Raw genomic sequence first — 278,423 nt, forward strand, 5'->3', positions numbered from 1 at the left:
AGTTCGTTCGGCAAATCAGTAATAAGTGGACACATTTTCCAACAGTGATGATGATGAACTGCTTTGCTTTGCTAATGAATCATTATTTCTTTTCTTTTGCCAGTTCACACGCTTTTTAAATACTTTTGCTTTAGCTCTAGGCATTTTCACTGCGAAAAATGAAGCACTAAATACGAAATAACTCAACAACAACTACTTTCTTATATCACACTGTTTACAAAACAGTCCCGCCACAAAGTCAAAGAGTAACTTGAGGAAACCAGAGAGAAACATTTTCGGGCAACTAGTGTATAAATAGTCGCTGGAAACCGGGATATTTGAATTCATGTCACTTTAAAGGTACTGCCAAAAAGTTCATGGTCAGCCACGAGAGACGTGTATAACTAAAGCGCAATACCCGATCTCACAAATATATAAAAATAAAATAGTTATAATTGTAGTAGAGCTATGTATGATACGTCATTTTAAAGAGGAAACATGGCAGAATATAATACGCCAATAAAAAAAAATTCGATTTTTTAACCCAAAATCCGATTCCGTATCCCCTTAAAGAAAAACTAACTGATATTTTACTATCTCGGGTTCGATACTACTATTCTGTCGCTGTGTGATCTTCCACTGGCTCTCAGTGACAAAAAATTAAGCAGAAGAAGAAGTAAAGAATATAAAATGTTTTCACTGCTGTAATATCTTGTACATTATTTCTAACTTTAATCATGTGTCTTGGCATTTATCCTATAGGGAGTGGGGCTTAATAGCCAGAAGAGACAATTTCCTCCCAGGGTTCAAGAGTCAGCTGATCTCATGCTACTGTCCTGAGAATCTATGGGAAATGATTGAAGGAAAGTGGAACAACGATTAGGCGACAACGTGCTGGACGTCGTAGCCCCAACACAGAACATGGAAGTCTGTAAAGGAGGATAGGCAGCAGTATGTGGCAGGTCTGATGACTGAGTACAGTGCTTGTGCAGGCACAAGTGTTCAGGAGCACATTGTTCAGCCCACGTTGTAGAACATGTGGCTCTGCGCTAGACGATCCTACGCTTTTCTATGTTGAGCCAATGACATGTCCGATTATGGTAGTAGTGGGTACAGGATCATTGAGATTGGAGTGTGGATCAGTGTGTGTGTGTGTGTGTGTGTGTGTGTGTGTGTGTGTGGGTTTTTTTTTTTTTTTTTTTTTTTTTTTTTTTTTTTTTTTTTGAGGAGGAGGTGGGACGCGTCTCCTAGTTGGACGGAGCACGTTTCTTGTTACACCAGGTTGATGATGGTGTCCAGACACACCATAATCCAGGTGAACAGCTACTCGAAACATGCACTGTGCCCCAGACACATTTATCTGGGCTTGTTTGGGATCTGTGATAATAATCGAAGGCACCGTGAAAGCTGTCGACTACTTGAATGTTATTGCGGATCAGACGCATACCCACATATCTGATGTCTTCCCTGACGGCCATGGCACCTTCGAAAAGAATAACTACCTGAGCCACAAGACCGGAATAGATCTGTAGTGGTTTGAGGAGCATGATAGTGAGTTCACGGTAGTAGGGGGACTACGTTTATATGGCGCCCCTCTACATTGTAGTCAGATGTATCCAAGATGGCGGCGATGACGTCATCCAAGATGGCGGCTGTAGACTTGACAACAGCTCATGACATCATTCGAGATGGCGGCTGTGACGTCATCCAAGATTGAGGATTTTGGTGGGAAGTTTGAATTTTGGTCCATTGGGTTACCTCCCCTAATCTAACCCCTCCTCCCCTCGCCACCCCCAGAAAATGGCGAGAAGTTCAAATTCCATCAGGACAACATAACACACCTCTACGAATGTAAGAAAATGGCGGGAAAATAGGTCACTTGCGATACCTCCACTAACCACCTCTTCCTAGATATTGGTGGGAAAATGACGCAGCCTCGCTGGGCTGCTGGAGAGAGAAAGGAGTGTACTTTATTTACTTGGGAACAATTTATTTAGGGATGGATTTTGGGAGATAGTGTATTTATCACAGTGGTACAAAACACACGTGCCAAGATTGGGAACATGCCACACAGCCTGCAGACCTGTAAACTACTCGTAAATTACCGAAATAAAGCAATACAAACAACTCGTAAATTACCGAAATAATTTCAGTACACAGCATACAGACCTGCAAACAACTCGTAAATTACCCAAATAACCCATGTATAATGCTTTGCATATGTGCTTGCTAATTATAAACTGCCAAAATAATGCATTGCACAGCCTACAGACCTGCAAACCACTCGTAAATAATCCAATACATTTATGTCCAGAGAGCCAAACAACTCGTAAATCAAAATATCCACGGGTATGCTGCCGGTCTATGGTGTCCAACGGGCACAATATTTCGGCGATCATACATGTCGCCATCATCAGGTGAACTGACGGACTGAGCTCCTGTGAACGTGCCGGCACGGAGATCCGTACGCTATGGCTGCTCAGAGGGAACTGGGTTCGGTCGCGGCGGCGGCACATTTAAATACCCTCCGCCCGCGGCGCGCTCCCTCCGCCGTCCGCGCCCCGCGCCACGGTCGCGCGGTGGAACAGATTGCGACGGCGTCTGAGATGACATCGGTGTGATGGCTCTGTCCGCCGTGGTCGTCACAACTATACGTTTGCTCGATTTACTCTTGATTAACCCGATCGCTGGTTCCCAAGCCTTGCTAAGATTATAGCCACAGTCACGGTTTATGAGGTCGTCATTGGTGCGAATTTCGATGGCCTCTCTAACAACGCTGTCCCAGTATCTCGACGTCTGTACCAGAATCCTCGTGCGGTCATACTCCATGGCGTGATTTTCCGACAAACAATGTTCAGTGACCGCCGACTTGCTCGGATACATCAGTCGAGTGTGCCTCTGGTGTTCACGGCATCGATCCTCGACGGTACGCATCGTGTGACCAATATATGACTTGCCACATTGACACGGAATCTGGTACACGCCGGCCTTCCTCAAACCGAGGTCATCTTTGGCGCTCCCCACCAGTGCACGAGTTTTATTTGGAGGACAAAACACAGTTCCGACCCGGTGTTTCTTCAGAACGCGGGCGATTTTCCCCGAGAGTGCGCCTGTGTATGGAATAAATGCAGTGCCTACCTCCTCCCTCGTGACTTCATCCATCTCAACAGGTTGTGCTGCAGTGGTTGGGCGAAGAGCACGTTGAATCTGCCACTCTGAGTACCCATTTTTTCGAAATACAGTTCTCAGATGTTCCAATTCCTGGGGTAGACTCTCTGCGACAGAGATAGTGCGCGCCCTATGTACTAGAGTTTTAAGTACCCCATTCCTCTGTGAAGGGTGGTGGCAGCTGTCTGCGTGCAAATACGGATCAGTGTGCGTAGTCTTCCGCTACACCCCATGACCTAGGGTGCCGTCAGCCCTTCTCTTGACCAAGACGTCAAGGAAAGGTAATTTACCCTCCGTTTCAGTCTCCATAGTGAATTTGATGTTGGGGTGTATGGAGTTTAGATGTGTAAGGAAGTCAAGGAGTTTATCCATACCATGTGGCCAGATGACGAACGTGTCGTCCACGTAACGGAAAAAACAAGTAGGTTTCCATATGGATGACGACAGGGCTTCCTCCTCGAAGTTCTCCATGTACAAATTCGCTACCGCCAGTGAGAGTGGGCTACCCATGGCGACTCCCTCCGATTGTTCGTAGTATTCTCCATTAAAAAGAAAATACGTGGAAGTCAAGACATGCGTAAAAAGTTCAGCTCAGTCCGTCAGTTCACCTGATGATGGCGACATGTATGATCGCCGAAATATTGTGCCCGTTGGACACCATAGACCGGCAGCATACCCGTGGATATTTTGATTATCAAATACGCCGGGAGAAACTCAAGAATCACAACTCGTAAATCATCAAAATAATAATCCATCTAAAAGACTCTGCAAACATGCTTGCTAATCATCAACTGTCGAAATCATGCACCAGTCTTTATTTAAACAATTTGAGACACTACCACCATCCAGCGTGTTTGCCACGAGGTCCAGAGTCCAACTGACCTAGTACACAGTAGTGCCACCAGAGGGCACTGTCGTCCGTTCTGTAACGTAATCCAAGATGGTGGGCGAAAATGGCGGGAAATAGTGTGTTTGCCATGAGGTCTGGGCCTAGTAAACAGTACTGCCACCAGAGACTGCTGTCATCCCACTCATCTGTTTGACTGCTTTCTCTCTCATGATCCTAATGGGACATGCGTGATGTGTCTAGCCTGTGCGTGCACATACTGATGTCACAGATCGTGCTCTACAAATCTGTTCCATCACTTGCGATCCTAACAGGACATGCATGACGTTTCTAGCCCACGTGCGTGTATACTATCACAGCGTCTAGCCTGCACGTGCGTACTGACATCACAGATCGTGAAATAGAAATCTGCTCCACCGCTCGTGATTCTAATGGGACATGTGTGACATGTAGATGATGTGTTCCCATGAAAAGCGCGCATCTAACAAGGTTCTCAATGTTATACTAAAGTCACATCGCTATGTAAAAATAAGAACCAAGTCGAACTCTTGGAAATTGTATAGTGTCCCACAAATACTTAACATTCGCTTTCTTGATGTCTCAGCTTGTCTGTATGGAAAAATTCTTGCCCTAACATGAGATGTTTACCAAAATAGCCCAGAATTTCCTCTTTTCCACTGTACAAAATTCCTACATACTAAAAGAAAGTCACCATTTTATTATCTCAAGGCTTTTTAAATGATTTGCTTAAGCTTTTATGAAGCTAAGGTAAATGTAAGAAACACTAGTCTTAATACCAGCAACCTAGAATGACCTGTATATAGCATTCATGTTCGAAAATCACTAAGCTTGCAGACTTTGATCGATATGCAGTAAAAACACCTCCCTTCCTTAATCAAGAATACATCTAATTGCGTTCTCCTCAGATTAGTTCGTAATATACACATTATGACTTCAAAATCAAGGGCTGAATACAATATCATCCACTGTGTATTCCAAAAAGCATCTTCACTCGTAGTATGAATTCTTTCACTGTAAATCCATAAATTATCAAAGACTCAGTTCTCGTCGAGGTACTGCAAGCATCTGGATAGTTCAGCTTTCAGTCACTAGGACGGCTAGTGAGCCCCCCCCCCCCCCCCCAAATGTTCAACAGCCATTTGCTCACGCTGAGGTCATTTGATGCTACGTCATCACATCTATATAACGAATCGCTCTCCAACAGTCTTTCTCACTCATCGTTAGTTTGTCTCAGTGTTCATTATTGTGTGTGTCTCAGTGTTCACTAGTTCTTTTATCGCCACGAGATGAAGAGAGTTAACTTCGGCAACACCTCAGAGTGTAGTGGGAAGAGACTTAGAGTCCAGGATACGGGATTACCAAATGAGTAAAGAATTTCTATTTTCAGTCTAAATTTTCATGTTTATGTTAAATTCGGCTTATTAATTCTGTCTCCTTGTTATAGTACAACTCGCGGATTTTGCCCTCAAGTGTGAGGAGAGAGAGGAGCAGTCTGGATTGCAAAAGGCTCTGGAAGTAGAGCCTCCTGTGTTCAGTGCACAGTCGGAATTGCCTTGTGAGTATAATTTTCATTGTAATTTGTTCTCCTTCTGTATTAGCCATTCAATTTTTTTTATTTCATACTTCTTTTTTTCTGGATCACCTGAAGTAAATTCAAATTCAGTTGGAGGCAGAGATGGGCGTTGTTCCATGTATCATTGCTAAGTATAAAGAAAAATATGCATGTGTGATCTTTCAGTGTAACTTGCCATTCAAAATAAAAAAAATTATATCTCATCCTGTTACAGGAACAGCTCTACACGACTTGGATTTGCTGGACAGGCAGTTGGAGGCTGTTCATCAGCAGATCCAGGAACAGCCTCCAGTAAATAATGAGTGGCCAAGTACGATACTTGTAAGTTTAAAAAATAGATTACCTATCTCTAATAGTAGTGCTAGTAGTAGTTGTAGTACAGAAAGATTTTTTCTCTAATATATCGGTTTATATATCTTGTTCGTTGTTGTTGTTCCAGGCGAGGACCGACAAAATCGATCATACCTCTATCTCCTTCACGATTATTATGACGATTTTTTGAGGGTGCGGTGGAGTCACCTGATCAATTGTTTATGCCCTGGAGCCAGAGTGAAAAAGATAATCACTCACTCTACTTATAACCATGTCATCGTCAGTATTCATTCTTTCTCCGCGCCAGCAGCAGTAAACAATGTACTTAACTATTATTTATCTCTACTTGTTCTTCTGCAGCAGTCGCGTCTCAACACGGCGTGGCGCACATACTGGTGGCGGCTAAACCATTCTCATCATCAAAGTGGCGTCCAGAAAGGCACGCCTCGCCTGTAAGGGCGCCCGCCACAGCGGCCACGGCCGCCGCCCCTGGGCCCGACCATGCTCCCCCTGCTCCGGCTGCCACAGCCGCTACATCATCACCCTGGCATCCATGGGCCGCCCTCTCGCAGCGGCTCGATTCAGCAGCGTCTCCTCCTGCGCCGTCACATGAGGTACAGCGGGCACCCCTATCCATCTCACCAACTCCGTCGACTAGTTCTAGTTAGAGTACTAGTAATGGACAGGGTCCTGTGGCTAGTGGCAGTTCCCTCCCCCGTCCTTTTAGTGAAGGACATCAGGTCAGTGATACAATACCGCAGCTAGAGTACCCGGTGATTGCCGATGCCTTTGAGGAGCGAATTTCGTTCACCAGGATCAACAACCCGGCAAGAGGGTTCCACGACCCTGTTGGATTTCTAAGTGTGTGCCTTCCTGTCGTGGGAATGGAGCTCCTCAAGGTAGTCAATGATCCCATGGTATCCCGTCATTAAATGCAGTTGAGTGCAGTGCTTTGTTTTGAATTATCGCACCCCCCCCCCCTCCAAAGTGGAGTCTGGTGTTGAAGAGATGAGTATTCATTATCTTTGGGGGGAAAATGGCGTGATAACGTGGAGCACATCAATCGCCGAGTGGTTTCGTAAATCCACCTTCAGTGCTATACTGGGACAGTTTTCTGAGATGGAAGTGATAGGCTCAGCTAAGGCACTCAGCAGAATTCTACACCTGGACATTCACACACATGTCTATGATCTGGTAAATGGAGGGTCAAGCTATATCATGCTCCGTAAAAATATAGCTAATAAGCAGGTATGTATTAATGTGCAAAACAGAGAAAGGATCAGGCTTGTTTTGCAAGGTCATTCCCGGCTTGCGAAAGAAAGTATGATCGAAGCGATCATCCTCAGCATCCGAGTAAATACCATGTAGATGATAATATTCGTGGGTGTTATGAGTTCGATGGTATAGCGTTCCCCGTCAAGATCCAGGACATACCTAAATTTGAGGCGCAGAATACCGGCATATCGGTTCATGTTTATGGCCTGGAGAAGAAAGGCAAGTTAGATGAGCAAGACAAACATATCGTCGTCAGCCCCCTCCATTTCTCAAAATTTACTGGTGAGTGTGAGCTACATGTAAACATACTGCTCTTCTCTGAAGGTGATAATTATCACTGTGTTTGGATCAAAGACATGTCCCGACTCCTTTCCTCCCAACTATCAATTAATCATCGTGTAAAACATATTTGCTTAACGTGCCTGAATTATTTCTCCTCAGCCAAGGTATTATCTGCGCAACTAGTAGACTGTGCTTCCAAGGATCCGGTATGTGTTATTATGCGTACTGGCTTAGTTCAAATGGCTCTGAGCACTATGGGACTTAACATCTGTGGTCATTAGTCCCCTAGAACTTAGAACTACTTAAACCTAACTAACCTAAGGACATCACACACATCCATGCCCGAGGCAGGATTCGAACCTGCGACCGGACTGGGTGCCTAGAACCGCAAGACCACCGCGGCTGGCTATTATGCGTACTGATGAAAACAAATTCATAAAGTTTAGGAATACTCACCACCAGGAGCGATGCCCGTTTGTAGTGTATGCTGACTTTGAATGCCTCCTCGCTCCTTGACCCGCTGTGAAGGAGACCCTATAACCTCACACACCACCTTTACACAAAAATACGTACCATACTGTATTATACCAAACTGTATCATCATATGATTCCAGCCTTAACCGATACAAATCTTACGTTGGGGACAGCCCTGTGGTTTGGTTGCTCTCTGAGCTCGAAAAACTTTCATGGGAGGTTGATACACTTTACAGCGGCAACGTTCCCATGACCAAATAGCAGGAGAATGAAGATTTATATAATAACACGCTTGATTGTCATATTTGTGGGCTGCCGTTAGACAGAGAAGCGGATACTCCTCGTAAGGACCACTGTCATCTTACGGGGAAGTTCTGTGGTGCAGCTCACAATACGTGCAATTTGAAGTACTAGCTACCTAGACACATATCCGTTTTCTTCCACAATTTAAGTGGCTGTGATGCTCGCTTTCTTGTTGAGCACTTGGCTGATTTCGGTTTGGAGAAAGATCAGGTCAGTGTCCTTCCTGAGAGTGTTGAGAAGTATATTTCATTCTGCAAACGCATGACGCCGAGAATTATGCTCCGCTTCCTTATACACTATGTTATGCACATACCGATTTGCTGCTGTGTCCAGAGCAACTGGTTCCGCGAGGAGGCTCCACACCAAAATTGATGACAACGCTGTGGGATAAGCAAAAAGACATTGTTAATTATCGTAACCACCAGCAATGCCTCAGCTTTGGTATGGAGCTGGTTAGAATCACCCGGGCTACCTCCTTCAAGCAGTCCCCCTGGTTGAAGGAGTATATTGTATTTGAATACAAGACAGAGAGCTTCCGCAACATGTGGCTATGAGAAAGATTTTTATAAATTAATGAATAATTCAATTTTCGGTAAAACTATGGAGAATTTAAGGGGAAAACGTGAAATTTTGATTAGAACTGAATGGGATGGGCATTATAGTGTAAGAAAATGCATTGCCGGACCAAATTTTAAGTGGGTCTCCATATTCAATAAGAACTTTGTAGTTGTGGAGGTGGGGAAGAATGCAGCAGAGTTTATGAAACCTATTTATGTGGGGATATGCATACCAGACCTATCCAAAGTCCACATGTACCTCTTTCATTATGAGTTTGCAAAAACTCATTTCGCAGATCGTAAATTACTTTATATGGATACAGAAAGCTTCATCTATTGGATCAAGAAGTGTGATCGAAATGAAGTAATTAGGTGCCATGGTAATGAATTCGATATGTCCTCATACATGGCCGATAATCCTTATGCTGTTATTCCACAGAACAAGTTATGCATATCGCATATTGGAAGGTGCTACCCAGAGGCAGGCTAAGGGTGTGCGTTGCATGGCATCGAGAGCCCTCTCTATGAGAGACGATTTGCAGTGCCTGTGCTGTGGTGTTCGGTGTGCTGCACCGCAACCACTGCATATGGTATGGCAGACCAGTATTCGATCGAGAGGAAACGAGGTGTACACTGTACTACAGCCTAAAACCGTTCTGTCGCCTCATGACGATAAAAGGGTTATTTGTGATGACGGGATTGAAACTCGCCCATACTCACACTACTCACTTGTAGTGAGAGAAGGGGTGGGGGACTCTGATTGTGTGTGTGTGTGTGTGTGTGTGTGTGCGCGCGTGTGTGTGTGTGTGTGTGTGAGAGAGAGAGAGAGAGAGAGAGAGAGAGAGAGAGAGAGAAAGAGAGAGGGAGTGTCTGCAGAGTAGTAGCATGGCCCTTTTATCATAGTGCAATTAAGTTTGTGTGTATGTGTGTGTGTGTGTGTGTGTGTGTGTGTGTGTGTGTGTGTGTGTGTCATGTAAATATTTTTGTGTACTATGTACAAGTGTATACATATAGAGAGAGAGAATGTGTGGAAAAAGAAAGGATAAAAACGGAAAAAAGAATAAAATTTTATCTTTGTATATGCACAGCATGTGAGTGAAAGAAAGAAAAAAAAGAACATAAAACAAAAAATATATAAAAAACCAAACAATAGAAGAAATTATATATTGATGTATTTGTTGATACACAGCATATGTGTAGGCTGTAATTGTTATTTTAAAAACCATTGTTATTGTGGACTGTTGAAATTAGACTCTAAGCGTGTGCAATCCATCAGAATTATTGTAAAAGCTGTGCTACTGGGGCTGTGGAATTTAGTTGTAGTAGTAAAGAAAGTATCTCCGTTTTAGTTTTTAGCTTATATTTATACAAAAATGTTTCATACCAGTGTTACTGTTGTTGTGTGTAAGTTAAAAGTATTTCTGCATTGGAATAGCAGAATCAATTTGTTCCTGAAGATACTATATTCTACCTCAAGAATACTATATTGTTCCTCAAGAATACTAGATTGTACCTCAAGAATTATACTGTACCTCAAGAACTGTATTGTGTTTGTGTGAACTGAATAAACCAAGAAAAGAGTTATTCACCATACATCTTTGTTGTTATTTACAAAAAATCCCTATCCCCTATTGCATTATGTATGTATATGTATGTATATAAAGGCTGTGCATGTCTCAAACGACAATAGTTTTGCTGAAGATGTGTGCTATTAAGAAGGTGAAGTTTAAGATGGAAGATCAAAATATACAGAATGATTACATGGAATTACTCCTATCAAGCAACACAAATTGGGTTTTGGGAGCAGGAGGCATGTGACCGTGTCCACTTCCAAAGATATATAGCAGACTTGTCTAAAATTATATCTCCTGTGCTTGAAGAAAAGCATAGACATAGCATGTGGTTAAAAAACTGTACAATGTCAAAGTGGGAACAGGGTTATAAAAAAAAAAAAAAGAACACAGAGGTTGTGAGGTAAAATTTCATTTATTTCTCACACAACTTAAACGTGATTTTACATTTTCATAAGCAGATACAGCAACACTTTTTTGATACATATTCTTGAGTCGATGGAGAGAAGGACACCTGTAGTTCCAGGTCTTGAATAGCAGCAAACTTAAAGATTCAACGCATCCATGAGATCTTCTCCTTCCCCTTCACATAGACGATGGTATCCGTGCGATTGAATAATTTACGCACAGTCACCATATCTTTATAGGGTATGCCAGGATCATTCCAGTGAATTCCATGGTAGAAATGTGTTAACCAGTTTGCACTCTTCCGTGTCTTAGCACACTTCACATACTTGAAAGACCTTCGTGATGCAATGTTTGGCCGGCTGAAGTGGCCACGCGTTTCTGGCGCTGCAGTCTGGAACCACGAGACCGCTACGGTTGCAGGTTCGAATCCTGCCTCGGGCATGGATGTGTGTGCTGTCTTTAGGTTAGTTAGGTTCAACTAGTTCTAAGTTCTAGGGGACCAATGACCTCAGCAGTTGAGTCCCATAGTGCTCAGAGCCATTTGAACCATTTTTTGCAATGTTTGTTGAGAATGTGTCTATTATTCCAGCATCTTGTGTGTACGCTACAAAGGCAACATTTTTAAATATGAAGTGTCATGCTCACCATCATAGAAACCCTGAGCGTCCGCAATGATGTTCACACATTAAGACACCATTGTGAGATGCTCTAGGTATCATGCAGCACCTATTCATTTATACAGCACGTTGCACAACACCGTTGAGCGGGCAGTAGTCGATTACACAGTCATGTAGAACTAGAGCATACGTGGCAGTGTGTTCTGAGAAATTTGTCGATGATTCAAATTCAGTTCGCACTAGAGATGGGGGATCCGCTCCTGAACTGATTCATAGAGTTGAATCTTTCAAAGGAGTGAACAATCAGTGATTCAGAAAAAAATAACGGTAGCTCCAAACGTTTCCCACAGCAGAGAGAGAGAGAGAGAGAGAGAGAGAGAGAGAGAGAGAGTGACGGAGCATATCAGTGGGGCCTCTGCTGGTCAGAGCACACTACACGTCACACAATACAGCCAGCGCCGGCCTCTGCCCTGCTTCTACCTTGGCTGCCTGCATTGTGCAGTGCCCCATTGGATTTTGTGTTTCACATATGCCGTGCCGTCTCTGTGCTTCCTCTGCCGCGTGCAGTGTCTGGCGCAGCTTAACTTAGCATCGCACTCCGTCGGCGATCGTTTCAGTCGCACGTCCTGCCCTCTGGGCAGTTGATGCGAGCAACAGGACAGAGAGCTTCCTAAGCGGAGAACATAAGAACTACTTGCAACAACCTGCTCGCAAGAGAACGGACGATTTGTCTCGGAGCGAGTGACTGGTGGCCGTTCACCACTCCCCCCACCCTCGGAACTCGCCCGCTCAACGCTCATCCCACCGTTCTCGACTCTAGCCAGAGCATTGAGCAAAGCAACTCAGGTGTCACTCTGGTCTCTGCGGTCTTAGCTCGCGCAGTAATACAGCTCGGGGCTCGACCTGCTTGACTCAGCGCCTCTGCATCGGAGTTCGTCTCTACTGGATATTTTCTTCGTAGTAATACCGCTATGTATATTACTTTATTATGTTATGTATACATCATTTGTTTTTGTTTTATTTTTATTTGTTTAAACTGATCAGATTAGGTTCCTGACGACTCCTTTTACTATAGGATTTTTATTATGGACACTCGAATTTATGCTTTAATTACGAGCGAACCGATAAACGTATCGCAAAATGTGATACACCAATATTTTCCTTGTTTTATTCTGCGTAAGGCTATATGCAGCACTTTAGTCTGACAGTCAATTTTTTTTTTTCTTATTCTGGTACGGGTTTTGCGATTTTAGGCGTCTTCGGAAGGAAACGTTCACTATAAAAATATATGGCTTGTGATGTATTTGTATGAGGTTAATGAAATTTTAATACATTATAGCCAAATATATTGTTAATGTAAATCTCAAGTTGCAACATTTTCCGATCACCCAAAAAAGCACGATAGTGCAAAATAAATCAATAATCAAAAACTTTGTCATATCGTGGAAATTTCAGTAAACAATACAAAATTCTTACTCATTATCTGTGTTACTTCAAAATAGGATCAAATAAGATCAAAATACAGGTGTAGTACTGGAATGAACCAAGTTTAAAGGGCAATTTGCCTTCAATTTATTTTCTATTGTGAATGAGTGGTGAGTCATGAAAAAGAGCTAGTTCATTTCAGGGAGTGAACAGTTCTGATCCAATCTCTGAAAAGAACAGTTTTGCCCATCTCTAGTTCGCACATCTATAGGTCCAGACTTAATTATCTCGTTCTGTTTCTAGCAGTCTATTATGATGATCGGTGAAAGCTCTTTGAACTTACATGGACTGAGTAGACACCCTCCTCCCTCTTCTTCAGCAATTTCATAGTAAGAAGCACGAAACCTTACATACATGTCATATGCTAGACTGTATGCATTTTCATTTTCATGTAAATTGTCATATGGGTAGAATTCTGAATTGAGGTGGACTTTGGCATTATTTAACTTACAGTTGCCGAACACGGTGGAATCATTTGCTATATTAGCTCTTCTATCAGTCTGAAACGCAAGTATGATGAATCTAGGTGTCTCTAGCTGTGGTTTTAATAGCCCATGTTTGTCTCCTCACAGTCGGTAACATTGGGTACTTGAAAACCTCCTATGAGCGCAACGTCAGTGACAGAAATGTACCGGAATTCAAGGACTTTTAAAAGCTTCAAACGCTCCTTGTCTGATACACCGATGTGAGGCATTTTCCACATTATCTTGCTGATTGTGATCATATTCTCCTCTTGAGCTCCTTGAATGTATAAGTAATTTATTATCTGTCGCACTCCGTACCAGAATGAGTTCTTGTTTAGTGTTCATAATAATCTGTCTCATGTCCTCAAAGTAGTCCATAAGCATTTTTAGACGTATGCATGTACTAAATCGCTTGTACTCTGAAACTGTTCTATCCTCTGGATCGTCTGTGATCCGTCCTGCATTTTCGAAACGAAGCAAATTCGTGGGTGATGCAGAGACATATGTTCTAAAGGTTGATGTTATGCCAACATTGTGTGTATGATCGATCTCAGATCCATTGAGTTCATAGTGTATCTCTTGGAACAGGAATGCTAAAGAGTTAAGTGTAAGTTTGGATCCCATTGTATCGCTGACATCGGTTTTCTTGACTGACGCCTCTAGATATATGAAACACTTGCATGCAAGCGTGAGTGCGTCTTGGTGCTGGATGACAATCTTAATTTCATCGTTCTTGTTCAACGTGGTTAAAGCGTAAGGTTTATGAGAGAAGTATTCCTGACGTATAATTCTCTCATCATTATGTTGAGTGAGGACATCATTGCGCGGTTTCAAGCCAACTGATTTAAGAAACTTGTAATTTTCATATATTATTACTTTGCAGTTCGGTAGCAAAGTGACGTGCTGTGGATTGCGTGCACTTGTTTTATACCGTACGCCCATCCTGCCATAGATGTAATCGTACAATGATTTCCTCACCACGAAAGTCAACAAGTTGATTATTTTGGTCCACAATACGCAGCTCCAAACAGTCCAATGTCTGAGCTGTCACTGGACGCTATATTGCATTGGCAGGGATCTCAACAACCTTATACCCCGTTGCAACTGAGGGGAAGAATCTGTAAATAGTATGAATCAGACTATCGTTGAGATGGGGGTTCGTTGCAATGTTACGTTCAACTCGGATTGTGCTGAAGGGAAGTATGTCCACAGTCTGATCTGACTTGTAAAATTTACTTGGATCCTTCCTGAAAACCTGCCCTTTTGTGAAACCTAGTAGGCACCCTATTGAACCTTTCTGGTGAAAGTCAATAGTTGCATTTACAATCTCTATTTCAGAGTTAAGTGTATTGACGTTTACACTTACTTCAGTACCTTTTCCAGACTGTTTGAAGGCTTCACTTAAATCGTCGATATCGTATGCACCCGGTTCTATTTCAACAATATCTTTTTCACCATTAATATCCAGATGTAATTTGTTGTCAGTCTCAGTGATATCTGGGATGCTGTTGTACTTCTCCAGTCCAATCAATGCAATACTCCATTCACCAATGCTCAAATCAATTGGTGGGAAGTAATTTGCACGCAATACAGATGATCGTTCTTTTAATGTCAAAGTGTACGAATTGCATCTGAAGCTCAACTGATGAAGGAATGTTTAAAGCTCCACCTCATATAGCATGCTTCTTCTTCTTCTTTGCAAACGTCAAGAGAAACATGATGCATAGATGCCCACAGAGGTATGTATTAAAGTTCTGATAGCGCCAATAATTGTAGAACACCCGTCTTCTGTTAGTGAATTATCGTTGTAATTCTTCTGGTGGTTGCAGGTTACCAAATGAATCGAAATAGTAGATGGTATCCGCATTTCTCATAACATATGATACGCAGTGGGTGCCGGGGCCTCCAGCAACATCTAAATTCACAATCCCACATTCGCCAGTTTTCCAAAAAATAGTTCAAATGGCTCTGACCACTATGAGACTTAATATCTGAGGTCATCAATCCCCTAGAACTTAGAACTACTTAAACCTAACTAACCTAAGGACATCACACACATCGATGCCCGAGGCAGGATTCTAACCTGCGACCGTAGCGGTCGTGCAGTTCCAGACTGAAGCGTCTAGAACCGCTTGGCCACACCGGCCGGCCCAGTTTTCCACATTGTCTCCAGTAATGTATCTCACATAAACACACCACGGAATCTTGGTATGTTGAATTTGTTTCTAACAAACTTAAGAAGATCAGTATTTGTGAGTGGTCGATCTGGTAGTACCGCTAATGGGCTTTTTTTAGATTTATGAGTAGACCAAGCCCTTTCCTGTATGGTTTCAAGTATAGTCCTTTTCCGATGGCTGCAGCTTCCATCATGCGGTTATGTCTTCTCGCCTCTTCTAACTGCGCTTGAGAGTTTTGCGCATTCTTGACCGTTCGAGCAATAGCTGCGGCACCACCGGCAAGGGAGCTTACCGCCGAGAGTGTGGAGAGGGCTGGGATGAGAAATGGAAGAAAACCGCCAGATGTCTTGGGTATTGGTAGAACTCAAGGTGCTTTAACCGATCCTCCTCTTCTTCTACTTCTTCCCGCATCTTTCTGTTTCAGTGCGTTATTAGCTGCATACATTGCTGTCAGTGAGCCATGAACGGCTCGTGTTCATGCCATTTATTGTTTGCAATCTTCTATTACGGTACTGCCGCCTCCTTTTCTTATTCAATTTACTGGCATCACTAACTTCCTGCTTTATTACTTGCCTGTGAGCGGTAGCAGCAGCGTGTATCGACAAGTGCACTGTCGTACCATCTCGGGAGCGACCGATAGTATTTCTGGGTCATCGTGTGTCTGGCAGTCAGTTGGACCAGCAGTGCAGTTGGGATGCAGCAGCAGTGAAGTTGAGGACGGAGCGCCGGTGAGGCACGGACAGTTAGTGCTCGCCGATCGCTGGCGACACACATGAACTGGCCGGCGGAGGGAGATTCGAGCGGGACGACCGTTGGTTGGTCGTTCGTTTGGTCGTCTCATTGGCTGACGTATATTTGGTCCTTTCACCGTTTCTGGGCTTGGGCAGTCGGTCGGTTGGTGTGGAGCAGCAAGCAAGTCTCCGCCGCGCCTACTCTGGCCGAGGCCGCTGGCGGTGTGCACGCGCGGTTGGAGTGTGAGGTGCCGCTTGTGGGTGCTACGAAGTTCGTCGCCCATCGATCTTGTACATGAAAGTTGCGTCCTCACTTAACCTACTAACCAAGTAACTAACCTCAACTGTTTACATTTCTTCGTTTGATCCTGGTTGTCGCTTGTGGGGCATTCCCGCGAGCAACAATGTGTGTGTATTCAAGTCGGCTAAGATTCCAGCCGTCTTTCTGTGGAGTTTAACTTAATTTATTCCCTGTTATTGAAGTTGACCAGCGGTATCTTCTGCCTTGTGGGCGTTGACGTTCCGATTACCTGCCCTGGTCGTTGACGTAATTTTCGGCAGTTTATTTTCCTCGTCGTGTTGTTGCTGTCCAGCACGACGTGTAGTTCGACAGCTGAGGTGTTGTTGGTCGCTGTGGGCGCCAATATTCTGTGTGTCGTTGTATTGAAATCTTGTGGTCAGTTTACTGGTTGCGTGGAGCGGAACTGATTTTGTTGATTGGTCGGTCGGCTGTCTGTCGGTTGGGTTGCCTCCAGATTAAGAAGTCGTTGGTCAGGACCTTTGTTACAATCCCAGGCCGACCCTTGGAAACTTCTGAGCGCCGTTCCTTGTGCGTGTTACATAGTAATTTCCCTGTTCGGGTTTTAGTTATTTCGTTGATGTGTGGCCTGCAGCCGAGTATCAATGTTTCTTAAATTAATGTTCTTGTCTTGCCATTAAGGCATAAGACTATTATGCTTTGATATGGGGCCTTCAGCCGAATTTTGCATGAAATGCTTTAAGATGTGGCCTTCTGCCTTTTGGCTGAAACTCTTCTTTTTGCTTAATATGCGGCCTCCAGCCAAGTTCCATTAAAATTAAATTGCTAAGGTCTCCAGCCTGTTTAGGCTGAGGACTTAGAAAATATTTTTGGGTGAAACCTCCAGAAGAACCTTGTATTTCAATTTCTTGCTTAGGCCTTGTGTCTTGGACTTTGAGTGTGGCCTTCAGCCGATCTAAAGTTAATCAAAGGAGGTCGATTAAAGTTTTGAGTGTTTTACATCCGTCTTCTAATTTTGTGTGTTGATAAATATAGTTTGTATGTTGGGTGCAACTGACAACAACTTATTTTGGCCCCTTTCCACAACCTAATCCGTTCTGTCCTGCTAGCTCAGGCCTATCAGTTAGGATACAGTTCTTTAAACAGCTCTGCTTCCCGCCCTTGTCTTTCTTCTTGTTTAGTGCACAATGTGCAGCATTCATAACTCGCTTGAAATTCACCACTCCTAAACCGAACGTAATTTTTCCTCGGATGGTTTTATCAACTGCAAATGCTGCGATGCGTTGACCTATACCAATATCCTTTCTTCTCCGTATCGCCTTTGCCTTATCGGCTAAAATCCTATCTGCAATGTGACGACTTGATAGATTTTTATTTGCAGCGTATGCAATGTCATGTTCCATGCACGCGTTATCGAGGAGATTAACCCCCTTATCATCTCGTGCCAAGCGTTTCTGAAGCTTTGTCCCAGGTCCACAGTAGTTATACCCCCCAGGGATGTGTAATTCCACTGGCAGTTTGTCTGGAATAGCACCACCTCCTCTAATGCGTCTCCTAGCACGCATGTTATGCTACTGCGGTGGTTGTGGGATCAATCCAACTGTTTTGCGTAGCAGGAAAACCAAGCCATTTGACTAGTGCTTTATTTCCACAACGTCTTATGACTCTCTCCACGAGAAAAACATCCAGTTCTGAGCTTTGCTGCAACTCCTCCGTCTAGAAGCAGCCCGAAATTGCTTCACCTTTACTATCCTTCAACATATAAGTTCTAGGATTCATTCTTTGCACGTTTGAAGCTGTAAATATCTCCGTTGACCAGTTCGGTAGGTATGATTTCTCAAGTACAGTCTTGTGTTTTGAGATACACACCAAATCACCTACATTAAACTTCTGTCTTCGTGGATCCAGCATTTTAATGCGATAGTACACTGTATCCATGAGTCCATTATCACGAACATTGATTCGTCTAATTCTTATTGTGTTATGTTTGGTTCGATTATACTGAGCAATTATTTCTGGGAGGATATATGTCCATTTGTATGAGCAGCGAAGATTGAAACGCATCCACAATGGACCTTTTATTGTTCCGTTCAGACGCTCCCCAATACTTGCCTTGAGGTGAGTGAATGTCGAACGGTTTGAAATACCTATTGTAAAACTCTCCACCGTGATCGGTTTGGTGGTTGTCTGGGAATCGAATCGTCCCTGTCTGTAACAAACGCTCAAAAACATCCGCGACATTTCTACCTGTTTTTGTTTTGACAGGTAATGTCGAGGAAAATTTGGAGTATCTACATCTACATCCATACTCCGCAAGCCACCTGACAGTATGTAGCGGAGGGTACTTTGAATACTTCTATCGGTTCTCCCTTCTTTACCGACGATCAACTTTATATGATAATTCGATTTTAAATCACTCCTAATGCCTACTCCCAGATAATTTATGGTATTAACCGCTTCCAGTTGCTGACCTGCTATATTGTAGCTAAATGATAAAGGATCTTTCTTTCTATGTATTCGCAGCACATTACACTTGTCTACATTGAGATTCAATTGCCATTCCCTGCACCATGCGTCAATTCGCTGCAGATCCTCCTGCATTTCAGTACAATTTTCCATTGTTACAACCTCTCGATATACCACAGCATCATCCGCATAAAGCCTCAGTGAACTTCCGATGTCATCCACAAGGTAATTTATGTATATTGTGGACAGCAACGGTCCTACGACACTCCCCTGCGGCACACCTGAAATCACTCTTACTTCGGAAGACTTCTCTCCATTGAGAATGACATGCTGCGTTCTGTTATCTAGGAACTCTTCAATCCAATCACACAATTGGTCTGATAGTCCATATGCTCTTACTTTGTTCATTAAACGACTGTGGGGAACTGTATCGAACGCCTTGCGGAAGTCAAGAAACACGGCATCTACCTGGGAACCCGTGTCTATGACCCTCTGAGTCTCGTGGACGAATAGCGCGAGCTGCTTGTCACACGATCGTCTTTTTCGAAACCCATGCTGATTCCTACAGAGTAGATTTCTATTCTCCAGAAAAGTCATTAAACTCGAACATAATACGTGTTCCAAAATTCTACAACTGATCGACGTTAGAGATATGGGTCTATAGTTCTGCACATCTGTTCGACGTCCCTTCTTGAAATGTATTTGAATCCATTATTCTCATGTGAATATTCCCTCATATCTACAAGATCAGCTTGCCTTAAGTCATCCAAACCTTTAATCATAACATGTCTATGGGGGTACGTTTTACATGCTGGTTTGTGCAGTTCTCGAACTACTGTCTCCATATTTATTCGATGATACTTCTCTCTCTAAGCTCAGAGATCATTGAAACAGACTCATTCGAATAAGCTGTATTACCTGCAGAAGCTGATGCCATGGGCAGTCTAGTCGATCAATTAGCTCATTGGGGTCGTCATAATATATATACTGAGGGATTCGACTGTTCACTGCCTTATGCTTAATGTCAATACTATCACCGCCGCTGCTGCTGTTGTTGTTTTCTCCATCAAGTATTGGTTTTATAATGATTTTATATTTCTTGTTGCTCAGTCATTTCGCGATCTTATGTACATCAGTCACGTGCAGTATTTTACGATACTTTTCCCTATCATTAACTGAATAATTTATATGTTTTTTGGTAAGTCTAGGGAAAATAAGATTCATTAAGCCAGGTGTTCTCTCAAACCGCCTATCACCAATCTGTATTGTGTCATCAGTTACAGTAATAGGATGCGTACCCAACATGTACGCCGAATGTTGTATCTATCTGACCACGAGTGTGATGGATAATGAATTCGTCAATGACATCGTTATCGTGTGTTTTTGTTTTTGCTGAGAGCTATCTGAGAGATTCAGTAACCAGCTTAAAGGTCTCTCTTAGTGTTTGCTGTCGATCCGTATGCCCTAACATCAGCAACTGTAATTTCTCACGAACTGCTTTCCGCGCTTGAATCACTCTCTGCTTCGCTGATATATCGGTATATACTAATCAGACATCTTCGCAGCGTGGGGCTTTATATATCCACTCCTTTTCTTCTTCCTCTTACTATGTGCCTGTTCCCCCATTTTAACAACAAGGAACTCTACATTTATTTTCGCCTCAACAGCCTCGAACTTTTCAGTTAAGTTGATTACTTCCTTACCGACTTCATTAACCAACTCATTTAACGCATTCACAAGTCTCAGAAGAGTCTGGTAATACGTCTCTAGTTCCCTACGCATACCTTCAACTTTATGCACAATAGCCTGAATTTTCGCATCCATGTATAGGCGGATATTCTGTCTGTGTTCACCCATTTTCTCGAGTTGAGAGCTAGACATGCGCTCGAATTTGTCCATGATGAAGCGTATACTGATGTACTAACCTCTCTTACCGTGCTGTATATGCAGAAACTCTTGAAAGTTTCGCCTGTACCTACCACCACTCAGTTTTCTTGTTTTATCAATAATGAGAAACCCATACTGTGAACGGTTCCAGCAATCAGCATATATCTTTACAAAATCATTGAACGACATGTCAGTTCCGACATGTGCCTGGGAAATGTGCTTTATATTCAGATTGTCTTGTTTGAAGGCTATAATGGGGTTTGCATTGTCCATAACCAACTGTCTGGCTTACATAAAATACATTAGCACCCTTATGACGACCGAAACAGAAATATTTTCGAATTTTGTCTTGGTTTTCCACAGAAACATCGTCAAATATTAAGAGAGTGTTTGGTTTTGCTTTTTCAGGTGGAGGGATATTAGTGCTTTCACTGAATGTCGTGTATGTAGCACCATCTACACCGTGCAGTATCTCCTGCAATAGCTGATACTTGGGTTGAAGCAGTGTTTTTGAGAATACACAAACATGCTCAAATCGAACTCCATCTACATGTGTTAACAGCGTCATGAGGACATTAGTCTTCCCACAATTGGATGGACCTACAATAATTGCTCGTATATTATCAGGAAGGAGAAATCCGTTCTTCTTCTTCTTCAGGTCTGCTTTTGCAACTTCACAGCCCTTGTGATGAGGAAGTTACACCCACCCTGCCATGATACTAACTACGCCAGGTACTGACAAGTAGTTGACATATACAGGGTGTTACAAAAAGGTACGGCCAAACTTTCAGGAAACATTCCTCACACACAAATAAAGAAAAGATATTATGTGGACATGTGTCCGGAAACGGTTACTTTCCATGTTAGAGCTCATTTTATTACTTCTCTTCAAATCACATTAATCATGGAATGGAAACACACAGCAACAGAACGTACCAGCCTGACTTCAAACACTTTGTCACAGGAAATGTTCAAAATGTCCTCCGTTAGCGAGGATACATGCATCCACCGTCCGTCGCATGGAATCCCTGATGCGCTGGTGCAGCCCTGGATAATGGCGTATTGTATCACAGCCGTCCACAATACGAGCACGAAGAGTCTCTACATTTGGTACCGGGGTTGCGTAGAGAAGAGCTTTCAAATGCCCCCATAAATGAAAGTCAAGAGGGTTGAGGTCAGGAGAGCGTGGAGGCCATGGAATTGGTCCACCTCTACCAATCCATCTGTCACCGAATCTGTTGTTGAGAAGCGTACGAACACTTCGACTGAAATGTGCAGGAGCTCCATCGTGCATGAACTACATGTTGTGTCGTACTTGTAAAGGCACATGTTCTAGCAGCACGGGTGGAGTATCCCGTATGAAATCATGGCGGTGAATTGAGGAAGTACAGTACATACTGACGAAACTAAAATGAGCTCTAACATGGAAATTAAGCGTTTCCGGACACATGTCCACATAACATCTTCTATTTATTTGTGTGTGAGGAATGTTTCCTGAAAGTTTGGCCGTACGTTTTTGTAACACCCTGTATAGAAAGATACACTTGAAGGGACAGTAATAGTATGTGTAGCCACTATAGCTCCATCACTTGACCGACTGAGCTATATTGGCTACACAGAGAAAACAGCTATATATATATATATATTACCCATGGAGAGTAACTTGATCATTCATTATGTCAATAACTGGTATAGCAATGAAAAAATATTGATAAGTGTAATATTTTGACTATAATGGAAGAGGTATGAAGTAAAACACAAACATGGTTTGAGATTATATATACATACATTATTTATTTATTTAAATATCATACATCGGATGTAATATTTCAGGAAAATCATTACACTCTTTATGTATCTTCTTCTTCGCACCTGTACAGTATTTCCCAGACAAAGCTTTTTGACATGCAATAAATTCCGTGCGTATCTCACTCAGGCCAATGGACGACTCACAGTAGTCAGGTTTTTCACATGCACATTTAATCTGTTTCTCTTTACGTTCAGCGTTCATGTGCAAACAAAGGTGCTGCTTCGAATCATCAACATGTACACTATGCACACATAGTGAATTTACAACATCATTGTAACCAACAGTTCAGTCTCTCCAATGCAAGACGTAGCACAGTATCCAGATCTTCATAACTGAGGTATGCCTTAGATAAACACAGTTGTCACCCAATTTCACACATAATGCAAAGTCATCATACACTGCTATAATAGGAAGTGTCACACCAGTATGGCAAATGTTAGGGGGAGAACGAGTTGAATAACTCTCTGTAGTCACCTGCTGATTGATGTAGCGCTCTGCACGACATATTTCGTCCCAGTCTAACTCGGAAATTGGCACTTTAATACACTTGCATACATTTTCAATTTCGATTCTCACATGGAAGTCCCAGACATGATGTGCTTCTATACCAATGATTACACGTTTTGTTCCACTGGGAGTTAAGTTGTATGTGGAAGTGAAAAGCAAGGGTACACTCGATGCCTTCTTATCCATAGCACCTGCTCTTTGTGGTTGCACTATCACAGGGATGTTCTGCTGGGATGGGTCATATGTCGGTGACAAGTACTGTCCTACATCTTGATGTTGTTTAGGACAACCAGCAGTGTTCGATGTGTCAGGAGCAGATCATGTGTCCTCATCACACAAATCGATGAGTGGGACAGACAACAGCAGCTCCTTGTCCTGATCCAGCATGTGGGCTATGTGCACTACAGGATCCCACGTAGTCGCCACAGGTTCAGACAAGCTGGAGGCTGCTGCAGGTATTGACAAGATGGCAGCTAATGATCCTACAGGTCCGGATGCAGCCGAGATCGACATGTTGGCTCTCGACCCTGCTGAACAAAAACGAGGAAGCATTACACATGGACCAAGATGTGAAAACAATGAATAACAATAATAATAACAGTAATAATAATGCTAACCAAAGAGAAAGTTGTGATATGGGATACTTACTTTTCCATTTAATCCTGTTCTGCAGGACTGTGCTGGATTGCGATTGCTGTTGTCACTTCATGGTTCTTCTTCATCGTCTTTTCTGCTGCTCACTGACTGAACAAGACTGAGGTCCCAGAGCTGCTGAGTCTCCCCTTACAATCATGCTACCAGATACTGTCATCCTATAGGCTGAATCTAACACATGACTGGATTAAGGGTTCCTATTGGTTCCCACCATTTCCCCCCAAGTTGGACCGCCATATTGGATTATGTAATGGGGAGGATGACACTCTGGTGGCAGTAATATGTACTAGGCCCAGGACTCGTGGTGAACAGACTATTTCCCATCATTTTCCCCCACCATCTTGGATTACATCACAGAGCGGACGACAGCACCCTCTGGTGGCAGTACTGTGTACTAGGTCTGTTGCACTCTGGACCTCGTGATGAACACACTGGATGGTGGTAGTGCCTCAGATTGTTTGAATGAAGACTGAATTCAAAATAAAGACTTATGTCCAGCACAGACTGAGTCATCTTCCCACCTTTTGCTAGGAAGAGATGGCAGTCGGATGACTTAGGTTAGTGGAGGTGGACCAAGTGACCTATTTTCCAACCATTTTCTTATATTATTAGAGGTGTGTTGCATTGTCCTGATGGAATTTGAACTTCCCACCAGTTCCTAGGAAGAGGTGCGGTTGGATGACTTAGGTTAGTGGAGGTAGCCCAATTGACCTATCTTCCCCCACCATTTTCTTAGGTTAATAGAGGTAACCATGGTGTGTTGCATTATCCTGATGGAATTTGAAGTTACCGCCATTTTACTGAGCGCTAACTCCATGTTTGCAGACCACTGGCTCATAAATTATGGGAATTGCGTGACCCGTGCACAGACATCTGATATGACACACTCTCAGAAACCTATCAGATTGTCCAATTGGTGCTATGCAGAATTGCTGCTGCATTGCTTTCCAAAGGTGGACCGACACGCTATTAAAGCAAGTAGTCATAATGTTTTGACTCCTGAATATATGTATGTAGGCAAAGTATGTCAGTGATGTTCTTATAACATGAGAAAATTAACTAAATATTTACTCATTTTAATAATTTTATGGCGTATTTTTAAATGTGAAGAAGTCGTAAATGTCGTAAACTCTTCTCTCTCTCTCTCTCTCTCTCTCTATCTATCTATCTCCCTGTGTGTGTGTGTGTGTGTGTGTGTGTGTGTGTGTGTGTGTGTGTGTGTGAGTGTGTTTTACCCCAGAGCACTGGCGCGAAGCATGGTTGCGTTGACGACATTGGATATTGAGCGTTAGTCATGCGCTGTAATGGATGCAATGTCACAATGGAAATTGGTTTCAATATATGTGCATTCCTATTCCTTGAATGTGCTATATCAAATCATATGTTTGTGTTAGATTGTAGTTCTCCAACACTTGCATTCATTATGATTTCTTAACGTCCCGTACGATTAATAATGGAGGCAACATTTACGAAAAATGAAGATACTTCTGTAGGATTTGTCGACCCAGATTAATCTTTATACAACGTAAAGAGGGGCAAAATGAAGTCCACAGAAAAATAAATATACATGGTAGAAGAAGACTGGTATACTGGTGTCCAAAATTAAAGCAATAAACGCAAATTTTGCAAGGTTGCGTTTATTTTGCCACAAAACAGTATGAACAGTTGATAGTAAAGTAGAAACAATGTAAAGAATACATAATGCAATCAACTGCAACTTCCATAACGGTAGACAAAAATGTTCTCCCTTTTTTTTCCAACTTAACGGATTTGCGCACTCACTCTGACAACTGATTAATGTGCTCAGTATGGGGTGTGACCACTTCTGGCACCACTACAGGCCTGACATCGATGGGACATGCTGTGAATGACGTCATCAATCTTATGTCAAGGAAATCTGTCTTATGTTAAGGCAATAACGCCCATACTTCCTACAGAGCTACTTACATATATTGTATGTATTGGTGAGTGGTTGGTGGGTGCTGACGTGACGCAACCTGACTCCCTATAGGATTCAAATCGGGAGAGCGAGCAGGCCACGTCATGTGTGCAATACGCTGCGTTTCCAAAAGAACATCAACCACCTGTGGTCTATGATGTCGAGCATTATCGTCCATCAATACGAAATTTGGGCCCACAGCACCTCGCAATAACCGCTCATATATGCTGATTGCTGGAACCGTTCACAGTATGGGTTTCTCATCCCGAGATCTCCTCATGGAGTCTGACACCAGTTAAATCCTGCTGATTCACCCATACAATTTCATGAAGAAGTGTTTGAGTGGTCAACGTAATCCCTGCCCACACCATTAGGGATCCTCCTCCATATCGGTCTCTTTCAACAATGTTTGGGTCCCGAAATCGTATTGCACGTTCATCCATAAGCGAATCCGTCGGGAATCACTCTCCAGACCAAATCGGGACTCGTCTGTGAAAAGAATATTGGCCCACCGTTCGACTGTCCAGGTGGCATGTTCACGGCTCCGCTCTAGACGTTCCATTCTGTGAAGACACGTCAAAGGTAAACAGAGAGCAAGTCTTCGACGATAAAGGACACTCTGCTGAAGCCTTCTGTACACCGTTCCCCTCGATACAACACGTCCAGGAGATGCTGCGAGGTCAGGTGCCAGTTGCAGTATAGTACTAAGGCGGTAGCGTCGTGCCCTTACAGCTAGATAGCGGTCCACTCTTTCGGATGTGACACGTGGTCGGCCCTGTCGTGGTCTCTGGGATAGAGTTTCGGTCTCTATAAGCCGTCGTCTCACCCGAAAAACAACAGAACGATTCACATTAACCCATCGCGCCACATCAGTTTGCGATTCTCCTGCTCCCATCCTTCCTATGGCCCTCCACAGCAGAGAGTCCGTAGGCGTCTTCTCTATGACATACTGCACCGTCTGTGACAGTTTACACAGCGATTGTGGATGTGGGACTACCCTGAAAACACTACCCCGCCTGATTGATGTCCTGACGTCATTGTTGGCGTGGTTGTCGATTGCATCTTCCGTGCAGAACACGATCGTAAGGACATCTGTTGACAGTTTATATGATTATATCGTGTATTAGTTACAAGAAAGGCAAACAGCGGTTTGTTTCTGTAATTCTGCAACACAGTGTACAATATGTAAAAGAACCAACAAGGAACAGTAATAATGGAATTTAAGACCTGACATCGTCGGGTAACAGAGATACAGCGATCTATAGTTCGTTAAAAGTTTTTATTTTATAATCCTGATCGCAATACAGCACAAAATTTCAATTTTCTGATAAATGGTTTCGATTGAGTAATAGCCATCTTGAGATCAAACTTACTATGAAGACTTAAGTGTCTATGTACAATGTTGGCCCCAACGTCATCATTACTAACATGGGGAATCCGACATAGGTCGCTCTCTGATACAGTCGAAACCTGACAGGGTGATAGAAGGATGAAAATAAAGGGATACCTATTTTGGCTCAGGTACCAACAGCAATGCCTTACAAGACAATGATAGTCAAGAGTTTCGACGCGACTTTATAAGGTTACTCCCGCGGCGTATAACCAAGTGCGACCGATGGTAGCGAAGTGGCTAAGAGCCAATTCCGAAACTTCGTGTGTTCAAAACCAATCTTACTTCTTTTCTTTTGCTATCGCGGAAGTATGCAAAACCATTACTTTTTATGATATCTTGAAATATAATGGAATTAATGGGGAAGAAAATAAAGATGTAAAATCTTATTAAAATTAGATTTTATCATCACAACTGACACGGACTCACAGCTCCCAGAAATATAAATTTCTATTTGTGGGACATCCACAACAGTGCTGCAACATGTTCATGGCAAACAAATGCGCCACAGTTGTAAAACACTTTATTGACTGAAGTCTTGAGCGACAGAAGTCGCTATACCCTACCACGATTTCGGGGTCGTAGCCACATCATGAGGTGCATCTGAAAGCTGAAGCAAAACAACACTTGCAACCTACTTCATTAAGCAATTTAGAAATTTAAAAGCAGATAAACTAATTGGACAGTAGCCTACTTAGCAGAAGAAGGATGTTTGTCTATGCCCCAACAGTAGTAGGACGTCATGTCCGTGTCCTAACAGGCATGTCCTAATAGGAAAACAACTAACGTAGGTGGACCGTCAAATAACATCCATCCAAAATTTGGGATGTTATTTGACGGTCCACCTACGGTAGATGTTTGTCTATTAGTTGTTAGGGCATGGCCATGACGTCCTACTATACTACTAGGTAGGCTATGATTCACACATTTTATCTGTTTTTCCGATTCTAAACGTCAATCTTTGATTTTTTTAAATTTCTTAATCGCTTAATGGAGTAGGCTACATCTGTTGTTTTACTTTAAATTTTAGGTACTAGACCCAGAAACCGCGGTAGTGTATAGCGACTTCTGTCGTGGAAGACTTCGGTCAGTAAAGTATTTTACAACTGTGGCAGATTTGTTTACCATGAACTACCCAGAAAATTGCTACCAACAACCTTCGTTTGTCTCCAAGACGTTAGAACAAATGTGGTCCTCGAGTCCATCAAGATCCAAACCATTTAATGGAACGACACCAGAATGAGCACGCAACAGCCACAAAAACTGGAAAGGTCACAAACGACAACCGCCGTCAGTTTCTGAACAAAGTTTTGCCACTTTACATAAAAGTCGAGCCTTTTCTGTACGTTATTGACTCGTGGGATGGACAAAACAATCTCTCTTTATGCGATCGGCTACTTGTCGAAGTCGGAATATCGATATTTTCGTTAAAAGTAATTCCACCAATATGTATGCCATTATGTAAACCCTACGACGTATACTTGCACTGACAGGTGAAGAATTACGTTCGCTGATTACAGAAGTGTCTTACTCTCATCGCATAAGAAAGGGAACTCACGAGTAGAAGTGAAGCATTTAAAATAAATTCGCTGAATGTGCGTGACTAGGCACCAGGTGTGTTAAGTATAGATGTACTACGTGGGAATCTGTGCCAGACAGGGATTCGAATCCCGATTTACCGCTTATTGCGAGTGGTCACCTTAACCACTTCAGCTATCCGTGCACGCCCCCTCCCCCCCCCCCCCCCCCCCCTGGGACCGGCATAAATTTCCATGAGTCAGACTGTCTACGTGGAAGTTAGGGTCAATCCGGGCTGGGTGGGAGGGGGAGGGGGGGTGGCGTCCACGGATAGCCGAAGTGGTTAAGGGGGAACGACAGGGTGATGGACGAAAATACTGCTCAAATTCAGGATTTTTTCCTCCATGTTGGAATGTAGTAGACAAATAGGGTTTGTGCAATGAATAAAGCGTAGACTGAAGTTTTTATTGGTATTTTTTACTGGAAAATATTAATTTCTTCACTGTGTAATTGGGATCTTTCCGAGGCACTCAGGAAGGAGGTGGATCGGCAGTTGTCGTTGCAACTTCGATTGTGGTTATCTGAAACATGAAATTAACATATTACCATGATCTTTACAGATGTAATTTTAGTTAATTGTAGGCATTTGAAAAAAAATTTGGTGAAATTTTAGATATTTGAAAAAATGGCTAGTTTTGGCCCACTCTTTTTTGGCCTAAAATTACTAAGTATCAACATAAAAGAAATCGACTAAGAGGAACTGAAGAGAATTTGCTTCAAGGAGATAAAAAATCATTAAAATCGGATGATTATCGTAGCGTGGGCGACGACAACCATGCCGAAAAACACGATTTTGAGAAAACGAGTTTAAAGCTTGACAAATATTTATCATACAAAAAATTGGGCAAAGCTTGAAACTAACGGGATATCGCCCCGACTGGTGGATGGCCGCTTTCTGCGACTTCGACCTGACAAGCCCGTTTCGTTGCTGCGCGCATCGCTGCTGGCGCCTCTGTATTCACAGAATCGGCGCATTTCATCGCCGATTTTGATTTGAAGGGCATTTACCACTTACATTATGACCGACATTATGGCCGATATTGAATACACATATGGGCAAATTTGAAGCAATGTTGACGATTTCGCTTCGGCTGGATGTTATTTTTGGAAGGTATCTCCAAATGAGACTACTGAAACTTTCGTTCACACTTTGAGTAAAACCACACAAACAACTCTACAGCAAATCCCGTTTACTCAAGTCGGTATACCCAGAGAGTGTGAGCGCGGAACCAGTTCTCTAACGCCGAGGCGTGCCGTGCACGCTCGACTTCAAAAAGGCACAGAATAGTTACTTTTTGGAGTTCGCGAGTATTATTTTAAGGAATAATTCTTCAATGTGTATACATTCAAATTCAGTAATAAAAAAAATAAGTTTTTTCGAACGTCACACTGTCTCTCCCCCGTAAGGCGACTGCTCGTGATGAGTGGGAAATGCGAGTCCCAGTCCAGCACAGATTTTCAAATGTCATTAATAGTATAATGCTACTTATAATCCGTCTTGGTTGCAAAATGTTTATTCATATGACTAGTTTCGGTTCATCTAGAACCATATTCAGATCTGATATTTCGGTTACAGGAGTAACCCGTCCAAATACAGCAACTTTCACATGCTGCGTGACGCAGGAAGAGTTACTCCTGTAACCGAAATATCAGATCTGAAAATGGTTCTAGATGAACCGAAACTGGTCATATGAATAAACATTTTGCAATCGAGACGGATTATAAGTAACATTTTAAAATCACTGATTGCGGCAATCCTATCAGACATTATGTCTGTTTTTGCAAAACTAATAGTATAGTTGTCTACTTTAGAAGGAGGCTTCTTGGCCGAAAGCTCACATGTTTAGCTGTCTTTTTGTTGCGCCGTCTGAACATGTCCTCTATACGGTGATCAGCAGTCTATCCTTTCCAGAATACTGTCACTATTCCATCCCATCCCCAATTGTTCAAAATTCTTGCACCATTTTACTACGTCGAACGCTTTTTCTAAGTCGTCAAATCCTATGGCTACCCGTTTAAATTTCCAGCAGCACTGATCGCAAGGAGTGGCAACGACAGATGTTGACTCTCACGCAGAGCACGCGCAGACACGACACGCGTGCACAGTGCAGTGGCCTCCGGACACGTGTCATCCGCCTCCGCATGCGAACACAGCGTCAGCGAAAACATTTCTTGTGCTTGAAAATACTCCTGACCTGATAACGTATACACAGTCGAGCGAATGGTGCTGTACAGGTGTACTGGGAAGTAGTCCACGGCTATTTGGCTCGCTGCCATTCCTAGGTCAACTGCCAGGCAGGCAGGACTTCCTCAGCGGCTGTTAACAGTCACAGGCGAAGCAGACGCCTCGCGCTGACAACCGGGCCTCGATGTATAAGTTACGTCAGCTGGAGTTACCATCACGTTACACTCTGTGGAACGCTTGCTCCCAGTATTGAGGTTAACCTTCAGTATTTCTGTAGCCCCTCAATTCAACAGTAACGCTGTAAACTCGCAGTCTTAGTCTTATTCTCGTTACATCACTTGTACTAAATTTCGTCGAAAACAACAAAGCAGGAATACTGACGAGAATAGGTTTAAGATATGTGGAACATAAATTACTGATAGCCTAACTAGTACACTGTTAATCATTTGGGACGTTCTACAGCGGTCACTTGTGAATAAGGTACATTCGGCCATGGATCTTTAGAGCCCTAGAGGCATTTTAATGCAAAGATGTTCTACAATGAGGCTTCATTGTAAGAGAGTGACACCGTCGTTTGAGGCTGTTTAGGAAAGTATGCTCCTGTCAGAGCTGCGATACTTGTTTTGAAAGTTTTATTATCAAAAATTATTATTATTATTAGCTGGTAGAAGTTTTACCATAAAAAATTATTATTATGGTAACAGACGTACGGAAGTGTGTAAATCTACATCTCTTACAATATTATCTTTATGTATACTTTTTTTCTAAAAATTGCTAGGCTATCTACTGAAACTTTATTATCGTTATCGTAAAGTCTAATACGTAGTCGTACAACTTGTATTATGAAAACCCTTATTCCGACATGTCAGTATTCAAACATTTTCTGGAACTTCCTGTTGTTGGCCATGTCAGTATTCTGACAGAGTACAAAAAACAGAAATTAATTGCTCATACTATAAATCATGAAAAATCAGTTCTCTTGTGTCTGACTGCAGTTTCCAAAATATTCTTTAACATCTCCTCCTGTACGCAACAGTCAACTTACCTCGACTTGCCGTTGCAGCTGCATGAATATTCTGCATCCAGCAACATACTAAAACAATTCAAAAGAAATACTGCGATCCATGCAGAGTGCCATGCCTGGTCAAACCGCTGATACAGCTATTTCCCTTTTTCTTTTTTTTTATAGAAAATGTTCAAATGTGTGTGAAATCCTATGGGACTTAACTGCTAATGTCATCAGTCCCTAAGCTTACACACTACTTAACCTAAATTATCCAAAGGACAAACACGCACACCCATGCCCGAGGGAGGACTCGAACCTCCGCCGGGACTAGCCGCACAGTCCACGACTGCAGCGCCTAAGACCGCCTGGCTAATCCCGCACGGCTTTTTTTTATAGAAATTAAATGACAAGGAGGGGTTTAGCCAACAAGCCTTAACCAGTGTATAAATGAAAGGAATCAACAAAAAATTTTAATTTACTGTATTCTGAAAATCGACGATTCACACACTGACAAAACTTTACTCAGACCCTTCTTTTCCTTGGACAGTTTGATTTGCAAAAACTTTAATTATTCCACAATGTGCCTGGTCACAACAAAGATGCGAATATTACTTTCAATTTATTCATGCACAAATCTGACAAAATGACTCCAGTGAGTAAGCAAGCAACAACTACACGAAGCAAAAAGGCAAGTTACTAAAAATCATCTATTAATACCAAAGTCTCCCCTGGCACCACTAGCATGGTCATGGCATGCTGCGACGTCTTCTGGACGCGTGGCTTCTTTCCACGCCAGGATGCCTCCGACACTCTTACTACCATTCACGATATTAATATCTCGGACTCAGAGTTTATGTATGCACGCAACACCAGAATCAAAATGGTTCAAATGGCTCTGAGCACTATGGGACTTAACATCTGAGGTCATCAGTCCCCTAGAACTTAGAACTATTTAAACCTAACTAACCTAAGGACATCACACACATCCATGCCCGAGGCAGGACTCGAACCTGCGACCGTAGCGGTCGCGCTGTACCAGACTGAAGCGTTTAGAACCGCTCGGCCACACCAGAATCATTAGCCAACTTTCCAAAGAAGGACATGAACGTCCACCTTTCAGTTTCTTAAGCCCTGGAAACAAGGTTGCGTATCAAAGAAGATTACTGCTCAGGACGGCAGACAGTAAAATACTGAGATATCTGAAGTAAAAGGTGATTCAGTAACCGGAAGAAGGAGTGCCAGATTCGGAAGAGTGTAAATATTACATCGCCTGTACCACAAACTATTGTACAAGAGCTTTTTAGGTATCGCTGATAGATGAGACCGCTGAGAGCCCAGTTACATGACGTAACGACAAAGAGTAAAGAGAGTGAGTCGGTATCCGTTCATACACATGAACTTGAAAAGAGCACATTCTAAGAAAATATACGTTACAGTGATTCCTGATGAGACATTGATTTGTCTTTATGAACCTGAAAGCGATCGACAGGCAACTGTTTGATGTTTCCTGATGATAACAGTCCATTAATGGGTGTAGTAATCGCAGCAGTGGGAAAATTACCATTCTTGTGGAAATCCGGTGTACAGTGTCTGAGCAATGGTATACGGCACACTTCTTGAATAAAGGCATTTCCAGTTGATATTCCACCATGACATCATACTTGCTTACACAACAGTGCGATCTGTTGTGTTGTTTGCAAACAGCACCGACAGAAGTCTTGCATTATCCGCTGTACAGGTATCGGTAACCCTAAAGTCTTTCTTCTATAGAACGAAGAAAAGATACAAGATAACAATTCAGTTAGGACGAAGAGGGCGGTAACATCTACATCACTGTGTTACACTGCATTCTTCAGAACATGAGGACTGGCATATACGCCAGTTATGGAGTACTGTAAAAAGGTTCTCTGTAGTTTAACAAAACCACTGTAATTCTGATCAAAACTTGCGTCATGCACTTCAAACGCGTCGCTAGCAACACTTTATGAAATATACTACCTATTTCTGAATTATCTCGTATTTCAGAAACCTCATTTCTTCTTATTATGTGGTTCTGACATCTGTTGTTATTCATCAGTGGAGCAAGATATGCACTATTCCAACCTGCATTAACGTATGTAACGGTCGCGCGTCGATAGGCGGAAAGAGCTACTACTGTTTGATTATAGAATTATACTGTTTGTACGGTTATACCATTATCTTGTTTAACTACACAATTACCGAACAGTTACTGTAAACAGTCGTATCTTTTGGATATCTGAGGATATCTGTATGGAGCGATTCATAGTAGGACGACGTTATGAAAGTAATTGTATAAAAGACAGATGCCAGAGTGGGACTCATTGCAAAAATACCCACGACGTGTAGTCTATCCACGAGAAAGGTAGGTTACAGATCGTACAGTATAGCCCCTCAGTCTGAGACACCTACAGGAAGGATTGATAGAGGAAGTAGATAAGAGCGAAAGAATGCCTCATTTCGTCACGGACTCCTTTAGTAAGCGCAAAAGCGTTACGAATATACTCATCCAGCTGTAGTGCAAGGCGCTACATGAGAGGGGTTGTGTCTCACAGCATGGATTGCTGGTAAAACTCCGATAGCATACGTTACCGAAGAATAAATCGTTATGTCGTTGATTGCCACATACAATGATGATCCAAAGCAATATGACCACCCGTTTAATAGCACGTCCGTCTACCTTCGGAACGCAATACAGCAACGTTCTGCATGACGTGGATTCGACAAGTCCTTACCGGGTGTCCAGGGAAATATGGTACCAGATCTCTTAGCGAGGGTCACACATTCCTTCATAGTACGGGCCGGTATTTTGTGGGCGCGGAGGTGGCTTCCGAAAGAGTTCCACATGTGTTTCAGTGGGATCAGATCAGGCAAATGTGGTTACCAAGACCATAACGCGAGCTCGCTGTCATGTTCCTCAAGCCATTGTAGCATGGCCTTGTGACATCGCCACCGGGGAAGACATCGACTCTGAAGGGTTGTAGGTAATCCGCGGTAATGTTGCTGTATTCCACAGCTGTCACTGTGCGTTCAGTTTCTATCTCAGGTCCCGTGTAAACCCAGCTGAATATCTGCCATAGCATAATATTGCCATCACTGGCGTGCTACCATGGTGTGGTGCATATTTCGAGCAGCCGTCCGCCTGGATAACAGCATTTAGTGACACGAAAAGTTTGAATCGTCGTTACAGAGCTGGAAATGTAATACTGTGGCAATTTTATAAGTTTATAGGTATCTTTTTCTAAGAAATTCACTGACGGAGATGAAACAGGAACTGCATGGCTTATAATTGGCAACAAGCGGCGCTTTCCCGAGTGCTGGAAGCAGTTTTGTAAAGCAGTCATTTCTTGGACTCCGTGAAGAAGTCAGAGATAATATTAGTCTCGTGTAAAATCGCTTTGTGGGGGAAGTTGCCGGGGCGAATTCTTCCGTTGCTTTTCTGGGAGGAGTGTGCAAAATCACGTTCTCAGGAAAGTTTCCAGAGCGCATTATTCTGCTGCTTTTCTGGGAGAAGTGTAATTACGACTCCAGTTGGTTGGCAACATGGGAGGAGTCAGTGGAAGAGGTTTTCTGAAACCAAATACCGAAGACAAGCAAAGATTTCGAGGTGATACCAGAGACCACTGGTAGACGGACAGTGTTGAAAAGGAGATGTGTCACGTGGCTGTTTCCATTGTGAATGCCATTGTCGCCGCAGCAACCCAAGCTGTAGTATGATGACAAGCTCTTCATATGTACGAAAACATAGACCAGTTGTCCCTCTGCCTTCTCTCACACTCACTGGATTTCTGTACGTTTATCATAATTACTTGTGGATTGATATTGCTACCACCATTTATTTTGCAGCTATGATATCCACTTTCACAAAAATGCTGCTACCCAACACTGTAAATAGGATCAACCGTTGCAGTCTGATCCAGAGTATTTCTATTTTAGTTCATGTGTGCAGTTCCTGCTTCAGAGGACTCACAGAGCTACATTAATCTGGCGATCTGTTTATGCAATTACTTCAGCTAGCTATCCACGAGCAGTCGATACTTTTGTATCCAGACAAAACTACTTTCATCCGGCCACAACTGTGTGTTCTTCGATTGCTGTGGAAGAAGGTTCATCATACTGGTGTAAGATGGCTTAATTATTCATGTAGTGCCACTCTAAAAACTTTCATCATATTTTCATGCTCTCATAGTCTTTCCCAGGGCTATTAACGTAATGAATGTGTGAATGAGATGTTTTTCTCATAATCCATATTACTACTCTCAAAATGCATGTTAATCCCACACATTGCCTGCGGTCAAGCTAGAAACTGAATTAGCGGTTTTCTTCTGTTTCCGAGAAGGTGTATTTTTCCGTTTATTCGGCACAACAGCCTAGCAGATAGAGACGGCAGAGGGATGCAAGCAACCGACCTTCGGCACGGCCATAAACGTGTAGCCTAAAGTGCGCTTGAAGGATGCAGCTGCGTTAACCTTTGCTGTTTCGCTTCGGCTTGGGGCTGGTCACGTTAACAAGAGGAGAGGTAGTGCACCGACTGACTAGCAAGTGCTCGTGCAAAGATGCAATGGCTATCTGAAGGAGCGGCTCCTTTATTTAAAAAAAAAAAAAAAAAAAAAAAAAAAAAACCTTGGCTGGAATCAACGTGGCTAGGAAGACGGTCCGGTCAGCTTCTGCCTTTGTCCCCATCTAAAAGTAAAACAAAACGTCTCCTCTTGTAGAAGCTCTGTTGAACTAGTGAGATTTCGTTGGGGCGGTGGTCGCAATCTCTGCAAAACTTGGCTAGAGATTGGACAGCGTTCGGAAACATTACCGTCATTGGTGGATGACCCGGAACTTTTCTAAATCTAGAGAGTAGTTAGAATTTTGGTAAAGACAAACACTCAGCCTCTGCCTCCAAGAACGAATGTATCTCTGCAGTCTCTCGGGCCACATACGTGAAGATGTGTTCCGAGCACTGTTAACTGACACACACAGCCAGCGCACATGCAGTTATGAGTACTGGAAGTTATCTGGTGAGAACTGGGCAGCAGTGCTTTCCCGTGGCAGAATTCAGGGGGCGCGGGATTTGTTAACTTTGCGGAATTAGTCGTTTCGGTAATTAATAGCCGCAGTGAGATGTTTGATTTGCACGATATACTTTGTATCTTTGAACAGCGTTTGCTCTTACGACTTCATTTACATTAGCACTTTGTGATATGCTTTTCGCTTGACCACTGGCAATATTCATTACGTGATTCCAAAATTGGTACCAAGATCGGAGTTAAACATAAGTGTTTCTTTAACTTTGCATTCATTGTTTATTTCATGCATGACTGTTAACTTTTAAAGGTGGGTTTCCCCTGTTAAATTCAGATTTAATAAGGCGGTATCCATTGCCCAACTTGTTTCGTTACCTTTTAAAAATAAATTCGCATCATTGCAAAGAGATCTTTACTCTGTTTTCTGATCACTGGTACTTTAATTTTGCATTTCAGAGGTATTCACTACCACAACCACCCCACCTCACACTAGAACACATTAAATATTTGTTCAATTTATTACCTTAACGAATAAAAGATTTACTTAACTTTGCCTCACTTCTTTGTCACTGGAGGACTGGATAATTTACAACTGTCATTGACTAGGAAAGTATCACTTCATGCAATAATTAACAGATTGTTCTCTTGAGGTACAGTATTCAGCACTGACAAAAGTATATGTTCATCTGAAACTTTAACTGTCATTGTCGTACTCGATAACGTTGACTACTGTAGCTGAGGTCTCGAGCTGGGCAGAATTCTTGCTTGCTCTCACTATATTGGGCGCTGCTATGCTGAGAAGGGAACCATGGTCTTCAGGAGTGCCTCCCATACGTCGTTGTGGACTGTAGAGAGCCCTCGCTAAATTCTGTTGCATTTGTTCGCATTGTCAGCTTTGGGGTGGCAACGAGATATCTGTAAGATACTGCTGATACCAGAACAGAATGGGCAACCCTCCGACCTCCACGTTCTGTGATGAGACGTGGATTTCCAACACCGTCCTTCAACCACTCTCCACAGATGCTCAAGACAATAGTAAACAAACAGCCGACCAGCTTCGTTGTCTCCGAGATGCTCGTGCCGGGCCGTTGCAATCTGTCCTTTGTCAAAGTCACTTATCACCATCACCAACATTATTAATATCTACATTCATGGTTTAGGTTCGAGGAATCTGTTGAGCTTCTTAGTTCCATTGTTTCCTGTGCCAACCGATGACTCTTATGCCTTTGCGTGTATATCAAAGCTTGTTTTTACGCTATCTGCCTCTGTTTACATGTTCCTTCCATTCGTGCAGGTGTCGATTTTTTCCGTTGTTGGAAATATTTCAAAATCATTTCTAATATTCTCGTTCCTCGATCTATCTTCTAGCTTACATCCTTTAACTGATTCAAGGGGTTCAATTTATGACGTCACTATTGGATTTATGTTTATGTTATTTTTATTGTTCAAAGACAACCTGAATTTTTTCTGTCTTAATTCTTCATATCTTTATCGTAACCAAAAGAAAAATCGCAATCCATGTAGTTAGATAATTTGGTTTCCACCACTATTTTTGATGGTCCCTATTATATTACTCGGAGTGCCATTACTTTTGTCTTTGCGGCGTTGCGGACACGCGCTAGGGAAAATATGTAAGCGGATCAAATACGAATGGGCAATCACTCTAGCGAAGATACGAGTCGTGATTTAGGGCTTCTACAGAATTATAATTTTCATCAATTTGTTTTAATTTAAAAATTTTTCTCTGTTGCTCTTGTTCTGAAGTGGCTATTGTAGTTAGGTCGTCAGCATACGTGAATGTTTTTACACAGTGGTCCGTATATAGATTTTTTCCTTTGTTTTCTTTTTGTTACCTCAGTCCTCTTTTTAATCTCGTCATTTGTAAATAAACTAAATAAAATTGGGCAACACTGTAACCTTTTTTAACTCCGTGGTTAGTTATAGTCCGATTCTTATTTTGTTCCTGTTTTCAGTAGAAATTTTTTTTCATTGGAAAAGCTGTTTGTGTACCATATCAAGTATCGCAGAATTCCATTTTCGTGTAATACAATGTTTTGTCCTGTTTAATCCGCCAAACACCTTGACATACATACACTAAAAAAAAAAAGAAAAGGACGCACCACGAAGGAATTATCCGAATGGGACGGAAATCGGTAGATGTGATGTATATGTACAGAAAAACAAGTGATTACGATTTCAGAAAAATTGAATGACTTATTCAAGAAAAAGAGCTTCACAAGGTGCTGGTCCATCTTTGGCCTTTATAGAAACAGGTATTCGGCTTAGCATTGACTGAAAGAATTGTTGGATGTACTTCTGAGGGATGCCGTGCCAAATTCTACTAAACTGGCGCCTCAAGTGGTCATAATACCGAGATGGTTGGAGGGTCCTGCCCATAGTACGTCAAACCTTCTCAACTGGGGAGAGATCCGGCGACCTTGCTGGCCAAGACAGGGTCTGGAAAGTACGAAGACAAGCAGTAGAAACTGTCGCCGTGACCACTATCTTGCTGAAATGGTATCCAGAATTGTTTGCCGTGAAGGGCAACAAAACGGGGCGTAGAATATCGTCGACGTAGCGCTGTGCTGTAAAGGTGTCGTCGGCGAAAACGAAAGTGGTCCTGCTAAGAGAGGAAATGGCACAGCAGACCGTCATTCCCCGTTGTCTGGCCGTATAGTGGATGACAGACAGGTTGGTACCAATCGCTGCCTGGGGCGTCTCGAGACACGTCTTCGGCCTCGAATCTCATTGACTGCAGTACAGTTGTCTTCAGTGATGAGTCCCATTTCGAACTGAGCTCCGGTGTCCAACGAAGATGTGTATGGAGACGCCCCAGATCGTGATGGAGTACCAACCTGGCTGTCGCCCGCCATACGGTCCGGCATCCACCGGTGATGGTCTGGGATGCCATTTCATTCCATACAAGGGCCACTTTGGTTGTCATCCGTGGCACCCTTACGTCGACAACATTCTACACACCGTTTAGTTGCCCTTCATGGGCTTACCTTTCAGCAAGACAAAGCCCCAGAGTTCCTACTGCTTGTGTCTGCAAAACCCTACCCTTGGCCAGCAAGGTCGCCGGATCTCTCCCCAACTGAGAACTTTTGGAACATTATGCGCAGGGTGCTTCAGCCAGCTCGGGATTTTGATGGCGTAACGTGCCAGTGAGATAGAATTTGGCACGATATCCCTCAGTAGAACATCCAAAAACTCTATCAATCAATGCCAACTGCTTGCACTAGGGCCAGAGGTAGAGCAACGCGCTGTTGACCTGATCAGTCTGTGAAGCTCTTTCTCTTGAATGAATCATCTAGTTTTTCTGAAATTGTAATCATTTGTTTGTCTGTACATGTGCATCGCATCTACTGATTACCGTCCCATTCAGATAATTCCTTCGTGGTCGTTCTTTTTTCTTGTCTTAGAGAGTTTCATAAAAATATATGTATGTATGTACGCATGTATGTTGCACATCTCCTTCCAAACCAATGGATTGATTTTATTCAAACTTGGTACACATATTACTTCCTGTCTGTAAAGAACAACTGTGGAGGTAAGAACTTCTCAGGGGGGGAGGTGGGGGTGACAAAAGAGAGTGGCGCACGACGTGCCAGTACCCTGACTATATCCATCCAGTATTTGAGAATGAAAGCACTTAGTGACTTGCTACAAACTTTACACATAATTTAAAACTTTTACGAAACTTGTTCTGGCTGACAACCATCACAAGATGATGAAAAGAAAATGTTTGTCGTATACTAAAGTTTCACTGGGCATTAATTAAAACTGCTACATCAGGCCTGGCATTTTAATTTTCTTACTTTTCTACTACCATCTCTATTCGCAACACATTTTGCAGACAGCATTCCCATATACCACTGAATGTACGTGAAAAATTATATAGTTGTACGACACATAGTTCAGGATATATGACGTCATAAACAATGAGCTGCTTAAAAACGAAAGTGCAGGGAGAAATTCGCTATAGACACGCGTGAATTGTGTGTAGAAGTATGTGCTAAATATGTTACATATATGTGAAATATACGTGAGACGAGAACACTCCCGTCTTTGATTAATAATCGGGACCTCCTCGGCCACAGGTTCGAAACACGCCACCGCTTAAATTTTGATTAATAATCGGCATTGGCGGCCGAGGACTTCCGGCATAAGAAGTCACCCTCATTCTGCCAATGGCCTTGTCACCGAGGCCAGAGGAGCGGATGGAGGTTCAGGACAATCTGTTGTCCTAGAGGCGGGAAACTGTCCCAATGAGTAATGATAAACGGCGTGAGGATGCGGAAAGCGACGAAAATCACTGCATTAAAGAGACAAAACATGTATAAGGACTGTAATTGAAAAAGTGTCATGACGATCTCTCCATTGGCAAAAGATTGCGGAATAGTCTCCCATTCGGATTTCCAAGACGGGATTAGCAAGGGGGAGGCGACCATCAGAAAAAAATTAAGTAACTAACTAAAGGATAACGTTCTACGAGTCGGGGTGTGGAATATCAGAAGACTGAATGTGCTAGGGAAGCTAGAAAATTTGAAAACGGAAATGCAGAGGCTCATTCTAGATATAATAGGGGTCAGTGAAGTGAAGTGGAAAGAAGGCAAGGATTTCTGGTCAGATGAGTAGAAGGTCATATCAACAGCACCAGAAAATCGTATAAAGGCAGTAGGATTCGTTATGAATAGGAAGGTAGGGCAGAGATTGTGTTATTGTAGTTCTTATCAGAATCGACAGCAAACCAACCGACAACGATCGTTCAGGTATACATGCCGACGTCGCAAGCTAAAGATGAAGAGACAGAGAAAGTATATGAGGATACTGAAAGGGTAATACAGCACGTAAAGGGAGATGATAATCTAATAGTCATGGGCGACTGGAATGCAGTTGTAGCGGAGGTAGTAGAAGAATAGGGCCGACCGGTGTGGCCGTGCGGTTCTAGGCGCTACAGTCTGGAACCTCGCGACCGCTACGGTCGCAGGTTCGACTCCTGCCTCGGGTATGATGTTTGTGATGTCCTTAGGTTAGTTAGGTTTAAGTAGTTTTACGTTCTAGGGGACTGATGACCTCAGAAGTTAAGTCCCACAGTGCTCAGAGCCATTTGAATCATTTTTAGAAGAAGAGGTTAAAGGAAAATATGGGCTTGGAACACGGAATGAGAGAGGAGAAAGACTAATTGAGTAGACTGAAGTGTAAGAGATTGGTCGAGAAGAATCAATACGCAAAGAAGTGGGATACGGAAGTACTAAGGAATAACGAGATACGCTTGAACTCTAAGGCTATAGATACAGCAATAAGGAATAGCTCTGCAGGCAGTGCAGTTGAACAGGGATGGACATCTCTAAAAACATCAACGACAGAACTTGGAAAGAAAAACATAGGTGCCGGCCTGTTGGCCGAGCGGTTCTAGGCCTTCAGTCTGGAACTGCGCGACCACTACGGTCGCAGGTTCGAATCCTGCCTCGGGCATGGATGTTTGTGATGTCCTTAGGTTAGTTAGGTTTAAGTAGTTCTAAGTTCTAGGGGACTGATGACCTCAGATGTTAAGTCCCATAGTGCTCAGAGCCATTTGAACCAAAAACATGGGTAAATATAAGATAACTGCGAAGAAACCACGGGTAACAGAAGAAATGCTTCAGTTGATCGATGAGAGAATGAAACACAAAAATGTTCAGAGAAATTCGGGAATACAGAAATATAAGTCGCTGAGGAATGAGATAAACAGGAAGTGCAGGGAAGCTAAGACGAAATGACTGCACGTAAAATGTGAAGAAATCGAAATAGAAACGATTGTCTGAAGGACAGACTCAGCATATAGGAAAATGAAAATAACCTTCCCTAAAATTAAAACAAGGTTGGCATCATTAAGAATGCGACTGGAATTCCGCTGTGAATGCAGAAGAGAGAGCGGATAGGTGGAAAGAGTGCACTGAAGGCCTCTATGACGGGGAAGATTTGATTTATGTGATAGAAGAGGGAAAAAAGAGTCAATTTAGAAGAGATAGGGGATCCAGAATTACAATCAGAACTTAAGATAGCTTTGGAGGACTTAAAATCAAATAAGGCAGAAGGTCAGATAACATTTCACCACAATTCCTAAAATCATTAGGGGAAGTGGCAACGAAACGACTATTCACATTGGTGTGTAGAATGTATGAGTCTGGCGACATACCATCTGACTTTCCGAAAAATATCATCAGCACAATTTCGAAGACTACAAGAGGCGAAAAGTGCGAGAATTATCGCACAATCAGCTTGACAGCTCATGCAACCAAAGTGCTGACAGGAATAATATACAGAAGAATGGAAAAGAAAATTGAGAATGTGTTAGATGACGATAAAAGAAATGGCTCTGAGCACTATGGGACTTAACTTCCGAGGTCATCAGTCCCCTAGAACTTAGAACTACTTAAACCTAACTAACCTAAGGACATCACACACATCCATGCCCGAGGCAGGATTTGAACCTGCGACCGTAGCGGTCGCGCGGTTCCAGACTGTAGTGCCTAGAACCGCTCGGCCACTCCGGCCGGCTTAGATGACGATCAGTTTGGCTTTAGGAAAAGTAAATGCACCAGAGAGGCAATTGTGGCGTTGCGGTTGATAATGGAAGCAAGACTAAAGAAAAACCAAGACACGTTCATAGGATTTGTCGACCTGGAAAAAGCGTTCGACAGTTTAAAATGGTGCAAGATGTTCGAAACTCTGAGGAAAATAGGGATAAGCTACAGGGAGAGACGGATAATATACAATATGTACAAGAGCCAAGAGGGAATAATAAGAGTGCACGACCAAGTACGAAGTTCTCGGATAAAATGGGTGTGAGACAGGGATGTAGATCTTCGCCCCTACTGTTCAACCTGTACACAGAAGAAGCAATGATAGAAATAAAAGAAAGGTTGAAGAGTGGAATTAAAATTCAAGGTGAAGGGATATCAGTGGTACGACTCGCTGATGACATTGCTATCCTGAGTGGAAGTCGAGAAGAATTGGATGATTTGCTGAATGGAATGAACAGTCTAATGAGTACAGGATATGGACTGAGAGTAAATCGAAGACAGATGAAAGTAATGAGAAGTAGCAGAAGTGAAAGCAGCGAGAAACTTAACATGAGGATTGATGGTCACAAGTAGGTGAAGTTAAGTAACTCTGGTACCTAGACAGCAACCTAACCAATGACGGAAGGAGCAAGGAGGACATCAAAAGCAGACTAGCACTGACGAAAAGGTCAAACCTGGCCAAGAGAGGGCTACTAGTATCAGACATAGGTCTTAATTTGTGGATGAAATTCCTGAGAACGTACGTTTGGAGCACAGCATTTAATGGTAATGAAACATGGACTGCGGGAAAACCAGAGCAGAAGAGAATCGAAGCATTTGAGATGTGGTGCTACAGATGAATGTTGAAAATTAGGTGGGCTAATGAGATAAGGGATGTGGAGGTTCTACGCAGAATCGGAGAGGAAAGGAATATGAGAAAAACACTGACAGGGAGAAGGGATAGGATGATAGGTCATCTGTTAAGACATCAGGAAATGAATTCTATGGTACTAGAGGGAGCTGTAGAGGGCAAAAACGTTGAGGAAAACAGAGATTGGAGTACATGCAGCAAATAATTGAGGACGTAGGTTGCGTGTTCTTCTCTGAGATGAAGAGGTTGGCACAGGGAGAGGAATTCGTGGTGGCCACATCAAATCAGTCACAAGACTGATGACAAAAAAAGGGTGACATGTACGCTTGCGGACGAAGCTGCGGGTAAAAATCTCATCCTAAGCCCCTGGATAGATTTCAATCAAACTTGGTAAATATATTACTTTTTGTCTGAAAAGAAACAGAAACACTGTGGGGGTAAGAACCACCTACCTCTCATTGGGTGGAGGCGATAACGTGATGACAGGCACAAAAGGAAACGGAGAAGTAGATGGTCAGACAGAGAGGGGGAGAGGGAGATGGATAGAGAGAGGGCGGAGGAAAAGACGGGCAGAGAGAGGGGCAGGAGGAGAAGGGCAGAAAGTGATAGAGAGGATGGGGAAATGGGGAGGAGGAAATGGACTAATAGAAGAGTGGGATAAATACATATCCAGGCAACGCCGGCTACTCAGCTAGTAGTCGATAAAAGCTATATGTATCTCATTATTAATTTATTTTTTACTTATCAGTATCTTCAAAGTGAATACATTTTCCACTGTTGTTCATGCTAATCTAAATTCAATATGGTCTTCAGTCAAAATTGTTTCAGCTATCGGTTTTAAGCTTAAAGCTGAAGTTCTGCTTACGCTCTATACTTAGGTGTTAAAACGCTTATTCCCCTGTAATTACCATTAAATCTTTTCAATTTCTTACGTTAAAGACTGAGTACACAATAGCTGGTGATCAGATTTCCGATATTCACTGATGCCAGCAGACGTTATCATTTACGGCCCGTATCGTCGCGAGGATGATTCCCCATTGGTTTTTGCTCTACTTATTACTCTCCTTAGCGCGTAACGTGCTCTTAACGCCACCAGGCGGCGTTCAGTCACTCTGAGAGCAGTAGTCAGAATGTTTTGGTTTATTAGTGCATAACACATTAAAAGACCATGTGAACAACCTTATGGTGATTCGAGCACGTAGGAATGCTCACCAACAGTTGTTCTTCCCACGTCCCACTCACGACTGGAACAGGAAAGTGGGGAAGTGACAGCGGTACAAACGTACCCTCTACCACACGCTAGGCTTACAGCTGTAGATGTCTTTCATGAGACACACACAGTTTGGACGCTCTTAACATCGTGTCGCACATTGCTTTCCCCGGCACAGTGTACTCGTAGAAACACGACGTAGCATTGACTGGACAAGTCGTTGGAAGTCTCCTGTAGAGATATTGAGCCATCCTGCATCTATAGCTTCCCATTATTTTGTGCACGAACTAACCTTTCAATTATGTCCCATGAATGTTCGATTGGATTCATATCGAGTGATCTGGGTGGCCAAACAATTCGCTCGAATTGTCCAGAATGTTCTTCAAACCAGTCGCGAACAGTTGTGACCTGGCGACATGGCACCTACTCATCCGTAAAAATTCCACCGGTGTTTTGTTACAAATTGCGCCCAAGTAGCCGACATAACCATTTCTAGTCAATGATTTGTTCAGTTGGATCTCATTTCACCCCACGTAAACACAGCCCCCACCATTGTAGAGCCACCAGCGGCTTGCAGGGTGCCTTGTTGACGACCTGGTGTCATAGCTTCGTGGTGTCTGCGCCACATTCGAAAGCTACCATCAGCTCTTACAAGCTGAAACCGGGACTCATATGATTAGGCCACGGTTTGGAGGCTTTTAAGGATCCAACCGATATGGTTACTTGCCCAGGAGACGCACTGCAGGCGATTTAGCAAAGGCAGTCGCGTCGTTCGTCTGCTACCTTAGCTCATTAGCACCAAATTTCGCCGCAATGTCCTGACGAGTACATTCGTCGCATGTCCCACACTGATTTCTGCGGTTATTTAACGCAGCGTTGCTTGTCTGTTAGTACTGACATCCCGACGCAAACGGTGCTGCTCTCGGTCGTTAAGTGACGGTCGTCGGCCACTGCGTTGTCCGTTGTGAGAGGTAATGCACACTGCATATCTCGGAATACTAACGATTTCCGAAATGAGATATCGCGTGGGTCTAGTTCCAACTACGACTCCTCGTTCGAAGGCTGTCAGTTCCCATTGTGCAACCATAATCACGCCGGAAACCTTTTCATACGAGTCACCCAAGTACAAATGACAGCTCCGCCAATGCGCTGCCCTTTTATCCCTTGTACAAGTGATACCACAAATGGTTCAAATGGCTCTGAGCACTGTGGGACTTAACATCTGAGGTCATCAGTCCCCTAGACTTAGAACTACTTAAACCAAACTAACCTAAGGACATCACACACATCCATGCCCGAGGCAGGATTCGAACCTGCGACCGCAGCAGCATCGCGGTTCCGGACTGAAGCGCCTAGAACCGCTCGGCCACAGCGGCCGGCCGCGATACTACCGCCATTCTATATTTGCATATTGTTGCATATTGCTCTCCCATAGCTTTTGTCACATCAGTGTATAGGAGTTTGAGAAACTGAATTAAGATTTGCACGGTGTAGGCGAGTGTGTATATGAAGCGAGTGCCTCAGAAGCGGCCGCAGTGGGGCGCAGCGAGCCGCCACGGTCTGAGGCGCGCCGCACAGTAGTGTGGAGTTACAGAGCCTGCTACTGCAGGCCAGGAATGCCACGGCCGTCTCTGGTGTGAGCAGCGCTGTTCTACGCCAGCCTCTCCGCCCTGCTACGGCAATTAAGGCGGTTTGCTACATCGAGAGCTATGGAGAAGCTGTGTGCCGCTGAATACAACTAGCCTTTGGGGCTGGTGAGCGCCACTGCATACCGGCTAGCACACTTCGGCTTTCATGATTATTTAGTGAAAATCATCAGCTGAGTTGCACAAACCTAGACTGAGCACACTGGAGCGTAATACCACCCACCAAGCTGTCAGTACATACGCATCTACGTAGCGCGAATGTTGGAAGTGAAACAGTAATCAAATTACGCGTACACCACCATTACTCTACCACGCAAACATACGGGTTACACTCGTCTGGTGTGAGACGTCCCCGGGGGGGGGGGGGGGGGGGGGTCCACGGGGGACCGAACCGCATAATAACCCCGGGTTCGGTGTGGGGCGGCGGAGGGGTGAAGTGGACTGCGGTAGCCGTCGTGGGATTGTGGACCACTACGGCTGCGGCACGAACGGAGCCTCTCCGTCGTTTCTAGACCCCCAGTTAACATAAAATACAATACAATCAAATTACAGCAAACGTCCAGTGCCACGGTACACTGTGAATACAACTAGTTCTTGTACGTGCTCTGCATAGTATCTTACTTTAAAGTCATTGTGGACATCTATTATGCTCCAAATACTTGAACGAAAGGTACCAAAAATCTGTATATGGGTGTACTGTACAATGTCCTCTTGTTGTTGGCGCTCGGGATTAGCCGAGCGGTCTTGTACGTTCTTGTACGTGCTCTGCATAGTATCTTACTTTAAAGTCATTGTGGACATCTATTATGCTCCAAATACTTGAACGAAAGGTACCAAAAAATCTGTATATGGGTGTACTGTACAATGTCCTCTTGTTGTTGGCGCTCGGGATTAGCCGAGCGGTCTAAGGCGCTGCAGTCACGGACTGTGTGGCTGGTTCAAATGGTTCAAATGGCTCTGAACACTATGGGACTCAACATCTGAGGTCATCAGTCCCATAGCGCTTAGAACTACTTAAACCTAACTAACCTAAGGACATCACACACATCCACGCCCGAGGCAGGATTTGAACCTGCGACCGTAGCAGTCGCGCGGTTCTGGACTGAAGTGCCTAGAACCGCTTGGTGTGTGGCTGGTCCCGGTGGAGGTTCGAGTCCTCCCTCGAACATGGGTGTGTGTGTTTGTCCTTAGGATAATTTAGGTTAAGTAGTGTGTAAGCTTAGGGACTGATGACCTTAGCAGTCAAGTCCCATAAGATTTCACACACATTTGAACATTTTTGTTGTTGTTGTTGTTGTGATCTCCAGTGCGAAGACAGGTTTTATGCAACTCTCCACGCTGCACTATCTTGTGCAAGCGTCTTCATCTCCGATTAATTATGCAACCAACAAACAAAACACAAGAACGAAGCCAAAATTTAGCGCTCATAGTGGAGTACAGTGTGACACAAATTGAAACGTGGAGAGAAACGTAGTCCAACGTTACAATCACGAGTATTACATCCTCGGAATGATTTCCTGATGCACATACAGTAAAATCCTTCATAACGACACAGCCTGCGAAAGTAATATGTTAAATATGTGACTTGACCCGAGAACAAGTATTTCGTTTTCGTCATCTGTAGACTGTCAAGCCTCTTCATCTCCAAATAACTACTGCAACCTACATTATTCTGAATCTCCTTACTGAATTCATCTCTATGATTTTTACCCCTCACACTTCCATCCAATGCTAAATTGGTCATCCCTTGATGTCTCAGAGTATGTCCTACCAACCGATCCCTTCTTCTAGTCCGGTTGTGCCACAAATTTCTTTGCTGCCCAATTTATTTAGTACCTCCTCATTAGTTACGTGATCTACCCATCTAATCTTCAGCGTTCTTCTGTAGCACAACATTTCAAAACCTACTCTCGTCTTGTCTAAACCGTTTATCGCCCAACTTTCACTTCCACACATTATTTCCAACTCTTTTGGCTATAAGACCCTATCTTTCGACATAATCTCCGTTAAATTCGACGGCCTTACGCTACCTTACTGGGAGATCGGCATGCTACCACTCTATAGGTCGACATCGGAGCCACCGTCTTGCAGCATCAATAACCTCCCCATCACCCATGTACTGGTTCTCGTGGATTGCATACTTCATTGGGCCGAACAGACGGAAGTCGACAGGTGCGAGATCTGTGCTGTAGGGTGGATGAGGATGAACAGTCCAATGAAGTTTTGTGAGCTATGTCAGGCACGCAAACTTGTGCGAGGTCTTGCGTTGTCATGGAAAAGTACGTTTGCATTATATGACCACGAACACACTAAAGTTCCTACAATTTCCTGAGAGTAACACAAAACGCTTGCGACTCAGTCGTTGCTCCATGAGAGAGAACATCAAACAGAATAACATGTCAGTGTCCCAGAACACCGTCGCCATGACTTTATCGACTGGGGGTGTGTATTTTAACTTTTTCTTCGGAGGAGAAGTGATGGCTCGCCACTCCATCCATTGCCGTTTTCTCTCCAGTTCGAAGTGATGAACCAATGTTTCATCGTCTGTTATGATGTTCGGCAAAGAACTGTCACGATCTCAGCCTCGTAACGCCCAGACAGTTCCTCAAGATGGTTCTTCGTTGCGGTTTATAGTGAGGAACCCAGCGGGCACACACCATTTCAGAATCCGGACGGTGGACGAGTGCATCAGCGCTACCAACAGAGACGTCCAATCGTGCAGCGCGGTGTTTGACTGTGATTTGTCGATCAACTCGAATGAGAGTGACCGCACGTTCCAACACTGCAGGAATCACAGTTGTGTGCGGCCGGTCGGCACGCGAGAGGTTAGACAGGTTTGCGCGACCTTGTCGCGATGATGACAGACGCCTTGCGCAACGACTCACCGTGCTTTTGATCACTGCCAAGTCTTCGTAGACCTTCTGCAAACTCGTACGAACATCTGCGATGCTCTGGTTTTCCACCAAAAGAAAATCACAGCTCTCTGCTTGGAACGCACCTCCGTTACAGACGCCATGTTGAAGGGTGCCGGAACTGCATGATACTGTAGGGGCTGAACCGGGAATATTCTACGATGTCCCACAACAAATTCCGCATTTTTTCAACCGAAACTGGCCAGCAAAAAGTGTTCCATTACTTCAAAAAATTTTCAATTGTGCGTGAATTCCTAAGGGACCAAACTACTGAGGTCATCGGTCCCTAGATTTACACACTGCTTAAACTAACTTAACTTATGCTAAGAACAACACACACACCCATTCCCGAGGGAGGACTCGAACCTCCGGCGGGACGGGTCGCGCAGTCGGTGACATGGCGCCTCAAACCGCACGACCACTCCGCGTGGCGTTACATTACTTACTGAACGCCCCTCTTACATGGTGAACCCGAACTCGACCAGGCTGTTCTGAATAATTTGGTACAAGTGACCCGTCGTCTCCAATGGTTCGTCACAGAGTAATACACTACTGGCCATTAAAATTGCTACACCACGAGGATGACGTGCTACAGACGTGAAATTTAACCGACAGGAAGAAGATGCTGTGATATGCAAAAGATTAGATTTTCAGAGCATTCACACAAGGTTGGCGCCGGTGGCGACACCTACAACGTGCTGACATGAGGAAAGTTTCCAACCGATTTCTCATACACAAACAGTAGTTAACCGGCGTTGCCTGGTGAAACGTTGTTGTGAAGCCTCGTGTACATCTACATCTACATCTACATCTATACTCCGCGAGCCACCTTACGGTGTGTGGCGGAGGGTACTTATTGTACCACTATCTGATCCCCCCTTCCCTGTTCCATTCACGAATTGTGCGTGGGAAGAACGACTGCTTGTAAGTCTCCGTATTTGCTCTAATTTCTCGGATCTTTTCGTTGTGATCATTACGCGAGATATATGTGGGCGGTAGTAATATGTTGCCCATCTCTTCCCGGAATGTGCTCTCTCGTAATTTCGATAATAAACCTCTCCGTATTGCGTAACGCCTTTCTTGAAGTGTCCGCCACTGGAGCTTGTTGAGCATCTCCGTAACGCTCTCGCGCTGACTAAATGTCCCCATGACGAATCGCGCTGCTTTTCGCTGGATCATGTCTATCTCTTCTATTAATCCAACCTGGTAAGCGTCCCATACTGATGAGCAATACTCAAGAATCGGACGAACAAGCGTTTTGTAAGCTACTTCTTTCGTCGATGAGTCACATTTTCTTAGAATTCTTCCTATGAATCTCAACCTGGCGCCTGCTTTTCCCACTATTTGTTTTATGTGATCATTCCACTTCAGATCGCTCCGGATAGTAACTCCTAAGTATTTTACGGTCGTTACCGCTTCCAATGATTTACCACCTATGGCATAATCGTACTGGAATGGATTTCTGCCCCTATGTATGCGCATTACATTACATTTATCTACGTTTAGGGAAAGCTGCCAGCTGTCGCACCATGCATTAATCCTCTGCAGGTCTTCCTGGAGTACGTACGAGTCTTCTGATGTTGCTACTTTCTTGTAGACAACCGTGTCATCTGCAAATAGCCTCACGGAGCTACCGATGTTGTCAACTAAGTCATTTATGTATATTGTAAACAATAAAGGTCCTATCACGCTTCCTTGCGGTACTCCCGAAATTACCTCTACATCTGCAGATTTTGAACCGTTAAGAATGACATATTGTGTTCTTTCTTCTAGGAAATCCTGAATCCAATCACAAACCTGGTCCGATATTCCGTAAGCTCGTATTTTTTTCACTAAACGTAAGTGCGGAACCGTATCAAATGCCTTCCTGAAGTCCAGGAATACGGCATCAATCTGCTCGCCAGTGTCTACGGCACTGTGAATTTCTTGGGCAAATAGGGCGAGCTGAGTTTCACATGATCTCTGTTTGCGGAATCCATGTTGGTTATGATGAAGGAGATTTGTATTATCTAAGAACGTCATAATACGAGAACACAAAACATGTTCCATTATTCTACAACAGATTGACGTAAGCGAAATAGGCCTATAATTATTCGCATCTGATTTATGACCCTTCTTGAAAATGGGAACGACCTGCGCTTTCTTCCAGTCGCTAGGTACTTTACGTTCTTCCAGCGATCTACGATAAATTGCTGATAGAAAGAGGGCAAGTTCTTTAGCATAATCACTGTAGAATCTTAAGGGTATCTCGTCTGGTCCGGATGCTTTTCCGCTACTAAGTGATAGCAGTTGTTTTTCAATTCCGATATCGTTTATTTCAATATTTTCCATTTTGGCGTCCGTGCGACGGCTGAAGTCAGGGACCGTGTTACGATTTTCCGCAGTGAAACAGTTTCGGAACACTGAATTCAGTATTTCTGCCTTTCTTCGGTCGTCCTCTGTTTCGGTGCCATCGTGGTCAACGAGTGGCTGAATAGGGGATTTAGATCCGCTTACCGATTTTACATATGACCAAAACTTTTTAGGGTTCTTGTTTAGATTGTTTGCCAATGTTTTATGTTCGAATTCGTTGAATGCTTCTCTCATTGCTCTCTTTACGCTCTTTTTCGCTTCGTTCAGCTTTTCCTTATCAGCTATGATTCGACTACTCTTAAACCTATGATGAAGCTTTCTTTGTTTCCGTAGTACCTTTCGTACATTATTGTTATACCACGGTGGATCTTTCCCCTCGCTTTGGACCTTAGTCGGTACGAACTTATCTAAGGCGTACTGGACGATGTTTCTGAATTTTTTCCATTTTTGTTCCACATCCTCTTCCTCAGAAATGAACGTTTGATGGTGGTCACTCAGATATTCTGCAAGGAGGAGAAATGCGTACCACCACGTTTCCGACTTTGAGAAAGGTCGGATTTAGCCTATCGCGATTGCGGTTTATCGTATCGAGACATTGCTGCTCCCGTTGGTCGAGGTCCAATGACTGTTAGCAGAATATGGAATCGGTGGGTTCAGGAGGGTAATACGGAACGTCGTGCTGGATCCCAACGGCCTCGTATCACTAGCAGTCGAGATGACAGGCATCTTATCCGCATGGCTGTAACGGATCGTGCAGCCACGTGTCGATCCTTGAGTCAACAGATGGGGACGTTTGCAAGACAACAACCATCTGCACGAACAGTTCGACGATGTTTGCAGCAGCATGGACTAACAGCTCGGAGACCGTGGCTGCGGTTACCGTTGGCTCTGCATCACAGACAGAAGCGCCGCGATGGTGTACTCAACGACGAACCTGGGTGCACGAATGGCAAAACGTCATTTTTTTTCGGATGAATTCAGGTTCTGTTTACAGCATCATGATGGTCGCATCCGTGTTTGGCGACATCGCGGTGAACGCACATTGGAAGCGTGTATTCGTCATCGCCATACTGGCGTATCACCCGGCGTGATGGTATGGGGTGCCATTGGTTATACATCTCGGTCACCTCTTGTTCGCATTGAACAGTGGACGTTACACTTCAGATGTATTAGGACCCATGGCTCTACCATTCATTCTATTTCAGCATGATAATGCGCGACCGCATGTTGCAGGTCCTGTACGGGCCGTTCTGGATACAGAAAATGTTCGACTGCTGCCCTGGCCAGCACATTCTTCAGATCTCTCACCAACTGAAAACGTCTGGTCAATGGTGGCCGAGCAACTGGCTCGTCACAATACGCCAGTCACTACTCTTGATGAACTGTGGTATCGTGTCGAAGCTGCATGGGCAGCTGTATCTGTACACGCCATCCAAGCTCTGTTTGACTCAATGGCCAGGTGTATCAAGGCCGTTATTACGACCAGAGGTGGTTGTTCTGGGTACTGATTTCTCAGGATCTATGCACCCAAATTGCGTGAAAATGTAATCACATGTCAGTTGTAGTATAATATATTTATCCAATGAATACCCGTTTTTCATCTGCATTTCTTCTTGGTGTAGAAATCTGAATGGCCAGTAGTGTAATATGATTGGTTTATTCGAGTTGTAAACCGAATTATCTCTTTACTATCATTTGGATCAGTCGTTCAGTGACACTGAACGACTGATTTATGACGTCATATTTGTTTCCTTTTTTTGCCCTCCAAATCCTTCTTCATTCTTGCTCTCTGCTGTTCTTTTCTACCTTCTGTCCATGTCCATTATCTCTTCTTTTGTGTATTTTCTGAAAACTTTTGAGTTGTCGTACCTTTTCTCTGAATTCGTTTCTGTTTCCTTTGTGTTTATCTATTATTCCCAACTCCTGTAGATCTTTCACTTCTATAAACCATGAAATATAGGTTTTTGGATTTTTGTCAAAAATGCTGAGCGTTTGTTTTATCATCCACTTGTTATATTTTCTCTTTAAATGGTCATAAACTGTAATTCTCTGCTTTCTCATTGTATCTTCTATACTCTTAGTTTTTTCATACATCTCCTCGCTGCGTCTGAGTTTCTAAGTCCCATTGTTCATATTTTGGATCTAATATTTCTCGAATTCTTCTTTTTTCCTTCTTTTTCAGATTACCGTTTGGCTGTGTTTATGGCGAGGCGTTCTGAGGCACAGAAACATCCAGTTTTAACCGCCGTATTTTGTGATAATAAATAAGACTCTTTTATTGTAGGTGACCTTGTTAAGTGGAATGCCATTTCTATTTTTCTGGCTCTGTTTACGTCAGGTACTTTGTCCAGAGCATTTGGCTGGATTATTTCTCCCAGTTATCTAAATTCTGAAATGTTTTTTATTTTCCATATTTTGATTCCTTATACTTTGGTGCACATTTAAAGTTCTTCATGTATACGGTTTTCGGAAACGAAATTCGTATTACAGTTTTTTTCTGCTACCTCTTGGAGAATGTTTTCTCTTCCGTCGTTTCTTGTAGGTTGCCTGCTTAAGATAGCTAAATCATTAACAAAAGCTAAACAGTTTCAAGATTCTCTCTCTTCCTTCCAAGTTTCACTTTATTTATTTCCTCTTCCTCTGATCTTATTGTCCATCCCGTATTACTTTTTCGAAACGCAACTGGAAAGCAATAGAGGAAGACCGTCCCCCACTCTCAAGCCTGTTTTAATTTTGAAATGTTTTGATTGTTCTATGAAACAGAAAATGGGGAAAGAAAGGCAAGGGATGGGTGGGAAATGTGACTTCCAACCGCACAGGATACAGTTGTAATGCAAGGTCGAAAGTTGAAATTTTGTGACTGGTTGCCTTGACAACTTTTTTTCCAAAACATTTTCTTAAGCGTTGTTTGAATCTTTGTGAACCACCAGAACAACACATAAATTTTGTTATTAGAAATAAATAAAATTCAACAATGTTATGTTATAAAATGAAATATTAACTAGGATAAATTAGAAGACCTTGGGCTGCACAAATTATTTTTTCCAGTCATGACAATCTTGTGTATTCTCATATTTTAGGAAAAAACCTAAACGTGGGGAGATGTTGTACATAGTTTGTGATCTTTACTGCTCATCCTTTCTTTTACGTGATTAGCAAATGACTAAAATGGCAGAGCACATGAAGAAGAAAAACAAATAAGGCTGCAGATGCAAAACCATCCACGAATAAACATGTGTAAAGGAAAATATTTAGAAGATGAAAAGAAAAAAGGAAAGGGGAAATTGAAGAAACTAGAAAGACTAGTGGCACCATGCAATTTCTGCTGTTACTGCTTCTCTGATGACAACACAATACTCCCCGTGTCCTTTTATACTGGGGGGTCAGCCTGTCGTCAAATGGTCAATTCCGCAATACAAGGGGGTGTCCATATACTTTTGGTTAGATACTGTATATCGGTGTACAAGGTTAATGGTTTGTGCGCTTCAAGGTAAGTAGGGTAATGGAATATCAGGAAATAAAGTGAACGTACGTGGTTGGTGCATCAGTCACGATAGGAGGTAAGACTTATTTAAACTTTCCGTCACAGATGGTACAGCGGTAACGCAGCTGAATAATGGGAGGAACAATGTACTTACCTCAGACCCCAGTTAAATATTAATTTTTTATTGTAATGAAAAGTTTGAAGATCATTCAGTTGCAATTTGATGCAAATTAATTGTTGCTGCTGAAAAATGGTTCAAATGGCTCTGAGCGCTATGGGACTTAACATCTGTGGTCATCAGTCCCCTAGAACCTAGAACTACTTAAATCTAACTAACCTAAGGACATCACACACATCCATGCCCGAGGCAGCATTCGAACCTGCGACCGTAGCGATCACGAGGTTCCAGACTGAAGCGCCTAGAACCGCACGGCCACACCGGCCGGCCTTGCTGTCGAGTTAAGACTTCTTACGATTTCCTGTTCTGACACCCATTATGATAAAGTTTTGACGTAAAAATTTTCCTGCCTTTGCAGCCGTGTGTTAAAGGCCTACTTGAAACTTCACATGTTTCGTCATCGTTGGCAGTAGATGCAAGATTAAACGCTCTGAGTAAGAAACATTGCAGGCTCTGCAAGTAACGGATAACAGACGTAGTAAAAAGCTTCATTTGCCTGAACCCATTCCGAGCAGATGGTGTTTACCACTCAGTCCTATGTATGAAACGGTCATAAATTAAACGTCTAAACGTGTTTTGATGTACTAGCACTGAAAATAACATAAAAGAACCAGTGCAGTGTTTAATGTAAAATTACGCCCCGTTTTTTCCTTCGCCTTTTCCACAAGTGTAGATACATTGCTGTATAATATCGCATGATATTGTGGAGAACGTGTGCGTAAAATTTTGTTTTAACGTCAATTACACCAGGAACGTCTTTCTTGGAGGTTCACCGACAAGGAACGGATCAACCTGGTCTTCCTGAAGGAGCATGTGTGACAGTCTCCTTGAGTCGATACGAAAGTCACTGAAAAACAAAATCAGACGACCGAATTAGGATTTGAACATCACTGCGTAAAATTACTGAGGTTTATGCAGACAAATGCATTTGCAAGAGAATATAGTGTGGGAAAAAAGAGCATGAAACATAATAAATCGGGACATAAGTTATACTGAGGGATACTCGGAAGTACACAAGAATATGGTGACTCCATTCCTAAATACATTGAGGTTAAAGTCCCGAGCGCTAAAGTTCTGTAAAAATTTGAGTTGTTACAGTTTGGCTTGGGTGAACTACGGCTATAAGGGCCCTAAAATAAACGTTCCCTGGATAATTTTATCTACCAATATAGAAATCATAACGGACGCACTAGAACCTAGACTACGCATCTGACTACAATATTTTCAGTAATGTTCCGCCACTCCGGACACAGACAACAACCGAAGAGTACTAAATAGCAAAAAATGGAATGTAATATAGTCTCAGGTCACGCAACACTTAAAAGAACTGCACGCTATCTCACTTTCACTTCAGTTTCATTTTCTACAGGAACTGACTGACTAGTGAGAACATTTCAGCCACTGTACCAGGTAATAATAACTTCGTAACAATCTCTCAAAGCTGTTTATGTTAATTTTAATGTCCCAGCATAGGCGCAACTACAAACACGTCAATACAAAATGGATATAAGCAATGACTGGCTCATCATTTCATTACTTTCTGGTTTCTGCTCGACAAAAGCGGATTGTGGATTCCTTGCCTTTTGGACTACTGTTCTGCGCGTAATAAATACAATTAATAATAAAAGTATTTTTTCCCATCTGTCGCTCTTCTCCATCGCTCAGCGACAGTTAGAAACGAACTTTTTTCTTACCTTATATATGAAGTTAATATTTTAGTTGATTGGGGATACAAATGCGTGATAGTTTTCTAGAAAGGAAAGCAAAGCAAGAGCAGAGACTGTCAGCTCTGAAACGGGTAATTTGTGTACGTGTAATCAAGAGGCTACGTGGACGATACAAACGATGGTGCACTGAACTGGACGATAAATTGCGTACGTTAACAGTTTCCGGCATTGTGAGGAACAATTCTGGTTCTCTTCAGGACATCTAAAACTACGAAATTTGAATATTACTGGAATTATAATATGGAGTATTACTTTCAAGATAAATAATTACGAAATATCAACATTTGTGGCAATGACTGTAAGCTTACCTTGCTTGTAAATATTTTGAGGTTACCATGCAGAAGAAGGTAAAGACCTCTGATACAAAATTTCATGTTAACTGGGTGTGAATCATAAAAGAACCGTTCTCTAGTTTCCAGTAGTTGCTTCGTTCTCCATCCTTATCCAGCTGAATTAGTTCTCCCTTTGTAATGACAACGGTGCCAACACGACAACAAATCGTAACCTAGCTTCCGTCGTGCCTCTGATCTACGTCAGTCAACTGCATCATGGGCGTAAGCCAGTACCCAGTCGTAGAAATATGCACTAGCAATAGTGATCGAAATGGATGTCAACTACTGAGTAGTAAGTGTCAGTGCACCAATTGAGGCATTAACCAACAGCTCCATTCTGCAGCATCTTTTTATAGCGTCTCTCTATGTGCGGGACGCGTCACATACTTTGTTCTGACAGGCTTTTAGGCAGAATATATTAAGCATTTAAGGGGTCCTTTTTATTTAACTTAAGCCGGTCCATTTGAAGTTGGCAGTCGTGTACGCTGTTCACTGAATAGCTAAAACTTAATCAGGTGCTTAATATCGTGGTGGCACACCTTACGAGTGCGATATAGCAGCAATTCTGCCTGCCACGCATTCGATAAGTCTTTAGTAGGTCTCTGGATGTATGACGAGTCATATGCCTATGCACAGCTCACGCAGTTCCAGTAAAACACGGATCGATGGTTTGTGGGAGCGGGAGACGGAACGCAATTTTATGCCTATTCTGCCAATGCTATTTTACCCTTTGAATAGGTACACTTTTCAAAAGAACTGTAAGTGATAAAACAATGAAATTTTTACTGCATATATATAAAATACATGCCTAAATTTACAAGTAAAATGAACATAATACCTCTTAAGGTTTTGAAGAAAAAAAATTATTCTTTCACTAGTAAAATTTAACTCTTTTGTACATTAATTATTAAAAAACAGTTTCTGATTTTTTGGTGGTTCTCAATTTACTTGTAACAACTTATTGCCATCTGCAGTACAGATTGGCGAAATTTCATGTTTCTAACCACATTAGTTTATTAAATAATGGTACCTGAAAGTCAGAAAAATGTAGTTTTGAGAAAAATCCATTTAAAGTTTAATATTGCAATTCTAGTATAGTTATTGATGAGAATTACTTACCACTAATATTTTTCTGCTCCATACTGAGCATCATCTGAATCATACTGATCTTCTTTTCTTCTCTTGATCCCTCTTTTTTTCCGTCTGGCTTCTTGTGCATTTCAAACTAGCAATATCTGATTTGCGGATTCTCTCTTTATCTATTCGCACCAAGGATTTTGCAGTATTTCCACTAAATTTTGTGCCCTATAATTCCAAAACATCCAATTTTCTTATTATACCATCATTGAAGCATAAAATAGCATCATAAACACCAAATTTGAGGGTTGTAAGCTGAACGAATACAGTTTTCGGCAACCCGTCCCAAATGACAGAATTCACACATTCATTTAAATTTTGGGTTTTCCCATGAAGACAGTTCTTCTACAAGGTATCTTTACAAAGATCTCTAAATATGAGTATAATTTCGTTCATTACTGATGCAGGCAAAGAATGTTTGTGGTGATATCTGGCACTGTCAGGATCATTCGAGCAAAGACCGTGCGCCAGGGAAACCATCAAATCTCACGAAAAAATTGTCGTATCTATATAAAACAAAAACTGTTTGACGCAGGAAAGACCAGGCATTTCAAATATGCTAAAATCTAAAAATCGAATTTTTGAAGCCCACTTGCCTTCCGACTCCTCTTAATCGCGTGTTGGCACACTTTTGGAGCGCGATACAGCAGCAGTTCTGCCTGCCACGTATTCGACAAGTCTTTACTATGTCTCATGACGCGTCACATGCCTAGACACAGGTCACGCAGTTCCACTAAAATACGGCGCGTTGCTTTGTGGGAGCGAAACTGTCTCCCGATTGCGTCCCAGGTTAGGCGAATTTTCTTGTCAAGACGTCACTACCCTGCATCTCAAACAACTAGAGCACTATTATGCCCTTGTGATACGGTCAGTAATCCAGCTGAAAGATGCCATCAGAGTTGGGGAAAACATCAAATATGAAGGGATGTAGGTGTACCGCAATAATGTTCACATAGTCCGCAGCTATCTGTTACAAAAGGTCTGATGCAAGTTCGGTGAATGCCCTCCATAGCGTAATATTGCCTCCCCTCCTCCCCCCTCCCGCCGCCCCCATCTACACTGGCCTACGTCCGTGGTGGGGTGTGTGTTCCGAGCAGCCGTCACATGCAAGAGCATACGAGGGAAAAACGTGAAAAGACGATACAGAAAAGAAGAATCACTTCATATAACATACGTGTGAAAGCTCAGTGATCTCTGCACAGCGCACAAAAAAATTACAAGGCATGTTCGGGAAACCATTGTACCAAGAACAGCGGTTTTTTTGTTTTTTGAGGGTTGGCAAAACTTTGTAGCAGAGGGGGACCAGAACGAATATAGCAGGAACACTGTTGTGCGTAAACTCACGTTCTAGTGCCCAGTTGCGTGAAAGATGCCGGTAAGAAATCCCGCCAGGTGCGAGCCACGTGCTGTGATGCGCTTCCAACTCGCGGAAAAAATAGCAGCTACTGAATTTTTTTCGGGAATCAAAACGGTTTACGGCGAAGGTTTTACGAACAGAAAGGGTGTTTAAGTGGTATAAGGAGTTTAATGGAGCCAGAACAAATGTTCATGATAAACAGCGGAGTGAAGACCTTCCATTTTGGCTGATGAGCTGGTGCAAGAAGTCGCGGAAACTGTTCGTGAAGACCACCGAGTGACAATGGATGAAATATCTGTGATGTTTCCACAACTCTCTACAATTCTCTCATACGAGACACTCACAGAAACTCTGCAATACCAAAACGGCTGAGAGAGCAGCGCGAGGAAAATCGGGTCAAGAGCGTCCGCGGGTTTCTTGAGCGACTTTAATTGGAACGTAGGGATTTTCTGAGCTCTATTGTGACTGCAGACGAAAGGTGGGTGGCTCATTACACGCCTGAAACAAACACAGCCGTCACAGCGGCGTCACACCAGTTCCCTACCTGTCAAAAAATTCAAAGCAATTTCGGGCAAAAAAAAAAAAAAAAATTATTTGCCTCATTGGTTTGGGACCGGAAAGGCATCATTTTGGTCTTATTTATGCCTCAGGGGGAGACCATCAAAGCATAACGGTATTATGGGACCCCCTTTTTCTTTGAGTCATCAGTCTTTGGACCCCCTTTTTCTTTGAGTCATCAGTCTTTTGACTGCTTTGCTGCTGCGCGCCACGAGTTCCTCTCCTGTGCCAACCTCTTCACCTTTTGCAACCTACTTCCTGAGTTATTTGCTGGATGTATTCCAATCTCTGTTTTCCCCTCAAAATCTCAAAAGCAGAATTCGAAACAAAAGGAAGGGAGTGCTGACAAGAGAAGTATGCTTGTTGCACAGCCTGAGCCACCAAGGACTCATTTGGTTGGGTTGTTTTGAACCCCTCCTCCCCCCTCCCCCCAACCCCCACCGGCCCCGTATTCCCCTGACTTGGCTTTTTCAGATTATTATCTTTTCACTTCCCTGAAGGCACACACGAGTGGAACGAAATCTTCAACCTACGAGAGCAGGAGCAGAAAGAGGTGCTGAAGTTGGGGAAGGAGATGGCAGGAGAGTTCTTCAAGAAGGGCATAAATAATCTTATGCCATGATTATCAACAATATCAGTATTTTTTTCAAAGACACTTTTGTTAAATAAGTAAAGAAGTCTAGAACACTTACTTTCCGAACATGCCTCGTAGTAACCCTAGACACAACGTGCTAATACCGTGTACCACTGACTGTTACTACGATAACGATCTCTGTTCGACGAGGAACAGAATCTACAAGTATCTTCAGGTATGCCACATCCAGCTCAAGGCACTCATTGCTGACTGGGCCCCGCAGCGGTACCTACCAGTTGATTGCCACGTTTCACCTACTCCACTGTGGAATTAAGGTCAGGTAACGTAGCGGACCAGTCGATGATGAAACGGGATGGCTGAATGATCACGAAATCAGCAATGTACACTTAGAGGCGTATGAACACTGCTGTTGTCACATTACAACATGGAAGTGTTCCACACGGTTTTCTTCAAGAAGATATATAAAAAAGGGCAACACTTGGTCACCGAGAATGCTCAAATAAACATCCCGATTCATGAATGAGATTTTCACTCTGCAGCGGAGCGTGCGCTGATATGGAACTTCCTGGCGGATTAAAACTGTGTGCTGGACAGGGACTCGAACTCGGGACTTTGCCTTTCGCGGGCAAGTGGACCGAGACTCGAACTTGGGATCTTTGCCTTTCGCGGGCAAGTTCTCTACCACTTGCCCACGAAAGGCAAAGTCCCGAGTTCGAGTCTCGGTCCGGCACACAGTTTTAATCTGCCAGGAAGTTTCATCCTGATTCATGTTCACTGTAACCAGAAAGCTGGCCAAAGTCATGTTAGGGAAACCGCATCATAACATCATAGACCCAGCTTTTCGTCTGAATCAACATCCACACTCTGCATCTTAAACATCTAATTGCGATAACCTTACGTCATTTTTATAAGAGGCAAAACCGTGACTCAGCGAATTAAACGACATGCTTCCACTCAACTACTCGGCAGTTTCCGTGTGGTGTGGCCCATTTGAAAACTGCAGCTATTTTTGTCGCTATGAGAAATGGTCTTTTGCTAGGTATCTGACTGCGAACGTCCTTTGCATACGGCTTCGTTAGCGGTGTTCGCTCGGAAACTGATTGCAGTGGACCTGCGTTCACTGACAGAGAAAATTCTTGTTGGCTTTAAAATCAACTCTCATTGTCAAAGCGTGACACTCGTTTCCTGTCCCTGTCGGTTAGCATGCTTTTACCACTACTGTTCTCACACAGTCTTACATGGCTGCTAGTGGTACACTATTAATTGTGCAATATTACTTGACTAAGCACACAGGAAAAGTCAAAACACCCTTAGGTGTAATTAAAAGCAAGGATGGTAACATTAAGAGCGCAACGGGAATTCCACTGTTAAATGCAAGAGAGGGCGGACAGGTGGAAAGAGTACACTCAAGGCCTCTATGGGGTGAGGGGGATTTGCCTGTTGTAATAGAAGAAACAGGAGTCGATTTGGAAGAGATAGAGGCTCCAGTATTAGAACCAGAATTTAAGAGAGCTTTGGAATATTTAACATCAAATAAGGCAGAAGGGATAGATAACATTGCATCAGAATTTCTGAAATCACTGGGAGAAATGGCAATAAAACGTCTATTCACGTTGATGTGTGGAATGTATGAGTCTGACTTTCGGAAAAATATCATACTCACAATTCCGAAGACTGCAAGAGCTGACAAGCGCTAAATTATCACACAAACAGCTTAACAGCTCATCCAGCCAAGTTGCTTATAAGAATAATATTCAGAGGAATGGAAAAAAATTGAGGACGTGTTAGATGACGATCAGCTTGGCTTTAGAAAAGGTAAAGGCGCCAGAGAGAATATTCTGACGGTGCGGTTTATAGTAGAACAAATAAAAATCAGACACGTTGAAAGTGAACTCTGTGGGGAATATATAAATGATTGACAATGATGTAAAATTTACTAACAACATTTATTTTACTAACCCAGACATAAATTATGCTAAACAAGTTATTGATTGAATATGGGAAACAACTAACAGGTAGTTTAAGAGTACAATGGACAATGATCCCGGATAGCAGAAGTGATTCAAGTACTCTGTCCCTAAAAATGTGGATAACGCAATCTGAATTGATCTGACGCTGAGCAGACTTTGATTGATTAAATCGACTGCAGTTTCACTACATAGGTGCAGCTGAGAGCAAGTGGTGATTGAGATTTGTACTCCCTGAGAATGCTGGAGGGGCAGTACGTTACCCTGTTTGCTTCATGCGGTGATGTAACTTGCAGCTGGCGAGATGTGTGCGATGAAGGTGAGACGTGAGGTGGCACCTGTGAATCGATTGCGGCCACGAAAGAAATGCAAAAATCTCACGGTCTAGCTATCAGGCATACGGATAGAAATTTACTCTCTATCAGAGCCCTGAAATCACAGTAGATTTCAGTGTGTGACACACCCATTTGCTGGTCATACAAAGGACCAATTTGGCTCACTTATACAAACGAGCCTGCAAGGATACCAAACATCAAGACTGGTAAACCAAAAACGAATAAGTGTGTCCTCAGCAAACAAGTAGTTCAAGATGTCTGAAGTCACACTGTCAGCACAGTAAGAACTTCAGCACAGGCTCCCCAGCCTAAACTTCTCGCAAATGAAGTCAGTCTCTGGACAGGTCCCAAGCACTACCCACACGTGCCAGAGCATCGACCAGAAGTCTTATCAGACCAAAGTCCAGCACTCAGGTGCTTTTCACTGCTCCAGAAAAAAAAAAATCCCTTTTTCCCACAAAGTGCACAAACGACAGGGTTCTAGAGGCGCTAAATCTGCCCTCCCACATGACAGTACAAACTCATGTCGAACTAGGGCAAGAGTTAAGAAACCTACATCTCCTGAAAGAAAAAGAAACTGCCAATTACTGGCTTTTTTTAAGTTTTTGCGGAGAGGGAAGATGATTTTCTCTCAAGTTGTGCCACTTCCCAAGGCAACAAGCGAACAGATACAATCTTAAAGATCTTTATCTAAATCGCCTGTGCTTTGGAGCTTGTTAGTCCTAGCTATGGGGAGTAATACAGATTCTATCTCTAAATGTATCTCAGACACCACAGTTTCTTATACGACTGAGGTGGCCGATGGAAGTGGTTCACAGGCCTATTTTCAGTATTGGTGAATACGAAAACTTGTGAACCTTTATTACGCGTGGCTCAGCACACAATGTTTGGTTTATGACTCCACTGTGTGGATGTGTTCCTTCAATCCGTCGCCCCCAGCTCAACCTTCCACTGGCGCCGCAGGAGGTAGTTCGGCATTGTTCTGCTGAAGACCTGTCTCGACAAGGGGCTGGCCTGTCTGCCCTGTAGGGCTGTGCGCCTGTCCAGCAAGATTTACTGAGGCCCATGCCGCCAATTGCTTTCAACTCCCAACATGCCGTTTCTACAAGCTAAGAACCATAAAAATACTTTGTGCTTTTAGCGCCCTACCAGGCTCCACCAACCTCTGCTCAGGCCATTAACTTTCTAGAGTCTCGCTCAACATGCATCAGGTTGTAATAAAATATGTAATAATTTTCTGTAATGGAAAGTAGGTGAGAGAGTAACTTGTCCCCTCTCAACGTTCACAGGATTTGTGGACCTGGAAAAAGTATTCGATAATTTAAAATGGTGCAAGATATTCGAAATTCTGAGAAAAATAGGGGTAAGCTATAGTGAGAGACGGGTAGTATACAATGTGTACAAGAGCCAAGAGGGAATAATAAGAGTGGATGACCAATGACAAAGCGCTCGGATTAAAAAGACAGGGATGTAGTCTTCTGCCTCTACTGTTCGATCTGTACATCGAAGCAGGACAACAATTCACTGATAACATTGCTATCCTGAGAGAAAGTCAAGAAGAATTATAGGATTTGCTGAATGGAATGAACAGTCTAATGAATACAGAATATGGATTGAGAGTAAATCGAGGAAAAGCGAAAGTAATGAGAAGTATCAGGAATGAAAACATTGAGAAACTTAACATCAGGACTGATGGTCATGAAGTAGATGAAGTTAAGGGATTCTCTACCTAGGCTGAAAAATAACCAATGATGGATGGAGTAAGGAGGACATCAAAAGCAGACTTGCACTGTAAAAAGGGCATTCCTAGCCAAGAGAAGTCTACTAGTGTCAAACATAGACTTTAATTTGAGGTAGAAATTTCTCAGAATATACTTTTGGAGCTCAGCATTTTATGATAGTGAAACAAGGACTGTGGGAAAACCGGAACAGAAGAGAATCGACTCATTTGAGATGCCGTGCAACAGGCGAATGTTGAAAATTAGGTAGACTGATAAAGTAAGGAATGAAGAGGCTCTGTGCAGGGGAGAGTAATATGTGGAAAACATTGACAAGGAGAGGGCACTGGATGATAGGACATCTGCTAAGACATCAGGGAATGACTTCCATGGTACTAGAGGGTCCTGTAGAGAGAAAAAACTGTGGAGGAGGACGGAGTTTGGAATACATCCAGCAAATAAATGAAGACGTAGGTTGCGTGTGCTACTCTGAAATGAAGAAGTCGGCACAGGAAAATCGGGCAACTTCGTTCACGGGATCCTCATTGGCACGCCCAAACAAGATAGCTTCTTTCTGCCATTGCTTCGGCTCTCCACGTAGACTCATCCTACTGACCTGATTCCATAAAAACCATTCACACCACTCCACTGACTCACTTCCGCGATGGAATGTAACGTGACAACACGGTACCCGTTCACTACATCGCTTCAGAGCAGCCAGTGTGCTCAAACACTGCAATCTTTCATTGGATGCTGCACCACTGCACACTACAATTGGATATGGTTAATCATAGCTGTTACATAAAAGAAGACGACGTCCACTTTCACGTTTACTAGAATCTCAAGACCTTTTCCAAAATCACGACTTATTTTTGGGTTTCCGTGCCTCTATCGGTGAAAACGGAAGCCTTATAGGAGCGCTTTGCTCCGTGCGTCCGTCTGTCTGCTGTCTGACCGACTATTAATAACTCTTTTTCTCAGCAGTGAGTGAACGTATCAAGTTGGAATTTGTGTCATATATTAAAGCCTACGATGCCTTAGCGGTGGAATAAATTAAAGCTTCTACGTCAATGCACTCAAAAGATAAGGCCATTTACGTCACACATTTTAATACTCGCAAATCCATTAAAAATCCTATAGGGTACTTCTCTTTAGCTTAGTATCATGAAATTTGGTGAAAAGGAAGATTTTACAGTATAAGTGAAGAAAAAATCCGAAAAATATAAATCTGTAATTGTATCACACAATAAATATTTATTTTGTTGTTTGTTATCGGACGTCAATGGTCAATGGCAAAAGTGAAATATCAAGTAAAGAATGACTTTATTGCTCATTTGACGCGTTTCGGAATTTATCCATCATTAGATATCCAGGAACGTTTACTGCATGTAGATGTGGCGTTTTAAGTTTTGTGTGGTACAAACATTCGAAGACTAATAGGTGAATGATTTTGTACATAGTTTGAAACACCACATCTACGTGCAGTAAATATTCCTTGATATCTCATGATGGATAAACTCCGAAACGCGCCATGTGAACAATAATGTAATTCCTTACCTGATATTTGACTTTTACTCCTGCGATCCAGTCAGCCTGAACGGAGAACTGCTGATTATCGTATTAATGGTGGCCTGCCTCCTGCATTTATATTATTGAAATAAAAATATTCTCGAAAATGTTGGAATCCCTGGGACCAATATCTTGCCAGCATCAGTGTCGCCAACAGGCCAGATTGGTTGAGATTCTCGATTCCCAATGGATGAACTGTCTACATACATAATTAAGTTTGTACGGAACCCTCGAAGCGCGAGTCCTACTTGCACTTGGTCAGCTTTTTTCCTGATATCTCTATCTCCTTGAAATAACCTGTAGGGTTTGCAGGTCTGAAATTGGCCAATCACGCAGGTAATAAAAAGAATACAGTCTAACCGGACCATGTTTTCATTCTCAAAACACACGGAGGCTGTGGACCCCCAACAAAAATAAAACTTTAAACTAACACTGATCGACTGTTACTGTTTAGGGAAAATTTTGCTTTCATGAGTGCGAGTTTACTTATACTCTAGCGTTATCACGTACGATTTTATGTTCCTATATATACAACGTAGCATACAGACTATTTTCTGTGACATATGTCAAAGAAGAAAGCTGCACATTCAGCTATTTAAATGGACTGTGCTCTGGAGAGACCATTTGAACTTTTAAATTTGTTTCGTTTGGGTATTTGACACTGAAATTTTAGATTAACACGCTCCTGTTAATGAATTAGTGAGCTATGTTTCAGTGCTTAACAATGAACTGATTCCGTAAGGTGTAACACAAAATCATTACCTGTGTAGCATATACATCCAATGTAAATGTGATTCCTATTGCATTACATGTCACTTTTAATACGGGAGGGGATCACCAATTTATTCTATACGTTTTTCGCCAGTTTTACAACGGAAAGCGTTGATGTCCTCCGTTATAAGCATGAAAAGTTTCCTAACCTTGTTATCAGTAACAAACGAACTGCGTCATCGAGTTCTTTCTGTTGGAACCTATTTTATATTATATGGACAACTACATTAGATGCGAGCTATAATCAGTTACAGTAACAGTCTATCAGTGTCAGTTTTAACGCTTAGGCGGTTTGAATATTTTAACGTACGACAAACGAAGATCCATATTTATAAGACTGTCAGTGAGTTTCGTGAATTCTCTCACCGATACGGTATCTTTACTTTGATCGAACTGCTTTACCACACCGTCAGACAACCGGTATAGAAATTCGTTGTTTTCGCATTGCTCCTTTCATAAAAATTGAGCATTGATTACAAAACCAACGGCTTATAATAGTCGTAGTTAACGATTCCTTTCATATACTATTCCTACGATAAGTTTACTAATATGCAATACTGTGTCAAAATAATGCTCAGAACGTCACTAAGAAACGCCTGTCTCTCATTAAAAGCGTCGGGAATTCTTACATCAAGCGGTTATCCGTGGTTTCTAATTATTTTAAAAAACAATTAATAATATAAGTAAAAAGTGATATAATTTAGCACTATAATGTAAAAGGCGATTACTGCATATCATACACTTTCAATGGTATTACTCTGGTGAACCCGAACGTCAGTTAAAACTGAGCTTTCACAAGTATACACTGAAGCGTCAAAGAAACTTGTATAGGTATGCGTATTCAAATACAGAGATATGTAAACAGGCAGAATACGGCGCTGCGGTCGGCAGCGCCTATATAAGACAAGTGTCCGGTGCAAGTGCTCGATCGGTTACTGCTGCTACAATGGCAGCTTATCAAGATTTAGGTGAGTTTGAACGTGGTTTACAGCCGGCGCACGAGCGATGGGACACAGTATCTCTGAGGTAGCGAAGTGGGGATTTTCCCATACGACCATTTTACCAGTGTATCGTGAATATCAGGAGTCCGGTAAAACATTAGATCTCCGACATCGCCGCGGCCGGAAAAATATCCTGCAACAACTGGACCAACGACGACTGAAGAGAATCGTTCAACGTGACAGACGTGCAAACGTTCCGCAAATTGCTGCAGATTTCAATACAGGGCCAGCAACAAGTGTCAGCCTGCGAAAGATTCAACGAAACATCATCGATATGAGCTTTCGGAGCCGAAGGCCCACTCGTGTATCCTTGATGACTGCACGACACAAAGCTTTACGCCTCGCCTGGGCCCCTCAACACCTACACTGAACTGTTGATGTCTAAGAACATGTTGCCTGGTCGGACGAGTCTCGTTTCAAATTGTTTCGAGCGGATCGTCGTCTAAGTGGAGGCTCTGTAATGGTATTGAGTGTGTGCAGTTCGAGCGATATGGGACCCCTGATATATGTAGATACGACTCCAGCAGGTGACACGTACGTAAGCATCCTGTCTTATTTCCTGCATCCATTCATGTCCATTGTGCATTCTGACGGTGTTGGGCAATCCTAGCAGCACAGTGCGACACCCAACACGTCCAGAATTACTACAGAGTGGGTCCAGGAACACTCTTCTGAGCTGAAACACTTCCGCTGCCCACCAAACTCCCCAGACATTGAATATTATTGAGCATATCTGGGATGCCTTGCAACGTGTTGTTCAGAAGATATCTCCACTCCTTCGTACTCTTACGGATTTATGGACAGCCCTGCAAGATTCCTGGTGTCAATTCCCCCTAGCACTACTTCAGTCCATGCCATGTCGTGTTGCGGCACTTCTGCTTGCTCGCGGGGGCCCTACACGATATTAGGCAGGTGTACCAGTTTATTTGGTTCTTCAGTGTATATGTAGAACATTATGACGCAAGGTGTTAAAGTCCTTTACTAAAAATAACAGTTGTCGTGACGCAAATTTCTTATGTTTCATAGTCGACATTACAGCTAATGTAATTGAAAAGTGATAGTGTCAGGTGCTCATAACACTCTAGTAAAAGAAACTGATTATATGGTTAGAAGATAATGAACGATGTAAAGGAAATCTGACTATAAAAGGGAAATATATGACTTCTCCCTGTATGTTATCTTTTGTCTTCTGTGAAACACCAGATTTCTGAAGTTATGCATGGTGCCTCTTTCAACGGCATCAAATAACAACAAAAATGCATTTCGTAATCGATAATCCAGACTTGTTTTATTTTCCCATAAGTATTCTTCTTATCCTCCTTATGAAAGGTTTTTTTACTATTTCTCTTTGATAAATTTAAATTTAGCGCTATTCATTATCCGGTACATAAAATTCTATTGCATATAGTTACTATGGCAAGGAACATCGCTCTCTCTCCCTGTTCGACCTTCCTCCATTCCCTCTCTCTGCCTCATAATTGCGCTAAAGACTCTATACTATGTGATCAAAAGTATCTGGACACTTGGCTGCAAATGGGTTCGTGGCGCCCTCAATCGGTAATGCTGGAATTCAATATGGTGTTGGCCCACCCTCAGCCTCGATGACACCTTCCACTCTCGCAGGTTTACGTTCAATCAGGTGCTGGAAGATTTCTTGGGGAATGGCAGCCCATTCTTCATGGAGTGCTGCACTGAGGAGAGGTAGCGATGTCAGTCGGTGAGGCCTGGCACGTAGTCGGCGGTCCAAAACATCGCAAAGTTGCTCTGTAGGATTCAGGTCAGGACTCCGTGCAGGCCAGTCCATTACAGAGATGTTATTCTCGTACAACCACTCCGCCACAGGCTGTGCATTATCAACAGGTCCTCGATCGTGTTGAAAGATGCAATTGCTCTTCAACACTGGGAAGCAAGACGGTGCTTAAAACACCAACGTGGGCCTGAGCTGTGATAGTGTCACGCAAAACAACAAGGGGTGGAAGAAGCCCCCTCCATGAAAAACTCGACCACACCATAACACTACCGCCTCCGAATTTTGCTGTTGACACTACACATGCTGGCAGATGACGTTCACCGGCCATTCGCCATACCCACACCCTGCCATTGGATAGCCGCATTGTGTACCGTGATTCGTCACTCCACACAACGCTCTTCCACTTTCCAATAGTCCAATGTTTACGCTCCTTACACCAAGCGAGGCGTCGTTTGGCATTTACCAGCGTGATGTGTAGCTTATTAGCAGCCGCTCGACCATAAAATCCAAGTTTTCTCACCTCCCGCCTAACTGTCATAGTACTTGCAGTGGATCCTGATCCAGTTTGGAATTCCTGTGTGATGGTCTGGATAGATGTCTGCCTATTACACATTAAGACCCTCTTGAACTGTTGGCGGTCTGTCAGTCAACAGACAAGGTCAGCCTGTACGCCTTTGTGCTTTAATTGTCCCTTCACGTCTCCAATTCACTATCACATCGGAAACAGTGGACCTTGGGATGTTTAGGAGTGTGAAAATCTCGCGTAAAGACGTATGACACAAGTGACACCCAATCACCTGACCACGTTGGAAGTCCGTGAGTTCTGCGGTGCGCCCCATGCTGCTCTTTCACGATGTCTCGTGACTATTGAGGTCGCTAATGTGGAATACGTGCAAGCAGGTGGCAGCAGAATGCACCTAATAAGGAAAACGTATGTTTTTGGGGGTGTCCAGATACTGTTGATCACATGGTGTATATATTCTCATGTCACCAGATCGGTTGTTTATGTAACGACAATTCTCATTAATAAAAATAAAAATTTATGTTATTTTTGATGATTAATAATATTTCAAATCAACCATTCTCTTTCCACTTTCTGTTCATCTATTCATAAGGTCTTACAAGATCGCAGACTGTAGTCTGCAGGTACTCAAAAAGGGAAGCTACGTTACAAATGTCATGAATTTTCTGAACTGTTAGTATGTTGTATGTAGCAGCTCTGTAGTGAAGTATCTAAGTCTTCGACGTCGATAACCTAACGGCCAAGTACGATACGGGCGTCGATCGGAACCGTTGGGTCTTCCGAGGCCTGTTCGGACGGAGCGAGAGAGAAAGATAGATAGATAGAGAGAGAGAGAGAGAGAGAGAGAGAGAGAGAGAGAGAGTAAACGATACCAACAAAAGGTACTTCATTTGGAGTTGTGGTTAAGCATGCCAAAGAAACTGGTACACCTGCCTAATACCGAGGAGGACCCCCGCGAGCACGCAGAAGTGCCGTAGCACGACGTGGCATGAACTCGACTAATATCTGAAGTAGCGTTGGAGGGAACTGACACCATGAATTCTGCAGGGTTGTTCATAAATTCGTAAAAGTGCGAGAGGGTGGATATCTCTTCTGAACAGCACGTTGCAAGGCATCCCAGATATGCTGAATAATATTCACGTCTAGGGAGTTTGGTGGCCAGCGGAAGTGTTTAAACTCAGAACAGAGTTTCTGGAGCCACTCTGTAGCAATTCTGGACTTGTGGGAGGTCGCATTGTCCTGCTGGATTTTCCCAAGTCCGACGGAAATCACAATGGGCACGAATGGATGCACGTTATCAGACAGGATGCTTACGTACGTGTAACCTGTCAGAGTCTTATCTACACGTATCAGAGGTCGCCTATTACTCCAGCTGCACAATCCCCACACCATTACAGACCTCCACCAGCTTGAATAGTCCCCTGCTGACATGCAGGGTCCATGGATTCATGAAGTTGTCACCATACCCGTACACGCCCATACGCTCATCTGAAACGAGGCAACATATTTGCATTCATCATCAGTCCAATGACGGTGTTGACGAGCCCAGGTGAGGCGTAAAGCTTTGTGTCGTGCAGTCATCAAGGGTACACGAGTGGACTTTCGGCTCCGACAGCTCATATCGATGATGTTTCGTTGAATGCTTCACACGCTGACACTTGTTGATGGCCCATCATTGAAATCTGCAACAATTTGCGGAAAGGTTGCGCTTCTGTCACGCTGATCGATTCTCTGCAGTCGTCGTTCGTCCCTTTGTTGCAGAATATTTTTGCGGCCGCATCGATGTCGGGGATTTGATGTTTTACCGGACTCCTGATATTCACGGTACACTGGTAAAATGGTCGTACGGGAAAATCTCCACTTCGCCATCTCGGAGATGCTGTGTCCTATCGCGTGTGTGACAGCTGTAAACCACGTTCAAACTCACTTAAATCTTGATAAGCTGCCATTGTAGCAGCAGTAAGCGATCTAACAGCTGTGCCAGACACTTGACTTATGTTGGCGTTGCCGACCGCAGCGCCGTATTCTGTCTTTTTACATATCTCTGTATTTTACTACGCATGGGTATGCCAGTTTCCCTGGCGCTTCAATGTGTATCGAAGACTATCGACTGCGACAGTGTCATCATCACAGATGAACACATGGATTTACCGATATTCCTGACAGGATTATCGTCTTCTCAAAATAACACCTATTTCCAGAAAAGTGGATAGGATAATTCCCCCAGTGCTCTGTACTCTCAAGATCATGCAAATTCAATACAAAATATGTTCTTTCACTTCATGTAGCGACCGGATAGGGCGCTATTTATTATCCCCTTTGGACAAGGGGAGAACACTGTACCATTTACAAGAAAAACCCTTCATATTTTCGAACAACCAGACTCAAGAGCACGCCAAATTTCAGAAACTGTATTGTGGAGACGTGAACAGAGATACACTGGACGATCTTCGCCACTGACTATTCTAAACCTGCGGCAAAGCCAAATTTGCAAGACACGAGGTGCCGCCCTGCATCGTTCTTCTTGTATCTATCTACAAGCACAGGCATTGCTGGTTAACGAACGGATTTCATGAGTGTGGGGCTTTATGCTAGCAAGAAGAGGGATAATTTCGGTAAAAAAATGAAAAATTCAGCTCCAGACTGGAAATCATTTCTGGCAAAAGGTGCAGCACAGTAACCTACAGTTTTAAACACCTGGACTCCGGTACTTTCCCTTTGGCAGACATTGTTGTACCCATGTTCGCAAGAATCCACCCGTACAGGACATCAAAGAGGAGGATGCTGAGAGATATTACAACGACGGGAAAACCCTAGGTGACAACATCATCATGAGTCTCCATTCTGTTACACGTTTGTTTCATTCGTAACTTTCATGTTTTAAAAATTCATTTAGCTGCTAGGAAATAACATTGTATTTGGAAGGAGGAGCTGTTACTGCTGTTGTTTGACATTTATAAATACCTACCATAAAAAAACTGCATTTTTTGCCATTTTAGGCAGACTAAAGAGAAATTAGTATCCCATCCAGGGTAGCAGTACGGGGGGTGGGTGGACGGGTGGGTGGGTGGGTGGGTTGGGGGGGAGGGTTTGAAGAGGAGGGGGGGAATGCAGTTGTAGATGTTAACCTTTGATCATTACAGGCATGTACCACTATTCTTTTAAAAAGCCGTACAACGAAAAATATTAGTGCTAAAATGTGTCCTTTATGTAGGTTTTTCTGATAATGTGAGTATTTTACTGTTCCTTGGAAACTCTGTATATTGGTAAGTATGTAGCGCATGTGAGACGAGTGAAAATTATAGAAAACTTCACTTTGTACAAAAAAGCTCTGAGGGCTTTTCATGTAAGACGCAAAGTTAAATAATTCATAGAAAAAACATTGAAAAATTGGCAAAATTTTACGATTTTTCGGCTCCACCAAGTTAGCACAGGTTTCTCGAGGTGGAAAACTTGAACAGCGTCAAATGTACCTGTTGACTAGACTGTTAATGGGATTGACGAAATTAGCTTACAACACAACTACGTTTTCTTCCTCTGCGTATATAAAACGTCGTAGGAGACCCTTAGTGCCAAACCCAGACTGTAGGGAAGATGATCCATCAATCCTCATATAATTCGATGAAGTTGTTGAGTCTTCTCGTGTAGTACAGATTCAACAAGGAGAGCGTGCTTCTGCATTCTGTAAAGCATTCGTAAATCTTTACAGACTTTTCTCGCCATTGGTATGAAATTATTTTTGTTCTCGAATACAACCACATCTATATTTTTGTGTTACAAGTTTCATCTTCAGAAAGGTGTACAGCAGAACATTCTAGTAGCCTCATGCATAGACACATGTCAGTGACATAACAGTATAAATTTGATTGTGTCAGGAAAAAATTGTTTGAACAAGTATAGCAACCACGGGCGTTACCTCACGAAAAATATGCCGTACTTCATAAAATGCAGTCTTGTAGCCTCAACCAGTAACTGTAGACTATGACGATGTGGCTCGCCAAATTGGTTTCGACATCTCTGCAGCGGGGATAAGAATGTTCATATATCGCTATTACGTGTGGAAATCGGTATGGTGCCGAAATTAAAAAGTCAGTATGTATATGCAGTATCTGTACGTAAGCACATTGTGATATTCACACTTTTTAATTTTGTGCCTCATCAGAGGTGCACTACAGAAATATGAGATCTGGGTCATTTGGAAAAAAATAAAGCAATAAGAAGTGAAAAATAAGAGAGATACCCATACATTGATGGTGGCAAAACTTTGCAGAAAGGTGTTTCGATTAAAGAACTAATAGCAGTGCTGCGTCCCAAGGTGGATCTTCAAATGCGTTTCCTGCCGGCAATGGGTGGTCAAGGAAAGCCAGGCTGATTAGAGGTTATCCTCTCATTGGCATCAGTGTCACTGAAGGAGCTTATACAGAACCGACCGCTATTTAGATTTTGAAATTTACTTAATTGCCTTTTCACACCCATCTTCGGAAGGTGCACATTGAGTTTATATAAAAAGACCTCTGAGATCGGCTCTCTTTACTTGCGACTTCTTTCCTCCTGTCAACTTGGCTACGAAATTCTAATCAGAGTGTACAATATGCACTGTGGGCACGTGTGGTACAGATATAGCACGAGCATGCACAGCGGCGAACTGAAACTGAACGTGTCTCTTACGAAGAGACACCTGCAAGTAGAACTGAACTAATCAAGGGTAATAGTCGACCAGGGTGGCCGAGCGGTTCTAGGCGCGTCAGTTTGGAACCGCGCGACCGCTACGGTCCCAGGTTCGAATCCTGCCTAGGGCATGGATGTGTGTGATGTCCTTAGGTTAGCTAGGTTTCAGTAGTTCTACGTTCTAGGGGACTGATGACCTCAGATGTTAAGTCCCATAGTGCTCAGAGCCATTTTTTAAAAAAAATCATGGGTAACAAAATAAATTTTAATATCTAATAAAGAATAGTTGCTCTAAATCCTTCCTCATTTATATACGTTACGGTCACAATGTTCAGATATCAGTTATGGACAGAATCAGAGAACCGATACCATAAATAAAAAAACACGTACAGTTTTGATAACGCTGTGACAGCTGGTCGCGTCTTTCTAAAATGTTTGTTACGACATCATCCTAAAGGGTTAAAGGGGAACACCAAAGATACTAAGTTAGGAAGATGACACGAAGAAGAACTTACTCCTCTCGAACACATTTTCATTGAACATTCTGCTACACTACTCGATACCTGTCAAGAAAAGAGTTAAGAGTGTATAACAATTAACGCGATTTATTTACAGACATACCACGCAGCGATACTTCAATAACTGCTGCTCCAGAACACATTTTTTAAAGTGAGTGAGTTTGTCTTAAAATGTAGCATTTTATTCTCGTTAAATTACGATTATGTGGCATCACATGCCACCATTCTCTGACAATTCAATTCTCTGCAGCAACCTATTTGGAACTGAAGCTTCGAGACGAGTGACACTTCTATTGTGAAACCTGCAGCCGACTTCCATGGTATACGCTGGAAGTAGCATCACGCCTATCTTAGGCTAGCCGATTTCGAGAAGTATGGAAAGACGCGAGATGGAAGCGAGCACGCGACGAACTATTTTTGCGGACGTCAAGTGCCGCTCTGCGACGGCCGCGAGCAGAGCGCATGCGCGGCAGGAGCGCCCGCCATATTTAAAGCGAGCGATGCGCGCGACTGCTCACTCGCCCGCCGCCTCCCTCAGTGGCTGCCGTCTAGACGCCGTCTTCCAGCATTCTTGATGTAAGTACTAATCGTTACGTGTTCATTCAAGCTTCACGATGCTCACGCACTCTTAACGTAATATGCTTGATCACTTCCACAATGAATTGTAAGCACTGAAGTTACTTTTAGAAGCAGACAAGAATTGTTTTGTTTTCCGTTGTGAATGTTTTGACAAGAAAGTTGCCATCTGACATTTATCACGTTTTACAGTGTATTCCAAACTTGAGCAATGTAACATTTCATTGACGATAGCAAGAATTAAAGCTTCCTTTGTTTTAGGCATCACAGAGTGCATAGTTTCCTTTAAGAATTTCTGGTAGATGTCCTTTCTTGAAACGAACTGTGTCATCGTATTCTAGGAACCCTTTTAATGAGTACGCTAACATTTCTGAGGGGATTCCGCATTTTCTAACAAGTATTTAACTGTTTTACATTATTATGAAGTCTAGATGTGACTAAACACCACACACACAAGAAAGATACGTTAAAAATTGTCTTAAACCGTAAATACCAAGTGTAATCAAAAAGTTACAGGAATTTTTGTTTTTCCTAAAGAATTTTTATTTATTCATCAACATCAACTTTGTCACCTTCAAAGTAATCCCCCTGAGACATAATACTTTTGTGCCAGCGCTTTTTTCCAATCTTGGAAGCCCTTCCGGAACTCACGTTTCATTATGGTGTTCAGCTCTTTCAGTGATTCCGTTTATATCATCAGAGGTGGCAAAACGCCTCGGGAATAGAAAGAAGTCGCAGGGGTCCATGTCTGGTGAATACGGTGGCTGAGGCAACATAATGGTTTTGTTTTTTGCTAAAAAATCATGAAAAGGCATTGACATGTTAGCGGAAGCGTCATCGTCATGCAATTTCCACTAGTGGTTTTGTCACAGTTCTGGTCATTTTCTTCGGACTGCTTCACGCCAACGGCGCATAACTTTCAGGTAGTATAGCACTTCTTACTGACCGTACGACCATAAGGCGGGAACGCATGATGCACTATCCCATTGTAACAGAAGAAAACAGTGAGAAGAACCTCCGCATGTACTCGAACTTGGAAAATTTTGTTCGTTTTTGCCTCTTCAGGTAGTTTCCGCTGGGACGACCAGGCGTGGTTTCTACGACGTACCAGTATACCCATGTTTCGTCACCTGTTACAAACTTCTTTAGAAGGTCAGGATTGTTGTCGATTTAATTCAGCAATTACTGAGAGATTTCTACGTGACATCGGTTTTGGTCGAAATTCAAAAGCTTCGGAACAAACTTTGGTTTTACGTGTTTCATGCCCAAAACATCCGAAAAAATTGCTTGGCATGAGCCAATGGATACATCGACATCATCAGCAACATCTCTGATGGCAATTCGACAGTTTTTCAGAACTATTTTCTTTAGTTCTTCCACACTGTCGTCAGTAATTGGTATGGTAGGGCGTCCAGGCGGTCGTCGTCTTCAAAGTCTTCTCAACCATCTTTGAAACATTTATGCCACTCTTAAACTATCTTCTTACTCATAGTAGATGCGCTAAAAGCCATAGTCAACATTTCGAATGCGGTGCAGCACTTTATCCCATCTTTCATGCAAAATTTGATGCAAATTCTTTGATCCGTCTTTTTCGAAAGAAAAACTTTCCCCGAGCACTCGAAAACATCCATACCTTTTTCGACTGTCAACAATGAATTAAATATTCAAAGCAGTTGAAAAGGCGGACATACATCAGAAACATTTGTACCAACGAGATAAAAAATTTTGAAAATCGGATGTATAAAACCCGCGAAATTAAAAAATTCCCTTTACTTTTTGGTCACTCCTCGTATGCGTGTTTTATCGCTGCGGGTCCATCTACAGTTTTTTTCGTAGCCTCTTTTGCCTTTTCTGCTCTTGAGCCACAGAATTCAGGGATGTTATGTGAAACAACTCTATTTTTTAAAGAATGTGAAATACACATGACGTGAATACTTAAGAAGAAGTATGAAACGAGGAAAGCACGCGGAAACTTAGCAGGAAAGATAGGAGGAAACATTCTTCCTATCAAAAATTGCAACATGGGAAACAAGGAAGTTTCCTCATAAATGTTGTAGTAATTGTTATCACACTTGCGTTATTTAAATGTTCTTATCTTTCTTATTCAGTTATTTGCGTAATTTTTAAGGTTTTAATAGTTGTTTTCGTAAGAGGGGCACTTACTTCCCCGAGCTCTACTTCCAGAAAGAAGAATGTAATGTATACAACCATCTTACGACTGAATGAAATACGTTGAGTACTAGGAGGAAATGATCATATTTATGACGAAAAGTAGTTTCTGTTCCTTAGATATCCTTCCTATGCAACAATCTTCTCAGCAGTTTTGTATCATAGTAACAAAACTTGTTGATAAACATGAAAGTGTTTTAGCGATAAGTCCCTGGAATTAGATATCACATCAGAATTGAGCATAACTGTCGAAAACCGATAACTGCTCAAGCCCTTTTCCTTTTGTGAATAAAATTCTTCAGGAACAATATGTAAAATTCTCCAACGTTTCGGCCACTGTGGGTTCAGAGCCGAGGAAGGTCATTTGCAGCAGTAGCCGAAACGTTGGAGAATTCTACATATTGACAGTACGGTCACATACCTAGAAGAATGTTATTGGCAGTGATAAATGCCGCGGCAGCCTTCGCTGACTTGGTTTTCCGTTTTACAGAGACGTTTTTTTAGACTTTTTTTAGCTTTTGAAAGCATTTTACGGATACGTTTAGCTTTTATCATTTCTCAAGAAGTTATGTTCCAAGAAGATGAGGAGAACAGTGTGGATCGGGATTGGTGTGTAGTGTACTGTGTTGTCTTTTGGCAGCTGTTTAGAGCTTAGTGTGCTTCTCAGTTGTACTGAATAAACTAGCAGAAACTGTAGGGTGCTGTAAACCCTCTATTACACATAAATACGTCGGTTTCATAGGAGAAATTGTTAGGCCAGTGGCGCTCGAATAAGAGGAGACTCACTAGTATTGAATATCTAGTCCGTAACGAGATCATTAGATACCGGGCACTAGTTCATTTTGCATCTTATATGGGAGGCAATCATGCATGACCTATTTAGGGGACCCATCTCTGTCTTCGTCTAATACAATTTCGGAAAACCACGAGTTACTTACGTCTCGTTAGCCGGATGGGGACTTGAACAAGGTTTCTTCCTAACCTGAGTCCAGGATTTCAGTCACTGTGCTGCCTCAACGGTAGAGGACAACCGGTTCAAGGAAAGGAAATGTGATGGTCAACAGACTGCACACCAGTGTGCTGATTTCAATCTCAAACCACTCTTCCGTGTCTTACGGAGTGTTGGCTGATCGTCGTCTTTGCATCAGATGTTGACGTTGCCACTGTTGTCCTCTTTGTGCATTTAACAGTGCGTGCACAGAGTTCCAGTTAATTATTTTCATATAATATTCATCGCTAAGCACATAAAACAAAATACTATACAGCACAAGCACCAGTTGCAGTTATTCACACGATCTCATCTGAAGCTTACTGATGACGCGGAGAAAACGAAAACGAAGGCCACAGTAAGGATTTTGTCCAGCACGGGATTCCCACGTTGTCCCCACCGGCCAGAAATGAGCACAGATTCTTCAATAGACAGCTGAATGAAGGTACCTGAGTGTCATACAGGTTGTCTCACATTCCTTTCGTGGTTGAAGCTGTATGTTTTACTTAGGACACGGGACGCACAGTGAACGTAACATAGGAGATATGACAGATCAGTATAGGCGATTGCTATCTGTTGCTGGATCCTAGGGCATATCCTAATCGCAAACGTTCCTGGAGCAAAACAGGCTCCATTCAAAGTAACAGCGTGGATTCAGGAAAGACCACTCGCGTCAGGAACAAGTCGTTCCATTCATGTACGACATATTGTAAACAAGACAGGTAAGTGACCAAGTAGATTCTGTCTCCCTAGACTTCTGAAAGGTGTTCAACACTGTACCAAATCGCTGACTCATAACTAAGATACGATTATGTGGAATATCTTCGCAAACATATCTTTGGGTCGAGGAATATTTGACCAATAGGACCCAGTACGTTGTACTGGTTGGCTAATGTCCCCACAAACGGTAATAACGTCGGGTGTACTGCAATGAAACGTACTAGGACCTCTAATGTTTTCAGTATACGTAAATGGTTTATCAGACGGTTTCAGCAGCCGCGTAAGTGTGTCCACCGACAACGCTATCGTGTACAGGGGAGTATATGGTCCGCCGATTGTAATGACCTACAGAGAAACTTGAGGAAAATGACAGCTCTGACTGTGGATAAATGTCAGAAACTAATTAACTTCATCCAAACAGGCCTAGAAAGCCAAGCGGCACCGACCGACCGCCGTATTATCTTCATCCCATGGGAGTCACTGGATGCGGATATGGAGTAGCATAGGTCATCACACCAATCTGCCGCCAGTCGTTAGTTTTCGTGACCCGCGCCGCAACTTCTCAGTCAAGTAGCTCTTCTTGTTCTCACAATGGCTGAGTGCACCCTTCTTGCTAAAAGCTCACAGCAGACCCGGGCGGTCTAGGCTAACAGCGCTTAACTCCGGTAACTAGACGGAAACCGGTGTTACCACCGTGGCAAAGCCGTTAGCAAATGTAAGATAATGCTTATAACAAAAATAAAGGACGCAATTGTATTTGATTCAGAAAATGTCGTGGGGAAGACGAGCCAAAGACTGCGTTTTCTTGGCAGAACGCTTGGAAGACGCAGCAAAAAAATGGTTCAAATTACTCTGAGCACTATGGGACTTAACATCTGAGGTCATCAGTCCCCTAGAATTTAGAATTAATTAAACCTAACTAACCTAAGGACATCACACACATCCACGCCCGAGGCAGGATTCGAACCTGCGACCGTAGCGGTCGCGCGGTTCCAGACTGTAGCGCCTAGAACCGCATGGCCACTCCGGCCGGCAAGACGCAGCAAATTAGTTAAAAAGAATACCTACTACGCTACGCTTGTCAGTCCCGTTCTGGACTATTTGTGCGCGGTGTGACGTCCTTAACGGATAGAATTGATGGCGGTCATCGATAAAATTTAAAGAAGACCAACTCGTTTTTTATTATCACGAAATAGAAAGAATAGGAGAAGCTAGTTGGGGTAGCGATCATAAAAAATTATGCGATTTTCGTTGCACCGAGATCTTTTCATGAAATTTCAAAAAAATGGTTCAAATGGCTCTGAGCACTATGGGACTTGGAACATCTGAGGTCATCAGCCCCCTAGAACTTAGAACTACTTAAACCTAACTAACCCAAGGACATCACGCACATCCATGCCCGAGGCAGGATTCGAACCTGCGACCGTAGCGGTCGCGCGGTTTCAGAGTGAAGCGTCTAGAACCGCTCGGCCACAGCAGTCGGCACGAAATTTCAGTATCAACTTTCTCCTCTGAATGTGGATATATTTTGTTGACTCTCACCTATATAGGAAGAAGTGACCAGCGTGATAAAATAAGAGAAATAAGAGCTCACGTAGAAAGAGTCAGATTTTTCCCACGTGCTATTCGAGAGTGAAAAGATTGAGAAAAGTATGAATGTGGTTCTTTGAAACCTGTAATAGTCACTTAAGTTTGAATCGCAGAATAGCCATGTACACTGAAGCGACAAAGAAACTGGAATAGGCATGCGTATTCAAATACAGAGATATGTAAACAAGCAGAATTTGGCGCTGCGGTCGGCAGCGCCTATATATGACAACAAGTGTCTGGTGCAGCTGTTAGATCGGTTATTGCTGCTGCAGCGGCAGATTATCAGGATGTAAGTGAGTCTGAACGTGGTGTTACAGTCGGCGCACGAGCGATGGGATGTGTCCCGGCATCTCCGCGGTAGCAATGAAGTGGGGATTTTCCCGTACGACCATTTCACAAGTGCACCACGAATATCAGGAATCCGGTAAAACATCAGACTTCCGACATCGCTGTGACCGGAAACAGATCCTGCAAGAGCGGGACCAACGACGACTGAAGAGAATCGATCAGCGTGACAGAGTGCAAACCTTCCTCAAATTGCTGCAGATTTCAGTGCTGGGCCACCAACAAGTTTCAGCGTGCGAAACATTCAACGAAAGTCGAAGTGGCCGTGCGGTTAAAGGCGCTGCAGTCTGGAACCGCAAGACCGCTACGGTCGCAGGTTCGAGTCCTGCCTCGGGCATGGATGTTTGTGATGTCCTTAGGTTAGGTAGGTTTAACTAGTTCTAAGTTCTAGGGGACTAATGACCTCAGAAGTTGAGTCCCATAGTGCTCAGAGCCATTTGAGCCATTCAACGAAACATCATCGATATGAGCTTTCGAATACGAAGGCCGACTCGTGTACCCTTGATGACTGCACGACACAAAGCTTTATGTTTCGCCTGGGCCAGTCAACACCAACAATGGACTGTTGATGGCTGTAAATATGTTGCCTGGTCGGACAAGTTTCGTTTCAAATTGTATCGATCGGATGGAAGTGTACGACTATGGAGACAACCTCATGAACTTCATGAATCCATCGACGCTGTATATCAGCAGGAGACTGTTCAAGCTGATGGAGGCTCTGTAATGGTGTGGGGAGTGTGCAGTTGGAGTGATATGGGACCCCTGATATGTCCAGATACGACTCTCTCAGGTGACATGTACGTAAGCATCCTGTCTGATCACCTGCATCCTTTCATCTCCATTGTGCATTCCGATGGACTTCGGCAATTCCAGTAGGACAATGTGACACCCCACACGTCCAGAATTGGTACTGAGTGGCCTCAGGAATACTCTTCTGAGTTTAAACAACTCCGATGGCCACCAAACTCCCCAGACATGAACATGATTGAGCATATCTGGGATGCCTTGCAAAATGCTGTTCAGCAAAGCTCTCCCCCCCCCCCCCCCCTCGTGCTCTTACGGATTTATGGACAGCCCTGCAGGATTCCTGGTGTCAATTCCACCCAGCGCTACTTCAGACATTAGTCGAGTCCATGCCATGTCATATACGGCTCTGAGCACTATGGGACTCAACTGCTGAGGTCATTAGTCCCCTAGAACTTAGAACTAGTTAACCCTAACTAACCTAAGGACATCACAAACATCCATGCCCGAGGCAGGATTCGAACCTGCGACCGTAGCGGTCTTGCGGTTCCAGACTGCAGCGCCTTTAACCGCACGGCCACTTCGACCGGCCATGCCATGTCGTGTTGCGGCATTTATGCGTGCTCGCGGGGGCCCTACACGATATTAGGCAGGTGTACCAGTTTCGTTGGCTCTTCAGTGTAGATATAAATGTAGATTACGAGAATAATGATGAACATGTTTAGCACGTTGCATCGTATTTAGGGGAAATACTGTCAAACGATATGAACCGGGACGATCACTTGAAGTCAGTATAAGAATAGGCGAATGAAATACGTAGCCTCGTTGGAATTGTTCTGGGAAAATCGAATGCCACTGTAAAGGAAATCCCACGCACGAGAGTAGTATGACCAATTGTGGAATATTTTTCCATTGCACAGGACCCTTATCAAGATCGCGTGACAGACATCGTACGAATTCAGAAAGCGCTTTCAGATTGTAGCAGACGGATATAGCCCAAAAGGGAGTGTATTGCTCCTGTAATATAAGTGGGAATGCTTCGAAGAAAAGTGTTGTCATTCTCAGGAAACGCTGCTAGATAAATTGGCGTAGGATATATTTAGTTTAGGCACTTCAAGGTTAGGTCGAGAGAGATTAGGGCACATAGAGATGCATATAGACGGTCATGTTTCCCTTGCTCATTAAGTGAATGGGAGAGGATATAAAATCGATAATATCGATACGAATTACACTCCGCTATGAACTTGTGGGCAATTCTCGTATGCGTAGTTGTAGATAGTTCGTTTTTGCAGCTCAGTGAAGCGGTACTAACGTTTTGTTGTTACCCTTTACAGCTGAGCCAGACTAGTTAGAAGTTTGGAGGGAGGAAACACGGCAGAGCAGATCTGCGCCGCTTCCCGGAGACAACCGGTTTCTTCTCAGACTGCTGTCGGGAGCTCCGCTTTCCGTGCTGCAGCGGCCCTCAGTAGCAGCGAGTCACGTGGTACGTAGGCACCAATAATAGCAAGATTCACTCTGAAGCAACATATGCACATTCGCCCAAAACAGATCAAACGCTTAGATAACATACACAAAAAAAGAAAAAAAATCTGACGCACCGCGAATGCATCATCCGAATGGGACGGAAATCGCTAGATGTGAACTACTGTCACAGACAAAACAATGATTACAATTTCGGAAAAATGGGATTAATTATCCAAGAGGAAAAGCTTCACAAACTGAGCAAGTCAGAAATGGGTTGGTCCACGTGTGGTCCTTATGCCATCAGTTTTTCGGTTTGGCACTGACTGACAGAGTTGCAGGATGTCCTTCTGAGGGATATCGTGCCAAATTCTGTCCAACTGGTGCGTTAGATTATCAAAATCCTGAGCTGGTTGGAGACTCCTGTTGATAATGCTACAAGCGTACTCAATTGGAGAGAGATCTATCGGCATTCCTAGCCAACGTAGGGTTTGGCGAGCACTAAGACAAGCAGTAGAAACTCTCGCCGTGTGAGGGTGGGCATCATCTTGCTGAGATGTGAACCCAGGACGGCTTGGCATGAAGGGCAACAAAACGGGGCGTAGAATATCGTCAACTTACGGCTGTGCTGTAAGTTTACAACGGATGCGACCAAAGGGGTCTTGTTATGAAACAAAATGACATCCCAGACCATCACTCCTGGTTGTCGGGCGTATGGCCGGTGACAGCCAGGTTGGTATCCCGCCACTATCTGGGCGTCTCCTCACAAGTCTTCGCCGATCATCGGGACTGAGTTCAAAGCGGTACGCATCAGTGGAGACAATTCTGCTCCAGTCAATGAGATTCCGGGCCGAAGACGTGTCTGGAGATATCCCATAGAGCTTTGGGATACCAACGTGACTGTTGCCCGTCATACTGCCCGACAACCAGGAATGATGGTCTAGGATGCCATTTCTTGTCATTCGCGGCACCTTTGCAACGACGCGGCACGTCGACGATATTCTGCACTCCGTTTTGTTGCCTCCATGGCAAGCCATCCTGGGATTACGTGTCAGCAACATAATGCCCATCCGCACACAGTGAGAGTTCTACTGCTTGCCTTCGTGTTTGACAAACCCTACGTTGGCCAGCAAGCTCGCCGGGTCTCTCCGCAATGGAGAACGTCTGAAGCACTACGAGCAGGACCCTCGAGCCGTCTCGAGATTTTGACGATCTGACGGGCCAATTAGAGAGAATGCGGCACAATATCCCTCAGGAGAACATCCAGCAACTCTATCGACCAGTGCCCAGCCGAATAACTCCTTGGACGTGCGAGTTATTGGCTTGCTCAGTCCGTGAAGTTCTTTGTCTTGATAAATAATCCAAATTTTCTGAAATTGTAATCATTTGTTTGTGTGGACTTGCACATCACATCTACCGATCCCTGTCGTATTTGGATAATTCTTCGTGGTGCAATTTTTTCTTTTTTTTCTTAGAGTGAAAATAAGTAAAACAAAGACGAGTGTTGAATCTGTAGTTGCGCACAACTGCACTAATCAGATTATTGCACAACCAGTTTCACTCATAAACAGGCGTCTTCAGTTGTATTGAGTTGTGTGACAATCCATAAGCAATTTCGAGCTTCGTGTCAGAAATTAACAATTCCAGTCAGCTATAAATCAGGAGCACATATAGCATGCAGTAAACCTGTAGCGAAACACAATGCAGGATTGTCATGTGCATATTTCACTGCACGCAACCCAATAACATAACGTATCCTGCGTCGAGAGAGCCACAATACCTTGATCCGTGGCACACGGCCTTCGCGTCTTCGAGCTGCGTCACGTCAAGTAATCAAGGATAACAGGTGGGACACAGCCTCTTGAAATACACAAATATTTTATGTTCTCTATAAGATGAAGTGCATGATAACAAAAATCGGATATTCCGTGTAATTCCTCTGCTTTCGCCGTCCCATAGATATTTCGGGAGCTTTCAGCTTCTCGGTCAGACTAGCTGCCGTGTCATTTACTGGTGGGCAGGGACGCGTACCGTTTTCCGCGTGGGACAGCGGTCTATTTGCCAGCTAAACAGCAGGCTGAGGAGACTGTGACAACGTGTTGACACGCTGCAGAGCTGCGTCAGCGAGCCGAGGTGTTTCTTAACGCCGACCTGGCGTGCTGTGCAGTGAGAGATGCATTTACAGACGGGCAGCTGCTAGGCACAAGTAACGATACTTTCATTAGGCTGGTAGTTGAAGTGGTGCGGTTTTAAAGTTCAAACATTGTCGATATAAGTAAGCAAAAGTCCTCTAACTATGTTTTTACATGTGTAAGAAGGTGACAGATAAAGAGCATGCATTTCTATTCATATTGATGATTTATTGTCTGATTTTATAATGAAAACAGCAAACAAGTGCAAATAGTCTTAATCATAACTTGCCCCGAATGTGGTGTGTTTCGCCGAACGTTGGCTCTAGACGCGTAATGGAACATGGGAAGGTTACTGACGAAACTAACTGTATTGAGTCATTCAGTCCGGCATTCGCAATGTATACAACCACATTAGTCTTTGACATACAGTTTTTTCAGTTTCCTGATTATTGATTAGCCGTAGAGAGTGGTACGTGTGAGAGGTGGACATGATACTATCCGAAAAGGTGACTTGTACTGCATATTGAGGTACTCGTGTATCGTAGATAGCAGCAGATGTGACGGTGAACCATACCCGAATCGAATCCGTCCGTAGGTGTAGCATACTATCAAGCACGTAGAGTGTACTCCATTAATGAACGTGGAACCTATATATAGAGAAAGAACTAAGATTATTTAGCGACTTATACTATTTGTGGAATTTTACTTTGTTGACACCACACAAGAATCGTACCACGCAGGTTGATATGAATACACTGCTGGGCATTACAATGGATACCTCAAAAAAGAAAGAGGATAACGAAATTTTACTTATTGTGCGCATGCACGGTAGAGGTAAGACTGCATAATTAAATGTGTAGTGATTTGTGGTTACACAAGGTGCGAAATTTAGAACAGCCTCCTTCTCTGGCAGCAACAATAGTTCCAACCTGGCTGGCTATCGAGCCCAGCTGAGCTTGGATGACAGATACGGGTCCATCAGTCTGTATTAAATACAAAAATGAGGACATCACGGGAAAAGCGCGGCTTTGTGATATCTTGATGGAAGATAACGTCACGGAGACCTTGAAAATACGGCACAGTCACTGACCTGAAGACGTCGCAAAAGTAACGGCTACTGCCCAAATTATCGCTTATGAGTGCCAAAGCTGATCCTGCGGTGTACCCCCGTAAAGTATTGAGCCCAAATGACGATGAATGCAGTTTGGTAACATTCGTTCCCCTCGAAACCTACACTCAGGGACACGTCCACCATGATGGTGTACGCAGAACCGGGACTTGTCTGAAACGAAGATGTGGTACCACACCTGTGTCCACTGTTGCCGTTGGACGGACCACCGTCGACTCGTCTCTTTCTACTGCTGCGTCAGGAGAATCTGCAATGACAGATGCCGTGCTGACAATCCTTGGTGCTCCAGACGACGTAAAATTGTACATAGGAATACTCGTCTCGCTGCAAACAAACCCCTTTCCTGATTCGAGGTACATGACGTGGCTTCACGATCCTGCACGGCCGAGTGAACAATATGTGTCTCCTTTCTGGCGCTAGACTCGTAGGGACAGTCAGATCATGATGCCATTGTGTATTTCCTTCTAGAACACTTCAGTTCCATATTCACATGTAAGTTCCGATCAACGCGAGGATCAACATCGCTGAACGATAAATCACATCCTCGATAAGTCACAATACTGCCGCTGTCGAATTCTGACAATTGCCCGTTGACTTTTCTCCTTCTTACACTGGAGATAATGGGACGTTTTATTAACAACGTTCAGTGCGATTTCTGAACGAGCAACCTGCTCTGTAATATTTTATTATATCCAGAATATGGAGGGTGTTACTTTTTATGGTGCATACGTTTGTAGCCTTATTCTGTAAGCTCAATAAACACAACTGATACACATAACAGAGACTTCAGCCATCAATAATATATTCTCTTTCACTATTTACAAGTCTGACAAAGATTGGGTAAATTTTCGATTCCGCGACTGTAGAAACCACGTAGTTTTGAGACGAAGAACTCGTCGAGCCATGTTCGGAGCGCATTTTCATCCGAAAGGAAGTTTCTTGAAGGTTGTTCAATAGAGAGCGGAAAAGGCAAAAATCTAAGGGCGTAAGATCAAGTGAATAAGGTGGGTGCGGAATGCTTTCTCAATCCCACAACTGTATAATATTTTTTTGTCAGTCTACCAGAAAGCGGGCGGCCATTATCGTGAAATAGCACGCTACAGAATGTCAGTCCTAAGGGCCCGGGTTCGATTCCCGGTTGGGTCGGAGATTTTCTCCGCTCAGGCAGGGACTGGGTGTTGTATCATCATTTCATCCTCATCGACGCGCAGCGCTGAAGCGGCGTCGAATCGAAAGACTTGCACACGGCGAACGGTCTACCCGACGGCAGGCCCTAGTCACACATTTATTTTACATCACTTCACGCAGCCTTCTTGATCGTTGTTCTTGCATTGCGGCTGCAACATGTCTCAATTGTTGACAACAAATGTGAGCTATGATGGGTGCACCTCGGGGAAGCAATTCGGGGCACGCCACTCTATCGCTGTTCCACCAGATACATAACGTTATCTTTTGTGGATGCGCGAAGGTCTTTGCACGGGAAGTTGCTGCTTTGTTTGGGCTCAATCATTCCTTTCTTTTGCTAATGATAGCACAGAGACACCATTTCTCGTCACCAGTAACTAAAAAAGATAGGAATGTTCGGTGTTGTTCACGAGCGAATTGATGACGACCAAGCGGAGGTGCCCATTAGGCCACCCACTGATTTTTTGTGATTTTGGCTTAGAGCATGCGGTATGCATACACCCGATTTTTGAACCTTTCCGATTCCATGAAAATTTTTCACGATGGTGGAATGATCACAGTTCATCATATTTGTCAGTTCTCGAGTACAATGAACTGGATCATTGAGGATTAATGCGTTTAAACGATCTTCATCGAACCCTGTAGGTTTTCCTGAACGTGGAGAGTCAATTAAGTCAAAACCATCCTCCTTCAAACGAGAAAACTATTTTCTTGCCGTACTGTGTCCAATGGCACTATCCCCGTACACGGCGCAAATTTTTCTGGCTACCTCCGTTGGTGTCACTCCTCTACTGAACTGATAAAGAAGAGTTTGTCGGCAATGTTCCGAATTCTCCACTTCGCACTCCATTTTCCAGCGTACACTGCTCCACTCACTATCTCCAAATGACAAAATGACAATACGTAAACTGAAACAGTAACAATGAACTACAAATAAAAAAGGAGATTCGGTAAATAAACCCATAGCAACCGGAATACCAACATGCGAAGCAAAAACGCCACAAATTTCTGCCCCAACCTAATATTTTGTGCAATTGCTCTGAAACGCCGATCATTTGCATATCCAAACATTTACTACCCTTCATACCAATTTGCCGTTTTTTGCATGCCCCCTTCATGTTGTTGCAATGTTATTGGCCATTAGTGTATTTTAATGTTAGCTAGTCATGATCGGTTGATCGAATCCGACAATGAAAAAAAGTTTGTTTTATCAGCATATCTGGGTGATTTCTTGTAACATTTAATCAACTTACGATATGCGCTACAAAAGACAAGTTAAGGAAACACTGTGGTTTCAGGCACCATGAAACAATCCTATAAAGAGTGCGATTGCAGGAAGAATAAAAGGAGAACATTCCACTACTCATTCAATCAGACACAGATACGAAACATTGGACATTAAACGCTTGAGTGTATTGACCGCTCTACTGTCATACGATTGCACATGTGTATTAGATCACCTAGAAAGACAGTTTCTCCAGAAGTCCTGGAAAGGCTGGCACTACAGCTGGCGGCTGGAATTTGGACATGAACAACACATTGTCACCAACTGAGATTTCACGAACACCTTTTTGCGGCAAGTTTACGCGGCGAAAATATGCAAACATAGGTTTCTTGCTCTTAAAAGTGGCTGAATTATATAGACAACTACATAGAAGTGTATTGGAGGTCATAGTACTTTTGTTTGTAATAGACATCATTGTTAAGCCATTTTCATTTTTTGCATTATATTAGAACTTACTGATCAGCAACTATTTTATGATGCCTTCAAATATTAAAGGCTAAAAGACGATGAAGCGGTTGATTGAAGACCCTATTGAAATTGATTTTTGTCTGACCCGGCAGATATTGCCCTGGGACATGATACTGACCGGCAGCGAAGAAGAACCGCTTTTGATGGCAAACGGAACCTAATGATTCGGTTTCTTCTAATCCGCATTAGCGTAGTACTGTAGAACTACACAGTCCTCGTCGAATGTTAATGTAAAATGAAACCATATGGTTTCAGAGACATTTTCAAGTCCCAGACATCTGTAAGATACGTATGCACACTGAAGCGACGAACGAACATTTGTACCAAGGCCGGGGTCCAGACTCGGGTCTCCTGCTCACTAAACAGTTGCGCTAACCACTTCGCTACCCAGAGAATTTTGAGTGAGGAGGGAGGCATGCTAGGGTAGTCCGTTCCAGGGTGATGTAGTGGTTAGCGCATCCGTCTAGTGACCAGGAGACCCACGTTCGAATCCCGGCATTAGCAGAAACTTTTATTCGTCATTTCAGTCTGCAGATGAGTGTTAATATTCCTATAGACCTTCCTTCACGTATCCTAATAATAACATGAAGTGGAAAATAATGTCGCGAGGAGTCATGCCACGAGGCCACACTATCAAGAGAAATGGTGTTGGTAAAAGAGGGGGATGACCACGAGAATGACTGTATTTGAGACAAAAGTCAATCATTCTATACTACAGACTTGAATAGTAGAAGGGCTTCAATGATTAAAAATTTTGGGAGTCACTTACAGCTATCGAAATCATGGCGTCGGTCGGCAGCCGTCTTGAGCCACCGCGGTGGAGATGCTGTTTAATAGTGTTACTGATACCTGAAGTCAGAAGCTCGTGATAGCCAATGTTATTTTCCCAGTACGGAACGCTTTCAAGAACGATGAAGTGCCATATGGCGAGCAGGAGTGAAGCTCTAGTCCGTCTTTACGAGTTTTGTGGACAAAAGTTGCGGCTTATTGAGTGCTCATGTAACTGGTAGGCAGAAACCTCGCAGTTAGATTTTGTAGCTATGTTACCTGGAGGTGGTGCTCGATTAATAGACGACTGGATTTAATTAAAACAAACTACGTTTGTTCCTGGAGGAACTGCAAATATTTTGGTAGACTCTTGAGCTTGATACTTTTGAACCATTAATCTGTTTTATCATCCTGTCGAATTTGCAAATGATTAGTTAGAGATGGTCTGGTTAGAGCGTTCTGCAGTGGAGATTGCTGTAGAGCATCAGTGATTGCCATTGATGCAGTGATTAACGTTTCCTTGTTCATCACTGGTGGAGTATGTCGCAAACACTACTCGCGCGCCGCACATTGCTTGGAGTCCGTGGAATGCGGTCGCCTTGCGCGCGTGAGCCTTTGCACGACGCCACATCATCTCCAAGGACGAGACAAATTATTGTTTCTTTGGATCTAAGGAAGAGTGAATCAGTCATATAACAACTTCTTTGTTAATATCCTATTGTTAGTTGTCTCTTTTCCTTTAAATTAATGGATCGGGAGCACACCTCAGTCGAAATTCCCAGGATGATGTAGTGGTTAGCACATCTGTCCAGTGAGCGGGTCTCCTAAGTTTGAATCCTGGCCTTGGTACAAATTTTCATTCGTCGCTTCAGTCTCCGTATACATCGGGAAAGGTTACAGTAGGATTACTAACAACAAACTTATGGAACCCAACAATCAGGCCCAGAGCACTAGAGGATGCAACCGGCCGTCGTCCTCTGTAATATGATGCCATTCGGATGCTGTGTGGCAGAGTATGGGGTCATCCCACCGTTCGCTCTCCTGGCTGCTTCTTCTCCTTCTAGTAACACGTCAGTTCACCTCACGAAGTTGTGTGGACTTCGTTCCAGTCCTCCCATCGCAACACCAGTAATTGGAACCGGGCCCTCTGCGTGGCAAACAGACGCGGTTACAACTCAGATACGGATACTGACTTAATTTATTTTTCAGTTCCTACAGCTTTCTAATTTCCCGTTTTATATCAGCTGCCAACTGCACAATACAAGTAAAGAATCACTTTTTACAAACCCCGTAATTGTATCCCACTGCGATGTTAAGTTTGAAATTTGGCTCAAAGGTGTCTACAGCTTTCCTCTGTAATGGTGCAAAAGTGTGTCACCCTGCGACGGCACACTTGAACTTAGCGATACTTTGAACACCAAGGTGCCGACACATAAGAAAAAAAGGCCAGACCTCAGAAGGTCATATGAGGTGTAAGGTGGGTTAATCATGGTACATTAGCACCAAAGTTCGCCACAATCCCGACCAACGTCATTGTAGACGTGTCATACGAAGGGAAGGATGTCACACCCACTCCTATTCACATTTCATCCTTTCTTTTGACGCCTCTGCGATGGAGGTCAAACCTCTAATCACAGCGATGAAATCACGTGGTTTCCTTAGCTGTGGCCGAGTAAATCGTTTCAGACACATCGCCGCCCAGTATGGACATGAAAATGAAACCGGTCTTTCCATTCGGACGTTGATTCCCACACATTTCGCGTTCAAAGACGACAGTTCGCAGTGCGATGAGCAACAGGACGAAGTTATTGACGACCTGTGACACAGCTGACAACCCCTCGGACGATTCAACCCTTCTGTGAGCATATCGTTTGCCACCAACTCCATTAAACATGATCGCACCCCTTTCGCTCTGGTATACAGCATGGAACCACTATCGACCGTTGAAAACCATTCGACGAAATTCGAACCCGATCAGAAGCAATAAAGGGAGCTCGTACTTTGTTTCGCCCACTCCTGAGGCGTGATCGTGGAGGGGTGCAACATTGACAGATACTTGAATAAAAAGGCAAAGTGTTCTTCTAAGACTCCCCCAGTTTGGAATCACCCGCGATACCCCTCCACCCCCCCCCCCCCCACTCTTCCCCACTGTTGTGCTATTTAAGGCCGGCCGGAGTGGCCGAGCGGTTAAAGGCGCTACAGTCTGGAACCGCACGACCGCTACGGTCGCAGGTTCGAATCCTGCCTCGGGCATGGATGTGTGTGATGTCCTTAGGTTAGTTAGGTTTACGTAGTTCAAAGTTCTAGGGGACTTATGACCACAGCAGTTGCGTCCCATAGTGCTCAGAGCCATTTGAACCATTTTTTGTGCTATTTAAAATGTACCTGTGCAGAGATAGCCTGTGGCAAGAGTCCCAGGCGCTCGCAGACAGGCAACATTGATACCTCTCAGATACCGGATGCTTACTAGCAAGCACAAGAGCACCGGTGTAGCCTGCCTGCAGACGTCTAAGACTCCCGTCATGAGCTGTCTCTGTAGAGGTACTTTTTTAAAGTGCTCAACAAATTTGGGTGGGTGGGAATGTGGGTGTTGCCGTGCCAGCTAGGTGGTCTTGCCGTTTCATTCACATATGCATCAATATCGTTGCCGAGACCCCGAGAGTGACGACGCAGGGTGCCATGCTTTAGTACCGTTAGAGGGCAAGGATGTGGGCACCTTCGAGACTAATTTCAATCTTACACGTCGCAATTGGAGACAATTACATGTTTTCGAAAAAGTGATGCTTTAATTTTGTTGCGCAGTGTAGTTAATGTTGCTTGCAGGCTTGTAAAAATATCTGAACAGATTTGATAAAATAATCATCTACATGGAAAACAAGTTGCCAAAGGGGACTCATACTAAAAACCTTACAGCAGCCAACAGGATTAGTTGTTTGCCTTTAATGTGGCTACAAGTGGCTCATTAAGCTCTCAGCCAGGAATTGGAAACAGAGGACTGTCCAGTTTTGGCACACTGGAGAAACAGGCACGAGCAGCGTATCTCGGAGCAATAAACTGTTGAAGGAAGAACCTCAATCTCTGAAGTTCAAAAATCTAACCCTTATAGAAAGCGAAAATGAACTTACAAGAACCTCAATCTCAGAAGTTCAAAAATCTAGCCCTTATAGAAAGCGAAAATGAACTTACTACTACAACGGATTCCGAAAAAAAGATCAGTCTTTCGTCTAATGTGGAAGCTGCCGCATGTAGCCCTAATTGTCGTATATTTGGAAAATTGTCGCCGATGTATATTTTGGACGGAACTCGCTAACTGTTAACGAATTGTTGTTTTAACGAATTGTTGCTTCTTTTTTGGATATTAACGTTCAAAATGTGTAATTTATGACCTGGGGTAAGCTTTAGCTTTTCGTACTTTAAAGTTTCGTTGTCTACATCTGCATCTAAATATACGTATGCACTCCGCAAACCACCGTACGGTGAATGGCGGAGAGTACCTTATACCAGTGCCTGTCGTTCCCTGTTCTGTTACACTCGCAAATGGAGCGAGGGAGAGACGATTGTCTGTGTGCCTCTATACGATCTCAGTTTCCCTTACCTTGTCTCTGTGGTTCTTCCGCGAATTATGTCGCCGTTAGTGCAATTATTTTGCAACTATCCGTAAATGCCGGTTCCCTAAATGTTCTCAATAGTGCTTCCTAAAAAGAACATCGCCTTCTATCTAGGGATTCTCATTTAAGTTCACGAAGCATCTACGTAAAACGTGTTGATCGAAACTACCAGTAACAAATCTAGCAGCACGCCCTGAATTTGCCTCGATGTCTTCCACTTTAATCGGACCTGTTGGGGACCCAAACGCTTGAGCAATACTCAAGAATGTGTCGCACTAGATGCTGTCTCCTTTATAGATGAGCTACAATTTCCTGGAACTGCCCCACATAACTAAAATCGACCATTCGACTTCCTTGATACGTACCTTAAGGTGTCGCTACATTTCTCATCGCTTTGCAACGTTAAGCCTAGATACGTAATAGATGTATGTCACGCAGTACACAACTGATGTAGTGTTCGAACAGTACAGGATTGTTTTTCCCACTCATCTTCATTACATATTTCTACATTTATATCTGTCATTCGTCGCACAAAACGGAAATTCTGCGTAAGTTGGTTGGTTGGTTGTTTGGGGGAACAGACCAGACAGCTAGGTCATCGGTCTCATTGGATAAGGGAAGGACAGGGAAGGAAGTCGGCCGTGCCCTTTCAAAGGAACCATCCCGGCATTTGCCTGGAGAGATTTAGGGAAATCACGGAAAACCTAAATCAGGTTGGCCGGACGCGGGATTGAACCGTCGTCCTCCCGAATGCGAGTCCATCTGCGTAAGTCATCCTGTATCCCCCTACATCCATTCAAAGATGAAACTTTACCACACAGTACAGCGTCATCAGCAAAATGTAGCAGAGCGTTGCTCAGCCTATCCGTCATCTACATGTTCATCTACGTCTACATACTCACTCTGCAAGCCACGTATGGTGCGTGGCGGAGGGTACACTGTACCACTACTAGTCATTTCTTCTCCTGTTCTAGGGAGAATCGGCTGGTTCAAATGGCTCTGAGCACTATGGGATTTAACTTCTGAGGTCATCAGTCCCCTAGAACTTAGAACTACTTAAGCATAACTAACCTAAGGACATCACACACATCCATGCCCGAGGCACGATTCGAACCTGCGACCGTAGCGGTCGCGCGGTTCCAGACGGAGAAACGACTGTCTATGCGCGTCCGTACGAGCCCTAACCTCTCTAATCGTGTCTTCATGGTCCTTACGTGAAACATATGTTTGCGGCAGTAGAATCGTTCTGCAGTCAGCCTCAAATGTCGGTTCTCTAAATTTTCTCATTAGTGCTGCTCGAAAAGAACATGTCCTTCCACCCAGTGATTTCCGTTTGAGTTCCTGAAGCATCTCCATGATACTTGCGTGTTGTTCGAAACCACCCGTAACAAATCTAGCAGCCCGCCTCTGAGTTGCTTCTATGTCTTCATTTAATCCGGCGTGGTTCGGATCCCAAACGCTCGAACAGTAGTCAGCAATGGGTCGCACGAGTGTCCTACATGAGGTCTCCTTTAGAGATTCACCTCACTTTCCTAAAATTCTCCCAATAAACCGAAATCGACCTTTCGCCTTCCCTATTGCAATCCTAACATAGTCATTCCATTTCATAGCGCTTTGCAGCGTTACGGTCTGATATTTGATCCAGGTGACTATGTGAAGCAGCATACTACCAATGCTATGCTATAACATTATGCGTTTGTTTTTCCTACTCATCTCCATTAACTTACATTTTTCTCCATTTAGAGCTAGCTGCCATTCATCACATCAACTAGAAATTTTGTCTGAGTCACCTTTTAACCTCCTACAGTTACTCAAGACGACACCTTCCTATACTCCACAGCATCATCAACAGCCTGCTGCTTACCCTATCCGTCACATGAAAAGATCGTTTATGTTTATAAAGAATATGAGCAGTCCTATCACAGTTCTTGGAGCGCTCCTGACAACACTCTTTTCTCTGACGACATTCGGCGTCCAGGACAATGTGCTTGGTTCTATTATTTAAAAAGTAATAGCTGCAACCCAGCAATTGTTCGGATTACTCACGAATCCGTTGAGCGATTAGTGCTGTCCTTGCGTGATGCCTCGCATCTGGGATCATCCACAGTAATTTAGGAAGTGCGCGTAGTGTCGGAACTCACGATGAGGTCGTCATAGTGCATAAACTACTACAGTTGCATCAGCAAGCGAGAGGACACCAGCTAATTTGAGTATTGGCGTCCCTATTAGCAACTGTGCTGGCTGCGATGCCGGAGGCGCAGTGCGTGGCGTGCTGCATACGTGTGGCGCGAGGCGTGAGGCGGAAGCGCGCTGCACCTCGCTACTCGCCGCTTGCGCAAGTCGCGGTGACGTCACCGCTGCGCCTGCAGCCGCTCCATCGGCCGTCCGTCCCCCAGGCACGTGGTGCTGTGATAGACGCTGCCTCGCCCAGACCGCTAGCACGCTCCGGCGCGCCCGCGCCCGCCTGCATTTCGTAACGGCGGGTGCCTTCCCGACGCTCTGTCACAGCTGGGCGGGGTGCGGGAAATTGCACCCGTCCGTTCCAATGTCATAATGCTCACACGCTGATTGACTTAATACATCGTCATTTATACTACATAGACCACTTTTAGACGCACAGAGAAAGGTAAATATTCAGCAACGGGAAGTGTTACACTATGAAGCTCCAGTACAATGTTTATCAAACTTTGTTGTGGTTTTTAACGCTAACGGGTATTAAATGATTAAACTTCCATCTGGAACTGGCGTCCGTCTTCAACATCAATATGAAGCGTGACTCTTATAGGCATTAATAAACTCTTTCATTCATTGAGTCACGGAAAAAAACAACCTCCGAGTGTTATTTTGAAGAATTTCTTGTCTTGCCTGAATCAAACTTAATATGATTTACTAACAGGTCGTCTACGAACACGCTAGCGTCGATCTGACCGACACAAACAGAAAGGATACTCATCACTGACACCATAGAGTGCCACTCATTTTCCCAGTCGATTTCAACTGTACGTCGTATACAATGCGGTGACAAAAGTCATGGGATATCTTCTAATATCGTGTCAGATCTCCTTTAGTCCGGCGTAGTGCAGCAAATCGACGTGGCATGGAATCTACAAGTCTTTGGAAGTCTCCTGCAGAAATTTTGAGCTCCTCTGTCTCTATAGCCGTCCATAATTGTGAAAGTGTTTCCGGTTCAGGATTTTGTGCACGAATTGACCTCTCGATTATGTCCCATAAATTGTCGATGGGTGACCAAATCATTCGCTCCAACCCTCCAGAATGTTCTTCAGATCAATCACGAGCAATAGTGACCCATTGACATGGTGAATTGTCATCCATAAAAATTCCATCGTTGCTTGGGAATATCAAGTCCATTCCATGTATGGGTGTTAATGGTCTCTGAGTAGCCGAACGTAACCACTTTCAATCAGTGAGCCATGTAAACACAGCCCACACCATTATGGAGCCACCACCATCTTGCACAGTGCCTTGTCGACAACTTGAGTCCATGGGTTCGTGGGGTCTGCACTACACTCGAACCCTATCATCAGCTCTTACCAACTGAAATTGGAACTCTCGCCTAGGCTCCATATTGATTTTGGGGGTTATTTCATGCTTGTCTGTTAGTACTGACAGCTCTATGCAAAGGCCGCTGCTCTCGGTCGTTAAGTGAAGGCCTTTGGCCACTTCGTTGTCTGTAATGAGAGACAATACCTGAAATCTGATATTCTTGGCACACTCTTGACACTGTGGATCTCGGAATATTGAATTACCTAACGATTTCCGAAATGGAATGTCCCATGCGTCTAGCTCCAACTACCATTCCGCGTTCAAAGTCTGTTAATTCCCGTTGTGCGGCCATAATCACGCCGGAAACGTTTTCACATGAATCACCTGAGTACAAACGACAGCTTCGACAGTCCACTGTCCTTTTATACCTTGTCTACATGATGCCACCACCATCCCATGACTTTTATCACTTCAGTGTAAGTCTCTCTAGTCTGTGGTGTGATGTCAGCAGTGACGGCGCGGGACAACTCGAGATGTCAGCCTGACTTCCAGTAAGGTGTAACCGACGATTCGTAGTGAAACACTGCCTCTAACCTCTGCCCGGATTTCAGCTGTCGTAATCCACCTATCCGTCGGAACCTATCAAATATTTGTACAGTATTCTCGTTGTTCCTTCCTTCTGGAAGAACCCATGTCTACCACTGTTGTCGTGAGCCCATCCTGTAACCGCTACTTTTGCAGTCATTGATCCACAACCAATTTGTTGTGCGATATGCTGTGCTCCCATGGCTCTCATGCTCAATGTCTGAAAGATGGCTATGAGCTACACGTGTATTTTCGTGACTTCGCGGCGTAATAATTGATCCATTAATTTCATTGAGTGCAGCGGCATACACTTCGTTTCTTGTAATATTTCGGTCGTAAGCCTTTCGTCTACCTGGAGAGTGAGCCAAAAGTCTGAAGCTACAACACTTGCTACATCCTAAGGCGCACATAAGGGATCAGGAAGATCACTTAGACTTAAATCCGTGGCTTCCTGCCGTACGTGGGAAGCCCGTCGTCAAAAATAGTTCGGATCTCAACGAAGCTCAAAGTGAAAGTGTTTTTTCATCCTCTACCAGCACGACTGTTGCATTCTGTTAAAGATGACCTCATGCTCTGCAAGCCTGAGGTTTACAAGCCTTTGTGTACTGGGAAGACGACTCGTAGAGCCTACAGAAACATGCAGGGAATAACGTAAGTAAATCTGGCTCTTCTCTATTTTTGCATCATCTGTCTTCTGACTGGTTTGATGCTGTCCGCAACGAATTCCTCTCCTGCGCTAACCTCTTCACCTAAGAGGAGCAATTTTACCGAACATCCTCTGTTACCTGTTAGCTGTATTCAAATTCCGGCCGTTCCCTACAATTTTTATCCTCTGCATGTACCTCTAGCACCATAGATCCCTGATGTCTTAACACACGTCCTATCACCTGTCTTGTCAGTATTCTCCATATTTTCGTTTCTACTGTTGTACATCTCTAAAGCTTCTATTTACTTCTAGTCCCGCTTTTCCACATCCCCGATTCACTACAATACAATGCTCGCCTCCAAACGCACATTCTCAGAAATTTCTTCCTCAAATTAAGGTCTTTGTTTGATACCAGTAAAATTATCTTGGCTAGGAATGCCCTCTTTGCCCGTTCTAGTCTGCTTTTTATGTCCTTGCTTCGTCCTTTATGAGCTACAAAGTGTTTTGCATCCAAGGTAGCAGAATTCCTTCACTTCGCCTACTTCGTGATCACCGGTTTTCATGTTAGGCCTCTCGCTATTCTCATTTCTGCTGCTTCTCATTACTTTTGTCTTTTTTCGTCTCTTGCGACTCAATAAATCGGCTGTGGCAGCGCAGAGCTTCGACGCAGGTCACCCTATGTGCACAACATTGTCTAAATACTCGAATCATCTTTGTGGGAGGGGGTGAAAGACGCAGCTGAAATTTATGTAAGAAAATGAAATACCTACAGCCGTATTTATGATGTCATTTACTGTATAGCTCCCAGTTTCGGTGCTTCAGTGCACCATCTTCAGGCCTGTATGCATCAACGGTAATGATAGCATCATCAACTTATCACCCATGCAATACAAAGACAGATTAAAAACAGAATAAAAATCAAGGACAAGACTCTACAAGCCATATATATAGGCGACAGACAAATTAATTATATATATATATATATATATATATATATATATATATATATATATATGTATATATATTTGTGGGCCGTCTAACTATGCGAAAGTTGTAGGATGATTAAGGGATTTCGAAATCAAAGTCAGGACTAAATATGATAAATTTTTTTGCTCCACTAAATGAACAGAATTCGCATAAAAATTGACAGAGCAAAGTTATGTTAAAATTCAATTGCAGCTAATGAAATTGACGGTAACAGTACGTGCGTTGCTAAATTATATAGAAGACTGAGTGGAGAAAACGCAACAAGATTTCCAGATGTGGGCAGCCCGCAAAGTCAAAGTTAACGAGCTAAATAGAAATAAAAATTTTTAGCCAGTTAGGTAACACAAGTTACGAGCAGAAAGAAGTAAGTTGCGAGCTGCTCCGAATATGGATCGCACTACCGGAACTGTAACAGCTACATGTCCCCAAAGTCATCTATCGTGTCCTTGAATCTTAGTTCAAAACACACAACAGCCTAACTTTCAAAGCAACTTCACGTGGACGGGGTGACTCATTGGTCTTGCCAATTTGACGAACAAGACCATAGCTTATTTCATGTAAGAATAGGGGAACAAAGCAGATACTTACCACTCTAGGCATGCAAAATGCACTTTAACTCACAATAGGTAGTGGCATGTAGCAGTGTCCCATCGGCTGTTCATTCGCTTTGTGCCAAGCATGGTGGTGATGGCGACTCTTTCGATTCGATACATCAAACTTTGGGAGCAAATGCGATCGAATTTGTTGCACTGGCCGGGCGGTCTTAGCGGTCTGTCCTTAGAGAAAGGGAAAAATGTCGTCCTCAGTTATTCTCCGGGGCCAGCATTGGTGGTTTGTCAGTGCTTGCCTTTAGCGAAGGCAGATGCAGCCTCTCGCCAACGAAAGCACAGAACGGTCTGCTGCTCCAGTTCTGCGAAAACTACTCGGCTCCCCGGGCATGCTGACCCCTGTTACTGTGACTGACTGACCGCAAGTTGGCCACAAGTAGAAATTTGAGACCATCCCAGTAGCGCACCTTTCCAGCAATAAAATACGCTACCCTTTCCTCCCATGGAAACCTGCCCAGTTCCTTCAAGAAAATAACCAAGAAAAGTGTCAGAAAATTAAAAAGGATCAAATAGGGACGTGTGACAGTCATGTCACAAATGTTTTGAGCTAAGAGTATGCGTACCTTACGGACACGCTTTTTATTGAGTTGGTGCATAAGTTCGCAGAGTTTTTACGTAAGTTTAATAAACACAACAATACACGTAACAGAGACTTTAATCATCGATAGTATATTCTCCTTCAGTATTTACAACAGTCTGCCACAGCTTTTCGCGATCAGCTGCTTTTCAGGGGAAGAGATTGTTGAGCCCTGTTGGGAACGCATTTTCATCTAGAAAGGAAGTTTCTTGAAGGTTGTTCGACAGAGAACGGAAAAGCTGATAATCTGAGGGCCAAGATCAGGTGAATAAGGTGGGTGAGGAATGACTTCCCAAACCAACTCCCGTATAGCGTTTTTTGCGAGTTTACTAGAATGCAGGCGGGCGTTATTGTGGAATACCATCATTTCAGTCAGTCTTCCTGGTCGATGTACTTGGATTGCGTCTGCAAAACATCTCAGTTGTTGACAATAAACGTTAGCAGTTATGGTTACACTTCGGGGAAGCAATTTTTAGTACACATACCGTCGCTCTTCCACCAGATGCATGACACTACCTTTTGTGGGTGCCGCGGGTCTTTGTATTCCATTCTTTTCCTTACGTTAGTAGAAAGACACCATTTGTCGCCACCAGCAGCGATACTGGGTAGGACTGGTCGGTGTTGTTAATAAGCCAGTTCATGATGAACAAGCAGAGCTGCACGAGTGACGGCCCGCTTATTGTTGTGATTTTCAAAATGGCTCTGAGCACTATGGGACTCAACTGCTGTGGTCATAAGTCCCCTAGAACTACTCAAACCTAACTAACCTAAGGACAGCACACAACACCCAGCCATCACGAGGCAGAGAAAATCCCTGACCCCGCCGGGAATCGAACCCGGGAACCCGGGCGTGGGAAGCAAGAACGCTTCCGCACGACCACGAGATGCGGGCTGTTGTGATTTTGGCTTAGAGCATGCGGTACCCATACACTCGATTTATGAACGTTCCCCACTGCATACAAATGTCCCACGATGGTGGGGTGATCAAAGATTATGACAATTAGCAGTTCTCGAGCACAATGACGTAGATCATTATGGACTAATGTGTCTAAACGATCTTCATAAAACCCCGAAGGTCTTCCTGAACACTGAGAGTCACTAACATCAAAACGATCCTTCTTAAAACGAGAAAATAATTTTCTTGCTGTGTCCTGTCCAAAGGCATTATCCTCATACACGGCGCACATGTTTCTGGCTGCCTTCGCTGCTGTCAGCCCTCTGCTGAACTCAAACATAAGAATGTGTCTGAAACGTTCCGATTCTTCCACTTGGCAATTAATTTTCTAGCGTCCACAGCTCCACTCACTATCTCCAAATGACTAAATAACAATATGTAAATTCAAACAGCAACCGTGACCTATAAATAAGAAATGACTATCGATAAATAAGCGCCGGCCGCTGTGGTCGAGTGGTTCTAGGTGCTTCACTCTGGAACCGCGCTGCTGCTATGGTCGCAGGTTCGAATCCTGTCTGGGGCATGGATGTGTATGATGTCCTTGGGTTAGTTAGGTTTAAGTAGTTCTAAGTTCTAGGTGGCTGATGACCTCAGATGTTAAGTGCCATAGTGATGAGAGTCATTTGAACCATAAATAAACCCATAGCAATCGGAATACCAAAATGGAAAACCGAACGCTACGAACTTTGTCATTATTATTTCATTTTTGTGCAAACGTGATGATGGCCACTAACGACGGAAACCATCAAAGTCATTACATCGTAATTGCTACTGTAGTAAATAGTAGCAAATTTTTTGGTTAATACTTACCCGACTTCTGTTTGTACCTCATCTCGTAAGTGGATATGATAATTTAAAGTATCACAGACGATGTTGTATCGAAGTTGTTGTGTAGCGATGAGGCGGTGTGATTGCAGAGCAGAGGTGCGAGGCCGTCGTGAGGATGCCGTCGGTGTCGATATCTGGAGGCGTGGGCGGGCGGGCGCCGGCCGCGGCGCTGCTGGATGACAGCGAGCGCGCCTTCGAGCGCGGCCTGGTCACCAGGTTCTCCGCCGAGTACGAGCAGCGACGCCGCCAGGAGGCCGCCGCCGCCACAGAGGCCGACGCCGCTGTCGCCGACGGTGAGTGCCCGCAGCAGCAACCAGTAACCTGCCTTTCATTACAGCTGGCGGGCCGCACGAGCTCCGCGCCAGACTGCGACCGGCGTGGCTTGGACACACAGGTCCGCATTCATAGTAACAAGCAGGGTCTAGAGACAAGCGTGGCATTGATTGTGTGCTGAAGGAAGGCCAGAATGGAGATACAAAACGCTGGATCGTTTACTAAACGACTCGGCTTGAAAAGTACGAGGGTCACTCCAAAAGAAATGCACACTATTTTTTTTAATCCATCCTTTATTCTACATGTTTGAAAGTTTTACAGTGTGTAGATACATCCTTTAGGAACAATATTTTCATTTCTCCACATAATTTCCATCCCTCTCAACTGCTTACGCCATCTTGGAACCAGCGCCTGTATACCCGCACGGTAAAATTCTGGACCAACCTGTTGGAGCCACTGTTTGGCAGCGTGCTCAAGGGAGTCATCATCTTCAAACCTTGTTCCATGAAGAGAGTCTTTCAGTTTCCCAAAGAGATGATAGTCACATGGAGCCAGGTCAGGAGTGTAAGGCGGGTGTTTCAGTGTGTCCATCCGAGTTTTGTGATCACTTCCATGGTTTTTTGACTGACATGTGGCCGTGCATTGTCTTGCAACAGCAAAACATCCTGATTTTGCCGATGTGGTCGAACACGACTCAGTCGAGCTTGAAATTTCTTCAGTGTCGTCACATATGCATCAGAATTTATGGTGGTTCCACTTGACATGATGTCCACAAGCAACAGTCCTTCGAAATCGAAAAACACCGTAGCCATAACTTTTCCAGCAGAAGGCGTGGTTTTGAATTTTGTTTTCTTGGGTGAATTTGCATGATGCCACTCCATTGATTGCCTCTTCGTCTCGGATGAAAAATGATAGAGCCATGTTTCATCACCTATCACAATTCTTCCAAGAAATTCATCTCCACCATTCTCGTACTGTTCCAAAAGTTCGCTGCATACCGTTTTTCTTGTTTCTTTGTGAGCCACTGTCAACGTCCTGGGAACCCACCTGGCACAAACCTTTTTAACGCCAACACTTTCAGTATTCTGCAAACACTTCCTTCCCCTATCCCAACGTAGCGTGACAATCCGTGCACTGTGATACGTCTGTCAGCAGTCACCAATTCGTTAACTCTCTGCACATTGTCTGGAGTGTGTGCAGTACGAGGTCTGCCGCTGCGAGGACAATCCTCAGTATTGCCGTGCCCGCTTTATCACGTAACCTGCTTGCCCACCGACTAACTGTACTGCAATCGACAGCAGAATCTCCATACACCTTTTTCAACCTCTTGTGGATGTTTCCGACTGTCTCGTTTTCACAGCACAGGAATTCTATGACAGCACGTTGCTTCTGACGAACCTCAAGTGTAGCAGCCATCTTGAAGACATGCTGTGACGGCACCACTCACAGGAACAGGTTGAACTAAGTTTGAAAACAAGCGGGAAGGATGCATCTAAACACTGTAAAACTTTCACACATGCAGCATGAAGACTGTATTTTTACAAAAATAGTTGGCATTTCTTTTGGAGTGACCCTCGCAGGCAGCGATGAGCGGAAGTTGCCAGGCAAAAGAAAGGTCATTCCCTAAAAGGAATCAAAATTTTGTCGAAACGCTAACAATAAAAACACATGGTGTCAGACACCAAACACGTTCACAACAGAATGTATAATCCGTAAACCAGGAGCTGACCACATTCACCAGTACTGAACGGGTACTCTGCCCGACTCTCGGCTAAGTTCCCGCAGTAAATGGCCCTACTGTAATATAAAAAAAGAATTTATTAAAACCTTGGCATGACAGTTTTACACAAATTATACAGGGTGGACACCCATTTGAACTCCTAAGCCCCAGAAATACCTAAAAAGTAATAAAACATTAATAAACTTTTATAAAAACCCCTTAACTAATACCATCTACAAGATGATGAAGCCATGGGAAACACCCAGTAAAAATAATGACATTACTGTTTTGATATTAGAAAAACACAAGGTAAAGTATATCAATTTCATAAACTCGAAAACACCCAGCAAAATTAATGAAATAACAATTTGAACTTTAAGGAAAACACAAGATAAGGTTAGTCAGTTTTGTCAAGCACCAAAACACAGAACAGCTGTCAATTAGTCCGAGCTTATAACTAGAAACAGAGCTTAACAGGGTAAAAGTAAAGAACAGGGCCAGTGGCGTACTTAACCGTTTCGTTCAGGAAAGTTGTCGGTGCTCCCCATCAGGTATCATGGGAACAAAAGACGATGTGTCACCTGTTTGTGGTAAACATCCATTGAGAGAGCAGCAGGAAGACTGCTTGGTTCGAGGTAATACATAATAATAAAGTTACTGTAGAGCTGTGAAATCGCTTCAATCATTTGTAATAACCCTGTAGTATTCTTGCGCAGATCGACTGTGTAGCAACACAGAGAGGAGAAATATTTCATTGCTTTCTCAAATAGATCATGGTTGCGACACTGTCCTCGGTTTGCAGATGCTACCACAGTGTAAACACCTGCGACTCACACAAGGAGCTGTTAAATTTATAATCCTCGTTTACAGCAGTTCTTCACCCTTATTATTTGAGATATTTTCACAATACTTTGCACACACATTCAAAAACTCAAAAAGTTTTTTTAGGCATTCACAAATGTTCGATATGTGCCCCTTTAGTGATTCGGCAGACATCAAGCCGATAATCAAGTTCCTCCCACACTCGGCGCAGCATGTCCCCATCAATGAGTTCGAAAGCATCGTTGATGTGAGTTCGCAGTTCTGGCACGTTTCTTGGTAGAGGAGGTTTAAACACTGAATCTTTCACATAACCCCACAGAAAAAAATCGCATGGGGTTAAGTCGGGAGAGCGTGGAGGCCATGACATGAATTGCTGATCATGACCTCCACCACGACCGATCCATCGGTTTTCCAATCTCCTGTTTAAGAAATGCCGAACATCATGATGGAAGTGCGGTGGAGCACCATCCTGCTGAAAGATGAAGTCGGCGCTGTCGGTCTCCAGTTGTGGCATGAGCCAATTTTCCAGCATGTCCAGATACACGTGTCCTGTAACTTTTTTTTCGCAGAAGAAAAAGGGGCCGTAAATTTTAAACCGTGAGATTGCACAAAACACGTTAACTTTTGGTGAATTGCGAATTTGCTGCACGAATGCGTGAGGATTCTCTACCGCCCAGATTCGCACATTGTGTCTGTTCACTTTACCATTAAGAAAAAATGTTGCTTCATCACTGAAAACAAGTTTCGCACTGAACGCATCCTCTTCCATGAGCTGTTGCAACTGCGCCGAAATTTCAAAGCGTTTGACTTTGTTATCGGATGTCAGGGCTTGTAGCAATTGTAAACGGTAAGGCTTCTGCTTTAGCCTTTTCCGTAAGATTTTCCAAACCGTCGGCTGTGGTACGTTTAGCTCCCTGCTTGCTTTATTCGTCGACTTCCGCGGGCTACGAGTGGAACTTGCCCGCACGCGTTCAGCCGTTTCTTCGCTCACTGCAGGCCGACCCGTTGATTTCCCCTTACAGAGGCATCCAGAAGCTTTAAACTGCGCATACCAACGCCGAATGGAGTTAGCAGTTGGTGGATCTTTGTTGATCTTCGTCCTGAAGTGTCGTTGCACTGTTATGACTGACTGATGTGAGTGCATTTCAAGCACGACATACGCTTTCTCGGCTCCTGTAGCCATTTTGTCTCACTGCGCTCTCGAGCGCTTTGGCGGCAGAAACCTGAAGTGCGGCTTCAGCCGAACAAAACTTTATGAGTTTTTCTACGTATCTGTAGTGTGTCGTGACCATATGTCAATGAATGGAGCTACAGTGAATTTATGAAATCGCTTCAATCATTTGCAATAGCCCTGTAAGGAAATGGATCAATGTTTTTTGATTAAACCATCGGAGAAGTTAGGTGGATCAATGCTTTTTAATCAAATCTTGGGAGAAGATACGTGCATCAATGTTTATTAATATACTGATCGTGTGATTCTGTTATTAATAAAAACTGATCCAGAGACCTTCTCCCATGACTGAATCAAAAAATATTGACCACTTACTCAAAGTGGCGGCGTTTGCTACGCTTCAGACGATTCCGGCCCACACAAACCTTTGACTCTTTAAGAGTCTTTTCACCAACACATTTGGAACATTTTCTTGTCTGTGCAATTAAATCATGAGACTTGCGTCAACGGACGACTTCTCCATGCAGAACTAAATCACTTAACTTAGTCCACTTTATAGCTCCTCACTGCCATTATCACAAAATATTTCTCTCTAAACTCACTAATACACCGAGAAACAGCAAACAAGACAATGGTTTCCATTTCGGCTCTAGAAATACGTTTTCTCTGTGCTTGCCTCTCACAGGTTACGTCAAAGAATCATGCCACTGGCTACGCCAAACTGATGCGTTACCAGCCTACGAGCAGTAGATAAGCACCGTCGTGACTGTCGCTGGCCGTGATCTAGACATAAGCCGCTTGGCAGCCCAAAAAAAATGGACCAGAATGGGTGTGAACAGGCACAGTTTGGAGCAAGCAAAAACATCGGAAGCAAACGTTCAGAAACCCGCTCACCGATTATAAATCTCTTAGTAAAGTAGCTGACATATGAGATGTATTCACAGCAGTAATTTGCTCAGTTCATCCAACTTTTGCCTGTCACTAGCCGGTGCTGCCGGAGTACCACATGTTTTCACAGAACCGAGTCCCTCCAGCACGTCCGCTTCCTCTTGCGAGTCTGCACAGCCATGGCGCGTGGCCCTCCGCAGGCGCTCCCTTGCACATCCGCTCCAATCCGAACGCCAAAATAGAATGAGTTTCAGCCTGCTCGGTGAGCCTTATAAAAGCCTTACAGACGGACACGTGGCGCCCTTTCACGGGACGCAGCCGAACCCTTTATTTGGTGAAAGCCACAGGTAATAGTGGACAACCAATGTCGATACGAGCCACCACGATTTAATGCTATTTCTTCGAAATGAAATACACTCCTGGAAATTGAAATAAGAACACCGTGAATTCATTGTCCCAGGAAGGGGAAACTTTATTGACACATTCCTGGGGTCAGATACATCACATGATCACACTGACAGAACCACAGGCACATAGACACAGGCAACAGAGCATGCACAATGTCGGCACTAGTACAGTGTATATCCACCTTTCGCAGCAATGCAGGCTGCTATTCTCCCATGGAGACGATCGTAGAGATGCTGGATGTAGTCCTGCGGAACGGCTTGCCATGCCATTTCCACCTGGCGCCTCAGTTGGACCAGCGTTCGTGCTGGACGTGCAGACCGCGTGAGACGACGCTTCATCCAGTCCCAAACATGCTCAATGGGGGACAGATCCGGAGATCTTGCTGGCCAGGGTAGTTGACTTACACCTTCTAGAGCACGTTGGGTGGCACGGGATACATGCGGACGTGCATTGTCCTCTTGGAACAGCAAGTTCCCTTGCCGGTCTAGGAATGGTAGAACGATGGGTTCGATGACGGTTTGGATGTACCGTGCACTATTCAGTGTCCCCTCGACGATCACCAGTGGTGTACGGCCAGTGTAGGAGATCGCTCCCCACACCATGATGCCGGGTGTTGGCCCTGTGTGCCTCGGTCGTATGCAGTCCTGATTGTGGCGCTCACCTGCACGGCGCCAAACACGCATACGACCATCATTGGCACCAAGGCAGAAGCGACTCTCATCGCTGAAGACGACACGTCTCCATTCGTCCCTCCATTCACGCCTGTCGCGACACCACTGGAGGCGGGCTGCACGATGTTGGGACGTGAGCGGAAGACGGCCTAACGGTGTGCGGGACCGTAGCCCAGCTTCATGGAGACGGTTGCGAATGGTCCTCGCCGATACCCCAGGAGCAACAGTGTCCCTAATTTGCTGGGAAGTGGCGGTGCGGTCCCCTACGGCACTGCGTAGGATCCTACGGTCTTGGCGTGCATCCGTGCGTCGCTGCGGTCCGGTCCCAGGTCGACGGGCACGTGCACCTTCCGCCGACCACTGGCGACAACATCGATGTACTGTGGAGACCTCACGCCCCACGTGTTGAGCAATTCGGCGGTACGTCCACCCGGCCTCCCGCATGCCCACTATACGCCCTCGCTCAAAGTCCGTCAACTGCACATACGGTTCACGTCCACGCTGTCGCGACATGCTGCCAGTGTTAAAGACTGCGATGGAGCTCCGTATGCCACGGCAAACTGGCTGACACTGACGGCGGCGGTGCACAAATGCTGCGCAGCTAGCGCCATTCGACGGCCAACACCGCGGTTCCTGGTGTGTCCGCTGTGCCGTGCGTGTGATCATTGCTTGTACAGCCCTCTCGCAGTGTCCGGAGCAAGTATGGTGGGTCTGACACACCGGTATCAATGTGCTCTTTTTTCCATTTCCAGGAGTGTACACACGAGATACCGATGCTTTTTTAGGTGAAGGGGTAGAAAAACGTGGAAGACGAAGAATAAAGTACCAATGACGAATCGGGAGAAGAGCGGACAAGCAAGTAAGAGACAATCTACATCTTCATCTACGTGTGTACACCGCAGGTCACTGTTCAGTGCACGGTAGAACCTACTTCGCCCAGTATTATCGTATTTCTTTTCCATTCCAATCGCGTATTGAGCGTGAGGAAAATGACTCTGTGCGCCTCTGTATCCATCCTAATCTCTCTTATCTTAAACCGAAGGAGGTGGCGCAGTGGCTAGCACACTGGACTCGTATTCGGGAGGACGGCGGTTCAATCCCGCGTCCGGCCACCCTGATTTAGGTTTTCCATGATTTCCCTAAATCGCTCCAGGCAAATGCCGGGATGGTTCCTTTGAAATGGCACGGCCGACTTCCTTCTCCGTCCTTCCCTAATCCGATGAGACCGATGACCATGCTGTCTGGTCTCCTCCCCCAAACAATCCAATCCAATCTTATCTTAACCTCATGATGCCTGCATGGAATATATGATGGTGCCAGCATGATGGTCACACACTCTTCTTAGACTATAGGTTCTTTAAATTTTCGCATCAGAGTTGTGCGACAAGTACGTCGCCTTTCTTCCAAAGATTCACGTTTAAGTTCCCAGAGCAGCTGCCGCATCAGTGTCTTGTGATTTCGTCTACGAGTGCTCCGAACTTCCCCAGAATCGATTCGCCTGCCTCAATACTGATTTTACATAGACATCCAATTTCGTATCGCTTCTTGATATTACCTCTAAATAACTATATTACGAGCCGTACTCAAAATATTCATCACTAATATTGTAATCGCATGCCACTGATACTTTTCCTTTGTTATGGGCATTATCTTACATATATCAACATTTAAAGAGATTTACCATTAAGAACAACTGAATTTAGCGATCAAGAAATCAACGTGAGTTGACGATGATGCTCCTCAAACCACTGTAGCACGATTCTGGTCTTGTAACAGGGATATTTATCTTGATGGAAGAAGACATAGCCTGCGGGGGAAGAATCAAGTATGAAAGGATGTAAATGGGCCGCAATAGCGCTTACGTAGTCCCCGGTGTCATGGTGACTTCCATTACTACTGCAGATCCCATGGGAGGCAAATGAACTGGCGTAGTACTGCTCCCACCGGCCTGCTTCCAAGGCATGGTGCATTTTTCGAGCACCATTCGCCGGGAGGACGGTGTATCAGGACATGAGAGTCGACCTGGTGTAACAAGAAACGTGCTTCATCCAAATCATCACAAAAAATAAATCATTATGATCGCGATTTTATTTAACGAATTTGTTTCCTTCATTAATGAACTTAGAAAGAATGTCTTGGAGCAGGACGTAATGTAAAGTATCTACGCAAAGTGTCACTGAGAAGCTCTAGTGACGCGGGAAAGTTAATCAGTCCCCATTTCATTTTAAAAGGCATTACGTTTTATTGGAATAATCTTAAATGTTGTTCACTCGTAAATACTGAGTACTAGTAAATGTGGAAACCACAAGAAATATTAATTTATATTCAATCCAAATGGACATAGTCAATACGACAATACATATGGTTCTTATGCACTACATGCATCTCATTCGCTTGCAGTTGGTAACCTAATCACATTGTTAGTTTTTAATTATATTTCATGTATTTAGGTGCACGTTTGATTTAATTAATTACCTGCCTTTAGATGCTATTCAACTTCTATCTGTTAACATGATCATGATAGTAACTATAATATGCGCGATAGAATTAGAAATTTTTTGTTTTAAATCTTTTAACTCGTGCGGACTCTGAATACATGAAGAAGGACGGTTACGTTTTATCTTCGAGCACAGCACGAAACTCAGCAGGAAGATGGAATGCCCGCACATGAGACGAGGCGATGAGAGAGAAATTGCGTTCCTGTACGGTCACTTGGTCTATTAACAAACGAAGGGACTTTGGAAAAACTGGGAACAAGGTATCAATCTGACCGAATTGTAGCAAATTCGCTCTTATCCTTTGACATGTGAATTAGCTGCAGTAGTTTATTTAGCGCTAAACCTAACGGTATGGACGATTCAGGGGGTGACATATTCACAAAGCTATTGTCATGTTGGAACGGTAATAAAATTGTATGCTCTGTTGCACAAACAATGGTAATTATGAGAATCAGCACATTGTAGTGTGGTGAGGGTCAATAATTCATGTATCTACCACGGCATAAGTAAAGAGTTACTGTAATTTAATTATGCTTAGACTAGAAGTATTAGTGCTTACAGCAATGACACTAGAATTACTAGTACAGTTCTATTCGAAATGGAAGTAACTGTCATTCAGTGCTTAAAGGTACACCAGCAATTTTATCAGTTGGGATCGCAGTAGATAATAGATGGTTATGGAAGACAAAAAATGCGGAAGTAGCGATACCAACGGAGTACGATCGATGCTGAAGTATTTGGCTGACTCCTGTTCTTCGTAACTGTGAACTAAAACTAGTGTCAAAGTAAAATTTCTGACTGGACTCGTGGTAGTACAACTAGAAAAGTTGCGATATGGCATTTGGACTGTTAAGATTGAAAGCGTATTAAGGGAACGAAGACTGAAACATTCCATTTTATTCTTCAAGGTAAATGCATAATAATAAACTAGAAGTCAGTAAAATAAACAGATAAAATACGTAATTCCTTCCTGCTAGGGATTGGGCGTTGCAGTAAACGCAGGAACAATTTGTCTTACTACCGAGGCAGGAAGAATGTTAAGTCCATTACCACAAAACTCGATTTCTCATTCTTTCAAGGCTACGTGCTGGACGAGCTACCGGCCTACACACGTTAACAACAGGATCGTACACCCAAGACCGACTGTCATGCATTAACTTTTCTCTTATCCTTTTTCTTAAGATGTAAACCAGTGAGAGAGATTATTCTAGGAACACAACTGACTTACTTACTTCCTGTTTGACTGATTGCTTGGAACAAACCTCTCATGTGGAAGCGTATCCAACGAGTAACGTGGTTAAGTGTATTGTGTTGGTGACATTGAAGAGTGTGTGGAACAAGTAACGTATATTTTTTTCATTTGCTTACGGCTTACGGTTTACTTAAAAATATCCAAGAGTGCTAATTCCAACATTGTCATGACTAGTCTGCAGTTCACAATTAAGTGCCCGGTAGAGGAAAAGAGAGTGAGATAGGTTGTATTTGAGAATTATTCAGTTGATTGATACATTATAGAAGCTAAGTTGTAGGAGATAAATATTGTTTTAAGCGTTGTGAGAGAATCGAGGCACTGAAATTTGATTTCGACGAACAAGGTGTCCGTAAATCATCTTTACAGGTGCAGACTTTAATGCCTTTAAAACTATACTAACATTAACAAATAGTTTTGAACTTGATGTAAGTTATAAAGTTCATTTCTTCATTAATATTCAAGAATGTGTGCATCCTTCGTGGCACAGATGATGTCTAGTCGGAATGCCATTCCTCTCCACGCAAGATTCAAGATCTCCATGGCGACATCTTCTAATGCCTGCGAATGGATGACTTCAAGTCTAACCTTGGTTCCGTACACCAGAACCTTTACGAAACCCTACAGGAAGAAGTCTAGTGGTATGAAGTCAGGGGATCGTGGTGGTCATCGAATTGGACCATCTCGTCCAGTCCACCTATCCGGAAACTTCTCATCTAGAAATTGACAGACATTTAGGGATCAGTGCGGTGCTGCACATCCTACTGGAACATGACATCAGATCGCAGGTGTTGCAGTTGTGGCACAGCAAATTCTTGTAACATGTCCAGCTAAATACTAGCATTGACGGTAGACTCGATGAGAAAGTATGGCCCTATGATGCAATTGTGCATCAGTCCGCATCAAACATTGACCTTGGGACCGTCTCTCCCCATTTCACGTGTATCATGAGGAGGCTATGAACCCCACCTGCGAATTTTATGATGAATCAGTCTGCCGGATACATGAAACGTTGCCTTAGAGGAGAAACAAAACTTTTCCAAAAAGTCATTGTTTGTGTCAGTTTTGCCTAGCGTATCCACTGCAAACTGTTCGCACTGAGGTTTGTCCGCAGGCTTTAATACCTGGGGAAGAAAATCGGGCTACCGGTTCAAAGAAACATCCTGGAATTCGCCTAATCAATTCTTCCTCTATTTTAACAATGAAAACAAAAATTTGTCTAACCAGGTACCAAAAGTTCCCTACTTCAGTTATCTCCAGTATGACTCAAGGGTCTTCCGTAGAGCATGTGGCAGGGTGCAAATTACACTGGCCCCATTGGCTTCTGCAATTTTTCACATAGTATTTGCACTGTAGAAAGATTTGACAAGAATGTAGCCACTGCTCATGGTTGCTGGCATCGATGGTCACGAGAATGTACGGTCGCAAGAAGACCGGCTGCGGACGGTCACATGGCACTACCGAGAGGGAAAACCACCGTGTTCGGCGTGCGGCTCTAGCTCATCGTACTGCACCTGCATCAGCAGTTTGAGTGGTAGTTGGCACCAAAGTGACACAACGAACTGTTACAAATCGGCTACTTCAAGGACGGCTCCGAGCCAGACTCCCTGTAGCGTCCATTGCAGCGACCCCAAACAACCGCCATTTTCGACTTCAGTGGTGTCAAACGGGAGCTCGTTTGAAGGCAGGGTGGGAGTCAGGTGTGTCTTCTGGTGAAAGCTGGTTCTGTCTCGGTGCCACTGATTGCCGTATGTTGGTTAGGTGGAGGCCAGTTGAGGACCTGCAACTAATCTGTCTGCGTGCTAGACACACTGAACCTACACTTGGAGTTATGGTCTGCGGTATGATTTCATGTGACAGCAGGAGCGCTCTCGTGGTTATCCCACGGACGCTGACTACAAAACTGTACATCAGTTTGGTGATTCTACCTGTCGTGCTGCCATTCGCGAATAGCATTCCAAGAAGTGATTTCCAACAGGATAATGCTCGCTCACATACAGCTGTTGTAATTCAACATGCTTTACAGAGTATCGACATACTGTCATGGCCAACTAGATCGCCAGATCTGTGTCCAATTCAGCACATATCCGACAAGTGCAACGGCCGTGGAACTTCATCCCACAAACTGACATACGGCATCTGTAGAAAACAATGCATGCACGTTTGCATGCTTGCATTCAACAGTCTGGTGGTTACACCGATTATTATAGTTCCAGCATTCCACATTTGTATTGGCTTTTTTTTTAACCTGTGATCTTGCAATGTTAATCACGAAAATACGTTACCTAGACAATTGTATTTCCGAAATTTCAGTACTTTACATTAATTATTCTTTGGTGATGCGTTTTTTCCCCGTCAGTGTATTTTGTGCTTCAGGTTATTCATTTCTCTGTATCACTCAACAAAAAACTGACTGGGAAAGAACTTGTCACGGGCGGAAGTGACAGGAATATTTTTAGGCAGTCAGCTGCTGACCTTGGCCTCTGCCGTGTGGAGCGGTGTTTTTTGTCTTCTCAGAACGGCCGTTGCTTAGGCAGCGGTCGTCTCACAGCTGATGGTCGGCCACGGAGCGTTCTTTTACGACGCCTGCCTCGCCCCGTACAGAAATAGGCCACATCCACATTGGACTCTCTTCAGCACGACGGAATGCCGCTCTGACGCCGCGTGCAAAGCTGACCGGCAATACACAGCCTAAAGTGACAATGTCGTCAGTAGCTCACTCTCTACAGTCTACAGGATACTTGGAAAATAGGAATATTAGGGTTTTCGAAAAACAGTAAACAACTTAATACACAAAGTTTTTTTATTGCTGTAGACACCATAATGATATAAGGAAGTATTAATTATCTAATAAGTTTATTACTATCGTATGTATCAATTATAACATCTTCGGCATCCATTCAAATAAAAGATAAACATCTGTAACTATTTATACCAAATAAACATTAAACTGCCCAGACAACACACGAATGTCGGAAGACTCAGTTTAGTGCTGAGCCTCGTCGGATGCTACGTGTAGACTGGTACCACTAGGGAAACGTCTGTCATGGGACTGAATGTGGCTCACTGTGTGAATACCAGCACAGCCACTTCCAGTGTAAAAACACCAACTGAGCGCGTTGTATTTACACATACCTTCTCCTATCTGATAAGCTGTACCCACATCTCCCTACTATAATGAAAGCCTGCAACTTTGACTTGGGTTGCGAACAAGTTCGTGGATCCGGGTTTTCGTGGCTTGTCACTCATTTTTCCGTCCTGGTTGAACCCACTAGAAAGCATTTGGACTCCTTCATTTGCTTGTTTTATGCATTTGAGGCGTTTCATAGGCATCGAGAGTAAATACACTCATCATCCAGGACTTGATAACCACCGACCTGTTGTCGATATAAACCTGTCCAGGAGATAGCAGCGTTACTGGCGTGAAATGAGTGCTGGTCAGACACACGCACGGTGCATGTAGTATCAGTGAGCGTGCTGACCGTGTGTGGGATGGGGAAGGCGCGCGATTTTTCTGAATTTTACCGAGAGCAGATTGTGATGGCCTAGGGGCTCTTCACGAGCATTTCGGAGACTGTACGACTTGTCGAGTGTTCGAGGAGTGCTGTGGTGAGTGTCTTCAACACGTGCCGAAACCACGTCCAGAAGTCGTGGGGTTGGGATGCCGCCCCTCATTACAGATGTCGGACGTCGTATGCTGGTCAGACAGGTAAAGCAGGACAGGGGGCGAACTGTGGCGAACTAACATCAGACTTTAATGGTGGTCAGAGTACAAGTGTGTCTGAACACGCAGTGCACCAAACACTCCTAACGATTGGTCTCCACTGTCGACGACCCATGCGTGTACCAATGTTAAGACCACGACATCGGTAACTACGAATGAGATGACAGGGGAGTATGGGCACTGGACGTTGGCGCAGTGGCAGAGTGTTATATTATCCGACGAATCCCGATACCGTCTTCATCATGCCAATAGGAGGGCACGAATCCGTCGTCTTCCAGGGGAACGGTTCCTTGACACCTGTACTGCGCGACGGAGACAAGCTAGCGGCGGCTCCATTATGTTCTGGGGAATATTTATGCGGGCATCCATGGGTCCAGTGGACCTCGTGCAAGGCACCACGACGGCCAAGAAGTATCGTATACTGTTTGCAGACCACATTTACCCTTTCATGACGATCACATTTCTCGACGACAGTGGCAGTTTTCAACAAGATAGTTCGCCATGCCATAACGGTAGGAGTGTGATGGAGTGGTTAGAGGAACACAGTGACGAGTTCCTGTGGATGTACTGGCCCCCCAGCTCGCCAGATCTGACCGACCGAACACATCTGGGATGTGGCTGAACTTAGAGTCAGAGGTCATTGCTCCCTCCCCGAAATTTACGGGAATTAGGCTACTTGTGTGAGCAAATGTGTTGCGCGCTCACTCCATCGGCCTACGAAGACGTCATTGCTCACATGCCACGACGCATCGCAACTGTTATCCGTCCAAAGGTGGACTTATCGGCTATTAGGTAGGTGGTCATAATGTTCTGCCTGATTAGTGTAGTCGTGCAGAGGCATTGATTCATTTTTGGAAACTTGTTGGCAAAGGTTGCAGAGGGCCAACTTTCCACGAAGGTGAGCGGGGCAGCCGTCCGCAAATACTGGCAGTCGGCATGCTGGTGTACACTGAAGTGACAAAAGTCATGGGCTAGCGCTATGCACATATACAGATGGTTGTAGTATAGCGTAGGCAAGGTATAAAAGGGCAGTGCATTGGTGGAGCTGTCATTTGTACTCAGGTGATTCATGTGAAAAGGTTTGTGACGTGATTATGGCCGCACTGCGGGAATTAACAGGCTTTGTACGCGGAATGGTAGTTGGACCTAGAAGCATGGGAAAACTCACCTCGGAAATTGTTAGGGAATTCAATATCCCGCGATACAGAGTGCCAAGAGTGTGCCGAGAATGCCAGGCATTACCTCTTACAACGGACAACGTATTGGCCGACAGCCTTCAATTAACGACCGACAGCAGCGGCCTTTGGGTAGAGTTGTCAGTGCTAACAGACAAGCAGCACTGAGTGAAGTAATAACAGAAATCAATGAGGGACGTACGGCGAACGTATCCGTTAGGACAGTGCGGCGAAATTTGCCCTTAATGGGCTATGGTAGCAGATGACCGGCCCGACTGCCTTTGCTAACAGTACGGCAGCGCCTGCAGCGCCTCTTCTGGGTTCGTAACCATGTAGGTTTGACCCTACACGCCTGGAAAACCGAGGCCTGGTCATATGAGTCCCAATTTCAGTTGTTAAAAACTAATGGTAGGGTTCGAGTGTGGCGCAAGCAGGTGGTGGCTCCATAATGATGTGGGTTGTCTTTACATGGAATGGACTAGGTCCTCTTGTCCGAGTAAGCCTGTCATTGGCTGTAAATGGTTATGTTGGGTTACTTTTGGACTCTTTGCAGCCATTCATGGACTTCATGTTCCCGAACAACGATGGAATTTTTATGGATGACAGTGCGCTATGTCACAGGGCAAAAATGGTTTGTGATTAGTTTGAAGAATATTCGAACGAATGATTTGGCCATCAAAATCGTCCGACATGAATTCCGTAGAAGATTTATTAGATATAACCGAGAGGTCAGTTAGTGCTCAAAACACTTTCGCGATTATGGACGGTTATAGATAGCGTGGCTCAGTATTTCTGCCCGCGACTTCCAGTGGCTTGTTGAGTCCATACCAAGTCGAGTTGCTGCACTGCACTGAGCAAAAAGGCCGCGCGATCTACGGCGCTGCAGTCATGGACGGTGCGGCTGGTCCCGGCGGAGGTTCGAGTCCTCCCTCGGGCATGGGTGTGTGTGTTTATTCTTAGGATAATTTAGGTTAAGTAGTGTGTAAGCTTAGGGACTGATGACCTTAGTAGTTAAGTCCCATAAGATTTCACACACGTTTTTTTGAACCGAGCAAACGGAGATCCGACACTGTATTACGAGGGAACCATGACTGAGTCACTAATGGTTCTCGTAGTTGTAGTCATATGAACATCAAATTTCTTGACATGAGCGTTGCGGATCCAAACTGGTGCCCAATATTCTGCTGGAGAGTATACCAACGCAAGGGATTCTCCACGGAGACCACGTATTTTCTCTCCGTATACTACCAGGCAGATTCCTCAGCTTGTTCACTGATGTACGTACCTTCTTAGCTGCGTTGCAAATGTGTTTGAAAAATATCAGTGTTCTGTGCAATGTGACACCAATGCATTTTGTCTTTTCGTTGTAACTGATATGCCAACAGGGTCAAACCGTGGGACGATCTTTGCTGATTCTAGACGATTTTAGACATGAAAAAGATATACTTCTGTTTTAGGAACATTAGGTCTAAGTCGCCATGTGTAGGGCGAGAGACTAGTTTTGGGCGCTCGAATTGGCCACGTGGTTTGAGGCACGGATTCCGCGGCCGCTCCCTCCCCGGAGGTTCGAGTCCTCCCTCGGGCATGTGTGTGTGTGTGTGTGTTGTTCTTAGCATAAGTTTGTTTAAGTAGTGTGTAAGTCTAGAGACCGATGACCTCAGCAGTTTGGTCCTTTAGGAATTCACACACATTTGAACATTTTTCAAATGGTTCAAATGGCTCTGAGCACTATGGGACTTAACTTCTGAGGTCATCAGTCCCCTAGAACTTAGAATTACTTAAACCTAACTAACCTAAGCACACCACACACATCCAGGCCCGAGGCAGAATTCGAACCTGCGAGCGTAACGGTCGCGCGGTTGCAGACTGTAGTACCTAGAACCACTCGGCCACTCCGGCCAGCTTGAACATTTTTGAACTAGTTCTCTTTAGAAGGTAAAATAGATAACAAATTTACCTTTATTTTAGTTCTTTGTAAGTAATTTCGTGGGAAAGAAGCGAAAAGGTAAAATATCTTCCGGAATACATATTAGGAAATTATTATTTATTGTAAGCGACTTTATACAAGTACTTACACAACCCTGCCAAAATTCTATATCACACATCACGTAGTTGAAGAAAAAGTTACAAACGAAATGTAACGTATTAGCCTAATGTGACGAAAGTTATACGAAGTATAGAATATTGGCTACGGCAAACGTAGAGTACAAAAACATAATGCTAGATGAGGCATTTACGTTAGAAAATATTTGAATTGTACGAAACGGTTGCGGCGTTTTGGTACAGCACATCACCCTATGCAGTAGCACAGCACATACAGAGATATATGATCTTAATAATGACATTACACCGCCACTCTTCTCGCAAAGTTGCAATACATCTCCTGAGACCATCCCAAATATCTACTACAGCGTTCAGTCGAGAGATATAGTTGGACGCTCCATAGGTGTATTCAAGCGAAGTCATCTCGTGGGATGAAATCAACAACCTCACAGCGGCTCAAGGACGTGCCTAAACATCAAAGACGCCATCTTTACAAACCTGTTCGCTCACAGAACCACGCAGGGTGGAGAACTGTGTGTCTACTTAAATATATACCAGCACACACATTGACGCTACTCCCAAGGACGTGTAGACTGTTCAAAAGAAGTGTCACATAATGCTACGGTAGATAGTTTTGGTCAAAAATAAAATAAAACGTCCAGTAACTGCAGTATATATTGGAAACCAATACCTTTTGACATACCGGCCATTTTACTTGCCACGAGTAATGTGCATTAGGGTATGTAGGCCATCACAAGATAATGATCAGTAAACTACCACAATACGCACGTGTGGACAAATGCCAATCCTCGAGCATTCATGGAGGTGATGTATCAGGATCGCTTCAGTATCAACTTATGGACAGGAATTATCGTTGATAGACTAATAAGACCGTACAGTTTAAGAGATTAACAGGCGCTGTGTGTCATCGATTTCTGCATAATGAATAAAAAGAGCTATCGGAGAACGTTAACCTTGCACAAAGACAAGGATTCTTGTTTATGCATGACGGGGTACTGTCCCATTTTCATCGGATCGTGTGGCGTTACCTCACCTCAACGTTTCGTGGGCGATGGACTGGTCGACGATGTCCAATAGCATAGCCTTCCCGTCCACCGTACCTGAATATGTTGGAGTGCTGGCTATAAGTAATGCCCAACCCATCGACGATGCATAGATGTTACAGAAGCGTGTGACCAATGCATGTAACGCAATACGAATGGTGTCAGGTTTATTCGAAAGAAAGAGTGATTCACCGCGAGGATGGGCTGATGGGTGTGTCATGTTGCGTGGTAACCAGACGGAGCACTGCGTATGCTGTATGGTTCTATTTAACAGACAAATGGTAATGAGAGAACAAATTAGCCCATATCTTAACAGGTATTGGTTTCCGGACACATCATTATACGAACTTTTCTTCTAGTTTCGTTCAATACTACCTCCCACAGGAATATGTGACCTTTTTTTAAACACCGTGTATCTCTCACGTAAGTCGCCTTGCATGTTTAGCCGAGACTCGTCAGCGAAAATTATGAAGTGCCTCGTTGACGTCTAACGGTTCAATATCAGAGTTTTTTAATTCGAACGAGACACTACACTTCCCAAGAATTCTCACAATAAAGCGAAGTCGACCATCCGCCTTTCCTACAAACGATCTCAAGTACTCGTTCCATTTCATGTCGTTTTGCATCAGTGTTACTAGATATTTAATCTACGTGACTCCAGCAGCACATCACGAATAACGCATTCGAACAGTACAAGATTGTTTTTCCTATCCATCGGCATTAATTTACATTTTTCCACATTGAGAGCTAGCTGCCATTCATCGCACCAACTAGAAACTATGCCTAAGTCATCCCTGTATCCTCCTATAGTCGATTAAAGACTGTACTTCCTCGTACTCTCCAGAACTATCAGCAAACAGTCACAGATTACTACTCGGCCTATCTGTGAGATCTTTTGTACGCATAAGGAACAATGACGGTTCTGTTACACTTCCACGAGACACTCACGACTAAACCATTGTCTCTGTCGAATATTTGCCGTCCAGGGCAAAGTATTTGTTTCCATTACTTAAAAAGTCTTGGAGCCACTGACATATCTGAGAACCTATTCTTTATGCTCGGACCTTCGTTAAGAGTTTTCAGTGTGCCTTGTGTCACATATTTTCCGAAATTTAGGGATATGGAATCTGTCAGTTGCCCATCATCCATTCTTCTTAGGATATCATGAGAGAAAAGGGAAAGTTGAGTTTCGCACGAGCTGCTCCTTCTAAATTCGTGTTGAATTTCGAGTAGAAGCTTTTCCCTCTGAAGGAAATGTATTATATTCCAACTCAGAATGGCACCAATGGGAATACTGGTCGGGAATTTTGTGGGTCGTTGTTTTGCCCTTCTTATGCACAGGAGTAACTTACCGATTTTTTTTTGAAATCGATTGAAACTCCCCGCTGGGCGAGAGATTCGCATTAAATACTAGTTTGACGTCTACTAGGTGTCCAGGAGTAGTTAACCTGACACCAGAGGGGCAACGCAAGAGAACGTGAGAGAGGCATACCAAGACTAGCACATAGAAAAAATTACAGAAAACGCTGGATGTAAGAGTTACGTGTTGATGATACGATTAGCACAAGTTGGGAAAGAGGTGGAGCGAAGCATCTAACCAAAGACCGACGAGTTAAAAAAGTTTAAAAAATGTGGAAATGTTATGTACTGAATGTTTGTTCGGGAGACTACTGTAATACTGTCGGTATGTTATGGTTATTTTATTCTGTTGTGTCAATTTGACGTCATTTCTGCACCTCTGCTTTCTATTTATGCTCTTATCATTTTAGTCTACATCTGGTAATGGATTACAGTGGTTGAACCCGGTTATTTGGTTATTGATTTTCCAAGATTTTATAGTTCCAAAGGCTTCGTAAGAAGCGCTGGCAAACCGCCAGAGAGAATTGCTTTTGGAATAGACCGAAGCTTTGATGTTACATATCTCAGTGTCTGATGAAATGAGATTCATAAAGATGTGCTCTGCCCCGATGATGGTTGCTTAGCACTCTCAGGAGCGAAATGGATGCCCCAGTCTCATAACGTGCAATGAAGCGTGCCTCGGCGACCCACGTCTATGAAATATTGGACAGTTTCGATCCGTGTAGCCTGCTGCTCATTAGTCGAGTAGCACAGATCGAGGAATGATCTTCCATTCACCAAGTCTTTCTAAGACGTTGATTTCAGTACCTTCAATATCAATTTCGGAGACAATCAATTTCGAACAGTGCATATGGTGATGTAGACCTTCAGGAAGGGTTCGCGTCTGGTTTTCGTGCTACATTGATGTTCATCAGTCGTTCTGTAGTCATTGCACTCCAACCAACTTTCTGTGTGATCTGTTTATGTGGTGCTCCCACGTCCTTCATGCTAATTATTTGACTTTTCACGAAGTCAGAATCATGGTGGACGGCTGAGGGCACCCGAGCATGCTGTCTTGTTGTCACCACTTGCGGAATTCCATAACATTAGAGGCATCCAGTATCCACACGCCTCGCGTACGCACATACTTCATCTGTAGGAATGGCTTTTCTTCTGTGCTAAAAATAAGGCCGTATACAGATGAAATTTTAATCAACATATCCCACAGGCATGAAAATATTGGAGTATCAGTTTTGTGGCTTTCGATGAAGGTGTTTATGGTGCAGCAATTTTCATTTCTATAAGTTCATTCAATCAAGATCCAGTCATGGCATGTCGTTCAAGTCCTCTCCGAAGGCTCTTGCCATTGCCATAATGACAGTGTCTAGTTCTATTAAAACACAGTTGACATTGTATTTCAGCTGCTATAAACGTTAAAAATTAGTTGTATACGTCAAAACATACGCCACGTTGTCTGCTATAACCTAGTGAAAACAGCACTTCGATATATTTACTCGTTCTTATTTACTCAGTCTGTGTGCATTTGGGCAGGATTGTCTGACTTGCGCCAACATGTACAGAAATTTTGATGCGTAATGAATTGTTACGATACTTGTTACTGTGGAACCGCATGAATGTTGGTTAGTGCCGTCTTCATTTGCATTGTGTGTTTCCGAGATTGGTTTTCAATGGAAAGATACTTACGGCATTACAACATTATCGCATGAATTTGTATTGGGCCAATTATATCTTTCTTTGTGTCCTGATGTAAGTTTTCGCATTGTTTGGAAGGGTCTTCTTGAAAGTTCTACATTACTACGCGGCTAACCGGGTGCACATTGTCAGTTGAAGGCAGCCTATCTAACGGCTTGCAGGGGCAACAGACTCTGATTTTCAGTATTTCATACGATTATTTACCGAGTTTAAAAATTTAAAATGCTATTGTAATCTAATGTTTAATTGTTCTCATAATGTTATATCAAAGATTTAATACAGTAAGACAAGTATGACAGTTAGAGACTGGGTATGCGAGGCAGGGTGACTCACGCTGCGCAAATTACCTAGTTTATATTCATTTATTATTTTTGCTTGATAGCAAAACCTTACACATAATTTCAAACATTTACGAAACATTGTTCTCGCTGACACCTCCTAAGAAATTCTGAAAGAAAAAAAGTTTATCGCTTTCCACATTTTGGCTATTCAGGCAGTAAAATTTCAGCATTTGACATGATGTTTTAATTTATTACTTCTTTACTACTAACTCCATGTGCAACATACTTTTCAGACACTATCCAGCTAAACCATTGAGTGTACCTGCAAATTATAGCATCGTACGACACATAGTTCAGGAAATATGAGGCCACAAACACTGAGATGCGTGAAAAACTAGGTTTTCTTAAAACTAACTCATTTGCAGTCAGGCGTCTTGAGCTGTTTTGTGCATAGTAGTTTGGTTCTTTAAAGAATTATGAGTGAGGGGCGGGGGGGTTTCTTTTATCTATTTAATATCGTCAATAGTTGTGCCCAAATTGTTCCACCGCAAGCCGTTCTGCTGACTGATTCCTAAAAATCAAGTAAAGAATCTTTTTAAAATCCTTCAGGTCTACTGCCCCGTCATCTTAAAGTACTGAAATGCTACAATATTAAAATATCCGACGTGTTGCTTTGTGTCACAGAGGCCTTCCTTAATATACGTAGTGAGGAAAGCCGCTGCAGCATGACAGAAACGTCGGGTGTTTTAGTATTTTGTAAAATGATCTACCAGTACACACAGGAAGATATTAATGAGATTGACACCGGGCATTGATGCTTACATTTTGATATCAAGGGATGATTTAAAAATTTTCTTGTTCTTGACAATCACTGGAGATGCATTCTCTCAATTTCCCATTTTTATCTATAAAATCTCCCACATTAGAGCGCCTAGATAGGTCTTCCAAATCGTGCAGAGCAGCCAATGTGCGGCAGCGGTGATGCCACGGACAAACGCGCTCCGTTCGGTCGAGTCGTTCGCGCCTCTGGTAATAAGCGCGTCCGCTTATTCTGGCCGCGTGCCGGAGAACCAAGTCACGCTATGAACGCTGTTTAGCTTACGCGGTGCGGTCGCGCGGAACGAGGCTACACACACACACACACACACACACACACACACACAGAGAGAGAGTGATAGACGCCACACAGACGCACACACACACACACACACACACACACACACACACGCGCGCGCGCGCACACAGATAGGCAGAAACGTGTCACTGCACTGGGCGGCATGGTGCACGCCCTCCTGCAGCCGCAGCAGAGTCATCTATTCCAGGCGCCACGGCCAGGAGGCTGGGAAACGGGCCGCGCCAACGCAAGAAGCTCACCCGTCACACGGCGCCTGATGACGCGCGCGCCTATCTGCGAGAAACGCAGCGTGTGTACACAGGCGCGAGGTCCCTCGTAAAGAACCCCGCGGCCCTACTGCCCCTGGCGATAACAAACACCAGGGTTCGGTGACACCGAGATGGCGACGAGCTGTCCCGTTGCGATGTAAAAAAGGTGATACTGGTCGAGGCTGTGTACGCCCAGAGTAATAAACGAGACGTCTGAGAGGAGTGATATGAAACTCAATAACTAACAGCTCTTCTGTTGCATTTAACCCTCTTCGGGGTTGAGTAGTGGGGTCTTTGCTCAATGCACACTGATGCTGTTTCTACACTACTCCACCGATGTGGTGCAGCGTCTAAAATACTCGTCTCGTATTCTAGAGGAATAAAAAATGCCACACCGCTCGTCCTGATCAGTGGCATAACTAGCGCTTGGCAACCGGGGAATTTTGAGACAGGTGGAAAAAAATAGTGAATGGCCATAAGAGAAGGAAGAGGAGGGAGAAGGAGAAGCACAAGAAGAAGAAAAAGAAGACGAACGGAATGTATTGCAGAGTACATATCGGAAAGGGGTGGAGAAGAATGAACAGCAAACTTCAGAAGTTTGGGAATGGAATGTGATGAGCAACAGTCCCATACAACCTACAGAGATGCTTCTTTCTCGTTTACGGCTACTAGACAGAGTAACTCTTATTGTGCCAGTGCAACGAAAGCTTAATGAAACTTCACGATGAGTCACCTAAAACTTGCACCTCTGATATTGCGGAAATGGAAAGTGCAACTAATGTGCGGTTTTCACAGAATGTATTTGTAGTCAGGGGCTCATACTGTTAGCCAATCAATAGATTGCTGTAGTTGTTATAAAGTGTATTTTTTGTGCAAACATATACTTTTTCAATAGAACAATGCCTACTGACATTATCAAACTAAAAGTAGGGTGAATTAGAATATCATAAGCGTTTGTTGCAGGATTCTTGGGCGAGTCGAGAGAGATGTCTTATTTTGAAAAGTTCCCACACCGGCACCTATACGATACCTGTCGTAGCACAAACTAAAGAACAACGCAAGTCCGTACACTAGTTATGTGGATTCTGACCAGCAACGAGACAACTGACCATCACAGGTTGTGTTCAAAATGACTACCGGCAGCGGCAATACACGTTTCAGTCTGGTATGGAACGACTGCTAGCAGTTCAGCGAAGATGTCCGAGCAGGCTGCAGTAGCGGTAATACGTCGTCGCATATCATCAGATGTTGTTTGTATGTCGTAGTAGACAGCCTCTTTCACCTTTCCCCGAGGAAAAAAGTCTAATGGCATCAAATTCTGGGAACGGGCTGGCCAAGGTACAGGTCCTCTGCGTCCAAACCAACGATTTGGAAACAATTCGTGAAGACATGCTGTACTACTGGGCTGGACAGCCGTCATGTTGGAACCACTGGTTCTTCCTAGTGCGCAGGGAAACGTGTTCAGCATCCGTGGATAGTGAGCTATTAGGAGTGTGCAATACTTCTGCGCGCTCAATATTCCGTCTCTGAAAAACATGCATATGAGCTAATGGTTCATTGTCTCATACCACACGTTTACACTTTATGGAAGCCGACGTTCCACCTGACGAAGCCAACGGGCATTGTCAACTGACCAATAATGCATGTTTTGGCGTTTTACTGGTCATGTTTTGTAAATACGATTCCATCACTAAACAAGACACATCATACATTTGGAGTGTCCTATCTTAATGCTCACATACAGCAGTTAACACATTTCTCATGATCGTTTCCAAGGAGCTCTTAATGGAGAGAGATATGATACAGATGGAACAAATGTTGACGAAGAATGTGTAGGACACTTGCCTGAATCATGCTACTTCTTCGTGCGATTGCGCGGGAGCTACCGTGAGGATCAACTGTAACAGCAGCAAGAACATTAATTTCCCCTCTTCTGTCGTCACCTGTTACCTTGTGTTACGTTGTCTACATCTACATATATACTCCGCTAGCCACCAAGCAGTGTGTGGCGGAGGGCACAATTCGCGTGAAAATCGTATTTCTCCCCCTCTGTTCCACTCGCGGATCGCGCGAGGGAAAAACGACTGTCTTTCAATGGTGATCACTGCGTGATTTGAAAGTTGGTGGTAATAATATATGCTCTACATCCTCGGTGAAGATCGGATTTCGGAATTTAGTGAGCAGCCCCTTCCGTTTAGAGCGCCGTCTATCTGCAAGTGTGTCCCACATCAAACTTTCTATGAGATTTGTAACGCTCTCGCGATAGCTAAATGTACCAGGCACGAGTCTTGCCGCTCTTCTTTGGACCTTCTCAATCTCTTGAATCAGACCCAACTGGTAAGGGTCTCATTTTTTTTTTGGTCATCAGTCTACTGACTGGTTTGATGCTGCCCGCCACGAATTCCTTTCCTGTGCTAACCTCTTCATCTCAGAGTAGCACTTGCAACCTACGTCCTCAATTATATGCTTGACGTATTCCAATCTCAGTCTTCCTCTACAGTTTTTGCCATCTACAGCTCCCTCTAGTACCATGGAAGTCATTCGCTCATGTCTTAGCAGATGTCCTATCATCCTGTCCCTTCTCCTTATCAGTGTTTTCCACATAATCCTTTCCTCTCCGATTCTGCGTAGAACCTAATCATTCCTTACCTTATCAGGCCACCTAATTTTCAACATTCGACTATAGCACCACATCTCAAATGCTTCGATTCTCTTCTGTTCCGGTTTTCCCACAGTCCATGTTTCACTACCATACAATGCTGTACTCCAGACGTACATCCTCAGAAATTTCTTCCTCAAATTAAGGCCGGTATTTGATATTGGTAGACTTCTCTTGGCCAGAAATGGCTTTTTTGCCATAGCTAGTCTGCTTTTGATGTCCTCCTTGCTCCGTCCGTCATTGGTTACTTTACTGCCTAGGTAGCAGAATTCCTTAACTTCATTGACTTCGTGACCATCAATCCTGATGTTAAGTTTCTCGCTGTTCTCATTTCTACTACTTCTCATTACCTCATATAGACGAACAATACTCTGAGACTGGACGAACTAACGTATTTTAAGCTATTACCTTTGTTGAAGGACTGCATTGCTTCAGGATTCTACCAATAAACCACAATCCACGCCTTACCCTTTACTTGTATAATCTGATCGTTCCATCTGAGCTCATGTCGAATAGTCACAACCAGATACTTGACGGATGTTACCGCTTTTGTACTCGTACATTAATGGGGATTCTCGCCTTATTATACGCAGTACGTTACACTTACTAATATTGAGAGATAACTGCCAGTCATTACACCACGCATTTATTTTCTGCAAACCCTCATGGATTTGTTAACAACGTTCGTGTGATACTACTTTCCTGTAGACTACAGCATCATCGGCAAACACTCTAATGCCGCTGTCAATACCATCAACCAGATCGTCCGTACATGAGCGGACTGCGTTCCTCCTAGAATCTCCATACACCGTGAGCGTGTCGGCTTTTTTTGCATTGGTAAATCCTATCGGCCACTGCTTGGACTGTTACACACTAACTGACTGGGAAGTCGCAATCTTCTCAAGGATACCGCAAGCAGAGTGTAAGCAAACATAAGAAAATCATACCTAGCAAGTACGCAGGCTGAATGAAGTATTATTACAATCTGTTCATTAGCTAACAGCAAGAGACCCTGACCACCAATCTAGTCTGTGAAAACAGCACATCAATAGCACTTCCCTTTTCCACGATATTTGCGATACAAGTTTTAGGTAATTCACCACGATTATTACGTTTGTTGTTGTATTGATTAGTAACAAAGAAGTGAAAAAAGGAACCACGTTATTGTTGTAAGCAATTCGGTTTCAAATTGGTGGTGTTGTCCAATTATTTGTTGCATTATAAAAATGAATATTTGAAATGTACACCGCTTACTTCGTTGTAAAGTCGATTAGGTTTCAATAAACGAAATCGGATACAAGGCAATAAGGATTAAACAAAAAATGCGGCGATGTTGGCAGGAGGAAGGGAGGAGGGTAGGGGTGGCGAAGGTGAAGTGTGTCCTGGGCTCCAGTTACCCTAGTTTCAGCGCTGCTCCTGAATGTTTTTCATCATTTCCCTGAATCATATCATCAGAATCTCGGTATAAAATGGTTCAAATGGCTCTGAGCACTATGGGACTTAACATCTTAGGTCATCAGTCCCCTACAACTTAGAACTACTTAAACCTAACTAACCTAAGGACATCACACACATCCATGCCCGAGGCAGGATTCGAACCTGCGACCGTAGCAGTCCCGCGGTTCCGGACTGAAGCGCCTAGAACCGCACGGCCACCGCGGCCGGCGATCTCGATATATTTTTTTCTGATTTCAACAGTTCGGTGCCTTTCAGAATGATTTCCCTTAATCACGTAATACGAATTCAGCATGTTTTATTAGGTAGATCAGTTCGGTGCGTTTAAAAGTGGTTAACTGAAGTTCAATGTTTTATCGATCAACTTTTCTGGTCAGAGAAGAGGGAAGGGAGCGACAGTTACCCGTCTAAGAAACCAATCTGGCATTCCCTCGAAGTTCTTTCGTGCAACCACAGAAAAATCGCGTTGAATGGTGGGTAGTGAGTCCCTCTCTTGCTGAATTTAAATTCAGGGTTTTTAATAACAGACACACTTCGCTCGGTATGATGCGTTTCTTCGGCTTGTAGAAATCACTGGGCGGCCGTTTACTTTTCACATGTAATTCTTAGCATCGGTAAGGCAATATATAAATTGTGTTGCGCAGTTGAAGTAACGATTTACCTAATGACAATTGTGAACTATATGAACTCACGCATTTGTTTAGGAGGACTTACAGGTTTCCCTTTACATCGCAATCTTAATATGGTCACAAGTTAATTCAGTAGTACTGAAATGTACGAATGCTGTCATATTGAGCGTGGGCAACATAAACCATTTTTTATTTTAAATAGACCCCTCCACATGTTATTATCCTCATCCTACGTCAGCTTACCTCAGTCTCATTGTCTACCCAAATGTCATTAGGTCGCATTACAAGTTGCTTTTCATGAACAAGACTTCAACACAGAAGATTCCTTATCAATTTATTTACTATCTGCCCAAGGTATAAGACGTCATTCATTGCAGTTTCTTGACACTATATACATATAGTACAATGTATAATCTTTGCGTGTTGGCTATAACTGCTTTCTTGGGAAGACGTCTCTTACGATCAACACCACCGAGTGAAATTTCTACGTGCCTGATAACCACCTGTCCCGAATGAAACCGGTTGCGAAATAAGGTGATTCGTCATAGTAACTTCTGGTGGTCCAAGTATGACTTTGAATAAAAATAGTTTATCTGGTGCGCTGATTCTACGATGTCTGTCTCGTCTCGCTCTCTAGAAAGGTATCACTCTACGCATTACGTTGTACGAACAAGTCACTCTGAAGATAACAAGATTGCGCTTAAATTCACGGAGTGGTTTGTATGGCATTTTCTCTGGAAACAGTGTCGAACGGGCCATCGTTAGTACTGTAGTACGTTTTCTTCATGTTGTTGGAATTTCTGTTCCAAAACTTGAAGTCTTCATAGATTGCAGTGTCAGTGATCTACCAGAGTACTTTTGCATATAGTTATTTGTTAAGCAGTAGCCGATGGCTACCTCTGGACTCGCACTAAACCCTGCGATTTAGGAAAGTATTTATACTTAAAAAATAAATCAGGAATGGTTCGGCCTCTACAAATTTGAACTGAGTCCAGTTTAAAAAAATTATTGGTGTTCGAAGAAGGGGCAGATTGCTTGCCCTGAACAAGCATCTAGCGTATCAGGAACTAATTTAAGAATAGGGTAAGATCGTGTTTGTGATTCTGAAGTACGATGGTTCCGTTAGATCGTATGACGTCACATATGTAATTTACTCGTAAACACAGGAAACTTACAATCGCGTTCTGTAGTGAGCATTCTTCTTGTGAAAGGAAAATTGCCAGCGGCTGTGGGCCATTTGCGGCTCACCATCAACATAACGGCGGCAATAGCTTCTACCACAAAAGGCCGTGACTGCGGAGCACCTCTTTCATTGAGAAATAGGCCGATTTACAGAGTGTTTCACTTCTGTGAGTACAAACGAAAGGGAATAGAGGACAGTGGAACAAGCAAATAATCCTAACAAACATAAGTACGGAAACCAATTGTTTCTCAGATGCGATGTGTTACAGTTGAGTACAAGAACACCGTATAACAGAAACCCTGAGGATCCACACTGCAGATATGCTCTTGAGGACAAACACATTACGACAAGTGTTCCACGTTTCCATGTGGTCAACACTCATGCGATGCAGAGGCGAGCACGTTTCCTTATCGATGCCCGTACATGTTGAAAAATCCCAGGCGTGTTCCTCATGCACCGACAACTTTCTACAATGCATTCTTGGAACTCATATCAACCGGGCTGTAATACACCAATGCTTTTAAATATACCCACAAAAAAACCCAATGGGTTCAAATCTGGTAGCTTGGGAGGCCACGGTATTGGCGGATCACGACCGACATCCTTGTTGTCGAAGATTCGTGCTACGTTTTCGCAAATGGCCACTACCAGTGCACCATCATACATGTATCACGTAGGCATCCTTCTACTACAACGAATGTCATCCAAAACGTGCCCTTACACAATAGCCGTATTGTGACATCGGTTTTATTGCACTTGCGCTTACGTCGTAAAGCTGAAACGATTGGTATCCGGATACGTGTTTATCAGGATTATTTGCTTGTTTCATTATTCTGTCCTCGACCATTTAGTTTGTAGCTGTAACAATCAAACGCCATGAATGAACTCATTCTGACGAGGCAGAGGAGACTGGCCGATTACATTTAGCCCAAGGCATTCCGTTCAGTCACAAATTGCACATATAGGTACGTAACTCTCTCTTTCAGTAGTATAGTAGTGTTCAGCTAAGAAGGCGAGTGATCAGGAGAGTCGCAGCAGCGCGAGGAAACCTATCACGTGACGCTACACCAATACCGTATTTTCATCTTACCATCAATTAAGTGCATTTTCAGACGCGTGCTTTACATTTAACGTTGTTTAATATTGGCTAAAGTGTTAGTGGTTGTTATGACACTGATGTCCCGATGCAGGTGAAATAATAGGAGCACAGCAAATATTACGTTAAAAACGGTGGCGATAGGTTTCTGTGTATTCGGCGTGATTCACATGCCCCTAACTTTGAGTTTTATGCAACCCACAACGCCTTCAAATACCACACATAAGAATTTCATATTTTCTCGCTCGCTACGCAAAAACTATCAGTCCTACATACAAAATTAACAAGACCTTTTTGTGAGAAATTTAATGTAGTTAAATTTTGTGCTAAGACACGTTTTCGCTAGATGCTGTAGTTTTCGAATTACTCGAGAAAAATGTACAATAGTGACCTTCAAATGCATTTTTATTGAATAACTCGAAAACGATGGCCTCCAGTGAAAATGTATCCCAGTACAAGATTTAACTACATTGAGTTTTCTACATGAATATCCTGTTCATTTTTCTTCTGCAGAACTAATAGTTTACACGTAGCGAGCGAGAGAATACGAAAATGTCAAGTGTGGTTTTTTATGATGTTGCAGGTTGCATAACACTCAGTGGTAGGGGCACCTGAATCACCCTGTATAAATATTGTGAGAAAGTCAGAAGTAGGAAGAGTGCCCCAGCGTGTCCAATGACCAGCGGAGGTAACAGCTGGAATATGTGCTGTGGGAGAGAGACGAGAGCACAGTAGCAATGGCGAAATATTTCCTCTTTTCCTGTCTATGCAGATTGTATGACAGAGCTGACTGTTTCGGTAGACAACACTCCAGCAAGTTACATAAAGATGATCAATCAGCCGAAAAGTAACTAGCAAGGGTTTTAACGCAATGCCTTTATTTAGGCCGCAAGAGGAGTTAAATAAGCAATCAATAAAAAAATATAGTTCTGTCAACCGGTATTTTGCAAAATGGAATAGGTCCTTTTCAAAGACCATTACTGTAGCACTGGACAACAAGATTTTTTAAATCATTTTACAGGCCTTTAGTCAAGACTGGGGCAGCATGTCAGTAAGCTTGGGTAAAACCGCTTACAGAAGTCTGAGGTGTGAATACTCTAGGGCTACTCATCGATGTTGCACTAATTCCAGGACTGTATGGTGCTCTATTTCGTCTTCTTCTGGTTATAGTCCACTGCTGGACCTTCCATACACATCAGTCCATGGATGGAATTTGATGTGGAATTCTTGTTGTATGCAGATGTTAGCCTATTGATTAAACTTTTTATTTTATTTTATTTTATTTTTTTTGCTGTGTAGTAATCGAGGAGAGGAAGAAAAGAGTGTTAGAATTTAGCATTCCGTCGGCGCTGCGGTACCAAAGACTGAGTGCTAACTCAGGGATCCTGCTTTTTCGGTTTGGACAAGAATAACAGAAGGTATCCTCCAGGGTCTTGTTGAAAGAAATTTGCCTGATTTATGGAAGACAAGAAGGAAGATTTAAGCCCTGCTCTCCATCAATGGCAGCCACCTGACTTAACCACTTCGCCATCTCCATCAATAACTAGCCTAGGTTGTGTAATGTCCATTTAGAGAGGACTTACGCGAGGAGAATGTAAAGCGTTGAGTGACAGTTTCATCTCTCGAGTTAATTTGTGGAGTCTCTTGTACTGAATGAGCATTGGGATGACGCTGTCGTATAGCTTCGTGTTGGCACGCATCGTAGGACAGTCGCCGTTCTGAAGGCTATTGTGCCTGGCGTCTTTTACGTGAGAGAAGCTAGCGACTAGAAAAGGCTGTTACTCAATGTTCCGTGACGGGAAAAGTGATTGACTTGGCTGTCTCTTTGACGTAGCGGACTTGCCAAGAGCTCTAAATCGTCCTCGTACAGAGAACGGGAAAGGAACGTTACGCACCTTTTCGTGAGAGGAGAAGCAAATGGTTTACCTGTCACTCTCGTGTACGAGGCGTGGTAGGCATAGTACACCGTGCTCGCAATGAAATGCTCATACGCACTCCAGGGAACTACACAAAACAAGGAGTGTGTTGTACTGTGGAAGGCGTAGCAAAGACAATACACTGGAGTCACAGTCAGATGCTTATCCGCACTTCCGGGAAATATAGGGTGGTTATAACTGATCTTTCGCTATTAGAGTCAGTGTAGATGGAAAACTATTCATCGTATGGGTGCCCAACTTTATAGGAATGGTGTTCGGACTGCGCGCTGTAGGATTTACGTTGTTAGTAGAGTTAGTGTCGTGACGTGCTCTTAGACGCCGGTAATGGTACGGCGACGTAGGGTCGGAACACAAACATCAGTGTGCACTACAGCTGCAGACAGTCCACATGGGTCTGGACAACGTGAGCAGGGCTTTACTCGTAAAGTCGTTTTATCAAAGCAACGGCAATAGTGCTGCTGCTCTTCGCAAGTTTCGGCGCACCAAAGGAATACGGAGAGGTCCTCTTTCCGCACCGCGATTGAAGAACATGATTCGATGATCGAATTGACAGGAGATTTGGTAATTGTTCCTGGGAGAGGCTGTCAGCCAACTGCGCCACAAAATGTAGAACAAGTTAACAGGCTGAGACCGCTGGACGCAATGTGCGATCTTCAAGCAGTGGACGAGCTGTGTCACGACAGCTGAACATTTCGCGCTCCGCCGTTGTTTCGGGTAGCGTTAGAGCAATGTCTAGTGCAGCTTCGCGCTGTCGTGGGGGCAGTTAGTCGTCACATTGAGGGAAGTTTTTAAACAGGAACGTAAATATGGTACTCACTAAGCAAATGTTACCCTTTCACGTAGTAATTAAAATGTTTTTCTTTCGTTGTTTTACTCGTTATTTCTCTTTCGCGTGACCTTAAAAATGTTTCGACAGTTTCGTTGTCCTACGATCACTCGTCTTTCGTAACGGCCTCTAAGATAGCGAAAGGTTAATTACAAAGACCCTGTATATGAAACTAGTGACTCGCCCTGGCATAGGACGGCTAGCATTAAAGTATCTGTGACCGGACGACTTGTATAGCGTAGCGATAGTAAATTATACACAAATTCTCCCTCGCGAATCAGTCCACTAGACAAAATCGTATGTAAATCCCTAAACGGTAATTCCTGAAATTAGCCTTCAAACACAGACAGAAAAGATATATGTAACACATACTAGCTTACAGCCTGCTGATTTGCTCACGTAGACTATAAGTTCTGCACATATTTTTGTTTTTCTTTTTCTTTAAACGAATTTCTATGTTGTTTGTAAATTGCAATACCTAAACTTTTCCCGCTAATTAAACCCACAGAAGCATGATCTTTTCCGAATGTACTTCTGACCAAAAAGCAATTTTGGTAGCTGGAGTCCAAGGTATTGTTAATTATGCCTTTTACGTTCTTGTGGTGATATTTTCGTAGACACATTCATCCCCTAACTCAGACTTAACTGAGAAGCGAAATACCAATTTTCACAGATTTATCTTTCAATGTTTACACCTACTATTTCACCCTCTTTGGGGTTAAATTTCCAAAAACAGTGAAACACATATTTTTTTTATTTGTAACAGAGAAAACAAATACAAATTCTCATAGATCTAGCTTAAAAAATGCTTGCGCAATGAAATATTTCCATAAAAGCGTTCGTTCGCTATTTCTCCGTCATTGATGTTGTTGTTGTTGTTGTTGTTGTGGTCTTCAGTCCTGAGTCTGGTTTGATGCAGCTCTCCATGCTACTCTATCCTGTGCAAGCTTCTTCATCTCCCAATACCTACTGCAGCCGACATCCTTCTGAATCTGCTTAGTGTACTCTTCTCTTGGTCTCCCTCTACGATCTTCCTTCTAACAGCTATATCCAAAATTTTTGAGAAAGTAATGTATTCAAGAGTAGCTTCACATATCTGTAAAAATGAAGTACTAACAAAATGTCAGTTTGGTTTCCAGAAAGGTTTTTCAACAGAAAATGCCACATATGCTTTCACCAATCAAATTTTGAATGATCTGAATAGCCGAACACCACCCATTGGGATTTTTTGTGATCTCTCAAAGGCTTTTGATTGTGTAAATCATGAAATTCTGCTAGACAAGCTCAAGTATTGTGGCATGAGTGGGACAGTGCACAAATGGTTTAATTTGTACCTAACTGGAAGATTGCAGAAAGTTGAAATAAGCAGTTCTCATAATATGCAAAGATCAGCACATTCCTCAAACTGGGGAACTATCAAGAATGGGGTTCCACAAGGGTCAGTCTTGGGTCCTTTGTTGTTCTTAATATATATTAATGACTTGCCATTCTATATTCATGAAGAGGCAAAGTTAGTTCTCTTTGCTGATGATACAAGTATAGTAATCACACCTAACAAACAAGAATTAACTGATGAAATTGTCAATACTGTCTTTCAGAAAATTACTAAGTGGTTCCTTGTAAACGGACTCTCACTGAATTTTGATAAGACACAGTACATACAGTTCCGTACAGTGAATGGTATGACGCCATTAATAAATATAGACATTGATCAGAAGCATATAGCTAAGGTAGAATATTCCAAATTTTTAGGTACGTCAATTGATGAGAGATTAAATTGGAAGAAACACATTGGTGATCTGCTGAAACGTTTGAGTTCAGCTACTTATGCAATAAGGGTCATTGCAAATATTGGTGACAAACATCTTAGTAAATTAGCTTACTACGCCTATTTTCACTCATTGATTTCATATGGCATCATATTATGGGGTAATTCATCACTGAGGAATAAAGTATTTATTGCACAAAAGTGTGTAATCAGAATAATAGCTGGAGTCCACCCAAGATCATCCTGCAGACATTTATTTAAGGATCTAGGGATATTCACAGTAGCTTCTCAGTATATATACTCTCTTATGAAATTTGTTATTAACAACCAAACCCAATTCAAAAGTAATAGCAGTGTGCATAACTACAATACTAGGAGAAAGGATGATCTTCACTATTCAATATCAAATCTAACTTTGGCACAGAAAGGGGTGAATTATACTGCCACTAAAGTCTTTGGTCACTTACCAAATAGTATCAAAAGTCTGACAGACAACCAACAAGTATTTAAGAAGAAATTAAAAGAATTTCTGAATGACAACTCCTTCTACTCCATAGAGGAATTTTTAGATATAAATTACGAAAAAAAACACAAAAAATAAAAAAGTTGTTATATTAACTTAAGTATGTTGTTAAATTGACTTAATTATGTCATGTATTGGAAAATTTGACTCATTCCACATCATTACGAAATATCGTATTCATGATCCATGGAACTAGTATTAATCTAATCTAATCTAATCTTTTACCCTCCACGCTGCCCTCCAGTACTAAATTGGTGATCCCTTGATGCCTCAGAACATGTCCTTCCAACAGATCCCTTCTTCTAGTCAAGTTCTCTTCTAACCCGATTCTATTCAATACCTACTACTCATTAGTTATGTGATCTACCCATCTAATCTTCAGCATTCTTCTGTAGCACCACATTTCGAAAGCTTCTATTCTCTTCTTGTCTAAACTATTTATCGTCTATGTTTCACTTCTATACACGGCTACACTCCATACAAATACTTTCAGAAACGACTTCCTAACACTTAAATCAATACTCGATGTTAACAAATTTATCTTCTTCAGAAACGCTTTCCTTGCCATTGCTAGCCTAAGTTTTATATCCTCTCTACTTCGACCATCATCAGTTATTTTTCTCCCCAAATAGCAAAACTCCTTTACTATTTTAAGTGTCCCATTTCCTAATCTAATTCCCTAAGCATCACCCGACTTAATTCGACTACATTCCATTATCCTTGTTTTGCTTTTGTTGATGTTCATCTTATACCCTCCTTTTAAGAGACTGTCCATTCCGTTCAACTGCTCTTCCAAGTCCAATGTCATCGGCGAACCTCAAAGTTTTTATTTCTTCTCCATGGATTTTAATACCTATTCCGAACTTTTCTTTTGTTTCCTTTACTGCTTGATGTTGAATTTCCAAAAACACTGAAACAGTTATTTTTTCTGTCTGTATCTGAGAAGTCAAATACCAATTTTGACAGATGTAGGTTTAAAAATACTTTAGTAAATCTTTAATAATTATTTATTTCCAAAAAACTTACACTCACAGTTTTAGCCTCACACAGCCTAAATTTCCGGAAATGCTGAAACATGTATATCTGACCGAGAAACCAAGTACCAATTTTCGTAGTTCTATCTTCAAAATTGCCTTAAAAGCGTCATATTTTTAAAAAACCTTTCGTCGTCTATTTCGAGTTTCGAAAAGTCACTTGTTACACGACAGCTACGGTTTAAAATCAACACCCTCTCCAAATTTCAACTTTCTATCCTTAGCTGTTTGGACTGAGCAATGGTGAGTCAGTCAGTCAGGCCATTACCTCTCATGTATACCGAATATGTGTAGGTACTGGTCAAGGCTCACTGCTCTCCGTAGTTGCAGTGGCTGTTTACTTTACTGTTTTTTCTGGCGCATACCGCCTTCTACGTAGCTGACCAGCTTGTAGCTCCTATGATTGCCAAAAATGTCACTCCTAATGCCAGTTAAATAATACATATATAACATACTCATAATTACTATAATCACAAATTATATATACAAACCTTCCTCGTGAATCAGTGTATCTATTAAGGAAAACCGTGTCAAAATTCCTACGACCGTTACTGAGATTAGCTTTATGCACGAAAAACGTGTCAGGGGTCTTCAATTTATAATATGACTAGACAGGGAGCGTAGGCTACTGCGCCCGTGTTATGTACTATGAATTGTCAGTCGACTAAGCATAATTATCGAGCCAACACCCAAACGAAAACCTCGAGAACCTTTTCGGAGACCTTGCTGGATCATTAGACGTATGCCCACTTCTTTCATTGTCACGTACATTTGTCGCAATTTTAAACATGAAACACCTTTGATACACAACGCCTGGACTCAGCACATTAGATCTGTTTAAAGCACAAATTCTGAGAAGAAAACAAACAGCTTTCAACCTTTCTGTAGCAAAAAACCCTATTGCTCAACGAACTTCAAGACTGGCGGGATTTTCAGTTGCTACACACTTTTGGACAGCTACTGTAGGCGAAGCAATGTGGTTTACTCTCTGTCCATATTAGCGAATTTAATAGCTTAAAACGCTGTCATAATTTATTATTTAAGAGTTGAAACGTTATGTTATTTTTAAGGCAAATATTACAGTTAAGATTTATATATGCACATTGTCTACTCACATTAATGTGACCAAAAGCCTGAAGCACGAACGTCTTGGGCGAGGACCGCCGCGAGACGTGCAGTAAGAAAGTGACTGACTTTGTGAAAGGTATCAACAGGGATGTGAAGCCATGCTGACACCAGTTGAGGATCCATGGCGCGAACAACCCGATCCTGTTGGTCCCTCAGTTTCTCGACTAGGTTTATATCCGGAGAGCGTAGTGGCCAGAGGAGTACGGAAAACTCGCCCTGGTAATCTTCGAACCACGCACGTATACTGCGAGCTGTGTGACAATTTGCATTGCCATGCTGGCAGATGCCATCGTGCCGAGGAAACATAGATTGCATGTAGGGGTGGCCATGGTCCCCAAAGATAGATGTATACTTGTGTTGATCCATTGTGCCTTCGCGAATGACGAGATCACCCATGGAAAGCTAAGATTGCATTCCCAAGACAATAACGCTATCTCTGGCCTGGACTCTTCCGACAGTTGTTCCAGGGTGTTTGCTTTCAAACGTTTCATGCCGTACACCCGAACAGCCATCTATCCTTTGGAGTGTAAACCGTGATTCATCTGAAAATGCTACCTTTTGCCTCGGTGGATGTCCAGTTGCGGTATTGGTGTTCAAATTCCAGCTGTCGCCGCCGGTGAACGGCAGTCAGCATAGGTGCACGAACCACGCGCCCTTGTGCAGCATCGTTCGCTGAGACACTCTTGGTAGCCACTTGGTTCATCTGTGCGGTGAGTTGCTCAACAGTTGCACGTTTATTCGCCCTTACATGTCTACGAGGCCATCGTTTACCTTTGTCATCTATGGACCCTTGTGCTCCACAGCAGCCTCGGCGCTGGTTTCGGATAGTACCATTTTTCCATCCACGATATACTTAAGCCACGGCCTGTCAAGAACAGTTTACGAACTTTGTCGTTTCTGAAATGCTTCCTCCATTGGCCTAAAAGCCAATGATCGCGCCATTTCGGACGTCAGGTAAACTGCTCCGTTTCCGAATTTCGAAAATGACTGCACCGTTTTCCGCTCGTCCCCCCCCCTCCCCTCTCTCTCACCTTTTAACTTTCCCCTCATTGGAGAAATGTTTTGAGCAGTTTGTAGCGTGTTGCCTTTTACTCCACAGTGTGTGTTGTGAGTGTGTGATTGTCTTTGACTGTTTTGGCTGTCTGTGTGTTGTGTTGGTGTTCTGGTGGTGTCTAGTACAGGGCTATTACAAATGATTGAAGCGATTTCATAAATTCATTGTAGCTCCATTCACTGACATATGGTCACGGCACACTGCAGATACGTAGAAAAACTCATAAAGTTTTGTTCGGCTGAAGCTGCACTTCAGGTTTCTGCCGCCAGAGCGCTCGAGAGCGCAGTGAGACAAAATGGCGACAGGAGCCGAGAAAGCGTATGTCGTGCTTGAAATGCACTCACATCAGTCAGTCATAACAGTGCAACGACACTTCAGGACGAAGTTCAACAAAGATCCACCAACTGCTAACTCCATTCGGCGATGGTATGCGCAGTTTAAAGCTTCTGGATGCCTCTGTAAGGGGAAATCAACGGGTCGGCCTGCAGTGAGCGAAGAAACGGTTGAACGCGTGCAGGCAAGTTTCACGCGTAGCCTGCGGAAGTCGACGAATAAAGCAAGCAGGGAGCTAAACGCACCACAGCCGATGGTTTGGAAAATCTTACGGAAGAGGCTAAAGCAGAAGCCTTACCGTTTACAATTGCTACAAGCCCTGACACCCGATGACAAAGTCAAAAGCTTTGAATTTTCGGTGCGGTTGCAACAGCTCATGGAAGAGGATGCGTTCAGTGCGAAACTTGTTTTCAGTGATGAAGCAACATTTTTTCTTAATGGTGAAGTGAACAGACACAATGTGCGAATCTGGGTGGTAGAGAATCCTCACGTATTCATGCAGCAAATTCGCAATTCACCAAAAGTTAACGTGTTTTGTGCAATCTCACGGTTGAAAGTTTACGGCCCCTTTTTCTTCCGCGAAAAAAACGTTACAGGACACGTGTATCTGGACATGCTGGAAAATTGGCTCATGCCACAACTGGAGACCGACAACGCCGACTTCATCTTTCAACAGGATGGTGCTCCACCACACTTCCATCATGATGTTCGTCATTTCTTAAACAGGAGATTGGAAAACCGATGGATCGGTCGTGGTGGAGATCATGATCAGCAATTCATGTCATGGCCTCCACGCTCTCCCGACTTAACCCCATGCGATTTCTTTCTGTGGGGTTATGTGAAAGATTCAGTGTTTAAACCTCCTCTACCAAGAAACGTACCAGAACTACGAGCTCGCATCAACGATGCTTTCGAACTCATTGATGGGGATATGCTGCGTCGAGTGTGGGAGGATCTTGATTATCGGCTTGATGTCTGCCGAATCACTAAAGGGGCACATATCGAACATTTGTGAATGCCTAAAAAAGCTTTTTGAGTTTTTGTATGTGTGTGCAAAACATTGTGAAAATATCTCAATTAATAAAGTTATTGTAGAGCTGTGAAATCGCTTCAATCATTTGTAATAACCCTGTACTTGTCTGAGGTTGGCGAGATGTTGGGTGTTTTAAGGATTAAGGATTGTTGTTAGGATTTGGGAATTTTTGGGATTTCTCTCTTCGTCTTAGTCGTCGAAGATCGTCATGGGTCGTTTGTGCTTGTCGTGGGACATGTCATACCGACCTAGGGATTGGATAAGTTTATTTCCAGATCTGGAAGAGCTCTCGTCGGAAGCCCTTGCCAGATCCTGGAATCTTTCTTTGAGGAGTGGGATTTCGGCAGCGGCGTGCAGATCGTCAGTGGGGAACCCATGGGTAGGTGCAGTGCCCTCCCGTGGGCGCAGTTCTGCAGCCTCTGGAGTTTGTCCAGGTGCTGCTTTTCCGCGTATCCCCAGACAGGGCACGCATACTCCATTACTGGCCGTATGAGGGCCTGATAGACATTTAGTCCTACAGAGCAGGGCCTGGGTACAGAATGGACATTCTGGCACAGACCTTCCAGTGGATCTCGTCTATATGGGGTTTCCACATTAGTCTCGAGTCCAAGGTTACGCCGAGATACTTGGCGGATCTGCGCCAGGGTAGTCGGGATCCATGTAGGTGCTGGTGAAAGGGGGGGGGGGGCGTTGAGGGGGTCAGCGTCTCCCGAGTCTCCAGGTGGTCAACATAGCCTTTTTCAGGTCTGATGGTGATGTGCGAGCGACGGGCCCAGGTTCCTGTGTATCTAAAACCCTTTGTAACCTACGAATGACCAGGTCCTTATTCGCATTACGATTGTAAAAGGCGGTATCGTCAGCGTACTGTGCAGTGTGCACCACGGGGGCCGTTGGAGTGTCCGCAGTGTACAGACTGTACAAAACGGGCCCCAGGACCGATCCCTGTGGCACCCCAGCACGAATACGCCTTTTGGTGGAGGTGAATGTTTCTACCTTGACAGAGAAGGTTCTATTCGTGAGATAGCTTCGGATGAACCTGACTATGCTCCCGGGGAACCCTTGTGTGTTTAACTTGTATAGTAGCCCTTTATACCATACTGAGTCGAAGGCTTTGGCTACATCAAGTAGCACTATCCCGCAGTAGCCTCTGTGGTTGAAGCCCTCTGTGGCTGTTTCCACTAGTCTCATGATCTGTTATGGGGCGGAGTTCTTCTGTCGGAATCCGAATTGGAAATCCGGCAAACGTCGCTCGTTGGTGGTGTGGTCTCGTATGGGAATAAGCAGGAGGAATTCATAGATATTGCTGAGAGTTGGCAAGAGGCTAATCGGTCTGTAGTGCTGCGGGCATAAAGGGTCTTTCCCGGGTTTGTGTATCGCGACCACTTCCGCGTGTTTCCAGTATGCTGGGAACTCGCGGGTACGAGTAATCTCCTTGAAGACGTTCGCGAGGTGTTCGATAGCCGCTACCCGGCACGCTTTATATACCCCCCCCCCCCCCTCTCCTAGCGGTTGCACCTGCCGTCTGTGAGTGCTTATTGCACGTTGGCGTCGAACATAGGCCGTCGTCACATTAATGTGAATGGAGCGTGTATTTTGACGCAATGTAATTCAACTCCCATAATTCACATACGGAGCTTAGTTCCCAGATAGTGATCATATTTTGTCAGAAAGGAAGGAGTGGAATAAGGGGAAGAGGTTAAATATTTTGTTGATTTTTTTTTTTTAAAGGATGTGAAATGTGTGTAGTAGGAGAACTGAGTGTCAGGTGTGTTTGTGCGCATGCGCAGAGGCGGGCGAGGCGCCGCTCGTCGTGGAGCTGGCGGAGATGTACGCGCGGGACAACGCGCGCTCGCACCACACGGACCAGTACGAGCTGGTGCAGTTCGGCACGCCCGTGCTGCGCCGCGGACTGCCCTTCTTCGTCGCGCTGCGCTTCACCAGGCCCTTCGACGACGCCGCGGACGTGCTGCGCCTGCAGTTCAACTTCGGTGAGTACGTAGCACGACCCGGGAGCCGGACAGGACACTGGAGCTCACCGAATACAGTATACGATTTTCTTCTCTCTCTTACACAGTGGTCAAAATAAATGTTGCATGTTGCCGAAACTTAAATACCGGACGTTGTGATCCAAAAATATACGTTATGATATCAGTGGTTTGGTTTATTCGTAATGTAATTATAGCAGAAACAGTCCATGTTTCTACTACTTGGGGGCCGGTATCTATGGCAACTGTGTCCCCTGTAAACGTGGGGTACTTGTGTCATGCGTCAGTGCAAGAGCTGTACTGCTTCAGGATTGTTCGGATAGCAGTAGCCTACAATCAGAGGCTCTGTAAAGTCACCGTAAAGAAGCAGGGAGAGCGACAGGTAGAATTCGCATCGAATGTCGATGTGAGTCAAACTGATGTCTGTAGAGCCCGAAATAAGTTTCTAGCGACAGGATTAGTTGAGAATCATCAAAGAAGGGACGTAGAAGAAAAACAGTAGGTCTGCAGGACTGATATCTGCGTGTAACAGGAAGCAGAAACCCTCAACACAATGATACACGCCTACGGCAGTAGATCCAAACAGTTACAGGTGGGCATGTGTCAACACAAACGGCACGAAACAGTCTTTATGAGCAGTGACTTCGAGCCAAAAGACCTCTCAAGGCTCCTCCTCTACATCATGTACGGAGAGGGGCTCGTGACGCATGGGCACGAAACGACTCTCTGTGGACTAAGCAGAAGTGAGACACAACCCGCTTTTACGATAAGGCCAATATGTCTCCATCCTGATAATACAGATATTCGTGTGTGGAGGCTACGAGGACAAGGTTTACACCCTATCTGCGCTGTAGACCGCCACCCTTATCAAGGAAGTTCAGTCATATTTTGGGGTGAAATCATGTATTTGTATGTCCGCAGGACACCACCTGCGCCTATCCATCTGAGGATGACTGGCGCGAAGTATCAGGATGACATTCTTGCACGCATTGTGGTTCCGTTTGGTGAACATATTGGAGCGGGATTCACTCTGATACTCTGATGGACGATAAAGCACGCCTCCATTGTCACATCTTGTGAACACCTTCCCAGAAGAGGTGCAGTCAGTTGGATTGAATGGCTTGCATATTCTCTAAATCTCACTGTGCTGGTAATGCATGGACAATGCTATAACGAGCGGTTTGCAGGCGTCGTCTCCCTCATCACAGGCCGCTGTGGAGGAATGAGACAATATCCTACAGGAATACGTGGACAAGTGGTAAGGAGTGTGCTTAACCGCATTCAAAAGTGTCTCCAATTACGAGGACGGCCATTTGGTTCATAAACAATGTGTTGTGCAAGACGACAGTGGGAAGAAACTATAGTGTTTGGAGTGGAATCTTTTGAAAGGTTCTATTCTTTCTTTTTGTTTATTTTTATTGAATGAAAGTATGTTTATTTTCTTTATTTTTGTTTCCTTGTGACTATACCTGACAGAAAAAAATGAGTCTTGTTTCCTATTATGTCCAGTATTGACAATAAAGCAATTTGCAACGTTTATTTTGACCACTGTAATGACCATATTCTGAGATCAAGGCGAAGAGATACATTGAGAAATAATATGAAAGAATACCTAACACAGTACTGAATGTGAAGAGCATTGTAGCACTCCCTATCTGATCAAAAGTACCCGGACACCTGTTAGTGCACATTAATATGGGATGTGTACACGCTTCATCTTTATGAAGGCTTCAACTTTGCTGGGGACACTTTCAATCAGGTGCCTGACTGTCTGTGGAGGAATGGCAGCCCAATCTTATTCAAGAGCAGAAACCAACGAAGGCTGTCACGTAGGATGCTGGAGTCTGGAGCGAAGTCGGTCTTGTAACTCATCCCAAAGGTGTACAATGGGGACTCTGGGCGGCCACACCATTTAAGGAAGACGGTATATCTGGGGAGAAGATCAGCGAAATGGGCAGAAAAGTGTAGATGTGTTGCCATCAAGAATATGGGAAACTGAGAAGTGGCCAGAAGAATGGTTGAAGTCTCTCTTCATCCTCCCGCACAACAAAGCGTCAATTAGGAACTGCTCCAACTACCGAAGTGTTGCCCTCAAATCACAGACAAGCAAAATTTTGATCCACACCTCGGACCAGCGTTTTAAGCCTCACATATCTAAAGAGCAAGCAGGTTTTGTTGAAGGAAAAGAAATTAGTGAAGAGATTATCAACATACGACAACTAACTGTGAAATCGCGAGAGGTCTGTGTTCCGGTTTTCATCTGATTGCTTGACTATAGGAAAGCCTTTGAATGTGTTTTCTGGAGAAAGTTGTGCCAGGCGTCTGCTGAGTTCGGTGTCCCACCACGCTTGATAGCACTGATCAGAAATCTATACAGTAATCACCTCAGAGCTATGTTCAAGTGCTGATTCTCTTCAGTGTATCAAAAGCTGTCAGCAAGGGTTGTTCCCGATACCCCAGCTGTGCAACATACATTTCATCAGGGAAACTCTTGCTGGTTGGACTAAAGACATCTCGATTCGTGGAAGAACATTAACAATTTCTGAGTTGCTGACGACACCGTGCTTTCAGCCAACAATGAAGATGAACTTCCTCACGTAATAATGAAAGTCAAGGGCTTTAGTCTATCATATGGATTAGACACCAATCTCAGCATTGCCAAACTCATGATAGCTGATCGAGCAGTACAGGTCCAACCCACAGGTCAATTAACGGAACTGGAAATAGTGCGTTCTTTCATCTGCCTTGGGTCACCTAAGAGGGTAATCCAAAAAGTAAGGTCTCCTATTTTTTATAAGTACATAGACCTGTTTATTTCTACAATGGTTTACATCTGTTTACAGCTTGAACATTTAGCTATTTTTCGACATAATCACCATTTCTGCCGATGCACTTTCTTAGACGCTGTGGCAGCTTTTGTATGCCCATATCATAACGGCTCGCCGCCATGTTGTTCAGAAAGTTATGAACCTCTTCTTTCACCTCGTCGTCGGAGCTGAATCGCTTTCCGGCCAAATGTTTTTTTAACTTAAGGGAAGAGGTGATAGTCACTGGGCGCCAAGTCAGAACTATAGGGTGGGTGCCGGCCTTTGTGGCCGAGCGGTTCTAGGCGCTTCAGTCGGGAACCACGCAACCGCCACGGTCGCAGGTTCGAATCCTGCCTTGGGCATGGATGTGTGTGATGTCCTTAGGTTAGTTGGGTTTAAGTAGTTCTAAGTTCTAGGGGACTGATGATATTAGATGTTAAGTCCCATAGTGCTCAGAGCCATTTGAACCATTATATGGTGGGTGGGTCATTATGTACCACTGAAACCGTTTCAGGAGAGCAAAGGTTTGCCGAGCGATGTGTGGAGGAGCGTTGTCATGGTGAATGTGTACGTCCTTGCTCAACATACCTCTTCTCCGGTTGTGGATTGCTCGTCTGAGTTTTTCAGAATCTCATAGTACCTGTCAGTGTTAATTGTGGTCCCAGCGATTCAGCTCCGACGATGAGGTGAAAGAAGAGGTTCATAACTTTCTTAACAACATGACGGCGAGCTGGTATGGCATGGGCATACAAAAACTGCCACAGCGACTACAAAAACGCATCGACAGAAATGTTGATTATGTCGAAAAACAGCTAAATGTTCAAGCTGTAAACTGATGTAAATCATTGTAGAAATAAACAGGTCTATGTACTTATAAAAAAATAGGCGACTTTACTTTTGGGATTACCCTCGTATATGAGACACAGGAAATTGGTGAGGTAAGAAGACGGATCACGCTAGGGTGATATTTTTATAGAGAAACTCACCAGGGTCTGCTAGAATAGAATGATAACGAACAGCATAAAATCCGGCTTGTTGAAGCATTTGTGTTTACCGTCTTCTTTTGCGGTAGCGAAACGTGGATCCCTAAGGGCAGAGACAAGCAGCGTAATGATGCATATGAGCTTTGGTGCTGCAGAAAAATGCTGGACACAAAATGGACTGGAAGAAGAACTAATATCCATTATTGAGCAACTCAGTATCTCAAGGCTCCTTTCTTCTCGTGTCAGCCAAAAAGTTCTGAAGATCAATAGCAATATTGAAGGAAAATCTAGAAAAAATAAACAGGGACGGAAAGATGGAGCGCATGAGACCTAGGGGGCTATCAGCTAGCAGGTGAATAGCTCAAATCAAGAAGATATCCAGTTTATCTCCTGAGTGGGATCTATCGTAACGTGGTAATCATCCGGGATGGAGGCGTTTCATAGGGTCACGACGCTTAGCAATGAACACAACGATGATGATGATTGTCCGCAAACCACTGCTTCACATATGCTATTTTATGACAGGACGCATTGTCCTTTAGATACGAAAAATCACCGTCTGCAAACAGTTCCTCTACTGCAAATAGTACACTGTGCTGTAAAATGTGTTCGCACCCTTCAGCATTCTGCGTTTTTTTAAGCACATGTAAGGTTAACATAGTTTCAGATTTTGTTACACATTGAGGCCTATATCCGTTGTATTACAATCTTATTTCACAATGTTTCGTGTTACTGTGTTAAGCGAAATTCAAGAAACGGATAGGAATGTTACAGTTTGAGAATTAAGTTCATATTCGAAGGGAAAAAAAATTGGTGTTGTTATTTTAATAGGCATTTTCAGATTCAGTACTCGTCCCATACAAATTGTTATGAACAGTCTCGGGAACAAGTGGCCGAAAATAACAACTAGAGTTTGCCAGCCATCTGATGTGTGTAATATCGCAGGTTATGGTAGGTTGAGTATAGCGGAGAGTTTGACGTGCTAATACTTGTATGTGGAGCAGGTCCGCAGCCATCCGTGACGAAAGGCACGTGCGTGATCCTGCCGGTGACGCAGCAGCAGTCGCTGAACGACGACAAGCGCCTCTGGGATGTCAAGGTGCACCACCAGGACGGGACCACGCTCACTCTGCAGGTGCGTACCCCAAACAGCGCAGTTGCTCTCACCAACGATTTGCTACATACGAACACTAACGAGTTCGTGCCTACAGTATCGTAACAGACATAGGGTTGATCCATAGATACAATGTTTTATTATTGAGTTACATGATACAATGTGACAGAAGATTCTCCATGGGTCCTTTGTGAGCAGCAACGGATGCACAACAACGGCTCAACGAAGCCGCTGGTAATACTAGGTGGCTGTAATTAAAGTGCAGCTACTCATGGGGTCCAATGTGGGCTGTAATTATCGTATGACAGCGAAACTTTGTAGATATGCTAATGCGTGAATACGGAGCCGATTTACGATGGAAAAATTAGGTCCAATTTTGGCCACCGGGTGCTTGTCTGGCGCTGTACACTGTTTGTATGACGATAGGAGATCCACGCTGTCATTTGACAAGCCATGTCGTGAGTGAACAGTGTGGCTATCGAGAAGAGAGGCAATGCGCTGTTAGTGAAATTGTTCTAATCGAACGGCAGCAATTACAGTGCTGCATTGAGAGAGTATCGCCGAGTGAAAGGTCTGAGGAGAAGCACAGTGTCATTAAGTAGTTTACAGAAGATGGTAGAAAAAATATGAAAACATGGGTGAGCTTGGTGTGGCATCTGGGAGAGGAAGGCGTCCTATCCACGTGGAAGTTGTTGACGAGGTTGCTGTGTCCCAGACAGTGCTAGTGCTCATGCAGTGTCACGAGAATTGCCCATCTCATGGTCAACAGTAAGGAAAGTTTTGCCGTCCATATCATGCACTGGTTCCCGTACAAGATCCAGACGGTGCAGCGACTGAAACCTCATGATTTGCAGCAGCGCTCTTTAAGTTCGGGCGCGGATCAAAGTTTATGACATGTGACCGGGCTGTCTTCTGTGGAGTGATGAGGCGTATTTCACACTACGAGAGGCAGTGAATACACAGACTTGCCGAATTGGAGATACTGTTAAATCGAGTGTTGTGCACGAATACCCGTTGCACTCGCCATATGTGTTTGTGTGGTGTGGATTCACAAGCACCTTTCTTCTCGGTTCGTTCTTCTTTGAAGAGAACACGCCTAGAGGGCCTGTCAGGTGTACCGTAACGTCTACAAGTTACTGAGACCTTCTTGTACAGCATGATTCCCGCTTTGTAAGGGCGAAACTGTGTGCTAACCGCTGTTTTCATGCAGGATGGTTAATAATGCCTCTCTCACTTGTTTGACCTTTTCTGCCCAGATCCCATCACAGAACCATTACATATGCATTTCTTGCATTCATAACACCAGATTTGCACCTGGTGGCCAAAATTGGAATTAATTTTTTCCAGAGTAAATCGATTAAGCATTAACGCATTAGAATATCTACCAAGTTTCGCTGCCATACGATAGTTACAGCCCACACTGGACTTCCATGAGTGGCTGCACTTTAATTATAACCACCTGGTACACGGACTCTTTCGAACAGTTGCATGGGTAGGGATAGTCTGTTCCAGGTCATGTACTTCGTTACCCAAACTTATTGTTTTTGCATCCCCACAACCGAAAGTTCAGCGGCATAGGGTTGAAGACTGACCAGGCCAGTCCACTAGATATAAATGTCCGAACCTCTGTAATGGAAAGATGTGAAAAAAAAGATATGGAACTATGAAATTGTTACAATAAATACAGTAAGCTATATGTAACACCCGTTTTTCCATTATTACTTTCAGTTTTTCTTCTTTCAATCTTCTGCTTTTTGTAAACAAATAAAATATGCATTACATTTTTTCGTCTTCTCATCAGAAAAGTAAAACATACACTCTGCACAAAAAGATAAAAAATTACAAAATCACTGTTCGAATTTTGGAGTAATAAAAGAAATGACAGCCAGCAATATTTTTTGCGTTTTACATTGCACTGATTCATATCGTGGAATCTCTTCTAATTAATTACGTTGCAATAATGACACTGTATAGAAGACTGTCTCATGCAGAAATTCTTAGATACACATAAGGATTTGAGAACCTGCATAAATTGGAGGAGATTAATAAGAATGCCATGTATAAATTTATCTGCATATGAACATAGCGCCAATATGTATCCACTGACTGACTGTTTACTCAAACGTACTTACAAATTTATCTGGCACTTTTCTCGTAAACACACGGCCATAAAATCGCAGAAATTATGTCTATAATACAAGACTTTATAATTCCGTGTCTAAATATTTTTCAATATATAAAGTAATCAATACGACATTTGAAATTATACGTTTTTGTACATATCTATGAAGAGTAACTGGTCCTCCTTTCAAATTCTTCTCTTTACATCCGCAGCAACAACAATATTGCACCACCACTGTTAGTAAAACTCAAACGTGCAGAAACGTACACAAAACAAGGTGAACGCGTCTAATGTTCCAGTTTCGCAATTATCGCAAATTGTAGGCAAACAGCGTAGTCCCAAAATGAAGTGACTATCCTGGTCTGATGATGAGAACATCCGCAGTAGGCTATGTTCACTGCACAGGTACATATACCCCATGCCTGGGACGGAAGAGGAATCATGTAACTGAGGCGGCACATGGGTACCATCCAGGTATTCACCTAGTGGGATGAGGGAAACCTCCAAAAAACCACATCCACGCCGGCCAAAACAACGCTGCACGTCGTTAATCCGATTGGGGGATTCAGTTCGAAGGTGACTCAACACTCCTTCCACTGCTGCCTGGGGCGCGGTTGCCGTTACATCGACTTTAATCTTCCCTAACCGTTTTTCCGACGGGACGAGTTTATAGGACGGTGTTAATTGTGAAGCACCCCGTGTTTCGCAGTCACTTTGCATCTCCGCCGTATGGGTCTCGCACACTTGGTGTCAGTGTGATCGCATCTGCCTGTCTGGTACTTCTTGCCAAGGTTCTTGCTTTGGTAGGCGGAAGTGTCGCTCTTACTTGGCACTTGAAGGCTTTCTGGCGCCTGCGCTCTAGTAACTGTGCCTGCACGAATGTCGACGATATTTCTTTAGGTTTTAGTAGCTTTGTTTGAAAATGTTAAACGTATCACTGAGAGGTAGGGCATTTTTGGTAGCTAAAAGATTTTATTTCTGATTATTTCAGTAGTTCTTTGTGCATATTTGAGGACAATTCGTGACGCACATGATGTGACAATATCGGTATTCACTCTGTGAGTTGAGAAGTTTTTTCCGCCATTAATAAACCGTCAGCATCAGTACTATCCACACCATGATAGTATTTAGATGACTGACTGTTAACAAACCGACAATGTGATTGTTTGTATTCGGTTGAGCTGCAGCACAGTTTAGCTTATATGCTGTCAAGAAAACTCGCTCTCTATATATTCAAAGAATTATCTTGAAAAATTCAAGCTATACAAACGCTTATTGAAGTTAATTATAATTTACCACGGTCAGAAAGGTGTCTTTGTTCCGTATATGTTCAAACAGCCTGAGGACTACGTGATTGTACAATTATAGTCTAGCGGATGATATCAAACAGAACTAGTTACGTCTTTTAGGTCATCAGTTTTATCAGATCGGCTTCGAAGTAGATATATAAAACGAACGAAGTGCTCGGAAAAAGGGTGTAAGACAGGGATGTAGTCTTTTTCTCCTACTGCTCACTCCGTACATCGAAGAAACAATGACGGAATTAAAAGAAAGGTTCGAGAGTGGAATTAAAATTGAAGGTGAAATGATGTCAATGATAAGATTCACTGATGACATTCCTATCCTCATTGGAACTGAAGAAGAGTCAGAGGATCTGGTGAATGGAATGTACCGTCTAATGAGTACAGAATATGGACTGAAACTAAATGGAAGAAAGACAGGAGTAGTGGGAAGTAGGAGAAATGAGGACAGCGAGAAACTTAACATCAGGACTGGTTATCACGAGGTAGATGAAGTTAAGCAATTCTGTTGCTTAGGAAGCAAAATAACCAGTGACGGACAGGGCAAGGAGGACATCAAAAGCAATGAGCACTGGCAAAAAGGGCATTCCTGGCCAAGAGAAGTCTAATAGTATAAAACATAGGCCTTGATTTGAGGAAGACATTTCTGAGAGTGTACGTTTGGAGCACAACATTGTACGGTAGCGAAACATGGACTGTGGGAAAAACAGAAAAGAAGAGATTCGAAGCATTTGAGATGGGGTGTTACAGAAGAATGTTGAAAATTAGGTTGACTGATAGGCTGAGGAATGAGGAGCTTCTCCGGAGAATCGGCGAGGAAAGGAATGACAAGAAAAAGAGACAGGATGGTAGGTCATCTGTTAAGACATTATGGAATAACTACCATGTTACTAGAGGGAGCTGTAAAGAGTGAAAACCGTAGAGGAATACAGAGACCACGGCGGGCCCCATCAAACTAGTCAGAAGAATGATGACTAAAAAAAACTATTTTAATTGGTGCATTAGAGGAATCCGATAACGTAGCAAAAAGAGAAAATTTATCGATTGTTGTAAGAGGCTCTAATTTTGCAGAATACATCACACGTAATTACTTACGAAATAAATGTGAAGTGGGCCGACACTTATATGGATTCAGGAAAGAAAAGAAATCAGTGAAAATTTTTCAGTTTACTTTCGAAAGTGAGGTACAGCAAAGAAACATTGACCATAGTTCTCTGTCTGTAACTACGTCAATTAATGCTTCTCAGAAAGAATGAGGTAACTGAAGGTCGAGCTACTCGCACACTCATCGAATCACGGGAAATTACTGTACGCTACGCTGTTTGCAAGTCAGTGCCTGTGTAGACGCAGAAATTAAAACTACATCGTCAACAAGGAGGAATGGAACTACTGAACTGGGCATTTTAAATGGATATATGTTATCGTGGCACGCTTTGAGCGAAAATACTCGGTTACCGGCAGAAAGCAAATTCTAAAACATAATGCAAAGAAGGAACACTTCAAAAACTCGCAAGTTCCGCGGGGCTAGTACATAATTATGCACAAATGCCTTGCAAGGCGCAGTTGGGACGTACATAGACAGTTAACGAAACTTCATACGAGCTCACAATTTTCTGATTGGACTGAATTTTGAAGGGAGCCATTTTCTATGCTGGCTCCCTTCAAAATTCAGTCCAATCAGAAAATTGTGAGCTCGTATGAAGTTTCGTTAACTGTCTATGTACGTCCCAACTGCGCCTTGCAAGGCATTTGTGCATAATTATGTCAGTGCCTGTGTAGACGCAGAAATTAAAACTACATCGTCAACAAGGAGGAATGGAACTACTGAACTGGGCATTTTAAATGGATATATGTTATCGTGGCACGCTTTGAGCGAAAATACTCGGTTACCGGCAGAAAGCAAATTCTAAAACATAATGCAAAGAAGGAACACTTCAAAAACTCGCAAGTTCCGCGGGGCTAGTACATAATTATGCACAAATGCCTTGCAAGGCGCAGTTGGGACGTACATAGACAGTTAACGAAACTTCATACGAGCTCACAATTTTCTGATTGGACTGAGTTTTGAAGGGAGCCAGCATAGAAAATGACTGATAAATGGCTGCTATAATTCACCATTGACACCTATAATTGGAGAGTAGGAATCCCTAGGTGGATATCTGCTATTTCATTAAATCTTAAGAGACGATGGCTTAGCAATCCCTCCTAATAAACAGTTAATTATAATTAGTGTAAAATAGCAGTAGGACACGGTTCTGACATAGTAGCCGAATGGATACCTCTGAGCTCTTTGGGTAAAGTATCACTACCTTAGGATACCAGAAGTCAATGAAATTGTAAAAATTCACACTGTAGACTCTTATTTGGTGTTACCATACATAAAATAATTAACCATACTTTTGTAGATACGAAACTGCATGTTAGCATGTGGGGCAAAGAAAATAAAAAATAATAAAATAAAAAAAAATAAAGGTAGTAAGTAATGAAATGAAATGTCGTGTGGCTAGGGCATCCCGTCGGATAGACCGGTGGCCTTTTTAACTGACGCCATTTCGTCATCTGCGACTCAGCCGGGAATCAAACCCGGGCCCCTTAGCATGCCATTCCGTCGCGCTGACCTCGTTTGATCTCATTTTGTTCGTTGCATTTGTTCGTGGCGGACGTCTCATGACACCCGTTCAAGGTCATCATTGATCCGTTCGTTCAGTTTTTTTTTTTTTTTTTTATTACAGAGGGCAGCTAACCCTCTGACCGAACACGCTGAGCTACCGGGCCGGAGCTCTGAGGCGAACGTACCAAGTAATAAATATTATACATGCCGTGTTTTGTTTTGAAGCCTCTCTTCAGCGATCACTGTTTTGATACACAATATCGGCGTTATGCCGCCTTCACGACTGTGTAAAGTCCTATTTAGACTTAAAGCGTTTCGCTTCATTTAAAGCATCATCACTGGTCACTGTAATAATTGAGATTTTGCACACATTTCGGTTTAATTACATCACAAATAATTCTCCTGTGTTTTTGGATCCTTACATTATTACCATGTTTTCTTCCATACACAGACACCTGTTTTTCAATACACTGCACTGCAATAGTTACAAAAAAACCATCATATTATCACAATAGAAATAGACAAAAAATAAACATCTTCAGTAACAAAGAAACATCTTATAACACAACAAGAAACTTTCCAATTTCAAAAGGAAGTCACAGAAAATAAACATATACTGAACTATCAGACACTATAATTACAAGTTTCAGCAAAGTAATAGCTTCTTTGACACACACACACACACACACACAAGATAAGCTCAACAGGTGGAAAAAACACCACACATACGAACAAAAATACACAGAAACAGTCAAACACATAGAAACAATGAGGTTGTAACCTCCCCACAAAATATGTATTTAACTTTAATCTCCACACAAAATTCGTTCACATTTAGCCTCCCCACAAAATTCATTCACATTTAGCGTAGCCTCAAAACAGCAAAATTCCTAAATTTCTCAACAGTAAAAATTATAATTATGTCGTTCACATTCAGTGTAACGTCCCAATAAAAAAAATAAATTCAGTAACCTGGTAATAATACAATGTACCTAACCTCTCAATTAAATTGTCGCTCACTTATGACTTTTCAATAATTCACTGTGAATTTAACCTGGTAAATTTTGGACGACAGCAGTGCTGCGTCATGGCCCTGAAAGATCATTCTGAATAAAAAAAAAGGAAAAATTCTTACCTCAATGAAGTCGCCGGATAACGCATATATATCTGCTCTTACAATAAATTTTTCTGTCACAGCCCTGTGCAATGCTGGCCGATAGATTAGTGATTTATGAAAGGGAAACAACTGTTTTTTTATCTTTTTTTTTTTTTTTTTTTGCAACAATCGGGATGATCATGGATGGGAGAAATTAGTAAATTCTTTAAATTGAAATGAATGGTTGTTAAAAGTTACTTTTTATGAGAAAGACTATTATTACGAGATTTTTAAAACATTTACATGGGACTTGAGATTAAATTACTACATATGCGCGAGGCTGCTTTTTACCTCATACAATAATACTCAGGCTCCGGCATCGCTGCACCGCGACCGGCCAGCCAGACCAGACCAGAGCAGACTCCAGACTAGCAACAACTTACTGCTACAGCTACACAAAAAAATGGTTCAAATGGCTCTGAGCACTATGGGACTCAACTGCTGTGGTCATTAGTCCCCTAGAACTTAGAACTACTTAAACCTAACTAACCTAAGGACATCACACACACCCATGCCCGAGGCAGGATTCGAACCTGCGACCGTAGCAGCAGCGCGGCTCCGGGCTGGAGCGCCTAGAACCGCACGGCCACCGCGGCCGGCACAGCTACACAGTTCCTACTGCAGTCAACACTGCTGTCTGGTCAGAGACCTTGCATATCGCAGGCAGTGCATGAGCAATACATCGAAATTACATCTGCTCGGACCTCTTACAAGGTGAATGATATATCCTACAAGATATGCTGCCCCCCGCTGCACCCCCCCACACACACATTTCGTACAATCAAAGCAAAGGTCTCATATCCATGAAGTGACTGTATATATATGAACCTATCATGCAAACGAGAAAATATTGTAACTAGTGGAGTGGAGAGTGTTGAAAAACGGCCGGTTAGGGGGTAAAACTACGTAAGAGGAGGCATCCATTGCAAAAGAAAATTGCGATAATTAGGGCAATGTACCACTCCACAAAGACACTTCGGTAATGGGAAAACTGAGGAGATGGACGTACCAATTGTTGTAACATTGAACCTGTTCATCAACTTTCTGACTTTTTGAATTCCACTTGCTTCTATTTTGAGTGAAATTTGTGTTTCGAAACGTACAGAGTCGAATAAAGAGGTTAGAGTAGCAGCAATGGGTATTTTGCAGAAGCTCCAGAATTTTATTTCAGGGATGAAACCTACTTAGTGGAAGGACAAATGTAAAATTTATTACCTCACTCGTTGTTCGTTGTAGCGTCCAGTCCGCTGACTCCTTTGATGAAGCTCTCCATGCCAGTCTTATCTTGTACAAACAACATGTCTGCATAACTGCCGCAACTAATATCCATTTGAACCTTAGTACTGTAGTCATGCCTTGGCTTCCCTCTACAATACACCACGCACTTCCCTCCACAACCAAACTGACGATTCATGATGCCTCAGGATCTATTCCGTAAATCAATACCATCTTTTATCCATGTTTTTGTGTAGCACTCTTTCCTCCCAAGATAGATTTAGTGCCTTTTTATTAATTATTTGGTCTACCAGTCGTTCGCACGTACCAGAAAAATATAAGGAAAAGTAGGATTTTACTTCTTGTCGACGCAGAGGTAGTTAGGACACATTGGCGGAAAGTACAAGAATTGGGAAGGAAATTGGCAACGTCTTTTCCAAAAGAAACACATACCACTTTCGCCTCAGTATTGGGTTGGTGCGGTTTTCCATAGTAACACAACAGATACATATAACAGAGGCTTTCGTCGTCAATAATATGTACTCCATCACTATTTACGAACGTCTATCAACACTTTTCGAATCAGTTACTGTAGATATCACGTGGTTTGGAGGCGAAGACTCGTCCAGACATGTTCAGAGCCCGTTTTCATCCGGAAGGGATGTTCCTCGAAAGTTGTTCGGTAGAGAGCGAAAAATGTGAAAATATGAGGGCGCGAGATGAGGTGAACAATGTGGGTGCGGAATGACTTACCAATCCAACTTATGTACAGTGTTTTTTGTCAGTCTAGCAGAGTGCGGGCGGGCATTATCGTGGAGTAGCATTTCACGCAGCCTTCCTGGTCTTTGCTGTTGGAGTGCGTCTGCAAGACTTCTCAGTTGTTGACAATAAATGTCAGCTGAGATGGTTACATGTCCGGGAAGCTATTCTTAATAACCGCAGCGTTGCTATTCTACCAGATGAATAACGTTATTTTTTGTGGCTGCGCGCAGGTCATGAACTGCTCCTTTTTTTGGACTCAACCATTCCTTTTTTACCCCTTACGTTAGCATAAAGACAACGTTTCTCGTCACCAATAACCGTGTAGGGTAGGAATCATCCGTGTTGTTCACGTGTCATTTCATGACGATCAAGCAGAGACGCACAGAATGGTTTTTGTGATTTTGGCTTGGAGCACGCGTTACCCATGCATCCAATTTTTGAACTTTCTCCATTGCATGCAAATGTCGCACGATGGTGGAATAAAATGTAAATGCCATGTGGCTACGGCCTCCCGTCAGGTAGACCGTTCGCCTGGTGCAAGTCTTTCGAGTTGACGCCACTTCGGCGACTTGCGTGTCGATGGGGAAGAAATGATGATGATAAGGACAAGTCTCTGAGCGGAGAAAATCTCCTACCCAGCCGGGAATCAAAACCGGGCCGTTAGGGATGACATTTCGTTGAGCTGATCACTTTTTTCTTTTCTTTTAATGAGATAGTGGACCGGTGGGATCTCGGGGGGAAAATGGGCAGGGGTCGAAACCCAAGGCCTGGCTACAGTGTCTCCCTCACCACCATCGAGCTTGTGGGACACAGGAAAGTGGAAACACAGGAATCAACGGAAGTGGAAGGCGTTGTTGTGGTTCATTTATTATTCAATATTATCATGAAACTATGTGGAACACATCGGCGACAGAGGAGAAAAATATAAATCTTAGGTAAAGAAAAAGAAAAGGAAAAGGAAAAGAATGAAGAAATAAAATACGTGAAATATACGACGCGCTCTCCCGTCCGCGGAGGTCAGAGGTATAATCGATCATAGGCGGCTTAAACTAAGACACCGCCGGGAGGGGGGGGGGTAGGTGCCCTCTGCTCGAGGCACTCCCCTCCCCCCCTCCCCCAACTTGCTGAAGGTCTAACAAAGACCCGTCGAAGATAGTTAGCAAATAATGTTCGGTGTTGTGGCGTGTTTTCGAGAGCTGCAAGGGCTGTTCGTAAATAGGTCTAGAAGTCGAGGCGGGATTTAGGTCCCTCATGAAAGAGCTAAGCGACCGCTCAATCTTTGACCCACGTAATAGCATGACATTTCGCGGCGGGAAAATGTTTGTTCTCCGGCTATAGAGACATTCGAGGTTCGATTGAGTCTGGTGGCACTCGGAGATAGCAGGCATTGATTTGCTGCACGAAGCGCCAGACATCTTGCGAAGAGGTGCATGTCAGACGGTAGTCATCCGTGTCCAGTTGCTGGCAAAGGAGACAAAGAGGGGATTGTGACAAGCCAATGTTGTACATTCGCTGTTTCGTGGCAAATTTACTGTTGACTATGCGATACCACAGTGCCCGGACGTCCGTAGGAAGGAAGGGCTGGAGGACGGTAGTCCACACTATGAGCCACTGGATAGAGTGATGTTTGGTCTCCACCACATTCCGGGGAACACGGCGCAGTAGGGGGCTGTAAAAATCCTAGGTGGGCGCATATCTGGGAGACTGGTATGTATGTAACTGTAGTCTACGAAAAAGGTCAAAATATGAGATAAATGAGGGATGATATGGCCGACAGACACCGGTGGTGAGTTGGAAGCGGGCAGGAGGATCTCAAGCAAGCTGCGTGTTAGAGATGTGCCCCGGTCTGTCCACTGGCTTCTCATGGTACTCATATGCAGGGTCGCAGCACGCATACGGACATTGACGAGCCCGAGGCCACCATCCCGTGGGAGCAGGGTAAATGCCTCATAACGGACTTTGAACATGGAACCAGCCGTGAGGTAATACCCAAAAGCCGCCTGAAGGTTGCGCCAAATCGCAGTCGGCAGAAGGAGAACTTAAAAAAAAAATAAAAATTCTTTATTTCAATAACAATACTAGTTATACATGTTAACCCACCTCCTAAGATGATTAGTGGGTCATAAAGTGATACATAAATTGGATTACAATGCGGCTTTAACTATTACAGTTATGTTAGTGAGCTACAGTTTAACTACTACAGTGTGTTAGTTTTAGTTTTCTACAACAATGGGCAATTTGATCTAACTTACTTGTTACTTAACTAATCTAAAATGACTATTACCTGCAGCGTCACAGGTGTGCCAGTAGAGTACAAACCTACTTACGATAGGCAGGCTCCACGAGCTTATCCCGAGGAGCATGCCCCTGGAACTGGGCTGGCCAAGGTAGGTAATCGCTGCAGTTCCCTAAATTAATGTCCTAAGTCCTACAAAACTAACTTAACCTACGTCTTATCCGGTGCTTTGTCGTAATCGGTGGTGTTGACCCCCCCCCCCCCCCCTCCCCTAGTCCTGTACGTGGCGGTTTCCAACTATGATGGAAGTCGGCCAGCCCAGGCACAGGCGGTATGGGAATGGGATCTGGTCTCAATCGGTTTGATCTACGAGTTGATACCTATTCTAGGTCCCTCAGGTATTCTGATAACACTTTCCGTTATACCCCATCTGCCAATGCATTCAAAGTGTGAAAAGTGTCTTGTTGTCTGAGTAGTTGGTATGTGTCGTTGTTCGGAAGTCTGTCTCGGAGTGTTGTCGCGACATCATTGAAGAGAGGGCACTCGAAAACCACATGGTCGGGAGTACCCTCTGCCGCGCCACAATCACACTCGGGGGTTGCCCTTTTCCCAAACCGACATAAATATGTCGGATAGGGTCCATGGCCAGTGAGAAAGTGAATGAGTCCTCGTGTAGGTTCGAAATATTTCATGCCCCCACGCTCTTTTACATCTGGTAAAAACTGGAAGGTCCTTCTCCCAGTTTCTTCTTCCTCCCAAGCCCTCTGCCAAAGTTCCTCCTCTGTTTCGTATTTCCCTCTTATCCTCCACCCTCACACCCATGATTTCTATTATTTTCTCCACATTCCCCTTTTTGGCCCAGTACCTCGCCGCTTGTTCTTGCGCGATGTGGACCAATTTTGATGCCACTGAAAGATTAAGAAACTCAACGTGTTGAAGTATGTCCTGGTGGCGCAGGAGGTTCTGGCGAACGTCGTTGCGGATGAGGTGTAACAGTCGACGGAAATTCGTTGCCTCTGTGCGTGAGATCGCGGGGGTAAAGGTAATGCCAGGTACCGGAAAGTCCGTACAAGCGGCAAGGGTGCCACTTCACCTTCCTGGAGACCTCGTCCAATGTGCGTTGCAGAAGATTTGGCGACACTGATGGCACTGCCAGCGGCAGGCCCATAACGGGTAACCAGTTCCAGGACTGCTCGAATCTCAGAGCCGCAGCGAATGAGAAGGAGGAGGTCATCAGCATATGCCCGACAGCGAAAAGTGTGTTGGAGCAGGGTGAGACCAGAGAGCTTGGTTGTCAAGCTCCCAATGAGGAGCTCAAGGGCAATAGCATACAGGATGGTAGAGATGGGGCACCCTTGCCATATGGAATGGCAGATGGGTACCGGCCCTGCTAAACGTCCATTGATTTGGACATGTGAACTGGCACTGTTGTATAGACGCCGGAGGACGTCGAGGAACGGAGGGGGGATGCCCATTCGGGCCGCAAACGAAAACATGAAACGATGGCACACTTTATCGAAGGCGCTGTCGAAGTCTACAGCGACGTCTGCTGCACGGAGTATGCAGGCCGCCGCCATTGCAATTAAGTCGCGGCATTCCCCTGTAGCAGTCTGTATGTTAACCTGTCCCCCAGGTGTCGTTTGCTCTGGGGAGAGGATATGAGGGAGTATTGTTCGGAGCCGCATTGCCAGTAAGTGAGGGAAAATTTTGAAATCGGCATTGAGTAGGGTGAGAGGTCTGTAACTCGTGACCGTCGAACCACGGCTCGTTTGTGGACCGGAATGATGATGCTCTCAGCAAAGGTGGGTGGGATTGCTTGGTCAGATGTCATCAGTTCTTGATACATAGTCTTCGGTTCCGGGTTCGATCCCCGCCACTGCCTAAATTTTGATAAATAATCAGCATTGGCGGCTGAAGACTTCCGGCGTAAGAAGTCGGCGTCATTCTGCCAACGGCCTTGTCAAAGAGGGCGGAAGAGCGGATAGAGGTTCAGGGCACTCTCTTGTCCTAGGGGTGGGAAATTGCCTCTAAAGGCGGAAGAATCAGCAATGATCAACGACATGAGGATGCAGAACGCAATGGAAACCACTGCATTAAAGACACGTAACGTGTATCCACAGGACATGTGGCCTGTAATTGAAGAAGTTTCATGATGATCTCTCCTTTGGCAAAAGATTCCGGAATAGTCCCCCATTCGGATCTCCGGGAGGGTACTGCCAAGCGGGAGGTTACCATGAGAAAAAGATTTAATAATTTACGAAAGGATAACGTTCTACGAGTCGGGGCGTGGAATGTCAGAAGCTTGAACGTGGTACGGAAACTAGAAAATCTGAAAAGGGAAATGCAAAGGCTCAATCTAGATATAGTAGGGGTCAGTGAGGTGAAGTGGAAGGAAGACAAGGATTTCTGGTCAGATGAGTATCGGGTAATTTCAACAGCAGAAGAAAATGGTATAACAGGTGTAGGATTCGTTATGAATAGGAAGGTAGGGCAGAGGGTGTGTTACTGTGAACAGTTCAGTGACCGGGTTGTTCTAATCAGAATCGACAGCAGACCAACACCGACAACGATAGTTCAGGTATACATGCCGACGTCGCAAGCTGAAGATGAACAGATAGAGAAAGAGTATGAGGATATTGAAAGGGTAATGCAGTATGTAAAGGAGGACGAAAATCTAATAGTCATGGGCGACTGGAATGCAGTTGTAGGGGAAGGAGTAGAAGAAAAGGTTACAGGAGAATATGGGTTCAAAATGGTTCAAATGGCTCTGAGCACTATGGGACTTAACTTCTAAGGTCATCAGTCCCCTAGAACTTAGAACTACTTAAATCTAACTAACCTAAGGACATCACACACGTCCATGCCCGAGGCAGGATTCGAACCTGCGACCGTAGCGGTCACGCGGTTCCAGACTGTAGAGCCTTTAACCGCTTGGCCACGCCGGCCGGCGGAGAATATGGGCTTGGAACAAGGAATGAAAGAGGAGAAAGACTAATTGAGTTCTGTAACAAGTTTCAGCTAGTAATAGCGAATACCCTGTTCAAGAATCACAAGAGGAGGAGGTGTACTTGGAAAAGGCCAGGAGATACGGGAAGATTTCAATTAGATTACATCACGGTCAGACAGAGATTCCGAAATCAGATACTGGATTGTAAGGCGTACCCAGGAGCAGATATAGACTCAGATCACAATATAGTAGTGATGAAGAGTAGGCTGAAGTTCAAGACATTAGTCAGGAAGAATCAATACGCAAAGAAGTGGGATACAGAAGTCTAAGGAATGACGAGATACGTTTGAAGTTCTCTAACGCTATAGATACAGCAATAAGGAATAGCGCAGTAGGCAGTACAGTTGAAGAGGAATGGGCATCTCTAAAAAGGGCCATCACAGAAGTTGGGAAGGAAAACATAGGTACAAAGAAGGTAGCTGCGAAGAAACCATGGGTAACAGGAGAAATACTTCAGTTGATTGATGAAAGGAGGAAGTACAAACATGTTCCGGGAAAATCAGGAATACAGAAACACAAGTCGCTGAGGAATGAAATAAATAGGAAGTGTAGGGAAGCTAAATGGCTGCAGGAAAAATGTGAATACATCGAAAAAGATATGATTGTCGGAAGGACAGACTCAGCATATAGGAAAGTCAAAACAACCTTTGGTGACATTAAAAGCAACGGTGGTAACATTAAGAGTGCAACGGGAATTCCACTGTTAAATGCAGAGGAGAGAGCAGATAGGTGGAAAGAATACACTGAAAGCCTCTATGAGGGTGAAGATTTGTCTGATGTGATAGAAGAAGAAACAGGAGTCGATTTAGAAGAGATAGGGGATCCAGTATTACAATCGGAATTTAAAAGAGCTTTGGAGGACTTACGGTCAAATAAGGCAGAAGGGATGGATAACATTCCATCAGAATTTCTAAAATCATTGGGGGAAGTGGCAACAAAACGACTATTCACGTTGGTGTGTAGAATATATGAGTCTGGCGATATACCATCTGACTTTCGGAAAAGCATCATCCACACAATTCCGAAGACGGCAAGAGCTGACAAGTGCGAGAATTATCGCACAATCAACTTAACAGCTCATGCATCGAAGCTGCTTACAAGAATAATATACAGAAAAATGTAAAGAAAACTGAGAATGCGCTAGGTGACGACATTTGGCTTTAGGAAAAGTAAAGGGACGAGAGAGGCAATTCTGACGTTACGGCTAATAATGGAAGCAAGGCTAAAGAAAAATCAAGACACTTTCATAGGATTTGTCGACCTGGAAAAAGCGTTCGACAATATAAAATGGTGCAAGTTGTTCGAGATTCTGAAAAAAAGTAGGGGTAAGCTATAGGGAGAGACGGGTCATATACAATATGTACAACAACCAAGAGGGGATAATAAGAGTGGACGATCAAGAACGAAGTGCTCGTATTAAGAAGGGTGTAAGACAAGGCTGTAGCCTTTCACCCCTACTCTTCAATCTGTACATTGAGGAAGCAATGATGGAAATAAAAGAAAGGTTCAGGAGTGGAATTAAAATACAAGGTGAAAGGATAGCAATGATACGATTCGCTGATGACATTGCTATCCTGAGTGAAAGTGAAGAAGAATTAAATGATCTGCTGAACGGAATGAACAGTCTAATGAGTACACAGTATGGTTTGAGAGTAAATCGGAGAAAGACGAAGGTAATGAGAAGTAGTAGAAATGAGAACAGCGAGAAACTTAACATCAGGATTGATGGTCACGAAGTCAATGAAGTTAAGGAATTCTGCTATCTAGGCAGTAAAATAACCAATGACGGACGGAGCAAGGAGGACATCAAAAGCAGACTCACTATGGCAAAAAAGGCATTTCTGGCCAAGAGAAGTCTACTAATATCAAATACCGGCCTTAATTTGAGGAAGAAATTTCTGAGGATGTACGTCTGGAGTACAGCATTGTATGGTAGTGAAACATGGACTGTGGGAAAACCGGAACAGAGGAGAATCGAAGCATTTGAGATGTGGTGCTATAGACGAATGTTGAAAATTAGGTGGACTGAGAAGGTAAGGAATGAGGAGGTTCTACGCAGAATCGGAGAGGAAAGGAATATGTGGAAAACACTGATAAGGAGAAGGGACAGGATGATAGGACATCTGCTAAGACATGAGGGAATGACTTCCATGGTACTAGAGGGAGCTGGAGAGGAAAAAACTGTAGAGGAAGACTGAGATTGGAATACGTCAAGCAAATAATTGAGGACGTAGGTTGCAAGTGCTACTCTGAGATGAAGAGGTTAGCACAGGAAAGGAATTCGTGGCGGGCCGCATCAAACCAGTCAGTAGACTGATGACAAAAAAAAAAAAAAGTCGTCCACCGCGGTGCCATGAGGTTCCTGAAGGTACGGTAAAACACAATCGATAAGCCGTCGATGCCGGGCGATCTGTTGACTGCACCTTTGTCGATTGCGTTGTCGACTTTTTTCTCGCGGTGCCATGAGGTCCCTGAAGGTACGATTAAAACACAATCGATAAGCTGTCGATGCCGGGCGATCTGTTGACTGCACCTTTGTCAATTGCGTTGTCGACTTCGTCTCGCGGTGCCATGAGGTCCCTGAAGGTACTGTTAAAACACAATCAATAAGCCGTCGATGCCGGGTGATCTGTTCACTGCACCTTTGCCGATTGCGTTGTCGACTTCGTCTCGCGTGACTGCCACTGTCAAAGCATCAGCCTCCTTGTGGGGGAGGGTGCGCGTGACGTAATGCAAAATGGAGTCGTCTGCTTCAGTATCAGCATCTTCTTCACTATAAGCGCGACGGTAGTGTTCGACGAATGCGTGGACGATGTTATTCTCATTGGTCACCTACGTGCCATGAGGCGTGGTCAGAGTGTTGATGATCTGCGGACGACGCCGTCGTTCGTCGGACACTATATGATGCATGGATGGAATTTCTAAACCAACATGATCGTGGCGCCCGCGTCCATAGCCCTACCGCTCCCAATTTCCGGCTTGCCAGTGCAATTATCCTTGCCGTCCTTTGCCGTTCCAACAGGTTGCGGTGGTCTAGCGGTTCTAGGCGCTCAGTCCGGAACCGCGCGACTGCTACGGTCGCAGGTTCGAATCCTGCTTCGGGCATGGATGTGTGTGATGTCCTTAGGTTAGTTAGGTTTAAGTAGTTCTAAGTTCTGGGGGACTGATGACGACAGATGTTAAGTCCCATAGTGCTCAGAGCCAGCAGGTTGTCTGGGGTTAGCGGCTGAGTATCCAGATCATGGAGAATCGCATAATAGAAGTCAACAGTGTTGCGATGCCAGTCGGCCGTGTCCTTCCCGTATCTCATCAGTGTCCTCCGGATCGCTGGTTTGGCGCAGTCCATCCACCATGTCAATGTCGAGCGGTAGCGGGGAAGGCGTCGTTCGCAGGCTGTCCACGTCTCAGTGAATTGTTGGCGACATGTCAGGTCATGCAGATGAGAAGTATCTAGTTTCTATGGCGCACGACTGCGTTATACAGATTGCGGCGGAAGGAGGACCGTGCAGATGTAAGCGCACTGGTCAGAAAAGGCCAGTGGCCAGGATTCGGCGCCCCGTATCGCAGATCTAAGAGTTTGTGAAGCATATATCCTGTCTAGTCAGCTTGCGGAATGATTGGTAAGAAAGGTATGGCCAGAAAAGTCGCCGTGTTGAACTTCCCAGGCATCGTGAAGCAAGAGGTCTCGCACCATTATACGTAGTTCCTGACATGTAGTATAGTGTGGAATCTGATCTTTGGGGTGCAGAACGGCAGTGGTCATATCGCCCTAAAAACAAGGGGGTGATTTCTTCTGAATAAAACTGGGCCCTTTCATGTCGTTGGTCGGCTCCTGAAGGAGCGTAGACATTAATGATGCGTGTCCCCATGGCAGTAAGTGCCATGGCCCGAGCTGATGGAAGGAAGGCGACGTCGGTCACAGAAATCCCGTGGCGGACGCAGATGGCCAGACCGCGGCCCATAGGATCACTCGCGGAGGCGTTGGCGGTATAGTCATTTATATCCGGGAGACTGACCAAGTGAACTTCCTGCAGAATGGCGAAATCAGTGTCAGAAGCCCAGAACATCTCTTGCATAAGGCGGATTTTCACCCTGGAACGAATGTTGTTGATCTTGATGGTTGCTATCTGGTAGGCCTGGTGGCGGACTGCTGGAGGCTGGTCCACGCTGGCGTCATTGCAAAGGCGTGGGCGTCGCAGAGGATCGTTATCCCTCTCTCCCGCAAGGTGTTCTGGGAAGAGTATGATTAGTGTTTCGGCCCCGACGGAGCAATGTCCCGTAACAGGTCCTGCTCCTCGACCTCCTCCTCGTGCTACGCCGTGGAAGCGGCCACCGATGTGTCGTTCATTTTGTCTGGTGCATGGTGTAGTGTCGCATAGGATATGTCCGTGAAGTAGTTCAGCGTCCGCATGGAGTGTCGGGGAGACGGACGAAGGCACACCGATGGATGTCTCCGCGCTCAAAAAATGGTTCAAATGGCTCTAAGCACTATGGGTCTTGACATCTGAGGTCATCAGTCCCCTAGACTTAGAACTACTTAAACCTAACTAACCTAAGGACATCACACACATCCATGTCCGAGGCAGGATTCGAATCTACGACCGTAGCAGCAGCGCGGACTGAAGAGCCCAGAACCTCTAGGTCACAGCGGCCGGCTTCTCTGCGCAGTCTTCATCGGCAGTAGCGGCTTCTGGGGCATCGTGCTGGTCGACGGTTGCGTCATCCTCGACTTGCAACGTCTCCTCTTCGCCGGAAACGGTGCGGTGCCTTCTCTTACGACGTTTCATAGAGCGTTGTTTCCTTATGCGACCCTCCGTGTCCGACGACGGAAGGGAGTCACGTCGCTCTGGCAGGAAGGTCCCGTAGGGACGATGAACGAGTCGATCTCCATCATGTTGCCGACGGCAGGGTCAGCGTCTGATTGTGTCGGCATCGTCGGAGCGGCGTCGATGACCGTCCGAGGTGGGGGGCCGTCCGAGGCGGCGGGCCGTCCGAGGCGCTCTCCGTCGGTGTCTGGTCGGGCTCGTTTGTGGTGTCGTTGATGGCGTCCGGGCGTCTTTGCGAAGCGATAGGAGAAGCAAGAGCAGCGGCGTAGGTCACTGGTAGAACCGTAGGTTGCGGTGTGGGTGGTCCTTCGGCAGCTTGAAGTTGCGTAATACGCCGTTGTAAGCATTCGGATCTAAGGTGGCCTTCTTTGCCGCATCTGGAACAGGTCCGAGGCTGGCCGTCGTATACTCGTATAATTATTGCACGGCATCGGCCGATCTGTAAGTATGACGGGACGTGGCTTCGGAGATCAATGGTGACCTGTTGGACCCCGTTTAGGATAGGATATGTCCGAAACTGTGTCCACTTCTCCGCAGTAAGGCCATGTACTGTGCCCTATGGTCGGAGTGCCACGACGACTTCCTCAGCAGGAAGTTCGAATGGCAGTTCGAAAATGCGTATCGACGGCATATCTAAGCCCGCGTGATCGACGGTTACCACCCCCACATCGCCATCATCATGACAGAAGCGGAGCCCCTGTTTGGTCTCATGAAGGATGCGTTCGTACCCCGCGTCGTTAATGATTTTAACATAGACCGTGCTGCTCACGATCGACAAATGTATGCCGATAATATCTGTAGCCGTGATCTTCACTTCCTCTCGCAGAAAACGCTCCACCTCGAGTGCTTTGGGTCGGGTATAATCGTTGCAGAAAGTAAGTCGGAGTGTAGATTTACGGTAACGGTTCGCCATGGATCGTATACGGTAAACCGGCACTTAAGCAAAGGCCGTCAGGATGTAAACAAGGCGAGCTCGCGCTCCGCACGCGGTAAACACGGACGCGTCCACTCTGTTGCCCTGCCAAAGGCAGACTACCACTCAGCTACCAGGAGCGGACGATGGTGGAATGTTCACAGTTCATCACATTTGCCAGTTCCCGAGTACACTGAAATGGATCATTATGGACTAATACGCTTAAACGATATTCATCAAACTCCGAAGGTCTTCCTGAACATGGAGAGCCACTAATGTTAGAACGATCTTCCTTAAAACGAGAAAACCATTCTCTCGCGGTGTTCTGTCCAATGATATTATCTCCATTCTCTGTGCAAATGTTTCTGTCTACCTCCTCTGCTACTCGTATTACCCCTGTATAGAATTCAAAGGGAAGAATATGTCGGAAATGTTCCGCTTTCTCCACTTGGTACTCCATCTTCTCGCGTCCACTGCTCCACCACCTATCTCCGTATGACAAAATGTCAATATGTAAACTCAAATAGCTACAGTGAACTACAGACTAAAAATGACGGTAGATAAATAAACCCACAGCAACTGGAAAAGCTACATGCAAAACGAAAACGTTACGATCTCTCGCACCAACTTAATATTTTTAAGGAAGTACAGGTTTTCTCTGCTTGATTGATTCGTGGTCTTCCGAGTGCTCACCCGATTTGTACTTTCATTTTCTGCCCAGTATTTGGACGACCGACTCAAGAGTCTTCTTCAGGTGCTGCGAGTTTTGCTGTTATGTGTACTCACTGCCTGGACTCCAACCAGACTGTGAGCTATTTTGATCTCACGCCACTGTTTATAGCCGAATTCGATTCCTGACATCCACTGCGCCCTTTGATGCTGTTTTATAGAGCACGTGCTAATACGTGGAACGCAAATTCCCTCAGCATTTTCAAACTCTCATGGACGTGATGGTCGGCGAGATTTTAGTAAATTGAATGCTGTACCCCAAGCGTTATTTAAAATGAAATCTCTATTCCTGTTTATTGGATTTTCTAACATCTTTATTTCAATATACTCCTTAATTACGTTGTCCCAGTATCTTGGAGTTTGCACCACATTACTGGTCTCATCGTACTTTAAATCATGATAGTATCTGAGGCAGTGCTCGGCGACAGCTTGATTGTTTTAGCCGGGTGTGTCGCAGATATTCCTTGAATCTCTCCTCGAATGTTCTGATAGCGTGCCCCCCTTAAGACATGCCACATTCGCATGGCGATACACATCCAGCTTCCAGAGACCCAGATCGTCTCTAACATTACATACTTTTTATCTTAGTTGAAGGTAGCGAATTACACTGAATGCCATATTTCCTTAGGAATCTACCAGTCTTCCCGGGTACTGGGGCAGCATACAGTAAATAAGCGATTTATCTTCCTTTCGTTGGCCAGAGTAACAGAAGAGTCGAGGTGAGAAGCAAGGACCATCTGTGACACAATCGGCTAAAACAATCAAGCAAATCAGCTGTTGCAGAGCACTGCCTCGAAAAGCATTTTGAAATTTAATACGATGAGACCAGTATCGTGGTGCAAACAGCAAGTTTCTGAGACTTTCGAAATAAAGATGTCAGAAAAACCTAATAAACGGGGATGGAGATTTCAATTTAAATACGCTTTGGGTCCGGTGCTCAATTTATTAAAATCTCGTCGACCATCACATCCAATACAGTTGGAAAACACTGAGAGTTTGCGTTTCACAGAGTCTTAGAGCGTGCTCTGTAAAATAAAAGAGCATCAAAGGGCACAGTGGACGTCGGGAATGGAACTGGGCTGTAAACAACGGTGTGAGACCAACAATAGTCCACAGGCTGCTTGAAGTCCAGGCAACGAGCCACATAACAGCAAAACTCTGAGCTTCTGAGGAAGACGGCTGCCTCGGATGTCGAAATATTGTGCACAAGATGGAAACTGTAATTCGGCTGAACACCCGGATGCTCAATGTTAAACAAAACACCGGTTGGCGAGCACACGTTTGATACTAGTTCTCCCTAGAAAGCGAATCCAGTCTCTTAAACTAGCACGAGCGAATGTAGAACAGAGTGCTAGTCAGTAATGTTAATCGCAACAAGTCGTTTTTCGTAAGCTATAAGTGATAAATGGAGGTCTTTGCGGTTAAAAGGAATGAAATCCGTTTCCGCATCGCATCTGCACTATCTTACCCGCAGGTCTTTTATTCACATTCGTGGATTTTATAAATCATTTTAATAAGTTTCTTACGCTGCAGCTTCCCAGTAGCATTGCCCCTGAAGCCGCACTTCGTAATTTTCATCCCATTGTCTAAGTAAAAATATATTGATCATAACCAGGTTTTAAAACATCATAGCTATGACACGTTCCGTAAGTTACAACTTTAAAGAAAGGAATTATTTGAAATTTCCGAAAAATTTGGTGAGCCAGATGCATTTGCCTTACAAGTTGTCGTTAAATATGATTTTATACCAAACGTTGCTCCTTATGTGAGACGAACACAGTAATCCAATCATGTAGCAATTGAAGAAAGGCGTGTTTCGTCCTTATACGTTGCAGCTATCAATGTCGAAAGTACACTGAAGAGCCAAAGAAACTGGCACACTTGCCTAATATCGTGTAGGGCGCTCAAGAGCACGCAGAGGTGCTGCAACACGACATGGCATGGACTCGACTAATGTCTGAAGTAGTGCTGGAGGGAACTGACACCATGTATCCTGCAGGGCTGTCCCTAAATACTAAGAGTACGAGACGGTGGACATCTTTTCTGAACAGCACGTCGCATTGCATCCCAGATATGCTCAATAATGTTCGTGTCTGGGGAGTTTGGTGGCTAGCAGAAGCGTTTAAACTCAGAAGAGTATTCCTGGAGTATGGTTTCTGGACGTGTGGGGTGTTCATTGTCCTGCCGGAATTGCCCAAGTTCGTCGTAACGAACAATGGACATGAATGGATGCAGCTAATCAGACAGTGTGCTTACGTACGTGTCAGATGTCATAGTCGTATCTAGACGTATCAGGGCTCCCATATCACTTCAACTGCACACGCCCCACGCCATTTCAGATCCTCCACCAGCTTGAACTGTCCCCTGCTGATATGCAGGGTCCATGCATTCATGAGGTTGTCTCCATACCCGTACACGTGCATTCACTCGATACAATTTGAAACGAGATTCGTCCTACCAGGCAACATGTTTCCAATCATCAACAGTCCAATATCGGTGTTGATGGGCCCAGGCGAAGCGTAAAGCTTTGTGTCGTGCTCCGAAAGCCCATGTCGATGATGTTTCGTTGAATGGTTCGCACGCTGACACTTGTTGATAGCCCAGCATTGAAATCTGCAGCAATTTGGGGAAGGGTTGCACTTCTGTCACGCTGAACGATTCTCTTCAGTCGTCACTGGTCCCGTTCTTGCAGGTTATTTTTTCGCACCGAGAGATTTGATGTTTTACAGGATTCCTGATATACATGGCACACCCGTGAAATGGTCATACGGGAAAATCCCCACTTCATCGCTACCTCGGAGATGCTGTGTCCGTCCGCAGCTCGTGGTCGTGCGGTAGCGCTCTCGCTTCCCACGCCCGGGTTCCCGGGTTCGAGTCCCGGCGGGGTCAGGGATTTTCTCTGCCTCGTGATGACTGGGTGTTGTGTGATGTCCTTAGGATAGTTAGGTTTAAGTAGTTCTAAGTTCTAGGGGACTGATGACCATAGATGTTAAGTCCCATAGTGCTCAGAGCCATTTGAACCATTTTTTAGATGCTGTGTCCCATCGCTCGTGCGCCGACTATAACAGCACGTAAAAACTCACTTATATCTTGATAACCTGCCATGGTAGCAGCAGTAATCGAGCTAACAATTGCGCCAGACAGTTATTGTCTTACATAGGTGTTGCCGACCGCAGCACCGTGTTCTGCCTGTTTACATATGTCTATTTGATTACGCATGCCTTTACCAATTCCTTTGGCGCTTCAGTGTATCTTTTTCAGGATACTGCAGCCACTGTACTGGTGCTCTGCATCAAATGATTAATAATAATGAATTAAAACAACGATAATTATTATGATAGATTGAATCCGCGGATGTCGGCATCCGCAGACCTACAGTAATAGGTTTGGTGCAGTGGAGTGGTGATAGTGGTAAGTGATACCGTAGGAATTACAAACTGCAGATTCAGTAACCATAATTTTGTCGAACGTAATATGGATGTAGGTTTCATAGTACTGCCTTTTTGAGAATAACGCGTAGTGAATTGTAACGTAAAAAAAAAAGATATCTAAATGACGCACTGTATTTCTTTCTCCTTGTAGTACCACATTTATGCGATATGTGTGGCTTAGTGAATTGGAGCCGCCAGTCCGGCAAGGTGGGGGCTGACCCGGAGTGTGCTTACAGGTGCAGATATCGACGGTGGCGCCGGTGGGCGTGTGGCGGTGCGTAGTTCAGAGTAGCAGGGCGGACCGCCGTGACGTCAGACGCAGCTACGAGCACGACACGGACGTGTACGTGCTCTTCAACCCCTGGTGCAAAGGTGAGATCTGCTTATACCGACACCTGCCTTCTCCATGTCCTATCATACATAAGAAACACAACTAGCTCCTTACTCACACGAAGTTTTGACCGCTATTGATAAGGGATTTCAAATTGATTCCGTATCACGCTCTAACAGCATGCGTTCTCAGAAATCATAAGTGCACAAAGGTATATGTATCACATTGGAACAACGGAAATAAAATGTTCAAACGTACCTACGTTCTGTATTTTAATGTAAAAAACCTACCTGTTAGAAACTGTTCGTCTAAAATTGTGAGCCATATGTTTGTGACTATTACAGCGCCATCTATCACAAAGCGAAAAAAAGTGGTCCAACTAAAACATTCATATTTCTTTACGTACTACATGAATATGTAATAAAAAATGGGGGTTCCTATTTAAAAAAACGCAGTTGATATCCGTTTGACGAATGGCAGCGCCATCTAGCGGGCCAACCATAGCACCATCTGGTTTCCCCGTTCAAGCTAGACGAGTTTCGTTCTTTGTAGTTTTTTCGTTTGATGCTTATTTCGTGAGATATTTGGCCCGGCCACTATCAATGGACCACCCTGTAGACCATCGTTGGCTAGCTATTCATACGCACCTCCTCAACCTCCTACGGTTTCCACTAGATCAAGTTCAGCACGAGGGCTTGAGAGATATTGTAAATGGAGGTTACGTATTGATCCCTGAGATATGCTCTGCCTGCGGTGAGGGAATTGGTGGTGGTGTGTTGCAGAGGACCAGGTGCACCTGGAGAAGGAGGAGCTGCGGCGCGAGTACGTGCTGGCGGACACGGGCAAGGTGTGGCTGGGCTCGGCGCGCCGGCCGCGCGGCCGCCGCTGGGTGTTCGGCCAGTTCGACGACGCCGTACTGCCCGCCGTGGCGCTGCTGCTCGAGAGGGCGGCGCTGCCGCACGCGCTGCGCGGGGACCCGGTCGCCGTCGCCAGGGCCATCTCCGCCGTGGTACGTGGCCGCCAGCCTCTGTGACGCGTTCAGCTCTGCCGGGCACTCTTTCGGTGAGGTGTCTGAATGTCTGTGGAGGAAAGGCAGCCCATTCTTCCTGAGCGGAAACCAGAGATGGCAGTGATGTCGACGATGGGGCTTCGAGCGAAGTCGACGTTCGAACTCGTCCACAGGGTGTTCCACTGGTTCACGTCGGGACTCTCCGCAGACCAGTTCATTTCAGGAATGAAACTTTTTGGCAGATTAAAACTGGGTGCCGGACCGGGACTAGAACTCGAGATCTTTACCACTCGCGGGCAAGTGCGAAAGGCAAAGGTCCCGAGTTCGAGTCTCGGTCCACCATACAGTTTTAATCTGCCAGGAAGTTTCATATCACCGCACTCTCCGCTGCAGAGTGAAAATTTCGTTCTGGAAACATTTCAGGGATGTTACGTTCCGCAGATTAATGTCTCGCAGATGCTGCTTCATGACAAGCTGCATTGCCATGCTGTCACAAACAATCGTCATTGTAGCATTTCCAAAATGTCCCTGCAGCAGCTGCTTCACTGATTGTGCAATGTGTGGAGGAGCGCCATCTTGCATAAAAATAATGCTATCCATACATTCACGCTGTTGAAGGGTTGGAATGAAGGTGGTGCGCAAAAGACTCCCATAGCGTTTATCAGTGACTGTACAGGTAACACGACCAGTAGACCCCATCAGCCTTGAAACCACACACATCAAAAAAGGTTTTGCAGCTCCCCGGTTCCCAGAACTCCTGAAGATAGACGTTGACTGGGGGTATTGTATCACAGACACAGTCGCTTTGACTGTTCAGAGATGTCACTAAGCCCGCCCAAAGATGTAAACAGCCATGCTTGAGCAGCGCCTGTTAGAGAGAGGAGGTCCGACAGCCGATCAGTTCCAGTCATTCCACCAGGAAGAAAGTACATGGCTCTTGTTGTCTGTAGTTCAACCATGCCTAGACGGTCAGTACCGCGGTTCGATCGCGTCCACATTGTTACTTTGTGTCAGGAAGAGCTCTCAACAAGGGAAGTGTCCAGGCGTCTCGGTGTGACCCAAAGCGATATTGTTTGGACATGGAGGAGATACAGAGAGACAGGGTCGATGACATGCCTCGCTCAGGCCACCCAAGGACTAATCCTACAGTGGATGGCCGCTACCTGCGGATTATGGCTCGGAAGGACCCGGACAGCAACGTCACCATGTTGAATAATGCTTTTCGTGCAGCCACAGGACGTCATGTCACGACTCAAATTGTGCGCAGTAGGCTGCATGATGCGCAACTTCACTTTCGACGTCCTTGGCGAGGTCCATATTTGCAACCACGACACCATGCAGCGCGGTACAGATGGGCCCAACAACATGCCGAATGGACCGCTCAGGATTGGCATCACGTTCTCTTCACCGAGGAGTGTCGCATATGCCTTCAACCAGACAATTGTCAGAGACGTGTTTGGAGGTAACCCGATCAGGCTGAACGCCTTAGACACACTACCCATTGAGTGCAGCAAGGTGGAGGTTGCCTGCTGTTTTGGGGTGGCATTATGTGGGGCCGATGTACGCCGCTGGTGGTCATGGAAGGCGCCGTAACGGCTGTACGATACGTGAATGCCATCCCCCGACCGATAGTGCAACCATATCGGCAGCATATTGGCGAGGCTTTCGTCTTCATGGATGATAATTCGCGCCCCCATTGTGCACATCTTGTGAATGACTTCCTTCAGAATAAGGACGTTGCTCGACTAGAGTGGGCAGCACGTTCTCCAGACATGAAACCTATCGCACATGCCTGGGATAGATTGAAAAGGGCTGCTTATGGACGACGTGACCCACCAACCACTCTGAGGGATCTACGCCGAATCGCCGTTGAGGAGTGGGACCATCTGGACCAACAGTGCCTTGATGAATTTGTGGATAGCATACCACGACGAATACAGGTATGCATCAATGCAAGAGGACGTGATACTGGGTATTAGAGGTACTGGTGTGTACAGCAGTCTGGACCACCATCTCTGAAGGTCTCGCTGTATGGTGGTACAAAATGCAATGTGTGGCTTTCATGAGCACCACACAGTTGCCATTGCGGGATGAAGCGGTACCGGTTGATGTGGGAGCGGATTTTTCGTTGGCCATATTCTGTAATGTCCTTGGAGATAGTATTGGGCTTCACCTGGCCACAGAATATTCCATGGTCATTCATTGCCCACTTCCAAGCCTGCAAGAAATTCTGTTATAGCGCAGACGTCTTTCTTATTGCTGCTGCTGAACGTAGATAATTTTGTATGGATAGCAATGTAGGATGTCTCGCAGAATTATGTGCACCGTACTCACACGCATGTCAAAAATTCGGGCAATTCCCCGTGCACTACATGTTCGCACACAACCGCTCGACCCCCTCCGGCAGCGCAGTGGCCACTTACCCTACTGACGTCGGATCAGTTGTTTTCCTCCCTCTGACACACTGCACTTCAAAAGAGACTGTCTTTTCGAATTTCGTAATCGTTTCTTCCAGACTCTTGGCGTATATCGAACCAACGCTTTGTTTTTCATACCCTTGCACGTCCAGACACAATCACCGATCTTGTAAATGAGTTTTACCAGCTGCGCACGATTCTGCATTGAGACAGTAAAACCGAGCGTCTCAGACGCAAACTGATCCGTCTTTTATTTTGCTTATTTCACTACTTATACCGCCATCTGTGTCATAATTGTCATTAACTTTATTTGTTTCCATAACGTTTCCATCTTCGATAATCTTCCGTTCAAATTTGACATCGTTCTGAGCAGTGATTCTTTTAACAGCCTTTTGAAACTGGAACTTTAATTTAAACACACTATACAAACGCGTATGGACATATGCCCTATTAAGAATTAGCATGTTCCACAACCAATCGGAGAGTCCCAGGGGTCACGTTCAGAATGCGTTGCGCAATGTTTGCCTTCAGTACAACTTGTCACATGTACATCTGGTCTCCGAGATAGAACACATTTAATGGCCCTTGTTATTTATTTTCTGTATTATTCAGTACAGAAAAATGATTTGTAAAGTGGAGTTTTACGTACCCATTCGATAGAGCGGTCCCAAATTAGTGTAGTGCGACTTTTATTATTCGAGATGTATTAGCAGGAACAGTAAAACACGATGACTAACCAGCTGCTGAATGGCGGCAGGAGTCAGCAAGGGCCAAGACAGTGCTGTCGCCGCTTGAGTCCTGGTTATTCTTCGTGTTTTACTGACTCTGCCAATACATATAGATAAATGTTTTTGATCCCTTACGGTTCTAGCGGTGTACTACGGTGCTGAGTCGCGGGGATGTCAGTGTGTATCAAGAATGCAGATACGTACCTGCAAACAAACAGAAAATAGCTTGTCCTTGGGGAAGTGAAACCTCAAAATTACAAATAATTTTGCAGAAAATACTGTTATTTTCAAATTAGTTACCCACCCAGAAATAATGCAAATAATTCCGTGGTACAACACCGTACATTTGTCGGTTTCTGCATATCACAAATTACGTACGAACAAACTTCGAACAACATTGTATCCTTACGCATTGGATACTTCATGTTAACTGCTAAAAAGCATCCAGCAGAACCCGTCGTAATACTATATTCTAGACGTGTGTTCAAGCAGTTGTTCCACAAAAAGTGGCACAGATACTTATGTAGCTCGTCAGTGGCGTTATGTGTGTGCTACACGGTGTCTGCGGGAGTGAAATACACTACTGGCCATTAAAATTGCTACACTAAGAAGAAATGCAGATGATAAACAGGTAATCATTGGACAAATATATTATACTAGAACTGACATGTGATTACATTGTCACGCAATTTGGGTGCATAGATCCTGAGAAATCAGTACCCAGAACAACCACCTCTGGCCGTAATAACGGCTTGATACGCCTGGGTATTGAGTCAAACAGAGCTTGGATGGCGTGTACAGGTACACCTGCCCATGCAGCTTCAACACGATACCACAGTTCATAAAGTGTAGTGACTGGCGTATTGTGACGAGCCAGTTGTTCGGCCACCATTGACCAGACGTTTTCAATTGGTGAGAGCTCTGGAGAATGTGCTGGCCAGGGCAGGAGTCGAACATTTTCTGTATCCAGAAAGGGCCTTATAGGACCTGCAACACGCGGTCGTGCATTATCCTGCTGAAGTGTAGGGTTTCGCAGGGATCGAATGAAGGGTAGAGCCACGGGTCGTAACACATCTGAAATGTATCGTCCACTGTTCAAAGTGCCGTCAATGCGAACAAGAGGTGACGGAGACGTGTAAGCAGTGGCACTCCATACCATCACGCCGGGTGATACGCCAGTATGGCGATAACGAATACACGCTTCCAATGTGCGTTCACCGCGATGTCGCCAAACACGGTGGCGACCATCATCATGCTGTAAAGAGAACCTGGATGCATACGAAAAAATAACGTTTTACCATTCGTGCACCCAGGTTCGTCGTTGAGAACACCATCGCAGGTGCTCCTTGTCTGTGATACAGCGTCAAGGGTAACCGCAGCCATGGTCTCCGAGCTGATAGTCCATGCTGCTGCAAACGTCGTCGAACTGTTCGTGCAGATGGTTGTTGTCTTGCAAACGTCCCCATCTCTTAACTCAGGGATCGAGACGTGGCTGCAAGATCCGTTACAGCCATGCGGGTAAGATGCCTGCCATCTCTACTGCTAGTGATACGAGGCCGTTGGGATCCAGCACGACGTTCCGTATTACCCTCCTGAACCCACCGATTCCATATTCTGCTAATAGTCATTGGATCTCGACTAAGGCGAGGAGCAATGTCGCGATACGATAAACTGCAATCGCGATAGGCTACAATCCGACCTGTATCAAAGTCGGAAAAGTGATGGTACGCATTTCTCCTCCTTACACGAGGCATCACAACAACGTTTCACCGGGCAACGCCGGTCAACTACTGTTTGTGTATGAGAAGTCGGTTGGAAACTTTGCACATGTCAGCTCGTTGTACGTATCGCCACCGGCGCCAAGCTTGTGTGGATGTTCTGAAAAGCTAATCATTTGCATACCACAGCATCTTCTTCCTGTCGGTTAAATTTCGCGTCTGTAGCACGTCATCTTCGTGGTGTAGAAATTTTAATGGCCAGTAGTGTATAACGTATTGGAGATGCTACGTTGCAGTAGTATGATTAGTGTTCTTGACATGCAAGTGTCCATCGCATTCGCTCACAAGATTATCACGCGGGCTGCTGAGACAACCAGTATATTGCTGCAAGCGTGACGACAGCGGACAGCTGAGAATCATAAATGTCAGATCCTATGAAACGCGAGCTCTTAATGACATAACAGAAGAAGAAGTTTCACATATCTGTCCAGTCGCAATGACCTGTCCTCTCAGCGCTGCACTTCTCTTAGCGATCGTATGTCTGCTAGCAATGATGAGCACTGTATGCTGCCCCACAGTTGTTTTTACTGATTTGTTTTCTAATACGGACTGGGTTTTGTCCCGTCAATCAGTTCCGCAAATTGCATGTGTAGCTTGAGTTTTCTATGACAAAGGAAGCATCCAGTTGGGTCGTGCATTTTCCACGAGCGGTTACCATGTAACAGCGCCCACTGCTGGAAGAATATATTCGTTTTGCCACACTGCTTCTCATGTCTACCTGGCTTCAGTCTGGTTGCTTGTTTAATCTCCAAACTCTTTCGCTTTTTCTGCAGTCACACTCACAATTTTGTTCTTTAGATGGTTGTTATTTGCACTGTTGTACAGAAGTTATGTGATAATTTCTTCAAACATTTTCATAGTTCTCTGATAAGCAGCCAGTGTATTCCATTTAACCCTTTTAAGACTGTTACCTTTTCTCAGCTAGTAGGGAAATATCACCTATGAATCTTTTCATTGTAGCCTCTAGCCACAACATTTTTACTACCTTTTTGCACTTAACGTTCACGCGTCTTGTTGCTTCTGCATCATAGAATTTACGTGGTTTAAACGATAAACTACATCTCAGGTTTATCTCCTTTTAATCTCTCTTTCGTTTTATTGAGGATCCGTTTTTATTATTGCCTTTCAGCTTTTGTAAATATTCAAAAATACTCATTTGTCCCTATATACTAACCTTATTCTAATTTGAATGCCAAACATATGCTTTACATAATATTACTAGAGGCCCAGCTCCAAGTCCACGACTGTTTGAAACAACCACTAGTTTTTATTAAACTTTCCTTCTATTATTGAGAGCTCTGTGATAATGGGTGCCCTCATCTTTTTTAATGTATAACTAATCGTAGTATAAAACCTATTCCATTCTCTTGTGTTTATTATTAAGCAAAGGATTTAGATGAATGAATTACAACCATGGTTTTGCCTGAAACAGCTCTTGGGGGAAAAAAACACTGGCCAGGAATTTAGAGACCGTAAGTTTTTCGTTGATCCTAAGAAAGCTTAAGATAGTATTCCCTTCTGTAAAATGTGGACTCCAATGTTAGAAAGTGGCGTGAGCCGCTCATATCTTCACGTTTTCAGTATTTTATGTAGTGGCACAACTTGGAGAATTGAAGTAAGTCCAAAAATATCAGGAGTGGTTTTCGTGACCAAACGGCTACGCCAAGGCTGCTCGATAGTTCCTCCAGTATTTAAAATGTAGTTGAATTCTGCTGTATCGTTATGAAAACGTTCATGCCGTAGTATGAGTGTGTCAATGAATGACGGAAAACTATTCATTTTACGTTCTGATGATGAAAAAGACATTTTTCCAGAGGATGAAAATGATATAATTAGAAAAGTGCGCATATCAGAAAAGAGATTTATCCATTAATTTAGTGAAAACAGAATATTTGGCCACTGGAGGAGTGAGTCAACATCTGACGTTAGATTTTGGGACAGTAAAGTCTGTGGAGTCTTAAAAATATTTGAGATCCATTATTAACAAAAATCAGCAGAGTAAAAGTTAAATTAAGAAGACAAGCAACCAAACAAATAAATTGTTTTTATGGAGCACACTTATTATGTCAGAAACGAAGATTAGGATATTGCAGAAAGAATACCAACGTAGGGAGCAGAAACATGGGGAATAAATGAAAGAATTAAATGGAACTTATTGTCACTGAAGATGGGAATTGGGCGGCTCTGCTGAAAGTTGGCACTGCGGGATAAAATGAAAAACTAAGGTATTCGTAAGAGAATGAACCTGGGCGTTACTGTAATGGGCACAGTCGAGCCAAAGCCACTGAGATGGTGTGTACATGCATGCTGTTCGGATAAGAACATATGGTCTTAGATGGTAGGAAGGATTCCAGCTAATAGAAGAGCAACGCCCGAAAACAACGTAGGAACAGGGGTGAAAAGAGGTGTGCAGAGACGAATTTGCAGGCGGATTGTGGGAAAGATAGGAGACTATGGGAGAGCTATGATGTAAGGAACAACTATTCTTTGAGGTCACAAAGGTCATGGGATAGCGGATTGGGAGTCGACATCTAGGTGTACATCTGGGAGACCATTTGCAGCCATTCATGGACTTCATGTCCCCAAACAACGATGTCACCTCACCGCGCCACAATTGTTCGTGAATGGTTTGAAGAATATTCTGGACAGTTCAAACGAATGATATAATCACCGACATTGCCCGACATGAATCCACTTATGGGACATAATCGAGACGTCATTTCATGCACAAACCCTGTACCGGCTACGGTTCCGCAATTATGAACGCTTATAGAGGCAGCATGGCTCAGCATTTCTGCTGTGGACCTCCAACAACTTGCTGAGTCTATGCCACGTCGAGTTCCTGCATTACACCGGGCAAAAGGCTGTGCGACACGATATTAGGAGGTTCCCCACGACTTTCGTCAACTCAGTGTAATGTTGTATGAAATGACTAACATAAAACTAAACTCCGCCCGAACAGCCATGAAGGCCCAATGGTACTGACCGGCCGCCATGTTCGAGTATAATGACTTTTAAGGAGACTAGAAATCTACTCTGTAGGAATCAGAATGGGTTTCGAAAAAGACGATCGTGTGAAACCCAGCTCGCGCTATTCGTCCACGAGACTCAACAACCGAGTTAGAACACTGCTTCGGAAGCAAAGGGAACTTCACAGCAAACATAAACATAGCCAAAGCCTTGCAGACAAACAAAAATTACGCGAAGTGAAATGTAGTGTGAGGAGGGCTATGCGAGAGGCGTTCAATGAATTCGAAAGTAAAGTTCTATGTACTGAATTGGCAGAAAATCCTAAGAAATTTTGGTCTTATGTCAAAGCGGTAGGTGGATCAAAACAAAATGTCCAGACACTCTGTGACCAAAATGGTACTGAAACAGAGGATGACAGATTAAAGGCCGAAATACTAAATGTCTTTTTCCAAAGCTGTTTCACAGAGGAAGACTGCACTGTAGTTCCTTCTCTAGATTGTCGCACAGATGACAAAATGGTAGATATCGAAATAGACGACAGAGGGATAGAGAAACAATTAAAATCGCTCAAAAGAGGAAAGGCCGCTGGACCTGATGGGATACCAGTTCGATTTTACACAGAGTACGCGAAGGAACTTGCCCCCCTTCTTGCAGCGGTGTACCGTAGGTCTCTAGAAGAGCGTAGCGTTCCAAATGATTGGAAAAGGGCACAGGTTGTCCCCGTTTTCAAGAAGGGACGTCGAACAGATGTGCAGAACTATAGACCTATATCTCTAACGTCTATGAGTTGTAGAATTTTGGAACACGTATTATGTTCGAGTGTAATGACTTTTCTGGAGACTATAAATCTACTCTGTAGGAATCAGCATGGGTTTCGAAAAAGACGATCGCGTGAAACCCAGCTCGCGCTATTCGTCCACGAGACTCAGAGGGCCACAGACACCGGTTCCCAGGTAGATGCCGTGTTTCTTGACTTCCGCAAGGCGTTCGATACAGTTCCCCACAGTCGTTTAATGAACAAAGTAAGAGCATATGGACTATCAGACCAATTGTGTGATTGGATTGAAGAGTTCCTAGATAACAGAACGCAGCATGTCATTCTCAATGGAGAAAAGTGCCGCAGGGGAGTGTCGTAGGACCGTTTCTATTCGCAATATACATAAATGACCTTGTGGATGACATCGGAAGTTCACTGAGGCTTTTTGCGGATGATGCTGTGGTATATCGAGAGGTTGTAACAATACAAAATTGTACTGAAATGCAGGAGGATCTACAGCGAATTGACGCATCGTTCAGGGAATGGCAATTGAATCTCAATGTAGACAAGTGTACTGTGCTGCGAATACATAGAAAGAAAGATCCCTTATCATTTAGCTACAATATAGCAGGTCAGCAACTGGAAGCAGTTAATTCCATAAATTATCTGGGAGTACGCATTAGGAATGATTTAAAATGGAATGATTATATAAAGTTGATCGTCGGTAAAGCAGATAACAGACTGAGATTCATTGGAAGAATCCCAAGGAAATGCAATCCGAAAACAAAGGAAGTAGGTTACAGTACGCTTGTTCGCCCACTGCTTGAATACTGCTCAGCAGTGTGGGATCCGTACCAGATAGGGTTGATAGAAGAGATAGAGAAGATCCAACGGAGAGCAGCGCGCTTCTTTACAGGATCATTTAGTAATCGCGAAAGCGTTAGGGAGATGATAGATAAACTCCAGTGGAAGACTCTGCAGGAGAGACACTCAGTAGCTCGGTACGGGCTTTTGTTGAAGTTTCGAGAACATACCTTCACCGAGGAATCAATCAGTATATTGCTCCCTGCAACGTATATCTCGCGAAGAGACCATGAGGATAAAATCAGAGAGATTAGAGCCCACACAGAGGAATACCGACAACCCTTCTTTCCACGAACAATACGAGACTGGAATAGAAGGGAGAACCGATAGAGGTACTCAAGGTACCTTCCGCCACACACCGTCAGGTGGCTTGCGGAGAATGGATGTAGTTGTAGATGTATGTGGTCGGCACACTGCTCTCCCGGCCGTATGTCTGTTTAGGAGACCGGAGCCGGTACTTGTCGATCAAGCAGCTCCTCGGTTTTCCTCACAAGGGCTGAGTGCACCCGGCTTGCCAACAGCGCACGCTAGACCGGATGGTTACCCATTCAAGTGCTAGTCCATCCCGACAGTGCTTAACGTCGGTAATCTGACGGGAACCGGTGTTACCACTGCGTCAAGGCCGCTGGAAATGGCTAATATACATACTCGTATAAGTCAAAGTAATTGTACAGTGGTTTCTACATTTATTTGGTCACTCCACTTTCGATCTGTTTGGAAATCTAGGAAGTGTAACGGGAAAGATGGCGAGAATGACCCTGTACCAAGCTTTTGGAATAATCAGAGTGGAAACGACAGGTTTAATAGTGCCAGCTTTGCGGGAAATGGAGGACTGGCTACGGTGTTTAATTTGAGAGACGGGAGAAGGGGAGGGGGATTAATAAATTCGTCCATGAACCGATAAACGTGTACAGAAGACAAGGCGGAATGCAGGTGTTCAAATATTTGGAGACACTGTTACAATTTTGAGGGTAATGTGAACCAGGCGGCTCTGGCATTAGGGAGGATTTGTCAGATTAATGCTTCGTAGGTTTGGAGGGACAGAATCCTCATATTGCAAAAGTTAATAATTTTAGCAGTCTTAGTCTGCTGCAAGCAAGAAAGGTTTTTTTTTTCTTTTTGGTTTGGGTGTGGTGGTATATGGACGACAAATAGTAGAGGCAATGAGGCAATAGAAGAATAGAAGCTTTTTAAATGTGGTGCAGTAGAAAATGTAGTGGTTTAAATGGGTAGACTGTACAGCTTATAGTGTGAATTGTGTCAGAGAGTAAAGATCCTTATTGCACGACTTGAAAAGAAGCGATAGATTGATGAAATGTATCCTAAGGCATCAAGAAATAGTTAATTTGGTACTGGAGGAAAGTGTGGGAGTAAAAGCGGTTACTAGAGACCAAGACTTGGCTACAATAAGCTGGTTAAAGTGGATATAGTTTTCAACAGTTACAGATAGACCCAGAGACTTCAACAGGGTAAACTTTCGTGGAGAACTGCATCAAACCATTTTTTGGAGTGAAGACTGCAACACCAGTTGTTGAGGGTTTTTTAGTTACGAGGTTTTTAGGTGCGATTTTTGAGTTTAGGATGAGGGATAGTTGGAGGTACTTTGGTTACTAGTTGACTGGGTAGGGTAGTTGTAAAAGAGGAGGTAGAAATCAGAGGAGCGGAAGTGTAGATGGTTCGTCCGATAATTATTGCCTGAATCTTGATGGGGCTGCTCTTAAGAAGATACTGGTTGCACCAGTAAACTGATTGAGATGGAGTTGAAAGAATGCTGGAATTTCAGGAGGGTTAGGTACACGACTAGGAAGGCGGTGTCGTCATTATACCAGAGGAGATGAACGGGAAGTGTGGTTTAGGAATTCGGCAGTGTAGAGGATAAGGAGGAGTGGAGGAGTGACAGAGCCTTGAGGCACACTTGCAGTGGGATGTTAAGCCTAGTTTACACGATGACTCTAGGCTGCAGGCAACTGCACCACTGGCCACTGCGCGTGAGCACCCCGCGTTTGCGCAACTAGTTGGTGAAACTAAGCACTTTCGGCGTGTTCCAACATTGGCGACACTAGTTGCATGAGTTTTTGAGGTTATGTGTGTTCGTAGAGTGTAGACAAACTGAAATATGAAGTGGGGACCGGAGAATAATGTTCGCTTTTGGATATCTATGCTTTGCATAGGTGTTTGTAGGATTTCAGTGATGCCGATTACAAAAATAAGCGACATATTGCTGCAGCTAAGACCGTCATGTGCGATCATAACATAGTTGGTTTGACAATATCTGAGCTGCAGGGCATAATTTATTGAGTTAGGAGCACATACACTTCTGAATTAAGAAGAATACAAGCAAGTGTAGTTCTAAATGTGGCAATGCTCTCGCCTACAAGACCGAAATCCCATCGTTCGATTTGGCCAACTCTTTGTTAAGGAATATTGTTGACAGGAGGGAAGGCTATACAAATTCAAGAAGCTGCATTCTTTATTTAATATTCATCTATTTAAAACGTCGCTGCAGTGCTCCCCATTCACATATGTTGGAATTTTGAAGTATTGCCACTGTTCAGATCTATCTTCAAGAGAGTAGTTTGCAAACCATTCTCTTCTTAATGTGGGCTGCTTCGCATAATTATTGCTGTTAATGTTAGTAATTATTACTGTTAATGTTAATAATAATTGGTGTTAATGAAAAAGCATCATCGCCAACTTAAACCGCATCTTATAGCATGCCGAGTGTTCTCGATTGTAATGCACGCAATATGATATATAATTTCAGCTTTGGCTACAGTGCTTCATGCTTAACAATACCTTTATTCCTTATCGCATAATTAATTCTATTTAGGAGAAACGTGAACAGTTCTGGTGACATTCTAAGATGATTAAAAGAACTTCTTGGATCTTCCGTTATAAATTATTTCAGTAAGGATGCTGAGCAACAGTTACGAATCGAAACACGTTTCTTATTTTTTTTCTTATGCAGCGATTCCACGCAACACGCTTTAACTCCATCACAAATCGTGCGACGTGCAGCTGCCAAAACTTTCATTTCAGATACGACTCAGGGACCCACAAAACGATGAAACTGATCTGTATACCGGTGTCACCGTGTCTACAGTCATATATATGAAACCACTTGCGTGCACCCCATTCCACGCAACGAGTGACGCAACCCAATGTCGTCGTGTAAACTAGGCTTAAGAGATTGGAACTAATGGTTACATAGTATGTGGGGTTGGCAGTTTTGTCTCTGATATCTAGAGGTTTTAATTAGGATTACAACGTGTTGCCCTTACTATTGTAGACACGAAAGTTGAGAGATCCTGAGGAGGGAGTGGTGCGGTGTTGTGTTGTGCCAGGTGAACAGCAACGATGACCGCGGGCTGCTGTGGGGCCGGTGGCGCGGGCCGTACGCGGAGGGCACGGCGCCGCACGCTTGGACGGGCAGCGTCGCCATCCTGGAGCAGTACCTGCGCTCTGGTGGCCGGCCCGTGCGTTACGGCCAGTGCTGGGTCTTTTCCGCCGCCACCGTCACAGGTGAGTGGCAGATGGCGCTGTCTGCCGGCTGCCCGCGGCTGCGCGTGCGGATCGCGTCAGAACGGCTGCAGCTCCGCCTCCTGATTGGCTGCTGGGTGGCAGTGCAAGTTAACCTACTCACGACACGTTGACTCATTTTGTATTAGTGCATCTTGTGGCTTTGTGTCTTCTTAATCCTCACATGTTGCGCCGCACGAAAACACACTCGCTGGCTTAACGGGGAGTTCTTTGGTTTGTTCCGGGAGGTGACTCAGACTTTAACATATAAAATATTCGACAAAATATTACTTCTCTTTAATACAATACATAACTTCACGCACGCTATTTCGACAGGAATATTCTGAGTATTTACAACTACTTCTAAATATTAAAGTATCATTGGATACAGAGAAATTTAAAAGATCTTCACTTGAAGAGTATCTGACAGTGTTCACATTAGTGTCTGCCCAAGACGTTAAATACCCTGATGGACTGTCTAAGATGATGGTGTCATCTTGATCATTGACTGCGAACTGGGTGAACGTCCCTCTGCCCAGCCGTAAGTAGATGAGCCGTTGCGGTGGCGTAACAAAGCTCTGGGAGGGGTGACTACGCCGCCGTTTCTCATTCGTCGGTGCGGCATGCAGCGACTACGTTCTTCAGTTGTTTTGGTGTAAGGTGCCCCACTCTTCGGATGACGCCATATTATTGATTACTTTGTTTTCGTCGCCTGTTGCGGATATTCCATGTTGCTGCTGATATTTTTCACCCCAGTGCTCTCCACAGTGAACTCACTAAGTTTAAATGCAACACAACTTCCTAAAGATGAAAAAGAAATTCGGGAAAACATTTTACACTGTCGTGTTTCCATTTTAAGCCCTGGAGCGTTTTTGCTAGACTGGTCAAATATCGGTTTTCGGATCGTCAGTTGTTTTGCACAACACACACGCACCAATCCATTCACCCTCACACACACACACACACACACACACACACACACACACACAACGTAATTCGGACGGCGTAATCGACCTGGAGTTGTTCTGGTGTTGTTCAGCCTCTTGGAGCAAGTGTTTCTATTTGACGCCACTTCGGCGACTTAGGCCTCTGATGAAGATGAGACGAAATAATGAGAAGTACACAAACACCCAGTCCCGGCCGGAATTCGAAGCCGCTTCGAAGCTGATCACTTTTCTAAAAAATTTCATTTATTTTTCATCAACAAAAAGGGACAAAGCGGTCTGCCAGTGGATTTGGGGCCAGGGTGGGTGGGAGTCGAAAACCCGAGGCCTTTGTACATGTCAGTGGGACGTTACACTAACGTAACCAGAAAAAAGACATTTTTGATACGGGAGAAAAAGTGAGCACCATTCTTCGTGCGTGCCTCCCATCCACGGAGGATGTTGTACTTCGCCAGTTATGGTGAAGCTTCTGCTTTTTGGTCTGTGGGGTAAAAGTCCACCGCGAGCCTGGTTTCCCCCATCTGTGGGGAGGGAAGGGGGGTGTTGGGAAGAACACCTCTCAGGTAGTTGGCGAAGTAGGATCGGTGTCGGCGTGTATGATCGAGGGTGTCGCGAGTATCCTGGACATATTGCCAGTAACGAAGTTTCCTTTTTTCTTCATGCCGGAAGAGATACGCAACGGACGCGGCCTTAAACCATATGAGTCCGCCGGATAGAGAAACTCCGCGGTTCAACAACTGCTGGTGTGGCGCGAAGGTGACATGCTGGAATAACTGTCACATATTGCTATACTGGGTGGTACGTTGCGCACGTGAACCGGTGTTCATCGGTGTCTGGACGAAGACAACTCGGTGCAAAGGGGATTCGGTTAGTCTAATATCGTGGAGGCGGAGCATCGTCGCAGACTTGTGACTGGCAAAACGGTAACACAATGTCGTGACTGATTCAGAAAGAAAGGGCATGTGGATCGACCGCCAGACTGTCGACTATCTAACTTCTCGGTGCTTGGCTTTCGTGACAGCGCTGGAAACGTGTCACATTAGCATCCGGGAAAAATCCTTCGACCTCGGTAGTCGCGCTGTCAATCACTATACTACATACTGCTGGTTGTTTTACACGAATGGCTTCTGGAAATCAGCTATTCCGGTTTCAAATTTAGTCAACACAACGGTTGTATCTTTCAATTAAACACTGAACATAGACAAGATCTTGCTCAGTCTAATATTTCTGCTTCTCCTTCACTGCACAAAAGGTCACTCCGTCCAGATTACCTGAAAGTATTTGGAATCAGGACGTAGCCTGACAACAGAAGCATGTTTCGAAAACGGTCGTACATTTACGTGAGAGCGAAAATCGATTGTGGAGGAAGAAATCCGACAGCTAGAATCGCATTTCCAGAATCTGCTGGAATATCTACGTGACCAACCGGAATTGGTACTGGGATATCGGTTTACGAAATCCGATTTTGAGAGTCTCATGTAAACACAGTGTGGAACGCCAGCTGTTTAAGCATGCCAGTCGTACACCTTCGTATCTTGTCCAGCTACAATATGGTAGCCACGGAGTGATACTAGAATGCAAAAGAAAGTACTTTCTGATTCAGTGTTCACGTGAGTCAATTATATCGCATGTTCCAGACTTCTGGAAGACGACAAGATGGACTGTTTCAAGACTAGTGGACATAAAAAAAGATAATAGTTCTGTATAATTTCGAAAGCCTCCTGTGATTCACATATTGACAGGATGATCAGAAAACTGTTCTCTGCTTTATTCCAATTATGTGTTATTCATACACGCTCCTGTCGAGCAAAAGAAAGACATGTGATGCAGTAGACATAAATTAAGCACTATATTACAGAAACCTTCAAATACGTGTAATTCGTAAACGCAGTGCTGTAAAATGCAGACGACTCTTCATCAACGTTAAAACCGTTTGTTCAGACACGTCACTACTAATAAATATTATGTTTGAACAATGTAGGTATTTCTTAAATATAAGCTGGTATTAAAAAGTGGAGTGCCCGCTACATCTCAGCCTAAACCGAAATCCATTTTTACATATGCCTTACCTACTGATGTATGTTACTGATGTCGTAACATACGTCCTGTTTATGATAATGAATGCAGACCGAAGAAATGAATTAAAATTTGTACCAAGGTGAGGATTAGGACCCAGGTCTCTTTGACACAAAATTTAATTAATTGGTTCGGCCTGTATTCATTTTCATAGGTAAAGTTGAGTCTTAATATGTCTCTGGGACGTACAGTTTCGTCTGAATTACTGGTACTATTGATGCGACAATATGTTTCCTTCCACAAGTCTTGCATACAGAGTTTTCAGAAAAATTTTGTGCACTTACGGGTGCAACGTGTGGTCTATTTTGACAACAGAGATACATGTTCAAGCTGACAGATTTCGCGAATGGAGATGCAAATAGTTATCAACTTCCCGCAAGATACACACAGTAAGATACAAAATGGGTAGTTTCTGGAGCACTAAATTTTCCATTGCCATTTGCAAGAACAAATCCACTATGGAGATTGTAAAATTCCTGACATACGCGAAGGAAACAATTATTGTGATTACGTTGTCTATTCTAGTGAAGTATTCCAATACCCGCTGACCTAACAAAACCCTCCTTCAGTTTCAGTCATAGTCCACTACATGAGGTTTATAATCTAAAATTGACAAAAATAATTCTCTATCAGGTAGAGACCGATTGAAACCTTTTGCCAAACTACAATATCGCGGACGAAACAAAACATAGGACTCAGCAGACGTACGTGAGCTCTGTGCACAGAAACCATATACATCTAGGGAGGGTAGAGATCACTGATTCTCTCACAAGGGACCCAATTAAGATCTTGTACATAAACTGAGTGCTGCTATCTTCACCATAAGAACAATCTCCACTATCTCGGACACTGAAATGCGAAAGCTTGTTTACTTTGGTTGAATCCTAATCCCTGTCTTCCTCTACAGTTTTTGTGCTCTATAGCTCCCTCTAGTACCATGGAAGTCATTGCGTGATGTCTTAACAAATGTCCTATCATCATGTACCTTCTCCTTGTCAGTGTTTTCCATATATTCCTTTCCTCTCCGATTCTACGCAGAACCTCCTCTTTCCTTATCAGGGCACCTAACTTTCAACATTCATCTGTAGCAACAAATCTCAAATTCTTCGTTTCTCTTCTGTTCCGCTTTTCCCACTGTCCATGTTTCGTTACCATACAATGCTGTGCTCCAGACGTACATTCTCAGAAATTTCCTCCTCAAATCGAGGCCTGTGTTTGATACTAATAGACTTCTCTTGGCCAAGAATGCTTTTTTTGCCAGTGCTAGTCTACTTTTGATGTCCTCCTTGCTCCGTCCGTCATTTGTTATTTTACTGTCTAGGTCGCAGAATTTCTTAACTTCATCTGCTTCGTGACCACCAATCCCGATGTTAATGTTTTTGCTGTACTCATTTCTGCTACTTCTCATTACTTTCGTCTTTCTTCAATTTACTTTCAGTCCACTTTACGTACTCATTAGATTGTCCATGCCATTCAGAAGATCATGTAATTCTTCTTAACTTTCACTCAGGACAGCAATGTCATCAACGAATCTTTTCATTGATATCCTCTCACCTTGAATTTTAATCCCACTCATGAACATTTCTTTTATTTCCATCATTGGTTGTTCGATGTACAGATTGAGCTGTAGGGACGAAACATACATCCCAGTCTTACATCTTTTTTAATGCGAGCACTTCGTTCTTGGTCGTCCACTCTTATTATTCCCTCTTGGCTCTTGTGTATGTTATGTATTACCCGTCTCCCCTATAGCTTACCCCTATTTTTCTTAGAATTTCGAACAACTTGCAGCATTTTGCACTATTTTACATAGTCGAACTCTTTTTCCAGATCGACAGATCCTTTGAACGTTCCTTGATTTTTCTTTAGTCTTGCTTCAATTGTGTTGTTGTTGTGATCTTCAGTCCAGAGACTGGTTTGATGCAGCTCTCCATGCTACTCTATCCTGTGCCAGCTTCTTCATCTCCCAGTACCTACTGCAAGCTACATCCTTCTGAATCTGCTTAGTGTATTCATCTCTTGGTCTCCCTCTATAATTTTTACCCTCCACACTGCCCTCCAATACTAAATTGGTGATCCCTTGATGCCTCAGAACATGTCCTACCGAGCGATCCCTTCTTCTAGTCAAGAAGTGCCACAAATTTCTCTTCTCTCCAATTCTATTCAATACCTCCTCATTAGTTATGTGATCTAACCATCTAATCTTCAGCATTCTTCTGTAGCACCACATTTCGAAAGCTTCTATTCTCTTCTTGTCCAAACTATTTATCGTCCATGTTTCATTTCCATACATGGTTACACTCCATGTAAATACTTTCAGAAGCGACTTCCTGACACTCGATATTAACAAATTTCTCTTCTTCAGAAACGCTTTCCTTGCCACTGCCAGTCTACGTTTTGTATCCTCTCTACTTCGACCATCATTAGTTATTTTGCTCCCCAAATAGCAAACCTCATCTACTACTTTAACTGTCTCATTTCCTAGTCTAATTCCCTCTGCATCAGCTGATTGAAATCGACTACATTCCATTATCCTCGTTTTGCTTTTGTCGATGTTCATCTTATGTCCTCCCTTCCAGACACTGTCCGTTCCATTCAACTGCTCTTGCAGGTCCTTTGCTGTCTCTGACAGAATTACAATGTCATCGGCGTGCTTCAGTTATCAACCGCAAATTCAGAACTGCCTCTCTGGTGCCTTTACTTTTCCTAAATTCAAACTGATCGTCATCTAACACATCCTCAATTTTCTTCTCCATTCTTCTGTATATTGTCCTTGTCAGCAACTTAGATGCATGAGCTGTTCAGCTGATTGTGCCATAATTATCGCCTATGATATCACATTTCAGTGCAGCTCCACGCACTCACCAAGAAGATTCTTAACCCATAAAGGAACGGTACGATAGATCTTCAGTGTCCGGCCGTTGTTCAGGCGTCTCTGAATTCTTTGCCGTTCCTGTACATGTACTCCGATATGAGATTTGTTGTTGGCAATAGTGATTCATTTAGAACAAACTGAAATATTCATTCGGTGAACACTAGACAAAAAAACTGGCAGGGTGCGAGTAGAACGAATAGACAGTCTATCCATTCCAGGAATCGAGAATCTAGACGATTTGTCCCTGTTATCGACATCGATAATGGCAAGTTATCAGTCCCAGGAATTTTAAGACTTTCAAGAGTGTTTTAATTTTAAGTTTGCATGCGGCTAACAAAAGAAATATTTTTGTATGATATAATTACAAATTAACAATTTTCGGGTTTCTTCTTTATTTATGCTGTGAAACCTTGCTGACTGTCCGATTTCATGATTCTAGCTGAACGGAAAATCCCTTACAGGTTTTGATGAGTGAGTATGCGAGTATCAAAATGTGTGACATAAATAGCCGTATCTTTCGACCTCATCTACTTTGAAGCTTACATCTACTACACCGCCAAGTGGCTGCAGACCTTAGTATGTGACATAAACTTCAACGTGATACATCTATACGCTCCTGAGAACATGGGTCTTAACACACGGAGAGACAGACACACAGTCGTTTTACAAATGACCAAAAAAAAAAAATTTTTCATATGAAATAATTACAAATGAACAATTTTCAAATTTTTTGTTTTACTTGTACTGCGAAACCCTGCATCCTGCCAAATTTCATGATTCTAGACCAAAGTGAAGCTCCCTGTAGATTTTGATGAATGAGTTTCCGAGCATCAAAATGTGTGGCATAAATGGACGTATCTTTTGGTTATACTTAGCAGCTTACATTTATTACATCACCAAAGGATCTTGCACCTTCGTAGGTGACATGAATTTGAACTTGATTTTAGTAGAATTATATAAGGTGAAGCAGAGAGAATTCGATTAGTAAATGTAGTTAGACGAATATTGGTAACTGAACAGAAAATTAACTGATAATGGCAGAAGGTGAGAGAATATGAAATGCAGACGGGCAATAGCATCAAAAGCGCTTCTGAAAAAGAGAAATTTAAGTAGTAGTAAGTCTTGTCTGGAGGTGTTTGCCTGGAAAGTACTCTTGTACTAGAGTGAAACTTGGACGATAGACAGCTCAGACTACATAAGGATAGAAGCTTTTGAAATGTGGCCATACAGAAGAATGTTAGTTATTAAATAGAAAGATGGGTTAACTAATGAAGAGGTAGTGAATCGAATACGGGAGAATAGAGATTGACGGCACAACTTGGTAAAAAGACAGTATCAATCGACAGAGTGTATTTCCTGAAGCAGCAAAGAATAGTCAATTTGTTAGTGGAGGGAAATGTCAGGCGTAAAATTTATAGAGGGATACCAAAGGATAAATATAGTAAGCGGGTTCAGATGGATGTAGGTTGCAGAGGCGATGCGCAGATTAAGAGACTTGAATAGGGTAGACTAGCGTGGAGGGCTGCGTGGAACCAGGCTGCGGACTCAAGACAACGACGACGACAACAACAACAACAACAACGACGATGACGACGACAACAACAGCAACAACAACTCACTCTGTCTATTTTAGTAAGCTCTCATCCACACAAAACATTGTGCAGATTGCTTCCGAGTTGCAAAGTAACGGAAGTACTGAGTAATAGTCAGTCGTAAAAGGAACAGGCCCATGTGTGATTCATGATGCATCTAGCATTCTGCCATAGAGTTTTGTGGTCAGAATATCACCTCATTTCATCTTATGTCAGTTTCATTACTCAGTTTTTAAACCTATCCACGTTGAATACCATGGTTTTTGCAGTATGCACGTATTCCCATTTAAGATGTTGACTACACGATGTAGAATTACTGTCTTAATAGTTCTGAATATCCTTGAAATAATTCAGCGATTGTACTTTCCATCTAACCAACCAGAATGAGATTTCCTGTGTTTCTCGCTATCTACCCTGTAATGAGTGTCGTTTTAAGGTTCCTTAAACAACGCTGCAGCCAGTTTCCATCCTCAACCTTGTCCAATTCGACATGTCAGACCCTTACAAAGGAAAAACGTTCCTAATAAAAACGTCGGTGATTGGGCGTTATATGTCTCAGAAACGGGAGCGACGAGACTGTCGAAAAATATGTACGTCCACTCAGCCGCACCAAATATCTTGCGTTAGTTGACGTCCGACTCAGCGAGGCACGTCACGACGCTTGTAAATTTCTCAGTAACGCTTTCTGTCGACGTAGCTTTGGTTATGGGCTCTGGACCGCTGCCAAACTCTATGTGCCTTTTACTTATGTTAATGAACTTCCTGTCATAAAATCTACACGAGGCTGTGGGTCACACGTGTCATGCCGGTTGCCTCACCTCACGAAGTGACACACGTTCTCTTATGCTTGTGGTCATCATGTTACACCCGGCATAAATTTTTCTCTGCGCTTATGAACTCTCAACTAATATGTCTAATATTTCTTTCATAACTAACATGCTGCGATCTGTCACACCTTGGGAGTTTGCCTGAAATAAATCTGAGCCTTCGCTGCTGAAAACCATTTTAAAGCAGTTATTATCGAGATAAAAATAATACGTCTTGAGAGAAAACGTGTACTTTGAACTTCAGATTAAAGTCTGAAAAAACACCACTTATTTTTTCGTTTCAAGCCAAATTTTACATGGTTTTTCGTGCATATCCAAGACAAATTGCACGTCCATACTGTTGTTAAGGATTTCTTCCTCTTGAGTTCCAGAGGGCAAAAGTTACAGATTATTCTTTTACCAACTGTCTCGTCAAGAGCGTGAAGCTGTGGAAGTTCTTCATGTCGTATGTGCTGTATGTGCATGATTGAAAAAGTGAGTTCCCTTGCGAGACTATCTGCTGTAGGCGTGTCGTAAGGGGATATGTTAGTGTCTTTGCTAATGACATCAAGACGTATTACCCCTGGAGCCTTCTTGAAAGATCTGTATAGGCGATAAGTGTTTACTCCGCAGCCAAAATCTACCATTAAAAAAAAAAAATGCTGCAAGCCATGTCCTAGTCCTCTCGCTTACGCTGTAAGTTGCACAATTTGATACAGGGAACCCATGCCGCCTTTTTTTACTTTATGGAAAGAAATAATCTCTGTTTTACCCATCTCTGGGTCGAGGATCTCAGAATGTTGCATACTAGAGATCAGGATTACAAGTTTCTCCGTCTTCGGAACACAAGAGATCAGTAACATCTCTTCCTTTAAGCTGTAAACAGCTGTCTTCTCTGGCCCTCCACTTTGAAGAAGAAAGTTAGTAGAGACTTCTGGCCTACTCTTCTCTACAGTGAACACGAATGTCAGTCCATTCCTAAGAAGTTGTTGAATCAGTTCTGTGGATCGAATGTTTATAAAAGGGAATCGATAGGAAAATGGTGACGATCCACAAGACCTTGCACGTCAGTTACGGGTTAATGATTTCAACTACTAACGTGCATCCTTTCACAAGTCATTACTGTTGAACTGTAGTTTCGAAGTGAACGCGCGTCTCTCATTAGAATCATTGAGCAAGTCACAAAGCTGTACTTTCGACATGACGTTTAGGTTTCCTACTTTTAATGTTTCTCTGATGTTCAACAAGTTTTGGAATCACTAGTGCAGTACTCTAAATAAAAGTTTCATACTACGCAGTACTTCGCATTGGAACGGAACCACTTTGTTACGCAAATCCGTGTATAAAAGAAGACTAGTATGCAAATTGCCTTTCGCAGATATTACTGTACGATCGTAGATCAGAAATAAATAGCTCTTGGTTGAAAAGTTATATACACACAAGAGAATTTTTGTATGCAACATAGATTGTCCTCTGGTCACCCGACTTCGGGACGGTGTAGATTTGTAGGTAAACTTCTCTGCAGAACTTCTGTGGGATTTAGAAGGTAGGAGAAAAGGTACTGGTGTAAGTGAAGCTGCGAAGCATGGTCGAGGGTGGTACTCAGGTGCTCAGTATGTAAGAACATCATCTGTGACAAGCAAGGTTTCGACTGTGAATCCCGGTGCGACACACTGTTATAATCTGTAAGAAAGATTCAGTATTATTTTTACGTAGCCAGTCTATTATACTTTTCCACGGCTTAATGAGATTCAGAACACATTTATATGGAAACTGCTATATCGCACAATGATTCAGAAGATCTGATGAAATGAAATTCCTTTTCTAATTGGCTGAATCGGTTCAAAATTTAGAAAGGCATACCATCTCAAATTAGCCCATGTCTATTAAAGTATTAAGGTATTAAAACAAATCACTGATACTTTTCCATATTTACCGGTCCTAACCTTCTTTGGCAACGTGACAATGAGTTTTCCTCTGACAGAAAGTCGTCAATTTTGCCGAAAGTCTTCTGTTTCATTGATTTTAGGTATCAGGTGAGCATTTTTATAGTTAATGAAATTCCGAGGTGCCGCATTCAAACGACACAGTTTACCTCATCCCTTCAGATTTAAGATCTCGTAAATGGACATTCAAAAAACTTCATCTGTCCTTGTGATGAATGAGTGTTAAAAGTTCTCTGGAAATTGGAGGCAACTGAAAATTCCCTTCAATAACGGCGAGAATTTGATGAGAAATCAATAAACACAGTCGCTTCTATTATATAAAAAATCATTTTATTCTTCCAAGTACAGAAATGGTTCGGTTTCGACCATTTTTGCTTTCATGTAATAACACAGTCACAACAGAAGTAAGTCGTTTCTTGTTTCCCTAATTTTTTTCAGCCGAAAAAGGAGTCGGCGCTTGATGAATAAAACTTGAATGATCTACCTAAACAATTTAAACAGCAGAAACGTGCAAAGACGTTACCGATGCGAAGTATTGCCTTAAGCTCCACACCGGTGGTGACGTCATACCGATCACATTTCTGGTCAGCTTATTTCTTCCGTATCAATCTTGTCCTTTCTGTCACACAGTGGTAAATATATTTTCTGTTTTAGAGACTCCCAGTGTCTTCCAGCCATCTATTTGCTCTTTCTTCTGCATTTGACAGGAATTTTCGATCTCCTTTTCGTGGGTTAAGCTCTGTGGTTTTTAGTGCTCCCACATTAAACATTCCCGTACCAAGCCGTGTTACGACCTCCTCTTTAACATCTCCTTTGGTGTCCTGTGTCATCTATTATAACAGTGCTTCTTCGCAATTACTGTTAGTGTCCCTTCTAAGTGACTCATACTAGGCAATGGACAGGGCGGAGTCTTTTTACACCTGAAGAATTAACTGATGCGACTTTATCAGAGCTCGCAGCCATTTAAGTGCTAGTATTGGCTAGACAGTATGTTTTATCGCCCTGCTTACACACTGAGCTTTATAATGCTGACAGCGTAGTCGCCATTCCTCAAGTGGCGTTGCGCGGGTTGCAGTGTGCCGGGCGCTGGGTCTGCCGTGCCGCTCCATCACCAATTACGTGTCGGCGCACGACACGAACCGCTCGCTGACGCTGGACAAGTACTTCACCAGAGACGGCGAGCAGATGGCGTGCGGCCCTGGCGGCTGCCGGCCCGACATCTGCTGGAACTTCCACGTCTGGAACGAGGTCTGGATGCAGCGGCCCGACCTGCCGCCAGGATACGGCGGCTGGCAGGTCATCGACGCCACTCCACAAGAGAAGAGCGACGGTAAGCGCTTCAAACCTGCAATACCTACTCCACAAACCCGTCCCACCTCACCCAGTGCTACACACTTTAAGCAAAAATGCCTTCCCCCACACCAAATATTGGCGACCCTCATTCGCCACATACACTGTTGAGCCAAAATATTATGACCGAGTGTTTAATACATTTTCGTCTACCTTTGGAACGCAGTATACCAGCGATTCTGTGTACCACTGATTCAACAAGTCCTTGGTAAGTTTCTGCAGGTACGTGGGATCTGATGTGTCTACAAATGTTCAAGCATTTCCTGTAAATTAATGGCCCGTTGTTCATAGACGCTAAGTTGGCGCCTGATAGCGTCTCAGATGTAATCCACCGAGTTAAGATCGGGTGAACTTAGTGCCCCTCGACGTGATTTCGCCATCATGCTCCCAAGATCATTGTAGCACGATTCTGGCCTTGTGACTTGGACTGTTATCTTGCTGGAGGATGCAATCGCTCTTGGTATCGACGTGTAGTATGAAGAGATTTAGGTGGTCCACAATAATGTTCACGTATTCGACAGCTGTCAAGCTGCCTTCGACTGCAACCACAGATCCCATGGAAATCCAAATGAATGTCCCCCGTACTATAATACTGCCCTGAGCGGCCTACGTTCACGGTGTAGAACATGTTTCGGGCAACCATTCGCCTGTATGACAGCATATCCGGGCATCGGTTTACTGTAACATAATGTGATTTGTCTGACCAGACGAAACGTTTCCATTCATACATGGTCCAATTTCGATGATCTCGTGCATATTGCAATCGAAACTGACGATGTCATTCGGTCATCCCATTTTGAGAAATGTGCTGTGAATGAAGTGCTCCGAGACACTTGTGCCTGTACGACTACTTTAGCGTCAGATCTGCCACAGATAGTCGTCTATCCTGCTTTACAAAGCAGGCAAGCCTCTGACCTCCACGTTCTGTGAAGAGACGTGGTTCTCCAGAACTTTGTCGCCTGCTTGTGGTTTCACTGCCCCTCAACCATTTACCATCATGCTCATGACGTAAACAACCGACGAGGGTCGCCATTTGCTAGATGCTCGTTTCCAGTCGCAGGGGCATAAAAATATGCCCTTTATCAAAGTCGCGTATTCGGTGGGTTTCTTCATTTGCGGCCCCTTGTCATAGCTAGAACGATTCTCCATTCGCCTCCGCTCCCCTTATACACTTTCCTTACATCATTAATCGCTCGCAACACCACAAGGTGAGATTCAACCTTACGATCGGTAGCTGTCATAATGGTTTGGATCATCAGTCTAGCTGCAACATTGCTTCTTAACAACTCCTTGTGTTCCCACTACCGACATTCAAATTTGAAGAGCTGACTTGTCGTCCAAGAAGTCCTCAAAAAGATTCATCCAGTGTTACAAGACTATATTTTCTACACGAATGAAGACTGAAACTTCGGATGAAATTCTCCTTACGTATACGACTACGAAAAGAACCATTCGATTTTATAAGGAGATTTATTTTAAACATATGCATGTAGAGTCTTCGAGTATTTTTATAATTATGTTACGATCAAACTTTAGATCTACATTTCATAATTGTTCACCAAAAGCCCGAGAAACTTGTAGACACCAGTCAAACTCATCCCATAATTTTGCGACCATTTCTTCAATCACTGTATTGACTGCTGTTTACTGAGGGGCGGTGCAGTTAATCGGTGTTGTTGTGTAAGGAGAAGCACATACACAGAGTCTTCTACAACCCCATAAAAAGCCACTGTTGTAATGCCAGATCCGTATGTTCCTTAGTGCCGATCCGTCGTTCAGGCAGCTCATTGTCAAGAAATGCGCTTACGTGCAGGTGCGAGTGCAGGGGTTTCCCGTTCTGATGCAAAATGAAGTTTTCAGCATGTTCTGGTAGTTGTGGAAAACTCAATATCTGCAAAATATCCAGGAACGTGTTTACTGTAATGAACAGGCGAGCTTGCTGCACCAGCGATACGCTTACTGACATCACATGAACTGGCAACTTACACCAGCCAGCAAGGTAAACTTTTAGTTTCGACACATAAGCTAAAATGCATCCCAATTGTCTCTATCTTCATTCACGTGGAACATATGTTCTCGCTAATTTCGAACGATCTTTTTCATACACCTTGTATAATTACTGGCCACTTCGTTTCTCGCTGCATATTCCCAAGACCTCGTCCATTCCCATTTTCCTGCTAACTTTTCGTGCCTAGCCTAATGAGCACTTAACTAGAACAGAATATTCATCTCTACTTATCAGTTACATATTGCACAACTCTCTGATGATCTAATTTTCCTTACTTTTCTGTTTTGCTTTAGGAAGCAGACAGATATTAGTAATACTGTTGGTTTCATGTAGTGGCTAACACTCATTCAAGTTTAACAAATATATTCATGAACACTTTCAAACCCAAACTGACATTCGACATTCAAACGTTATAGTACTGTGTGCCACAGCGCAGTTAATGTGTGCCTTAATATAAAATGCCTTTCTGTCGTAGCACTAAAATTACTTTGATAAAATTTACGTCTCATATTTCCTAATTATAGCAGTCGAAAAGTTCAGTGGTCTTGCGGGACCAGGGGTCAAGCAGCAACTACAGCGCTCTGCGGTACCCCAGCCAAAAAATTTTGCTATAAAACATGCGTGGTCACAAACGCATTGTTTACACTTTCAACTTGAATGTGCCATTAAACGTCTTTGCTTGCCCTATTGAGGTGAATAAAAGTACAAATAAATAGTATTTACTTAAAAATAAGTACTTGTTTGGGAACAGGATGCTCGCAACGTACACACAAAGATCCGTTCTCATTGTCCAACTCTCCGATTGCTAATTTAACAATATTACCCTCACCGTCTCACGATCACATGCTTAAATGGGTGACAAACATTTAAAATATTTTTGGTGGTTTAAGACTTCTCCAATATAACAATATGTTTGACTGAAAAGCCACAACAATGCTGCTGCTAATTCGCTACCGATGTAGAGGAATAAAATTAAGTAGAGAAAAACGAAACGACATAGTCCGCTTCTACTGTATGAGACTTTGCACCGTTTCCTTCAGCAATCGCTATGTAATGCAAAGAAGCTGTCTTTATGCCTCTGTGTCTTCTCTAATCTCTCTTATTCTGTTCTTATGATCAGTTTACGAAAAATAAGGTGGAGACAGTTTTGTGGTTTTGCAGTGTGGGAAGTATCCCAAATGTTTTTCGCGAAAAGGAAGTTCACTTTATACAGGGAGAGCAAAATAAACCGGTCCCAGAAAATATTTTATACGCCTTGAGAAGGCAACTCAACTTACATCATCCACGTCCAGGTAAGATGACGTAAATATGTTGCCTATCTTAAGGCGCATAAAATCTTTTACAGGACAGTTTTACTTTACTCTCCCTTTGTAAGTCTAAAGGTTTTCGTAGTCATTGTCATTGAAGGTAAAATCTTCTTATCTGTTACGCCACGTCATATTCCTATCCAATCATATTCCTTTCGAAATGTCGAACATTGGAGATGTTTGAAGAGGAATGTGACGACACTTAACCAGTCAGAAGATTTTACTATCGAAGCTCTCCTTCTTTCAACGATTTCCATTTAAGATATCTAAGCATCTCTCGAACTGACCTAACCAGCCAGTTGAGAATCTAGTGCACCTCTCTGAATCCCTCCATTAATCTTCTTTAATTATACATGATACACATTCCAAACACTCTACCTATAATCTCATACTATCTTCTTGGGCTATCTCCTTTGTAGTTTTTACACTCCTTCAGAGCATTCTTCGAATCACCATCATTTTCTTGGGCCGTTGTCCTTCTTCAACGTGGGGTCGGCCCTGTTACTATAGATTTGGCAATGTTAGTGTCAGAGGGTGGCCGGATGTCCTTCCTGTCGCCACCCCGTACCCCCTGGGACGATAGTAGTGTACCCCTACTGTCTGCGTCTAGTCTAAGCCACGAAATAGTACGAACGTTTTTTCAAATGTCTGCAAGTCTTGTAACTGAAGTGGAACATGGAGACCAGCCCAGTATTCACCTAGTGGGATGTGGAAAACTGCCTAAAAACCACATCCAGGCTGGCCGGCACACCGGCCCTCGTGGTTAATCCGCCAGGTAGATACGACCAGGGGCCGGCGCCTCCTACCCGAGTCCAGGAAACAGCGCATAAGCGCTCTGGGCTAACCTGGCGGGTTCAGAGAATTCTTAGAATGAATCAGAGTAATCCATATGTTCCCTGCAACGGAGTTGATGTATGCGTCACTCTTCATACCGCTTAGTACACATGTCCACACATTTAAACGACCTGAATGCGCGCAGTAATAAATCACTAATGCTTCATTGAAAAACCAATTTTTCCTTATGTTCATCCTCATTATACTCTGTTTACACTTCGTTAAGCAAAGCAGTTTGGATATTGCAATAATGGATATTTTGGCCTGTTCCCTCGAAATTAATCGACGACTTAAGTACCTTGCAGACAATAACGTAATCAGACAATAATCTAAGTTTGCTCTTCACATTGATTCAAAGATAGTGTGAGTGTGTGTGTGTGTGTGTGTGTGTGTGTGTGTGTGTGTGTGTGTGCAAGCGTTAATATTTACAAAGGAGGAGTTCTATCAGACTATCACCATTGTTACCTTGCTTTCCGATAAGCATCAGCTTTACAACTTAACAATATAACATTCTTTGGGGCAGAAGTTACATTGACAAGTAAACTGAAGCTGAACAAATTGTGCTGACGAAACTGATTCGCATAAAAACTCACACTCGTAGCTTGTATAATAAATTATATGCTGAAAAGAACATTTCTGTTGAGATATGCAGTGTTGGTTTACGATACGTTGATGAACTGCAACCACTGTTCAACGTACAGTTTAACTGAACGATTTTCCTGTATTAAAGTACGGTCGGCAGATAGTTTCCGTGGAGGTGATTTCACTGCGTGTGCTGCAGAGCGCTACCGCTGCGGCCCTGCGTCTGTGGAGGCGGTGAAGCGCGGCGAGGTGGGCTACCAGTACGACGCGCCCTTCGTCTTCTCGGAGGTCAACGCAGACCTCTGCCACTTCATAGAGGACAACACTTCCGAGTGGGGCTTCTCCAGGCTCTCCATCAACCAGTATCAGTTAGTAGAATAGCGTACTAATCTTAATACTTTGCAGACCACACCTGGTATATAAAAACAAAAATATTCTACACTCAGTGTTCCAAATGCGATCACCACTGAACAAATTCCCGTTCTGCCACCCAGATTTAGGTTTTCCATGATACCCGTAAATCACTTAAGGCGACGTGTCAGATGATTCCTACTAAAGGGCACTACCGCTTCCCTTCCCCGTCTTTTCCAAATCAAGCTTGTGCTCCGTTTCTAATGTCCTCGTTGCGGACGGACGTTAAACCTTTAGCTTATTCCTTTTCTCTCTCATTGCAGATGGTACAGGATCCTAAGCATTTATGAAATATGCAACCAGAAGTCAGCAAAGAAAATTTCAAGTTACTATAAGGTCTTCAACAAGCAATGAATACAAACCTTCTGTTTGTAAAGAACGTATGTTTCACAGGAACTACCTGACGCATCACCTTTGGTTGCACAAGTTCAGAAAACAGCACAAAATCGACTGTGATGCTTGAAACCTGCTCGTATAACTTAAAACAGTGCTTATTAGCTAAACAGTGCAACAGAATTGAAGGACCACTTCTTCTAAACCCTGTAACTCCCACTCATTATGATGCATAAGTTTGAAATTTCGTTAGAATGTGCGTACAACCTTGCTCTCACATTGTACAAAAGCGTGGAGCGCGTCCTGCGCATCACCCTCGGGCTCGACGATGCTTTTCCTATCACTGATCACGTTCGGATTTCGTACAGTGGTTACAACCTGCACACGAAAGCGAAAATCGCGGTCGCGCGAGCTTCGAAGGGGTTAGATCACGTTTAATAGGGATACAGCCGCAAAGTGTGCTTAGAAAAGGGTGGAAACGTCCGAGGCTGTCAGCACTATCAGAGATCGTCAAGAATTCTTCCATTTGCTCATCGCACAACACATGCGATAACTGTGGTCAATAACAACTGACAAACTAAACGTCACGTTTTACATATATATCGTTCACACTGCGTATATTCTTCCACTAACGATCAACTTCCTCTTCTAGTACTACAGCAGTGGTAAACATCGTGCACTCTGACCAAATTAGCTACACTTTTAATTATTACCGGATCAACGATGAGTTACCATTGCTACTGCATTCATGAGACGGGCGAAATGGCGTTATATCATTTATTACTTTTTATGTTTGTTTCTTTAGCACGGAGACGCTAAGTTTCCAAATACTACTGACTACTCCTCAGTACAAAAAGTTTCGAGACTGAATTAATAAAAAGTAGATGAAAGTTATGATGCCAGTTGTAATGTTTCAGTTGTTCTACGTAGCCCCCGCCCCCTCCTCACTTGAGTACAATGCACAGAACGTTCATACAGCCATGTGAAATCACCAGAAAAGTCCTTCTTTGGGATGTTGTTCAACTCACGTGTCACATCGGTCTGAAATTAAAATTCTGAATGCCGGTTATGTCATCAACGCGTTGACCCTGCATGTGAATTTCTGCACTGTTTCGTTTAGCTGAGGGTTCGCATTGATGGCAGCAAGTTTTGTTACTGGTGTTGATTTTTCCAGAAAAGGATTTTCCTCGTTTTGAATTTCAGTGAAGCCACCGCAGGCGTACATGTCTCATTGCTTTTTTTTTTCGGGAGACAAGGTGCGTGGGAAAAACTTTGCACGGACTTTCATCGAAAACTGAACACTTGCTTTAGAGATGCTACTCTATTGCGATGAGTGAGACAACGATGTTGATACTCTACTGCCACACGTCCATTACTTAACACTTCCAGCTCACAACTGATTGGTAGAGTGAACATCTGTTGTTTACAGATGCTTCCTGAAACAGCCATCTTAGCTATTACGCTGATGCTGCTTATGTGCCGGAAATAATATCAGTATTTGAACTTTTGCCCGCTCCTAATCAAAGCGATACCTACCTTTGTTCTCACTAGAGACCCTGAAAATTCATAACGATAATTTACCGCTGTAAGCCTCAAGGGCAGCCTGTCTGTCGCCAGCTCTCTTCGATGCTGAGGAAGACCGCTGAAAAACGGTCGGAACGTCGGTTACCATTGTATTTTAGCATTTCGGATATTTTGTAAGATTATGTAGTTTTGTACTGCCCTGTTCTGGAACTAAGGCGATATGATATCTCCGTTACGTCACATTTTTGGAAATTTTGTGACTTTGGTATTACCATGTCAGGAACATGTTTTTTGTTAGCGAAAGTTACAATCAAATGCTTCAAAAGTTTTCACAAATGCAATAGTCTTTCTTACCAAACAGTTACGAAGTTTTCTCGGCCTAATTCCTTCACTCATGGCTTGCGTCCTCCATCCTTGCGTCCTCCATCCTCCATTTGCGAAACAACTAAAGTTCATTAACTATTTTTTCTAGTAATATGTTATATATGGATTACTCGACAAGTACGAGGGCTATCCACAAAGTACATTACGTTTTGGAATTAAAAATAAATAAAGTATTGGAATTTTTTTATATACAGATGAAAGCCACACTTCAATACTACTTATCTACATAGCTGCCATTTAAATTAAGTCACTTATCGTAGCGATGGATGAGCTTGGAAATTCCGTTGTCGTAAAATTCGGCCGCCCGCGCCTTCAACCACGTGGTTACCTCTTCTTGAAGCTGTGCGTCGTCATCAAAACGCTGCATAGCCAACCACTTCTTCATTGCTGGGAATAAGTGGAAGTCGCTCGGTGCCAGGTCCGGACTGTACAACGGATGATGAAACAACTCCCACTTAAAAGATTCGAGTACTTCACGAGTGGCACGTGCCGTGTGGGCCCGGGCGTTGTCGTGAATCAGCAAGATCTTTGAGCCCAACTTTCCCCTGCGCTTGTTTTGTATTGCTCTTCTGAGGTTGTGCAGAGTTTGGCAATACCTTTGAGAGTTTATTGTAGTGCTTCTTTCCATGAAATCTACAAAAATCGTATTTCTACCGGGTTACTGATTAACCACGTGGTTGAAGGTACAGGCGGCTGAATTTTACGACGAAGGAATTTCCAAGCTCGTCCATCGCTACGATAAGTGCCTTAATTTAAATGGCAACTATGTAGAAAAGTAGTATTTAAGTGTGGCTTTCATCTGTATATAATAAAAAAATTTCCAATACTTTATTTATTTTTAATTCCAAAACGTAATATACTTTGTGGATAGCCCTGGTACACGTACAGATATCTTTACAAATTAGATTACAACAGTACCAAAATAAATTAAATACTTATTTTAGGTGGTTTAGTCCAGATAAAAAGAAAGGACCGTCGACGACAAGATCATTAAAGGCGGAAGCCAAGCTCAGATTGGAGAAGAAAATCGGCCTTGCCCTTTTACGGGAGGCGGTCTGTGGTGTCACAGAAGTAGGGCAGTGGACACCTATTCTGGAGAACAGCGTTCAATCCCCCTTCCTGTCATACAGTTTCAGGTTTTCCGTGATTTCTCTTTTCGCTTAAGGCGAATGGTGGGACGGTTCATTTGAATTGGCAAGACTGATTTCCTTCCCAATTCTTCCCGCATCTCTAATGACCTCTTTGCCGACAAGATTTGCCTCAAGTGATTAGAGAAATTACTCCCGTTTGCAGAAATACAATGTGTTCTTTCGTTACTATCTTGTGCGGATGCTTGTCAGATAGTTGACTGATTACAGAATTGAGCTATAAATTATTCATAAATTATTCACAGAATTATTCTCTGAATTTACATTGCAACTACACAAGATCGTAAGACAAAATTTGTAGACTGCGCCGGTTACAGGTAAAGGCAAAGGGCGAATCATGACGTACGTCTTCAGAGATCTATAGACAGAATTTACCGGTTGCTAGACGCAGTATATCAGCCTCGGTCTCAAAGCTATTTGGCAGTCGTATTTGCATACAACGCCCTCACAATTCAATGCGCTGTCACTGTCAAGTGTCATAAGAGGCGGTGGGGTGAGTGACATTCCTTTGTACTACGCGATACGCATGATCACTCCATCGCTCACCTGTTCGGCATTTTGATGTGTTGTGGGTGACATCACTACGCCCTGAGCAAGGAGCTGTTACGTTGCTGAATATTTCTCTGTCATCTGTATAATCTCTTACTGCAATTTCAGTTAGCTGTCTGCCACTGGAGTAGCAGTAAAACGTAACTGTACAACAGATCTAGAGTCGACTGAGCATGCGCTGTGAAACTGGAATCTCTTGGCTTTTACATATGGCTACCTACAGCCGCGACATTATTCATGTACTACGTCTAGTGCTACAAAACTATACTAACAATTGCGGAAACGAGGATATCAAGGTGGATGAAAAGGACAAAATCAAGTTTATGCCAAACAAATGATTAGAATTGCAGAAGTAAACATCATATCCGATGAAGATAATTCAGTGCTGTATGATGCCCCCTTGGTTTGCAGTCACATGTTTCGAACGTCTCAACACGGAACCGAAAGGAGTAGATACGTTCCTATACAACAGTTTCTCCGTGTGTGGTTTTTATGTGATGCTACAAAGCATAAACGGTGGTTGGTGTACGATCGTGACGATCCAACTGTACACAAAACATGTTCAACGGACAACGTATCAGCCGAATATGCAATCGTTCTTCCAAGAAGGCTTACACTTTTGTTGCTTCATATGGATGAGCAATGTCCTGTAATAGTTGCTTACTGTACCCCGGGCTCTAAATGCTGCCAGCTGTAGCAGTTACCGTTCAGGTGTTAAGAGCCGAGCTCTCGTGTCGAATGGCACGCCAAACCTTCACAATTCGACTTAATTTTATTTTACCAACATTTGGTTTTCATGACTACGCAGATGCTAGTGGATACAGAGCACAATTTTCAGGGAAAAACATCGGAAATTAGGAGTTAAAGTAAGCGATAATCCCATTCACTGTCTAACCATATATATTTTAATATATATATTCAAAGCTCACAGTCACACTTTCTAAATTTGCGACAGTTATAAAAAATTTAGAAGTAGTATTTAAAAACAAGAATTATGTTATGAAGCAAATTCAAAATGAGAAGCCACCTGATATTAAAATAGAAAGAATTGAAATATAAGACGTACATACACTTAGTTATTTTCAGAAGACAGCGGGTACTGTTTGGAAATCAGAAAAAATTGCAACATCAAAACGTACTTTTAATTAAATTAGACAGTTAGTGTTGCACAAATCTTTTAATCTAAAAACATCAACAATTCGTCAAGAAGTTCAGCTAGAGAGTGCTTCTGTATGACTGTGAAAGTTAGACATTGTTGAAAACAGGCAGATATACGAGTATATAGTCACTAAGAGGCAGAAAATGGGATAAAAATGTGGGCTTACAGAAGGCAAATGAGGGCGAGCTAGACAGAAATCAAATCAAATCAAGATGTTTTGAAAGAGATCAATAAACCGAGGAATCTGACAACAACCACAAAAAAACGAAAGTTTTTGATATTTATACACAATAAATTTTTAACAAATATTTTGGAAGGGAAAACTGTGGAAAAGACAAGAGCAGGTAAATAAAACATGATAAAAGGTGTGTTGGGAATACCAAAGGGTCAGATTTTCAAGAAATGGAGAGTGGAGCTGAGTACTTGCAGCAACGTGGCGTAGGGTTTAGAAAACAATGATGATACAGGCCACACAACTAATAGCAGATCATAGCAACACATCACGGTAATGGGTTGCAAAAAATAGTGAGGAAAGAAAAACAAAGAACTCTGTAAGTGTATTAAGTTGTCGCACAGTGATGCTGTGCGATACTACATGTGTCGAGCACAATCTATTAAAAACTCCGTTATTTTTTTTATTAGTTATTGCATTTTGTAATGCTAGGATTATGATGATACTTTTGGGAAATTAGTGTTCCAGTTCTCCTGGTCGCCTGCGCAAAAGCTACTTACTGATTGACATGTTATTCACACGAAAGGGTATGATATTTAACTCGCCTTCTTACGCTGATTCCTACAGACAAGTGGGGCGTCATCAGTATTCATTCTCTGGAAAAGACATTGCTAATATATATCGTGTGTCGCATATCCTCTAGCTAAGCCAAAAGCTTTAATGGAGGAGGAGATTAACATGTAAAGATTTTTGAAAAGAGTACCATGTGGGATGGTGGGATGAGAAATTGTTTGGACGGAGGTGGGGAATGTGATATAGGTGGTGACCTGGACAAGATGCGTCCTGGATAAATGTACACATTATCGAGCTGTTCTGGCGCTATGATCGGTCACGCCTTAGTGGTGCTGTGAGGCAGACTGATGTGAAGTTGCAAATGCCACTGGCAGCAGCCGACTTTGCGTATGTTGCTCTGGCGCCAGTCGGGACTGTCTATAAATGCGGTTCCACTAGGCATGATTTACTCCTAAACAGGAGTCGGAACGGAAGTCTGGTACAGATGATTCATGAAAGTGTCATGGGTGGGAGGTCTTTTTAGGATAAATCCAGACAGCAGGTTCACCTGCGTAAAGATTATCTCTAGCAGTCAAAAAAAGTTCTGCAAAATGAACTCACGAGAAATATTCTAACACACCAAAACAGTTGCTACAATTGGAATAACTAATATGTACATTTCAAGGACTTACGTTTCAAGGACTTACCAGTCCTTCATCAAAACATTCTATCAGTAAAAAAAAAAAAAAATCCTATTGGGCTCCAGTCTTTGAACAGACGGTAGTTTGTGCCACTGAATGCTGGTGTAGAGATATAGAAATACAACGTCTAGTGTTGGTGTTGTATCAATGAACAGACTATTACTATAAGAATACTTCAAATGTTGGAGGATCATGCATTTATATCAGAAAAGTAATGAAGTTTAAGTCAAGACATGCCCTTATTTTTTGCAGTAAGTAAAGAAAGTAAAGACGAACTCTTTGAAATATCAAGTATTGAGTTAACAGAGCTTGATATAACCCAGAAATCAATCATTTTGTGTGTGTATCAATCACCCAGACGTAGTGTGGATGCCTTTTTCAATAAATTAATGTAAGTTCTACATAAAGTCTCAATTATAAAGTTCGACATAGTTTTGTGTGGAGTAAAAACATAGACACAAATATAATAAATGAAATTAATAACACCTTCATAAATATCCATCAGAGTTTTGGCTTGTCCCTGTTGGTAAATAGTACAACAAGGGTTATAACAATGATTGTATCAGCAATCGATTAAGTGGCCACAAATATGGACAGCGAATAGTGTGATGTAGCTGTAAAAGAGCTTCGACGTTCAGACCACGTCTGCAAATAATAACAGTACAATCAGGTATGTAAAAAATTCGCAAACTGCAGACATTTGTCAGAAATGGAAATACAAGTACCTTCAAGAATACTAGTAAACCAAAATCGTGATGAAAGTATGGAGAAATCAATGAAAATGCTAAATTCTCTAAATCCTCAACATACTTTGAATTGAACTTTGGAAAGGCATCTCCGAAGTACCAACATTGGTGTCAGTGTGTCACAAAAACAAAGGATAACAGCAGGTATTAGGAAGTCCTCAAAAACCCTTGAGTACCTCAGTTCCATGGAGAAAGGTACAATAAGATTTATGGGAAAATGCTGGTTGCTTCAAACAAGTCATTTAATGACAAAAGATATATAAGCAGAGCTTGGAAGAAAAGCACTCTTGGCTATCATTAAATAGGAAACTGAGGGAGATAAACAAAAGCATTTTAACATTGTGATGAGACTGGGGACTGATGACCTCAGAAGTTAAGTCCCGTAGTGCTCAGAGCCCATTGATGAGACTACACGGAGTTTGGTAAAATATGTAAAACAAATAAATAATAATAATAATGATAATAAAACTGTATCATTTTACATTACACTTTCACACTAAGTTCCTTTTTCTTTTTTTCTGGGAAATGTTACTATGTCACGTATAATAGCCTTATCCACCATCTGAGCGCAATATCGCACTTATTTATGACAGATGCTGACTTAACTTTTCAGGCTAGTAAATGGGAAATTGTAGTAAACAAAATGGAAACCAAGCTCCGTCGATATGGCACTGACGTCAATTGATAGTACGTGTAGTGTTACGTTATGAAATAATGTGTATATAGTGTGCGTGGCGTGTGTAATGACTGGCAATGAGAAATGTATGACGTATATAGCACTAGTCTTTTACATTATTACGTAACTTCTCTGTTAAACAGTACTGTACACTAGGGGTAGACCTAATAAAATAGCACTGTTTTACACAGAGGAGGATGAGCGCTCCAATCTTCATCCGCCCAGCCTGAGTTAAGTCTCCCGCGGTTTTCCTAAATTTCTTCGCGTAAAAGCCAGGATGGCTCCTCCTTTAAGATCACTGCTGATCACGTATTTCATCCTTGTCAAACTAGACCTGTAATTATTTAAATACGGGAATATGTGAACTGCGTTATTTTTCCTGGTCTTAAATTATAATACCACGCCACAACCAATAGGCTTGTAAAAATGATCTACGTATGACTAGAACTACTACTACTACTACTACTAGTACTACTACACCGGTTAGTATGTAACACGTACATGGCTATAATCGTGAGACAGCTTTCAGAGGTGTCCATTGCCCTGTTACAGTTTGAAGCGTCTATTATTTCCGAAAGTGGAGACCGACATAATGGTATGGGTTCGACCAGTCCAACCTGTAGCAGACGTTGTCGACTAGTACAACACAGTGGACGGAGGAATAAAGTCTGTTGTGACCCCGTAAATAGTTTAGTGGTCATTCTCTATGTTCATATTTGGCGGTCTGGTACCGCTAATATCGGGGGACAATCCTGCTTTATCTACTGTTTCCACACCCACGTCTCTGACGTAGCTGACCTGTAGGACACGAAATATCACGGTATGGCAAAAGGACTTACAGGAGGGCGACCATTCTCCCCTTTTCAGATTCAAAATGATGTTAAAATTTATACGGATACTTGATTTATCTTTATTTTTTTTCTCCTAAACGAACATTAACGTTTCCTTGCGTACAGGACAGGGTGTTGCTAGGTATGCTGAAACCTGGCTAGTCTTCCACAACTTTTCATACGAAAGTATGCGATGTTTGTGAATGATTATCACTGCACTGCACTCTGCCTTCTTGCAGTCGATTATTGATACACAAATACATACAGAGGATAGAAAAAATATAGAAATACCAAAAACCCGTTACCATACCTGTTACGGTGTAGGAAAACCGATGGCATTGAAAACGAATTCCATTCGTCTCGGAATGGATAAATACGGGTCTTGTATAGATTTTAAGGGAATATTCTACCATTCTTCCTGCAAAATAGTGGTAAGTTCAGTTAACGATAAGTGGATGGCGATCACGCTCCATTTTCTCCAAAGTAGTAAATCGTAGTAGCTAGCGAAGATGCGATAATTCAAACTCGTGCTCACAAAACCAGTCCCGGACGATGTGAGCTTTGTGAACAGGGGCCCTGTAATCCTTGTACATAGCATTACCATTGGGAAACAAACATTTTATCGTGGGATGGACTCAATCAGCCAAAATGGTCACATAACGTACGCCTGTATCGCGACCGTGCAGATTAACCATGCGGCCCATGAAACAGCAGAATATGGCTGGCCAAATCATAACCGAACCACTGCCATGTCCCGGTCTTGGGGCGTAAACTCGGCTAGAAGTTGAAAAAATTGTGAAATAAGACTGATCTGACCAAATAACGTTCTTCCATTGCTCCATACTACAGTTTTTATAGCTTGGGCACCATGTTTTCCTATTACAGACATTTGTGTCATTGATGAGTGGGTTGGAATTCCAGCTTGCCCTGATTCTGGTGCTCCCTTCGCGTCTTTTGGTGCTGTCAGGACGCGCGCGTGCGACATTCAGTTCTGTAGTAACTTTTGCAGGTATCGTCCTCTTACTTCCCGTCGCAATCCTCTTCAATGACCGTTTGTCACGATCACGCTTCACACATTTTCGTCCGCGTTGTGTCAAATGGTTCAAATGGCTCTGAGCACTATGCGACTTAACTTTTGACGTCATCAGTCGCCTATAACTTAGAACTAATTAAACCTAACTAACCTAAGGACATCACAAACATCCATGCCCGAGGCAGGATTCGAAATTGCTACCGTAGCGGTCGCTCGGTTCCAGACTGTAGCGTCTAGAACCGCACGGCCACTCCGGCCGGCCCGCGTTGTGTCTTATGGATCATATTTTTCCGCTTATCCTATGTATGCCGTTAAATATTCGATACAGAACATCTTGAAACACCAGACACTTCCCATACCTTGGTTAGGGAAGCACCTACCATTCAAGCACCAAAAATTTGACTACTTACAATTCACTTTGCTGTGACGTAATACACTCATAACTACAAGAAGTTTGTTCTGACCACGAATGACACTTGCAACGTACACTATGTGATCAAAAGTATCCGTACACCTAGCTGAAAAAGACTTACAAGTTCGTTCGCCCTCCATCGGTAATACTGGAATTCAATATGGTGTTGGCTCACCCTTAGCTTTGATTACACCATCCACTCTCGCAGGCATACGTTCAATCAGGTGCTGGAAGGTTTCTTGGGGAATGGTAGCCCATTCTTCACGGAGGAGAGGTATCGATGTCGGTCGGTGAGGCCTGGCACGAAGTCGGCGTTCCATCCCAAAGATGTTTTATAGGATTGAGATCAGGACTCTGTGCGTGCCAGTCCATTACAGGCCGTTCACTATGAACAGGTGTCGATTGTGTTGACAGATGCAGTCGCCATCCCCGAATTGCTCTTCAACAGTTTGAAGCAAGAAGATGCTTAAAACATCAATGTATACTTGGCATTGTACGCAAAACAACAAGGGGTGTAAGCCTCCTCCGTGAAAAACACGGTCACACCATAACACCACCGCCTCCGAATTTTACTATTGGCAACACACACGCTGGCAGATGACGTTAACCGGACCTTCGCCATACCCCTACCCTGCCATCGGATTGCCACATTGTGTACCGTGATTCGTCACTCCACACAACGTTTTTCCACTGCTCAATCGTCCAATGATTACGCTCCTTACACCAAGCGAGGCGTCGTTTGACATTTACCTGCATGATGAGTAGCTTATGAGCAGCCACTCGACCATGAAATCCAAGTTTGCTCACCTCCCGCCTAACTGTCATAGTACTTGCAGTGGATCCTGATGCAGTTTTGAATTCCTATGTGGTGGTCTGGACAGATGTCTGCCTATTATACATTACGACCCTCTTCAACTGTCGGCGGTCTCTGTCAGTCAACAGACGAGATCGGTCTGTACGCTTTTGTGTTGTCCCTTCACGTTTGCATTTCAGTATCACATCGGGAGCAGTCGACCTAGGGATGTTTAGGAGTGCGGAAATCTCGCGTGCAGACGTGTGACACAAGTGACACTCAATCACCTGACCACGTTCGAAGTCCGTGAATTCTGCGGAGCGCCCCGTACTGTTCTCTCACTATATCTCTTGACTACTGAGGTCGCTGATATGGAGTACCTGGCAGTAGGTGACAGCACAATGCACCTAATATGAAAAATGTATGTTTTCTGGGGTGTCCAGATACTTTTAACCACATAGTGTATTAAGAACATAACACATGTGCCATTTTTGCTCAAAGTACAACAGCGCCACATGCAGGCTGGGCTGGCATCTGCATTTATGTTCTAGCAAGCATTTCTCGCGGTGTTTCCATGTTTTTGACTGACCTCTGTATGCTGCCTGTCAGTGTTAGTTGTTCGGCTAGTGCGTTTGGATCGGTCCTGAACTCTACGGTTTTCCTTCTATTCTTGGGACGCAGTTCCACGAGAAACATGTTCGTAGAAATCATTTTTGAAAACAAAGAAAGATAGAAAAGTTTCAATGACAGCTTACTTAAAACGAGAAACCAAGTCAGCAATGTTACAGGTACCCTGTATTTCAGTAACCATATCAATTACGTACGACTAGAATTTATTGTCACAATTATCGCCAGTATAAAATGTTATTAATCATTCTGCAGTATAAGTCAGTTACTTTAAGAACTAAACTTTCAGTTGAAAAAAGTCAAAAAAATGTTCTGTTATTTTAGAAGCATGATGGTATTTACAAAAATTTTTTGCACGAACAAATGATAGAAATCGCATTTAATGTCAAAATGGAATAGCTATATATAATTAATTTTAATTAATAACTGCATTTCCGCATTTATAATACATACAGTGGCATTAGTGACACCTTAGAAGAACTCATCGTCGATGAAACTGTATGTGCAGCAGCTGTTAGTCTGCAGCTGTCGTTTCTTGTAAGTAGATCTTCAACTTGGACTATATCAAATTTAAATAAGCATGATTCCTGAGCTGACACGACGAACAAACCCTGTACGTTACCGCATGAATACAGTAAGGAGACATTCATACAAATTCACTCAGTGGTTTCTGTGTGACGTATACAAAATCAGACGAACATGTCTCCGAAAACTGGCTAATTTACTCTATTGCTCCTTGAGGGTTTCTTCAACTTAAAGTAACATCTGTTCTACAGTTTTTGTTATATTAGCAGACTTTTACTGGTGATACCTGTTTTGCAGTGTTGGACAGCGTATTGTGACGAAAAGTGCAGAGAAAGACGATGACGAGGGCGACACGGATCTGGAGGACATCACTAGTCAGTACAAGGACCCTGAAGGTAAGCAGCTCGCACTCACAGCCACTATTTCCGTACCATACTCTAGCAATTATATATTGTCTCTCAGTTAATTTGACCGGTTTGTTTGACGACTTGTGATCGTGTATCGTATCACTGATTTGACAGCATTTTCATGAGTGAATGTCGAAAGTGTGGTTCGAGAATTCCTACAATTTTAATTAGGATTTCGAACTTTATTTTAGAATCTGAGGTGGATAACTGTATTTTGATACACTGAACAAAGCTGCAGTCTGAAAATTTTTACCAGATAATTTCTCAAATATAGGTTTTCTAGAATCAATTTATGATGCTGATTTTGAAAATTACTTCCATTTTCTTTATCACGTCAGAATTCTTCATGAAATAAGACCTCATATTTTAATGATTTAGATAACTAAACCACAAATATTAAAATTCCAATCAAGGTTTGCTTATTTGTAAGTATTTTTTTATTCCTTTAGGAACAAGCTTGGAACCACAGCTTCTCTAAAATTATCCATGCATTACGGATTTCAGCTGTAGCTTTCCATGTTGCTCTTGAAGATTTTTTAACGTCATCCGTCTACCTTCCATCAGGTCGCTGTCTTGGGGTTTTCTTATCTCTCTGAATAAAAAAGAACGTCTTTGTGTATCTACAGTCCATTCACCTGGCTTTAATTCCCGTGTACCACTATTTTATTTTTATTGAAATCACAATTACGTCATCGATTTCACTCTGTTCCCTGGCCCATTAATTAGTTTTCCTGTATATCCCAGTAGTTTCCAACGTGCGTCTCTCCATTATGCACTGAACAACTCTCATGTTGATTCGTTCTGCGTTGAAAATAAACTTTTCATTGCCATGAGTGAAAACTGGTGAAAAAAAAGACTGTAACCTTTCCATTTTAGTCATGTAAGTATCTTCACTTTTAAAACAGTATTCAGTTTACCAAAAGCAATACAAGCCAGTTTTATTGTCCTGCGATATAGAGACATTAGAAAATTAATCAATATACTTGTCGCTGCTGCGAACTGCTATTAAGAAAGAGAAAAAGGTATAAAGTAGTTATATGAAAAGATTTCTCATTTGTAATTGCTCAGTTTCCTAATATACGAGAGCTATGAACGTTGTGTGCAGGGCCAGACAAAGTGAAAAAAATCATAACTCAAGAAATTCTTCTAATGATATGCATCTGTTTTTCAGTAACTGCTTTTAATCCTTATAATTAATTTTACAGTGTGACTGTAATGGAAAATATCTTGTTGGTTCTTACAAGACGTCTCGGAAAGTCCTGTAAGAAAAGGAAGTGTGTTTGTTATGAATATGCCAGAAAAAAGAAAAAGAAGATCGCATTTCATTGACAGTAATAATAAAAAAGACGTATTAATAGTTCTGTACTTAATTATCAGGAGAGAAAACTCCCTCTGTCTCTCGAGCAAGGTATTAGTGATTATGAATTTCCAGTCCCTTCCTTCTAACATATTTGTCACGACAGGAGGTACGTAACTGTATCTTTTATCTGTCTGCAGTTATTCTTGCACGATAGTTAGTTACATGTTCCATAGATCATTTGAACGACTTTTTTTATCGAAATGGTGTGGAACTATTCGGCTTACAGGATATGTATACATGGTTAGTGTTAATATTAATGATCATATTATATTTTAGTCCTAATATGCAGTTACACTTAAAAGTATTTTTTTTACAGTATACTAGTTATTAGGTAATTATTCGTTTACGGAAAAGAAAGAGTTGTCCAAAAGAAATAATTTTAGGTCAAATCAGAAGTTTGCTTTACTAGGTTAGATATTTTATACTATTGGGTAAATGATCAAAAATTTTCGTTTTGCATATTGACCTGTTTTCTGAGCTTTAATAATTGATAATAAAGGACTTTTCTCCCCTCTACTGTTGTAGGTATTGACATTACTATCCTTCTCAAACTGTGATGGGTTATTTATGAAGGTTTTATTAGCGAATATATGTATTGTGGTGGTACAGTTAAAATGCCTAGCTCCTTTAAGAGATACCTACTATGCCAGTCACGGGTGGACACCACATATTAATCTTACTGATCGCTTTTGTTTCTGAGCAGTGAACTGCCCCAGAATATTAGTCCGCAAGACATTACTAAGTGAAAATATGAAAAATATGTCAGGAAGCTGATTCAAGACTAGCAGTTACACAAAGAGCGAAAGTAGGTGGACTTAACTGTCTGAGAAACTCAGTTACATGCTTTTCACAGTTCACGTTTTCAGGAATACGTGCAGCCAAGAATTTGGAGCATTCTCCTCTGTTTATTGACTCCTATTCAAGTGTTACAACAGCTGTTGGTATAACTATACGTTATACAGATCTGAAGACAGCGTATTTCCTCAAACTTTAGGGAGAATCCATTTCCATCGAACCACTTAATAATTCTTTGAAAAACATAGTTAACAATTTATTCCGCTGATTTTCTCTCTAAAGGGATTTATTGCAACACGAGTATCGTCTGCAAAAAATACCAGTTCTGCTTGATGAGTAGTAAGCAGAAGGTTATTCACATAAATAAGGAAAATCAGTGGACCCAGAGTTGAATCTTGCAGAATACCATCGTGATTCATTATTCAATAAAATTTTCTCTCCTTTGAATTACTCAGCCCAACTTTTTGCATTCTGTTTGTTTTTAAATGTGATTCAAACCAGTCGTGAGCAAAGCCACCGAGTCCATAAAATTTAAGTTTTGTTGAGAGAGTAACATAATCTACGCAATCAAATGTCTTGGAAAGGTAACAAAAATGCCGACTGGCGATTTTTGCTATTTAATGCTTACAATATTTGCTGAGTGTATGTAATATTACGTGCGTGATGATGGAGATGAGTATACACCTGGAGGAAGGGGAGGAACGAATAGCAAAAGCGTTACCTGGCTACTCTTCGAGAGCAAGTCGGGATGTCGTCGGGCTTACCTCCTCTGTCTGACGGAGATATCATCATCAACACTTTTAAATGTCGTTTCGTTATAAGGCACTGCGGAGAGGTTTTAAGTTATTCGAAGGCAATGGCACAGAGTCTCGTGAACCTGAACTAGGAGGCTCCACTTTAATTGGGTTGCCATCAGAACTCCAGAGCTGAACATTTCTTCAGTATACGCGTGCAGGGTTCTTAACAGCTACCTCTTGAGTGCGTTTAAGTAGTCGTGATTTAGCGACTTCAAACGGGAAAACTGGTACTGCGTTCCAGGAAGAGTACTAAGTAAAGTGTATTTTCTTAGTTTTTTTTGCGTTGCTTTGTAGGCTAATATTCATCTTGCTGCGACTGCAGCAGAAGTAACGCCACTGTGACAGGCCGTTTTTGCTCTAGTGTCCTTGTTCAGAGACTGGTAACGGTACTCAAAGACGCTCCTTGTGTTGCGTTGAGTCCGTAATGCGATCCGGGTGTCGCGTTCGGCTCCAGGATGCTGGGTACAGGTTGCGTCTGCATCTATATGTACATGATTACTCTGCAGATCACTTTTAGTGTTTGTCAGAGGTTTCATCGAACCACCTTCTCTTTATCGACTTTTCCGCTCTCGAATAGCACGTGGGTAAAGTAAACACCTACATCTTTCCGTGTCAAAAAGTCTTATAGAAATATAGAATCAACTTGCGATCCCCTGTTGATAGCACTCAATACTCCGTCTGACTAAGAGCCAGTTGTGTTTTATAAGGACGATAGTTTCTGAACCAGTGATAGTTTCGTGTCAATAGACAGTTTTCTTCGAGGCATTTCACAATATTGTAACGAAGTATATCACCCAAAATCCTAATTTACAGCCAACTTACAATCACATAAATGTGCGCAAAGATCCATAGTGCACCACTCGGTAATGACAAAGATAAACACTGTGGTATATTTCCTTTCGATGTGGGATCCACTTGTTGCTACAGTAGATAACTACAAGCTACCAAAATAATTTTACATTAGCACACTATACCGCAATCTCGACTGCACACACACCGAACTCAATATTACTACTATTTAAACTCAAAATTCAAGAAATACACCTATATGATATTTTTGTAGTTATCAGTCTTCAAACGGATTTTATTGCATCCACCATATTTTCCTGCTGTTTATCTGCTATACCCCTTGTGATTTACGTATTCAATTTCTGTACTTTCGATTACTCTCCCCAAATGCTCTTTTCGAATAAATGGTGGTTTGGTCTTGTAGGGAAGCAGCCTACTCACGCCGTATAAAATTCACATCAGTCTTTCAATTGTGTGCCAGCCTAGTCCGCTGTAACTAGCTCTGATGTCATAAATGTTGTGCAATACTGTAAAAATCCAGTAAATAACCTGAAACGTTTCTATCATGTCAGGAATAATACTAAATTAATATGTGTTGAATATCAGTTCAATAACTTTAACCATTTTCGAAATTTGGATGTTTTTCTGTAAAAATCATTGGCGCAACAGAAAAGAGCTAGAAACTTAAAAATTTATATTTAGACTCCTTTTTCATAATAATTTTGTAGAAACAGTATTCTGGATCTCACAAATCAAAATTTTAGTTGAAATTCACGATTTTCTGCTTTTTGTCTTAAAAATTAAGGAAGCAAGATAGATAAGTAGGCGAATAAATAAAACTAGGATGTTTAAATTTAAGTAGAACGGAGATCCGCTATAATCATAAAGATGTGAGAAGTTTCAACTGAATAACTATAAAACTACAGCGATAGCATATCTCTAAAGAGCAAGTTCAGAGCTCGTCTACTGCATGTAGTGTAATTAAATAAATTCTCTCGCCCAAAATATTTGACTTAACCACGTCAGACTTTTATTATGATTACTTACCTGTGTGCTGATTGCACATTTAAATTGAGAACTTCATCGGCCATCAGCAAAGGAAGCAATGATTTATTCGATAACTTAAAGTGGTGCATTACTAGCCCAGCGGCTAGTCGGGATAGCGGATTTGATTAGGCGTTCCCTTAGCCGTCCACACCGCGGCTTTATATATAAGAACGCTGCGCGAGAAAGAAAAAGGCACCAGTTCTCTCCAGACGCTGATTAGCGCACCACCTGTGCCGGGAGTCGCGTCGCGTCGGTATCATTGCTATAAACAGCCTCGGATGCCGTAATAAGTTACTCGGGGTACGCCTAACCAAGAAATCGTTTTCGAGTGAAGTGTTAATTCTGGGATGACTTTAATGATCTATCTTCAGTTTCTGTATGTCGTATTTTCACGTGCCGCCGCGGGACAGACATTCTACCATTATTTAGCGTGGCGTTTGATGAACATTATCATCAAATTATGCCGAGCATTCACTTAAAGATTTAATTTGAACAGTTATAGTTGCATCAGCGCATTAGAATCTGAACTGCTCTGATAGTTGGATTGTGTGGATTCTTTTTGGTCTGTGACTTTCAGAATATAGTGAACATTTTAGAGAGAATCGTTTTTGATTATGAATCCCAGACAATCTCCTAATTCCTCAGAGCTATAAGCTGTAACTACAAATGTATTTCTCACATGAAGTAGGCACTAGGAATTCTGATTACAGGCTTCACGTTTTGCTAATCACTTTCTGGTTGCCAATATTGTAGTTAGAGAGCCAGTGTTGAGAACGGCAAACAACAGCATTAAATAAATAGTAGGAACATTTTATACAACAAATAATTCCACCCGCCGCCCCACAGTCTGTTGTAGGTTATCACTGTTGTTCATTCCTAATTTCAGTACCGTGTGATTTGGTATTGTAGCTTATACACTGCCAGCAAAATATTGGTACTCTCTTTTAGAAGGTTTCCAATTTACCCAAGATTTACTGTTGCAACAGTAGATACAGGGCACGTGAAATAATTAAATTTGCAGGTCAGTAGCACAAGCGATTCTGACATGCCCGGTATCGATCCATGCTGAAACACCCATGTATACATAACGTAGACTCCACGGGCGGCAGTGTAGGTGCTAACTGTGGTATCTAATCGATTGCACAGATGACGGAAACTGTCCTGGGATACGTTATGCCACGCCTGCCCGACCTGTTCAACTCGTTCTGTAGGAGTTGTTAGCTGACGAGTCGCACGGGTCACTTCTCGTGCCACTACGCTATCTGTTGGCGCACGACGTTGAAAATTATTAGCACTTCTACTATTCCCTAGGTGGCATATCCCGTCACCGGATCAAAAACTACGTCGTCTTTCCAGATTACTAATTTTTTTCCGGAAGTGTAGTACAGTGAAGTGATACAGAAGATATGCTTGATCTTGAGACAGAATTTGATCTACGTTTCGTTGTAAGAAAATAGCAACAGCGAAAATATATGTTGTCAGAATTACTTGCATTGATTGTGAACCGAGTTCGAAACTTCAGAAACTCACATTCATGTGTGATGGGTCCTGTTAAACCTGTTATTGGAATTACGAATTATATTTTGCTTGGTTTATGGTCTTAGTCTGTTCTAAAGCACATTTATCTTCTTTCTTATAGTCTTCATGTTAATGAAACTCCTTTCACACACTCGCCGCCCCACCACGCCGTCTAATCTGTATGTAGATACGAGCTTTGACCATGAACTACAGCTGTAATTTTATGCATGTTTCTTACGACTGCCTTATTTTCCATGTACACACTTTATACATCACAGATTATGTAAACGATAAGAGATGAAATATTAGGACTACAGAGCTGCAAACGGTATCGTGGAATCGAAAATCAATTAAAATCGTTCAACGGTGGAATGGCTGCGGGACCGGATGAGAGATCTGTGATGTTCTACAGCGGTTATTCGACAGAACTCGCTCCCGTTGTAGCAGCAGTTTATGAAAGTTTAGAAATGCAAAAGTTTATCTTTTCTAAAAATGACGGACGATAAATAATATTTAGCCAACATTCAAACAAACTAACCTCACGTGTTTTTGCATTTCTTTCATTAAGCCAATAAATAACGAATCTGTGAGATGATTGGTACTGAATATTTGTGTCTATTTGTTAAACAGTTTGATGGTGGCAGGTGAACATTGTATCTGATGCTCTAAGACAATTCGATTCCTTGTTTTTATCTGCCATTGATAATGTAGACAAAGATCTACTTTCACACTTGCAGGTGGGGCGAATGGAATAAGTAATCTTAAGGGATTTTATGATAATAGTTTATACTAACCAGAAACTTTTCGCCAGTGTGTTGTGAAGCCTGTTTTTTGTGCGTTGCATTCGCGGGGAAGTAGAAAGTAGTCTTACAACCAAGGCATTTAGTTGCTCATTTTCCAGATCAGGAAAAAACGTGCTAACGAGTTTATTACTAGGTGCTGAATAATACAACTGGATGCATAGGAAAACAGATAAACAAAACAATAAAAATGGTATGGTGTTTCCGGTAAAGATTTCCCAGAAAGAAACTTTCAATGTGTCTTAAACTGAAATTTTACAGTACCTACTACGGCGGTGAGAGGTAGATTTCAAATGCGGAAAACATTCAAAAACTTGGTTGCTCAGGGAACTGACTGGAGTGATTGACGTAATTGTGACCGTAATGAAACTGAAACGTAAGTGGGCGGCACATGTAAATGAGCAATAGATGGACCATAGATGTTTGTTGGTGGATTCCAAGAAATGAGGCAAGGTCGAGAGGATGACAGAGTGTGGAAGGTGGGTAGATGAGATCAGGAAAGCTGTAGGAGCAGCATGAGTGCGTTACGTCTGAAGATTGTAATGTGCGGGAAAGACTAGAGATAGTCTTTATTCAGCAATAGATGTTCTGGCGGTTACCGTATAAACGTAAAGAAATAGTTATAATAAAAGCTGTTTAAAAATATTTTAGGCATGGCTAAATTTTGACATTTACCACTGGAGGTAATCACTACTGTAGAAACTGAAGTGGAAATGGCCCGTAAACATTAAACATTGTCTCTTAATATACCACTAAAAGACTTCAAATATGGTTTTAGTATGTAGTTTTTGGACAATGGAAACAGAAGCACTGGTTTGCGTGCCACCATCCCAGTGCCCGAGGAGTCGACGCAGGCAAGTACACACGTGCCATGGTAATCCATTATTGAACCAGTACTGTAGACGAAAATGGTCGGTCCTTCACGAAACTGAAGATAATGTCACAACCATCGTGACGCACCCTTTCTTGCGCACGATCCTCTTCTGTCCACGTCACACAAGGATCACTATTTTAGCAGCATGCTCCGTATGAGCTGCAATTTCATTGTAAGAGAAACCTCTTTTTTGGGTTAACTGCCACGAGTTTGGCTTGCGCTCCGATACTGCCACAAGGTGTACTGACACTAGTTTTTACATTTTCACCTCGTTTGAGAGCACTGTTTACTTATAAAGTAACGAGAGCGGTGCAATGCTTTCGTGTACGCCGTATCCCATGTAATCTTCACCATTTACTTCCAGTCTAGTGTCGGCACATCCAACAAGTTTTGATTTATTCGTTTCTGAACCGTTGATTTTCTTTCAAAATCTTTTCTTAAAGAATTTACTTTATTTACTACCGATTCATCAAGAACGTTAACACATTTAATCACACTATGTGAGCGTAGAAGTAGTTGCCAGTGGGTAACTGATGAAAACAAATTTCTTTCAACAAATGGAAATTTTATTCCTAAAAACCCTTTCTTTTTTAAAAAAAAGAAAAAACAGATTTAAAAATTATAATCAGAAAGCACCCTCTAAATTTCAAGTTCCAATTTATTCAGAGGCAGAAATAACTTTTTTTGTTGTTGACAGTATGAGCTTTCAGGCTAAGAAGCTTGCCGCTCGATTTTAAGACGGCCGTAGTCACGATCGCTCACAAGAACCTCTGAAAGACTACACTGGTGCAAATCTGCAACACACCAGATTACTTTAAACTAAAATTTTTAACAACTCACACAAACACATACACTATGCACCGCGTAGGAGGGATGGAAGTGGTACAAAACACTCACATTTAAAAAATTACTTGCCACCGAAAGTGCAACTTGTTTTTCAAAGAAAACTCTTACGGTGGAAGGGTGGCAACTTTATATACTAAAATGACCATTTAAATAAAACCCATGAAATGCAGACTTACATAAAATGTACAAACATGCTCTACATTACACATATACCGCCTCTCAAGATGAAAGGAAGATAAAACATATTTCAGGAATTCGGCCTTTATACCTTAAGCAATTAATTCGTTAGCACCGAATCCGACAAACATGACAGAGGCAACTGTTATCGTACGGCAGACCGACAGACAGACAGGCAGACACTAACTGCCTAACAAATGCGGACGGGAGACAGACGAGCAAGCTGGGGACGAGAGACTGACCAAGAAAACAAGTAGAATTTACAAGTAAAGGAAACAAGATATCACGAATCACTTAACTTCTAGTAAATGCGATGTCTAGCTAAGACCTGGCGCAGCACCCCCAAAACGCTCTCCCGAGCCGTCCGCTGCCAGCCGCTTCAACGGAAGCAGGAAGGCGCGCCGATCTCCCGTCTCACGGCGTCGCAGCTCGCGCCGGCCAGACCGAAGTCGTTGGTTGACTCCTGTTGCTCTCGTGTCGGCCGCGAAGCCACTACCCCTCGCTATATGGCGCGGGTCACTGGACTGACGTGGCGACCTCACATGCGCCGACGCTCAAGACGGACAAGTCATTTTGTGCCCCAGTGCGCGACCGATCAGCCGATCGATCCAACCGCCAATGACTATTGCCTGAACAAACTCGAGCAGACTGGCGGCCTAACACATAGTAGCAGTCCGGACGACAGACAGACACTGACTGCCCCACACTGACCCAGCTGACCAACTGAGCAGACTTGCCACCGAGCGAGCTCATAGCGCCCCTTAAATGCACGTGAACAGGCTACCTTTCCCCTTTCCCACCAGAGGGCGACACCAAAGCTGCGATTACCACAGCGGCGCCACCGCCAGAAACGGAGGGCGACTGCTTCACACTACGTGCTGCGGCGCGCACTTCAAAAAAGAGCCAATTTTACCACGGCTCAGTTTCGTTGTTTTTGGTGGTTCCGGTTTGCACAAACGTTAAGTGTTCGCTAACTGCTACAGTTCCACATTCATGTCAACTGTAATCAGGTATTTCAAAGTCTGCAGCTGGCTGAGAATTTGATGTGAGGTTGCTCCCGCGTTTGCCGCAGGTTCGCACGAGGAGCGCCTGGCCGTGCTGAACGCGGCGCGCTTCCTGCCCATGGCGCGCTGCCACTACGAGCTGCCGTCCACCGAGAACCACGACGTCGCCTTCGACCTCGTCGAGATCGAGAACGTCCAGCTGGGGCACGCTTTCAGCGTCACTGTCCACATACACGTAAGTCTCTACCCACTGCACTCGACCTTCTAATCTAAAAAACTAGGTTTAAACTAAACTCCGCCCGAATACGCCATGAAGGTCCAACGGCACCAACCGGCCGCCGTCTCATCCTCAGCCCACAGGCGTCACTGGATGCAAATGTAGAGGGACATGTGGTCAGCACACCGCTCTCCTTGCCGTATGTCAGTTTACGAGACCGCAACCCTCTACTCACTGCTCTCAAATTGCACGAAGGAGCAAGACGCAAGATTTCCATTTTGGTCTCAACTTTTTAGATGAAGTAGTAATTATAGCTCTGTACTTGCCTCTAGCATCAATTAGAAACTGCACCGTTTCAACAATATCATCCCCAATTCATGAAAAGGTAGAAAAGTCGTTACTGTAGAGACCTTTTTTTCAGCGGCGGCTTAGTATTTGGAGGTACCGGGTGATCAAAAAGTCAGTATAAATTTGAAAACTTAATAAACCACGGAATAATGTAGATAGAGAGGTAAAACTTGACACACATGCTTGGAATGACATGGGGTTTATTAGAACAAAAAAAAAAAAAAAAACACCCCATATTGCTTGACGCGTGAAAGATCTCTTGAGCGCGTCGTTTGGTGATGATCGTGTGCTCAGCCGCCACTTTCGTCATGCTTGGCCTCCCCCTTCGGTCCGTGCGATTATTAGCTTTGGAGTTACCTGAAGTTGCAAGTGTATCGTAATCGACCGACATCTCTAGGGATGAAACACAACATCCAACGCCAATGCCTCACCATAGCTCCGGACATGCTTTACAGTGCTGTTCACAACATTATACCTTGACTACAGCTTTTGTTGAGGAATGATGGTGGACATATTGTGCATTTCCTGTAAAGAACAAAAGAACATCATCTTTGCTTTGTCTTAGTTTTTTATGCTATTTATTGCTATTGTGATCAGATGAAGCGCCATCTGTGCGACATCTCTGAACGTTTGTATTTTTTGTTGTTGTTGTAATAAAACCCCATGTCATTCCAAGCATACGTGTCAATTTGTACCTCTCTATCTACATTATTCCGTGATTTATTCAGTTTTCAAATTTATACTGACTTTTTGATCACCCAGTACTTGAAAACTTTTGATTCTTGGGTTAGTGTTAAAAAACAGATTACACCATTTGGTCAGTCTTACACTTTAGTTACAACACATTTTACGTACGCTGTGAAGATATACATTTTTACATGTAATTCAAGCAATTAGATCTTTGATTTTCTCCTTGCCGTCCATACAGTACCCAAACTTTCGTCAAATTGTCGATTTCATTTTGGTTTCTTGCATTACACAGTCACCTTACTTATATGAAATATGTACATGTTTTAGTCTTACTGAAGCACTCTTCTAGCTCTATCCCCAACGCTCAAAGTAGCTAATCATTCAAGCACTACAGGATGTGGCGCTTAAATCCCGACAAATTTCGATATGAATTTCCCGCCATATCGTAGTTCCGCCGGAGGTCGCGACTGGCGTTCTTGAAAACCATAGGCAGTTAGTAAACAGCCAGAACCTCAAAATGGTCGAGATGTTGCGAACAAGTGCGCAGTACAACCGAAGAGCAACGATTATCGTTCGCCCACTGAAATAGTTCGAGCCTTCAAGTACCCGGTATCAACTGTTTACGATATTGTAGCCAAGTATAATGCTTCGGAGAAGTCTGGGGTTCACGTCCTAGGTGTTGTGTCCATTGAGGGTGATATCATACCGCGACGTTTCTTTGAAAATGGACAAACTGTGACAAAAGAAGTTTATCAGCAAGTTCTGACAAATGTCGTGAAACCGTGGATGGTAACTGTGGCCTCGGGGAGGCAATATGTCTTTCAACAGGACGGTGCACTGGCTCATACGAGCCATTTAGTCCAACACTGGCTCTCGTCGACATGTTATGGTCAAAGAGGCACCCTAATGTCGCATCTCTACGCACTGCTATCGAAGCAGCATTCGCGAACATGGACAGCGCTGTTTTAGAGAGTGTATGCGATCACTTCAGGACAAGATTGGAGGCGGTCATCGCGGCTGAAGGGGCTTACATCGAGTAATGCTACTCTTCAAAGATACCACTACTTATCTGTAAAAGGATTTTCATTTTTGTTTGTAATTTGTTTAAATAAATTTGCTTTTACAAATGTTTCAATTGTCCGGATTTAAGCGCCGCATCCTGTACAGTACATTAACCGATAATACGAACAACTTCATAATCGTGTATGGCAAATAGGCAGCGGTCAGACACGTCGTCCATGCGGTGCTCCACAGACAGTGTGACAGATCTGGTCTCGGACCAGCACACAGTCAGTAGTTTCAGACAAGGTGGTCGCCGCTAGATCAGGATGAAAATAGACTTATAGAGCTCCTGGTCCTCGCATACATTCCAAAGGTGCATGTAGACCGCCAATTTTTAGCTACCCTTACAACCGACGTGTGGAGTCCCTTCATGCAATCACCTTCGTCTATAACAAGTAATAAAAATAAACGAAGGTCGTAATATTGGCTCTGTACTTGAACTTTTAACTATATAGTAATTCTTACTCCGGATACTTGTGGACATATCCGCGCATCGGCGCAGGCTTTTATCAGCATAGCAGAGACAGTAGTGTCTCCGCAGAGGTTTCGCCTATTGTTGTTTTCCACGCTGTGTGTTGCAGAACAAGGCGGAAGAGCAGCGCACCATCACGGCCATCCTGTCCGCGTGCTCCGTGCTCTACACCGGCGCCACCGCACACAGGCTGAAGCGCGCCAACGGCGAGTTCATCATACAGGGCGGACAGCGTAAGTATTCCCTAAAATCCACTAGAGCCTCTGCAATGTTTTATTTCTTGTCCTTGGCCAGGTAACAAAGGCATTAAGAAACGATTAGCACCATGGAGTAACCTACCTACACGTTCCATTAATCGAATCAAGCATTTCGATGTTTGATAACCTACCAGACAGTATGACCTTTCGTACATTGCATCTCTCCGGTTGATTGTGACACTGTATTGGTCAGCCTAGCCCATATCTCGACGTTTCGCACCAGTACCTTAGAATCCGTGCTGTTCACGTCAACTGACAGACGACGTAAAACTGATATGTCAAGTCATTTATCCTGATTCAAAATCCTAGAATTCCATGAAGTATAGTCTTCAACTAGCCTTTTTTTCGCAAATATCCACGTCGTAAGTCCTTAATTATCTGCAAAATCTCTCTAGCAACGACGATTTTTCCGCATTGCTCCTTTGTCTCAAGGCTTCGCCCATTCAAATGTCTCTTCCCCATTTTTTAATTGTGCGATTCCCGCAAATCACTTCTGACTAATGCTACGACGATTTAACCAGTCAGAGAAAGGTCGAGTACTTGATGCAGTCTTGTCACCTTGCAGTTCATGACCTGCTCTTAGTGATCTCAGTGCCGACGGGGTGCTTAATTCTGAATCATCCTGCTTCTCAGTGTCTCATGAGTCGTTGAACTCGGGTGGAGGCAGTCAGAATTTAGGGGGCTGGCGGCAGATGAAATAGAAAAAAATATTTCAAATGTGTGTGAAATCTTATGGGACTTGACTGCTAAGGTCACACACTAAGCGTACACACTACTTAACCCAAATTATCCTAAGGACACACACACACACACACACACACACACACACACACACACACACACATATGCCAGAGGGAGGACTCGAACCTCCGCCGGGACCAGCCGCACAGTCCATGACTGCAACTCTTTAGACCGCTCGGCTAATCCCGCGCGGCGAAATAGAAATGAGTATAAAATATGAGGTGAGTAAAGTAGGGAAACGCGGTGACAAGACGAATATTAAATTGTGACATGGTGAAAGGATGGTGACGAGGGTTATTAAGGTAGTGGCTCAGGTAGTTAAATTTAGCAATTGCTTTTCAATGGTAAGAAGCAGCAACTGTTGTATACGACAATTCATCTAATTTTCCATGATTTTCACGGGGAACAATACAGTATGACGCTGCCCATTGTAACAAAGCTAGCGAGTACGAACTGGAACTGTTAAAATGGACATGATTGTCAAATAAACTTTATCTATATATACGAGCATTGCTCGTACTGTGCTGCTGAATATTGACTCTTGACATAATATTGACTATTTCAATTGAAGTACATAATAACGCTCATAAAGTTGCTATTTACTGTCTATACCGATTTCAACCATTCAGTGATTATCAGTAGTGGCCGATAGCTGCGTTAGAGTGTGATATGAGTGGACATAACCTCAAAGTTACTACTAGAAGCGTTGAGCATGTGTTCACTCATGCCATACTCTAACGCAAGAAACATTATGTGCTATTTATGGTGAATGAAAATTTGAAATTTTTATAGCAAGTAAATAAAAAAGGTGTGAACACTGACTGGTGTAAACTTCATAGGAAAATTTAATGAGCTCACAGACGCTCTCCGCTTACAAAATGGAAAATATGAACAAATACATTTACCTTCGTAGACGAGGTAACTACTGTAATAACATAGAAACATATTTTCTCTTCTCCCTCAGGCGAGATACTTCGTATCCAGATAATGCCCCAAGAGTACCTGGACAAGCTCGTGGACCACAACCTGGTCAAGATATACGCCATCGCCAGTGTGAAGGAGACGCGTCAGACCTGGAGCGAGGAGGATGACTTCCCCTTCATCAACCCCAAACTGAGCATACAGGTGAGTCCGACAACAAGTCATCCATTAAGAACTCTGCGATACCGTGTTAAGACAAGTCCGCATGAGCCGTGTGTACCTGTGGCTGCAGATCCGCGGCAGCTGCCAGGTGGGCCAGACCAGCCAGGCGACGTTCACGTTCCAGAACCCACTCAACAGGCTGCTCACCGACTGTACCTTCACCATTGAGGGGCCAGGCCTCAACCGACCAAAAGTCATCCCATTTAGGTGAGCACAACACATGTCAGGTGTATTGTTGCCGAGCAGGACAGTTATTAGTAGACGAATATTTTTAAATTACGAACTTACTAAAATCTCGCTCACTTGTTACTAACCTCACAGAAGAATACCAATTTGGATCTGTAATGTGAAGAAAAAGTGCCAGTGATGTTATTAAAGTTAACAATATACTATTTGATCAAATTTATACTGACATCTATGCGTAGTGCGGAACTGATGCGGAACTGACCACTAGATGTCACCAGTGGCGGGCCCTCCAGTATAAAAGTAGTACTATATTGTCAAAAAATGGTTCAAACGGCTCTAGGCACTATGGGACTTAACAGCTGAAGTCACCAGTCCCCTATATTTAGAACTACTTAAAACTAACCAGCTATGTTGTCAGTACAGAAGCAGTAACAGCAGAATGGTTCGGTCAGAAGAGCTCAATGACTTCGTACGCGGACTCGTCATTGGATGTCATCTGAGTAACAGATCAATCAGGGATATTTAAACCCTTCTAAAGCTGTCCAAGTTGACTGTTTGTGATGAGCCTCTGAAGTGGAAACGCGAAGGAACAACCACAGCTAAATCAAGACCAAGAAGGCCACACACGCTGACGGAGGGTCGTTATAAATATCGCATTAAATCAGAGGAAGGGACCATGGGTTCCAAAGTGTTACCAGCAATTCAGCTGTCAAAATGACTGTGCATAGGGAGTTAAAAAGAACTGGGTACATTGGTCGAGCAATTCCGCATGAACCACACATTTCTGAAGTCGATACTAAACGAGTCTTGAAATGATGTAAAGAGCAACATTACAAAATAGTAGATGACCGTAAACAAGTAATTTGGAGTGATGAATGAACTCTGCACCCTGTGGCAGTTCGATGGAAGGACTGGGCTTGTCGAATGCCAGGAGAATGTTACCTGACATCATGTGTAGTACCAATGGTATGGTCCCTGTGTAGCGCTTAAGAAAAAACGTTAACAATATGAAAACAGTTTGCAGCACTGTGTACTGAGCACAGTAGAAGAGCTGTTTGGAGAAAATGATAGTTTATGTCAGCACGACAACGCACCGCCATAAAGCAGCATTTATGAAGAAATGATTTGTGGAGAGTGATATTCCTTGTCCATGGTACCGACGTGAATCCAAAGGAACACCTTTGGGAATATCAACTTCCCCATACCCCAACGTGAAACATCACTGTCTTTCTGGTTTTGGCTCTTGTGGAAGAGTGGGCTGTCTTTCCTCCACAGACAATCGTACAGCTCACGCTAAGTGTCCACAACAGACTTGAAACAGTCATAAAGCCGAAGGGGGGGGGGGGGGGGTGTGGGGAACATACCTTATATTAATGTCCACTAATAAGTGTTCGGATACTTTTCATGAGATAGTGCGTTTACCTTAAATATACTTCAAAGCCTAGAAATTTCTCAGCACGTGGGATTATCATAAACTAATAAAGGAACATGATTTAAAGAGACAACACGATTTTATTTCTTTTGATTGTTTACTATGTTCGATAGGGTCAAAAATTAATCCTTCTTCAACCACTTCGTCTGAAATCCAGCGTATTATTGAGCTATCAGCAACGAAAATCATAATATTGGAAGTGAAAAATAATTTCCAGTGCTCTCAAATATAGTCGTATTGTCAGTAGCATATTTTTCATTGAAACTGTAACAGATGTAACGGTGATTTGGTCATCATAATGCTGTAATAGGTGTGGGATGTGGTATATCTTCTCTTCTTCCCACCACAGAATGAGCACTATCAACTATTATAGAGAAATATACTCCTCAATATAGAATTCGAACCACGATACAAACTGGAGAAATATACTCCTCAATATAGAATTCTAACCACGATACGAACTGATTACTTCATATGTCCAGAGTACTGATTGAGGTGAAAGTCAAATTAATTATGATGAAAGATTCTTGAACTAATCATAATTATTTGGGAATGAATTTTAAATTGAAGAAAAGTACTAGAAATGCCTGAAATGGATTTATATCAGCTAATAGAGATGTTTTGACGTGCATGAACATACCTAATCGATTCACTTAAGAGAGATGTAAGAAGTAACATTCTGCTTTTAGATCACCACAAGTGCACCAACGTGACAATGATAATTTCAAAATGTTTATGCAACAAAGGTATATTTCAAAAGCCGTGTATATGACACAAGCACAATATACTTTACCGTTGCTAAGGTGAAGAAGATGATTATAAAACATGTAATACACACAAATTTTATATTACTGTTGATTTTTCAAGAAACAAACTCAGTTAATTTTGTATATAAGCAAATAAATGATGATTTATATTAATGAATAAGAAATAATCATCTAAGAGTCTGTGCTAAGTTATACACATATGACTAATGGTATAAATATGCGTCGTTCAATCAAAATAATGGCAATTTGTGGTATAATTGTAAAGATGAAGTACAGAGGAATGAATTATACACTAAGCAGTGAAATGTTGAAAACATAATGTTCGTTCAAATGAAACAGGAAGATTTCAGAAGTCATTTAGGAAATTTAATGTTACATGATTCTATTTACTCTTCTAGAATATAACTCAAGATGATATTCTTGAGAGTTTAATCGTGATCTCTTCCAGTAAGCTTATTGTGCTGCCCTTCACTGCAAAGCACAAAGTTTGGATATCATTTTCTGCAATACTAGTAGCTGTATGTGTATTTCCAGCAAGATGAGGAGAAAATGCATATTCAGGTCTGCTTAAGTTATCAAGTCGTTTGAGAAAGAAGTCGTCCTTAAATATTGTTTCAAAATTGGACAATGTGAAATTTAAGACAGCAAACATAGATTAGTGAATAAATTCAAAACGTTGTAAAGGAAATACTAATGGTGTGAAAAATTGTGGATGAAGTTTGTGAGTGGTGGAGAAACTAACTGCAATATGCCTACTTTTGGATAGATTCCAATTTTATTTGAAATTATGAGTAGTAAGTTTGTACAAAAAACCTCAGGAAAAATACATTATTGTTCTAAGTTTAATCAATATTTCATGTTGGTGGCTAAGCGATGTTCTTTTCTATACACTTCCACAATGAAAGTCACAACGCTAAATATTTTCAAAATTTCAGATAATTATTTATGTAAGACATGTGCTTAAACATGTAAAACAAATACTTTTCCGTTGTAATAGTTTATACATACTGGGTATAACCTCGTATCAGCTTCTAATTTCAGCGCTCTGCGAACCCAATAGGTTTTATTTTTTATTTTTTATTGCCATACCATATCCAAATCTTTACTAGTAACTTAACGTGTTAGAAATGTGATATACTTGGTCGACTACTTTCGGTCGAATCTTGGTTACAATAAGAAGTTTAATATAAACAGTAAGATATATACCTGAAAATGAGGCTAACATACATTCATAACAATAGCTGTTTGTTAGCCATGTTCGTCATTATTTGACTGCATGTAGATGTGAACCGTATTGTAGAGCAACCCAGAATAGTTTTCTAAACAAAGTCCATACGTGAAAGTGCGCCTCTTGTCGCAACAACTGTGATGAGTGTGAAAAACAAATAAATATTTAAAAACATGAGTTTTCAATAGAGAATAATTGCTCGTCGTTCAGTCATTTGCCAACAGCTACATCACGAATAACAGCAGTCAAACATCACAGCAACATGCTGCAAAATCTCATACATTTTGACATTTAGATTAATCTTAACAGAACAATATATTAAATCCATGCTCGAAACGGGTGGAATTGTTAAACTAAATCGTAACACGAGCATAGCATAAATTACTACATTTTTTACTGGTTTTGGCATTTTAAAAACAACACAATTAAAACTAGCTTTATCAGAGTTGCCATACTCTTCTATGGCAGTACATTTTTCTAATAACTGAGAGTATGTAGGTAAGGCTGCGCTTTTTTCCATATAATATCTTTAATTATGGATCATCGGGAATCTCGCCAGATGCAGTTGTCGAAGTGGAATGTCGTTTTAGCGTCTGGCAGAGACGCCATGATAATTATTCTGCCGAGATACTCGAAAAATCTGATAATCTTGAAAATATCATGCCATTTTGAAGCTTACACAAGTTAATTTTTATTGTTTCATCAGTCTTCTGACTGTTTTATTGTGATCCACCACGACTTTCACTGCTGTACCAATTTCTACGTAAATCTCAGAATAGCACTTACAACCACTGTCCTCCATTACTTGATGGCTGTATTCCAACCCCTGTCCCCCCTTACAGCGTTTACCATCTACAGTTTCCTCTGGTACTATGGAAGTTATTCCCTGATCTCCTAACATCCTATCCCTTCTCGTGCCAGTATTTTCCATGTATTCCTTTCCTCGCCGACTCTGCGAAGAACCTCCAGCTTATCAAGTCATCCTTCTACAGCGCCCCATCTCAAACGCTTCGATTTTCTTCCTTTCCGGTTCTCACATAGTCCATGATTCACTTCCATCCACGCTGTGCTCCAAACTATATTCTCAGAAATCCACTGGAAGTATGAATTAAGAAACGCCATCAGTCACAAATTTTCTTGTTTTGCTAAATAAACGATACATTTCGGATCCTGCGAGCTCATCATGAGGTGTAATTTGTCTTAATACATGATTAATTTTTTCTTCTGAATGAGATGAAATGCATATTCCACATAATCCAAGAAAAGCGTTTTTAACTTTTTAGCACCGTCATACAGTCTTTTCTCCATCCTGTTAATATAAATCACTTGACTCAAGAGGCACAAGTGCGTACACATGTTTGTAAACACTTCTCAGAAATTTCTTCCTCAGATTAGGATCTATATTTGATACTAGTATTCTGTTAGCGAGGAGTGCCCTTTTTGCCTGTGCTATTCTGCTTCTTATATCATATTTGTCTCGTCCGTCATGTAAACTTTACTTCCGAGGTAGCAGAATTCCTTCATTTAGTCTTCTACGCGGCCCCCAATTTGTATGTAAAGTTTATCGTTGATGTAGTTTCGGCTGCTCCTCAAGACTTTCCTCTTTCTTTCGTTCATTCTCAACCCGTATCCTATACTCGATGACTGTTCATTCTATTCAACAAGTCATATGAATCGTGCTCATTGACATGGAGAATAGCAATAGCATTATCGAATACTGTCATTGATATCTTTCGACTCCAGAATCTTTCTCTTATTCCGGCTTTACTCCTCGATGTTCAGATTGATCCATAGGTCTTACATCCGTTTTGATGCAAACTTTCTAATTACTCCTTCCTACTGTTCCTTCTTGGTTCTTGTATATCTACCGTACCGTCTTTCCCTATAGCTAACCAAATTTTGTAATAATTTCATCCATCTTGCTCCATTTCGTGTTGAACATTTTTTCTGGATCGATAGATCCTATGGCGGCATGTTGATTATTCTTAAGACTAGCTGCATTGTCACGCCCACCGCCAGAAATGCCTCTGTGATACGTTTGTCTTCGTTAAAGGCAAACTGATAGTCATCATGCAGACACTTAATTTTCATTTACACTCGTTTATGTATTATTCTGATGAGAAACTTGGGTACAATTGTGCGTTAGTACTCGCAATTATCTACACTTGTATACAAAACCTTGAGGATGACATTTTTCCGAAAGTCTCACAGATTCTACACGTTAACCTGAAGAGCCATTCATTCGGCTGCCTCCCTCCCCCTCCCCCCCCCCCCCCCCCAAGGATCTTAGTACCTCCGAAGAAATGTTACGTATCCCTTATTTGATCGTAAGCCTTGCAACACCCTGTCAAACTCTGACTCTAATACTTGGTAGTCTATGTCTTCCAAACTCAAATCTACCAATCAGTTCCTCCCCTTGTAGATGCCTTTAATGAACTCTTTCTTTTGCACTCTCACTGTCGATTCCTCTGCTTTTCATTTCAATGAACATTATTTTAATTTTTATGTATACTGATTCTGTCTTTCCATGCCTATTTCCCTTAAGAGTTTCTCAGATTTTCTCCGCAGCCATGACGGTTTACCTTCCCTGTACTTTATACTAATTTCATTCTTAACTGACTTATACTGCAGTATTACCGCCTTTAGCTGAACGCTTTTGTACTTCCTTCTATCATAGCTGTATTGCATTATTTCTTTGTTGCTCAAGAATTCTTTCCATTCCAATTTCTTTGACTGCCCTTTTTAGAGCTGCTCGTTTCGCTTTAGCTGCACTACCTAGTGTTCTATCTCTTATCGCAGGATCTGCTGCCTTAGGGAACTTTAAACGCACACCATCATTGCTCCGTAGGTCATTGTTCCATTTCTTTCCACGCTGATTCATCCTGACGATTCTCTTAGCTCTTTGAGTAGCAGTGGTTTCTGCCTGAAACCACCATGTTATCAATTTTTTTGAAGTCCTAATGCCTTTCACATGAAACCACTATCGCTATTGCAAGACAGAGACCTCAAGTGGTACACTGTGGTACTCCTACGAATGTAGTGCGTTGTAGCAGTCACAGCGTTCAAAGCAATAATCGGTGCGGAGATTGCACTCCGTGTTTGTAGGAGATTGTGACATGTTGTTTTTCTTTGGTGATGATATTGAGGAGATCATTGACGATGAAAGTATGTATGTCTAAAGGTACAGTAACGTAGGTTTGTACTGCTGCTTTTGTGAGTGGTTTCGAAATGAAACCACTGGAGCAGTAAGTGCTCTTGATATACATTTATTAAATTTTAGGCTCATTTTTGCTTGCTGTTTAGGACTATAATTTGTTTTAGGCATTATGAGCTCATGGAAGATTCGACGTGTGGGATGGTGTGTAAGAAAAACGGGAAAATGGTTTCAAATATATCTCATGAAATGACAGATGGTTGAAAACTGTATGTGGCAGTGGTTCCAAAGTGAGAACGTCCTTAAAAGGACTGATTTTTCTCTTTTTGACAATTTCTATTTGTATCCGCTGCTTAGCATGATGATAAAGGATAATGTTGTGAGAAATACTAAAATTAATTTTTTATGTTGTTGGGAACTAAAGGATTAAACTTAAGCCTATTATCATCAAATTGCGATATGAAATTACCGCCCTCTCTTGTGATTGCTAGGGATGTGTTCGTTATTAACAGTTGAAATTTATTGCAGACTCAGTTGGTCTCTTTCTTCTCTGATTCCTGCTACTGATCCCGTATTCTCCCTCAGCTCTTTCCCCTCCTTACGCAACAATAGCATTCCAGTCCCCCACGCTTATCGTTGGCATGCCGTTGCTTTTACACTACTGGCCATTAAAGTTGCTACACCACGAAGATGAAGTGCTACAGACGCGAAATTTAACCGACAGGAAGAAGATGCTGTGGTATGCAAATAATTAGCTTTTCAGAGTATTCACACAAGGTAGCCGGTGGCGACACCTACAACGTGCTGACATGAGGAAAGTTTCCAACCGATTTCTCATACACAAACAGCAGTTGACCGGCGTTGCCTGGTGAAACGTTGTTGTGATGGCTCGTGTAAGGAGGAAAAATGCGTACCATCACGTTTCAGACTTTGATAAAAGTCGCATTGTAGCCATTGCGATTTATCGTATCGCGACATTGCTGCTCGCGTTGGTCGAGATCCAATGACTGTTAGCAGAATATGGAATCAGTGGGTTCAGGAGGGTAATACGTAACGCCGTGCTCGATCCCAACGCCCTCGTATCACTAGCAGTCGAGATGACAGGCATCTTGTCCGCATGGCTGTAACGGATCGTGCAGCTACGTCTCGATCCCTGAGTCAACAGATGGGGACGTTTACAAGACAGCAACCATCTTCAAGAACAGTTCGACGACGTTTGCGGCAGCATAGACTATCACCTCGGAGAACGTGGCTGCGGTTACCCTTGACGCAGCATCAAAGACAGGAGCGCCTGCGATGGTGTACTCAGCGACGAACCTGGGTGCACGAATGACAAAACGTCATTTTTTCGGATGAATCCATTTTCTGTTTACAGCATCACGATCGTCGCATTCGTGTTTGGCGACATCGCTGTGATCGTACATTGGAAGCGTCTATTCGTCATCGCCATACTGGTGTATCACACGGCGTGATGGTATGGGGTGCCATTGGTTACACGTCTCCGTCCTCTCTTCTTCGCATTGACGGCACTTTGAAGAGTGGACGTTACATTTCAGATGTGTTACGACCCGTGGCTCTACCCTTCATTCGACCCCTGCGAAACCCTACATTTCAGCAGGATGATGCACGACCGCATGTTGCAGGTCCTGTACGGGCCTTTCTGGATACAGAAAATGTTCGACTGCTGCCCTGGCCAGCACATTCTCCAGATCTCTCACCAACTGAAAACTTCTGGTCAATGGTGTCCGAGCAACTGGCTCGTCACAATACGCCAGTCACTACTCTTGATGAACTGTGGTATCGTGTTGAAGCTGCATGGGCAGGTGTACCTGTACACGCCATCCAAGCTCTGTTTGACTCAATGCCCAGGCGTATGAAGGCCGTTATTACAGCCAGAGGTGGTTGTTCTGGGTACTGATTTCTCAGGATCTATGCACCCAAATTGCGTGAAAATGTAATCACATGTTAGTTCTAGTATAATATATTTGTCCAATGAATACCCGTTTACCATCTGCATTTCTTCTTGGTGTAGCAATTTTAATGGCCAGTAGTGTAGATAACTGAAAATAGAAGCTCAGAAATTCATGCCCCGCGCCACCTGCTCTGTTCTCGGTTGCTGCGCCGGCGCGCCCCAGGGACGTGAAGCCGGGAGAGCTGGTGTCTTTCACGGAGACGTTCCGGCCGCGCAAGGTGGGCGACCGCAAGCTGGTGGCGACGTTCTGCTCGCAGCAGCTGCCGGAGGTGAGCGGCGCCGCCACGGTCAGCGTGCAGCCCTAGGGCCGGCTGCTGCCGCCGCCGCCGCTGCCGCCAGGGGCGCTGCGGGCGCGCCGCGCGGGCCTCTGCCGCCACGGCCGGCGCTACTGCTCGCTGTACGACCTGACGCTGCTCTGGAGGGACGCCGGCGCCGCCGCCGCCGCCCCCGCCGACCTCCGCGACGTCGTCGCCTCCAGATTCGCGAGCAGCCTGTCGCTCGACCACTATCACTGACGAGACGCAGCTCCTCCACAGCCCCGCCAGCGCCAAAACACCACTCCTTAATTGGAGCTGTCTACACCAAAAAACAGTGCTTCAAGCACTATTGTTATAGTCATATTACTAACAAAGTAACACAAACATACAAGACTAAGCTGATACCACGAAAAATGACCTCTGCAATGTAAGGTGCATGTTGTTCGCCTAGGAAGAACTAATAACTAATACGCATAAATATCACTAATGACGTAGGCGAAGTGATTTCTAACGTGAAACGGCTGATTATGACCACTGAGGCACACAATGCGCTCACCAGCACTCGCACTCCTACGCTAATTACAGAGTTTAATCAGTAGTTAGGTCGTACGAATCGAAGGAGGCGCATCGGTGAAATCGATTTCACATAAATAATTCAGCTCTCTCTCTCTCCAGAGAGAATGCTTTTAATGTGTTATTCAGAAGCTCTGCTCCCTCTTCGTCCTGCTTTCTACGCTATGCAGGCTCCTCCTTTTCACTTTTTATCTTTATTCCTTCTAGTTGTTGGTTTATGACGTCCTCTACCCATTCAGAATTCGTAAGAGACTTCTTTGTTACTGAAACGTATGTTTTTTGGTGAGGACTTGACCAGTTTGTAATAAAACTGCCAACAAACGTGTAACACATCTCGAGTGTGGGCTGCCCGACCTAATATCAATTAATAGTCTATAAAGATCGCGCTATTATACTAGTAGCTAGAGAGGAGAATATTCATTTCAATCATCAACGTCGTAATGAACTGACGAAAGAGAATGTAGAATTAACGGACATAATGTAACACACATTTAATAAGCTTTAGAAGTCGTTATACATACGTCGAAATCATAAAATATGCACCGTTTTATTAGAAACATCGGAAACTCTGTGTTAGAAAACTAGTATGGTTACAGTTTTATTAGAAACGTCGGAAACTCTGTATCAGAAAACTAGTGTAGTTATAATGCCGATTAGCTACCTTTCAATTCGTAGTCGTTAAAAATAAAGGACTACATATGCGGCTTTTGATTAAGTATATTGTGCTGCCCTCTACTTCCAAGACATACCAGGATATCGTGTTCAAACGTAATGACGGACCGAAATAGAGACCTAAGCTCTCGACCCGACTGCTGACCCTAGAAATTTAACCTAGAAAATGTTGTTCGAAACCTTCATTCTTAAGACTTCCTAAGCTGCTTAATTTTATTTCTCGCAAGATATTTACATATCAAGCTGCGAAATTATTCAGCAGAACCTCGTGTTGCTGTAAAGATGGGCCCTTATGCAATGTCACGGTCCTGCATTTTCACGTTGAGATAAAACATTATTACGAAGCTATGACTGGGACGGCTATAAGCTAAATTGTTTCTTGGACATTTAGACTCTCCTCTAACTGCTATTGTTAATTTATATAAACATGACTTTCCCGTCACCCAATATGAGCTTCTGCAGTGGCTGCACTATATTCTGTATAATCTAACCAATCTATATATCTGGCTATGAAATTACACTTTTATGTTGTGTTTCGGAGAAGAGAAGCTTTTCATGACTTGAGAGCAAGTTAAAATCGGAACATCGAGTATAATTTTTTACAGTTCGCCTTATTTTCACCATCGGATAAGGAACGGAAAACAAGAACGTCCTATGCACTCTGAATTTCGAGGTATTCGAATTTCGCAGTTTTCATTTCGCCGTACTGTTGGTGAAACTCAAGAAACACCGAAGGCTCTCTGCTTCTTTTATATGCTGAGTAAAGTGCCTTCAGACAGCCGCGGCATGAGCGTGTTTAGTCTTCTGCTTATTGTTGTTTTCCTTCGTTTGATAAATAATGTGGTCTGTTATCAGGTAGTAGAGTTATTTTAAAAACTGTTAGCCTTTCGTAACTGTAATCCTTACCAGAGAGTCTCAAGAATGCCTCATTCGCGCTGGAACTAGTTTACGTTCGTTTTTCTTTAAGTAAGAAATCGCCAATGGATAATCGAACTTAATTGTCACACAAACAGCTGGATAGTCAATGACATAAAAAACCTGTGTTAAAGCAGTGACAGTATGCGCTTGTATTTACAATTTTCTTTCACGTTGAGATAGATACAACATTTTTCAGCAGACATGCGCTTCATCCGCGTAAGAAAATTTTTTCCATTGCATGCAACGTTAAATATAGCCTTTATACAATTTATTAGCAGTACACTCATCTAGAACGTTTTTGTTCGAACCTCTTAATAACTTTTATCTCCACAAGGAATTTATTTATGTGAAAATAGGTGGGAGTAAACTTCGTCCTAGTTTCACAGGTAGGTCAATAGAGATGAACGAAAGACATTGGTTGACAACATGTACTTACAGTCAGGTGCAAATAAATCTATTAACGAGGGGTAGTTTTTCATTATGCGGAACTTTTAATTCTTGATGTTCTATATTTTCTATTATAATTGCATCTCATAACATCACGTTCCCAGCGCCCAGAAACCAATAAAACGCTGAACAGATGGGTAAGTAGATATTAAAGCCATGTGTTTGTTACTAATTTCTTTCCACTACGATGCAATGAAAGCAAATTTGTGGTGTGAAGCAGAGACAGAAAAACAGATATTCCTGTGTGAATTCAGTATCCAGAGTCACGAGATCGACGCTAATTTTCTGAGAGTGAAGTGGAGTTAACATGTGTCACACAACAGTTTTTGGGGTTTACGGGCATACCCACTTACTCTAAAGTGGTGAAACACCACGAAGTGCCTTCTTGCGATAGACTGATAATTCGTATATTAAACTGTGACACAAACAAATGTGATATTTAGCTTGCACTAGTGGCTGAATAATTAAAACACAGGAAACATCAATAGTTCGAGAGTTTTTCACACACCATTCGACTTAAGCTGCACATAGAGCGAAAACTTGATGGGAAAGGACACATTTCATCGATGACTAGCTTATATCTATTTTTGTAGAAACGTCGTTAGCAATTAATCACTGTCGCACACTTACTGTTGATGTTTAGAGTTTGGTACTAATTATAGACGTGTATATGTGTAAATTAGGCTGAAATTTGTGTATTAAATCAATGCTGTAGATTAGAGTTAGAGTTGCAAACATATCTCATACCATAAGTGATATTTTTATCAATCATTGTATCAATTATAACACTGCCATTAACATTTAAGGACCTGCTTTCCCAGTGATCTTCAGTATGGTATTAATATCGCTGAGTAATAAAAGCAGCGTGTGTATAAACTTTATAACATAGGATTTTTTAGACATGTATTTTATCTGTATAATCTAGTTTAAGGCTGTCACAGTAATTCGTGATTTTTGCAACATATATAAATGTTTAACCTGTAATTCAGTAAAATATGTTCACACCAGTCTTTATATATTTATCTTAATGGCAATTTTGTGATTCTTTGTGTAAAACCTGAACTTTGCTTGTATTACTGTTACCACATTGAATTCAAAAACTACTTATTTTAACATCGGCCATTTCCTTTTCAAAGTCTCCTAACTGAAAACACTTTTGCTCTTTCACTTATGATTCTGACTGCTTTTCTTCATCAATACACCCATTTTAGCATTATACACACAAGAAAGAAATGAAGACTCCTCTTCAATAACATTTGTCCAGTTCAGCAACTTTCCTCATGCACAACTACGTGACTAGCGTGCTCATACTTACTAAATACTGGGTATGATTTCAGACAGTAATGAAATATATTTCGACCACCCCTTTAGAGATGTGCTATATGCATTTTGTTTTAGGTTAGTATTATTCAGATAGCTGGTCACTTGGCGGCTTCTAATCAATAACTCCAAATCGGTATATTTACTTTGCACCTTATAGGCCAGTATTTAAGCTCATATGTAATGTGCAACAGAATTAATGGATCACTTTTCCAAAAAACCCTAATTATTTCCCACTGCAATGTATATGTTTGAAATTTGGCTGTAAGGCACCTAGAACCTCCTTCTGTGAAGAAGCAAAAGCATGGCGCTCTGTGACGTTACCCTCGCACTCGGCGACCCTTCAAACAGCAAGCTCTCGACACATGCGAGAAAAGGCTGGACTTCTGAAGTTCATGTGAGCTGCAAGGTGGGTTAATGATGTCACATTGACACCTAATTTCACAGTTCTGCTCAACGCCTCCGTGGACGTGCCACACGATGGGAAAGTCGCTTTATCCCTTCTCTTGACGCCTCCGCGATGGAGTGCATAACCGCGACGCCCAGCGTTGAAGGCAAGCGGTTTTCTTATGTTGTAACGCACCTGCAATACATAGTTTTCCATTTACAGTCTAGTAGTCAATAATTTATTGTTCGTATTGTTGTGATCAAGTATATGCGCTAACGTATTTATTAATAAAACTGAGTTAGTTATTGTTATATTATTACAGTTTGTCGCTAGTTTCCTCTTTGACTTTAATGTATCTTAATGAAGCAGTCCAAATGACAAATTTTCGCATTATGGCCTCCTGTTAGCAGTCACATAATCATCCTGTAGCTGTTTGCAATTTTGTGGCTCTTCTTAACCCTTAACCCGAAACATCTCTGAAATGTGCGTAACTAGAAACATACAGTCTCTCAGACCACCTAATATTTTATATCACAGAACTCCACATAAGTTGACAGAAATCAAGTAAACACTCAGTCAATTCACGTTATAAGTAAATTTAATACTTTTCAGCCCATATAAACACTTTTTTGTTTATATTATATAAAATAAACACGAAATATTACAAGTACGTTCAGTCATTCAGTGTCAAATTTCATATGATTTTCACTACTGTTATACCGGACAATATATTGCTAAATACAGATAAAGTATTCCAGAAAATGTAAAAAAAAAGATACTAATCAACTGAACTGAAATATTAAATCACATCTTTTCTGCACTGTCGAAACACATCTTTCTGCTGCATTCCAGGTAAACTGTGTGACCACATTTGATGAACTTGTACGCCGTTTTCCTCTTCTTGGACGCAGTGCACTTCATACAAGTCTTCCATTTGTACATTCTGTCACTTGGTATGCCTTCGCTTGATTACTGAGTGTCTCCCAGAACTCTGTGGATCATTTCCTCGATATTTCCAGGTAAATTTTGAGATTCCAGACGTACTCTTAGCTGTGGCTCTATCAGCTCCTTGGCCAAACGTTTGGTGAGTTTGAGACGAGTTAGCATGTGGTTTCCTCTGGAGCACAAATACAGAACGAAACTGATCACGCAACTGATGTTTACAAGTGTGTAAAAGACTGCCATTGGCCAGCGCCTTGTACGTCTGTTTGACGAATAATTGGCACATTTCATTTCGAGCAAATCTACTCCAGATTTCGTTGCATTTCTGCATTATTTTTTATGGTACCATTTTCAATAGAGTAATTCATTGAAGACACAGGAATTACTGCCTTGCTTCTCTTAGGAACAAATGAAACCAATGTTGTATTCTCAGAGAATCCATATAATGCTGACCCAACTCACCTACTTTCATCAGCCAGAAACTCCTGGGGAATTTCGCGTTTGTTCTTTCTGATCGTTCCTACGTATGTTAGTCAAATGGTTCAAATGGCTCTGAGCACTATGGGGCTTAACATCTCAGGTCATCAGTCCTCTAGGACTTAGAACTACTTAAACCTAACTAACCTAAGGACATCACACACACCCATGCCCGAGTCAGGATTCGAACCTGCGACCGTAGCGGTCGCGCGGTTCCAGACTGAAGCGTCTAGAACCACTCCGCCATCAGCGGTCGGCGTATGTTAGTCCTTTCTTTCTCAGCTCACGAGTGAATTCTATAGATGTAAACCAGTTGTCAGCAGTAATGTTTCTGTTACTTCCTTCTATTGGTTTTCACAGACGTAAAACAGCATGAGTTGGTTTGGCATGCTTTTTCTCTTCTTCTGTCAGACTACATCAATCACTATGTTTCCCTGAATATCTGTAGGGATTGAAGAGGTAAGCGCTTCCAGAGTCTGCCAGGCACATAATTTTTTAAAATGTTTACTATTGCAGCTGCGCAATCTGACTTCTTTCTTTCGTCTCTGGTAGTAGCATCGTCAAGTCTCAGGCTGCTTAGAAGTATTTCAAAGCGCTTTGCCGATATTGTCACCACAAATATAGGACGACTGGTCAGATCCTTTTCGAAAAGGGACAAACTTATCTTCACGAGACCATTTGAATATTGATGTCATCATTAGAGGGCCTATAAAAGCTTTGATTTCAACGTTATCAGTATCTTTGTAATTGGACGGATTAGTTGTTTCCTGCAACTTTTCTCTTATTGAATTCATTTTCACTTTTGTATATAAAATTATTTCATCTATCATGTCAACATCAAATAAATTCTCCAATATTTGAGATTTAGTAGGACTTTGTCCCAAACTTCGACTTTTGGCATTTAGGTCAGGCATTACTCCTTTCAGAATGTTGTGCTCTAGTGTCTTCTCGTTCTAACAGGCTCAGAACGTTCCCACTGGAAATTATTTTTACCATAAAAGTACTATGTTTGCTGTGAGGTATTATCTGTAGTACAGACCGCTCCAGGCTCTTCTTCCAATAAAACATTTTCTTCACTGGTATCACTCTATGTTTCATGGTGACTATCAACTATCACGAAATATGGATCATCATCAGAATCGTTAAATGTGTCGTCATCGATCCCATTTTCCTCTTCATCTAAATCCCCTAACTGCACTTGCACCCAAGCTTCCAAATCTGGATTAGCTGCAGATATGTTACTCTTCTTAGAAAGTCGATCCATGTTATATCTGAAATACGACATAAATTCACGCATAGAAGACGACGCTATAAAACAACAGCCACTGAAGGCAGAATATGTCCTAATTAGAAACACGCGGTCTACCAAATTCATGTATGTAATACGAAACAAGCGGTATCTCAGGCACACAACTTCGCTCACTCCTCTAAACAATACTCTGTATGTCTTCACTGACGAAGTAAAAGTGATTGTTGACTGTTGTTTTACACGCGGCAAGTATTGCGGCGAAGGTACTGGGAAAGTGAAGCCGTGCTTTTTTGCAGTGCTGCCACACTCGACATTTAAAATTAACGAGGGGTCTGTGGGACCGATGTTTCGGGTTAAGGGTTAATCAGTTTCGACTGATCCGTAGACCACCAGACTGCAGGACTATAACAACGGTCTCAACTTGTTTTAATTATGGTAGAAATAATTTGTTCACTAATCAAACAATTCTGTGCTCTGTCATAGTTACGGATGTAACCTTCTTATCTTTTTCTATCTCAGAATAAATTAATACGTAATTATTTAAATCTTGTGAGCACGTATCCTTTTCTAATTCTACAATTGCTCCTAATACGCCATTTTGACTTTTCTTAATTTCATTTCCTGTATCTGTAATTCCCCTAACATCCCATGTTGCAACTGTTCACGTAGTTCGAACTTTTGTTTCGTGCTGTTGTAGGCGGCTTCTTCTACCTTTGCTGTGTTGGTATACTGCTATTTCTAATACAGGGAAATGGTCTATAGCCGGATATTCCAATGATGGGGCTCCCGTCAATGCCTCTGAATCGGCATAGACCTTATTTTTATTGGATACATGATCCCTTTGAGTTCGTCCCTCTGTCTGCAGGTTAGAGGTTTTTGGTCTATCTCCTTCTCTGGCTGATGGGATGGAACTCCGCCCATAAGCTGCTGAAAATAAAAGTAATGCACAACACGGTCATCTGTTTGCTATAGAAGATCTTTATCGATCGTGTAAACCGCCTACAGGTAGCCTCTTTCGGTTCTGTTGTCTTGGAACTAAATTTTACGCTTCGATACCATACTCTCTCTCTACATTGTCAGATATGTTGCAGTCTTACTCAATGCTTGGCCAAATTATACGGCCTTTAATTCTTGATCTGGAGGTGAGATTTGTTACTCATATAATGTCACTAATAATGACTGTTGGTTGGTTTCTCAGATGGCATTAGAATGCACCAACATCTTTCCTGTCAGCTTTATGCAAGGTTTATGTTGAAATATTTTAGCAGTGACTCATCTTCATTTGTTTAATTTCTTGGTTTTACGTGCTCAGCGGTTTATAAACGAATATTTTTGGAGTAATACAGACAAGGGAATCGTAACAAATTCGAAGTAAATATCGCGAGCTTGTTTCAGTAGTATATTCTGAAACCTCGTGTAAGAGTTATAAGCTGATGTCTGTTGGAGGAGACAATTAGCCATATAGTTGCAATCTGTTCGAGGGAAGTTTCAAATGGCTCTGAGCAGTATGGGACTTAACATCGGAGATCATCAGTCCCCTAGAACTAAGAACTACTTAAACCTAACTAACCTAAGGACATCACACACATCCATGCCCGAGGCAGGATTCGAACCTGCGACCATAGCGGTCGCGCGGTTCCAGACTGAAACGCCTAGAACCGCTCGTCCACACCAGCCGGCAGGGAAGTTTCAACAACATCAGAATGCTTCTCGTAAGTAAATTACTAGTCTCCAGCGAGAACGAGAAGTTTCAGGCAATGACATATTTTGTATGATTATGAAGCATGTTTAGAACCTATGAACAAAAGGGACACAGTTGAACCAAACAGGGGTCACAACTCTGCAAAATATAACGACTCCTTGGAGAGAGACGCTTCATCCCATCTGAATTATACTGAAATCCCCTGGTGAGTTAACTGCACGCCATAGTGGCTGATATGGCAATGCCTGCAACCGAGCTCGATAAATTTTGTGGCGCTGAGGACTGCGTGCTGGTATTAATTCATGGAATTACCGAAGAACCATTACCACCTCAAACTAAATGCCCATACAAGCACAATTAACTGCGTTCAGGTTACCTATAGCAGGCGTTTGCTAATTTGTGAATGGACCTTCCTTATATGTTAGCCTTTGCAATCCACGGAATCGTACTCCCTATCACACGGACTCAAATAATCAACATAGAATAGTTCATGAAACAAATTCTCTTTAAGTATTATTCAAGGAAGTCTTTGTGCATAGTATCTCGCTATTAATTTACGAAGCTATATAGAGGTCAATATTATTTTTTTTAAAAAAAGTAGAAAATCATGAATATTTTACTCTGGAGGTATCCATTTCAATTGCAAAAGAATTCCGTGAAGAATTTTCCGTCCACATGTCAGCATCAGATTTTAAGGACGCATGTAAACGGGAAACATTTCACCATTACAAAACAATTTAATTTCCTACTCTATTTCACTTATTTTTTTAATGAATGTAACATATTATCAATTTTTAGTTTATGAAACCACTACAAATGAGTTTAGGAATAATGAAAGCCATCTCTCTGTACAAAATTATATTGTACCATACAAAACAAATGTGTTATTTGATCTTTACTGACAGATACAATGTAATTAGAAATACAATAATCTGTAAGAAGAAACTGTCAGACAGATACAGCGTTAGGCAATGAGTGACGGCAAACGGTTGTAACACCTAGTTGTTCTAATCAAACTGGAAGAGGTAATGTACGTATTTATCTTTCGTCGCAAGGCCCCTACATTGTTACAGTTGCGATCTGGGAACAAGTCTGTATGTTGAATTACAAGCTGTGACAGCAAATTCAATTTTCATATTGCGAGCTATCAGCGAAATTTAATTTACAGAGTGAAATCGGTCTGTGTCCTTATGAATGTAACTAAGAGTTGTAATGATGTGGTACTGAGGTACCTAACGCAAGCAGAATTTCTCAATAAGCTTTCTGCTACTTGCGCAGCTGATACGGAACTGACACAGCCTGCAGGTGTGTAGACTTTCAGAGCAGTGTAAGGCTCTCTTCCGAGCCGTTATTTGTGGTTGGCTTTGTTCACACATCTCCATTAGGTGTATCACAAATTTTCAGAATCACGGGCAAAACTTTGGAATAAATAAGTCAATAAATATTCCCAACAATGTATTCGCATTAAAGCTATAAGTGTTGCTGACTGTTCTCTCAAATATAATAAGGGAATACTCTTAACATTTCCGTGTGCTTTACTTGTCTCATTCACTTCCTCATAGTACTTAGCAGCAAAGAGTGAGAAAAGAGAATATTGCGTCAAGTAAGTTTCGTAAGGTGTTGAAAGCTGTGGAAATAGACCATCATACGCCTTAAATACAGGCGTCATGGTCGCCTACTTAAAAGCTACAACATGGCACAGTGAGCGATATTCGCTCCGCGGTGACTCAGTTTCTCCTGCAACATCGCCGACTAACTACAACCCGTGTCAGCGTCAGCGTTGCGTTCACGTATTCAAGCGAAGAGAGTCTTTCTCTTGGGGAACATTACCTTAACTTCCTTGATTCTGAAAATATTATGTGTTTACTGTTGTTACAAAGGAAAATCAAAGACGAAATAGTCTTATGCTTACCAAGATGGTAGCCTCACCTTACTTTCAACGACTGTAGCAGCATAACTAAAGAAACAAGTTACTTACCGTGCGTCAGTACACTCCTCAACGAGCTTAAAATAAATTCACTGAGATTCATTGAGATATTAATGGTGTTTTATTTGTCTTTACCGAAACGATTTCAAGCTATAGATCATGTACAGAGAACAGACAATAAATACACTCCTCAACGAACTTAAAATAAATTCATTCGTGTGCATTGAGATGCATAGAGTTCGTCTATGCATACGTAATGGCGTTTTATTTGCCGTTACCGAACTGCTCTCGAAGGAAGAAGAAAGGAAGATTGGTTTTAACGTCCCCGACATGGAGGTCATTAGAGACGAAGTACCAGCTCGTATCGTGTCAACGATGGGTAAGAAGCCGACCGTGCTCTTTCAAAGAAACCATCCCGGAATTTGCCTGAAGCACTATAGACCAATAATAGAAAAGCTAAATGTGGATGGCTTGACGCGGGTTTTAACCGTAGTCCTCCCGAATGCGAGTCCAGTGTACTAACCACTGCGCCACCTCTCTCAGTCCTAAATGAAACAAGCTGTATATCATGTATAGAGACAAGAAAACAAATGTAAAACTAGTATCAGTTGATCACGGATACAATAAATTTCATACCCATGAACAGAGAAGGTGATTCAGTTACCACTATCTGTGGGTTTTATGCAACCCACAGTACCTTCAAAACCACAATAGGGATTCATATTCTCTCGCTCGCTATGCGCAAACTGTTAGTCAAACAGAAAAAATGAACAGGACCTTTATGTAGTAAATTTAATGTAGATAAATTTTGTACTGGGGTACATTTTCGTTGGAGGCCACGGTTTCCGAGTTATACAAGAAAAAACGCATTTGAAGGTCACTTTCATACATTTTCTTGAATAATTCGAAAACTACAGTCTCTAGCGTAAATGTATCCCAGTACAAAATTTAACTTCATTAAATTTTCTACCAAAAGATCTTGTTCATTTTCTTCTTTAGCACTAATAATTCGCACATCGCGAACGAGAGAATATGAAAAACTTACATGTGATATTTGAAGCTGACGCGCGTTGCATAAAGCCCACAGGTAAGGGCAGCCAAATCAGCCTATATTGGGAACTTTGTAGAGTGGTGTTAAATTTTTACAAATCAAAAGCCCACTAGTTCATAACAGTGACACAGTGACTAGATCCGTAACCTACATTGCCATGGTGTAGATGAAAACAGACAAAAGTAATCACCATAGCTCATAGGATAATTCGCCCCCCCCCCCCCCCCCCCCCCCCCCCGTGAACCACAGACCTTGGCGTTGGTGGGGAGGCTTGCGTGCCTCAACGACACAGATAGCCGTACCGTAGGTGCAACCACAACGGAGGGGTATCTGTTGAGAGGCCAGACAACCGCGTGGTTCCTGAAGAGGGGCAGTAGCCTTTTCAGTAGTTGCAGAGGCAACACTCTGGATGATTGACTGATCTGGCCTTGTAACACTAACCAAAATAGCCTTGCTGTTCTGGTACTGCGAACGGCTGAAAGCAAGGGAAACTACAGCCGTAATTTTTCCGGAGGGCATGCAGCTTTACTGTATGATTAAATGATGATGGCGTCTTCTTGGGTAAAATATTCGGGAGGTAAAATAGTCCCCCATTCGGATCTCCGGGCGGGAACTACTCAGGAGGACGCCGTTATCAGGAGAAAGAAAACTGGCGTTCTACGGATCGGAGCGTGGAATGTCAGATCCCTTAATCGGGCAGGTAGGTTAGAAAATTTAAAAAGGGAAATGGATAGGTTAAAGTTAGATATAGTGGGAATTAGTGAAGTTCGGTGGCAGGAGGAACAAGACTTTTGGTCAGGTGAATACAGAGTTATAAATACAAAATTAAATAGGAGTAATGCAGGAGTAGGTTTAATAATGAATAAAAAAATAGGAGTACGGGTAAGTTACTACCAACAGCGTAGAGAACGCATTATTGTGGTCAAGATAGACGCAAAGCCGACGCCTACTACAGTAGCACAAGTTTATATGCCAACTAGCTCTGCAGACGACGAAGAAATTGATGAAATGTATGAGGAGATAAAAGATATTATTCAAATAGTGAAGGGAGACGAAAATTTAATAGTCATGGGTGACTGGAATTCGACAGTAGGAAAAAGAAGAGAAGGAAACATAGTAGGTGAATACGGACTGGGGCTAAGAAATGAAAGAGGAAGCCGTCTGGTAGAATTTTGCGCAGAGTATAACTTAATCATAGCTAACACTTGGTTTAAGAATCATGAAAGAAGGTTGTATACCTGGAAGAACCCTGGAGATACTAAAAGGTATCAGATAGATTATATAATGGTTGACAGAGGTTTGGGAACCAGGGTTTAAACTGTAAAACATTTCCAGGGGCAGATGTGGACTCTGACCACAATCTGTTGGTTATGAACTGTAGATCAAAACTCAAGAAACTGCAAAAAGGTGGGAATTTAAGGAGATGGGACCTGGATAAACTGGAAGAACCAGAGGTTGTACAAAGTTTCGGGGAGTGCATAAGGGAACAACTCACAGGAATGGGGGAAAGAAATACAGTAGAAGAAGAATGGGTAACTTTGAGGGATGAAATAGTGAAGGCAGCAGAGGATCAAATAGGTAAAAAGACGAGGGCTAATAGAAACCCTTGGGCAACAGAAGAAATATTGAACTTAATTGATGAAAGGAGAAAATATAAAAATGCAGTAAATGAAGCAGGCAAAAAGGAATACGAACGTCTCAAAAATGAGATCGACAGGAAGTGCAAAATGGCTAAGCAGGGATGGCTAGAGGACAAATGTAAGGATGTAGTGGCTTATCTCACTAGGGGTAAGACAGATACTGCGTATAGGAAAATTATAGAGACCTTTGGAGAAAGGAGAACCACTTGCATGAATATCAAGAGCTTTGATGGAAACCCAGTTCTAAGTAAAGAAGGGAAAGCAGAAAGGTGGAAAGAATATATAGAGGGTCTATACAAGGGTGATGTACTTGACGACAAGATTATGGAAATGGAAGAGGATGTAGATGAAGATGAAATGGGAGATATGATACTGCGTGAAGAGTCTGACACAGCACTGCAAGACCTGAGTCGAAACAAGGCCCCCGGAGTAGACATCATTCCATTAGAACTACTGACAGCCTTGGGAGAGCCAGTCCTGACAAAACTCTACCATCTGGTGAGCAAGATGTATGAGACAGGCGAAATACCCTCAGACTTCAAGAAGAATCCCAAAGAAAGCAAGTGTTGACAGATGTGAAAATTACCGAACTATCAGTTTAATATGTCACAGCTGCAAAATACTAACGCGAATTCTTTACAGACGACTGGAAAAACTAATAGAAGCCGACCTCGGGGAAGAACAGTTTGGATTCCGTAGAAATGTTGGAACACGTGAGGCAATACTGACCCTACAACTTATCTTAGAAGAAAGATTACGGAAAGGCAAACCTACGTTTCTAGCATTTGTAGACTTAGAGAAAGCTTTTGACAATGTTGATTGGAGTACTCTCTTTCAAATTCTGAAGGTGGCAGGGGTAAAATACAGGGAGCGAAAGGCTATTTACAATTTGTACAGAAAGCAGATGGCAGTTACAAGAGTCGAAGTGTATGAAAGGGAAGCAGTGGTTGGGAAGGGAGTGAGACAGGGTTGTAGCCTATCCCAGATGTTATTCAATCTGTATATTGAGCAAGCAATAAAGAAAACAAAAGAAAAGTTCGGAGTAGGAATTAAAATCCATGGAGAAGAAATAAAAACTTTGAGGTTCGCCGATGACATTGTAATTCTGTCAGAGACAGCAAAGGACTTGGAAGAGCAGTTGAACGGAATGGAAAGTGTCTTGAAAGGAGGGTATAATATGAACATCAACAAAAACAAAACTAGGATAATGGAATGTAGTCGAATTAAGTCGGGTGATGCTGAGGGAATTAGATTAGGAAATGAGACACTTAAAGTAGTAAAGGAGTTTTGCTGTTTGGGGAGCAATATAACTGATGATGGTCGAAGTAGAGAGGATATAAAATGTAGATTGGCAATGGCAAGGAAAGCGTTTCTGAAGAAGAAAAATTTGTTAACATCGAGTGTAGATTTAAGTGACAGGAAGTCGTTTCTGAAAGTATTTGTATGGAGTGTAGCCATGTATGGAAGTGAAACGTGGACGGTAAATAGTTTAGACAAGAAGAGAATAGGAGCTTTTGAAATGTGGTGCTACAGAAGAATGCTGAAGATTAGATGGGTAGATCACATAACTAATGAGAAGGTATTCAATAGAATTGGGGAGAACAGGAGCTTGTGGCACAACTTGACTAGAATAAGGGATCGGTGGTAGGACATGTTCTCAGACATCGAGGGATCACCAGTTTAGTATTGGAGGGCAGCGTGGAGGGTAAAAATCGTAGAGGGAGACCAAGAGATGAATACACTAAGCAGATTCAGAAGGATGTAGGCTGCAGTAGGTACTGGGAGATGAAGAAGCTTGCACAGAATAGAGTAGCATGGAGAGCTGCATCAAACCAGTCCCAGGACTGAAGAACACAACAACAGGATAATTCGAAGGGACTGAAACTGAAGTGAATAAAAAAAAACACATAAAAAAGAAGAAAAACATAAAAATAAGAAAGTTAACTGTGGTACTTGCTTTAAATTTAGTGTGTCACTCATAATGACGACGATAATGTACACACAAGCTCGTGGAACGCAACACTGCGAGAAAAGCGGAAGCTTCCTCTAACAGTCAAATTTAAAAGGAATGCAACGCAACAAACACTGTGTTTTTGACCAACATAACAATGATAATGGCCAGAACATCTAATGCCTAATCTACGAACAACATCAATTACTTACGGTTCTAAAGAAACAATGTGCTTTAAACCATTAAAGGACACAATTCCCTTTCGTCACTGGGTGTATTTGAGAGAAGACTATAATGATATAAAACTGTATGAAAAGCTGAAATTTCACGAACACACCTAGATTATGTATGCGGATCTGAAGGTAGTCAGCGTCCTAGACAACGGTGAGGCTTTAGAAATATCTACGTTCTTTGTTGGATATCCAAGTTGGATACAGAAGGAGTAGCCCATCCGAGGTGACAAGGAAGGAGGCATGCATAACATTATGAATCAATCATTAGCTGAGACAATATACATTTTACCCCACTTTACCTCAAGTTTAGCTTAATGAAGCAGTTCGTCAGTTCACTTAACTCTGACTGCGATCGCCTTCGATGTACAGTTCTCGTTTTTCCTGCTTGGTAGATAGATATCAAGGAAGGGATGGTCAATGGATTCCAGATGTGTGTATACAAGAGGAAGAACTTATCAGGAAGATGAATAACATGGCTTTTTTTAAGGAAGTTATGGGAAATTTTATGGGTAACCCAAAGGCGGGTAACGATACAGATGTGACTGGAAGAACTTTGTTCGCCTTCCACTACCTTAGGTGCAACATTAACATGAAAATATAGTTCTTGTACAATCACGTTGATCAGTTACCTCAGACCTCTGTGACGATTAACGATGATTAGGGAGAGAGATTACATTAACACTTCTCATTATGAGACAGTGGTATCAAACACAATGGGACAGGAATGTATCAATTAAGTACTGCTGCAACAGCAAACGGTATTGATTCCAGCGAGTACACAAACATTAAAAATAAAACGCAATTTTTTTCCGGACTACAATATTTCTGAGCATTGTCTTTATACACTCCTGGAAATTGAAATAAGAACACCGTGAATTCATTGTCCCAGGAAGGGGAAACTTTATTGACACATTCCTGGGGTCAGATACATCACATGATCACACTGACAGAACCACAGGCACATAGACACAGGCAACAGAGCATGCACAATGTCGGCACTAGTACAGTGTATATCCACCTTTCGCAGCAATGCAGGCTGCTATTCTCCCATGGAGACGATCGTAGAGATGCTGGATGTAGTCCTGTGGAACGGCTTGCCATGCCATTTCCACCTGGCGCCTCAGTTGGACCAGCGTTCGTGCTGGACGTGCAGACCGCGTGAGACGACGCTTCATCCAGTCCCAAACATGCTCAATGTGGGACAGATCCGGAGATCTTGCTGGCCAGGGTAGTTGACTTACACCTTCTAGAGCACGTTGGGTGGCACGGGATACATGCGGACGTGTATTGTCCTGTTGGAACAGCAAGTTCCCTTGCCGGTCTAGGAATGGTAGAACGATGGGTTCGATGACGGTTTGGATGTACCGTGCACTATTCAGTGTCCCCTCGACGATCACCAGTGGTGTACGGCCAGTGTAGGAGATCGCTCCCCACACCATGATGCCGGGTGTTGGCCCTGTGTGCCTCGGTCGTATGCAGTCCTGATTGTGGTGCTCACCTACACGGCGCCAAACACGCATACGACCATCATTGGCACCAAGGCAGAAGCGACTCTCATCGCTGAAGACGACACGTCTCCATTCGTCCCTCCATTCACGCCTGTCGCGACAACACTGGAGGCGGGCTGCACGATGTTGGGGCGTGAGCGGAAGACGGCCTAACGGTGTGCGGGACCGTAGCCCAGCTTCATGGAGACGGTTGCGAATGGTCCTCGCCGATACCCCAGGAGCAACAGTGTCCCTAATTTGCTGGGAAGTGGCGGTGCGGTCCCCTACGGCACTGCGTAGGATCCTACGGTCTTGGCGTGCATCCGTGCGTCGCTGCGGTCCGGTCCCAGGTCGACGGGCACGTGAACCTTCCGCCGACCACTGGCGACAACATCGATGTACTGTGGAGACCTCACGCCCCACGTGTTGAGCAATTCGGCGGTACGTCCACCCGGCCTCCCGCATGCCCACTATACGCCCTCGCTCAAAGTCCGTCAACTGCACATACGGTTCACGTCCACGCTGTCGCGGCATGCTACCAGTGTTAAAGACTGCGATGGAGCTCCGTATGCCACGGCAAACTGGCTGACACTGACGGCGGCGGTGTACAAATGCTGCGCAGCTAGCGCCATTCGACGGCCAACACCGCGGTTCCTGGTGTGTCCGCTGTGCCGTGCGTGTGATCATTGCTTGTACAGCCCTCTCGCAGTGTCCGGAGCAAGTATGGTGGGTCTGACACACCGGTGTCAATGTGTTCTTTTTTCCATTTCCAGGAGTGTATTTATTTTTATTTTCTCATTACGTGCATTATATTTGTACCAATATTTTACTTCACTTAATGTTTTATTTTTAATTGTGCTTTATTTTATGTGTAATAGATATAATGACAGAACTGTTATTATTTTTTACTGAAGGGAAATTACTTGTTCTGAGATGAAATCCAAAATAGAAGTGAAACTGAATTATCGGATAGTCTTTTGAAAAACTTCCTTTTGGGCAAATTTTGTATGTTACATAGAAACAAACAAACCATAGATTAATAAATGCAACAAAAGTTTGGTGCATATGTAACCATTTCAAATGTCAGCACGACATACATCATGTCATATCGGAACAACAACTTCTGCATAATCTCAGTAAGATACCTTTTTTTAATTATACTTGTCCATTCAAAATTGTGCCCTATTACAAAATGTACCTGCGAATTTGGATTTCTTCCAGGGCGTCTAACAAACTTCCTGATTCATTGTATGAAGGACTTTCAAAGACACAGGCAATTCAGATGAATGAATTTCCTTCAAAGTTGTGCACTGCAAGTGGAGATTTGATCAGTGCTTGACGTAGTGTTACGTTCCTTAATTCCAAATCTGAAATTTTTCCTTCTTTCTCCGTCGAATGCCTTATGAGTTTTTTTGAGTCGTCAGTCTTCTGACTGGTTTGATGTGACCTGCCACGAATTCCTCTCCTGTGCCAACCGTTTCATTTCAGATTAGCACTTGCATCCAACGCCCTCATTATTTGCTGGATGTATTCCAATCTCTGTCTTCCTCTACAGTTCACTCTAGTACAATCAAAGTTATTCCCTGACGTTTTAACATATGTCCTATCATTCTGTCCCTTCTTCTTGTCGGCGTTTTCCACATATTCCTTTCCTCTCCAATTCTGTGGAGTACCTCCTCATTCCTTACCTTATCAATCCATGTAATTTTCAACATTCTTGTAGCACCACATCTCAAATGCTTCCGTTCTCTTATGTCCCGGTATTCTCACAGTCCATGTATCACTACCATCATTGCTATGCTCCAAATGTACATTCTCAAAAATTTCTTCCTCAAATTAAGACCTATGTTTGATACTATCAGGCTTCTCTGGCGCAGAAATGTCCCTTTTTCCCGTGCCAGTCTGCTTCTTATGTCCTCCGTGCACTGTCCATCACGGGCTATTCTGCTGCCTAGGTAGCAGAATTTCTTCGTCTACTTTGCTGTTCTCATTTCTCTTATTTCTCATTGCTTTCGTCTTTCTTGGATTTACTCTCAATTCATATTCTATGCTTACTAGACTGCTCATTTCATTCAACAACTCTCGTAATTCTTCTCCAGTTCCTCTGAGAATAGCAACGTAATCAGTGAATCTCGTCATTGATATACTTTCACCTTGAATTTTAATCCCACTATTGAACCATTCTCTGCCGGCCGGAGTGGCCGAGCGGTTCTCGGCGCTACAGTCTGGAACCGAGCGACCGCTACCGTCGCAGGTTCGAATCCTGCCTCGGGCATGGATGTGTGTGACGTCCTTAGGTTAGTCAGGTTTAAGTAGTTCTAAGTTCTAGGGGACTGATGACCTCAGAAGTTAAGTCCCATAGTGCTCAGAGCCATTTGAACCATTCTTTAATTCACGTCATTGATGTATAGATTCAACCATAGGGGCGACAGACTATATCTCTCTCTTGCACCCCTTTTAATCTACATCACTTACCACACTGTGTACTCCAGACCACTAGAATCTGAATGCATTCTCAAGCGAACAGCATAAACGTGCTACTTAAAGTCCAACTCAACAGTACGTCTTTTGCTACCACAATCGCACAGACATACCTTTCCAGTTCAAAATGGTATTCGAAGGATATATGCAAAAGAAATGTAGCAGGAAGAAGGTTATTTTAACATTCAGTTGTTTAAACAACATCAGCACAATTGGTTTAAAATAAAATGAGTAATATAACTCAAATACTTTCCTGTACTGGAAGTCAGTAAACTGCAGCAAAACGAGCTGGAATACGAAAACAACTGCGCACAGAAAACAACTGTGAACAGTCCATCATGCCATATTTCATGAAGATGGAAGGTGGGGGAGAAAGCCTAATAATTTTTTATACTAGGTGAATGCGAAATTCACTGGCGGGTTGTAAAAGAAGCCCATTTTTCTTTCAATTAGACTGAATCGCTTGGTTTAATGCTATCGATCACCTGATTCAGTTTAATTCTGAACTTAAGTACTATTGAAAATACGGGACACACCTTTCGACATATCTACTGTGCTTCTTATCAGAGCAGGCACTCCTTTTCTGTCTTCAGTGTCGTCTGCCGTCTGAAGTCTGAAGAGTATAATGAGATTTAGCCCAGAGATTTACAGGGTGTTTCAAAAATGACCAGTATATTTGAAACGGCAATAAAAACTAAACGAGCAGCGATAGAAATACACCGTTTGTTGCAATATGCTTGGGACAAAAGTACATTTTCAGGCAGACAAACTTTCGAAATTACAGTAGTTACAATTTTCAACAACAGATGGCGCTGCAAGTGATGTGAAAGATATAGAAGACAACGCAGTCTGTGGGTGCGCCATTCTGTACGTCGTCTTTCTGCTGTAAGCGTGTGCTGTTCACAATGTGCAAGTGTGCTGTGGACAACATGGTTTATTCCTTAGAACAGAGGATTTTTCTGGTGTTGGAATTCCACCGCCTAGAACACAGGTTTAATGTAACCAAAGGACCGAAAAGCGATACAATAAAGGATCTGTTTGAAAAATTTCAACGGACTGGGAACGTGACGGATGAACGTGCTGGAAAGATAGGGCGACCGCGTACGGCAACCACAGAGGGCAACGTGCAGCTAGTGCAGCAGGTGATCCAACAGCGGCCTCGGGTTTCCGTTCGCCATGTTGCAGCTGCGGTCCAAATGACGCCAACGTCCACGTATCGTCTCATGCGCCAGAGTTTACACCTCTATCCATACAAAATTCAAACGCGGCAACCCCTCAGCGCCGCTACCATTGCTGCGCGAGAGACATTCGCTAACGATATAGTGCACAGGATTGATGACGGCGATATGTATGTGGGCAGCATTTGGTTTACTGACGAAGCTTATTTTTACCTGGACGGCTTCTTCAATAAACAGAACTGGCGCATATGGGGAACCGAAAAGCCCCATGTTGCAGTCCCATCGTTCCTGCATCCTCAAGAAGTACTGGTCTGGGCCGCCATTTCTTCCAAAGGAATCATTGGCCCATTTTTCAGATCCGAAATGATTACTGCATCTCGCTATCTGGACATTCTTCGTGAATTTGTGGCGGTACAAACTGCCTTAGACGACACTGCGAACACCTCGTGGTTTATGCAAGATGGTGCCCGGCCACATCGCACGGCTGACGTCTTTAATTTCCTGAATGAATATTTCGGTGATCGTGTGATTGCTTTGGGCTATCCGAAACATACAGGAGGCGGCGTGGATTGGCCTCCCTATTTGCCAGACATGAACCCCTGTGACTTCTTTCTGTGGGGACACGTGAAAGACCAGGTGTACCGCCAGAATCCAGAAACAATTGAACAGCTGAAGCAGTACATCTCATCTGCATGTGAAGCCATTCCGCCAGGCACGTTGTCAAAGGTTTCGGGTAATTTCATTCAGAGACTACACCATATTATTGCTACGCATGGTGGATATGTGGAAAATATCGTACTATAGAGTTTCCCAGACCGCAGCGCCATCTGTTGTTGACAATTGTAACTACTGTAATTTCGAAAGTTTGTCTGCCTGAAAATGTACTGTTGTCCCAAGCATATTGCAACAAACGGTGTATTTCTATCGCTGCTCATTTAGTTTGTATTGCCGTTTCAAATATACTGGTCATTTTTGAAACACCCTGTATCTACAATGCACAATGGAATCTGACTAAAAGACGTCAGCACGACTGGTTAGGGAATGCATTTTATTAATAATTTAAACAGACGTTTGTCAAGCTGAACAGCGATTCTCACTAAACGCAGGACGTGAAAAAGAGTAGTGGAATGCACGAAAAGCGATTAACATTTACGAACTTAAAATGTGGTCACGTAATTCCCTTGATCACTGAATTTGGTTACTGCACGGATTGCCTACATATAAGACTAAAGTCTAATCAGAATACGAACCAAAATGTTTTATCCTAAGTGCTCTCGGAAGCAGCACGTTTCATTCAAGACACTGTCGTCTGGTGCAACATCCCCGGGTGGAGATGGTGGGTGGCCAAGCGTCACGACAACGAACCCCCGGAGTCAAATATCTCATTCAGTCGCTTGGAATTAAGGGAGTGTTCAGTGGTTCAAATGGCTCTGAGCACTATGGGACTTAACTTCTGAGGTCATCAGTCCCCTAGAACTTAGAACTACTTAGACCTAAGTAACCTAAGGACATCCCACACATCCATGCCCGAGGCAGGATTCGAATCTGCGACCGTAGCGATCGCGCGGTTCCAGACTGTAGCGCCTAAAACCGCTCGGCCACTCCGGCACTAACGGACTTCCCCACGCTTCTGCAACCAGAACTAAGAAAGCTACGCTGATTCTACGATCGCAGATGCGCTTTCAGTCAAGCACACATATATACATCGCAGAGCTAGCCATGATTGGGTTACGGATAAAGGGCAACACAGGATGCTGATACGACATAAAAAGAAATAAAGTCAATATAGTTGGTTTCCTATGCAATCCTTCTCTCAGGCATGGGTATAGGATAAAATTAGCGGAAAGGCAGTCTACGGAATTAGTCGAAGCCAAGTTAATTATTGCAAATAACATTTTGATGAAAGTTATACGAAATAGAGAATTGGGAAGGAAAACGAAGACATGGGTGGGAATTCATGGTTTCCAGCAGCTCAGGACAATACGGTAATGAAATGGTGGCAATTGAAAATTTTTGCGGGACGGAGATTCGAACCAGGAATTACCTGTTCTCATGAGCGGTTCGGCGAATGTATATTACATGATTCTTCACTACTGTGAAAGAAACCAACCTAACAAATTGAATTAAACGTTACAACATTGATATTCTACAACGAACCAGCGGAGGCCAAGAGTCCCTTGTACTAAAACATTCATAAAATATTCCTGAACAGCATCAGAAATTTTGTCTTTCGGGTTCAATATGGTAACATTAAAAGCGTTGCTAACGTTTGGAAAGCTAAAATCCAGAAAACACAGTTATGCTTGCAAGCAACGGTTCTGGTTATCGTATAATCTCTACGTACAGTGTGTTTGCGTAACAGCGTGCAAAAATGTAACAGGACATAGATAATGCTCCACTGAACAATTTGAGGTTGGGAACCTGGGTCGGAGTAGCCAGCTTAACGAGATATGGAAGTAAACTTGTCTACTGCTTTGTCTGGCATTACTGTTTTTCAGCTTATTTACAACTAGCGTGCGTACAAGTTTACACATACTGTGCTGTTTATTTACATGTACATTCTTTACTTCCTACAAGAAAACGAGGAGGACGAGCCTGATTACTAGGAAATTATGATGGAGGTTTTGTTTGCTTTAGCTGTCTATGAGGTGGCTCTGTCGTATTTACATTGTCCCATAAGAGAACGTGCTATGAATCAACGACAGACCCATTCATTACTCAGTGCTATTCAGAAACGCACAGTACAGTACTATGGACCAGTATCGGTACAGTTTCTCAGAAGTCGCTGACATGCACCTCGCTGCTGAAAGGCTGTGCCGTATAGGGAACGATTTCCTAGCCGGTATCATCCGTCACGACGAGCGTTTATATCTTTCGATCGACGAATGCGCCTTCATTGGAAAGGAGAAACGAGAGATCTGTCAAGAGGAGGACTACTCGCTCATCCAGTTTTGAAGAGGAAGTAGTGGAATGTGTTGCAGTGGACCCCACTACAAGTACTCGTCGTGTTACACGTGAAAGGGCGCTGCACTTCCTAGCATGTGGCAAGCTCTCCACGAACAACGATTACACCCACATCCAGTACATGCAATGCTTGTAGCTGACTTTGCACAAAGGGTCGCATTGTATCAGTGATTGCTCCAAAAATAGACTGATCGATCACATTTCCTTCAAATAGTGCTTTATACTGACGAGGCCTCATTTGATTGTCATGGTTTTTCGAACGGCAGGAATAGGTATGTGTGGGATGAGAAAAACCCTCACCTATAGTAGAGTCACACCATCAAGAACGTTTTGCTGTGGATATCTGGGCCGGCAATGTAGGCGACAATCTCACTGGGTCATATCTTCTATCTACATCTACATCTACATACATACTCCGCAATCCACCATACGCTGCGTGGTGGAGGGTACCTCGTACCACAACTAGCATCTTCTCTCCCTGTTCCACTCCCAAATAGAACGAGGGAAAAATGACTGCCTACATGCCTCTGTACGAGCTCTAATCTCTCTTATCTTTGTGGTCTTTCCGCAAAATATAAGTTGGCGGCAGTAAAATTACACTGCAGTCAGCCTCAAATGCTGGTTTTCTAAATTTCCTCAGTAGCCATTCACGAAAAGAACGCCTTCTTTCCTCCACATACTCCCACCCGAGTTCCTGAAGCATTTCCTTAACACTCGCGTGATGATCAACCTACCAGTAACAAATCTAGCAGCCCGCCTCTAATTGCTTCTATGTCCTCCCTCAATCCGACGTGATAGGGATCCCAATCGCTCGAGCAGTACTCAAGAATAGGTCGTATTAGTGTTTTATAAGCGGTCTCCTTTACAGATGAACCACATCTTCCCAAAATTCTACCAATGAACAGAAGACGACTATCCGCCTTCTCCACAACTGACATTACATGCTTGTCCCACTTCATATCGCTATGCAATGTTACGCCCAAATATTAAATCGACGTGACTGTGTCAAGCGCTACACTACTAATGGAGTATTCAAACATTACAGGATTCTTTTTCGTATTCATCTGCATTAATTTACATTTACCTTAATTTAGAGTTAGCTGCCATTCTTTACACCAATCACAAATCCTGTCCAAATCATCTTGTATCCTCCTACAGTCACTCAACGACGACACCTTCCCGTACACCACAGCATCATCAGCAAACATGCACATTGCTATCCACCCTATCCAAAAGATCATTTATGTAGACAGAAAACAATAGCGGACCAACCACACTTCTCTGGGGCACTCCAGATGATACCCTCACCTACGATGAACACTCACCATCGAGGACAACGTACTGGGTTCTATTACTTAAGAAGTCTTCGAGCCACCCACATATTTGGGAACCAATCCCATATGCTCGTACCTTAGTTGGGAGTCTGCAGTGGAGCACCGAGTCAAACGCTTTCCGGAAGTCTAGGAATATGGCATCCGTCTGATACCCTTCATCCATGGTTCGCGAGATATCATGTGAAAAAAGGGCGAGTTGCGTTCGCAGGAGCGATGCTTTCTAAAGCCGTGCTGATGCATGGACAGCAACTTCTCTTTCTCAAGGAAATTCATTATATTCGAACTGAGAATATTTTCGAGAATCCTGCAACAAACCGATGTTAAGGATATTGGTCTGTTATTTTGAGGATCCGTCCTTCTACCCTTCTTATATACAGGCGTCGCCTGCTCTTTTTTCCAGTCGCTCTGGACTTTACGTTGGGTAAGAGACTCGCGATAAATGCAAGCTAAGTAAGGAGCCAATGCAGTTGAGTACTCTCTGTGAAACCGAATTGGAGGTCTGAATGGCTACTTATGCTTGAGGTTCCTCCAAACAGTTCTACCTGAGTTGTTGGAGAACGTGCCCTTGGCTGTACGTGAGAGGTTGTGGATACAACATGACGGTGCACTGCCTCATTTCAGTGTGGATGTCCGCAACCGTCTCAATGCTGTATTTCTCGATCGCAGGATTGGAAGGGGAGTGCTATTCCATGGTGTGCAAGGTCACCTGTACTGAATCCCCTTGATTATTTCCAATGGAGATATCTGAAGTCACTTCTGTATGAGAACTCAGTGGATACGGATATGGAATTAGTTGCCAGATTTATAGATGCCTCTGATGTGATTCGTAACACGCCAGGTATATTTGTCAGGGTGCGTCAGAATCTTGTTCGCCGATGTCACGCTTGCACTGATGTTGATGGCCGTCAGTTTGTAAGATACAGTACAAACAGTACGTTCATTGTGTCAGTGATGGTACTTGCAGTTAACTGTAACTAATGTAAATAAAAAAGTAAACAGTAATGTGATTTTATTCCCATTATCGCCTTTAGCTGTCTTCTCCGACCCCAGGTTCCCTGCTTCATATGCTATAGAGAATCCTCTATGTCCTGTTAAATTTTTGCACGCTCTGGCGATAGACCCTGCATGAAAGGCAGTGTCTTGACTGACTGGCTGACTGACTCATGTCGCCCAGCCGAAGCCGCTACAGGCGTCGTTTAAGAAGGGATTTTTCGAAATTCCAAGACTAAGGAGGTGAAATAGGAGAAGAAGAGTTTTTTTGAAATATGGCACTATTAAATCAATTTTGAAGCTAGACCTACAAAAATTCTCAGTTAGAAATAAAGAAATCCGTTTTTCAGCATTTTTGGAAATTGAACCTCTAAGGAGGTGAAACAGAGAATGGGATTTTTTATGAAAATATTTTATTACGAGAGCATTTTTAAAACTAGATCAATGAAAATTTAAATTCGGCTTCTCAGTTAGAAATAAAAAAAATGTGTCTTTCACTTCAATCCCTATGGGCGTGAAACGCGGGATGAAAGATTTTAAGGAAATATCTCATTGTGCAAGTATTTTTGAAGTTATACCTACCAAAATTTGTATTTGACTTCTCTGTTAGAAATAAAACATGCACATCTCCCTGTTTTTGGAAATTCAATCCATAAGGGCGTGAAATAGGGGATGAAACGTTTTATGAAAATATTTCACTGCGAAAGCGTTTTTTGAGCTAAATCTTTGAAAACTGGTATTTGGTTTTCTCGTTTAGAGATGAAAAAATACGTGTTTCACAGTTTTTGGAAATTAAACCCTTATGTAGGTGAAATAGGGTCATACTGATTCAGTGATTCGCCATCGTCAAGCCCAAACCGTTAACGATGAAAACATAAAGTTTGGAGGCGGTGTGGATTTTACAGTGTGGTCATCGTTTAAGAAGGAATTGTCCGCAATTCCAATCCTAAGGGGATGAAATGGGGGATGAAAGGCTTTTTGAAAGTATCTCGCTATTAATGAAATTTTGAAACTATAACTGCGAAACCTGGAATATGGTTTCCCAGTCAGAAAATAAATAATTCGTATTTCAGCACTTTTGGAAATTCAACCAATAAGAGGGTAAAATAGTGGATGAAAGTTTTTTGAAAAATAAGTCATTACCAAAGAAGTACTAAAGTATTTTTAAGGCTACATCCATGACAGCTGGTTTTGACTAGACATAAAAAATAGTGTTTTACTATTTCTGGAAATTCAGCCCCCATCGGATGGCATAGGGGGATGAAAATTTTTGAGAAAATATTTCGTTACACTAAAAAAATTTGAAGCTAAATTTGTGAAAATTGATATTTCACTTCCCGGATAGATATAAATAAACATTTGTTGGGGGATGAAAGTTGCTACGGAGATATCTCCACAAGAACGCCAAGACAGGATTAGCAGAAACTTACTCCAGCTACCAGAACCGCTTTTGGTTAGAAGTACATTCGGAAAATACTATGCTTGTAGGGCCTTAATTAGCGTGAAAAGCTTAGAATGTGGTGTAATCTGTGAGCAACATAAAAATTCGATTAAATAAAAACAAAAATATCTCTGTAGGCAATACAATCCACGCGAGCAAAGCAGCGGGCGCTAAGCTAGTAAGCATATAAACGTAATATAAACAGTGTATCTAATATTTAACGAGAATTTCGGATTTAAATCAGATGTGTGATTCGCATTTCCACAGATAATTCCTGGGGTAGTTTACATAATTGCACCAAATCCTTGCTGTGAGCAGGGAACTATTGTGAATATAGTTACTAATCATATGGTCTTCGGTTTCATATTCTGGCGACGACGAGTATGACACTAGTCGAAATGGCGCGGTGCGGTTTCTCAACACCGACACCTGGTTGGAAACCGAACTTTTCATCAAAAACTTTTTTTTTTAACTTTCGAAGTGATACCATTAGTACTCTTATTTCGATAGATGTTGTCATTACTGCTTGCTGCAATACACTAGTAGCGTTGTGATGCACCACGCTGACACACACACACACACACACACACACACACACACACACACACACATCGTGTACTTCAAAGAAACACTGTTATGAAAGACGTGTTGCGGCCGCTCCTTATCGGGCCGTGTGACGCGTCGCGTCTTACCAACCGAACCTCGCCCACAGCCTTGACACAGAAAGCGGAGTGGGCAGACGCTTCGGCCGGCGACGATTCCGTTTAACGACGCCGATCTGGAACCAAGGGCACATCTGTAGGGCAGGAGAAGTTAGGTGACTAACACGTACGGAAAAGCCGACAGGCGATGATGGGATTTCACATTGTATTTCCTGGAACACAAACTCATACTGTACGGACAAAGATGGTTATGGACGTTCGGTGTTTTAGCTTCTTGTTAAATTTGTTTATATAAATGTAGGAGATCTAAATGTGCATCTTCAGGCTCTCACTTCATACTTTGCCACAACGCGATATTTGATTTATGATACACTTAGTTACAGAATAAACGTTTAACAACTTATTTTTTATTCCCCAGGACTTCTATGTAGTAGATTTCTTGTAAAGAGATTTTATGTATATTATACCAGGAGGCTGCCATATTTTGAAGCTTTATTCAGGAGCGTTACAGTTAGGCGATAGGCTTATTCGGGGTGCATCGCCATTTTCAAGCGATTTGCAATTATATAGCGCTACTACTACATACAGTTTTTACGTTACGTATCTGACTGGTTATGTGAGTGTGTCGAGTACTTACTTCCATATCTCACTTCTATGTATAACAATGGATGTTGTTCTTGAGTATCTTTTTTTAAATTTTTTCTTATAAATCTGACAGATTTACTTGACAAAATTCAACGATCTTGTATGATTACACATTTATGTTATTCATCTATGGAACTGTGTAGTGCTTACAGATTCTTTGTGTAGCTTTGTGTGGGTAGTCTTTGCTTATCACGCTATCTTTTACCGTATCCTAAATTGTCGATGAAAGTTTCAATAAAATTTTTATGCTTTCCACGAATGAGATAAATTTTTAACCATACAACATTGTTGACTTCCGTCAAGCAAAGCTGTCAAATTTGTAGAAAACGAGAACTGCAACAAAAATTACTCAGCAAAAACATCTACTGTCGAGAACAAAATCTGTAAGTGAAAACAACTCAGCCTGCGCTACAATATAATACGCAGAAATATTTGACAGCGACAACGTCAATGATGAGATATGAAAGTAAATATTCAACACACTGTTACAAGACCAGACACATATATAACGCAAAAATTATATATACCAGTAGCGCTATATATCTGCAGATCGCTTGAAAATGGCAATGCAGCCGCAATAAACGTATTGCATAACTGTATAACTCTTGAATAAAGCTCCAAAAATAGCAGCGTCCTGGTGTAAAATGCATAAAATATATTTAGAAACGTAGATACTGGATGTAAGGAAACATTACAACCTAAGAGTGTGTTCAAACTTTGAAGGTATACATGTAACACGAAGCGAAACGATACGAATAGAGCCAAATAGATTCGACAGATAACACACTCAATAAAAAATAATGATGCCATGAAAATCCTCAGACGGCAGACAACGCACTATTATGGAAAAACTTCAGACAGCTATTAAATTTTAAAAAAATCTGCGAATCGCAATTTAATCAAAACATCGTGTTAGTAACTGATCAATAGGATTCATGCTGGAGCCTGCGGTGTCGTCAAAGATCATGTTTGGAATAAGAAGGTGCAATTGTTGCATAAAAGAGAGTTCTATGACATTTATTACACATCATTTCTGACCAATGAGTGTGGCATATGAACCATGAGGAAGGGGAGGTGCGAAAGGTACACAAGCATTTGAGGTATTTGTTAGAAGTGTGACTCATAAGATGAAACAATGAAGGTTCTTTCTTGTTGACAAACTACACGATACAATCACCGTACGTAAACTCAAGTATGAAGTTCTCCTCCCGATTACCAATCATAATCGACGCATAAAATAATTCAGGAAAGCTCACTTATCTTGGGAAGTACTTATTCTATCGCTATAATTAAGAAATATGAGCTGAACATCATGTATTATTGGGACAGAGCATCCAAATATTAATAAACAACGTGCCGGACCGAGACTCGAACTCGGGATCTTTGCTTTTAAAACTAAAATACCTATTTCAAATATTATGTCTTATGTAATTGGGTTTTTTATATGTATATTTACCGAATCACTTTTCTTTTCATACATAAATTTTATTTAAAGTCGCATATATGACCAAAGTTTAGACAAAAATCCATCATTATAAAGAGAGTGCGTAACAGACTAAACGAGCACATCACAAAGACAAAAGCAAAAACTTCACCACGACTGAGACGTGCGATCACTGACTCCATGCATTTCAGAGTTTTCTAACATTACTATCTTTCGACTCTTTGCTATAATATCATTTACAACAGATGTAACTATACAGAGATACTTTACAACAGTTTTCATGAGACAGATTATTTATTATTGTGTATTCTGACCTAAAATTAGTAATACATTAAATTTTTTTGATATAACACTTATCAATGGAAACTAGTCATTTATGCAATCAAGTATTTGAGTGACCGTCCTTCTGATTGGAGGTTTGAGGAACTTCGACCATTCACGTATGTAATAAAATGGAACACCTGCAGCCTTTATGTTATTTATTATACAGTTTCTAGTTTCGGTGATTCGGTACACCGTCTTCAGACCTTAAAAAATGCTGAGGGGGTGAACTCCAGTCGTATACACAATGCTATCGGTGGCTAACATCTATGAACTGTCTTCCGTAGACTGCACTAGCAATATTGTGACTGCAACCATCAGCTACCAAGTTAGGTTGGTAGGAGAATGCTGATTATTCATATTACTTGGAATTTACTTTGGTGTCTTTAAAAGGACGGAAATTTCAAAGCACTTCCTCTTATCATTCAGAAATATTTCACAAATCATATCCTCACTGCTGAATGAAGCTCGGTAAAATTTGCATTGTCACGCTTTGCAGTTTTGCGTGACCAATAATTAACAATCTTGAAAAAAAGAAAAAAGAAAAAATACAATACGCTAAAACATAAAGTTAAAAAGAAGTAAGAATAAGAAGGCAAGCTGCCCTACAGTGGTTTATTTCAGATCATCATTTTGTCCATGAAGACAGAGCAGAGTCAAGTCATCCGTTGCAAGATAAGGATTTGATGTAGGCCTAAATGAAAATTTTCAACAGAATATTAGGTACAGTTTTAAATCAGTGAAATTTTATGTAAATTCAACAGATGAGTTTTTGCAATAGGGCACATTTAAAATACGTAACAGTTAGTTATTCCTGATAATCTCGTGAATTGTTCTTTTGTTCAGTCTAATTTTACACAGTCAGATGCATTTTACACTAATTAAAATCACACTGATAAAAAACAGTTTGCGTATACAAGTACATGTTCAAAAGTAGGTTACGTTCGCCCATTCTAAATCTTAATCTGTAATCGGAAGTTTAGAAGTCACACAGTTTTCGGTTTGTTAGAGAGAAATTCAGTTAAACACCGTTTCAGCCTATAATTCCCAATTACACAACTCTCATTCGAAGTACCTGGCAGATGTTGCCTAAATCATTTAAGTTACATTTAATTTATATGAAAGTGATGAAATTCTTAACCTGACGTTGTTCTCTGAATTTTAATCTTAACTCTCTGCAGTGTCCCATAAACAAAATTATCGTTACACCAGACAAGTCACCCAGCCGTACATATTTGATGGTAACCCAGAGAATCCAGACTGCGTCGTTTGTTAAATAAAAGCAGTGTCTCTTTCACATAAACAATTCGAAGATACATTTTTACCTTTGTTGAGAAGTATCTCTGTAAAGTATCTTTGATTGTCTGCTTCATTGTCTTTCGTTGTCAACATGATTCCTTGAGCTAGTTAAGTTCCCTTATCAAATCCTCGAATACTTTTTGCCATAACACCTGCTCCCCCCTTAGAACGGTGACAGTCTCCTTACAGCAACTGCCCATTCCTTTTAGAGGATGCTGTTTGCTGAGTACACATGTTACTTAGTGGTTAGGCAGTTGTCAACAACTGTCAATAGGGATTTCCTGTATTTGTATGTTGCTTTCCTAGTTAGCAGAATAAAAAGAATAACATCTCGTGCGACAATGATGACTGGGGTATACCGGAGGCGTAAACAGTCACCGACCTTGAACGTTTCTTCTCTCGTTCACACTTAACACTTTCTCTGTCCACGTCTGGGTGGGATTGTACCTTAAACATAGCACTGCGGAACAGATGTCTGAAAAGATGAAAATGGAATGCCCTTCAACGCTTAACTTAATATGAGAGGAGGAGGAAGTGAACTCTTGATTATCTCATGCTGTCAAATAACTTCTTTCTTTAGAGAAGCATTTACAGAATGATTAGCCCCACGTTAACAATGTCCTCCGTCTCAGCATAAAACGTTGAGCATTGTTTACAGTAAACAAGATCTCACATAGGTTTCTTTTTCGCGATGGCATTCATATCAGCGACGGATGACAGAGAAAAGGCCGACATAATGAATTTGGTCTTCTGAAATTCTTTCACTGTGAACATTCATTATGGGGTTCCTCCTTTCAACCATCTCACGAAAGCCGAAATGACAGCAATTAAGGTAAATGCTCGCGGAATAGATAGCTGAAAGTCATCTGGAGCGGACGAGGTGCCTTTGTAATTTTACGTAAATTATGAGAACGAACTTGCTCTCCTTCTAGCAACAGAGTATGGCTAGTCTTGGTACAACGTAGCGTATCAAGCAATTGTAAAAAGGCACATGTCATTCCCGTTTACGAAAAGGGGCAATGCACGGAATTATTGGAGATGTTTATTGCTGATGCATTATGATCTTTTTGGAGAACGGAAATTTTTTCTACAAAAACCAACATGGATTTCGTAATCAGGAATGTTAAACTCAGCTGCTATTTTTGCCCAAGAGATTTACAACGCCATAGATATTGGCGTCCAGACTGCTGCCGTATTTCTTAACTTCCAGAAAGCATTCAGTTGTTCTTTAATGAATAGAGTTCGAGCTTACCTACAATCGGACCAGGTTTATGACTGGATTCATTACTTCCTGGCAGATGGGACGAAATCGACGAGTCACAGGAGTTTTTTTGGCTCCTTTGTAGACTAACTACGCTATCTCAGTATCATCTACGACTGAGCGTATGTGATCATTTTCACATCGCTACAACGTCTTTTATTCAGATATTTGTTTGAGTTGTGACTCACTGATACTGTATTTTTCTGTGTTTCATGAAGATAATTGTTTTTCATTTACGAACATTTAAAGCAAACTGCCACTATTTTCATCACTTAGAAATCTTATCAAGATTTGACTGGATATTTGTGCAGCTTTCGTCGGATAGTAGGTTATTATAAATAATTACATAATTTGCTAGAAATATGAGACTGTTAGTAATCTTATACATGGAATGGCTCTACCACTTTGCAGTAATTGCACCACCTCCTGTTGGAAGAGAAATAGTAGCAAACAGGGAAAGAACGAAACTGGAGCAGAAAAAACGGGTCCCTTGCATACGCATGGACAACAACCCTACCCACAAGACTAAGCTCGAGGAAAAGTTTCCCCAGAACACTAAAGAAACTAACAACCACAAATGAAGAAGCCAGGCTGCAACTATGGAATACTGAGACATCCCATTCTCCGGTTTGGAAAATACTTTCAAAATCATATTAACAGAATCTTCCGTCGGTTCTTGGTAGAACAACATTATAATAATAAATGAAAAGCACCAGTTTACTTTAGTTCTACAATATTGAAGATGGCCTTGTAAGCCGATAACTGGTTAGCAATAAAAGTGATATTGTAGAACAAAAGCAAACTGGTGATTTTCAGAATCTTCACCCCCTGGTCATGATGAGAATTGGCCAATCTGGAAGTCCTTGAATAGGCTGAGGTCAGGAGTGGGCAGATCACCGGTTAACCTGGCAAAATGGGGATAACGAAATAAATCTCGGGTGAACAGCCTGGTATGAGTGCGGATAGGAGACAATATTTCGGCAATCGACCACGTTGCCATTGTCAGCCACCTGCACAGAAGATGACCTTCAACAGACAACGGAAAATGCAATGGAAGTGGCCAAATTTTGATCAAAGATTATATAAACCATGTTGCCATATCAACAATTGTATAAACTGTGTTTATGTATGTTTCTGACACGATAATAATAACAATCAGGTATTTAATATACAACATGAGTACCTATAGCCCCAATACACTTGCCTGGAGCATGCCTGAAGTCATACATCTGTCCATGACTCTCCATCCAATATAACGTGCTGAGTCTTCACTAACAAGGAAGACTTACTCGAGACACAAATTACGTTTGATACTTCATTTGACGTTATCCGTAGTGTAATGTCTAGAATAAAGCTCTTCTCTGTAATGGACGCAAGTAGGAAAAATCTGTAGTTGTGGATGGTTCTTAGCTTACTGCACCGATGATAACCAGCGACAGCTTAGAGTTATCCGATACTTTAGAGTACTGTTATTAAAGCTTCTAAAACGACAAGGAGTGAATGGAGAAGCCGTTCTCTCGGCAGGCACGTTTGTTCTGCGTGAGTCCTACGCACTTGACAGAGTGCCACGCGCGTGGCACAGATGCACGGAGGAGACTGCGCAACAGGTTCCAGGGATGGCGCAGGCGACCGTTCCTTTTACATCCGAGCCTGCGTTCTTTTACCGTAACGGTCTGTAGCAAAAATTCCCCAAACTACATCTGTTACGAGGAACTCTTCGTTTCTGTTTGCCGCTGTGCTTGCAGCTGAACGAATCTGGGCTGTGCAGCGTAATATGTTCTTTTCGTTGCTGTACGAGGGGCATTTTGAAAGTCCGTGCAAAAAGGAAAACTACTTACGTGTTTGGGGTAAACTTTTTTTTTCGGCCGGAGTGGCCGAGCGGTTCTAGGCGCTACAGTCTGGAACCGCGCGACCGCTACGGTCGCAAGTTCCAATCCTGCCTCGGGCATGGATGTGTGTGATGTCCTTAGGTTAGTTAGGTTTAAGTAGTTCTAAGTTCTAAGGGGACTGATGACCTCAGAAGTTAAGTCCCATAGTGCTCAGAGCCATTTGAACCAACCTTTTTTATTTTTCGACATAGTCTCCTTTTAGACTTATACACTCCGTCCAACGCTGTTCTAATTTGTTGACCCCTTCCGAATAATAGGAATTGTCCAAGACTGCAGAATAGCTAGTAGTTGCTGCAATCACCTCCTCGTTTAAATAAAATGTTTGTCCCGCCAGCCATTTCTTCAACTTGGGGAACAAACAGTAGTCCTAGGGAGCCATGTCTAGAGAATAGGGGGGGGTGTGCAACGAGCTGGAATCCTGTTTCCATTAATTTTGCGACCACAACTGCTGAGGTGTGTGCTGGTGCATTGTGGTGACGGAAAAGGACTTTTTTGCGGTCCAATCGCCGGCATGTTTCTTGCAGCTCGGTTTTAAAACGATCCAATAACGATAAATAATATGCACCTTTAATAGTTTTACCCTTTTCCAGATAGTCGATGAGGGTTATCCCTTGCGAATCCCAAAGACAGTCGCCATAACCTTTCCGGCCGAAGGAATGGTCTTAGCCTATTTTGGTACAGATTATCGCTTGGTAACCCATTGTTTAGATTGTTGTTTGGTCTCAGGAGTATAGTAATGTATCCATGTTTCATCCACAGTGACGAAACGACCCTTAAAGTCCTGCAGATTCTTCCTGAACAGCTGCAAACCATCCCTGCAACACTTCACACGATTCCGTTTTGGTCAAGCGTGAGCAATCGCGGAACCCATCTTGCGGATAGCTTTCTCATGTGCAAATGTTTATGTAAAATATTATGTACCCGTTCATTCGAAATGCCCACAGCACTAGCAATTTTACGCACCTCAACTCTTCTGTCATCCATCACCATATCATGGATTTTATGAATGAGTCGTAACCTCCACAGGTCGTCCAGAACGTTCAGCATGACTTGTGCCCATATGGCCACTCCGAAAATTTTGAAACCACTTATAAACTGTTCTAATCGAA

At 43.0% G+C, this 278,423-nt stretch overlaps 1 protein-coding gene across 3 annotated transcripts; it reads left to right on the forward strand.

Moving 5' to 3' along the window:
- The first annotated feature begins 77,210 nt into the window (after positions 1–77,210).
- LOC124777371 (hemocyte protein-glutamine gamma-glutamyltransferase-like) lies at positions 77,211–242,476 on the forward strand. 3 transcript variants are annotated; one of them, XM_047252754.1, is made up of 16 exons: positions 77,211–77,261; positions 85,152–85,300; positions 104,633–104,836; positions 145,410–145,610; positions 150,402–150,532; positions 175,057–175,192; positions 175,934–176,160; positions 189,019–189,196; positions 200,508–200,762; positions 205,713–205,881; positions 218,386–218,483; positions 228,571–228,737; positions 231,401–231,524; positions 233,254–233,414; positions 233,503–233,639; positions 242,335–242,476. In XM_047252754.1, the coding sequence occupies exons 3-16, from the start codon at positions 104,659–104,661 to the stop codon at positions 242,474–242,476; spliced, it is 2,304 nt and encodes a 767-aa protein (XP_047108710.1). In that variant the 5' UTR covers positions 77,211–77,261; positions 85,152–85,300; positions 104,633–104,658. The 3 variants fall into 3 exon arrangements, with proteins under 3 accessions (XP_047108710.1, XP_047108711.1, XP_047108712.1); XM_047252755.1 differs by having other exon boundaries at positions 104,638–104,836; XM_047252756.1 differs by lacking the exon at positions 85,152–85,300 and having other exon boundaries at positions 77,243–77,261; positions 104,638–104,836.
- Positions 242,477–278,423: the final 35,947 nt, after the last annotated feature.

Source organism: Schistocerca piceifrons, chromosome 2 (genome assembly GCF_021461385.2).
Source record: "Schistocerca piceifrons isolate TAMUIC-IGC-003096 chromosome 2, iqSchPice1.1, whole genome shotgun sequence".
Lineage (NCBI taxonomy): Eukaryota > Metazoa > Arthropoda > Insecta > Orthoptera > Acrididae > Schistocerca > Schistocerca piceifrons.

Bases quoted from the DNA above. Each gene is read 5' to 3' on its own strand.
- LOC124777371 (XM_047252754.1), top strand. From the start codon at position 104,659: ATGCCGTCGGTGTCGATATCTGGAGGCGTGGGCGGGCGGGCGCCGGCC. The intron at 175,193-175,933 runs GTGAGATCTGCT...GGTGTGTTGCAG, and splicing joins CTTCAACCCCTGGTGCAAAG to AGGACCAGGTGCACCTGGAG. The intron at 231,525-233,253 runs GTAAGTATTCCC...CTTCTCCCTCAG, and splicing joins CATCATACAGGGCGGACAGC to GCGAGATACTTCGTATCCAG.